Source organism: Cydia strobilella, chromosome 1 (genome assembly GCF_947568885.1).
Source record: "Cydia strobilella chromosome 1, ilCydStro3.1, whole genome shotgun sequence".
In the NCBI taxonomy this organism is placed as follows: Eukaryota; Metazoa; Arthropoda; class Insecta; order Lepidoptera; family Tortricidae; genus Cydia; species Cydia strobilella.
The window spans coordinates 31,350,479-31,594,271 of NC_086041.1; the positions used below are offsets into that span (position 1 = coordinate 31,350,479).

The 243,793-nt window shown below is 38.1% G+C and overlaps 9 protein-coding genes across 11 annotated transcripts; 2 read left to right on the forward strand and 7 right to left on the reverse strand.

Moving 5' to 3' along the window:
- Positions 1–11,474: 11,474 nt before the first annotated feature.
- LOC134743572 (uncharacterized) lies at positions 11,475–120,485 on the reverse strand. Its single transcript, XM_063677097.1, has 4 exons — positions 120,057–120,485; positions 27,192–27,234; positions 12,986–14,576; positions 11,475–12,416 (listed from the first exon to the last, which is right to left on the reverse strand). The coding sequence occupies exons 3-4, from the start codon at positions 14,503–14,505 to the stop codon at positions 11,579–11,581; spliced, it is 2,358 nt and encodes a 785-aa protein (XP_063533167.1). The 5' UTR covers positions 14,506–14,576; positions 27,192–27,234; positions 120,057–120,485; the 3' UTR covers positions 11,475–11,578.
- LOC134741232 (uncharacterized) lies at positions 107,929–110,376 on the reverse strand. The gene has a single exon (XM_063673987.1). It carries the CDS (start codon positions 110,374–110,376, stop codon positions 107,929–107,931), a length of 2,448 nt encoding a protein of 815 aa, XP_063530057.1.
- A 14,689-nt stretch (positions 120,486–135,174) lies between the features above and the next one.
- On the reverse strand, positions 135,175–140,618 carry LOC134747565 (putative uncharacterized protein DDB_G0279653). The gene is made up of 5 exons (XM_063682138.1): positions 140,600–140,618; positions 139,248–139,358; positions 137,453–137,970; positions 136,502–136,635; positions 135,175–135,315 (listed from the first exon to the last, which is right to left on the reverse strand). The coding sequence occupies exons 3-5, from the start codon at positions 137,932–137,934 to the stop codon at positions 135,275–135,277; spliced, it is 657 nt and encodes a 218-aa protein (XP_063538208.1). The 5' UTR covers positions 137,935–137,970; positions 139,248–139,358; positions 140,600–140,618; the 3' UTR covers positions 135,175–135,274.
- A 9,379-nt stretch (positions 140,619–149,997) lies between these two features.
- Positions 149,998–159,244, forward strand: LOC134744037 (hsc70-interacting protein-like). Of its 3 annotated transcripts, none has more exons than XM_063677700.1 (8): positions 149,998–150,140; positions 150,215–150,440; positions 151,508–151,596; positions 152,124–152,335; positions 153,899–154,008; positions 154,987–155,295; positions 155,982–156,212; positions 157,044–157,173. In XM_063677700.1, exons 2-7 carry the CDS (start codon positions 150,256–150,258, stop codon positions 156,181–156,183), a joined length of 1,107 nt encoding a protein of 368 aa, XP_063533770.1. In that variant the 5' UTR covers positions 149,998–150,140; positions 150,215–150,255; the 3' UTR covers positions 156,184–156,212; positions 157,044–157,173. The 3 variants fall into 3 exon arrangements, with proteins under 3 accessions (XP_063533770.1, XP_063533779.1, XP_063533762.1); XM_063677709.1 differs by lacking the exon at positions 149,998–150,140 and adding an exon at positions 157,676–159,244 and having other exon boundaries at positions 150,163–150,440; positions 154,987–155,146; XM_063677692.1 differs by lacking the exon at positions 149,998–150,140 and having other exon boundaries at positions 150,163–150,440.
- A 2,610-nt stretch (positions 159,245–161,854) lies between these two features.
- Positions 161,855–165,307, reverse strand: LOC134741318 (uncharacterized). The gene is made up of 3 exons (XM_063674104.1): positions 165,042–165,307; positions 162,907–164,412; positions 161,855–161,905 (listed from the first exon to the last, which is right to left on the reverse strand). The coding sequence occupies exons 2-3, from the start codon at positions 164,245–164,247 to the stop codon at positions 161,855–161,857; spliced, it is 1,392 nt and encodes a 463-aa protein (XP_063530174.1). The 5' UTR covers positions 164,248–164,412; positions 165,042–165,307.
- Positions 165,308–167,015: 1,708 nt separating this feature from the next.
- On the reverse strand, positions 167,016–170,778 carry LOC134743940 (large ribosomal subunit protein mL38). Its single transcript, XM_063677574.1, has 5 exons — positions 170,481–170,778; positions 169,834–170,402; positions 169,077–169,238; positions 168,137–168,311; positions 167,016–167,151 (listed from the first exon to the last, which is right to left on the reverse strand). Exons 1-5 carry the CDS (start codon positions 170,660–170,662, stop codon positions 167,052–167,054), a joined length of 1,188 nt encoding a protein of 395 aa, XP_063533644.1. The 5' UTR covers positions 170,663–170,778; the 3' UTR covers positions 167,016–167,051.
- A 383-nt stretch (positions 170,779–171,161) lies between these two features.
- Positions 171,162–176,417, forward strand: LOC134743563 (lysine-specific demethylase 5-like). Its single transcript, XM_063677083.1, has one exon. The coding sequence runs from the start codon at positions 171,512–171,514 to the stop codon at positions 173,954–173,956; it is 2,445 nt and encodes an 814-aa protein (XP_063533153.1). The 5' UTR covers positions 171,162–171,511; the 3' UTR covers positions 173,957–176,417.
- Positions 176,418–185,628: 9,211 nt separating this feature from the next.
- LOC134744289 (synaptic vesicle 2-related protein) lies at positions 185,629–207,276 on the reverse strand. The gene is made up of 13 exons (XM_063678050.1): positions 206,969–207,276; positions 203,024–203,183; positions 202,272–202,368; positions 195,393–195,517; positions 194,556–194,619; positions 194,314–194,439; positions 193,637–193,708; positions 193,220–193,359; positions 191,078–191,238; positions 189,382–189,490; positions 188,351–188,435; positions 186,810–186,899; positions 185,629–185,799 (listed from the first exon to the last, which is right to left on the reverse strand). The coding sequence occupies exons 1-13, from the start codon at positions 207,087–207,089 to the stop codon at positions 185,662–185,664; spliced, it is 1,488 nt and encodes a 495-aa protein (XP_063534120.1). The 5' UTR covers positions 207,090–207,276; the 3' UTR covers positions 185,629–185,661.
- Positions 207,277–215,552: 8,276 nt separating this feature from the next.
- LOC134743365 (uncharacterized) lies at positions 215,553–219,140 on the reverse strand. The gene is made up of 3 exons (XM_063676759.1): positions 218,941–219,140; positions 217,996–218,764; positions 215,553–217,681 (listed from the first exon to the last, which is right to left on the reverse strand). The coding sequence occupies exons 1-3, from the start codon at positions 219,048–219,050 to the stop codon at positions 217,583–217,585; spliced, it is 978 nt and encodes a 325-aa protein (XP_063532829.1). The 5' UTR covers positions 219,051–219,140; the 3' UTR covers positions 215,553–217,582.
- Positions 219,141–243,793: the final 24,653 nt, after the last annotated feature.

The window sequence follows — 243,793 nt, forward strand, 5'->3', positions numbered from 1 at the left end:
ATATTTGGATATTTCTTAGATGTTTTGGTTGCATTTAATCGGGCAAAATACATTTTGGAGAATACTAATACTTATTTCACAAAAACAGGTCAGACCCGCGAATCATGAAATGATTATTGATTTGATTGACATTGTATATTTTCATAATTCCATTAAAAAGGAAAGGAAAGTGTGTGAAAGTACAATTAGATATTAAATTTTATACAGACCAAGTCGCTTATAGTCCTATGATGCAAGATCTAGAGGGAGGTGATCTACAGCGTGGAGCCATTCAGTGCTGGGGCCACAAAGTGCGAACTTCAGTCCGCTCGCCGCAGAGACAGGTAATTGCCCAACTTTCAACTACACTAGACGCCACGTGGTCACATACACTTTAGAGCATATAGCATACAAGTAGGTACCTTATATGTGACGTTTTCAAGCAAAAGGTACCACATTGTCGCTTATCATAAGGACGAAATTTGCTTGTATTTTTATTCGAACAACCTGTCAGAGCGTCTTTATGGCAAGCGACAATGTGGTACCTTTTGCTTGAAAACGACACATATAGTGCCAGCCGGGCTACCACATGATTGGCGCGACCCGTCCCTCCTTAATTAATCTTCTTCTTCTTTTCATCCTGTTACCCTCGGCTGGGGTGTAGGGCTCGAATCATATTCCTCCACTGACTCCAGTCCTGGGCAGCTTGGGTAACCTCCTCCCACCCCATCCCCAATACACCCAACTCTTGCTCCACAAAACGGCGCCAAGTAAATTGAGGGCGACCATGTTTCCGTTTGCCGGGCATCTTTAATTAATACAGTTAGAAAACGTCGGGCGAGATCCTGTCGCGCCCCTCCTGTTCTAGGCCTACAGTATATAGACAGGCGTCTCTTCAAATAATTTGATAGGTAAGAGAATGGCTGCATACAATCATCAAAATGGATAGAACACGATTTACTTAAGGCTTTAAGTTTTAAAATCACTAAAAACATACCATATTTAGTGTACGTAATTTTATAGGTGGGTATTTTTATTATAGTTGCCTGACCTTGCGTGGTATTTATGACAGTTTGATAATTATAAACTGAAATAAATATCATATACTAAGAATAAGTGACCAAGGCTTCCAGTGCCCCAGGCTGGAATCGAACCAGCGTCCTCTGCTATCGCGGCAGGGCCTGTGCCATTCGGCCACTGAGCCACAGCGGCATAGGTCGAAATTTTCCAAGTATATGCACTTGTTACTAAAGGCTAAGGCCTGAGGCTGGAGGCCTTGGTCACTTTTTCTTAGTATATGACATTTATTTCAGTTTATAATTTATATAGTAGTGTTTCTAGTTAAAAAATAAAAACAAATTAAAGTATTTTTTGTAAATAATTAAATTTGTTCTAATACTTCTAACAGTTTGATAATTGCTTTGATTTGTTAGTCGATGTAGAAAATTAACACAATAGTATTAATTTTCTATAAGTGTTATTATTTTATTATTTTCATTATAATAATAATGACAAAATAAAATTAATCGATCTGTGTATAAATAAGCATTTATTTCAGGCATTTACAACCCATAGATGTGTTAGTAACATACTAACATACAAAGTAAAAAATAAACTCGCAAAATAACGAGGTACAGTGCGCTGCGAAATTGAATAGAGAAATTATGAATGAATTCATTGACAAAGTCGCCATGCATTTTTACAAAAACCGGATGAGCTTTATAATTTTGATTCAACACAGTTCATATCAACTTTAAGATTCATCATTTTCGACTAGAATCAATGGTAAAATTAGTTAAGTCATAACAATTCGAATTATAAAATTAAGAACATATTAATCTATATACCTAGACAAGATTGAATTTATTTGGCCTTTGCCATCTTGCGTATTTTCACTTTTTCATTATTTATTTTACTAGTAATTCAAAGAGTCTCCTTTGACAACAGACGTTCGCAATTTTATATTATTTTACCACAAAAATACCAAAAAAGATTGTAAAAATGCAAGAACAATTATTTTTAATACAACAAAACATTTACATCAATAAAAAGAGGAAGGATTGCGTAGCATTCCAAACCAGTATTGACACTATATTTGAACAGACATGACGTACCTCATATTATTGCCATGTATGTAACATGCTTGGAGCGACACTAATATCTCATGGCTAAGTAAAATATAATTATGTCAGGCTTTAATTCCTACTGAAAGTTTTATCGATAATAATTATAGATACCAAATCCGAACGTTTGGTATCTATAATTATTACGTTGATATTATATAATTGTTACGTTGACCTATTTGAAGTAAGTATGATGTAAGTATGTACATATTTTAGATATTTTTTATTGAAAAACTAATATATTTTACTATAAATGACTTTAATTATTGATATTTTTAATGTCGCTTGATTCATCTCCGTTAGTGATATAGGCTCGGCTATGATTCAAATGATTAACTTAGTGAAGCCTTTAAAATTCTATTTTTATTAGCCGCACACTGAATATTACGTACGTACATCCAATATCTTGAGTAAAAAGTCCCACCGATAAACTGTCAAGCCACAAAATATAATTAATAGGCCATATTTCAGCCTCTAACGCTGAGAAAGTGCACGATATAACCATTAACAAGTCGGAAACAACGGAGCGGTATTGGTGCGGGCCGAGATAAAAAGAAAACCATTATGGTAAACGACTGTAGTCGAGAACCCAGGCCGTCAACCAACAATCAATTTTTATGTATCTATTTCTGTAGAGTTTATGCTTGGGACGCTTGGTTTTAGGGTCCCATATCGCTGTAGGCGGCGATAGCCGACTTGAGGTCGACTGTTTACTTGCGAAATAAATTTTCGTATATAAGTCTTTTCTCAACCTTAATATTCAAGTCGAAAGAATGTCTTGCAGACAGCCATTATACGACTATTTGGTTGAATGAGCCGCTTTTACTCAACAATTCTGCTGTCAGAACTGACTGTCGAAAGTTGGCGCTATAAAAGCTGTTTTGATGACAAATTAGCAATTTAGTTACTTTTATACAACCTTCTTACAACATATCAGTCGTAAGAAGGCGATCGAGAGATACCTTTATACAATTATCGAGTAAAAGCGATATGAGTTGGTCGAGAGCACGTTTACTCGACAATTTTATGCGACAAAAAAGCGTTCAATGCTAAACAGTCGAGAGAGTTGCTTTTATACGGCTTTTTGATAACGAGAGATCTTTCATACGACTGTTTTTCGACTTAATAGTCGAAAGAGTGAAGCTTATTCGACATAATTTGCTAGTTGGGTCATACATAAAACAGCACAAAAAATACTTTCACATTTATTCCATTACCAACGAATGAACTTGTTATTGTTGATTTTTTTTGCATACCATTAATTTTTTACATACCTCAGCCACAGACTCGACGAGTGGAATGGGAAGTAGTGATGGAAGCAGGGCAGTATGGCTGCCGATGACGCACATGAAAAGATACTTCTTTTATATGGATAACATATTTAATGATAAAATCATTACATACAACCTGTTAAGCTGTATCTCCTGTGGGCAATAGTTAACAGCTTGGGGTATGTATTATGTAACAATATCACACAATGTCATCCAAACGACAAATATCATAATCTGCTGCTACTTTATTTAGTCAGGTTATACAGGTTGATTATGTTATGTATGACGATACTCTGAGGGGTGAATTTGTAGGTCATACTAAACAACTTTTACTATGGGGCCAACCCCGAAATAGCGAAAAAAATCTGCTATCCCATTGAAAACATTGACATGTCATTCACCGAAATGTATGGCGGCAGATTTTTTTCGCGATTTCGGGGTTGTTCCCATAGTAAAGTTGTCAAGTACCTATGACCCACAGTCATATTCACACCTCAGTATATGGCCAGATACGAGCCCCGATGCATATGTTTTCGTCTAGTCAGGCCATTTTTTGAGGTTCTCGCGTTTGTACAAAAATAATGTTTAAGTTTAAAAATCACTAACATTTAATGCTAATGCTAATGTAGTTTAATTTTATATGGTAATATTCTCCAATAATTAAATCCAAATACAAGAAATACCGTTTGTACTAAAAGAAAAAAACAACGATTTTTTATTTTTTATTTGACGGGTAGGAATATAACAGATGTGAAAAGGGCTATTACAAGGGAAAGCAACACGGCTCTACCAATGTATTGACAATTTTGTTTCGAGTCCATGCATGCAGCAGTGCTATAGGAGAGGACAATATGATTTGGAGAACGTTTTTGAAAATTACATTTTTTTAACAATAAGAGTCTCATGCAATTTTATTATACGATCAAAATAAACTGGATTAAACATTACTATTACGGTTCCCATTACTGGGTAATTTTATCTTCATGTGTAAAATTTATTAGAATAAACAAAATTGTTGTGTGGAACTAGACGAACTAATTTAACAAAATCACCCCGTATTTCACTGAAGCTACCAATTAGTTCGCTTTCAACACGGTAATAGCTTGAGCTCTCTGCCACTAAATCTAGACATCAAAAATTTTGGTAATTTTAAATAGGATCTAAAGTAAAAGGAAAATCGTACTATGAAAATTGATTGGAGAACTATTTGTACATTGAATAAGAGGGAGTTTGCGATATTTAAGCACGATGCAATTTATACTCCAGTACTCTTTTACACCTCTCTACCTAGATAACGCGGTGTCTTGCTCGTACTAAAGTCAGAAATTACGGTTTTATCACACCCAGTACTAACTTTTGGTATGTCGGGCATAAAATGGCGGGCGCTTGCAAATGGCAAAATATTTACACCCAAAATACTGAACTTTCGGTACACTAATACCCTCTCGCACTTGACCGGTTTTTATGGTTTAGTCTAGTTCCGGTTTCGTCCATCAAATTTAATTAAATGCCGTCATAAATAGTAGATATAACTCCGTATAAGATTAATAGTCTAAGGAACAAACGTGCCTCGGAAATCAAGAAAAAAATATTCTAACATAGATGGCGCTACCACCTTTAATTCGCCTATTCTCGGCTAGATGGCGTTGACGGTGTCGTTTTAACAATTTTAACATATATCAGTGAAATAACATGGGTCAAAATCATAATATATAAAAATAATGAATACAAATAAAAAATCAAAGACACACTACCAAAGGTACTATCAAAGAGAATAGATAGTATGGACGGTTACTGTCATAGTAAATTTTGTCATAATATATTTTTAGACATTTTCATTTTTAGTTTTAATCGTGTGTCGATAGATGGCAGTAAATTTACTGTGACTACAAAATTTACTATGACAGTAACCCTCTATTCTTTTTGATAGTAGCTACTTAATATTTCGTTACTTTTTAATCCGCTTAAAAATTATAGCGTCGAACGTTGGTCTTGGAAAGAGAAAACCTAACGAATATTGCTACGCCTTACAACCAGCTTCTATTTTGAATTTTAGTGCGCTAGAATATGGAATAGTTATTTGTTTTACAAGGGGGCAAAGTTGTTGTTTAACCGCTCGTGTTAATATTGATACCTGAGCAAGCGAAAGATTCTAAAATTGAACCTCGAGCGTAGCGAGTGGTTCGAGAAGTGGAATCTTGAGCGTTGCGAGGGTTTCAAGGCACAAGGGTTAAACAAACTTTGCCTCCGAGTGAAACATAAAAGTTTCACCCGAAGAAAGTATTCTGTAAAATATCAAACAAAATCAAATCCAAATGAACGTTATTAAATGTTTATCATTCAAAATCATCATTTAAAAGTCAATTCTAACAGCTAACATAAGGAAACAACTCAAAATTTGCATGTGATTAGACTGATTACTTTGCCTCACATGTGGATAAAATGCAACTTTTTTTATCAGGGTTTGAACAATCAAGAGAGCCTTTACCAGCTGGTGTGGTGAAAAATAGTTAAATGTGTCGAAGTCTAGTCAAAGGTCCCACTTTCTCGCTTACCATACGGACGAGATTTGCTTGTATCTTTATACGAACAACCTGTCAAAGCATCCATATGGCAAGCGACAAAGTGAGACTTTTTGCTTGGCAACGACACAAATGAATGTTTCTATGGTGGTTGTGCGTGACAAAGCGCGATAATAATAATCAATTTCCAACTTTTTATGCGTATTTATTTACTCAGGAAATGTTAATGTTGTATTTGTGTAAGGAATTATATTTTTGTATCAAATGTACCATGTACGTATATAATAACAGCAACAAAAAATATATATTGGACAAAAAACGTCTACACTACCGTCTTAATTTTCCGCTCCCCAAAGTTGTTTGAGCATTTCTTTTGCCTTTATTTCCATAGCCGCGAAAAGAAAAGATGTTTTGATTTCAAAGGAGAACTTCTAAGACTCGCGCATTATCCGGATTTCCTGCGACTTGTAAATTGCACTTTATTTTTCATTCCCGAGTGCCGGAGACTCCATTTGCAAAAGTAGGTGCAGACGGCGTTTAGGGTTGCCGTGAAATCGTCAACTTACGTAATCATGAAATTGAGCAACGCTGCCGGAGAGGAGAATTTAAGCGGTTTTAAGTTATACGACTCGATATCATCAAGCGTACGTACGGTTCAATATTTAACGTCTTTTTATCATATTTATAAGCCGTATTTTATCTTTTTCCTCAAATGGTTTAATAATTAATAACTCATGAGTATACAGTTGAGTGCCTACAAATAATTATTTGGGTGCCTGTGTATTTCTTCAGTAACTTCCTGATTCATACAGCTAAACTGTGGAATAAACAGTCAGTTTTGGTATTTTTGGACCGATGTGATCTTTAAGAATAGAGCGTACTTCCATCTTAAACTTCAAACTTCAACATTTATGCATGTTCTACCGGCTGTACAATGGGGAATGTTCCGGAGAACTTTTTGATTTGGTGCCATCGTCTCGTTTATATCATCGCACCTCCCGCCAAAGGAGCAAAGCTCATCCTCACTTTTTTATATACAGTATGGCACACCAAGAATAAGCGGGCATCTTGCCCGTTTTTTTTTTCAGAATGTGGAATGAGTTGCCTCCTGAGCCTTCTGAGCTCCTTTGCGCTACATCATGAGATTCTTCAAGAAGCGGGTCGGCAACGCTTAAGTGGCTCCTGTGATGTTGCTTATGTCCATGGGCGACGATGACCGCTTCCCATCAGGCGGCTCATCTGCTCGTTTGATATTACATAAAAAAATATTCAGCAAATTAAATGCCGGCAACACACTTGCAACTCGTCTGGTGTTGCAGGTGCATGGGCGACGCAATTTCTTACCATCAGGCGACCCGTCTGCTCGTTTGCCTGGTATGTCATAAGATAATATAATAATTATTATAGAGGCGGGGAAACGAAGGGTTGCAGGCCAAGTAGATATAGGCCGGATAGGGATACGCGGCCGGCAACCCCGTTTCTCGCCGAGATTTGTATAGTGTTTTTCTCAAACTTGCAATGAAATAAAAATAAAAATATGATGATGATGATAATTGTTTTATGTCCTAATGTGATAGATTATTCAGTGCGTATGGGGTGTTATAGGAAAACAAAAATTTGATTATTTTTACGCTACGACGCACAGTTTAGGAGATACAGCCCTATAAAGATTTTTTTTTACCAGGAAAAGTTATTTAGTCATACAGAAATATTTATAGGGCTGTATCTCCTAAACCGTGCGTCGTAGCGCAAAAATAATCAAATTTTCGTTCCCCTTTAATAGCCCTAAGTATTAATAAAAAAAAACAAAAACGATAATAAAAGAAAACAAAACGTAATGGCAGAATGTAATAACGAACCAAAAATATTGCTTATAGGTTTTTTATGGTTGAATGCCAAGACGTTGTGTCACAATTAGTCGTTTAAAAACAAAAGAAGGTTGCTTTACAGGCCTAGGTGTGTAAGGCTGTATCAAATTCCTTTACATATCATCTTCACTCATCGCACCGGATACGTCGTAGTATTTCCGGACCTAATTTGAAGTAAGTCATGTCAACATTTCTATATATATATATAGTGATAGATGTAAGCATTAACATAGCTATAAGTACTTACTAACACAAGCTATATGAGTCTGTAAAGTTACTCGAAATCAAAATGATTTATTTATTTATTGCAAGTTTGAGAAAATGCATTTTTACTCAATTTGTAACTAGGTACGTTCTTTAACTGCAATCCTTGATGGTTTATAAAATTATATTTGTTTGTAATTTTTTAACCTAATAAAAAAAACTCCATGCGTAGTATTAAAAAAATATCTTATCCATCATACATACAACGAGCGTAGAAAGATATGCCTTACCTTAATTTCGACTTTTTGAAAATCTACCCGATGTGTTATCCTAGGATACGGGCACAGAAAAGTTATTTCCGTAGTGGAAATACGAAATGCTGCAGTCTGCGGTGGCTAGCCCGGAATATAATAATAGAACTCGATCTGAAAACAGAAGCTCCTTAATACCTTTGTCTTGTACTCTTTAGGAAGTCGCAGAAAGCTACAGCACTGTTGTTGTTACAAGAATAAGAACTTTATCCCAGGAAAATCAGGTCAATACCGATAAGTGAAGCTAGTCTTTATGTTACAAAGTAATTGTAGTAATATTAATAAACATTATTGATGATTATAAGTACCTACTTAAATACATTACATTTATTCCATAGTTCAGTGCGAGCGCTGCAAAATGTCCTGCACTTTAACTCATTTTCGTCGTAAGTTTAAATATACGTCATACTTAATGCTAGGCCTAATACGTCTAAAAAATTAAGTCACATTAGCCCTAGCATTAAGTAAGAAATCGACAGAAAGAATAGAAGTAACAGCTCTTTGATGGATACTTAGCATCACACAAGTTGTATAGTTACAGTAATACCTACCACGAAATGGTCATAATCATAAGATCATAACTAGACATTATCTACACATTTTGTAACTAATGCATTACAAATAGGAAAACTTGACTTTAGCAATGTCGCCATCCAGCATTCAAAAGCGCATGGCATAGGTAGGTATTGCGCTATCGGTATATCGTCACTATCATAAATCCACATTTATCGTGCCATTTGGCGCCACAGAAAGATTGACTAACGAACGTTTGTTTTTAAATATTCGTAAGTAATATATGTCTGTACCGCAGACACGTCTGCCGGATTTGCTGAACAATAACAATAAATCGGCGGAAGAGACCCTCGCTGCGATTTAGGTTACGCGGACCGAGCAATTTTGGCCTTTGAAAAGTTTGTGAGTAATCAAATTGCGTTCGCTATCGTTGTTGTCGGTACGTTGTTGCTGGGATTAGTATGGAAAAAAATTGCTGTAATGTTTCCGTCAAACGTTGTTTCAGACGCAATCTAGTCTTGTATGCAGGATAAGGTTTTGTGGACTATGGTCTATTTTTTTTTTCTTTTTTCGTGCAGTGCCGAAACTAGTGAAATATATAGCTGGTCAAGCAAATCTTGTCTCATCCTTTTCTTATGGGTGCTAGTACTAGTGTAAGACAAAGATAGTATGATTCTCTCTGTCTATCTTTGAAATGAGACAGTCCCTTGACAAACTATAGTAAGTTAAACTATCCCATGTGCTTAAGTATCGAATTTGCTCATCTTGAGGTATCCAGAGTATCAGAAAATTTAATCCTCAGTGAAATTTACTTTTTTACACAAATACGGTTATCAAATTCACTATATCACGATTCGTGCAAAAGATAAAACCGCCCCTAAAAATGTAACTATGTACCAATCTTGCCTTGCCAATATACATTTCAATCAAACGTCGAACGTTTGCAAACACTGTTACATACAGACTGTGACCATAATTCTCCTTTTTTAATTCAACAAGCCATCACAATCAGCCTCCTCCGCAATCGTAAAACTAAAGTAGTGGGTTTAATTTGTGAACCAATAGACAGTCGCATTCGCAATTACAGCTGTCCGGGCGAATTGTGTTCGACAATAAAAGCGATACTTTTATTGTGGCTGTAAATTCTGGCGCCGTTGGCCGCTGCGACGACGCTGCGTGGGCGCTGCGTACACTCCTTTTAAAGGGGTTTCTCCTTTATTTAAAAGTGGTTTTCCATAGCTAGCTATTTCTACATTGCATACTTATATACTGTATATTGCTACAATGTTAGTGGAAAAACTACAAAGATGTATATAGGACACTCGATCGAAATTGGCTATTTAGCCTTTTCAGCTTAGCTTTGCCCACTGCGTCAAATTTCAGTGGAAATGGAATGTCACATAACTAGTTTTAGGTACTTTTTTATCTGTGGTTAAATTTAGCCTTAAGCATAAATTAAGCTTTAGCTTTAGCGTAAATTTAGCCCTTATGATTGACCTTATATGGAGAGAAGTGGAGTGACAGACTTTCAATTATTTACTATTTAAATACAAACATTTTAAATGTCATAATTACGCAAAATATTTTTACAATGTCGCGGTCAAAGGCTAGAATTTCTATACTTATAAATAGCAAGATTACGTGTTAATATTTTTCCTTACTCTTCGTTTTGGTATTAAGTATTTTTTTGTGTAATTAATTAAAATAACGCTAACGGGAGTGTTACCTGCAAAATTCAGGACATACGTATAGCGACGTTTGGATCTGACTGATAAACATTATGGTAAAAAAAGTATCTCACTTCCTGAAAATCTATTCCCGGAAATAATCGCACTATAACTTGAATCTTTTCAAACTGAGAGTGAATATACATCTCATAGGTGAGCATGCTCCACCTTAGACCGCATCGGCACTTAGCATCATGTGAGATTGTGATCTAATGCTTACCTTTATCCAATAAATAAAGGCACAATAGGCTTGCGATAATGCTATAATTATAGTACCTAACCTATGTATAAAATCAGAGATGAATGAAAGCATCCCTACAACCTCACGAACATTATTCTTGCTCATCACACAATTAATATGCCTCTGCAGTGATTTGACTCCAACAGCACCAGCTTCGAAGGCAAGGTCTCTACAAAGTTACCAACTACTTATAGAATGAAACCAAATTTATCTGATTGTGGGTGTACTTTGTAAGCGACAGATGGACTATCATTTGACTGATCGTCGGGCATTCATTGAACGAGGAGAATCATTTTACAAACTTTACATTTAATTAGTTCTTCATAAATCAGATAAGCAACTTGGATTCATTGAATTAATTAGAAAGTTGTAAGGCAAATACATGGTGATATCTACATTTTGTGATTTCATGATCTACTTCAATATAACATAAAAAGTACCTATCTTCTTGCTACTTACCTTCGTAGATATATCCCAATATCCTTTTTATACCTCAACTCATTTCCGGTTCCTGATAATAACAAACTCTGGTCTGAATGACACTCAATTTACAATAAATGCTTTGTGCGGTAATCTCTTATTGAATTTATCGTCAAATAAATGATAACCATGATTTCGATATCCGGCACTTAAGGGGTTTAATTTGTTCTGAATAGCTGTAATTACTCGTACGCCCGATTTTGATACTGATAAAAACGCTATTAATAACAACGGATATGACTTCCTTAAATGTTTTATTTCAACGTTCAAAGAATGTTTTACAAACATTTATTCTTACTCTAACATCAGTTCAAATATTAATGCTACTTATTTACAGACTTAATTGCGATAAAGTAATGTGGTTAGCCACTCGGGGCGAGGCTGGTGCGGCTTGTACTCCGGCGGGCTCATCGCCAGTGGCGACGCCGCATCCGCCAGCGCCCCTGAAGACATCTCAGTCACAGCCACACTAGGTTTACCTTTCAAAATTGACCTCAACTCCTCATTGTCAACCGCTCTATTCCTCTGCAGATTCTCTCTCGTTTCTTTCATTCTCGATAACTGTTCACGTAAAGTTCGATATTCCTCTAGGAACTTCTCAAGTTGTGAAGCACGGAAATCGAAGTCCTCCATCGGCTGATCCACGCGCGTGTAGTCGCGGAGGCCGGACAGATCGAGGAGGGGGGTAGCGGACGGTACGGTGGGCTGCTCCCGGGCTGGAGACGAGGGTAAGCTCGGATTACGTCGCAACCGATTACCGCCCGACGATAAGTCGAGAAAGCTATTAGAGCGTCGTCCAACGTTCCTTGGCTGATTCTTATCGTAGATCCGGTCAAAAAAGGTTCCAGAATCGCCGCCAGAACTGTTTCTTCTACTATTTAAAAGGGGGCTTCGGCTCTCGCCGTCTTTTCTCCTGGGGATCGTATAGAAATAGTACGGGTCGTGTTTCATTTCGCTTCGGAGGTACGAGGAGGTGCCTAGAGCGCTCATCTCGATGAGGTCTGGGTAGTTTTTTTCGCTGTCGCTGCCGGAGAGGTCGTTGTCGAGACGCTCGTGGCGCAGGCGCGGACGCGCGCGTGGGTTGTTGTTAAAGCGGTTGGCCGATGAGTGCTCGGCGTGCGCGCTCAACACGCCCGTTGATGTCGAGCTCGCGACAGACTCGGGGGTTTCGTCAGTACTGAAAAAAAAAATTTTTTGTCAAACCATTTTTAAGTTGCTTTGTTAAGTAAGGTGTTACGAATATTTTTCCAACATTATTAACTTTTTTATTTTATTTGTTTAAAGCAACACACACATTGCACAAGTTTTAAGAAGCCTATTAGGAGACGTCTAACGGGTAGAGAGTTATGAAAGTACGTTTTTAATACATTTCACAATACGATCAAAATGTAGCGGTATACAGCCAGAGTCACCATTTTATTGGTTTATCTGTTACACACAAATATTTCCATTCACTCATTCATTTCATTTGTGCCAGCTTTCATGAATTGTTCACTGACAGTGTCAAAACTGACGTATACGCTAATGTCTACGTAATTTACTTTCTATACATCTCGTTCGCACTAATACGCGAGTACGAGCGAGATGCATAGAAAGTAAGTTACGTTCTCGATAGCGTTTATGTCAGTGCCAAACTGGTGGTGTACTTCCGTTGTGGCTATTTCTAAGTAGGTTCAGAAAATGCATTTCGATGTATAATTCTACATTTAAGGTAAAACTACGTGGAAGACGCAATGAATTATTTACCGTTTGCTGTAATCCTTCAAGCGGGGTATATGCAAATCTCGCTCAAGTATTCCATTTCTGCTGACCGAGTTATCAAACTCAGATCTCCGCCACCCTGCGTCGAAGGACAGCGACATGGGGTCTCGTTCCTCGCGTACCTCCTCGCGCAAATAACCTGCGCAATCGTCCTCCGGGTCGTGCGAGGGGACGTTCCTGTAGTCCCCCCTCTTCCGGCCGCTGTCCGCCGGCAACACCCGCGGCACCTCCACCACACCCTTTATATTAGCCTCTATCTTCTCGTAATTGTCATCGCGGCGATTAGTGGTCACTATCTGTTCGTTCCACCTATCTAATTGTCTTTTCTTACGAGTTTCATACGCGCACAGTCCTACTAAACAAGAACTTAACACTATCACCGCGGACACCGCCATACCGGCCATGAGAGCGCGACCGCCAAAGCCTTTGCCCTGCGGCTTTTTCTCCACGACCAGGCTCACAACCGCCTCCGCTTTTCCCGCTCGGTTTTCTGCATTGCAGGTATACGAGCCTGTATCTTGCATATCTGCTGCTTTAATAGTTAAATTACTCGTTTTCCCTTCACTACGTAATATAAAAGATCTACCGGAATTTACATTATTAGAACTAGAATTGGCAAGAAGGCGGCCCGCGCGCACCCACCGCACCCGCGGCGCGGGAACGCCGCTTACTCGACACACTAACGTCACTTCCTCACCCTCGACACTTTTAAAACTATTAGACGCGGCACTGACTTCTGGAGGACAGGCGAACTCTTCCAAGTCCAGACGATCCCAAGACATGGACATGAGCCGCGGAGGCAGGGAACAATCTGGAACTACTGTTGCGGGGACATTTTTCTTAATCATCCAATCCCTCATTGGTCGCAAAGCACACGTACACTCCCATGGATTTCCAGCAAGCTCTAAACCCTTCAGCGATCGTAATGGTGCCAAAACTGCTACGTGGAGAACGTGCAGTTTATTCTTATCCAGTTCTAAGTATTCCAGTGAACCTTCCAACCCCGTGAACGCTCTCGGTTCTATCTCGGCTATTTTATTCTCACTAAGGCTCAGCCGTACTAAATGGGGCACAGCATTGAAAGCGTCATCTTTGATTTTGATAATTGAATTTTTGGTTAGCCTCAGCTCTCGGAGTTCGGAAATTGAGTCGAAAGCGTGTGACGGCACGGATTGTATATTGTTCTTTGATAAATCTAGTTCTACTAGGTTTACTAGAGCGCGGAAGGCGTGCTGTCGTACGAATTTGACGCTGCAAGAAGAAAGGTAAAGGCGTTGGAGATTGAGGAGGTTGGCCGAGGCAAAAGCATCGTTCTGAAGGGTGGTCAGTTTATTTTCGGAGAGGTCGAGGAGCTGCGTGGTGGGGTCGAGGCGCGGGGGCACGGCTGTCAGGCCAGCGCGGGCGCATAGCGCGGACTCCTTGCCGCTGCGCCACTTGCACTCGCAGTGGCGCGGACACTCGGCCACGGCGGCCGCCGCCAGTGCCAGCATCAGCAGCACCCACATGCCACGCGCCTGCTCACCCCGCGCCCCTCTCTTCTTCTCCACTAAACGTCATTCCCGGCTGGTCGACGTTTCTGTAACCAATAAAATACCAAAATGTAATAAAATGTATTTATTGATCAAACCCTAACGTTAACTTAACGTATACTACTTTTAGTACTATAGAGTAAATCCACTCAATATCTAGAGCGTAAAAGAAAAATACTGTCTTTACAGCAGCTTTTGTTTTCATTTGCCTTTCCTTGATTGATACCGTGTTTATTTTTACATGATTGCATGGCTAGGATAATACTATTTACGTATATTGTTTATTACTGAATTTATTCATTCCTTGTTATTGTTCGTATTATAAGTTCCCGGCCTTCCCATGGCCTATCAGTTACTCCGAGTAGTGGAATTAAGTAGTTGCGGTGGATTAGAAAACTTACATGTTATGAATCTAAACCTTACAAGCGATTAGGCACCCTCTTTTTTGGCAAAAAAAAGAATAAACAAATAGTTTTCTTTTCGAAGTGTTACTTGTCAGTTTACTCTGGATGCCACTGTAGGATCTATTGCTTTTCAGTTGTGTTATTAACTTATTACAAATAAAACTGTAAATTAATGGTCTTGTGGTTATCACTTTAGACTTATAAATACAACGCAATAAAGCGTAACAATAGTGTTAGCTTGGAGTTAATTTTTTTTTATTCCTTATTACTATGAAGGCACACTTTGACCCAAGCGTCGCACGAACCCGCCGCCAAAAACCGGCTCTCATACAATCGAAGCATTTATATGTAAAAAAAATATTTTGTATGTAAAACTCCTACTCGCTCTAATTTCTTTGTATAACAATTTATTGCATCGAAAACTAGTACCAGATATAGATATTTTAGTAACATATTATGTTACTTGAATGTTCATGTCAAATCTCGTGGTTATTTCAGAATGTTGTTTTTATTAATAAAACGAGAGTACCTATACAAGGTGTAACAAAAATAGTGGGTATCCGTTTAAGGGCATATCCGGTATCGTGTTCTGTTCAGGAAAGAGTACAAGATTTTTTTATGGTATTTGTAACTACGATTGAATGGCGGCGGCTTCAACAAACATGTAAATTTAAATCCAAATAGGTTGACCTCCTTGTATCTCCTTTGTTTTAAAATTAATCAATTAAATTAATAGCTAAACACAAAAAAATTAACATAATTCTTTAGATCATTAAGAAAAATAATAATTATTTGTTCATAAAATAAAACTATTAAATGTAATTATTAAATGTATTTATTTTATTTTTATGTAATTATTTGTATTTCACGTCTGCAAAAGAGAATCGTGTTACGATTGGAAAAAAACAGAGCTCCGTCCGTGCAAAATAATTAAATACGCAACGCCTGTAATGAATCCATTTCGGTTATGCTGGAATTATTCATAAATCCATGCACGGCTTATGGACATTGCCTAACGATGCGTTCTCCAATACGGGACCCAATTAGTGCTAGGTTTAGGCCACCTACTCACTGGCTTCTATTTGAATTTTGAGCAGATGTGACCCGGCTTTTATTTTCTTTTTCTATGAATATTTGAGTAAATACGATTGAGGTTCGGTATTAGATGTGCCTATTGGTGCGCCGTGTGACTTCAGTTCATTGCATTTCAGTGCAAAATTAGTTGATTTGATTAAGGCCGTTCCATCGGTTTGCCGCTGTCTTTGTCACATTTCGCAAGAAAGAACGGGAAAGAACATACGCGCCAAGTGTCAATTTTGATCGAATTTTGTCGGTGTTTATTTATTTTAAAAACGTTACCTAACAATATCGAAATTCTAAAGCTATGAAATTATTATTTATGTTAAGATTGTTTTTTCTTCTTTTTTTGTTTATAGTATCACATAATAAATAACCGAGTAAAGTTGGATTAAAAGTCCGAGTTAGAGGTTACTTTGGGAATTAATTGTATCGAGCGAAGTGTCATAATTCATGTATCGGAAGCTATGTTGTTAAAGATAATATAGTCAAGAACTACATATATTTTTTCCACGTCTACGAATATCAACGCCTCTTAGACAAACAGGATCATATAAGGAGATTTTTCGCCTTCTGGCTCAGGGAACCGCCTTAAAACCATACTCCGAAAGCTCCCAGCTATGGTCCAAAATTAACTCTAATATCTTTGTTTAGGTGTGAATATTATTTTAATTTTGCTGTTCCGAAGTAAAACATTCTCAGAAAAAGAAGATAAAATTGAGCCAACACCAAAAATCTATTGGTATTGATACTTTGTTGGAAACCACGGCAAATGTATGCCAATACTAATATAATACCAAAGATAGATATAACTCCGTAATAGATGGATACAGTCTAAGGAAAAAACGTGCCTCGAAAATCACGAAAAATTGATTCTCGATCAGATGGCGCCACTAGTTTTGGCATTCTCTCGTATAGAGGGCGTTGACGGTTTCGTTTGTTATTTATAATTTTAACGCATATCAGTGAAAGAACATGGGTCAAAATCATATAAAAATAATTAATGCAAATAAATTAAATACATTTTAACGTATTTTCATAAATCTTCATTTTTAGTTTTAAAGTTTGTCGATAGATGGCAGTGAATTTACAGTGGTTACAAAATTTACTATGACAGTACCGCTCTATCTTATTATATCCTCTTTGATAATACTATCTAAGTCTAGAGTAATGTAGAAAATAGATACAGAGATTTGATGTATAAACATCAAATCTCTATAGATCAATTTAAGTTTACCGAAAACCACAACTAAGCATGTAATAATAGTATTAAGCAAACACGGATCGGACCGCGCGATCTCGCCAACTATTACATAAACCCTAGAGGTTTGCAATAGTCATGCTTGCATTCTGCTGCATCTTCATCAAAAACCCACTGCAGTCCTTTGAATGGTATACGATTCTCAACAAGTCACCGTGTTTGACTCCCTGCTTGAGGGCGTCCGCTAGCTAGCGCGGGTACACAGCGGGTGATCGGGTTATCGAAAAATAGTATGAGACTATGAGCAACGGATGCGAGCGGCGGATGCCTGGGTACAATGGCATTGGCGTGCGGGCGCCCGCTCCGTCCGTACACCCGCGGCCTTACGCATTTAGTCACTTTAGTGCTCTCTTACGTCAGCTGACTCACCGCCTGATCGTATTGGTTTTAATGTAATTCAAAGCTAATTTGCGGGCGTTAATTAGGTAGATATATTAATACCCTATCCTGCGACATTCCTCAAACAATTTCCTTTTTGCTATTAAACTTGTATTACCATAATATCTCAATAATATTTATTTCATCCATTAGTTCATAATGCCTCATTAATAAATTAATAAAAGCCGACGTATTGCAGCGTTATACCTGTATAGTTTTACTATACTAATCCCAAAGCCAAATCATATTAGCAAAATAATATTGATCAAACCACAATAATACAACGACTCATTTTAAAATATCCAAATTATCTAAATCCTTCAATTAATTCCAACATGTATGGACTTTATTTATGCTCTCTGATTGAATTGTGGGTTCGTTTTGGTTTTATTTAACGTTCACAAATATGCTTTACAGCAAAGGGTTCCAATGAAGCGAATGTTGGAAAAATTAAATTGTAGCGTCAATGTAAAATTTGTACGGCTCAAACATATTTACACATGATAATGCAAGGGAAAAAATACCTTATTGTGTTCGCTGTAAGCGCTGAAATTGATTCTTATTGAAGTGTCGTTGAAATTCGCGTTAGGGCCCATACAGCTTTAATGTTTTTAGGATTCCGTAAAAGGTATGATTATTGTCACATTTTCCCCTTCGCATTCTCTTCTAATCTATCTCCAAGCTTGGTTCTCCATTTAAACGTAGTTACGCTCTCATTTTAAAACGACTAGCTAGATTGCTCTGAAATTTGTGCTTGCAATAGGATAAGGTATATATGTAGCTTCAGATACCATAGGTAGCGAATTTAAGTTTTTCATACAAAATTTGTTTTTGCTCTATTTCGTTTGTTTTATATACTGGGGCTGTTTAAACTAATTACAGACCTAGATATACTTCATGTCAAAGTGTGCAATGTGCATGTTGTGTGTGCAAAGTTTCATTACAATCCAACACGTAGTTTTAAAATGAGAACGAAACTACGTCTGTATGGGAAGGTGAAATTCGGCCGAGCTTGCCGGGAACTTAATTGTTAGTAAATTAAACGTATGAGAGCTATTGAAAGAGTAAGAAAAAAACGAACTACAAAATGGATCTGAATTAAAAGTGTAGACACTTTTTACGTCGAACACATCTAACTAAACTTGACCGTGCTAATCGACCGATTGAAGAAATCAAAATCCCAATGACAAAAAGGGTAGCTAGGAGTCACGCATAACCTACACGTAACCTTATTGACTTTAGTTGTACGAGTACGTTTTTCGAAATAAAACAAAAATGAGAATGTTGTTTTAGAAAATCCTTCTTATCGTAGCTACTTTTTAACTTAGTAATTCATGTTTGAAATCGAAATTAATATTCCATCCTTTTACAAATATTTTTAGATAAGTAGACTATGTAAAGTCGTCAATAGAACTTGCAAATAATGTAAACAAACCAAGTTACCTTCATTACTTAGTGATCTCGCTCTTTAAAAGGACACCCATGGCCTTATCAACAGTCTATATACTTAAATATTTTATTTATATAATATTTTTGTTAAATTAAATGTTAATTATTAATATTTCAGGGAAAATCACCTTCGTAAAAATGTTAGGTTACGTGTCAAACGCTAATAAAATCTGTCATATTTGTTTACATTATTTTCAAGTTCTATTGACGACGACTTTAGACACTCGACACACTCCGTTTTGAGTAACGGCCCAATTCGAGCAAAGCTTATAAGATATCACAGCGATTAGATACCGATCTGTCAGTGTTAACTGTTAAAAGTGACATTTCTTCAACCAAAAACGTCATTTTTGACGCTGACAGATCGGTATCGTATCGCTGTGACATCTTATAAGCATTGTAGTAGTAGTAGTAGTAAACACTTTATTGCACAAAACAAGTACATAACACAGAGAGGATACAGTAAATGTGTACAAAGGCGAACTTATCCCCTTATCCTTGTTCGAATTGAGCCGTAATAATTACTTACGCTGGAGATCTAGCGGGCGCACCTATACTCGTACCTATATGAAAAAAAAAATGAAAAATAATTTATTTGGGTTACAATGTGCATTTAAATGGCAATAGGGTTGGAACCTTCTTTTAAGTATAAAATATACTTGTGGCAGAAGGCCCCGCTCTTCCATAATTTGAAGGGGTACAACCAAATTTTATTTAAAATGTTACAATATGTGCAATATGGTACTTATAATTTACTATAAGACATGCTATAAATTAATTTATTCATACATTAAATAAACTTAAATTAACTTAATCTAGTGCGTGTGTGTGTGTGTGTGTGTGTGTGTGTGTGTGTGTGTGTGTGTGTGTGTGTGTGTGTGCGTGCGTGTGTGTGTGCTTGTGTGTATATTCTCAATTTATTACATGATACCTTCTATTTCGTTGTAGTTTAGGATATTTAACCATTCTATCACCTTTTTCTTACATTCATGTCGTTGTAAAGGATATATATCAATTCGTTCGTTTACAAAATTATATAATTTAGGAGATCGATAGTGATATTGTCTTTTTGCGAATTTAGAGTTTAATGATGGCACTGATGCAGCTTTACGCTTTCGTCTTGTAATCCTAGAGGTAGTTATGTACTTAATTGACGCATGCAGTTTTGTAACACATCTCAATACATAGAGTTTCCTTATAGATAGTAAGTTACATTCTTTATATAAGTTATCAGTAGGGTATCTGTAGGGTTTTGAAAACATAACTTTAAGCAGACACCTTTGCGCTCTTTCAACCTCCAGAAACTTGGTTTTAGTGGCTCCGCCCCATATGGGAACACAGTACGTCATAATGGACTGGGCCATTGCAGTGTATATCTGAGTGAGAAGTTGTGTAGTAGCGACATGTTTAAGAGTTTTGAATAACCATATGAGCTTTCGGATTCTACAATTTAAATATTCTATGTGTCTGTGCCATGAAAGACGCTGGTCTAGAATAACCCCTAGGTACTTACACGAAGAGACCTTTTCAATGGTTTGGCAGTTGCAGATGCGTGTGTCAACCAGGTTACATTCATGTGTTTTTATTGTAAGATCGTTTGGTGGTTGCGTGTTCTCGTACTTCGAAAAACATATGTAGTTAGTCTTCGTGCTATTAAGTGTCAGCAGATTACAATTTAGCCATGAACCTATTCTATATAGTCCGTTATTCGCTTTTTCAAACACATCGTCCCATGAACTCCCGTTAAAGACCACAACTGTGTCATATATATGTAATAATTTTTGTGATATTAGTGCGTTATTGTGCGTCTGTAAACAAATAAAAAATATTTTATTTTATTTTTAACATGTCGTACTTAAAGTACCTACACTGCGTATGAAAATTAGAAATTGTTACAAAACAACAAACAGGTGTTTGTTATATTACAAAATATTATATATTTAAACCTCATTTATTTAGTATTTAACAAAATTGAAATTTGTATTAAAATGTCTTCATTAAACACTTTCTGATAAAAAAATATGCACACACGGAAAGAAACAGCGACTACTCTACTTCCGCTAAACCATACTAATTTACCACCGTTTTGTACACAAAAGCACTCTGACTACCTTCATTTATGGGGTAAATTTCTCTTTGAATACATCCCGAGCTTAAATGTCCCAATTATTTACGACCACGCTCTCGCACTTCGACCTTTCAAGCCTCGAGGAAAATGTAAGCGCCCTTTTATTGTGCCTTTGGTGGAACGTTAAAATTAAATTGCACCTATGTGCAGAGTGGGTCCGGCCACGGAAGGACATTTCATTTTTATAAATATGAATTTGATTTTATATTTATTTCATCTCGCACTCTTCCCAATATACAGAACTATTTTGCCACAAATTACGCTGAGCAAGTAACCTTTACTATGAAGCCAAACCCGAAATTCTAAAAATAAACATCCGCTGTTCCTTGGCTGTTCCACAGAAAACATCGACGTGATATGTCGAAATGTATGAAACAGTTGATTTGGTTTATTTTTTGCTATTCCTGAGTTGATGCATAGCAAAAGTGCTCAGTGATCTTCATATTCATCTCTCAAACATGGCTAAACATAACAAAATCACCTGTATACGAGTGAGAGGAATATCAAATCAATATTATATTTTTGAAATAGGAATGCGGTTCCCGGCCATGGCGACGTCCAAGCCAGGACGGGAGTCAATTCGCATTTTAAGCGACTTAAAATAATCCGGTTAAAAATTGGCAATTTCTCACTCTCATTTAGGTTCAGAAATAAATTGGGCCGCATGGAAATTGGAAGCGTACCTTATTGAAATTTTATATTTAATTACTAGCTTGGAATGCACCTAAGTAACGTTGTTTTTGCCGCTCGCTTATGAAAGAGTGGTTGAAAAAGTGCAAAATCGATGACTAGTTCATTGGAGTTACTTCCCATTTCTTATCCTCATTCTTGGAAATTTTATTTTAATACTAAGTACTTACTTGTTATTACATACATTTTGTGTCGTGTAAAGGTGGACTTACACCAGAGTGAGGCACAAGGTGCCGGCGCAAGCATATTCAGTAAAAAAAACACTGGTGGAATCCCGCCTTAATATGACATACTTAGCTCCATTTAACGGGTAATAATAATAATACATACTTTTAATTGATGATATTTAAAAAAACTGGATAAGTGCGAGTCGAACTCCGAGGGTTCCGTACAAATTTAACTTATTTCTTACTAGCGACCCGCCCCGGCTTCGCACGGGTGCAATGCTGATGTATTATATATAAACCTTCCTCTTGAATCACTATCTATTTTTAAAAAAAACGCATTAAAATCCGTTGCGTAGTTTTTAAGATCTAAGCATACATAGGGACAGACAGACAGCAGGAAGCGACTTTTTTATACTATGTAGTGATTTTATTTATATAATTATATTTTACAAAATAGTTTTGAGATTTTTTCCTGTTTTTTCAGTGTAAAACGATATTAAGTACTTGCCAAATTTCATAGTTCTAGGTCAATGGGAAGTACCCTATAAATTTGTACTCCCTGGAGCGTGTCGAAATATACGTTTTTTGCGGCATAAACGGCCGTAACTTTTTTTAACTTCAAAGTAAAAAAAAAATATCACAGTTTCAAGGCGCCGAAGATCTGAGTATATGGTTTAAATTTCAACTCGGTACCTCCACACGTTCCCGAGATAAAGGGTATTGACAGACAGACGGACGGACGGACGGACAACAAAGTGATCCTATAAGGGTTCTGTTTTTCCTTTTGAGATAAGGAACCCTAAAAGGCTCTTTTCTTTACGTTCTATGTGCATATGCATAAGAAATAGTGACATAAAAAATTGTCAGCAATGTAACAATTCTAATCCTCATACATAAATTGCTTGTGATAAAGACATAAAGATAAAAGGGAATAATATAACCACCTGTTTACACCTGGATACGCGTAAATTTTGCTTGTCACCGGTAAATACGTTTCACAGCGTCAACAAAGAAACAGAAGGCGAACTCTTTAATAGTCTAGTACCTACTTACGTACTACTATAATATAATATATAAATATATTACAATAATACTACTATATTACAAACGTACTAGTATATTACAATAATTGTCTCCTATTTAATTGCCTATACATATCTGTAAATCAGTCTGTTATTTACTAATTTAACTCCTTAATTCTTTAGCATAACTGAGATGTTTGCCAATCGTTATTGGGTCACGGGAAATTTTTAAGTTCCATTTAATTTGTATTGTGCAGTGTCAGTAAACATCACGTAAATAATATGTAAATATAATAAGTTTTATTAGTAACCTGTGAAAAGCACTGTTTAATAAATTCTTGTTTTTTTTTTAATTGTAATGTTTGAAGAAATGCACTGACTTATTGTACTCAGTGACAGAGCTGTTGGAGAAAAATGACTTGTGACGAACATAATAGGATTTTAAAAGATGACATTGTACAGTCACACTCCGTTGGTTGGTTGTCAATTAGGACGATTTCTTACTACCGATAAAAAATCTTTTCCACTGAAAACGACATAGAAACACGTCCACTCTGATAATTGAACATGGATATTTTTATTTAGTTGTACCGGAACTTGCATTTTTGATTTTAGAATTTTTATATTATTTCTACTCAGAATCACGAGCCCCTAAATGTATGTTTTTGTTTGTACCGTTTTTTTACGGTCATAGAAGATTGTATTGAAAACGTTACTAAACGGTCCAACAAAATTGGGGACTTTTTTCTTGGTAAATAATAAAAGAGCTCGTGATTCTGATTAGAATTCATATAAAAAATTGCGTGAATTGCAAAAAAAATACATAGAGGACCTGTAATTATTCTAAAGTGAATCGATTCCAAAGACAGTTAAGACAATTAAGACAATAATAAAAAAATATAATTTATATTTAAGTTATATACATGAAAGTGTGTAAGCGTATGCTATTGACATTTATTTCATACAATATAATTTACATGATTAACTTTCGTAACACAAATGAATCAATTAAGTTAAGACTAATCACGGCTTCACTAGACTTATATTGACCGGGATATAGACCGTGATTACCTTTTGTATTATTTGTGAGCTCCCGATATTTCGACGCAGTTACATGCATCATGTTCACGGGTGACTGAAGATAGCGGGTGGGTGTCAAAGTTGTGTAGACAGCGCTCTGTCTACCCTCATTCTTGCGCGTCGGCTGCGTTCACTTTCAACGTTACCAACGGTCGCATTCACACTTGTTGGTCCGGTCGCGTTCACACTCGTTGACAATATAAGTCAATATAAGTCTAGTGAAACTAACCGTGAATCATTCAAAACTCTAATCACGGCTTCTTAACTGCGCTTAATTACGTAAATATTTTTTTTGCAATTCACTCAATTTCCACTTCTAACACAAAAGTTGGAGGTACAACTTTAAATAGAAATGCCTAGTTGAGCTTATCTTATAGTTTCGGGGGCCCTTACGGATACACTTCGACCCATAGGGATCTTTTGTGCAGTTACCCCCTAGGAAAGATCCGTCCGCTACTCAAGAGCTTTCCCCACCATATGCCGGATGATGGACCTTATGGGTAGCTTTTTGAATTCCTTTGGTACCTGGTAGCCTGTTCCAAAGTCCTTCATTCTTTGTCTGGCGAGGGCGCCTAGTTGAGTTGAGCTACGGCTATATTATACACTGCGGCTTAGGTAGCGTGACTGGAACGCATATTCCGGACGTCATTTCGCTCGCATTCTTAACATATATCCTGAAACCTTCGCGTAATTTAGCTCCAACAAGCCACATCATTTCGGCTCTTCCTTTGATATATTTTCAGTCTACGGTAACTTCGCGTCGATGCTTTTGGAGAAGAGAGATTTCAAAAATATATGTGTTTAAATAAATGTAAAGGTAAGTTAAGTAAACATATTACAATGCGCTTATGAACGGCAAATAAAACTACACCGGCTCTAACCCTACACCTCTGCCTCGAGAAGATTTAAATCCCCCCTCAATTGGAGGAGGGTATCCCAATATGGCACCGGCAAGAAACTCGGCGGGACACATCTATTCAAAACATTACATCTTATAATTAACATGCATTACGAGTATAAAAATACGATTTATATTACTATAGAATTCATTCATTTATGTTAATAAGAGTAGTAAACTACATACCTACTTTGAATACTTCCTTGTAAAATCCTGTTTAGATCGCAAATCTACTGATTTAATGCATTTGGCTCTACATTTAATTCGATCTTTACAAAAAGTGGGTTCGATTAAGTTACCTACATTGAATTGTGTTCCTCTTGAATATTCGCGTATACTGGATGATTTCTACGGACATTAAATTGTCACCTAGCCAATTTCATCGTCTTTTCTATGAAGTACTTAAAATTTTTATTTCGCAATCAAGTACAATACTCTTTAAACTAAAAATACATGTCAGAACATAAAATCTAAAACAAATACGTAAATAAAAGACAAACAAAGACACTAAAACTAACTAAAATATAAGCACATTTTTTACTAATAAACTATCCTACTTATACTATCAACCCCATTCCGACCCCCACCCAGCCCAAAAGAACCAAAAATACTTGCGGCATTGCCGCGCTGGATAGCAAGCGATATTTGTTGGATGTCTGTTGGTTTGTTGTAATACTTAATTCAATCGCCACTTAAGAGCCAACAGGAGTGGTCATTTCTCCATACAAACGTACTCGACTGTTTCCTCCGTGGTTTTTGAAGCTAGAGGAATGATTTTTTCAACACAGATTAATATTGTCAATATCTGTGTCGGTGTGTTTTGCTTTTTTTGATATTTTTGTTTTCTAAGGCGCTAGAGCCCTTCAAATATGGCCAAAAATGGCCTCACTGACTATGCCGCAATGAGAGGCGTGGTATTCAAAACTGATATCAATTAGCCAAAAAATCAAAACAGTCCGACACAGACAATTTCATAATCATTTAGATTTCCAAATTTGGTTACGATTGGTTAAGTTTTGGAGGAGGAAACAGTCGAGTACAAAACCTCGATTTTTGAGATTTTTACGCAGGATTTTTCGCCTAAGCTGCAGTTGTCCTTATCGTACTAATTTTAGGGCCGGGGTCAAGTTTCTAAATACGTACACAGACAGAAAAGTGATGGGCAATAGTCGACATTGAATGTCGATAAACTAGTGATGTGATAAGATCGATAAACCATAACAAAGTCGCGATTTGCCTCTTAGTAGGCGAAGTAAGTAAAGTGAGTATGCACTTTGGCCTCAGGGGATATCGTTTAATACTATTTAATACTATTGTTTCTCTTGGATATTCGCGTATACTGGGATGATTTTTGGGCCGTGATCCCTAATGTCAAAAATATATTAAAATGGTCAATTGGCCCTAATCAGATTAAAAAAAACCGGCCAAGTGCGACTCGGACTCGCGCACGAAGGGTCCCGTACCGTTACGCAACAAAATCACGTTTGTTGTATGGGAGCCCCACTTAAATATTTATTTTATTCTGTTTTTAGTATTTGTTGTTATAGCGGCAACAGAAATAGATCTTTTTTTTTATCTGTGAAAATGTCAACTGTCTAGCTATACTAGATAACTACTGCCGCAACGCAATTTAAGGGTCTCCGGCAAGCTCGGTTCTCCATACAAACGTAGTTCCGCTCTCATTTTAAAACGAGTAGCTACTTTGCTCTGAAAATTTGTATTTACAATAGGATAAGGTATATCTATATCTGAAATTAGTTTATGAAGCTTCAGATACCGTAGTTAAAAAAATACAGCAAATTTACGTTTTTCATACAAAACATGTTTTTGCTCTATTTCGTTTGTTTTATAAACTGGAGCTATATAAACTCATTGTATGTGCAAAGTTTAATTACAATCCAACACGTAGTTTTAAAATGAAAACGGAACTCCGTTTGTATGGGAAGGTGAACTTCGGCCGAGCTTGCCGGAGACTCTTAAGGACCACACGTGTTTAAGCAAAGGCACATAAAAGAAAAAAATGCTACATTAAATGTCCATTAAGAGTTTTTTTATACCCTAACGTGGGCACAGTGATGGATGATAGACGTCTTAATTTACCAACTCACCTCAAATTCTCATTATTCGCGGCCTCTGAGCGTTCCTCAGAATCTGTAACGGTAAAAAACATAAGCTTAAAATTTTGTCGTACCAAAGGAATAAGGAATAAAGCATACTTTCATGGTTAAGAACCGAGATTAGGTTTGGGAAATTTCGTTACTCGAATTTAAACGCTCAAATACTTTGTGACTTCATGTTCACGCAGCAGTATTATAATAATGGACGGTCCATTTCGAGTAAAAGAAATAAAATACAAGAGAAGCGATATAATAATGGAGTTTTCTTGGTAGTGGATTGTGGGGATTTGGGCACTCGAGCCCGTTTGCTTAAGTTGCCTTGTCACAAGCAATAGTGCTGACTTACAAAACTGAATGAAGGGTACATTTGTACGTGTTCCACGCGACTCGAGTGACCATGACCCGTCGCCGCTTTTCCTGTAATGTCAGCCATTTTTAGTCGGTTGATGAGTGCGGTCGGAAAATAGAGATGTCGGTAATTTTGAGGTTTAATAAAAAAAAAATATAGTGTGTAGTTTCAAGCAATAGTGCTGACTTACAAAAACCGAACGAAGGGTACATTTGTACGTGTTCCACGGGACTACAGTGACCATGGCCCGATTAAAGTAATTTTAATATATTCTAGTCTCGTTGAAGTTTACATACTATAGCCGATCAAACAACTTTGTCGGTAGAAAAAGGCGCGACATTAAAATTTTCTATGGGACGATAACACTTCACGCATGTGTTTTTAAATTTGCCGCTTTTTTCTACTGACGGAAACGGCTTGACAGACTATAGTTAATAGTTAACTTTTTAGTCGGTTGATAAGTCTGCGGCCGGAAAATAGAAATTTCGGTAATTTTGAAGCTTAATGAACATTTTTTTACCTGTGGATATTTTCAGATTGAGTGCGTGTCATTTTATAGTTTTTAGACATACAGCCGCAATCGTAAACAAAGCTCTACATGGCATTTGCAATGACAAAAATGATAAAAAAGGTAGTTATATAAACAAGAATTACGTATTTTGTCCATAAAATATTCTTAATGAGCAATTTAACAAAACGCCATATCATCCTCTGCTTAAAAATATTTTGTCATCCTACATGCAGCAGTCATTTCGTCATAAGAAATATATTATTTCGTCATAGATGTCATTAGTATTATTACCTAATTAACAAGTAAGCTCGTTTGATACAGTTTTAATTAAACCTGTTGAATTGAGGTGGCGTTTGACGATAATGACGTCACGTAATTATATATTGCTATTTATGTAAGACTGTAAGTTATGTACAATTTCCACATGAAACGGATTGTGATCAGGGACATTAATGACTGGAAACTTTGGAACGTAACATTTGGAGGAGGCAGGAGGTTAAAGCAAAATTGTCGTGTTTATATATAATTTATAATATATTTGCAAGGAAAAAAGGGTGGTTAACTGATAAACAACTCACCCTTAGTACCGTTACCTTGCGTACCATCGAAGTATAATTTTAGTTTAAAATAGCTAGCTAGAGCCGAGAGATTCGACTCAACCTTTTTGAACAAAAGTATATTTTCAGAGTAATTGAGATAAAAGGTAAAAACCCTCGCGACGGCCACATGTTCCGTCGCAAGTTTCGCGTGGCGCGCCTTTTTTGTTTCCTTCTAATTTCCTAGCTTTACGCAGCGATTGATATTTTTCATTCGCTGGCTTTACGCCCCATAAAACTTTTGTTTGTTCTGACTAGAGATGGGCCGAATATTCGGTAATTATTTGGTATTCGGCGTATTCGGCAAGTTTTCCAATGTTCGTATTCGGCCGAATTATTCAGTTTACGGGCCGAATATTCGGTAAATATTTTTTATTATGTTTGTCTTGTTGCAACACTGTAAAATGTAAGCTCCTCTAGAACTTTTCAAGTAGATAGTTATCTCGTCCATCCGGTTACGTTTTCCCGTTATCATTAAAACACATGATGAGACATATTGAATGCATAAGATGTTTTGTTTCATTATTTGGATAGTGTGCACAATTTGTTTGCATTTGCCTGGCATCGCCTTTTGACCTGTTTTTTTTCTTGGAAGTTACCTAGGAAGCGATTATCTTCAACTGCTAGTGAAATTGAAGTTTTTTAATGGTTTACGAGTATTAGAATAATACAGATTAACCAAAAATATTCGTATTCGGCAAACTCCATTCGGTCAATCTCTAGTTGTGACGAATTTAAGGACGACTAACGAAGTAGGCGCTACGGAACCTGGACCCGAATCTAGGTGGCCTAGCATTGATAACAAACGCCAAACGTAAAGTAATATGTGTCGGGCTACGAAAAGTCCCGTGACTATTTCCATACAGTAAGAATAAAAACTTTATTCATTGCCACAACACACAAGTACATGGTAGGTAGGTAGGTAGTTTCGATTGGTATCTAGTTTTGATTGCATTTAAGTCTCGATTGGTGTTTTCTATCAAAGATTGTCATCTTGTCTAGGCCCCCAGATATTTAAGCGCGGAACAAAATGGATGTAGACGTCAGTCTCGTCCCTGTCTTGTCCCTGCCTCGTCATTAGGAATACTCGGGTAAGAAATTACCTTAATCTTATGTGCAATAACAGTCTCATTTTTCTAAATAAACAAAAAACTTTTAAAATTTTAAAGGTTTCGCAACTTAGCACATTTAAAATAAAACTTTACTGAAAAAAATTACATTAACAAGCCTCCTATTATTTTGTAACTTTTATCAATTGAATTTCCGACAGACAAACCACATTCAATCACGTGAATTAACTCTTTATTATAAAATTTTACCAACATAATAGGTACAATAGAGTATAACGAGCCTAAAGACTTTTGTCTTAAAATGTATTGTTCTGATAATTATCATCCTAGAGCCTGATTCAGATGTAACAACTGGTTACGGTTTCGAGCTTATTTTGATGCGACTTTGAATATCGCTCACGCTTATTGGTTCATGCGATATGAAGTGCACGTCAATCACCAAGACGATCGTCAAGGTCGTATCAAAACCAATTTAAAACCGTAACAAGTTGTTAAATCAGAATTGGGCCCCTGAAGCATTATAATTTTAATAGATAATGAAATTGATGATCGTGGATTTTAATAAAATGTGTGACTTTTAAGCAATAATCTGGCTGGATGTACAATCGCCATCAGACATTATTGGCGTTACCAATATTCGTGTGATGTTTTCTATATATATAGTATGTATATCGTCGCCTACCACCCATAGTACAAGCTTTGCTTAGTTTGGGGCTAGGTTGGTCTGTGTGAGATGTCCAATAAAAAAATTTCAAAAACATTTAAACATGCACTTACAACTGAGGTTTTTTAAGCAGGATCCCGTTGTTTGACATAATTATTGAGTCATAATGATTGTCAGATTATCATTAGTCATAATTCTGAAACCGTTAACATTTCAGGATTTTCGTAATATAGGTTAGATTAGGTTTGTTTTATGGCAATCCTGAAAAGTTACGCGTTTCTGAGAAAAACCAAATTATGACTCGAAAATTCGGACAAACACATTATGACTTAAAACTTTATGAGAAACAATAGAGGCCCCTAGAGCTCCTCCGACGTATATTTAACATCAACAGTACGTACACAGAAGACACACAACAAGTACAGTGGAAGAGATCCCTTATAGGGATAAGTTCGCCTTTGTACCTAAATTTATATGAATTTCATGTTAACCATTTTTATTTGTACAATAAAGTGATTTACTACTACTACTATACAGTATTTAGGTACCCGTTCGACATAACATGTTAACACTATCAAATCCCTCTTGGCACAATGGCCAAGTCGCAGCAGCACGGCGTAGGCCTTGTGAACAATGGCTGGGTAGGATAACGACGTGTATCGCCATAGGTACCGGATAGGCTTAGGGCAATCGCACACGTAACCACTGCACCGTATCGGCTTATCTGCTTGTCTATAAGACATGTTTAGACACAACCTGAATGTAGCAATTATTAATCTATTTATTATTATTATTTCGTTATAACAGGGTAGTTGACACATGTTGAATTTTATAAGTAAATCTAGTTAAATAGATAGAAAATGAGCAATTTATCACAATAAATTGGAAACTTAAAAAATATATGGGAATAATAAAAAATACGTTTCGAAAAAAAAATACTTTTTTTAACTTTCAAATAGGAAAAAAATAACGGTACATTTTATTTAAAAGAATGTTGAATAGCTACAATATACATAAACGCAACATTTCACCCACAAAATCGCAATTTCCTTGTTTTCTATACATCGAAACGGCTTCTAAGCAAAGTGACGCAGTGACGTCACGATGTGTTGCCATTTTGTTAGAGCATTTCGTCAGTAATGTGCGGGTGCCAGACTTTGATTGTCATTTGTGACTTTTGTACTGCTTTAAGGCAATGGGTCCCATACAGACATTTTATCCTAAAAACAAATGACTGATATCATTAAAAAAATTAAAAACCGAACCGAACCGAACCGAACCGAACCGAACCAACCCAACCCACCCAAGAGAATATTATTAAAAAAATTGTTAACTACCCAATTATGACTATTGGGTATTTCATATCTGATAACCTCAAGCACGATTGTGGTGTATTCGACCGAAATGAGAATGGAATTTATTTCAATTGAGCTAACTAACCTTTTAAGGTTTTGGTTGGAGTCTCCCCTTTGCGAATGTAGTTTATAGACAAAGAGAATCACACTGTCTTTGTCTTACGCTAGTACCCAAGCAAGTAGCACCCAAAAGAAAGGGATGAGTATAATTTTCCTGATTGTGTTTCCGTGTGAATATGTTCATGGTATTTGCCCTTGATTAAAACCTGTAAAATTTCAATATAAAAAACTTACAATTTTGCTAACGCCCCTCTTAATAAAAATCATCAACCTCACATTACTGAACACGCGATACAAAGGTAGATACAAACTTAAATATTTTACAGTACGTATGGTGCTCCATTACGAAACCTTGTGCTATAAGAAGCACATTACGTAACTACGTCAACAATTTAAAGGGTCATAATAATGTACTGTAAAACATTGTACGATACAAGTGCGAGAAATAGGAAATTCGCAACGAGTAGCGAATTTTAAAACACGACTGAAGGGAGTGTTTTAAATCGATAAGAGAACTATTATGAGGGTTTCGACCTGTATAAGTAGGTCTCGACTATTTCCAAGGAAATATTGCACCGATTTACCGAAAATAATATACGATGAATCTTTAACATAAATATTATAACGGTCCAGCCTAATCGAAAGTTACCTTGCCTGGTAAAGTGGAGGTTTTGGGTTCAAGTCCCGGGGGGTGATTCGAACTTTATTAAGTAATCTTGTTATAAAGTGTGTTTTGTGTTGTTGAAATCACCCTCCCGGTAAGGGTATTTATTTAGGTGTCCATCACGAATATTAAATTTGTTCCAGAGTTATGAATGTTTCCACTCATCTATCATAATTATTCATCTTCGTCTAGTACCCAAAACACAAACCTAATTGAAATTACTGTAAAATTAAGTTGATTAGATACTCTTTTGTTTATTTATTTTTTTGTTATTCTGTACCGTACGCTAGGCGGAAATAGTAACATAATTTGTTGAAATGTTAAACTGCGGACTATTAGTATGCTAAGATGACCCAACTGAAAAAGGCTTATAATTGCCATAAAGATGTATGTTTTTTTTTATTACCATAAAACCAGGGTTTTAAGTGACCCAGGCGATTGTAACCATGGCAGCGAGTACAAGAATAAGTTGATTCACCCGAGAACAACAGATTTCGTTCCTCGAATTTATTTATGCGATTGAACATTGTTATGTGAACGGTATTCTTTACATGAATCTTAGTCCCAACCACACGTGCATAGTTGTATTGTGATACGCTTAACAACTGCACTGCTAAGCCGAATACCGCAGTACACGTGTTGGGGAATGTAATCCGGGGCACCTACAACAAACTCCTGTCCTGGTACACAATGTAGGTAATTCGACATTCAACGGGGTTAACCGGTTAAACTTGGAGTTACCATGGTTACCAGTATAATTTGATACTAGGTTAACGGTTTAACGGGTTAATGGGATGGTGCAAATGGCACTAATCAGACATCGAATTTTTGGGGGAAAAATTAATAACTGGTATGGGAAGGAATCGATACAGGAGCAATCCATGAAATTGTCTACCGTTGTCCCGTACAAACGCGAATTTACTGAAGATTTGTAGGTATAGGAGTTTGTGTTTTATAAGCCGATTAAAAAGTTGTAATACATGAAATAAAATGCATTTAGAGTTTTGAATGATTCACGGTTAGTTTCACTAGACTTATATTGACCGGGATATAGACCGTGATTACCTTTTGTATTATTTGTGAGCTCCCGATATTTCGACGCAGTTACATGCATCATGTTCACGGGTGACTGAAGATAGCGGGTGGGTGTCAAAGAATGAGGGTAGACAGAGCGCTGTCTACACAACTTTGACACCCACCCGCTATCTTCAGTCACCCGTGAACATGATGCATGTAACTGCGTCGAGATATCGGGAGCTCACAAATAATACAAAAGGTAATCACGGTCTATATCCCGGTCAATATAAGTCTAGTAAAATGCATTTGTACGGGACAGCCCGTGGAATGCTCCTATATGGGAAAAGCATCGATACACTAGTACAGGGTACAGGGGTCAACAATTAGTTTATGCTAGGGTGCGGTTTTTTAACCCTTAAATGCATGATTTTTTGTATAACTTTTTAATAAATTGAAATAGATGTGTCATGCTGTATAAAAGTAATAAATGTGATTTTGGATAGCTGCATATTGAGCCACGGACCATCAAATATACGATGCATATATACATCATTATGCATTTAAGGGTTAAATAAAATGACCATCGCGGTCCGTTTCCACTTATAATTATTAAGTATTTATGTACAATATTATCAATGTGGCATTCATTCCATACTAATTGTGCGTATTCTCTTCGAACACAAAAGTATACCTACTTAAACCAACAGCTAGTGTACCCTGTCTCCTTCATAAAAAGTAAGTGATGTTCCGTGCTTAGTCGCCCAGACTACTCAAGTACTCAGCTATACGGCACGCTTGGGTGCGCACACTTAGCGCACTGAAATCATACCCCCTTAGTGTTACCGTAAAGGTACCGTTCGGATTTAGACTGCACTACAGTATTGCGGCGCGACATTGCTGCTGACGTAGAAGGAAAATGTGAGACTGTAACAAGAACAAACAATAATAACGCTTTCTCTAAGATACATTAGACTATCCCGTTCTTACATTTCCCCCCACCACTCATTGTCTAATCCAGTTTTATACTAGATTCATGGCTGCTGACTTAATTGCTGCCGAAAATGTCAAAAATCCGGGCATCAACATCGTTTTGAAATCGTCAAAAGGTCATTTTATCATAGTTTTATATTAAATGTGACGTTTCTTGCATTAATGCAGTTGGCAGCATTTCGGCAGCATTTCTGCAGCAGCATCTGCATTACTGTCGCAATTGTCTAAAATCTGGACATACCTAAACATATTATTTTGACATTTAGGTATGTCGTACCTGAACGTACTGTTAAAATAATACATGACCTGGCGGCCTACCCAAGGTGTCAATCGCATGCGCTCCGCCATCGAATCGCTTTGTGCCTCTCTATCACTCTTCCGTATACACTAATACAGGGATCACCAAATAGCGGACCGCGGTCCGCATCCGGACCGCCAACCTACGGACCGCGATGGTCATTTTATTTTAAGAACCGGACCCCTGAAGACAGTGACAGTTGCGTTTCGTTCGCTACGGAGCGTTAGCGATTGGCAAGTTGTCTACGGGGCCTGCACAGCAAAATACGAGGGACATAAATGTATTGAAATGGCGATGTAACGTATGATTTTCGAGTTTACATACTTCAAATAGTAGCGAGGCACTGTAATACAAAAAGTCAATCAGCGTAATAATCATACCCCGGATTTTTGGGTGCGGGAATGATTTCGGGTGAATATAACTGTTTATTGTAGAATAGTTACCAAACTATGAATATAAAATAGGTAGTAAGCTCCAAACGGGCATAGAAATGTTCAAATAGTTTTTAGGGTTCCGTATCCAAAGGGTAAAAATGGAACCCTATTTTACCAATACTTCGCTGTCCGTCTGTCCGTCTGTCTGTCACCAGGCTGTATCTTATGAACCGTGATAGCTAGACAGTTGAAATTTTCACAGATGATGTATTTCTGTTGCCGCTATAACAACAAATACTAAAAAGTACGGAACTCTCGGTGCGCGAGTCCGACTCGCACTTGGCCGGTTTTTACAGTTTTTACCTATTTTTTGGCTAGTGTTAAACAATATGGGTATGGTAAATGATCACATGAATTCAAGCTGGTTTATATTTATTATTTTATACTTTATTTGCTTCATTGCCATAATTAATTAATGTCATTAACGGGTCTAACGAGATTAAATTTCATTATTTTACCTTTTCTCCGACGTTTCAAAAATTATAATTATGAAATTGAATCGCGTTAGACCCGTTTAATTATGTGTATTATGTGTACAAAACGCGAAAGTTCAAAGTGTTATAATTAATGATCACCATGATTTTTGACACATACTCTATCTGTACTTATTGTACCTAAGTAAAATAACAACTCGCATAGGGTGACCAAGGTTTTTGTGTATTGTTACATTTATTGGTCTTTTGTTATGATTCCATTTCAGATTTGTGTAATTAATTGTTTGGAACGCTGAAGAATCTGACTGAATGAACTTATCAAACCCAAATTCCGGTTCTTACAAAATGATTAATTTTCGCTTCATTCAATTCGGACAATAGAATACTTTAATTGCAATCAATTATTTTATGAGACATTTTACATTCTGATTAAGGATTAATAATTGTTTCGATTTAAATGGGGTTAAACAAACAACTGACCAATGACAATGAAACCTTTTTGCTTGTTTACTGAACAATCTTGTCGTAATTATTATTTCGTCTGCTGTATAAATATGTTATCATCATTATTATTTACAACGACGGGACTTAATCGCGTAAAATAAGTTTTAAATTTACCTCCGACGTTTCGAGGACGGCCCCGTAAGTCCCGGGTAAGTCCCGTCGTTGTAAACAATAATGAGTAAAAATCGTGAAAGTTTAAATCAGTGTTATGTTATCATCATCAGACGCCAAACCCTAGATAACTTAGTAAAAACTTGGAGGAAAAGGAACGTTCTTCTATTTTTAGATTTGACGTTATTTTTAGTAGCGAGCTCTTTCGTTCCTGTTCTTAGTTATCGTTATATCTTTGTTGTGTAATGTTTTGGGGTGTCACAAATAAATACACTGATTGATTGGTTGAGGGACCATCGTTTTCCCTAGCCTATATTTACTCGTACATATACATCGCAATGCTGGAAACGGTTTCCTTTTAAGAGGGGGCTAACGCAAATTAAAGATTAAATTTTTATACATTGTAATCATGATATCATTAAAAAATTCATACTGAAACTATATTATATTAACGACTTACTCAATTCAAAATGTACTTTATTCAATTAGGCCTAGTAATAACAAGCACATTTGCATGGTCGAACTTATACAAGTATAATATTATCATCTTAAGCTGTATAATGCTTGATAATGCTATTAAAATATGTCTAAATTTATTTACTAGCGACCCGCCCCGGCTTCGCATTGGTAGTTCAACCAATTTACACAAAACCTTAACAAATTATACACCTAAACCTTCTTGAATCACTCTATCTATTAAAAAAACCGCAACAAAATCCGTTGCGTTGTTTTAAAGATCTAAAGCATACATAGGAACAGACGGACAGACAGCGGAAAGCGACTTTGTTTTATACTATGTAGCGATTTATTTAAACGTTATTGCACAAAGATTTACAATTATGTGCAAATAGCGGACTTAATGCTAAATGCATTATCTACCAGTCAACCATAGGGTCAAACAGAAACACTAAAAGATGGTGCAAGTAGAAACGAACAATCAATTATATAGTTACCTTGCATGCTTGGGCTACATTCCCACGCTAGCCAAACGCGGATTGGGGACTTTACACACACCTCTTAACTTCAATGCTGAATACAGCTTTCCACGTTATATATTTTCCTTCACCAATGAGAAATAAGTTCTTCGTATCAAGTGTCCGTTGAAAATTATATTTACTCATTATTATTCACTACGACGGGACTTAATCGCGCAAAATAAGTTTTAAATTTACCTCCGACGTTTCGAGGACGGCGTTGTCCCCGTGGTCTCGGAGAAGGCTAAAGTTGACATCAACATCTTCTAGGCGCGCGAGTTTTTCGAACTACCCGCACTTGGTCTTGTTTATTAACTTGAATCAACACAACTACAAATCACAACTCAACTATAAATAACAATTAATAATTAAACGAATCAATGTACATCGTATAATAAACAATGGTTAATCGTACGCTCGACTCGCCTGCTTTAATAAGCGATGGCAATATCAACCCTGTTCTAATCATTTCTTGTTGCATCTCTCTTCATTCCAGCAGCTAGAGCGAGCGCGAGAGCGCTTTACAATTTGCTTGACAATTGTTTTAATCAACATCTTGGCGTGCGAAATGATTTTCACTAGAGAGCTTAGTAGTACATCTCTGAATCAGAAGTTTTAGTACGTTATACCATAGAATAACTTATACTAGAGCGGTACTGTCATAATAAATTTTGTAACCCCAGTAAATTCACTGCCATCTGTCTGACACACTTTAAAACTAAAAATGAAGATTTATAAAAATACGATAAAATGTATTTAAATATGGATAAATGTTTTTTTTTGCATTAATTATTTTTATGATTTTGACCCATGTTCTTTCACTGATATGCGTTTAAATTGTTAAATAACAAACGAAACCGTCAACGCCATCTATACGACAGTAGGCCAAAGCTAGTAGCGCCCTCTGAACGAGAATCAAATATTCTTGATTTTCGAGGCACGTTTCTTCCTTAGACTGTATCCATCTATTACGGAGTTATATCTATCTTTGGTTATACATTTAACATTATGCAACTATAGAATACAATACTCACTAATCGATAATAACTATAATGATTATATTTAAATTTCCTATTTACATAATGGAGCTAAACTAGGTGAAAATATAATATTACTAGCGACCCGCCCCGGCTTCGCACGGGTGCAATGCTGATGTTTTATACATATAAACCCTCCTCTTGAATCCCTCTCTATTAAAAAAAAAACGCATCAAAATTCGTTGCGTAGTTTTAAAGATCTAAGCATATATAGGGACAGACAGACAGCAGGAAGCGACTTTGTTTTATACTATGTAGTGACAAGTACAGTATGCCATGCGTCATTATGTCATGTTTGAAATGACGTGCCCCAAAAATGTTTTGTCTCCAAATGGCTCGACGCATAAAAGGACCCCAAGGAAGGAAAGAACCCCTGCTGTAGAATGTTTTTATAACCAACAATACCCTGCAAGCTGAATAATATTCAGCTTTACTGAATTTTGAACCTTTAACTGTGGGTCAACTTTTTATCACTATTAAAAAAAAATCCCCATACAGAAGCGACTCACCCTATTGAATAGGTATATACGAAACTTTTGCTTACTAAGCCACATTGATCCAGCATAGATTGTTGTTTCATATAAAACTACGGGCGAAATGTATGAAACATTTATTATTGTTTCCGAGATTTCAGGCTTTCTCGTGTAGTAAAGTGCCCGACATTTATTTTTTTCACTTCTGATAAAGCTCTTCTTCTTCTTCTTTGCCATGTCCCGTTATTTGGGGTCGGCCCTCCTCGTTCGAAGGCGCCAGGTTTTTCTGTCCTGGGTTGTCGATATGTTAGTCTGCGCCCGCTCCATGTCTTTGGTAACGGTTGTCCACCACGTGGTAAGCGGCCTCCCTTTGCCGTTCGTTTTGTCTGGGATGGCCAAGGCTTTTTTGACAGCATACTCTTCGCCAAAAAGCATAAAGCTTCGCATAAAGCTAAGAAGCCGATATTTATCCATGATAACGTTTGATAACTTACTTTTAAATTCAACTGTGTAGATAGAATACTCTTTCTTGGCACACCTCACCAAAAAGATACAAATGAAAAGAAGAATTGAAATAAAACTATAAAACGGATTATATCGCGTATATTGAATTTATAATACGTCCCGACGTTTCTAACCCTTTACAGCGTTCGTGGTATACGGGTGACTGAAGAAAAGCTACAATGTGCAAAAATACCCACATACAAAAATAATGAACCATAATAAACTATAAACTTTAAGGCTGGTTGTACATGCAAAATCGGTTTATAAGGCTAGTTATACAATACAACTATTTTAACAATTGATTAAATGTAAAGGCAGACAACAGGCGGTCTTATCGCTAAAGAGCGGTATATAATAGGATGCACAGATACAAATTTCTGCAGGTTATTAAGGTCGCTGCCGTACGCGTCGTATCACCGACAAAGTACCTTTTTACGGAATGCCCCAAAAGTATTGCAGTGTGGCCTAAATATTCGGGTCGTGGATTATTACCAGTCACAAAAGAGCACATTCAACTGCCCTTTGCGCTTCAATGTTGCATGTAAATCGGCCAGATCAGAACAAAGGAACAGAGTGCCAGTTTTACAGCAAGTTGTGGAACAATCAAATTTAAATTTTACATTGTACCGTATCGTTATTAAAGTTATCCAAGTTTACGATATTTTTACAACGTCCATCGCACGATCGGATTTACGAGCGACGCCGTCGGATCGCCAGTAGCTTATTTCTAGCCGGTCACGTTATTTATTTTACATTCAGAAAATCCCAGGATTTGTCCCTCCTGTTTTAATTTATATTATTTTGAGCGGTGCTCGCTGTTATCGCCGTTTCATTTTACAACTACAAGTATATAAGGCATTTTATTTACAGTTGCACACTATATTTTTATCTGACTTGGGAAATTTTATGTTATTTCTACTTATAATTACGAGCTTTTTCGTTCTTTGTAGAAGAAAAAAAGTGGCCCAAAAACCATAGGTACATTTTTCGTTCTTTCCATTTCCATACCGACATACAAAGCCTATGCAAAAAGATACCGGAACGGAAATAAAAATCTTGGCACATATTTTACCTCCTAGGTATTAAGAGGCCCACTGATTACTAGCCCGCCGGACGATATCGGCCTGTCAAATTTTTGTTCTAACTGACAACTGGGCTGATATCGTCTGGCGGACTGATAATCAGTGGGCCCCTTTAGAATCGAAAAAGCTCGTGATTCAGAGTAGAAATAACATGAAAAATTCCAAATTAAAATAAAGTGTAATGTACAACTATAAAAAATGTCCACAAACTAAATTTATAAAGGTTACATTCGTATGGCGACTGCAACAAGTGTTGCTATGGCAGCATTTCAGCCTGATTCGAACTTTAAGATACGTCAATAATTTGCTAAAAATACGACATGGAGCGGATATATGGACCGTGACCTTTTGTATTGTTTTCGAGCTCCCGATATTCAGATCGATATAAGTCTAGTGAAACTAACCGTGAATCATTAAAAACTGTTATGGATCGGATATGTCTCAAAGTTCGAATCAGGCCGTTACTACTGCAGCGTTTATGCGATTTCATCAAGGAAATTGGCAGTAACATCGCCCGCATCAAAGCTGTGCTGTAACAGTAACGTTGCTACAATCGTCATACTGAATGAAACCCTAAGTTTGCGTTGCACCATTTGCCACCGAATTTGCTTTTAAATACCTACCTACCTACTTGGGTTTTTCTCAACGCATTAACGCTTATTTTTAAGGCAAAAAAATATAACCCAAACACCCCGTCTAGGATCATGCTGGGGGGCGAACCCCTAAAGATAGTGAACCAGTTTAAGTATTTGGGCCACATGTTAACTGCTTAACTAAATGACGATCTGGATTTAGAGAGGGAAAGAAGGGCGATGGCAGTAAGGGGGAATATGCTTGCCCGCAGGTTGCACGCTGTAACGATCAAGTAAAGTTGACGCTCTTTAAAGCATATTGTCAAACTTTTTACACGTGCAGCCTGTGGGTAAGCTTTACACAGAGATCCTATAACACCTTAAGGGTGCAGTACAACAACATCCTCAGGATGCTGCTGAGGCTGCCGAAGTACTGCAGTGCATCAGACATGTTTGCCGAGGCGGTTCGCTATTAGGCGGAAAAGAATTGCCTCGATGCTAAGGCGGGTGCGCGGCAGCAGCAACAGTATGCTGAGGGTGTCAGCGGAGCGCCTGGACTGCCCGCTAACCAAGTACTGGGTGGAGGTTGTCATTGGCAGGGCCAGGTAGGGAATAAAAATATCTACTACTTGCCCCTGTCAGTGGAACACTTATTTTTATTTTATTTTTAAATTTATCTTTATTTATAATTAACATGTAACACTAACATAGCCTTTTAAGTTTGTACTACAACTAACATTTTTTATGGACACAATGTCTGAAATAAACAATTTTTAATTTTTTAATTTTTAATTAACACCATTAGCTGTCACGCCTACTGAATTTTATTTTTACAATTTCTTTAAGCATTCGTATAAAGGATTTGCCACACTTGATGCATTTTGTGGGCAGCGGTCAGGTCAAACTTCAACTTCAAAAGGGCCCTCCACACTCATGCGCGAATCACGGCGCGAAGCCGCGAACGCGACTGTGGAGCCTAGTTCGCTATTCAGCGAAATCGACTCAACACTCGGATTCGCGGCTTCGCGCCCTGATTCGCGCATGAGTGTGGAGGGCCCTAAAGGTTGCTGTCAATGTTGTTTATACATAATGCGGGTTTGACCTGACCGCTGACCGCAGAACGTATCCAGTGTGGCAAATCCTTAAAAATTTGAAAATATATCGTTCCATACCCCCGTACCGTTCTATACCCCTGTGAAGTTAGGTATGAAGTATGAATCTTAAGATAACCATATTTTAGGTCATTGTTGGATATCTAGCGAAAGGTCAGTTTGTATCTAAATCGAGTTTAAGTATTTAGTTTATTTACTGCACACAGCCAAACCTATAAAGTATATTTTCATCGACCGAGTTTAAGTAGTTGTCCTTATAATTGGTACATTGGTGTGACTGGAGCTAAAAACTATATCATTAATAGCATAGTGATAAAATAAGAACAAAATAAGGTTACTGTTATACATGAATATTTGGAGCAAGTACGACGGCGCTCTACTTGAGTTTACCGACAACCACTCCAACCAAGTGTTGTTAGCAGCAGGCAAAACAAGCTCAAGCTCTAAACAACAAACTCTATCCATTTTCATAGTTTTATTTCATGAACAAATATAAATATTATAAGACTTTTACTTTAAAATGAATACAACCTTCACAGAAATACCTGCAATTCATGGTTAAGATAAAATTTAAAAAATGTATTTTAAAAGCGACGATTTTCTTTACTCTAAGGGGCCCACTGACTATCAGTCTGCCGGACGATATCGGCCTGTCAGTTGTTTGGAACTGTCAAATTTTTGTTCTAACTGACAGGCCGATATCGTCCGGCGGAATGATAGTCAGTGGGCCCCTTTAGGGGCATATTCAGAACAACAACGTTGCAACATTACTGTTGCAGTGTTGACGTGGGTAGGTAAAGTCACAGTAAATTGCCTAAACCTACTCGTAACTTTCAAAATTAATGACAGGGTATCTTATACCTCTTATATCTTATACCTAACTTAGTTGGAGTCAAGTTACGAAATATACCACACTCAAGGCACGACGCTGAAGTCTCGTCAGAAAGCGTATCTAACTTACTTAGGTATTTCTTAGGTATGCTTACATTACAAATTATAAAGTGTATTATAAAGTGTGTTATTAAGAATATGTTACAATGTAGGAAAGCACGGATATCGTCCTCGTGCAGGTGTGTATAGTGAACACCTGAACATTACTCTTTTACTTTTATCAAATATTCAGTAGCAGTCTGACATTTCATACTACATGCTACAACGCCAGCACTCCCCTTTGAACAATATTATCGACAAAACTGATGTGGTTTACACATTTACTGCCAAGAACACGATAGGTGTTTTCATTTTGTATTGGCAATGGGGCGCTCGGCACTGAAAGTGTTAAATTGTGGAGCACAATTAAGGGGCCGTAGTCGATTTTGGAGCAAAAATTTTAAATTGATAGATTTAGTCGTTGAAATTATACACGTTTTGTTACGTAATATCTAAATAACAAGTATTGGTTTCTATTAGCACGTCTTCTCATCTTGCCTTTTAATAATCAGGTCGCGAGCGTGCGTCACCGGTATTTTATAAAAAGAAGGGGTAGTTTTTAAAAATTCATCAAAAATGTATGGTGGTAAATTATACAAATTGATGTATAAGAATAGTTTCAGCAAATGTAGTAGATTGTTTAAGTATGAAAATTTTGTTGAAATTAAGTCGATTTTCAGAGAAATTGTCGCTTGTTTTGAAGTAATTTCTGGAGAAAATTGATTTCGTCTAACTTTCATTTACACTACTTCAAAGTCATAATAATAAAAATGTAGTCTGATAAACGTCAAGTACAGGATATGTGTAATACAAAATTACCATGTTTAGCCGTCCAAACTTTACGAAATTTACAGATAAGAGCGACAAAATCAGTGCTTTACGCGCGTTTACCTAAACGGCCATCAGAAAAGCCAACATTACTAATTTAGTGAGTCTGTTTTCAAAAAATTGATCTGATAAAAGGTAAGATAAGAAGACGTGCTAATAGAAACCAGTACTTGTTATTTCAATTAGGTAACAAAAGGTGTACAATTTCACCGACTAAATCTATCAATTTTACATTTTTGCGACTAAAATCGACACCGGCCTCTTAAGTAAGTTTTTTACCAAATACGACGAAGTATATACTCGCCATAACACACACCTGAAATTTATAGAAAGTTAATTTAAATTTAAGCAGAAGGTTCGCTATAGAAATTTGTCTGCGGAAACACTTGAATGTTTAATACATAGATTTACTTTACCAACTTTGTTAGGCAATCATGACCGGCCCGCTATCCCTTATCGGGGTTTTATAAGGGTATTGCATAAGGCTTAACTCACCATACCCTTTGCCAGACGAAACCCTTTGTTTTGCTTTTAAAAACCCTTATATAAAGCTACCACATTTGAGTAATCGGTAGCCCAAATACCCTTACAAAACCCTTATCATCCGCTCACCAACACCTTGCATATTGCTTATAAGGGTTAGCCTTATAAAGGGCTTCCCTTTTAGCATATTAGCGTGCTAATTTAAGTCGTCTACCTTGTTCATAAAGCACACATTACTTCGAATCCGAGCGATCGTCGGCGGCGACGGCGGCGTTCTTTGACTAGGCACGTATTTTCTTTCCTTTTCATACACTACCGTAGATATATACTAATCCTGTCTCTTTCACGCAAAGGGAAACCTTTATAAAAAGCGCTTAAAGATAAGGGTAACCCTTATTAAGGGCTAGCCTTATTTTTGGTTAGCTTTTCGGTAAGGGTTAGTCAAAGGTAAGGGTATGAATGGGCTTGCAGTTCAAAAGGGAAAGTCTTTCAATGTGTTAGCCGTGTTTAAGTGTTGCCCATTGAAAGGGTTTTATCGCGGAAAGGGTTGTCCGGCCCCTGGTTGCTTATACGCACGAAACCCAGCAGATTCGTTACCTAAGGAGCGCTCCCAGGCGAAAGTCAAGTCAGGTAATTGTCAGTTAAAGATCATGGTTTGTACCTTTAATATATATATTAAGTACAATAAACACATAAGTATATGAGCATGATTATCAATGGCACAACTTTTTATGCCAGTAGCACTGCAGTGATTTGCCTGAAATCTTTTGACTGGCTGTTTTTTTTGCTTCACCTAGCTACCTATTCTTAGACTTATCAGAAAGAGGTCACCTTTTAGCAATAAGGTCGCTTATTGTCTACCATATTCTTGATTTTAAGTTTTCATGTTGTTTTCTTTGTTATTTTACAATAAAAAATAATGCAGTGTATTATATTAACCAAAGCACCAAAGTGGTTAATTCTGAAAACTATACAAAAACACGTGCCAAGGCCATAACCAAACTACAAACCAACGGAATTAACAATTTAGAGATACTTATCTACAGCGCGCTTGCGGAGCGGCGAAGTAATAAATAATAATTTGCTCCTTTAAAGTTCGTACGCCCAAGGCTGAGTTTCGATATTTTCAGTAATAACGACCCTCATTACCTGATTTTTATGCCAGTTACAGTAAGTAAGTAGCTTTCTTTTTAGTAGGGACATTTGCGTGTGAAATAGCCGCGGGAGGCACGCGATCGCGTGTCGCGGCCTGACGGCTCGGCGAATTCACTTTCCTCTGCTTACACGAAATGTCCTGATTTTCGAAGTATCAGTTATTTCTGTCTCGCTCTCTTGCAAGTAAAAGTATGCGTAAGTCGAAGGAAAATCTAACTTTAGCGGTTTCCTTGTTGCCCCCCGAAAAAGATACGGGTCCACCCGGATACAATAATCATGCCACTGCCCACGAGTTAAATGCCCCGGCCGGTAAGAAGTCAATTTTGAAAGTTATGAATTGACCCTTATATGTATATGTCGCAGTAAGATAGACATATAATTATATCCCTAGGGTTATAACTGTATAACGGCTTTATCTATCGTCTAGGGATATAACTATACCTCCGCCGCACGGCCGCAATCCTACCTACAATTATTTCACTAAACTTAATCCAGTAATATAATTATATCACTAAACTAAAGACATATTATTATAGTTATATTTCTAGTAAGATAGTAATGAATCGCTTTCGTATAACTATGTCACGACATATATTAATATCCCTAGGGTTATAACTATATAACGGCTTTATCTATCTTACTGCGACATATATATGATGACATAGGCTATCAGTTAAATGGCATATAAGGGTCAATTAGCTGTCAAAATTGACTTCTTTAAAACATGGGGCACGTTCGACCGTACCGACCGTACCATTGCGAGAACCTGCCCAAAACCACTACACAGACATTGCAATCCACTACCAATACAGCTCTTATTGAAACAGAGAGCAAACGGCCGCCCGTATTTCTGGCGAGGACCGATTGACAATTAAAAAATATTGACTTCTTACCGGCCGGGGACTATAGTCTGCGCCGCGGTCGTTACACGCAGTCCCGTATAACCTTTTACGCCCCTGCCCCACTGAGGTATAATTTCAGGGATAAAAAGATATTCTATAAATTCAGTTTTGAATTTTTAATACGTCAATTTTAATCCAAATCCATGTCTGTTTATTACCAAAACGACTATTATTATCGTAGTTTACATCGAGCGTCAAGCGTCGAGCGTCTTACCGGCCGGGGACTATAGTCTGCGTCGCGGTCGTTACACGCAGTCCCGTATAACCTTTTACGCCCCTGCCCCACAGAGGTATAATTTCAGGGATAAAAAGATATTCTATAAATCCAGTTTTGAACTTTTCAATACGTCAATTTTAATCCAAATCCATGTCTGTTTGTTACCAAAACGACTATTATTTTCGTAGTTTACATCGAGCGTCAAGTAGCGGAACTCTCAGTACTGCTACTCGACAATAGATGTCGCGGCAAACAGAAAGTCTAATGCTCAACGATTTTCAGCTAATATTATTCAGCGGATTAACCGGAACTCTATTTTCAACTCCTTCTGGTTATAGTATTAGTTATAAATTGTTGAGAAGCACACTTTTCGTCAGTCGCGTCACATGTGACATCTAGTGTCGAGTAGCAATACCTACTGATAATTCCGCTTCTTGACGCTAGCGTACATCTAGATGTAGACTACGAAAATAATAGTCTTTTTGGTTACCAAACCGATGTATGGAGACTATGGAGTGAGCACTCTATGTCTTCTTCATTCTCTTTGGTTTTAGTAGATATTAGCAAAGAGGATATAATAAGATAAAGCGGTACTGTCATAGTAAATTTTGTAACCACTGTAAATTCACTGCCATCTATCGACATACTTTAAAACTAAAAATGAAGATTTATAAAAATACATTAAAATGTATTTAAATATGGATAAATGATTTTTTTATTTGCATTAATTATTTTTATATGATTTTGACCCATGTTCTTTCACTGATATGCGTTAAAAATATAAATAACAAACGAAACCGTCAACGCCCTCTATACGAGAGTAGGCCAAAACTAGTGGCGCCATCTGATCGAGAATCAAATTTTCGTGATTTCTCGAGGCACGTTTTTTCTTTAGACTGTATCCATCTATTACGGAGTTATATCTATCTTTGATATTAGCGATTATCAAAATTATCTCACTTCCGAAGTTACTCCAAAGTACCTTATACACCATATTCTCGGTTTTAAGTCATCCACATATTCATAACCAAGATCGAAATGCCCTAAAAATAACAAAATGCCACAACCCGAGCGGCTGGCATTTTCCCGGCACCCCAAATCAATCGAATCGTTTAGTTCCTCGTATCCCGAATCAATTCCCCGCTGATTGCTGCCGTAGGACTTACTATCTAATGCTCCAGCCATTTCGTGCCGCCTGATAAGACTAGACTTGAGCGCTTGTTCAGCCGACGTGGTAATATAATTACATACTTATCTTAACAAGGAGCAGTTCACATGTGGTATCGGATAATAACTGGTAGGGTGACTCCCAGGTAGCAAAATGACGTAAAATGACGTCAGCGACGTCATAATGACGGCATTATTACGTCATTACGACGTCGCTGACGTCATTTGACGTAATTTTGCTACCTGGGATAGTTATTGGCCACTCCATAGTAAAGCAGAAAGAAATAACATAAATAAGTGCAATTTAAGGGTTTATCGGTGCATTGCTGGTATAAACCTGGTGGTCAACGTTTATGAAAAAAAAACGAATTACCTACTTAAACCAAATTATACGGAATAAGTTTCAAACTTTCCACACTTCAGCGGTATGAAAGTTAAATGAAATGAAATGAAAATCTCTATTTTCAGGCAACTATTGGCCCATAGATAAATACCCTAAATTTAGCATACATATTATTATAAAATACATCCTATGACTTAAAAAAAAAACACAATTATGGCTGCGACGCAGTGCGCAACCCCGCAGTGTCAGGGACCCGGTCGCGGAACCGCCGGAACTTAACACCCTTCGGGCAAAACTCCTTAGTGAAGGTCCGAGGTCGCTGATGTTCACTTGGAACGGTCACCACAAAATAATTAAAATTCACAGTGTGTCAAGATTCCAACTTTGCGATCCTCAGGACGAATCTGTACTTGCACGTACATACTTTACGATCTCTTCGACCTTCGTAAGGTAGTGTAATCGGGACACATACAGCAACGTCGTCGGTTAAAGTTAAGACGCGCGCTATGTGATTGAGCCGTGATGGAGAGTATTATATAGTTAAAATAAATAAAAATATGACAAAAATATTAATAGTAGGTACGTTTTAACTAAATAACTTATATATTACAGGCAATGATATTGTATAACTATAGATAGGTCATACTTCACATAAAGAGCACAAAAAATACTTCCGTATTTATTTCTTTAGCAGGTGAACGATGAGATGACAAACGACAGAGAGGTATCGAGGAAAAAAACATGCTGTGCCGACCCCAAATGATGGGAAAAGGGCAAGCGAATGATGATTTATTTATGTACCTACGAATGAATCTGTTTTTGTTGATCAATTTTCTCATGTTACACTTGTTGTTGAACATAAAATTTTAACTCTTTCTCTCTTGGTGTGCACGTGCACAGGTTATGACTTATAGGTTACTAGGCTGTGCTAGGTTGCGGCTAAAGAGCAACTGTATAATTTTTAATACAATTTAAGTGAACGCTTTAATTTTGAAATGCTTACAATCTATCTATAGTTATAATATCATTGTATGCAGTATGTTGGAACGTATTCTACGTATCGAAAAACTGTAATTTAACTTACCTACTCCTAAAATATTTGTAGAGAAAAACTGCATTACGAGAACGGTTCTACAACCGTTCTCGTAATGAGTGGTGCAGACTTAAATATAATTCAAGTGAAAACTGACAATTTCGAAACTAATAAGCTACCCTTTAGTAGCCTTTACTGGGTGGCTTGTAAAATGTAAAAATAAATCCTGGATTTTTGCCTGATTTTTAGGGTTCCGTACCCAAAAGGTAAAAACGGGACCCTATTACTAAGAGTCCGCTGTCCGTCTGTCCGTCCGTTTGTCCGTCTGTCTGTCACCAGGCTGTATCTCATGAACCGTGATAGCTAGACAGTTGAAATTTTCACAGGTGATGTATTTCTGTTGCCGCTATAACAACAAATAATAAAAACAGAATAATATAAATATTTAAATGGGGCTCCCATACAACAAACGTGATTTTTTTTGCTGTTTTTTTATTGTAATGGTACGGAACCCATCGTGCGCGAGTCCGACTCGCACTTGGCCGGCTTTTTTTTTTTTAGTACATTCCTACTTACTTTGTAGCATTAGTTCCAGACAAATTAACTTTTTTTTTAATGGCGTAACACTATTCTTCCCTGCTTTGAATTATATATCGACTTGCTAAATATGCATCAGATGCCGCGACAAAAGACTTGTAAAACTACAACTCACATAATTGACACAAAGGCGTTTCTAGAGATGTCCGTAGCAAACTTTTTAATTTGAGTCAAAAACAATCTTGGCGAAAGTCCCTACCGAACTTGCTCCGTCATGGAACTTAGAGCCCTCGTTAAAAACCTTTTTCAGTAAAAAGATCGCTCACAAAAGATCGTGGAACGTTTTAATTTTTGAGAAAAAATGAGAAAATTTGACGACACCCCGGCATTGAGGTTAGTTCGACAAGGAACTTTGGTTACTTAAGGTTAGTTATGAATAAAATGAGATACTTTTCCTTATCTCAAAAGTGGTGGGGATTCCATTTTTTGTAACCAATTAGTATGAGAGTTATGAGACGTATGTACTCATCACAATCTTTTTATCGGTTTAGCCATAAAAACATAGCAGACAAATAAGATACTAATACTTATATAGGATAATAGTATATCTTTCTATTTTTTAATAGTAGCTAATAAAACAATCAATATAAATTTATTTATTAAAGTAACAAGTAAATAAATTCCTAAAATCGCTTTACCTCCGACTTTTAACTATTTTAATTAACGAGCAAACAGAGGACGATTATTGTAGGTACCTAACTAATATAGTTATTGTTAAAGAGATAAAGATAAAGACAGTTATTACAAAAAACATTACAATATAACTTGAATAATAAACTGTCTTTATAATATTGTCTAATATAATATTAATACAATACAATAATATACAATACATGTATTGTATGTTTATAATATTGTATAATATTGTGTTGTTGTGTGTATTGTATTGTATTGTTGGTATTAATTTTTTTTTAAAGAAGTACTCCAAATTACAACTGAATCAGATACTAGGAAGTGGTTAACCGAAGACAATATTATAAAGACAGTTTATTATTCAAGTTATATTGCAAGGTTATCACAAGCCCCGTGGCTAACCACTAATAGGTACTGTAAAAATACACCCGAGATACATACTAATATCATGAATTTCTGGATTTTTTAACAACTTATAAATATTATACGAGTAAATGAGCAAAAATAAAGACAGTTATTACAAAAAACATTACAATATAACTTGAATAATAAACTGTCTTTATAATATTGTCTAATATAATATTAATACAATACAATAATATACAATAATATATAAGCAGGTACAGGATTATTTTCTGCTTCTTTTAATAATATACAATACATGTATTGTACTATGTTTATATTATTGTATACTATTGTGTTGTTGTGTGTATTGTATTGTATTGTTGGTATTTAAAAAAAATTAAAGAAGTACTCCGAATTACAACTGAATCAGATACTAGGAAGTGGTTAACCGAAGACAATATTATAAAGACATTTTATTATTCAAGTTGTATTGCAATGCTATCACAAGCCCCGTGGCTAATCACTAATAGGTACTGTAAAAATACACCCGAGATACATACTAATATCATGAATTTCTGGATTTTTTAACAACTTATAAATATTATATGAGTAAATGAGCAAAAATAAAGTTATTACAAAAAACATTACAATATAACTTGAATAATAAACTGTCTTTATAATATTGTCTAATATAATAATAATACAATACAATAATATACAATACATGTATTGTATGTTTATAATATTGTATAATATTGTGTTGTTGTGTATTGTATTGTATTGTTGGTATTAAAAAATTTTAAAGAAGTACTCCAAATTACAACTGAATCAGATACTAGGAAGTGGTTAACCGAAGACAATATAAATACATTTTATTATTCAAGTTATATTGCAATGTTATCACAAGCCCCGTGGCTAATCACTAATAGGTACTGTAAAACTACACCCGAGATACATACTAATATCACGAATTTCTGGATTTTTTAACAACATAAATATTATACGAGTAAATGAGCAAAAATAAATTACGCAAACAAAAGGCTATATGAGAGTCAATATCACGACATACTTTCAAATATCTAATTAAGTATTAACGATGATATTGGCAGAAAAATACTAACAAGATTTATGTGACTGCTACATAATGAAAGAATAGAATAGGGGTCAAATGATATTCCTTTTTTTTTTAGAAATATTCAAAATTTGAATGTCATTACCAGGCATCGTAAACTGTGAGCGAAATCGAAGTACTAGGGTTGTTGTCAAGTCAAAGTACGTCATTTCAATGGATTTCGCTCGCAGTTTACGATGCCTGGTCATTACCAAATCGAGTTGGATATACTTAATAATGAAGTTATTACATCATTTTCACAGATAAGAAATTTGCTGTAACAAAACAGTTTATATTAGTTAATGTTGGCCATTATTTACGGATTTTGAAGGCATCATAGGGTTTATGGTATGTGTAGTGTGGTGTGTAGATAAAACTATGTTACAAATTGGCAACTCAGCAGTAAATAATAATTATTCCTTTATATTCCATCATAAATTCAGCTTTCATCACTCCATCACATAAGAATCGCAATTTTATTAAGTTTTCCTAGTGCCAGATGTTACTTTAACAGGCGACAAAGTATATTTAACTTTTTAACAAAGCGTAAGAGAGTAGCAAGTTAGAGGAGCGGCGTCAAACTTTGTATTGTAAAAGTATTACAGTTATAAATGTTTTAGTGTAACGAGCTGTGAATAAATAAAGTACGGAATTGTGGCTTCAGGCTCGTATGCTGTGTTTTCTAAACTTTCAGACAACAATATCTGTAACGTAAAACACCTTAAGTGCAAGACAGTAGTGCAAAAAAGACCGTCTTTAAGTTGGAGATTTGTAAGAAAGATAGAAGTTTGATCTGTTTTTAGGGTTTCGTACCTCAAAAGGAAAAAACGGAACCCTTATAGGATCACTCGTGCGTCTGTCTGTCCGTCTGTCACAGCCTATTTTCTCCGAAACTACTGGACCAATTAAGTTGAAATTTGGTATACATATCGTCGGCCTAAATCGCAAACCTCGTAATTCAATTTGACCAAATTTTACAGGAGGCACAAAAAACTTAATTACCAAAAATTTAGCATGAAGACTTACTTAGTATTTTTTTTAGATAATGTTAAATTAAATTTAGCCATCAGATTGTTAAAACCTATTTTTTTTTAAATCACCTGAACCTGGAAAATTTGGAGTTACTAGTTTTTCTTCAAAATTTCTAGAAAGCTAATCGAGAGTTAAAAGTTTTGCTATAAAAATCCGTAAAAATAGAGGATAATCTTTTGATCTCAACAAGGTAATTGTGGATTTAAAAAAAAATAACTTGCAAATTAAAAAATATTTATTAAACTTAAAAACAGAAAAGCCTCCTCTGGCTTCCCACGTTAAAGTGGGAGTACAGAATTGCAGCGAGTCGGTAGTAGGATCCCATGGTTTGGGTAACCAGAATCATAGGGGGCAATTTTAATGCTTGTCAACTTCCACGAGAGAGGGGCTTTTCTTGATGAATTCGTTCTTCAACCATTCTAGGGCATTTATTTGTGTGATGAGCACAGAATAGATATTAAATTTGTTCCTGAGTCATGGGTGTTTACTATGTATTTAAGTATTTATATATTATACATATCGTTGTCTGAGTACCCATAACACAAGCCTCCTTGGGCTTACCGTGGGACTTTGTCAATCTGTGTAAGATTGTCCTATAATATTTATTTATTTATTCAAGAAATAGTCCCAAAGGAACATGGAAGTGGACGTGATGGAGCCCAGATACTATGACAAAAAATGAGATCACAAAAAGCATATATATTCAGAGACGTCTCAGTGATCAACAGGTTCAACACCGGTAGTGATCACCGACTTGTTAGAGGCTCTCTGAATACAACCATAAGCTCGAACGTGTCCGTTTGATAAGTCCAGGCTCCGACTTCCGACCTAGGCTACTCCAAACCATGGTAGGATCTAAAGCATTTCAGTCGAACCTGGAGAACCGATTCGCTGCCGTGGAAAGCACAAATGCCGTTGACATAAACCAGACCCTCAAAAATGTGGTTGGAATCCTCAGGTAAGAAGGTATGAGAGCTTGCGAAGTACAGCGTAAAGCCGGGAGGTCGAAGCTTTCAGAGGAAACCTTCAGGCTCATAATGGAACGATGGGAAAGACCCACCTGCCAAGTTGCAGAAGAAGAAGGAAGGGAGGGAAAGTGAAAGAAGCCTTCACAGCGACGGGCTCTAAACAAGAAGATCGGCAACTAGTACGACGTGACTTCCGGTGCTCCATTACACGCTTTATTGAGCAAGCAATCGGGGGTCAAAAGTTTTTGTCCAGTCTCTTGGAAGAAGCCACCTGACGAAGCTGACCACAACTGATGGGGCTGTTGTATCCTCCCGGTCGGGGATTCTCTCTGAAATCAAATCCTTCTAATATAGCCTACGCTTCGCACGCATCTCAGTCAGATCCCGAAATGAGGATTCTAGAGCCACATTGATCCACACACATTTTATGCGGCAAAGCTTCTGGTTTATGATGAGCGGTTCTCATCACGATGAGCCGATTTCGTGGCTTGAAAAGCGATTTTTTTGTGTCCACAAGGTGCCTCCAGAGGCAAGCTCTTGAAACTAGTTACCAGCAGAAAACCACGTAACTAATCTTCATGAGTAAAGATCCAGGCGAAGCAAACCTCGTATGTCCATGGCACGCAACCAAAGGACATTTTCAATAGTCTAATGTGTTTAAATATGATAAATATCTATCAAGAATAAACAATCAGTAAAATAGTAGAACCTTATACACATACCTGTTATTCAGCACCCGTTTTCTTTCTAAATATTTACGCAAAACTGACGAGCAGTCACAAAGCCATCGCAAACTGTACTGATGGGAGTGGCGGCGGGGGGAGATACGAGGTATTTCTTTTACAAAAATGGCGGTCGGGAGTTGCGAGGTTTTCTATTTTGCTTTTTAAACGTAAACGGTTTATTTTTGGTATTTAAGAGTTTTGCCGTTAGATGCGTTCAGAATAGTACTATCTAAAAGTGTCAAAACATTATTTTCAAAAAAAATTGAGTTACGAGGTATGCGATTTAGGCCGACGATATGTAACTTTGTGACCCAAAGACGAACGTGTAACGTAAACAAATGAATTTTAAACATGGGGGCCACTTTGGGGGGGTAAATGAGAAAATTAAAAAATAAAGTTTTTCAAACCATATCGTGTTATATATCAAATGAAAGAGCTCATTGTGGGAATCTCAAATATATTTTTTTTATAATTTTAGAATAAACAATTTAGAGGTTAGTCAAGAAAATAGGCAAAAAATGACATTGATTTGTGCCGATTTATTCGATGTAATAACGGGTTTAAGGGCCCTGGCCTGATTGAGGTCGAATAATGCTTGGGGATAGGGTTACCAGTTTCTGGGATTATTCTATGTACTACTTAGAAATTTTGTTACTTATAAGACTGTGGCCACAATACCAATAAGTTAAGATTGTTGAATAAGTATAGTTGGTCATGCAAATCTTGTCAGTAGAAAAAGGCGCAAAATTCAAATTTTCTATGAGACATCCCTTCGCGCCTACATTTTTTTAAATTTGCCGCCATTTTCTAATGACAAGATTTGCTTGACCATCTTTAAATGAAAAAGTTATGGTATTTGCACTGTTTTTTATTTCTGAAAGTTTTTACGACGTTGAGATTTGAACATGGAGTCGAGATTACCATTTCGAGACGCTAGTTTAAATAAACACCTGATTTGTGATATTAGTGTCTCACATTGACAAGGCTCACAAGTCATCGTGTGTCAGAAATTATATTCAAGAATCAGTGGTTTTCTAGAAAATTGTATCGGGCAACCCTAACAGGGAAGGCTTGTATTGGATTTAATAAAGAAAGCAGGCGTTCGCTTCGGGCTACAGACGACTCTAGATGACTTTTTCTAGCCCAAAGACCCAGCTTTCAGCATGGAATGCCGCTAGACTAGCACTAAAAGAAAACTATTTACCGAAGCGACTAAGAAAAATCAGTTTAATTTTTGACTTATACGAATTAAATTTTATTTAATACTTGTATTGTGTTTGGTCTACTCAAACTCTAATTTAGCACGTCTTTGAAATTAAATTTACTTTAAGCTCATTTTCGATTACCAATGGGACGACTTCAGGAAAAAATGGGGCTGTTTAAATGGATTTTTAAATGGTCATAAATGCAAAATTATTTTAATGTGCTAAATCTATTCGAGTAAACACATTTTATAAATTCTTACGTACTACTTCAAATTAAAATCTCCGCTAGAAGATCTTTTGAGTCATAGTCGTCATAGATAAGGTAAAGGAGTTCTTAAAATCGCCTCTCTATTTTAAAGCCAACCCATAACAATTAACACTGACGATTGTATGTATCTTGCGTTAGCAGTGGCAATTTGTATCTAAAAAATGATCACAAAATAAAATGTAGCTTATCTTTTTTCATGTCGATAAAGTCTGACACCGACTTGATTGATTAACACTGCAATGCTGATACATAGAGAAACGATTGAATTTAATGGTCAATTTTTGACGCATGAAAAACAACGAGTGTATAATATATACAATGCTTGTTCGAAAACATGTAAGTCATGTAACTGACTTTTTTTTGTGAGACTTTTATTGCTGACTACTTTTTATTTGCATGTCTGTCAAATATTTCTTTTACAGTTATAAAGATCCTAAACACGTATATAATAATGATGAGTTTATGTTTGCTACCTTCGAACTGCATCATCAGTGGTCTATGTTCCATGTTAGCGTACTATTTTGCATTGTCATCTGAATTGTTTGACATGATGCCAACGGCCGCTTTCTATCACCGCACCGCTCGCCGTCAGCAGGGTGTTCATCCTCACACCCTAGAACCTAAATGGTCGCGTACTATGCGGTTTAAGAGGAATTTCCTCCCGCGGACGCTTCGTCTGTGGAACGAGTTCCCTGCCGAGGTTTTCCCGAGAGGCTACAGTATGGGGTTCTTCAAAAAAGGAGTGTACAGGTTTTTAAAGGATCGGCAACACGCATGTAATATCTCTGGTGTTGCAGGCGTCCATAGGCAACGGTGACTGCTTACCTACTATCAGGCGGGCCGTATACTTGTTTGCCACCGACTTGGTATTAAAAAAAATTAAAGAAAGTACTCCAAATTACAACTTCATGAATCAAATACTAGGAAGTGGTTCATATTTAAGTAAGTTACAAGATTTGAAGCAGGCACACATATACGAAACGTGTGTGCAAACATATTATTATTTTAATTTACGCTGATCAATAATATTTCTTATTTTGTACACTAAACGGTTGCTTTTTCAGCATCAAATGAGTTGCAAGCTTGAGAAACTAAGCCTGATTGTTTACAAAATCCAAGGGTTCGTTATTATAATAAAGCAAGTTTTCGCTCCCTGTAAACTTTTTTCATTATATCTGTTTCACAAATTTGAGGAACGCCATTGTACTTAGTTATCCGTTTATATGTAATAATGTACTAATAAATTTGAAAAGTTTAGAAAGCTGGGGGAAAACGATTTTGCTTTTCGGTTCGTTGCGGACTAAATTTTGTCTTACTCGCCTTACAAAAATACTTAAATATTCAAATAGTCTCGTACAACAAGGAGGTTTCTGTTTTGAATGTTTTGATAACAACTGTGTATGTTCAAGCAAAATAAATAAATAAAAATTAAATTGAATTGAAATATAATTTTGTCCATTGATATTCAATAAATATGATGATTGATGACGAATGTGTGCACGAATCTTATCTTAGAATATACATCCTTAAAACTTAAATATGAGGAACATTAGCATAGAAAAATAGTATAATTATAAATATTACTATAAATTGATCTAGTATCAATACTTAGGAGTCTAAAAAGTTCACGACATTTAATGTTAATAATACTTAAAAATAGAATGAAACTTATTAAATTACTAAATAGGTGATAGCTGTATCATTGACCAGTAATGTACCTAAGTACCCATTTTTCCATTGATTTGTTTTTGTGTAATATACCAGTTTTGAATCACAAAGTTATGAAATAACGTATTCTGTATAATTGTCCTATTGAACTAACCACCCAATTCATCTTAGTGGCCTTATCTCTCGTAATGGACTCCTCACGGGCACCCTTCGGGCCTGCGGGCACTTTTGCGTAATTGCCCTCGGAGCTGTTACTTCATAACTTCCTTTGCCGCTTTGATACTACGCTCTATTAATGTACATTGGAGAGGGTGTTGTACAAGCTAGAGCTACGAATTCAATAGTAAACTACAGGTATCTCAAAGATAGTTTCGGCTTGATAGATTGTATTAATCCATTTGATTTTCTACCTTAATAGAAATAAAATAAATAAAATACATATTTAATTGACCAATCATGTTATAGTACATTATTGTCGAGGCTCGGAAGTAGGTACTTGCTGGCTGAGGATTCGTTTTAAACGGACGACCTTGGGAGTCCGTTTAATTGAGTCCGAAGCCAGCAAGTAGCCTTCCAGCCGAGTCATATATAGTGCTTTTCTCAAAAATGGCGCAATAAACACAAATATAATAGAAATATTTTACAAAAGCAACGTTATTATGTATATATTTTCACAGAAAAAAGTAAAAAGATTTGCTTTGCCACCTTTTTATTTTTTTAATTGAAAATAGAAGTGTATTTTTCTGCTGAAAATACGCCAACCTATTTGAGACACCAAAATAGTCGCGGTACCAACATTGTAATAACAAGTACTGATCATCTGTTTGGCTGTTTAATGGACCTATGCCTTCATTTGATATGGCCACTACAACTTTTAAAAAGTTTGGAACTCGACAAATAATGGAATTTGTATGCAACATTGCAGTCCCGAAATCGAGACTGCAATGTTTTTTACTTTTTAATTTTTTGACTGACCATAAACTACGCACTTCGCGACCTACTTTTTAACCGGCAACGTCGACTTTGCCGTCCATTTTTGAGAAAAATAAATTTGGTAGTTTGTGCTAGAGATTGTTGATTATGTTGATTTTCTATTTTGATTTTAATCCAAGCTACCTGCTTCAAGCTTACCGTATATACCTACGTAAATTACCACCACCTATTAACATCTCGGCTGCCACACATAAATATGTATTTGTATAAGGGGATATTTTGTGCCGTATACAGCTCCCTCACGGCCACACTAAAGAAAAGACGACTGAGGTGGCTTGGGCATGTGTATCGAATGGAGCGGACTCGTTTGCCACGTCAAATCTTGCTAAGAGAGGTTGCAGACGCAAAAAGACCAGCCGGGCGGCCAATGCTGCGCTTTAAGGATTGTGTGACACGTGACATGGTTGCCTTTAACATCCCATGCAACCAATGGCAGAAACTGGCTGAAGACCGACCCATGTGGCGTCGTGTTATTCATGATGGTTAATCCAAGCACGACGATGCCTGGTTTTCCTTACTAAAAGGAAAACGCACGAGGCGCCACGAGCAGGCCTCCAACCCCCGCCCACCTGGGGGAGCTTACACCAGCTGCGTGTGTGGCCGAGGGATCCTCTCTCGTATAGGGCTTTACAGCCACGAACGCAAGTGTCGTAACACTCGTAACCGCGATGCTGCTTGAAACATCTGACACAGATGACAAAGGCCTATTTATTATTATTAGTCTGGTATATGTGTGTGTGGGTGTGTGTGCGTGTAGTCTAGGCTTAATTTTCCGCGCCGATTCAAAACGTTCAGAGCGTCGGGAATCAGTAAAGCGTAAAATGTAAATCTCCTATCTTTAGTTCCTCGGAGTCAACGACACAATGTTATGTCACTGCACTTATATAAGTGCGAATTGTAGGTACCGTCAAGATGGGGTAACTGATGGGGACAAATGGGATAACACTATATAATATTATAGATAGTTGAAAATTTTACCCTAAGACTGGTTAATCCTGAGACAAAGATTGTAAAAAGCACACTGCTATAGTCATGTTCTTAAACCTTTAATTGGGGAATATTTCCTTTATCTAATGTCCCAGTTACTTCACTTGACGGTAAAGTAGGTAAATACCAAATATGTATTTAATTCATTCTTTAACATAATTTAATTTCTGTGCCAATTCATACCTTGTTACAATGATAACAATATAAAATGTCTGGCGGCTTATATTTGTTTTTCACTGCGAGAAGATGCCTAAAGGCGGGATTCCACCAGTGTGCGGCACTTTGCGGCACAAGCATGTTTGTACTGAATTTGCTTGTGCTGCACAGTGCCGCACACTGGTGGAATCCCGCCTTAAGAAATAAAAAGTGGCAAAGAAATAATTTTCTTTGACTCTACGTTAGTATGGTTATTCAATAATAAAATAATAATCGAACAAGTACCTTCTTGATAGATTGGCTAAAAATTGCTACAGCGCCGTCGGGGAAAATTAAATAATTATTTTATTTCAAGTTCAAGGCGAAATATGGCGATCGCATCTCGATGAAAGATTTACCACGAGCTACCAAAAACAATACAAAATTACGGCGCACAAATAATAAAACCAAAATTCCGGCCCCAGGGTTCGAAAGGATAATTTTATTATCAATGATAGTTATCGTGATAATTATCGTAATTTTAATACCTGATGATTATCGATTTGATAATAACCTAAAATTTATAAAATATAATATGATTGTTAAATAATAATTATCTTAGACTTATATTGACCGGGATATAGACCGTGATTACCTTTTGTAAGTCTAGTGAAACTAACCGTGAATCATTCAAAACTCTAATAATTATCTTATATTTCATGGTTAATAAAAAAATTAATAAATAATACGTCAGTTTTTATTTGTACATAGCAAAAAACGCCTCAATCATTATTTTATACTATCAAATAATTCAAAGAAAATAAATATAGCACCATCCATACCTGGGATAATTATCAAAGACTATAATTATCTGGATAATTTCGAACCCTATCCGGCCCAAATGTAAGAATAGCGAAGCTACATTGAATCTCGCAATATCAATAAAATGGCAGCCAACAACTAACCGTTTAGTTAAGCCGGTGCAGCCAATCAGAGCGTTCCATGCCCTGGGAGTGGGTCACTAAATCCCTCTAATACGAGCCAGGGATTGAACTCATTACCTGGCCTTCCTCGTATTCCTATCTCTCTTACGGAGCGTTGTACTACGCGAACAAGGTATTTTGTAATGTTTTGATTCAGACTACATCAACATTTCTGCAGCAGTATTGCAGCGCGATGTCAAATATATGGGCAGAAACAACGATTTCGACATATAAAGCTACACATTAGAAGTGTCGGCAACATTTTCAAAAACGCGAACTACCACTCCCTCGGCAGATCGTGATATTAAATACCATACGTGTGTTTCGAACCCTGTCGCCACATCCTTTTCACCAGTACAACCTTGCTCGTGTCAAGAAATTGCGAGTCGCGTGTATGTCAAGTATCTGGGGCTTCTATTTGATCAGCACCCTTGCCGCAAGAGTGAGGAAACTAATTTACGTCGTAAAAAGACTCCGGGAGTGCGCTCTTCGTGAAGTGCTACGCATCGTGTATCATGCACTGTGCCAGACCATTATACAGTATGGTGTGGCTGTCTGGGGTAGCACAGGTAAAAGCCACATGATAACACTTGAACGCGCACAAAGAGCCATAATTAAAAGTTATGTACAAAAAACGCTATAGTTTCCCTACAAATCGGTTGTACTCTGAGTGAAGTTACTAAGAGTACGGCAGCTCTACATCCTAAAAGCAATCACGCGTACCCACCGATCCTTACTCAATTCTTTTTCATATAAGGAGATTCTACTAAAGAGAACCTTCAAAGTCCATCTACCCCCAGTTAGGTCTGCGTCAGCCAGGAAGTCTCCAGAATTCGCTCATTCATACACCTACAACAATATTTGCAGGGCTCTAGACATAAAATCATTGTCCGTTCACAATGTCAAAGTTAAAGTAACAAGATGGTTGAACACTTTATCTTATGCTGAGACGGAAAAACTGACAACGAAGGCTTAACCTAACCTAACACACAAACACACGCTCATACCCAAACTTGAATAACATGTTTGGATCTTTTAGTTTAGTTATTCTGTATTCTATAGCTGGTATTGTAGTAATTACTTTCTACTAATGTAAAAATCGTTGTCAATAGCTCTCGCAGACTTCCAAGATACAGGCTCAGCCTAGTTTGGACTTGGAGTCTGATGGATATATCTTTGCACATGTATACAACCTTTGATAATAAAAATATTTGTATTTTTTTGTATCTCAATACAATTATACGAGATTTAGCGTTTTAAGGTTATAAAGTGTATGGAGATGACACCGGTCACCGCACCAATAACAGTTTCAGATAAAGAAATTGAAATAAGAATCAGCCTCCTATTATTTTGACCCACGAATACAAAGTACAATCTACTTTTAATTGTGTACATATTTTGAGAATAATTAAAAAAAAATTTCAACAAAAAAATCTATAGCCTCATTTCTGAGACAACTAAGCACAATATGGGTCAGGATTAAACTGGTCAACTCGAGGCGGCAACTTGCTTGCGGCTCCCGATAGGAATGGCGGCTTACTAGTTGTTCTCGAGCTCCGAGCTACGTCAGATGCTCGGATATTGTATTGTGAACGAAGACAGAAGGGTATTGGGTTTCCTTTTACTATAGTAGGGGAGACCGAGGTCGGTTAACACAAAGATAAATTGACACAGCGTCCATATCTCGCAAACAATAGACGCTAGAACTATGCCTCCCAAGAAAAAAACTTCTTTAGGCGCGACTAGAGGGTCACTCAGATTTTTTTCTGACGAAAGTAATGCTCAGTAGTGATACACGTACAATGGGACGCACGTCAAAGTGCCAACATAGCGATAAACGTCAAAGAAGTTTTACTTCAATCGCGCGTAAAGATTACTCGCACACACTTTTTATCATATATTTGGACGTATCAACGTTTTTAAGTAAAGTCCATGTTTTGTAAACTTAAAGTGCAAGCATTTGTTGAAATGTATTTATTTTAACAAATCCATAGCCCATAATAACTTTGCAATCAAGCAAAGAACAAACACATTTTGTATGGAGGAAATAAACGTGTGTAAAAAATATCAATCTGGTTGCTGTTTTTCTTATTTAGATACTAAGCCAAAACTCAATTTTGGATAATAGGATAATACAAAAAAAACTCAATTTTAATGAAAAATTTGTTCATTCCCGTGGAAATTGTCAAAACCCATAATAAGTAAATTTCGTTCAAAGAAAACCATAATAAATATATCCAAGGCGTTACAACGTAACTTTGTTAGAGCGAAAAGAAATATTGACATTACCGCTCCGCTTTCAACGCCTGAATCAACAGTGCAAGATAAAACCATCGGTGGCAATTAATGCTTTAAATCTAACGTCCTATGTAGATACTTGTTCTAAGACCGTTGTGACGTTCTTCGTTTGAAGGTGCATTTTCAATTGCAATTAACACTTAGCGTTTGCCCTTATGGCAATCAAGTAAATTTATCTCAGAAACGGTTGAAAAGTCGGCTGAAATTGAGCGGGGCTCTTTGACAAATGGGTGTACTTCCTTTTTGGCGAAATTTATTTCGCCAAATTTCACTTGGCAACCAATTTCAAACCTTACTTCCATTTCATTTCCCAACCCTATACTTGCGAAATGAAAATGACGTACTAGGTTAGGATAGGTTAGGTTGGATTATGTAAATTTGCGAAATGAAATTTCGCCCAACTAAAAATATGGGATAAATAGTTTGGGAACTGAAAGTTTGTCAAGTCATTTTCGCCGAAACATCAGTAAACCGACAAATGTTAGGTTTCTGTCGATCAATGCTTCCTGTGACGTCATGAGATTATATAATAAATGGAATGTCGGTTAGCACTCGGCCGATAATGTGGGTAGGGTTAAAGGCAGTCTCGCTCCGACCCTGCCACCGAACGGACGAGTGCATAGCTGTGCATTCGAAACCAATATAGGATGTGTTTATTGTTGTTCCCCAAATATCTACCTAAGAGACAGGACGTCACAGTGGCGACGAGTTACCAAATAAGTGAAAATCCTGTCTCAAAAATAAGAAAGAGGGATATAAATAGCAGCTTACTAACTAGTTGCACCACTAAAGCTATTTATTGCTAAATATATCGATGTAATAAATAAAGAACCCACGAGATGTACGTAAACGTACACAAAAAGGTTATAGGAATTGTTATTTCGTTACCCAACTTTTACCGATAAATGTTAACGCCTTCAAAATAAACATTTAAATATTACAAACAAAGACCTGCCGTGTTTATTAGTTACGGAAGTAATCTACTTATATACCTAAACAATTCGTATTCGGTATGGGGCCAGGCTGCGGCGGCGCATCTGGACATCAAACCTATTGTGTAAATTATAATTGCCTATGCCAGCGGTTCTTAAACTGGTGACGGAACAGTTTTCAAAAGCGAAATATTTCGCTGAACACTTGAGAATGGCTTGGCTGGCCTATGCCTATCTTTCTAGTAAGTACTATTACACCTATATAATAATAATTAGCCTTTCGGCTATGGCGAGACCCGAATCGGGCGTCTGCCATTGCGAAATCCTCATTTTCTAACTTCTGGGTCACTATTTAAATACACATTCTGACAAGAACAGATGGATGCAAATTTAATCTTTGTTCCACAAATTTTTAGCTATTGTAATAAAGGCGAAATTTTTGCAGTAGTTTATGGCTTACGACTAATAAGGTGGTTAGTATAGATGACCAAAAGGACGGAAAGGTTACGTTAATACTTTGGAAAGGGTAACGAATATACAATTCATTTTTGTTTTAAAAATATATAAATAGGTATGTACATGCATAAGGCCTATTTAGGGCGGAAAGTTCCATACTGATTAAAAATCATGGGTATCAATCAGTATAAGTGTGTACATCAATCTAGTCAGTATTTAACTAGAAACAAAAATATTGGAAATTTACTCCAATAAATAAAAATATAATATATCCTTGCGGCATGGTGCCGTAGATGATGCTGGCCGACAAAAAGTTATCAGTTTTATATTCTTCTCAATAAAAGGAAAGGAGAAGAATGACCCAAATAGCGCAGATATGACTACCCACAAAGCAGTCTGAGCACATAAACATTTTTGTAAGGTACACTTTTGGTATTTAAACTACAGTATGGTCGAGAAAAGAACTATTTTTGCGCTAATAGTATTACTATAAAGCATATTTCAACGTCTTATTTAGTCTGAATACTATTAAATGCTTTTGTCTGCGTAACGGTTGTTGATCTAGGTACAACTGTAGTATACATGGGACATATGAATGGGACAAGGGCAAGCGAATGATGACTGTAATATATTAGTAGCTCACGAATATGTGGTATAAACGACAACTGCTTCATAATAGTTCACATAATAGTTTTAACCAGAAGTTATCTAAATAAATAATAAGTGTACACTTTACAATGGACGTGTCTCATAATTGTAGTGTAGACTTTATTTAGCGTCAGACTTAATAAAACTCAACTGATCAGCTGCACAACGTGTGCTATTTAGGTATCAATTTTAATTGTTTACCAAATCAGCACATTATTGCCTGAGTCTTCTTTCTAGAATGTAAAAAAGAAAAATAAGTAAATAAAACTGATACGGTCGGTGAAATTTGTCGTTAAAGCAAGTAATTACCTATTCTCCATGGAAATACCTTTATGGTTGTTAATGTTGTGTTAAGATTGCACTGATCCTCCTGGGGCCCAGCCATACAAGGAAAAAGTCCGAAATTTGCTAATGAAATCTAAACCTTTAACCTCGTAAGACCCACCATATAGTTTTTAAATTTTTAATTTGGACTTTATTCTATAAGTAAATTGGAACGAATTTCGTTTGTTTTACAACGCTGTAAAACAAAAGAAACGCTACTCTATTGGTTTCATCAAAAGGTTCAAATTAGATTGCAATGAATATGTACATTTTAATGTACATTTAGACTCACGAGGATAATATAGGAAATAGGGTTAATTTTATTTTGTTTTAAAATAGAACAAAGCAAAGCAGATGCCACTCTGCTGCCATTGAACATTAGTGAAACGTGTCACAATGTAGCAAAATGTCATGGTTACGGCGAGGGCTTGCATTGAATCCTGAACGAAGCGAGAAATTCTAAAATGGAATACTGAGCGTAGTGAGGGATTCAAGTGTTGACAACGCCAGTGAAAATAATTTTGCTACCATGTGACCCATACTGCTTTCCACTTTTCATTTGAGAAATAAAAAAATAAAAATAAAGTCTAAGGAGTAAAGAGTAATAATAATAAAGCCCTTTTCCGAATAGATGAGGTAAAAATTTTAAATTTCATCGAACTTAAAAAGTAGGTACCTACTACATGTAGGACCGTGGGCCTTGGGAAGGTATGGTTATGCTTATAATAATTCTGCCACGCCAGCAGTTTGAAAACTCATGAAATGGTCTACCTTGTCCTCCTTAATTAAACGAGTTTTCAAATGCAACTACCGCGGTTATGGTACGCGGGGCAGGGTTGCTAATGCTGACTGTGGTGTATTTAAAACAACTACACATTAACACAAAAGTACCTGTAAATATTAAAACTAGCAAAGTCGAGTTTCATAGACTGAAAAGACAAAGCTATAAATGTACAGTTTATGCAATAGATGAGTTCCGTTTATATAAATACAATTGGAGCGAAAACTCCGTAAGTGGAACATAAGCCCGGAAAAAATACCATCGGAGTGAAAAACTTCGCGAGTACTGCATGGGATATCGGCCCATGTAGTGAAAATGATAAGTTCTTCAACTATGTGACGATAATAGGGTTGGTGACTCATGTTGAATCTAAATCTAGTTTAATAGATAGAAAATGAACAATTTATGATAAAAAAAAATAAAAAAAAATATTTGAAAAATAATGGGAAGAGTCAAAAAACACCTCAAAGTTTCAAAATTTAAGTTTTTAAACATCCAAAAAGAAAATATGGTATCATTTTATTCGATTCCTTACATAAAAAATAATAATAATATCGTATATCGTATGGCGCATAAATGCAATATTTCGCCGCTTGTTTTCCATACATCGAAACGGTTTCTAAGCAATAGCGACGTTACATCGTGACGTCACGACGTATTGCCATTTTGTTAGAAGCGTTTCGTCAGTAAAGTGCGGGTGCCAGACTTCGACCATAATTTGTGACTTGTATTCTATTGCTTATGGCAACGGGTCGCATAGACATTTGATTTTCAAAATAAACCTGATCGACTGATACCATTAATAAAAATTTGTCAAATACCCTATTATTAACGATAAGGAGTGATACTCTGCTAATTGTCACATAGACTCGTTGAATTTTAATGTATGTCTTGGGGTCCAATCCTATGTATATGTGCCTACCTGTTCTGTTGTTAAAAACGTTAGATAACTTCGATAACTCGCTAAGTATGGAAACTCGGTAGTTAGAAGGTACTTACCTAACGCACATGTTCCGTGCTTAATTACGGATAGTATTACCAAAGACCTATGTAATTCCATATAAGATGAATAAAGTCCAAGGAAATACATGCCTCGGAAATCAAGAAAAATTGATTTTAGGCTAGATGGCGTTGACGGTTTCGCTTGTTATTTAACAATTTTAACACATATCTGTAAAAGAATATGGGTCAAAATCATATAAAAATAGTAAATACAAATAAAAAAATAATTTATCTGTATTTTTGGTATTATTATACATTTTCATTTTTAGTTTTAATCGTGTGTCGATAGATGGCAGTAAATTTACTGTGACTACAAAATTTACTATGACAGTAACCGTCTAGTCTACCCTAATATATATTCTCCTTGGTATTACAATGATGTCTTAGTTGTCCGCGTTATAACGAACAGGTCAACAGGATTGTAATAATGGTGCTGCCTTTCCCCTAAAAGATAAAATGTGCCGGCATGTGATAAATGTGTCTGCAAAGACCAATTCCAAATGCAAAGCTGCACTAGGACTAAAAGAGTACCGATAAAAGTCGACGGGCCGACTAAATAAAAGTCCAAGAATGAATAAATTACCTAAAGCCAATCAACTAGTTTTAGTGCCGAAAGAGCACGTAATTCTATAAATTGATAATCAGAGGTAAATAAATAGACGCTGGGTAAAAACTAAATGCTGAAAAATAAATAAAAAAACAAAGTACAAATCAGTGGCGTTGCGTGAAACCTTGCACGGCGAGAAAGCCACTGCGGTACTTTATATATGACTTGTTCCTAATAGTGAAAAACACACATACGTACATAATAACCGAGTTCGTAAAACAGACTGCCTAGCCATGGCGCCAATATCGGACAATTACCCAGACAGAGATGGGTTTTAATTAAGTATACGTATAAAAACATAAGCAAATAGGAACAATATTCGGATCAGACTTGATCTTGATTGCACCAAATTACAGTGTGCCTAGCTGAGGCAACAAAATAAAATAAAAATAGTGAATTGAGGTTGCTAGATTAACATTACAGTCGAGATACCGTATTTGAATATAATTGATGTCAATATTGTATCCAACAAGTATTATAATTATAGAACTAAATAATATGTCCAATGCAATTTATAATAATAACGGTCAAATACATAATATGTAGGTTCATCATTATACCTAATTAATATAAATCTATTTATATATACCATTGTTTGTTTAAATAACATTATACCTGTACACAAGTAAAACTACACAGCTTGTTGTGGTATGTACGGTAAACGGTAGCAGTGTGACATTCCTACCTTACTTAACATTGGACCATTTATGCATATTATAAATTGCATCATATCTAGACATATATGTACTGTATTATCAAATATGCCAAGTAAAACTAAGGCAATCAGTTGTTGTACAGGTACAAGATGTTATTGGAAAGCGACCTGTATGATATAATTTTATTGTAAACTCACGAAATAGGTATTAATTTGGTGAAAAATGTATGTAGCTGGTATGCTAATAAAAATACCTAGAAATGTGTAGCCATTATAAGGCACTATGTAGTCATACTATAGGTTAATACTTGTAAGATAAACCTCAGTTTTTATAAATTTGAATAAAAGAAAGTAGACTCAAAACTGCAAAAAAGGAGAAGGAGAAGGACTGATATTGTAAAATTAAAATAACAATAAGATAATACAATAAATGTATACAAAGACGAACTTATTCCTTTATGGGATCTCTTCCAGCTAACCGCTAAGCAATTAAGAGAGATATATTGAATAGTTGTAAATATTCCAAGGTTTGATACTGTTGAGAAATGTTTATCGTTGAACTGTTGCAAAATGAATACATCCACAACTCGCCGAGTTTCTTTCGCCGGTTCTTCTCGGGTCTGAGTTTAACGCTGTTTTCCGAACCGGTAGTAGTATGTCGGAATTAGAATCTAAATTAACCTAGCAGTATAAGATAAACATAAATCATTATAAAAAGGAAGAGATGTGACGTCATGAGATTATATAATAAATGGAATGTCGGTTAGCACTCGGCCGATAATGTGGGTAGGGTTAAAGGCAGTCTCGCTCCGACCCTGCCACCGAACGGACGAGTGCATAGCTGTGCATTCGAAACCAATATAGGATGTGTTTATTGTTGTTCCCCAAATATCTACCTAAGAGACAGGACGTCACAAACAAATCATGGAAATGATTCATGAAATACATTTGAACGACACAACTCTCACGCCCAGAGCCGCAAAGGAATATTAAAGCGTGATTAATATCTATTTGACCTCATTTAGATCTCATTTTGACATCACGCGAATTCATCTCGCTAATGTTTTATGTAAATAATATATATTACCGTAGTTCCAATGTGAATAATTAATATTATTATTATTTTGTAAAAGTAAATAAATATTAAGAAATTAAAATCGTACAATACACTAATCATCCATCACTCTTGCCCTGTAGGTACCAATGGCACTTCCATTGCTTTCCCGCAGCCTGGGTTAGGTCGTCAGCCCAACGTTGCTGCAGCCGGCCACACCGTCGCCCCCCTGGTGGTTCTCTCAATTTTGTTGTTTCTATGGTCCACCTTTTGTCAGTATAGCGTGATATGTGGCTAGCTCAGCGCCATTCAGCGAAGGGGCATAGCTATAGTTGACAAAGTACAAACATCTAATTTTATATAAATAATTTTTATAATGTCAATATCCAGAGGTGAAAATGGGGACTATGTCTGTATAGAGAAACGGTCGTCAACTTTCCTCTTAAGTAACTTTAGCCCTAAAGCACAAAAAACAGGTAGTGGAAAGTTTCCGCAACCGCGAACAGTTGGGATTGATATCGTTCAAATTATACAATGGTTAGGCGTGGAATTAACACAAAGTTTGCGGTCCAAATTTACTATAGCGATGGTCAATTCGTGTAAATTGTGAATTTAGTTTGGGTATATACCTACCCCATTATTCATAAAACTATACGGGCCTGTTTAGTTAAATTATGTTTTATCCCTTTCTGACAAATACATAAGTCAAAATGATAGATAAAGGCAAACGATTCATAGCAAATTCAGGCTAGAAACGCGTTTATGAATAACGCCACTAATGTATAACAACAAGTTAACAACATTACGTAAACTAAGCGATTAAACAACACTTTGGCGATCTTCGCCTGACTAATCTAGAAGGATATAGGTACATATATCATAATGTAACAACTGGGACCAAAATGTACATGAAAAGTGTCACATGACTGCAAAAAAAATTACGAACCTTTTTTTCATATAAAATCGTGATTTTGAGTAATACCCATATTTTTATGTATGACCCGATTTTTATTCTCTTATCGATTTTTTTAAATAGATTTGGATGATACCAATATCGCAACTTATTGTCCTGAAAAAAAATGTTACCATTTTCCGTTGAGGTTGCGGTTTCAGTAAAATTGCGCATATACAGGGAGGTTTTGGGATTATACTGAGCTACTTTTACTATTGGACCAACCACGAAATTGCGAAAAAAATTACCCTCCCATAGAAAATGGACCAGCCAAAATGTGTGAAACAGCCAAATTTTTTTTCACGATTTCGGGGTTGGTTCTGTAGTAAAAGTTGCTCAGTATAATCTCAAAACCTCCCTGGCAACGGGAATGCACTTTTTTTTCCCACCGTATATATATTGTACAGAATAGGGAACTCTTTCTATCCATCAAATTTATCGGAATCCGACAAAAAACAAACGGTACATCACAAACACCGTATCGGCAGCTCACAAATAATACAAAAGGTAATCACGGTCTATATTCCGGTCAATATAAGTCTAGTGAAACGGTACATATTTAAATGTATCCGTTTTCTTTAAAATCCCACAAAAGTGTTACTTTATCCGTCGTTAAAAAAGCGATGCTTAAGATATCCCACAATCGTCACTGACCCAGTTTACACAGATGGCGAAACAAGTAAACCGCTTCATTTCGTATACCGACAACTAGACCAGGCAACGGAGTTGTGGACTTCATAAATATTTTCCCGTTGTAGAAAATGTAGTAAGAGATAAATTTATGTATTAAAGCTAGCGAGGCAGAAGATAAACATTAATACTAAGTAAGTGCTCTTTTAGAAATGAAAGAATGATACATTCGTTACAACATAATTGTTAAATAATGATACAGGAAAAAACAGGGATTATTCAAGAGGTTTATTGGCATCTTACTTTGCCGATTTTTGGCTTCATGGTGATTTGCAATGGAGCATCGAACTTATTACTTAAATTGCGCGTCGAGTGTTCGAAAGGTTTAGTTCGAGAAAATGTTGCATTTTTTTGTAATTAAGAAAGGGATAAAAGGAAGGATGGAATATCATATCATGTATACGCTAGACATATTATGTCACCTTTTGCTACATAAACATCGTGATTGACTTGTTTACCGAACGGCGCTCCTTATGTTTCGGGGTAAGGGCGGTTTTAGACTAGCGTATTTACCCGCGTACACGGTCGTTTCAGTGGTACGAGCTTATACCTACGCGCGTTACATTTGCCTGCATTTGGTTTTTACGAGCTTACTCCGCGCGTACGCTAAACGCTAGTCTAAAACCGCCCTCCGCTAAAAGAGCAATCGATTATTGGGCGCCGACTGTCATTTGTCAGGTCGGATAGCTTACCTGACTCATTTACATCGGTTGAGGCGGCGCCGATTTGTTCGCCTTGTTCGAATTCATTGAGCCGGGATTAGGGTCACCAGATGCAAATTTTGAAATTTCTGAAAGTCACTGATTTTAGTATATTTTTTTTATAACAAACGTGCGATGTTATAGTGCTTATTTGTTTCTAAAAAAAAACCTTTAAAAACTTAGGGGAAATAAATCTCAAAAGATCACATATGGTCAAAAAGAGTGATCTGTTAGATTTTCTGAGGGAAGGAAGAAGGAAGTTTATATTAAACAATAGAGATGGGACTTCATTTTAATGTCAAAATGAAGTTATTTTTATTATGTTTTGATGCGAGTGAATGACATCATTTTGACATTCAAATATAAATTTGGATTAGCTTCCTATTAATAGGTACTTACAAATCTTTAGCAATTTATGTTATTCAAACTCCTAAAGAGGTATGTCAGGATCGTAGCAAGTGGAAATCTGTGGTCTCTGCCTACCCCTCCGGGAAATAGGCGTGATTATATGTTTGTGAGTATGTATGTACAAACTCCTAACATTTCTTCATTCCTATTTCATTCCTGGCAAATCCCCACACTCCTGACACGTCAAGACAAGTCCTGATGTGTGGCAACCCTATCCGGGATAAAATCTGCCCGCGGTGGCTAACCGTTTAGGGATTTGCGGATTTCTATGTATACTTTGAATCGTGTAACGATCGCGCGGCGGTCGGCAGTTGTTTTGAATGGAAAATATTTCCAGCGTTGGGGATACAAAATTTTCTGATACAACTTAGGTGGCTTTACGGCTTTGCGAACATCGTGTCCTCGTTTGAAAATCCTTATATTGTGTAGTTCTGTATCTTATTGTACAGTTACATACTGAGAAATTTAAAATTTTTCAGTGCCATGGTTTTAGGTAGGTAGGCGTACCTACGCCTGCTTAAAACTGAACTATATTGTATTGTTTGTTGTGTATTTATTATACTCGTATTATGGTAGTCTGGTCTAATCACATTATATTATATTATTATGAAAACCGAGAAAACTCGAAAAAGGCACAACGTAAAGTTTCATCAATTTTTCGTTTTCGTAAGTTCTAATATTGTAAAATACTTAGAACGGGTTCAACTACGCACAACCAATGGCATAATCTATCTCTATCGAACTACGATGACGTTTTCGTGTTACCAGCCCTTACTACCTGTTAAACACATAACTAATAAGAGCAAATCTTCCGCAATCAATTTGTATATAAAATAAAATAATACATTGATAACAAATAATCACCGTAAACTCTCCATGTATTTCTTTCCCTGACAGCGTGATACGACACTACGTTCACTTTTTTATTCACTTGATCCATGTACATTTATGTTGTATGCCCTTTTCGGTTTCCCTCTCTTACTGTTTCCTTTGACTATCCCTTTTATTATGATCTTGATAAATTCATCGTGCCGTAACAGGTGTCCCAACATGTTCCCTCTTTTTTCGGCGATTTTTAATCACCGTTTTCCCACTATAGTTTGTTCGCGTTAAGAATGCAGTAAAATCATAATTGTCCGCCGACCTAGCCACGCCCGTAACCTAAATCGTTCCTAATAGGAAAGTTAAGTTCACAGTGACCAGTTGAAGGCATATATTTAATATTATAATTAGGAACGATTTGATTAGTTATGAGCATCGTGCATCGCTAGGTCGGCGGACAATGATGATTTTACTGCATTTTTAAAGCGAACGAACTATCAATCAATCAATCCCCCGGCTTTTATCCATATAACGCGCGAACGAACTATATACTAAAATATTTCCTGACTAATCACATGTATGAAATTGGGGGCCTAGAAGTTAGCATGGTACATGAACCGTTGACAACAGACAAAACATCTTGACCTTTTATCGCGAATACCTGCTACGAATTCGGAGGTCAGACTATAGCAGATAGGCGTTCAAAGTGAGCGTAATTAGTTTTAGCGTACGGGTCTTTGTCTAATTAAATAATAGTGGTTGAAGCATCGCAAATAATTACTCGAGATAGTTGTATTAATGCTTGACTACCGTTACTGTCATTCACATGCTTACTTAGTCGAGAAGTGCAAAATGGTGAAAAATAGCTTATTAGATTCGCCATGACGTCTAGAAAAATGGATACGAATCGTCTAGAAAAATGGATATTAATCGTTCATAGCACATTAAAAAAATGCATCTCGCGCGCACCAATCGGTGCGAATAGTCGTATCATATCAATATCATTAGCATAGCAGATTTGAAAATCTGAATATCGCCCCAGTTCTGAACACTGGCCAGGGTAACGCAGTAGAACAACGTTGCGGTATTGTAATAAATCACAGGAACCGTTGTCTAGCCGCTGAAGAATGGGTTTACACAAAAATCCCCGCCTGAGAAACGCTTCTGTCGTTTCTGTAGAAGGCCCATTTATATTTAGGGCCCTTTTAAATATATGTAGGAAAATTTTGAATTCTTCGCAGTTCAAGTTACAAAATTAAAACTATGTTTAACTAATATTGCGTCAACGGGTGACCACGAACGCTGTAAAGAGTTCGAAACGTCGGGATGTATTATAAATTCAATATACGCGATATAATCCGTTTTCATAGTTTTATTTTATGTTTAACTAATTAATAAAAAATATATATTAAAACTAATTTATTCTCTTGTTCCCTGTAATACACGTATACGTATATTATCTGTAGTCTGACATATTAATTTATCATATCGGTAAAGAATAATTCATACTTCCAATGATTCTGCCATTGCATGCAATTTATGAGTCAAATGTCAAGTCAAAGAAAAACAGATTTACTTACAACAAATAAATCATGACTCACGTTAGAACGGTCCGGGTCCGGGCGGAGGCGTCTGACACTTCGTTTTCTCTATAGAAATCGTTACGTGATCACTGAGGCTCAGAAGAGGCTATCTATAGAGCCTATCGCCTCTGCCTGCCCGGACCCGAACCGTTCTACCGTGACTAGCGTGAGTCATCCTTTGAGAAGAATTTTTTCATAAGTTGCCTGCAATGTATTTGAACCTATACCTTATTCTTGGACAATTATGGTATTTATACGGTCGCAATAGATGTCTATTCACACATACGGTTATTATACGTGGCTGGCATCATTAAAGGTCCTTCTGAACATACATAGATATCCTAAATGCCGTTAATCTGAGGAGATTGTCGGAACGACCCTTTTATCTCATTATCTGCTGTCCAGTCGCAGTGGTCACGACAAATCCTTTAATACCTTCCTCAGATCGCCATTTCACGCGACTTTCGCAAATTACGCAAAAAGTACAAGTTTTTGCGTAATCCCTCTTATTACTTGATTAAGGTAACAAATGGAAAGTTAGACTGTATGCTTTGTTTCTACATCGTTTTAGTCTAGTAACGACACTTAGGGTCGGTTGCACCAAACTGTTTGTCATCGTTAAAGAATTCGCTAAATTTTATTCTATGAAAAGTTTCATAGTAAACCGCCGCGGTGACGTTGATCAGTCTGTCAAGTGCGGATGGTGCACCTGGCACTTAATGAGTCAAGTTCTGCGCCGCCTGTCTACGGTAAATATTTGATGAGTTTTCGAATGTCACTTACAATTGTTGTTGATGAGTTATTTTATGACGTTGACTAAATTTTGATTTTAGCTGCCTTGCATTTCACATATTGTCGTGAAAACTAAAAGGATGTTCTCACTCTTTATTACGTAATTTATGTCAACATCATGATTATTGATCCTATTTTTTTCGTATGAGAATTATTAAGACAATCACTGAGCTTTAAGGTGCCGTAAGTTCGTGTTCTATTCTCTCTCTCACTGAGCGTAAGTCCCCTCAAGCATAATATTGGTTATATTTAGAAATAATTTTCATATTATGTTTAGCTTTTGTTCAAAATGTATTATATTTCTTTAGTGCGTTTTAGACCTATATTCGTGTTTTTTTTATTTAGAGCGAAAGTCAAAACTATTCGAATCTCTAGTCCCTAGAGAAAGGCCTCAAGATTGCTAATTAAATTTATGACATCCGTATTGTGATCCAAAACAGCGCTACGACTTTATTTATATCCGGTTTCTGAACCTATTGCACCTTAAGGAGGCTTGAACTCACTATTTTGCACGTTTGAATTATTAAGGTGCTGGTGCTGATAGACTTGAGTATTCACTAGAGCAAAATATCGAACGCTAGTACATTCCTCTGTTCGCGAGAATGCTCATTACAAGTAAATGCTTGAGTCTTGAGTTGAGTGCCGGTAGGCCTCCAACGAGATGGAGCGAAGGTCGCGGGAATTCGGTGGTTGCGAGCGGCACAGGATCGGTCGGAGTGGCGAGCCTTGTGGGAGTCCTATGCCCAGCAGTGGACGTCTATCGGCTGACATGATGATGATGATGATGATGCTTGAGTCTTTCAGCACCTTTATTGAACCGATTTATGCATTCTTCGAACAAGTAGGGTAAAATCGCATTATTTGGTGACACGCCTAATTCGGTGATACAAGTTTTGAAGCATGATACCCAGGAAAGCTACTGAATTAGGGCCTTTTAAATGGGACCTCACGGCTTCGGCGGCTTTGCCGTGAGGCCCATTTAAAAGGCCCTAATTTACTAGCTTTCCTGGGTGTCATGCTTCAAAACTTGTATCACCGAATAAGGCGTATCACTGAATAAGGCGTATCACCAAATAATGCGAGATTACCCTACATTTGAAAGAGTCCTCCCGACCTAATTTTAATTTTTCATGCAAAAATGTGTATAGTAAACTGGATTGTGTTTTAAAATATTAAACCACAACTACGGAAATGTCGGAAACAATTAATTAATTACGTAGGTATTTATTTATCTTGTTTAACAAATCGTTGTATTTCTGTTACAACGCTATTTTGTTTTCGATATGGCATCAGACAATTAAGTCAAATTACAGCAATTATACTTGATACATGACAACAATATTAACTGTGTTCTTATCTGATACTGATAATTATGTATAAATAACGGTTATTAGGTATACAATATAACAAATAATCCAAACCTGACCAAATAAAATCCGCAGTGGGAAACCGCGAATCTGAGTGTGCCAGACAGTCTGCCAACAGGGAGAGATGGCGGGAGATCGTGCGAAGAGCTGTGTGCGCCTCTACTACCGATGCGGACGCCTCAACGTGACCACGATCGCTCTGTCAAGAGCGATACGACAAAGAAGAGAAGATATCCACGGAAGGTGCGGAGATAGAAGGTTAAAAAGGGGGTAAAGATGGGGGAGTAAAACCCAACTCCACATCTGTCAATTGAGTCACAGCTAAACCACTCCAGCCTAGCTTCAGGATGTGGGTGCCTAGCCAAGATGACAAACGCTTGCGCTGCGACAACGAAACGCTTTGTGTCTCTCTATCACTCTTCCATTATTAGTGCGGCAGTGACAGTTGCGTTTTGTTCGCTACGGAGCGTAAACGATTGGCATATTGACTAAGGAGGCTGTGCATAAAATCCGAGTGGCACAGAGAGCCATGGAGCGCGCTATGCTCGGCATCAAACTTCAAGACCGAGTGAGGAATGCCGAGATCCGACGCCGCACCAAAGTGCAAGACGTCGGATACGTCATTACCAAACTTAAATGGAGCTGGGCGGGACATGTTGCCAGACAGAGTGATGCCAGGTGGGCCAAAATGTTAACGGAATGGTGGCCGCTTTCAGACGAAAGGAGTGCCTGGCGTCCGTTGGCTCGTTGGGTGGACGACATTCGGAAGACTGCGGGTCACTTCTGGATGAGATTGGCTCAGGACCGGGATAAGTGGCGTACGCGAGGAGAGGCCTATGCTCAGCAGTGGGCGATAGAAGGCTGATATGATGATGATGATGATGATGGTATTGACTACGCACCCTGGGTTCGAATTCCAGAACGGGTACCTGTTTATTTGTGTGATGCTCACATACATTCTACCCTGAATTATAAAATAAAATAAAATAATTTTGTATTTTATTAAATAAATAAATCAAAACTAGAAACCTTTCGTATAATTCCCTATCTCACATTACTCTTGTTATTAACTGCACAAAATATAGCAACGTAGATTTCTATTTCAGTAGTGGTAATCAAGTTCTAGCGATTTAATGGACTCGCTCATCAAATCCTGGGAGAGTCGAAAACATTAACTAATAACCCGGCTCGCGGTAAGGTGCATTGGGGTAAATTGGCAAATGGGGTTCTCTGTTAATTGTTGGTGTAGTATAATTTCTTATAAGTGAAATTGGTTCTCGGATTTGCCTGCATCCTGTGTCATCTGATGCGGGCTAACATATCCCTTAACCTGTCAACACAGTGAATCATTGCAGATTTATCATTATAACCCTTTTTTCGGCAACTCTATTTTGACACCGCCGCTAGAGTTGCAAGTGTCTAATATAGGTTGAGGTGGACACTTATCATCAGTAGAAAAGCCGTATGCTTATTTGCCGCTACCTAGGTACAAAAAATATGTTATTTCAATTTTTTTACTAAATAAGAAGTATACTCCTTACACCTGTGATTATAACCAACTCGCTATGTAAATTAGGCGTCGTATTGAGTTTAGTTGGTCTTCCATAATATGGAAAACTATTTTATATTTTCCTTAAATTATGTAGTACAAATATCAACAGTAGATGCAAACATTACATAATTTAATTACGTTTAGGCTTTAAAAAAATGTATATGTCCCCGAATTTATAACTTGGACCTACAAAACCTGGTTTTAGTCGGTATTTTAAAGAAATACTTAGCAAAATATCATTTCCGCTGCCCCGATGACCATTCTGATTTCAAAGGGAAAGGGCGATATCTAAAGCCAGCCGGTGTAATTACCTGAAAAGAATAAAATTTTATTAAAACATAATGTAGTCGTTAGTAATGAAGTGACCCATATGACACTTCTTGAAAATGAAATACTTAAATATTCTATAATTAAATTCCAAGAAACGTTACGAACCTATTTAGAATTCCTCGTGTTTTGTGGAAGTCCAGTTAAACAAAACCGGTCAAGTGCGAGTCGGACTCGCGTTCCAAGGGTTCCGTACATTACACAGTTTAAACAATGTATTTTTTATGTGAAATGTCTTTAAAAAACCCGTAGGGGTCGGATCAAAAACTAAGTAGTTAAGTCCGACTCACGCTTGACTGCACATTTCTATTAAGTTTTCCGGTGATCTATAGGTAAAGATCTATTTTGTGTATTTTTTCAAAATGTTTTGCCTATTTTCTTGAATAACTTCTAAACTATTCATCTTAAAATTATAAAAAAATATATTTGAGATTCTCACAATGAGCTCTTTCATTTGATTGTGTAACACGATATAGTTTGACAAACTTTATTTTTTAATTTTCTCATTTACCCCCCAAAAGTGGCCCCCGTGGGTAAAATTAATTTGTTTTCATTACATGTCCATCTTTGGGTCACAAACTTACATATGTGAACCAAATTTCAACTTAATTGGTCCAGTAGTTTCGGAGAAAATAGGCTGTAACAGACGGACAGACAGACAGACGCGCGAGTGATCCTATAAGCGTTCCGTTTTTTCCTTTTGAGGTACGGAACCCTAAAAACGGCATCAAACCTAAAAACTTGTCGAACTTATCCCAATGCACCAAACATCTAGCCATATTCCACAAAATCTCTCTGTCCACATTTACTGAATATGTGCTCTAACAACCGTATATATAGAACACTGAGTACCTACTTACTAACACTCCAAAGGGATTCGCCGAAACCCCAAAAAGTTACATGTAGCTTAATCCAATTTCCACCCAATCTGTAGCTGAAATGCCTTTTAAATTGGTTCGACGCCTTAGGTGCCGCCGGGTAGGTGTATTTATCGTAGATTTCTTTGCGTTTACTTTTTACGTACGGGCGAATGTTTAATGAAGTCGCATAATTCATTTACGCGATAAAAATATATCGGGTGCATTAGGATTACTACGGAAATCGCAAATATATGTTTGATTAGAAGCGCTTCGGTTATTGTGATCCTAGTTTAGAAGGTAAAAATAGATCTGTATCCGAAGACACTAATGTACCCTATCGAGTTTAAATACACGAATATCTGGTAGACCGAGCTTTGCTCGAAAACCATATAAAAACTCAAAACTTTCCTTGAGATAAGACCTAGCTAGATCGATTTTTCGCCCCCGAAAACCTTCATATAGCAAATTTCATCGAAATCGTTAGAGCCGTTTTCGAGATCCCCGAAATATATAATTATATATACCTAGATAGATAGATATATACAAGAATTGCTTGTTTAAAGGTATAAGATTTGCCTGAAAACCGCAGTATGTGCGTACAAATATGTTACCTTTAACCGCGTGAGTGCATGTTAAACGTGCGTAAAATATTTTGCTGTAGGTACCTGACATATAGTTCACGTACGTACATACGTGCAAATAAATCAGGCATGTAATACCCCCAAAGAGACACGATTAACTTCGTCAATGTCCAAAAATGAGACTAAGAGGTAGCCTTACAACTTAACATGATTTATTCGATTTGAGTGGCTTCGAGCTTCGAGCCACGAATTAAAGACTAAAAGTACCCTCTCGCCCTCGTTCGAAATGTTAAGCAGGTCGGTATTATTAATGGTGTATATAGCTCAGCGGATCCTTTGCTTAAAAATTTCCGTGTTTTATAAAACTAACGGGTTTTTTTGAGAACCAAATTAAGCCCGCTTTGTACTTAAAACCGGCGAAGCGCGTATCGGAAGCACGAAGGGTTCCGTCTTTTTCAGGATTTAGTTTTCCATTTGTCTGTCCAATGTAGCTTAGAATTATGAAAACAGAGTTTGACCAAGATGAGTCTGCAACGATTTTGACAGCACACAAAGTGACTTTTCTTGATCTAACCGTAATTAGAATGACAGAGAAAGATGCCCGCAATTTGCAAACTTCGATTTTTCAGAAAAATGAAATAAACCATTAAAACAATAAACATACAATGAAAATAAATTTCGGCTCCAACTAGTACCCATGCCGTGGAATGGTGGATGAGAAACCGGAGTATCTGCTTTACAAGTATTGAGAATGATTTTAATTGCGGGCGGTATTAAAAATAATACGACTTTTTAAAATTTTACTTCAGAATGGCTAAGATGGCCGGCTCTTTATCATTTGTCACCATGCCTGTCACGTTCTAACAAGCGTGTAAGTGCGAAAGTGACGCATGACGTGACAGGTGATAAAAACGCGACGTTTAGCTATAAAATATTAAATATGAAGGCGTTCAAATAAACAACTTAAGTATATGTACTTTATTTTTATTAAGCGAGAACAAGAAAAGCCATTTTTAAATTTTATGTCTAAAATAATTCACAAACTACATGAAAACAATGAAATAAACTTGAAACAGGCACACTTGCACAACAGGAGTTGACACACAATGAAATAAATAAATGTATGAGAAATAACTTTTTTTTTATTCCTGTATTATCAATTAATGATCTGTACTTTCAGAGGTTTTTATGCAAAATTTCAAAATTTTAAATCGACACGTTCAGGTGGCACATTGAGTTTAAAATTTTGGATTATTGGAAAGAAACTGAAAATCTAAATAGCTAATTTCGCACTTAAACTATCGTGAGACATATTTCAAAATATTTATCAGTACGGTTTTTACTCACTATTATTTTTAGTCGCTTTTGGCGACATGTTTCGGATTCTTTGGGAATCCATCCTCAGGCACGAGTGTCCGCGGCGGTTGTTCGTCGTGCACTGCCCGCGCCGCCCGCCTCGTCGCTCGTTGCGCACGCGCTGATGGGGCGGGGGCGGGGGGCGCGGGGCAGTCCGCAGATGGAGTCCGAAACATGTCGCCAAAAGCGACTAAAAATAATAGTGAGTAAAAACCGTACTGATAAATATTTTGAATAGCTAATTTATTCACTTTTCAGTGTCAAAGTGGTATTGGGGGCCGAAACCCCGATATTTAGCAACCTTCTCTCCTCCTCGGCAGCTGCCCCAGCTCTGGTGAATTTCTTGGTATATGGGACTTGGTGATAGTGTATCGAAGCACGTGGCGTCCAAAACCAGCGCCCGTCCCATCTTACAAATAATAGGCATACAATTGAACGGCCGTTCCTTTGTATCTTTTTTTGTTATATTGCGTTGGATCCTTTTGGATACCTACATACGAAAAACTCACCGCTTTTAAAACATCAGCCCGCTAAAGTAAGCCGGCAATAAATAACGCAAGCTGAAGCAAGCAGATCGGTTGCAATACAGGTCGGACAATCAATAACTAGCAGCCATAACCTTTATTCGTTTTGTAAGGAAAAAATATTACAAACGTTAGATTTCCATTCCGGCCACGCAAGTGAGGACGTGCCTGGTGTGGCGATACTTGAAACTATGCCAACTTTGACGGGGAACAAATCAAACTGTACTCGGGGATGCGACTTTAACTAGAATGTTGGATAATGCTACTTGAATTCTTACTTGTGACATAAAAAAAATCGCCGTAAATTACTTTACTTGTTTTACTATTATTTGTTGCTATAATAAGCTCTAGTATGTCGCATCTGTGTAGTTCGGTTAAAGCAAAGTCCAAAAATTACAATCGCTTATTGAGAAACTCCTATTGAAAAGAATAAAATTATTGAGATGACACATGTGACGAAAAGTCCCGTCGTCAATTCCATACATAATTTATTTATTATTGAAGTTTTCTAAAAACGATAGTCACTTATCTAAGCCCCCTGGGTAACCAGAAGAAACTTGAAGCAACCAGAGAACCTTAGAGAAAAAAAAGTATATGTGCGTGTAATCTTTACGCGCGATTTAAGTAAAACTTCTTTGACGATGACGTTTATCGCTATGTTGGCACTTTGACGTGTGTCCTATTATTGTGCGTGTGTCACTAATGAGCGTTATTTCCGTCAGAAAAAAAATCTGAGTTACCCTCTAGTCGCGCCTAAAGAAGTTTTACTTCAATAAGAAAAAGAACGTTGCGCCACAGCGGTGGGCAATAAAAATAGACAAGTACTACTTATTTTTCATATTATTCGTGAGAAATATCTCACTGATTGAGGACAGACAGACGGACAATGGATACTTAATGTCTCCCACACATACGGCCGAGCTACCCATTAAAGTTCCCGAGGCACCGAAACTATGTCAAATTTCTCGGAAGCAAATCAAACTGTACTCAGCCAACAGGGCTTTACCAGATAGAAAGTTGGGTGGTAGCTAGTTAAATCCTCATTTGTCATGGAGCCAACTCTACCAAGCTAACTCACACAGTCTTTGCAAGGACAAAATGTGGAATTTCACAATAAATGACAAATTTCTATGAAAATTCGACTTTCGAAAATTCGATACGAATGTTCATGCCTTTCATGTCATTACAGAATGTCGTTTTAAAATGAGAGCGTAACTTCGATTGTATGGAGGCGGCATAGGTACGTGTGACTCTTAAATCATCGTAATCTTGAAATATCTGCAATATATTAAGCTCCGTGCTAACTAACCCTAACTATCTCACGTCGGCTTTTGTTGTCAAGACACGGAAATGACAGTGGGTTATCGCATAACCTCACGTAGGTACTACATAATGTACGTCACGTGTATTGGTGATATGGACTATCTCGAATAGATTCAGCATTACAGTGTGGCTACCACCAGTTTGGCACTGACATAAACGCTATCGAGCACATAACTTATTTTACATCTCGCTCGTACTCGCATTATCAGTGTGAGCGAGATGTATAGAAAGTAAATTACGTAGACGTTAGCGTATATGTCAGTTTTGACACTGTCAGTGACTCATGAGTCACCATCGTACCATGGTACGGGTATAGGTTGGTCCAAAAATACGTCGACAAAAAAATTGACTAGTTTCGTACTTAGGTACACGTCTTTTAAAATTAAAACTGAAATCATATAACTGAAGCATATTGTTTAGGTTAGGTGGGATAAGAAGAAGGAAAAATAATACTTACAATAGTAAACAGTTAGAGATATTTAAAGACATTAAATTAAATGATAATATTAAAAATAAAACTAACTTAAAAATACTTACGTAAAGAAACTTTTCTCAAATCCTCATTCGGTTTCTCTTGCCTCGCAAAAAATAAAGTATATCTCTCTAACCCCACGAACTTATCTTCAAAATATTCTGCTTTGGCTTTAATAAACAAACGCAAAGCTTTGTTAAAATTATCAACAAGTAGCTTTTGCCTGCGACTTCGTCTGCGTGGATTTAGTAACAGCAGCTAAAGTAAGTATAGCGCCTGAGAAAATTCTCATAGCAATCATTCAATTTGAGCATAATATGCACACAAATTAGCAGGCACTTCATTAATTCTCTCAATTCCACCTCGCTTTTTATTTTCTTAAGGGATGATTTTCGGGATAAAAACTATCCTATGTCCTTCTCAGGGACTCAACCTATCTCTATGCCAAATTTCATCTAAATCGATTCAGCGGTTTATACGTGAAGAGGGAACACACAGACAGAAAGACAGACAGATTTTCGCATTTATAATATTAGTATGGATAAGCACATAAAAAAATGCCAACGTGTTTTCGGGCAACAACAAAAACTTGTCGTTACCACACATTAGCGGTAATCAGTTTTATTGCATTCTACAACCACCAATTTACAATTCTAGTAGGTACCTGTGTTTATAAGTACAGCAATTATATGAAACGCAACCCAGGACTGTACGTGGACACAACTGAAGTTCCCATAGATAATTAGTATGTTTGGTACTGTGGTAGTCGTACATGCTTTATCTAATGGGTAAGTGGTCTGTGACTGGCGCGAACGTTTTCACCGGCACTATAGGTCAGATAGCTTACATAGATTGTACGTGACTTAGATTCAAAATAGTTTTAACAAGCCTGGATACAAACTTAGTACCCACTAAAATAATTAGATATCAAGCAGGTATATCTACGAGCGACATAAAAAAAAGTGGTAGTCGCTAATATGCGCCTCCCTAAAGGGGCTTTAAGAAGAGCCATATTTTCACGAAGATATGTGGCTGCAACATGGTGGCAACATCAGCCAACATTTGCAGCCAGACCGACTGTGCAATACCCGGCAATATTTTTAGTATGTCAAAGATATATTGCCATATATTTAGTGTGTATGTAGACGGAAAGGAAGAAAGGAAAGATTCGCACGCTTCTGGTAAGCTTCGATAGCTCAGTTGGTTAAAGCGATCGGAGCGGTTCCGAAAAGTCAGGAAACGGTGAATTTTTCCATTTTTCCCACTCCCACACTAAATAAAGGATTTGTATAGGAGGTGCAAGCACACACTGCTCGCCCTTAAAATTGGTCAAAGGCGCCTAGCCCTTCAAAGATAGCAAAGCAAAGACACACAAGAGAATTTGGGACGGGTACCGCCGTGGCCGGGTGGTCTAGTGGTGGTAGTAAGCTGAAGTCGCGGGTTCGTTACCGCCTCGGCCACCGGTACACTTGGTCACCTTTTCTTTAGTGTATGATATCTATTTCGGTTTATAACTTAGGCCAGGATTACACTTGTAAGTTTTACTTACGTAAGTAGGGACAAAGCTATTTGCAAGAATGAGATAACGATATTCATATCTCATTCTGCAGTATAGCTGTGTTACTTACGTAAGTAAAACTTACAAGTGTAATCCTGGCCTTACACACTATTTTGGAAAACCTTATTACGTCACCTTTTTAGAAATAGGTACAGGTAGGTATAGACTTTGGGTAAAAGGTTGTAATACCAAATGGAAAAGTTTAAAACATTCAATTTGTATTAAATTCGTCTGTAGTTCGGGACTCAAGTTATATTTTTTGTGGTTGCTGATTTAAGAGATAAATCCGACGAAACACTTAACGCTTCTTTATCATTTTATTCCTTTTCTTTATTTAATTTAGGAACTCCATTTTACTTTAGAAAATACGACGCCATGAAAATAAAGTAAATCAAAGTCAGTCGCGTCTCGCCCGCATCAATAGGGGCCGTGCGCGTTGAAGGGTCTGCCATCTTGTGACCTGAATCGGAAACATAAACATGTACATTAACACTTCACGCCAAAGCAAGTGCTGTCATCTACCGTTCTCGTACGTTTTCTTGTGCATAGTAGGTTCTGCCATCTTGTGGGCTACATTGGAAGCATAAACTTCACATTTAGGTACGCCTCGCGCCAAAAATATGACGGCTCCTGTGCTGCCCCCTACAGTTCATGCACGATCCCTATTATCAGTAAGAGTACTGATGTGCTGTCAGAATGTTTCAAAAATTGCGAAATTTCCATTCGGAAAAGTTTCAGAAACTTCTCATATTTTCTCGATATTTAGTGCAGCATTGAAGTCGGCAGTATTACTGCTGCGGTACTGCTTCGTGACATTGATCCCGCAAATATAAAAATTAATGTTAATGCCCGAATTTTTGACATTTGCAACAGCAATTCAGTCGGTAGCAATATCGCGCCGCAATACTGCAGAACGCTGGTGTAGTCAGAATCAGGATACGAGTATTACCTTTAAGCTGCCTTTCCACTGAGGCGGATATGAGCAGAGATGAGACGTGCAGGAATCAGCCAATAAATAGCATTGTTTGTAATCCAGCGGATCGCAGCATGTGGTGTCTACGACGTAGCGCGCTACGAAAGAAGATCGTAGCAAGTTAGCGCTAGTATTGGATTTGCTACGAACTTCGTCGTAAAAAACTATCATTTTGCTTATTATTATTGCGATGCGACATACTTTTGAGGAGAAACATACGGCCCAATTCGAAATTTTCTTATAAGATGTCACAGCGATATGATACCGATCTGCCAGTGTCAAAAGTGACTTTTTGGTTGAATAAATGTAACTTTTTCTTCAACTTCAACACACTGACAGATCGGTATCGCTGTGACTCTTACAAGCATTGTTCGAATCCGGCCGAATGTGTAGTTTAGTCATAGGTGAATATGTAGGAGCGACTTTACAACTTTTACCATTTATCCAAACCCTAAAGGGGCCCCCTGATTACCAGTCCGCCGGACGATATTGGCCTGTCAGTTGTTCGGAACGGTCGAATTTTTGTTCTAACTGACAGGCTGATATCGTCTGGCGGACTGATAATCAGTGGGCCCGTTAATCCTAAATTGGTTTTAATCCATATTTCCTCACCGCTTGGTTGATACGCACGTCTCCTCTTATCATTTATAGATGATGTATTCCTGTTGCCGCTATAACAACAAATACTAAAAAGTACGGAACCCTCGGTGCGCGAGTCCGACTCGCACTTGGCCGGTTTTTTTACAATATCCCTCGAACATAAATACCTTCGCTTTGTCAATATTGTTGTTTTAGTAATATCAATAGTTACAGTAGCCGAGCATTCTCTTCGATTACTGCAACGCCATAAGGTGGATCCATTTTTGTTGGTTTGCATGTATACCTATATCCATCGTCTATTATAATATCGTGGTCATTAGGCTGTTTTAATAAACGCATTTTGCAAGTATCAAAAATTTGGCAGCTAATGGAAAATAATCGTATTGCGTTTATGACACAGATAAATTGATTTTTTTTGTAATTTCGGGGTAGGTTCCGTGGTAAAAGTTATTAAGTAGGCCCTCAAAATAGGCCAATAAAATTAACATGATTATGGGTACCAAAAAAAGAAGTTCACAGTGGCGGCCATTTTTAACGAACTTTTACTACGAATTCATAATAAGATACCTTTCGGATCCTCAGGTATTAATTTTCATCATAATTAGAGCAAATTTCCGTCAGTCGTGCCGTTTTTGAGCTACAAGCAAGGGTGCGAAACTCTTCCTTTCGGGTATTGTCGGCTCCGTTCGGCTTTGCATTGCTCCGAGCAATTATTAGGGTTGATTGGATAAAAGTATAGGTAGATAAAAATCGTCATCGCCAAAGCTTCCGTCGCCAGTTTCGCGCTGCACGCCATATCTTTTGTTCCTTTCTAATTTTCAGGCTTTACACCCCCGCGTAAGTTCCTGGTTGGCGTCTTCTGCATATATAGTCGAGTGATTTTTTTCATGGCGTTTGCCCTTGATTAATAACATGTAAAAGTTCAATATAAAAACTGCATGTTTGCGTTAGCCCCCTCCACCATCATAAACATAAAAACAATATAAAATTAGCTTAGCGCACTGCTAAAACTCCCAGGTTAAATAAAGAAAAAAAAATATATATATATATAAAATTACTATTCAAGTGACCTTGTTTTCGGCTGAAACAAGACACACTCTTGTTTCAGCCGAAAAACTTTTAAAATATTAAATTTTCACTTTTACCACGAAATATAGAGTTAAACAACACTAATAACGTATATTTCGCTGTACCTACGTGGCCACAAGTCACTTAACGTAATACGCTTTAAGCACGTTGTTACGGCGTGACAACTTTACTCGGTCACAGGGCGTATTCTCTACACCATCGCTGCAAGGTTTAAAGTTGCTTAATACCACTGCATTATATTTATGGTTCTTTTTCGGTTAGACAACGTTATTAAAACGTGTGTGATGAACTTTATGACATTGGTTTAGCGTCTGCAGTTGCTTGTGTCAGAGGTATTTGTTTGTGGTTGTGGTATATGCGATATGACACGTTCGCTGAAGGGAGCACGTGTGCGCTATATTAAAAGAAACAGCCACAAAATAGTTTGCTGCCGTTTTTGCAGAATACCTACTACCGAGATATAGCTTTACTTAAAAGAGCGTAAGTCCGTTTGTGTCAATATTTAAGAAAAGAAATCAGGTTTGGGTATTTTCATCCAGTTGGATGCGAGACTTATAAATAAAATGGGAGATTACCTGACCTGAGCAGTTTAAGATTTCGTACCAAGCTAAAATCATTCACTCATTAAAATCAAGCGAAATTTAAAAATATTTATTGTCATTTTCTTTTTCAAAAAGGTTGGTAATCCTTACCATAGTGCCCCTTGCACTTACTAGAGCATCACCTAAAATAGAAGTATAATAGAAACTATGGATGGTACGGTGGTGGTTGCAAAAGTGACCGCTTTCAGCTTTAAATAATAGTTCCTAATCTCTCTGGTGGCGCTAGTTAGGCTCTGGGACATGAGTATAACATGAACCATATAAGGCAACAAATAACCCGACCAAATTACGTAGGTTGTTTTTGGTAGTATTTCGGTGTATGGTGGCGCCGCCTAATGACTGTTTTTTGATGGACACTTTTCGTACATAGAGATTTGGCTCCTTTATACAGTCTCCATGATAGAAACTGGCGAGTCTAATGACAATTGTATTGATGTAGGCGATTACCTACCTAATATTTATTTTTACATAATTACTATCTTTTGCCCGCTACTTCGTCTGCATGGAATTAGTTCCAGTAGTTAGAGTAAGTACAGCGCCTGGATAAAGTGATAGCAATCATTCAATTTGAGCATAAGGTTAATTGCTTACATCAATTATCAATTTATCAGGCAATTCATTAACTCTCAATTCCACCCCCTTTCACACATTGATGATTTCCGACATAAAAACTATCCTATGTCCTTCCCCAGGACTCTAACTATCTCTATGCTAAATTTCAACTAAACCGGTTCAGCGGTTTAAGCGTGAAGAGGTCACAGACAGAAGACACACACTTTCGCATTTATAATATTATATGGTATATGGATATTAAGGAATATATTTATTTGGTAGCTATTAGTAAGTTTTTAAACTTAAGAAGTGTCCAGCCCGATAAATCGTTTTAGATTCGGCTGTTGAACCCTCATAAATAGAATGTGATCTATGGCAAAAATGCACGTTAAAAGTGTTTTAAATAACTTTAATAACTCAAGTTTCAAGGCGCATTGTTTAAGCATTCAATATTGAATATAAATAACAATGGCTTGGCTATGCAAACTTTGTGTGACACACGTCCTTTCTATTTTAACGTGCACATATTTCACAACGAACGTCCGCCATGCACGCAAACTTATTATAATGGAGTTGTCTAACATGAATTGAGGTCACATACATACATAGTCGTTCATTTTAGCCATCAATTGGCTATATGCGCGACTAAGGCGCCTGCATTGTGTCTTAGTTGTTTGACAGTTGACGTGAATAATGAGAGTTCTAGCCAAGGGCCTGACACTCTTTGATAGAGGATTGCGATTCCTATAAGAGGAAAGAGAAAATAGTGCCATGCTTTGTCTTTATCACCGACCGGGCATTATTTCATGGTCGGGTTATGGCATCATAGCAAGGAGGCGATGGCGAAATACCGAAGTTTATAAGAGTGAAAGAGAAAAAGGATTATGCTGCCATACATGAAACTGTTAATACATGAATATGTCTTTCTCTTACCCCTGGTCGCTCGGTTTCATGTCTATAACTACTTGCATATACTATGGTTTTACACACCAGCCGTTTAACATAAGGGACAATAATTGATAATTCATATTTATTTTGATCTTAATTCGAAAATGTCGTGAAAGAACATGCATACATTTGTGAATATATTAAAGGTTGTGAATACTTGTGAAGCCCCCTATTCGCCTTGTAACTAGGTACAGCTTAAACCCCTGTATTGTACATTTATAATATATATAGTATATAGATTTAGATTACATTTAGATTTATTTATTTCAGGGTAAAAAATACACTATAAATTTGCATCAATGTCAAAATTATGATTATCTACATAATAAAAAATATAAAATAAATCGAAATAATTTTCTCTCCCAATAAGGATTGACACACGTAGCATATAAAACTATTTTTTTAAAAGCGTTTTTCATTATTTTTCAATAAAAGACCCTTACCTTACCTCTTTTCTAATGCTAAAAAAACGAACTATAAGTATAGTGCGCTATAGGTAGGTAAGTATGTAGGTGAAGCCGTACTGATAAATTATCACTTAGATAGGATTTGTTGAATAAAATTTATCTAGAGGACATAAATTACGGACTGGCCCTCGATTTAAAGGCTTTGATTTAATCTTAAAGGGGTACTCTCAGTGTCAACGGTTCTTGGTTACTAGCCAGTAATATTGCTAAAACTATTGACAGTACATATGGTGCTACGTTTTTGCACTAGTGCGTAAAGAGCACTTTTCGTGCATATGTCGAAAGTTTAAAGTGCCATATGTACTGTAAAACGTTGTACGATACACGTGCGAATGGGTAATTCGCAACTCGTGTCGATTTAAAACACTCCCTGCGGTAGTGTTTTAATTTATCGCCACTCGTTTCGAATTTCCTCTTTTCCGCACTTGTATCGTAAATAACTATTCCTATCGAGGTACTTACTTGTGTAGATAGTAAGTATAGAATGGTGTAGGTGGATTGATTATATTTATCACTTACCTTTACGATAATTGCATGTGATTTGCGATTGGTACATTGCGGCTTTTGATCGACTGATTTAACTCTTTGGTCCTACTTAACCTGCAATTATCTAAAATTGCATGCCATTCTTCTGTAGAAGCTTTTTCATCACACTTGCTCAAAAAAGATCTTATTTCATGCAGGTATACTGAAGGGAAAATGCCTATATTGTTCCCGCGAGAGTTATGGATTGTGAAAAAAGCTAGGGAGTTATAGCGATGGATTCTTCAAACAAAAACGTCATTTTTGACACTGACATATCTAATCCATATCGTTTGTAGAATTAGTAGATGTCGTGTCTCATTGTTCGAATTGGCCTGATAAATAGTTAAATACCTACTGTAAATCTATCACCCACGTTTGAGATAACCAGCTAAGTTAACTAAATATCAAAGTAAATACAGTTCCTTAATATTAAATCACTTTCAAAATCATTAATCAATAACTATATTTTAGGTATTCATGCACTAATCTGTTTTCCATATAAAGATTGATTAATTCATCTAGCAATCGCATCATGCACACTACAAAAAAAAGCAACCAAACAGTTATAATATTACAAAATCGAATACAAGAAGTGAAATCTCCAATACACAACAAAATGTATGCATTACTAGTGCTCTTGAGAAACCAATAGTTGAGTCTGATATGAATAACAACTGACTGGAGCGGGTGAGAGAGACAAAATATTGAAACTGCCATAAGGTTGACAGGGAGAATTGACTTTTCAATTTAAAATATGGCAGCATTTGTAGGGATACCTACGGCGCGCGTCTAGAGCTATTACTGGCGTTATTGACGAAATGGGTTTATATAATGGTTATGGCGTGATAGCACTTACAGTATATAAATATCCGGTGGAAAATTATTACTTGTTATTAAATAGGGTGCCCTGAAAACTCATTAAACCAGCTTATCAAGTATTTACTTAGTAATAGTTAATAAGCTGTGTAATCTAGGTACTATGTGCCTGTTCCTGTGCCTATTGTTTTCCATAAAGTTTTCATAATGTATTGTTTGTCCGCATTTTCGTTAGTCATAATTTAATTTTTCTCAGAAACGCGTAACTTTTCAGGATTACCATAAAACAAACCTAACCTAACCTATAGGATAACCTTACGAAAATCCTGAAAAGTTAACAGTTTCAGAATTGTAACTAATGATAATCTAACAATCATTACATCATGACTTTCAATAATTATGTCAAACAAAGGGATTTGGCTTGTTCCTCATTCATAATTTGGGCAATTTTTTCTGCATTCAGTTTTATTACTGAAATATCCAACGATGCAACTAACGGACAGGTGATGAATAAAACACAAAGGGATCTGGCTTGTTCCTCATTCATAATTTGGGCTATTTTTTCTGCATTCAGTTTTATTACTGAAATATCCAACGATGCAACTAACGGACAGGTGATGAATAAAACATATGTATGTGGATATGTATATGTCCATAAACCCTATCCATAAATTCAAATCTCCAGCTTGTAATATAATACCAATATCAAATTAAATTGAAAGTTTTAAAGTCTGAATGCCACTATGTCAAATGCTATGAAAATTTGAGCTCACAAAAGTTCTCACTTCGGCTATGGCATGCACTGTTACACCCAAGCACCTAAGATCTAAAACACTACCTGAGTTTATATTCATTCCTACCGTAAATCTTCAGGATTTCCCTATCTTCGTCAAGAATTTGCTCGCATATGTTGCCGGGCAAGTAACATTTACAGTAATAAACACATGTTACGATATAAACATATAGCTGTAGGTATAAAGGTGTAGCTTGAAATCTGGTGCGGAAACATGTCAGCACGGAACTTCGGGTTATTCCAATTGCCACTTAGCACAGAGTCAAATGCTCAGCATGACCAGTATAACCGCTAGTTAGGTCGCATTATGACTGGGGTATTTGGCGGTTTAAAGGATCAAACACAGAAATAATAAAGTATTTTTTTATTTCTTACATATTTTTTACTTGTTCTAGTTTCAGTTTAAAATAAAGTATTTCAGCGCAATTTATGTGTTTCGTATTTCATAAAGTATGCAGAGGCCAAATATGGTACAATACTTTATATTATAGTATGTATGATGGTATTGATGGTAACCCTACTTTGCTAAGTCATCGCTACACATCCACTAAGCGAAACATTATTTTTGCTTTTTATCCCACTTGCCATACGCCGCATATCAAAATATTTCACATTCACTGAAGTCCCTTCCGGGATTTTTTGCAGAAAGGTTAATTTTATTAAGGTGCAGTCAAATAATTTAATTTCCGACCCATTTCGGACCTTGCCGCAGTGACAATCAATATGAAAGTAGCTAGAGACCTCATACTATTGTCACTGTGACAAAGTACATAATGGGTAGGAAATTAAATTATTTAACTGTACCTCAGCAATTTAGGGACAGCAACACTCTTAACTGACCATCTGTGTACCTTGAGGTCACTTCGATCGTACATTTTGATATCGTACTTGTTCGTACATGTATCGGCAGATCGGCATGAGCGAGACACAAAGGCGAACAATAACAAAGTGACATCTTTGTAACATGAAAATGTATGATGATGTCTCAACAATAAGGTTAAAAAAAACAACAAAAAGAAATATAAGGACATTTAGCGAATTTGTAATTTGAGATATCACACTTAAACTAGCTTGCGTGTGGAGAAAGCAAAGAGAATACACGGAACAGGCATGCCCGGCCCAGTTACCTTTGTCCTATGAAAACAGTTATCTTTGTTGTACTTAGCCTATAGTTTCCTCCAACTACGTATTACAATCATGTCTTATTTTGTTATTTTAGGGCTTTGGTAGGTTGTGAACGAAATTCTAATCGGACCAATTTTCAGAATATAAAAGATTTGTTGGTTTCATTTTTTATAGAATTTTAACATTTTAATTATTTCACGAATTCAAGTAATTTTTTTTTGTCAGAATTTTGTATATTTTTTATACCACGTCGGTGGCAAACAAGCATACGGCCCGCCTGACGGTAAGCAGTCACCATAGCCTATGGACGCCTGAATATTGTGAAAATATAGAATTATCTATTCTATACAATGTATATGTCTACGCAATTTTACTATTCATATGTCCTACATAATCTTTTTAGCCCTTTACCTGCGAGGACTTTAAAAACCCAGTCACCGCTCAATACGGGCATGTATTGGTGAGTCAGCGGTTTGACATAATTTCACTTACTTGTAACTTTTGAAGTACTACAGCTATGTACGTGCTTGAAATTTTACACACACATTAAGTATAATATGTTTAGTTAATAACTAATCACTTGGTGTATTTATATTCACTAATATTTCTTATTTCACGCTTAATATAAGTTACTGTCAGCGAATTTCTTTTAACCCTTTTTTGTCCCACATTGGGGTTTCGTGTTTATTCCGTACAACATACATGTAATGCGTTGCGTTGCGTATGACAAGTATGTTTCTAAGCATACATATTTCAGGGCATATTTCATAATGCATTGCATACGTTGCGTACGTGGGCTCAGTTTGTCCCTAAGTTTAGAAGCTCTTCAAATTTACCAAATTTTATCCTACCTACAGTTTTTACAAGCTTTTATGTACCTATGTATGTACGGGTCAAATCTTGCAAGATTTGACCCTCTTACCGACTTCCAATGAAGCTGAAAATTTGCACACATATGTATAGGTATAATGAGTCAGGTGACAATGCAATATTATGGTAACATCGAGCTGATCTGATGATGGAGACAGGAGGTGGCCATAGGAACTCTGTGATAAAACAACGCAACCTAATTGTGTTTGGGGTTTTTGGAATTGGTTCAATGAGTTAGTTGCCTGTGGAAAGAAAAGTACAGTCAGCGATAAAATCTTGTACCAAAAATTAAATTTTTGCCAGATTCTTATTAAACTTTAGGTAAGTATGCGTTTACATTCCGATAGGGACTGCAAGCAGTGCAAGCAGCCTTTCTTTATAATTTATTGCGTCCTTACTGCTAAGGCATTACTGGGAGAGATATCATCATGAATTTATTATATGAAGTAAATTGTTGGTAGGAGACCGAATTTCACCTTAAGATTGTTTTTACATTGTCCCATCCGAAATCGGATCTAGGATCCTACATCCACAATGTCACGCCGCGGCCCCGCGGGGTGTACTTGCAAGCTACAACAAGCATTATACTTACATTGACCGGGATATAGACCGTGATTACCTTTTGTATTATTTTCTATTGTTTTTATTTTGTATTTATTTATTTTGGTCTACACAACTTTGACACCCACCTATCTTCAGTCACCCGTGAACATGATGCATGTAACTGCGTCGAAATATCGGGACCTCATAAATAATACAAAAGGTAATCACGGTCTATATCCCGGTCAATGTACGTCTAGTGAAACTAACCGTGAATCATTCAAAACCCTAACAAACAAAAATTATCGGTCCGACAGCTGACGGGGATCCGACTTACTTATGATTACAAGTTGGTCAGATCAAACAAACTAGCGACTACAACAAACAACACCTATTCATACTTAATTATTTTCTCCAATTACTATAAAACCACGTCACACCTCAAAAGTACTTCATTCCAGTTTCTGCCCAGAATTAACAGGTAATTAATTTAGAAGTCAATACCGAAATTACCTTATAAAAGGGTCGCTAAGCCATTATTAAAAATGTATTAACCGTACTGGCGTTGGTTTCTTGCTAATCTAGATAACTTTAATGTGGAAATCAGTTAGGTTGAAGACTTTTATTTTCATGCGTTGCCTATGATGTATAATTTGTTGTACAATAATCTACCTCTGTACCAAAGAAGGTCCATCGTTATTTTTAATTTTCTTATGTTTAATATGAACATACAGTGTTGTCTACGGTACCAGAGATCATGGACGCAAAATTTGAACCCATTCGCACTTTTAAATGTATGAAAGTTTGAAAGTAGACAAGTTTAAAAAACCGGCCAAGTGAGAGTCGCAAAAAACGGCAAGAAAACCACGTTTGTTGTATGGGAGCCCCACTTAAATATATATTTTATTCTGTTTTTAGTTTTTTTTTTATGTGATAGCAAACGAGCAGACGAGCCGCCTGATGGGAAGCAGTCATCGTCGCCCATGGACGTAAGCAACATCATAGGGTATTTGATGTTATAGCGGCAACAGAAATACATATGTGAAAATTTATGGACGGACAGACGGACGGACGGACAGCGGAGTCTTAGTAATAGGGTCCCGTTTTTTCCCTTTGGGTCCGGAACCCTTAAACGGCCCTTCTTTGACGCAGGTACCATACCTATAAGTTTATATGTTACTATAGAAGCAAATATTTGATAAGCATGAGAATGACGATGGTCTGGGGTATTGTAACAAAATGCTTACGGAGCACAGGCGATTCTAAAACCTAGTACTCCTACTTGCCCAGCAACATGCTGAGATGTGGCCATTTCGTGGAACTTTATTATTTCTATCTTTCTATGTTTTTGTTATAATATATAAATGTAATCTGTTTCGTTTGTGTTTACGAATAAAATATACTATATACTTAGACAAAGAAACGATAGATAAAGAAAGAGAGAGAAAGAAAGATAGAAGAAGAAAGAAAGAAGGTTCGAAACGTCGGGATGTATTATAATTCAATATACGCGATATAATCCGTTTTCATAGTTTTATTTCATGAGTAACTATCGCGGTAACCGAAGACAGTATTAGATAAAGAAAGTTTATTATTCAAGTAAGTAGGCATATTACAATGCACTTATGAACGTCAAATAAAGCTACGCCGGCTCTAACCCTACACCTCTGCCCCGAGAAGATTTAAATCCCCCCTCAATTGGAGGAGGGTATCAAGGCAACAAACTCGGCGGGACACATCTTTTCAAAACAATACATCTTACAATTAATTCATGCAATTTTTACATACAGTAGGTAATTTTCTTTATAGAAAATTGATTGAAAAATTTATATGTACATCAATATAGCCTCTAGCTGGCATCCCCAGTGTAGTCGTGGTCGTGTCAGAGGCAGACTGAGAATAAGATGGCGGGACGATTTGAATGCGTTCCAACGGGATTGGCGGGATCTTGCTCAGCACAGGGAGGATTGGAAAGGGAGAGGGGGGCCTTTGCCCAGCAGTGCAATACACACATAGGCTAATTAAAAAAAATGTAAATCAAATCATACAAATACGTAGGTCTTATATAAATTGAAATTGAAATCATTTATTGCATATCACATAGCGGGTACAGGTGTTCTTAAATATAAGCTGTTCATGTGACGCCCTGTTAGGGCACGGCAACGTAGTTCCACATAGGGAAACATACTTATTTAATCTAAAATTATACATTATACATATTATTATTTACATATTTTACATTTAAATAAAATCTGCCATGCAGACAATTGATTACAATTACAATTAATTTACGATCACAAGTATCACAATAGAGATATTATATATCTTCAAAAAATTCTCTGATATTATAGTAACATTATCTAACAGAAATGTTTTTAGTTTCTTGCTAAACAGGCTTAATTCACTCTCGTTTTTTATGTTATTTGGGAGGTGATTATATATTTTTATTGACATATAGTGTGGGCTAGATGTGAACAGTTTCAATTTAGAAAAGGGAAGTTTAAGTTTATTTAAATTTCGGTTATTTTATATATATATATATATATATATATATATATATATATATATATATATATATATATATATATATATATAGACAATAGTGTTGCGTTTCGTTTTCTGCATACGTTTGTCATCATGGCTAGGCCCCCTGATGTCCTCTACTCGCTAGGCGTTAGCAACAACCCAGGCTCTGACCGGTAATGACCGTTACAAACTTCGCTCAACATTTTCAATGGTAAAAACAGCCTGGTCATTATCCCTTTTGACAAACAGTTAATCCGGATCGCGTGATGCGCAAATACGGGTATAGTTAGAACCTTGCCGCTTCGACCGGCAGACGTTGTGGCATAAGTATCGTGGATTATAATGGTTTATATTATTATGGATAGGTACTTTATGGCTTAACACAGTCTAAACAGACTATATTATGATTCAGCGTTTACAAAGAGGGTGAGGTCACACACATTCGTAGGGTGCACTTTTACTTGTATAATGCTACGCCGCGCCGTTAACAGCAATACTGACTAATACTGAGTTGCAAGACCAATGTAACTCCGTATAATTATGATGAATAAAAGTCTAAAGAAAAAACGTGCCTCGGAAATCAAGAAAAAATGATTCTCGCATAGATGGCGCTACCACCTTTGGACTATTCTCGGCTAGATGGCGTTAACGGTTACGCTTGTTATTTAACAATTTTAACACATATCAGTAAAAGAACATGGGTCAAAATCGTATAAAAATAATAAGTACAAATTATTAAAACATCCGTATATTATGTAGACCGACGATCTGGTTAAAGTCGCGGGAAACCGTTGGTTGAGGGCAGCGAATGACCGTTCGTTGTGGAGATCCTTGGGGGAGGCCTTTGTCCAGCAGTGGACGTCTTTCGGCTATGATGATGATGATTACAGTAAGAATACGCCAATAGCCGGGTACACACAGAGCGAGCATACGCGCGAGGTAATTTCCTCTCACGTCTACACTGGCCGTTTTGTGCGCGTAAAAATTGCCTCGCGCGTATGCTCGCTCTATGTGAACCCGGCTAATAGCCGTAAATGTAACTAGATGCAATTTAAATAAGCGATGGAGGTCCCATACAAAATCAGTAACGGAGCGTCTCGTCTGTCTGATTACCGCGAGTTTTGTTCTTGGATTTGGAATTGGATTCGAGTTGTTGATCGTAGTTAAGCGATCTGTCGATCGTCCTTTGGCCGTGTGGAAATAGTTATTTGTGCAACAAGAGAGGAAAGTTGGTTTTTCTTGCGAGTGTTTATTTTGAGTCCCGAGAAAGCGAAAGATTCTATAATTGAATCACGAGCGAAGCGAGTGATTCTAAGGTAGAATCTTGAGCGTTGCGAGGGACTCAAAAACACGAGATGTAAAATAACTTTGCTCTCGTGTTGCACACATAATTTTTCACCTCAGTAGTAAGAACATATTAAAGGTTAAAATGTATTTCGAATTACACAGAATAAACAGAAAAAAAAAGTATTATAATATGTAAGATACGATACGATACGATACGATACGATACGAGACCGGACCGGACCGGACCGGACCGGACCGGACCGGACCGGACCGGATCGGACCGGACCGAACCGGACAGGACCGGACCGGACCGGACCGGACCGTACCGTACCGTACCATAAAAAAAATGTAATAAAAGTATGAAGTGCATGGCCTTCACTAAATTAAAAAGCTACATTGTTTCACTCCCTGGAGTGAGGAAAGTCGCACTTTCCTCACTCCAGGGAGTGACGAAAGTAGGCTTGTTCGAGCTGCTGAGGTGAAAAAGTAAAAGTATCATAGAATATAATAATTTAAATATATGTAGATAGTAACTGTATGTTTAAAAGCGGAGAGGAGTGAAATATTCGTGAAAGCTGTGAATGAAGTTTTACAAATCATGTTATCAACTCATTTTCTTAAAGTCTGTTTTATAGCCCCACCGGAGGTAGTAAAAGAAGCCTCACGAGACATTATCGCTTAATGTTCACTTTACCGCCCTTGGTTGTGCATTTCATTGCTGAAAACATTACTATATATATATATTTTAAATGACTATACGCTTTAAATGTTTAACAAATCAAACCCTATTATTTACTTTAATGGGACTTATTGTTGAGGCCCGATTCGAACAGTCCTTATAAGAAGTAACAGCGGTACGATATCGATCTGTCAGTGGCAAAAGTGACATTTCATCAACCAAAAAACGTCACTTTTGATACTTAAAATCGGTATCGTACCGCCGTGACTTCTTTTAAGCATTGTTCGAATCGGGCCGTAAGTCGCTTAGTCTGTCCGAGACGACGGGGACCATGCCGTCCTCGAAACGTCGGAGATAATTGTAAAGCTTAAGTATACGCGATTAAGTCCCGTTAAAATAATCATTACAAAAAATAAAATATTTTAATAATTAAACAATATTTAATTATTAAAATACGATTATTAATTTACGATTTTAATAATTAAACAATATTTAATTATTAAAATCGTAAAAGTCCAATTCAAGTATAAAATCAAAGGTCACAACGACGTAGAGATGTACCATTATTAAGTACATTTATTAGGTACGAAAAATGTTATGCCCCTTAATTCTTGGGTTTATCTCTAAAATTACAATTATTTGTTATGTAAATTGTGCCATTCGGAGCGGCAAATTTTGAGGTGTTCGGTTGATTGTATCAGTGAGTTGATGTAGAAGCCAAGTCTAACCGGCAGTGTTTTTAGAGCTCCGCTGTCACTGATCCGTAATAACACAGCCATAGAGGAACTACATAACTCTTCCGATACTCTATATAAGTAGACGCTGATGTCGGGTTGATCTTATCAGTGAGTTGATATAGAAGGCGGGGTCCAGCCGACACTGCAACGATTCACCTGCCACTAAAAACTCGGTTTTCTAGCATTCTCAGAAAAATCGCTTGAGTAGTGTTCGTAAGTGACGCTACTTTGATACGCTCCTTTAATTAATTAAGTAAATATTCTTTATTACACCACAAGCCTACAGTCTACACCTTCCAAAAACTTTACATCGCTGTACCAAATGGCGCCACAGCAGGCCAGGCAAAGGCCACATGCATATCGGATATCCCAGCTTACATCTATGGTAATTCTGTGCCAAAACGTCACTCAAAAATGTCCACGAATATTGAAAAAAATTCTAGAGCAAACTTTTTCGGAAAAGTGAAAATCTGAATTCAACATTTTCGTAAAATTGCTTGTAGTTGTACCGTTGCTTTTAAAAGTGCATAGTAATTATACTCTCAAATAGTCTATTGTTGTAGAGTCTTAGAACTTGTAAAAAATACTCTAAATACTTTATTTATCTACCTGGGAATGCAAACCGGTAGAAATTCGTAAAGAAATTGCCGGTAAAACAGTAATATACCTGTATTTCTCATAGTTAATATTTAACCGGTGGCATTCCCTAAACAAACAGTACTTAATTTCGAGTAACGAAGTAAGTACCGAAGAGTATTCGAACCCAAAGGCTTAAAAGTTACTCATTACAGGGGTGTTCGGTTCGGTACCACTCAGTCACAAGCTTCATCTCATAATTTACCTACTTCAAACCCTCCCACTACTGAGCAAACCCTCCCACCTATTCTATCCAGTCTCCCAAAAAGGTGTCCCAAAGTTCCGCGATCGCCCACGAGGGTAGAGTCGGAACTCCCGTTATTATAAATACGACAAGTAATTTGCAGAATTGTACGCGAGCGAAGTCGCGGGCCAGTGTAAATGAATGAAGCTACCAACTATATATAGCTAGCACACGCATCTAGTACCTACCGGAGCCAGTCCGGCGGCATGAAGCTAATCCCTTTAGTGGCTAACGAACTGTCGGTACCTGCAGCGTACGTTAGCAGGCTTTTTAACCGGCACAACGGATAAAGAATTTATAAAGCGTTTAAATGTAATATAATTTTTTTGCGGCATAAACTGCCGTGTCTTTTTTTTTACGTTAACTTAGACGTTTGATTTTTAGGGTTCCGTACCTCAAATGGAAAAAACGGTACTTATAGGATCACTCGTGCGTCTGTCTGTCTGTCTGTCACAGTCTATTTTTTCCGAAACTACTAGACCAATTAAGTTGAAATTTGGTATACATATGTAGTTCGTGACCCAAAGTGGGATATGTAACGTAAACAAATAAATTTTAAACATGGGGGTCACTTTTACCACGGGGCCACGTTACTGATAAAATTAAAAAATAAAGTTTTTCAAACTATCGTGTTACATATCAAATGAAAGAGCTCATTGTGAGAATCTCAGATAAAAAAATGTAATAATTTTGGGAAAAACAGTTTAGAACTTATTCAAGAAAATAGGCAAAACATTACCCTCCTCTCCCCCTTAATCTCCGAAACCACTGGGTCTAAAATTTTGAAAAAAATACACAAAATAGTTCTATGTAAACCTATTACAAATGTGTAGTCAAGCGTGAGTCGAACTTAATCACTTAGTTTTTGATCCGACACCTACGGGTTTTTTAAAAACATTTCACTCTTCACGCTTCACTAAAAAAATACATTGTTTAAATTGTGTAATGTACGGAACCCTTGGAACGCGAGTCCGCTTCGCATTTGGCCGGTTTTTTCACAGTTTTAAGGGACTGTAGACTTAAGTATACGGTTTGAATTTCAACTCGATACCTTTACACGTTCCCAAGATAAAGGGTATTGACAGACATACGGACGGGCGGACAGCAAAGTGATCGTATAAGGGTTCCGTTTTTTCCTTTTGAGGTATATACGGCACCCTAAAAAGACATTTCTTTCACCATTTTGTAATCATAATTAAGTGTTTTTAATATCTAACTGAACAGTTAAACATAAGAGTCCGAACTTCTATTGAACAAAAAATGCTAACGTAAATAGTAACATCAAACAAACATTACACTGTATTTGATATAGACTCTGTTAAAGGAATACTCGTAGCAATTCCGGAGCTCATCAAAACAATGGGTAAGTAAATAGCCCTTAGAGAAATAATGGCGCCGGTAGGTATTATATTCATAGTAGGTATTAGTACTCATTTGTTTTACTAAAGGTTCGCTCCCCGCTCCGAAACGGTATTCAGATTTTAAAATCCTTTATGGTTTTGATATTGAAGTCGCTCGCTCTCGCTACTGATGTGCCGTCTAAAAGTTTCCAAAATCGCGATATTACAGAAACTTCTCATATAGGTATATTTGTATGGAAATCGAAGTGTTCTATTTCCAAAATAAAAGTTTCCTTTGTTTCCTGTGAAATTTTCCTGAAATTTCCGAAAACATTTCCAACTTTTTGGAAACTTTCCGCAACTACATCTGTATTGCTTGCACTTATTGGAGCGTGAAATGCACTGCTACTCGTAGTCGTATCATAATAATAATGTTTTGGTGGCAACTTTTTTGGTTTGTGTATTAAGTAATTGTAATATTATACGTTTACGTTCAAATAAACATTAAACTATATCAAAACTAATTGAGAATTCAAATTTAGTATCGGGCTCTGGACATAGCTTTTGCTTACCTATTATTTAGGTTTGAATAACAAATAACTAGTACGAGTAGGTTTATATCGATCACTTCGTCTAGTTGGTTTGGTATCACACTTATGTACCTAATGGACGTTAATAGGATTATTCAAACCAAACCAAACATAGGTAGGGATGGATGCAGCTTACACAACAAAAAACATATAATTTTATGCATTATTATATGTTTTTTTATAATTAGATACACTTTCCCACGTTTTATTCATATTTGCGCAGTGTTTTAGTTCAAAAAAAAAGACGAAATGGCGGAAAATTGGACAATTTGTAAAAAAATATGATTTTTAGTATGTAATTTAGGAGGTTTTTTTTTCGGGGTTTCCAATTATTTTACATCTAAAATCTTTATTATAAGTATATTATAATACAAATAGTGTTAATTTCTAATGGTAGTAAGATTCTTCATATATCTTTTACCAATAAATGTATATTTACATAAATTATGATTTACCCTATGTAAATTGTAACACTGATTTAGCTGTGAAAATCGATGTTTTTATTCAGAATCAGTAAACAATTATGTAACACATATTAATTTCAGGCAAAAATAAAAAATCATGCATTTAAGCGCTAATCTACTTGTTGCAGAGATATAAGCCACCACGCCATAACACTTCTCCTTACATCTGGTTTTTGATCTGACCCATTCGGGTTTTCAAGACGTTTCACTCACGTTTCTAGTACTAAAAAAAAACATTGCTAAAAATTGTGTGATGTACCCTTGAAACGCGAGTCCGACTCGCACTTGACCAGTTTTTCTGCTAACACAAACTCCGTTAACTACTAAATATAAATATTCAGTAGCGTAAACTCCCGCAATCAGTGACGGGTTACGTATTCGTTACGTAATAAATTTGCTTAAGTGAGAAGAGTTTATTGTCGGGCAATGCGTGAATATTCATCGCGTTTTAATCAAATCCCTGAGGACAGTAAGCGGTGGCACAAATAAATGCTGTCCGGTTTTTACTCTAATTATTGAATCTGTGGCTTCCGTGAGCTATTATTGGCTATATGCAAAGTTACTGGAGTGAAAACTGGGTCTCTATTGTTTCCCATAAAGTTTTAAGTCATAATGTATTATTTGTCCACATTTTCGTTAGTCATAATTTGGTTTTTCTCAGAAACGCTTAACTTTTCAGGACTGCCATAAAACTAACTTAACCTTTTTTTTTTTTTTTTTTTTTTTTTCTCGGCAAAAGGCGCCACTACCCACTAAAAAACCAACGGTATGCCTGCGCGCCGCCAATGGGGCGTGGCCACGGGTTCTCTTAAGTACGCAACCGTGACCACGCCGGCGCCGCCCGCCACTACCACATGCAGCGGGCCCTTCTCTGGGGGGGGGGGGCTAGGGAGTAACTTCTAGCCCTGCCTCCTCAGAAGGCGCGTGGGCACACCACGCGCGCCTTCTCTGCGAGGCCTATGTAATGGGCAGCGACGCCCCCGCGCCGCTGCCCAGACCTCGCTAGGTAGGGGGGAGGAGATGGGCATACGCCCTCCTCCGAGCCCCTGCGCGCTTGCGGCGGATCGGGTGCGAGGCTGGGTCGGCCTCCCGTTCCCTCTCCGCTGCCTCCTTCTGCGACATTACATCCTCGCAGAAGGAGAGGACCGCTTTCCACGACCTCTCGTCGGCGACCATAGCCTTAACTACGGCCGGCAAGGAGAGGTCGTCCCCCACCACTGCCATGAGGTCACGGCGCTGCCCCGCCCAGGCTGGGCATTCCTCCAGGGTATGCTGCGCCGTGTCCTCGCCGCAGCTGCACTGGTGACACTCGGCCGTCACCTCCCGTCTTGCGAACCGGTGCAGGTAGCTCCCGAAGCAGCCATGACCCGTGAGCACCTGCACCAACCGGAAGGTTAGCGAGCCCCGCTCTCTTTCCAGCCAGTCTTGTAGGACCGGCCGGACCGCCTCGACAGTCCTGTGTCCTCCCTCGCGCCCAGCTAGTTCTTCCTCCCATTGGAGGACGATGGACTGCCGGACGAGGAGCCTCTGCGCCTCTACTTCCCTGGGCGCAGGATGGTACTCCTGGAGCCGGAGGTCCCTGCGCCACTCGTACAGGGCCGCTTGGGCCTCCGCCTCCAGATCCCAAGGAGGCGTTCCCGCTAATAGGCACGCCGCATCATATGAGGTGGTGCGGTACCCGCGTACGACGCTGATGGCCATCGCCCTCTGAGCCTTCCTCAGCAGGGCGACATTTCAGGCCACCAGAGTCACCGCCCAGATCGGCGCCCCGTACAGGGCCATCGATCGCACCACCCCCATATACAGACGGCGGCTCGCAACCTCCGGCCCCCCGATGTTGGGCATCAGCCTCTTCAGTGCGGCCGATGCTGCCATTAGTCGGGGGGTCAGGCGGGCAAAGTGCTCGCGGAAGCTCCAGCGGGAGTCGAGGACAAGTCCAAGATATTTCATGTTGGACTCTACCTCGATTCGAGTGCCACCAACGACGATGCTGGATCCTGCAGGTGGGGCCTTCCGGGCAGCGTGGAAGCAGAGCGCCTCGGACTTGTGCAGCGCCACCTCCAGACCCAGCATCGTTATGCGTCTCACCACCTGTGCTACCGTCACGGTGGCGAGGCGTGCTGCTTCCCGGTACGAGGTCCCCCGGGAGGTGACTAGCGTGTCGTCTGCGTAGCAAGTCACACTTGACCCCGGGAGGAGCTCCCCCCGCAGCACCCAGTCGTATCCAATGTTCCACAGGAGCGGCCCTAAGACCGAGCCCTGTGGAACACCGCACGATGTCTCCCACCTTGTCAGCCCGCCGCCCCGGACCGGATACTCCACACACCGCTCCGAAAGGTAGGCCCCGACTATTTGACACAAATAGGGAGGCACTTTATGGTGTTTCAGCGCCTCCCTAATGCACGACCATGGCAGGGTGTTAAAGGCATTGGCGATATCCAAGGACACCGCCAGGAGAACCCCACCATGGTCAACCGCCTCATCCGAGAGGGCTTTAATGCGCGCGACCGCATCTACGGTCGACCTGCCCTCTCGGAATCCAAACTGGTGTTCGGACAGGTCAGGTCCTACTCCCCGGAGGTGCTTGATGATGCGACAGCAGATGATACGCTCGAAGAGCTTGTCGGCCTCGTCGAGCAACACGATCGGACGGTAGGCTGATGGAGAGTCCGCGGGACGCCCATCTTTTTTAAGGAGGACGAGCCGGCCGGTTTTCCAGATGGTCGGAAATCGGCCGGACTGTAGACAGGCATCCAGTAGCCCGCGGAATCTCTCCCCCAGGGCCCGCAGCGCCAGAGCGAGAACGCGTCCCGGGATCCCGTCTGGACCCGGTGCCGTGTTTTTAGCTTTTAGCCTCAGCACGGCTGCATCTAGCTCTGCCTCCGTTACCGGAGGCACCACGACTTCCGCAACCTCATACCCTACGAGCTGATGGGGAGGTGCCATTGCTGGGGGCTGGTGTTCCGGTCTGTTCGGGAACAGGTTGGAAACAACCAGCTCCAGCAGTCGAGGCTCGAGACTCTCCGTCAAGGGGGGGGCCCAGGGGCGTAATTTGCCCCTGACCGCCTTGTACGGCCTCCCCCATGGATCTCGGTTTAGCGTCTCGAGAAGCTCCGCTCTGGCGCTCGCCTTCGCCTCGCAGATGGATAGCTGCAGCGCCTTAACCGCCTCTCTATAGGCTCTGTACAGCCGCGTCTCCTCCACGACGTCTCGGGTCTGCCTTCGTCGGCGGCACCGTGTGTACTGGCGTCTCGCCCTGTTGGACCGGGATCGGAGTTCTTCGATTTCTCGAGACCACCAGTACACTTGGCGCTTCGGAGGCCGTGGCTTGGCTCGTGCCATACCTGCGTCACAAACTTGTGACATGGCTTCTCGAAACCAGGCTGCCTCTTCCTCGACCTCCACAGGCTCGGAAGATGTTGTCCAGGCCTGGACGAGGGACGCTATCTCCACCGCTTCACGATCTAGGCTGTTCAGGGCCCATCGAGGGGAAGGGTTCGCAGCACGGCCATTCGGACGACGATCCGTGTCTGTCGTGCCTCCGGAAGACGTGGAGACATCGAACCGGATGTACAAATGGTCTGATAATGTCTCCACCGTCTCTAGTACTCTCCAGTCACGGACACGGGTCGCGAGTGCCGGGGTCGCGAACGTAACGTCCACAATGGACTCTCCCTGCCAGCGCACGCAGGTGCTGGCCGACCCTTGGTTCAGAACCGACATGCCGGTCATCGTCGCCCACTCCTCAAGAAGGTCTCCACGAATATCTGTTGCGGGACAGCCCCAAGCCGTGGATTTGGCATTTAAGTCCCCCGCGACAACTACCTGGCGCGGTTGGGTCTGCCCAGCGAGAGCCGCTAGCTGGCCGAGGAAAGCTTCGAACTCAGAGACTCTTCTATTGGGGGAGAAGTATACCCCGATCAGGGTGATTTCGCCCCAGAGGACAGCCACATACCCTTGACCCCTCGCCAAGGTGGACGGGGGCGGTATGCCCTCTGCCTTTGTTATAATGGCCACTACGCCGTCTAGGTCCGCGGCCCAGTTATGGCTGGGAGGGACATAGTACGGCTCTGCGACCACGGCGATATCTATCGACCACTGCACCATGGACTGCAGGAGGAGATCTTGAGCCCCGGCGCAGTGGTTTATATTCGCCTGGAGGACCCGATTAAGTGACTTCGTCATTTTGTCGCATTAATCAGGCCCTCTTGTGCAGCCGGCGGCGCTGACGCTCCAGGGGCGCTTGGTTTGCTGGCCTCCTTCTGGGACGCGCGTTTCGGAGCTTTAGCCCCCGTCGTGCAGGTACTGCTGCCGGCACTGTGGTCGGCAGGTTTGCCCGCTGCAGCGCACAGAGTGCAGTGGGGCGCGGCGGTGCAATCTCTGGCCCGGTGACCGCATTGACCGCAGCGGTAACATTGGTCGCTGCGGTCGATTTCTGAGGTGCACCCCTTCCTAACATGGCCTGGCACCAGGCAGCGGTAGCACCTCAGGGGTCGGGACTCCAGCAACTTCACGTTTGCCGAAGCCCAGCCGACTAGGAGTCGCCCCTCAGCCACTTTCTTAGCGGCTGCTACGGGGCAGCGAACCCACGCTGTACCCAGGCCTGTTGGCGTACGGGAGATCCGGCCAACATTCACCGCATCTAGAGCACACCCGCCACCTTTCGCCACGGCAGCGGCGAGCTCTTCTTCTGAGACCGAGTCATCCAGGCCGGTAATGCGCATTTCCGCGCATTTTACCGGCCTAGCGATGCGGACGTCGGCCTCATTCAGCGTCTCCCTCAGCTTGGCAGCAAGGGAGTCTGCTTTGTCGCCGCTGGTGGTGGCTGGGCCCGGGATCTCCAGGATTGCCGCCCCTGTCACTGCCCTGCGGAACCTCAGACCGGTGATACCGAGCCCGGCCAGGGAAATTTTGGACTTGGCCTCCGTAATCACCGTTTTGTAGGTGACGCCCCTCTCTTCTGCTCCCATCTGAAGGGTGAGGACTACGGCTGCTGACCGCGGGGCGCGAAGTATCGCCTTGGCCTTATTGCGACCCTTCCCTTCTTGCGCTTTCAGCGGTGCCGGACGTTGTTGTGGCTTCGCAGTCGTCGCTGCTCCAACGGGAGTCTTCTTTTTACCCCGCTTGACCACAGTCGTCCAACGCCCTTCAGAGTCAGGCACTGGTGTCTGCCGCCGTGGTTGCTGGACTTGGGAAGCGGGGCCAGGAACACTCGTAGGAGGCTTTTTAGGCCCCTCCTTCTTTTTCTTCTCCTTCACGGTCCGCTTTGCACCCGATGGGTTGGTAGTAGCTGGGGTGCGACGGGGCGGAGAGCTTCCTGCTTTGGAAGGTACGGGAGCAGTCGACGCCTGGGTAGGTTGCTGTGGGAGCAGTCTCTCCTCCAAGGCGCTCAACCTTGCACCCATCATGGCACTCACCTTGGTCACGATGTTGCTCTCTAAGTCGCCTTGCTCCCGAGCAGGTGATGTCGCCGTCTCTTGGCGCGTCCCTTCGAGGCGCTGTTCTAGGCTAGCACGCAGGTCGCCCATCTCCTTACGGAGCTCGGCCATTTCTGCCTTTAGGCGAGCGTTTTCGGCGGCGAGCCTCCTCGTCTCATCGGAGACAGTCCGGCCACTCATCTCGCCGACTGCTTCCCGGATCGCAGCCACAGCCTCGTTCAGGATACGTATGTACGTGCCCTTTAGGTTTTTGGACTTAGTGGCCACGTTCTTGATAAGCCCCAGACTATCATGCACTTGCTGGTTCAGGGCCATTGCTGTGCGGTCTTCGTCGTCTGACCCACTTGTCGTCCCAAACGATTCCGGACGACGGGCAAGCCGTCTTTGGGTCACTTTTTTGGACGCGGCCCTCAGGTCTTCTTCGGTTTGCAGCTTAAGCTTCAGGAGTTCAGCCTTCGCCTTGGTCAGCCCTGCGTGGAGTGCCGTGGTTGGTCGGCGTCCTCTTCCTCGCTTGGAAGGTCCCGAGGCGGACTTTCCTTGCTCCGCGCGCTCGGAAGCCTCTCTGCTCGGCGATGCTCCCGTTTCACTACCGCTGCTTCGCTGCCTCTTTCGTCCTTCGGACAATTGGGCAGTTAGCGAAGCGTCGGATTCGGCGGTTTCCGCGTCGGTTGGCACCGGAGAGAAAAATACTTCGTGCCCTGGGAGGTCACCCACGTCTATTCTCCTGGGGGAGAAGAACTCCTCCCTGCCAAGAGAGGGGACCCTTTCTGCAATGCGTTCTGTTCGCACTGCGGCTCTACGTCTCTCACTAAGCACCCTAGCTGGTTCGGGTGGAGAGCGTACAGAATCCACCGCCGCCCCCGGAAGCATGTCTTCAACATAGCGCACAAGGCGCCCTTGGGCATTCCGAAGTGACCGGAATCCATCTTTGGGGGAACTGGTGGGGGCTTCTGCCTCTACCGGACCACTATCTTCACCATCACCCCCTCCTTGCAGCCTCAAAACCAAATCACTCTGCAGATCGGTGTCCATGAAGTATTTGCCAGTGTCGTCGTTTCGGAATCTCGAGTGGTTTGCCCCCCCAGAATACGGAAGGCGGCATGTCGCCACAGCACGGGCTCTTGCCCGTCCTGTGGCGACATGGAGGATTGGAACCTCCTGGGGTAGTTCTCCATTTTCGTTTCCACTCATTTTGTTTGCTATTTTTAAAGAGGTATGCCCCTCCCTGACGCTTGTGACTGGACTCCCCCCAGCCACGCATCCCGTCGGCACGTCAGACACACCTTGGGATTGGGGTGATTTTTATAGTGGTTTTCTTCCACATGATTTCCCTCTCAGTGAGCGAAATCCCCGGCCCACTCAATGTGGGTTACGGGTCGCCCGACGATGGCCGAGGCCAACGACCGTCTGCCGACTGCAAGACGGATCTGCCGCGCTTAGTGGCCGAAGCCACTCCTACTCCTCCCCCCGCCAGGGGGAATTCCTAATGGGTCCCATCAGCGTCTCAACAGGGGCCTTGTGGCTCACACTGTGCTCTCTGCTACTCAGAGGGACACGCGGAGCCACCCGCCGTGTACCGGGGTCGTCTGGCCCTTCATCCCAGGCCTGTCCGATATGGGAAGCCCTATTCGCTATAGCCCCGGGAACACTAGCACCGCTACGCAGCCATTCCTCAGGGTATCAATCAGGGAACCGCTCCGCGGGCGAAGATCCGGAATTTGTCCCCCCGCAGCCGCCATTGGAGGCCGAGAGCCCCCCAGACGCGCAACAGATGCGCGCGGAATCCGATGCGCGAGCCTCCCGATCCACTAACACCGCCGACCCGCCCGGAGACATGGATCTGCAATTGGGTTTCACAGAAGCCCAATGCACAATCCTTCCAGACAGCTAGGCAATGTCAGAAAAGCAGAAGGCTCCCCAATCCAGAAACCACACACATCCATGACGCGTCAGGGGCCCCTCCAGTCCCCTCCAGCGTCTACGGGGGGAGAGTCCCGGACGTTCGCGCGCAAATCAGTGACCCGATTGACACCACATACACTCTCATGGCTCCTCCTCTCTGCTCCGGCCTAAGCCACCTATGGCAGCTCTTGCCATAGGTGGCTTAGTAGAGCGCCAACTCCGTCCCAGTGGGACCTGGCGTCTCGCACTGTGCCCTCTGCTGGTTTCAGAGGGACACGCGGAGCCGCCCCCCGTGTGCTACTCTTAGTCTGGCCCCTCTCCTCAGGCCTGTCCGGCTTGGGAGACCCTATCCGGCATAGCCCTGAGGGTCATTGGAGCACGCAAGCCCCTTCACCACGGCAAGGTGACAGCATTCGAAGGGGAAAACTAACTTAACCTAACCTAACCTTAAGGATAACCTTAGGAAAATCCTGAAAAGTTACCAGTTTCAGAATTATGACTAATGATAATATGACAATCATTACATTATAACTTTCAATAATTATGTCAAACAAAGGAACCTCTAAAACTATATATAGGTAAAATGTGATCATTCCGCTCGACATGACTATAGGTAATGAATACCGTTTTACGGGGGATTTTTGACAAACAGGGGGCCGATTTTTGAAATGCGAGCGCTCGATTGCATCACTAGAAAATCTGTGGAAAACGGCGAATTGATATTTTTAAAATACGAGCAATAGAAATCGGGAATCTTGTGGTATTAACCACTCGTTTTCAATTCTATTAGTAGTGTCTAAATGCCTAGTAGTGGAGATATATTGAAGGGAGCCACATGAATACGAGCGCTCGAAATTCAAAAAACGGCCCCCAGTAATCTAACTACATAGTTAATAGTAACACAATATTTATTTTTAGTTTTAGTTTTTAAGTTTGTAAATAATTTCATTTAATCGCGGTAAATAAGTTTTAAATTTACCTTGGACGTTGGAGGTAAATTTAAAACTTATTTTACGCGACCAAGTCCCGTCGTTGTGAATAATGACTAAAAATCGTAAAAGTTTAAATCAGTGTAATTCATTTAAGTTTATACTTGTTTAATAAATATTTCAAATACACAAAAAGTTCGAGTAAATAAAGAATGATGCTAAATTAGTGGCAGTTTCATCAAAGTTACCTTATTTTGTTTCGTGTAGTCATCTAATTTTACGGTACACGTGTCTGAAGATAATTAATGCAAAAAAACAGCCGGTAACCTTAACGAAGTGTTAATTATTTAGTCATAACTCGTAGGATCTTAAACTCCAAGCCGTCCAAAGCTCAAGGCTGACAGGCTTTTGTTCATTTCGAAGTAAAACAAAGTTGATCTTTATTAATAGAGCTCATTTATCTCTCCAATTTACGGTGCCCACTTTAACGTTTTTATTAACGATTTTGAAAGAAAGAAGAAAGTAAATACATTTATTTAATGCCACAACATATTACATATGGAAAAGGAAACATATAGACATAAAAAACATTGGACGCTAAAATAGGACCCCACTCAGCATAATGCCGCGGTAGTCCGTGGCGCTGGTTTTCAGTGGTTCAGTCATTTTATGAAGACTTCCAATTTTACTCAATATCTTCATATTTAGTATGATTTACGCAAGTATTTTTCTAATAGAACTGATATGGATGGAGCAGTTTTTTTAGGGTTCCGTACCCAAAGGGTAAAAACGGGACCCTAATACTAAGACTCCGTTGTCCGTCTGTCTGTCACCAGGCTGTATCTCATAAACCGTGATAGCTAGACAGTTGACATTTTCACAGATGATGTATTTCTGTTGCCGCTACAACAACAAATACCGAAAAGTACGGAACCCTCGGTGGGCGAGTCCGGTTGCACTTGTCCGGTTTTTTAGTTATTTTGTAATATAATATGAGCAAAGATAGATATAACTCCGTAATAGATGGATACAGTCTAAGGAAAAAACGTGCCTCGAAAATCAAGAAAATTTGATTCTCGACTAGCTTTGGCATACTGTCGTATAGATGGCGTTGACGGTTTCGTTTGTTATTTAACAATTTTAACGCATATCAGTGAAAGAACATGGGTCAAAATCATAAAAATAATTAATGCAAATAAAAAAAAACATTTATCCATATTTAAATACATTTTATCGTATTTTTATAAATCTTCATTTTTAGTTTTAAAGTGTGTCGACAGATGGCAGTGAATTTACTGGGGTTACAAAATTTACTATGACAGTACCGCTCTAGTATAAGTTACTCTATGATATGAGGATATAAGTAGTTATGTAAATGAAAACTGTATAATATAAAAAAATCTAATATTATTAGTAAACTTTAGTTTTACGCTGTTTATTAACAAGCGAGCGAAGCGAAGCGAAGCGAAACTCCTACAGTCAACTTCAAGGCTAGGGGCATTTCGTTTCATTTTCTAACCGAAATCGGTGAGACGATTAATTAGTTCCTTTTATAAGAATTGGTCCTCAATGCATGTCCCTGTATACCGAATGGATAAAAGACTTAATGTTAATAATATTATTATAATCATTTTAAATTATTTTTAATGTAAATATGTATTGTTCGTCAAGCATTGCTAACATAGTGATAAGTAAAATTGTAACTAACCACTTATGGATCGGTGTTGTCCGAAACTAAAGTCAAAATAATATTAATTTATTTATTTTCTTTTGTTCTGAATGATATTTTTAATATAAAACAGGGGTATTTTTTTTATAATTGATCTGCCGGTCTAGCACATGATTGGCGCGAGAGTATGTCGTCGCGACATATACTACCCGTCCCCCTTTAATTCATACAGTTAGTAAAAGACGGGTAGTCTATCTCGCGGCGAGATATTGTCGCGTCAATCACAGATAGCAGTAAATTGACTGTGACTATAAAATTTACTATGGCAATAACTCTTTAGACTCTATTCTCTTTGCTATTGGCAAGATTGACAGGGGAAACCTATACTGACGCCATCGGTGAAAAGCTTCGACCATCCAACCCCATTTAAAACGCTTGCAAATAACAGTACTCTGAGCAATTCTAAACACCACTTCTGGAATATTCCACTCCCGATTTGTATTATACTTAAAGTTCCAAACTACGATTACGAGAACAAATTGAATGCAAACTACACTTCATGCAGTCGCTTTTTGCATTATTGCGGCGAACTATAAATTATTTGAACTTGGAGAAAGCTTTCAATGCTTTGAGGTAGCAGAGCACAAAATAGCCGTGGAAAATTATAAGAAAAAATATTTCTCGATACAATGGTTTTAAAGAAAATTATAAGATGGTTTTTCACAACATACAATTATGGATAATAGTGGAGAATTATATGCTAAGCACCTAATTACTAGATTATATAATCCAGAAAACAATATATTGATAGCAATTAAGACGAAGGAATTTTATTGTAGATATGCTTAACTCGTTCGCGTCCTTTCTGTAGACCTAGTTATTTTTTAAGCTGCACCCATATAGGTGAAATACATTTTTTTCAATAGTTAAGACTCAAATAAGTTAACTTTTATTGTATTTTCTACAGAAGAGACCTTCTTTCAAAAATGTGTTTGGCTCTAACTTCCTACCTTCCAATTTTTTTATTCACAACGCAGTCTTAAGGCCGAAATGGTCAATATGGTCATTGTGAAAAGTAGCGATGTCACTTACATACTAACACGCCATGCCGGGTGTAAAAAAATCATAGAAACATAAGATATGTAATATAACTAGCTGTATCAATACAATACGGAATGGCGCCTCAACATAAAACCTTTGCACATGGGTCCAACACATTCACCGTTTTATCGCACCTTTGTAGATAGGATCGCAACCCCGCGTGACCATGCATTTTATAACTGGGCTTTGCGTCGGTGCAATATACGCGTGACAGTTATAGAATCGGTCTTGTTCTAGTAGGAAACAGGAAGGGAAATAGGGTCTTTTATATGTGAGTAATAAGTGGTTGTAAAATTTGATCTTGATTTGGTATTGATTTCTCATCAGCCTCGCTACATTTCCCTTGAATGTGTATATCTATAGGATACAAGTGCTTTACTGAGACTTACATAAGTATCTAATATGAATAAGTCATATTTTTTATAATTGTTACGCCTGATATTATTGAATGATTACACCATTATGTAAAGTTTCTTTCAAAGTTAAATCTAATGAAAAATATGTATATGTAACACAAATCGTCCTGAACGTATTACACAGTGAAAACATTGAAACCCCATTTTTTTGCGGAATTTAAAATTTTAGGCATACTTAGAATTTGCAATGGTGTTCCACAACATATTTTAAGAATTAGTTTAAAATATTAAATTTAATAGGTATGTACAAATATTTAAGGATAGTTCTTATAATGTATGAGCGGCACTAAAATTAAAACATTAAAATCTGTCATTCCAGTCTGTATTATACCTATACCATAGAGTAACTTATACTAGAGCGGTACTGTCATAGTAAATTTTGTAACCACAGTAAATTCACTGCCATCTATCGACACACTTTAAAACTAAAAATGAAGATTTATAAAAATACGATAAAATGTATTTAAATATGGATAAATGATTTTTTTTATTTGCATTAATTATTTTTATGATTTTAACCCATGTTCTTTCACGGATATGCGTTAAAATTGTTAAATAACAAACGAAACCGTCAACGCCATCTATACGACATTAGGCCAAAGCTAGTAGCGCCCTCTGAGCGAGAATCAAATTTTCGTGATTTTCGAGGCACGTTTTTTCCTTAGACTGTATCCATCTATTACGGAGTTATATCTATCTTTGCCTATACCTAGGGAATGTATAGCTACAACACAGCTTTGCAAAGCTTTAAATTTAACTTCAGTGTAAATTTTCTGTAACAAAAGGGTCGTCGTTTGTTCTTTATTCTGATTATGACCCAAACCGTCAGTAATAAAACGAGATTTACCAAACCCAATTGTATTACCGAATTTAGATTCCATTTGTTTTCGACGTAAGGATCTAACGAAGCAACACCTTCAGACTGGTCGGTCTCGAAATAGTCGACACATTATACTGATAAACTTTTTATAGTTTAAAAAAAGATTTTTCATGATACCAAACAATTTCATGATGGCCAAGTTGAAGGTTTAATAATAATTTAATAAGGTATTTATATATATTATTAAGGTATTTAGTAGGTTTACTAAATAAAGTGTTGGTGCCTCTTTTTCAGTAACAAATACCCGTGTTAAAAGTGAGTGAATAGACATCTTTTAGGTAAGCATGATCCATCCTAGACTGCATCGGCACTTACCATCAGGTGAGATTGCGGTCAAATGCTTGCCTTTTTTTAATAAAAAAAAAGGCAGTTAAACGTTAAAATACTTTTTTCTACTAAACTCATCATTCTGAAACGTCATGGTTCAAACCTATTTTGAACTCGTTCGAACTAATAGTTTAGCATTTTGTATCTGCTGGAGGGAGAAAAATATTTCAATAATAGAGGCATTTTAAGGTATATGAATAGGAGGGAACGTCGCTGGTTTAATAATAGCATACTCACTCCTACTTTGAATAGAGGTAGTTTGTTAGTTAAAGACGACGCAGCCATGCCTTAGCAATTCGTATTTGGAAAGAAGAGCAAATCGATTTTTACAAATACATGGTAAACTGACAACTAAAGAATGAAATTGCTCCCCACGCCTGGCGATAGAGCGGCATACAAAGCGGCAAAAACATTATTTGGTGTACATCAGACAATTTTTAGGGTTCCGTACCCAAAGGGTAAAAACGGGACCCTATTACTAAGACTCCGCTGTCCGTCTGTCCGTCTGTCTGTCACCAGGCTGTATCTCATGAACCGTGATAGCTAGACAGTTGAAATTTTCACAAATGATGTATTTCTGTTGCCGCTATAACAACAAATAATAAAAAGTACGGAACCCTCGGTGGGCGAGTCCGACTCGCACTTGGCTGGTTTTTTCACTACACTAGCTTGTAAAGGCTCTCTTTGTTTTTCAATAACTGATGAGAGAGTTTAATTTAATGCAAAAGTGGCAAAGTAATTAGATGCAAATTTTGAGATGTTTCCTCATTTTGGCTGGTGGATTGACAAGTAAGTTATGATTTTGAATGATAAATATATTTACTGTTAGTATTTTCTTCGTGCGGTGTGGTGAAAATTGTTGTGTTTCACTAGGTAGCAAAGTTTGTTTAACCTTCGTGCCTTGAAACCCTCGCAACGATAAAGATTCCACTTTTCTAACCACTCAATACGCCAGTGGTTAAATTTTTGAGCCTTTTGCTTGCTCGGGTATCAATATTAGCATGCAGAGTAAAACAGTAACTTTGCCCTCTTGTAAAACCAATACGAGTAACTAAAGGGGCTCACTGATTACCAGTCCACCGGACGATATCGGCCCGTCAGTTGTTCGGAACTGTCAAATTTTTGTTCTAACTGACAGGCTGATTATCGTCCGGTGGGCATCACCTTAAGCATTAAGTTTAGTATTGAAATATAGTAACTCATTCTGAAAGCATACAAATATACGAGTAGAATATGTTTAGGATTTCTGTGCAGTATGGTATACAACCGGTATGGTATACTGCCGGTAGGCCTCCAACGAGATGGAGCGCCGACCTGGTGAAGGTCGCGGGAATTCGGTGGTTGCGAGCGGCACAGGATCGGTCGGAGTGGCGAGCCTTGGGGGAGGCCTATGTCCAGCAGTGGACGTCTATCAGCTGACATGATGATGATGATGATGATGGTATACAATTGTTTTGCAGTGTGTACAAAAGTATAACTTTAAAACACACCAAAAGTTTGAAAAAAAAACGGCCAGTTGATTCACTATTACTAAGCTTTCAAAAATCTGAAAAAATTGCCACGTTTCAAACTAGTTTGTCAACATTCAATAGTATTTTATACAATCGTGATATAATAGAGAGCTTTTCACAACAGTACCGTGATTAGGCCACTAAGCTTGCTGAGTGACCTAAACAGTAAAACACGGTACCACGGTAAAGTAGATTGAAAAGCTTGATTATAATTATTATTGTTAATTATTTATTTCAGAATGAAATAAAACTATGAAAACGGATTATATCGCGTATATTGAATTTATAATACATCCCGACGTTTCGAACTCTTTACAGCGTTCGCGGTCAACGGGTGTCACCAACGGCGTCCAATCCGTTTTCATAGTTTTATTTCATGAGTAACTATCGCGGTAACCGAAGACAATATTATTTCAGAATGGTTAGTTGGGCTATTGTATACAATACTTACATATATCACTATTGTATACAATACTTTTTCTACTATAAAACCTAAATAATAAAAGAAAATTAGGTAAGTATCTCAGTAGAAGTACAAAATACATCAACGCGTGCATAATACTTATAAGAATATTACTCATGAAATAGTCGCGCGTTGGTGTCTTTTCCATTGGACCGCGACGCCACGTGATTGGTCAAATTCATTATAGTTGACTAGAGCGTTTGCTAATGAATATTATAGTTGAGTTGGGAGCATGAAAAGTACGCAATTACAGTTTGGTATACGAAATCAACCATTACAGTCGACGAGTAGCAAAAATAATTTACTGTCGCACAATGCATTCGAGCTCGAATTTGGCAGTTATCTTCGATTCAGATTTCGCATAATTATTTCGCATAATACATTTTATGTCAAGAACGTCTCATACTAACAGAAAATGTACTGGAATGGCAGGTTGTTTAATTCACTAAGTATTAAGGTGCTGAGCAACAATCCATTAAAAAAAATGAGCCTACATTTGTCATGTCAGTGACATGGCCGTCATATTTTATTCCTTTCTCGTAATGTTACGTGAAAAGGAACTGTCAAAAAACAAAAATAGCGCCCTGATGTTTGACATAATTCAAACATGCACAGGTATTAAAAACCCATGTCAATTTATTTCCTAATTTCCCATCCCATCATACGCCATCACTTATACGACTGAAGTATGCCCCTAAACAACGTCCGCTATGACGACCCTAAAAACACACATTAAAGTACCCGTGTTTTATTCCTTAACAAAAACAAAACTTTTAAAAGATGACGGTACCAAACATACGTCTGCATTGTACGAACCAGCGCTACCCCCATATTTTATAAAAATGTTTTCTCGTAAACGTTTGTCGAAAAGGTTTCTTTTCATTAAAAAAATAAACGCGGAACGAAAACGACCTTTACGTCATGAGAGCCCGGGGGTTAACATAGAGAGTTGATGCGACCCGCAACTAAACTTTTCGGCATCAGTTTAAATTGAGATAATTAATGGAATCCTCAAATGTTGCGTTCGTTTTTAATACAAAAAAATGCGTTTTATGAAAGTCCACCCTAATTTATCAACCTCTTGTCCGTGTATGATAAGGATCCTGACCGAATTTTAGTCATCCTTTTGTATTCTTTTCGAGAACGATATTTTTCTGCTCTATACATCACAATCGATATTTGAACCCACGATTTTTGACCATATGAAAGGTTACAAAATATAGATACATAGATATGTACATGACATTTTATCTAAAAAGTACTCTCAATTATTATTGTTTATTAATTAATTTTTGTGCTGTTTGCACACATTGTTACAAATGGAATTAATCGCGCAACAAACTAAATTTGAAAATTACCTCTAACGTTCGGATGTGACTTAATTTTTCGCATTCCTCCGGGACCACGGGCACAATATCGCTTTCAAAATATTGGTGGTAATTTATACATTTATATTTACATGTACACTGTTCCGTCCAGAGTTTAATGTTACGATCTCAATTGTTGACTTTATGAGTGGTTTATGTAACAGGTAATACTTACTCGTATACTTATTACCCATGCTTAATTCATTGGCTTAAGTATCAGCAAATAAGTTTATAACATGGCAAAAAAACGGTTGCATGTAAAATCACTTGTTTAACAAAAACTAACTATAATTACTAAGTTCTCACCATAATTGGATCCAAGCACCTAGCCGAGCGAGTCATATTTCCCGCCGTAATTTAGTTTCAAACGTTCACCAACCAATTCCACTACAAACTATAAAACATCACTCACTATCAACAGAACATTCGCAAATAATGTTATACGTTTACTTTCCGCGGTGTATAGAACGTGTCCACTCAATTGTAAAATGTTTATTACAACAGTAAATGTGAACGATGTTCCACATCAGAGAATTTTTGCGTGGAGTCAGTACCCTCCCTTTCCGTAGACTGAAAGGCCGCCCGCCTAAGCGGCCGAGCGTCGCCGAAAGCCTCCGATCTCACCCGAGCGCGTACGATACATGAAATCCACTCGATGAAGTGGTAAATTTTTAGGAATAGGCTGCCTCGTCCTCGAGTACGGCGACGGATGCTGAGTTTGTTTAACACTTTACCGTGATTTACCTTGGGGATTCGGCACCGATTCTTTGTTAAGGCAACACAAACACTCGTGCGAACATTTGTGATGAACATTTTCAAAGTCAAAGCTGGTACTTTAGGAGGGTTATAAGATGTAAGACATACATGTCCACTTCAACTCTCTGTAGTACTTTTAAAAACAAGTGATTATCGGGTATAATTAAGTTTACGTTTATTATAGATTGTATATATAGATAAAATGAAGTATTAACCTTCTTCGATCAAGTGACAATACCGTGAAGCTAGCCAACTTAGCCCGCTTTTTTCTAAAAAGACAATTTTTTTACATGGTTAGCACTTTTTCCTGCCTACTCTATTCATTTCTAGGTTATTTAGAAAATTTATAGATTGTTAATATTTTTTTCTAGCCTAAGGCATCAATTGTAATCATATGCATGAATTTATTTGCAGTCACTATTTTTAAATCATCATTTAAGCCACTTTTTTTTCAAAGTTCAAAGTCTTTATTCTATGTAAGAGTCAGATTAAATTGCAGGTGGAATATACAATTACATATCTAGTTACACCGAAACTTTACCTTTTCAGGTGTACATACATTTACAGTAGGTATACATATAATTATATTTACATATTTTGGCAAATTAGACGTCGGGTAACGCTATCTCAAGTTGTTGCCAACATTGCCCACGTTGATTTCATATGGAAATACAGCAAGACATTGAAACAAGGATTACTTCGAGATTAAAGGTAATCCTAGTGTTTCCTTCAAACATAGGTATTTGAGTTAACTATGTCAACTTCTATACACAATGGGTATAGACAATACAGTATTTATAAAGCTACTTATTTTACTTACGCATTTGAATAGATCATCCGAAAGTGACAACCCTAAGCCCTTTTTGAAGGTGGGCAATGTTGATTCATAGATCTGTAAATTACCGGGTTACATTGCCCACCATTACAACTTTTGTGACTTTTAATTCCAACTATAAAAGTAATGCTCTACGCTTCCTGTTTTATAATGGAAAAAGTACAGAAAAAATAGTACTGTTGGCATTAACTCTTATACATTTTGCTACATAGTTAAACAAATTTGTTAAAATGTTTCTTTTTTCTTCATCTTTGAAAGTTTAAGAGTCTAAGTTGGCTAGTTTGATTGTAACTACTAAAAAAATGGCCGTGCTAGTAAACTGGCACAATATGATTCATTGCAATTTTTTATAATTTTTAATTGTGAAACAATTTAAATAACCCTAATTACTCGCTACTAACGCGAAGCCGACAGTATTGATAACAAGATCATTGTGATGATAACATTGATTACCCACAAAAGCTGTAGCAGCTTTTTAGGGTTCCGTGCCCAAAGGGTAAAAACGGAACCCTGTTACTAAGACTCCGCTGCCCGTCTGTCCGTCTGTCCGTCTGTCTGTCTGTCTGTCTGTCTGTCTGTCTGTCTGTCTGTCCATCTGTCTGTCACGAGGCTGTATCTCATGAACCGTGATAGCTAGACAGTTGAAATTTTCACAGATGATGTATTTCTGTTGCCGCTATAACAACAAATACTAAAAAGTACGGAACTCTCGTTGGGCGAGTCCGACTCGCACTTGGCCGGTTTTTTTAAATCTATTCAAGTTGTAAAATTCTTACATGATTTGATATTAATTTGAATTTATTTTTAATGCATGTCCGAATGTACCCGATGTTAAGAAGTGAAATTAAGACGAAAGAGGACGACCTTCTCGAAACCGGTTTTCCATACAAACGTGTTCACCATTTTCCTCTCTGGATATTACCATTATTGAAAATATTTTTACTCAATTTGATGAATTTTAATCGTAGCTATGCCCGACCGTTTGATTTTATTCGGTTTTTCAATTATTAAGGAGCGAAAATCAGGTTACATACAAATTTTTAAAATCGAAAAATATCAAACGGTCTGGCACTCAGGCACTATAATTAAAATACATCAAATTGTGTAAAAATATTTTCCGTAATGTCAATATCAACGGAGGAAAATGATAACTACGTTTGTATGGAGAATCGATCGTCCCCTATCCTCTTAAGTAGATTTCCTACTGCTGTTTAAAATTCGTACCTACGACATTGCATCAAAACAAATGCCAGCGTTAGAAACACAATCCGCACAAGTTCGCGCTTCTAAAATTAGCAACTGGACGGCACTATTCATAATCAGATTTGGGAACAAAGTTGCGGGCGCGGACAGTTGACATAAACTGACGACCAAAGTTGGGGAACGGGACACCGCGTGTTCTGTGCTAAAGCGTGGCTAGGGGTGCCATAGATACCAAATTCAAATATGTATGCTGCTGCAGTCTTGCTGCTGCTGCCGTGCTGCTGTTAAGCTAGGGATATACATACGGATTCTACAGATGTGTCCAAACTTCAACCTTCAACATTTATTCAGGAAATAGGCCACAAGGGCACTTTTACACGTCAATATGGAATTTACATACAAGCAAAAAAAAACACATAATATACACACATAATTATTGAAAGTCATAATGTAATGATTGTCATATTATCATTATTCATAATTCTGAAACCGTTAACATTTCAGGATTTTCTTCGGGTTATGCTAGATCGGTTAGGTTAGGTTTGTTTTATGGCAATCCTGAAAAGTTACGCGTTTCTGAGAAAAACCAAATTATGACTTTCAGTAATTATGTCAAACAATAGAGACCCATAATGTCGATTTAGGTACAAGTCCCTTAGATTTGTAAGTGTTTGGCGGAATAATAAGTTATTATCTGATCTGAAGATAGCCTGGAAATCAATATCTGCTTCTTTATCGCTCTACCACAAAATCAAAGTATAGAAAGGCAGATAACGATTTTAGATTTTTTTTTTATTTGCGGTAGGCTCTCCGATCTGTACACAGACAAATCAGATCTGTGCCTAATTCTTACCACTCATTGGCAGATTTGTCCGCTAAGCAGATCTAACGAACAAGTCTGTACGAAGGTTTACCCCTAGCTTATAGGTATACCTGTAGATAAAATACTCTTTCACCTCTCTATAAAACATTAATATACTGGACACAATGAGGCCCTGCAGACACATCTGAAATTCTGTTCTGAATGATTACGATCTGACGGATCTGATATAAGGATCTATTCCGATCCTACATTTTTTTCCTCTCGTCTGTGTGTGATAAGGATCCTGACCGAACTTTTAGTCATTTATGTCGATTTATGGAGCGAACGAGGTTTAAACTCACGATTTTCACCACCAACATAGGTACCTACCTTAAAATAAAAGAGGAAAATTATTCACCAAATCAAAAATGGAATTTTCAGTAATAAACACAAAAATATATATTCGGAATAAATACACAACAATAAGAAAATGATCTATATTGATGACAAATACAAATCTTGGTAAAAAAAAATTAAATACCTGCAGAAGATTTGGCGGCTGATGAACTTTTGGCAACCCTGGGCCACAAGCAATAATTGAAAACGGGAGCAAAGGATTAAAACGCGCACTATGGTTACACTGTGTGAAATCAATTTATGTTATCAGTATCTATAACACAGACATAGGTATTGCGAGAGATTCCACACACACACAATAAAGGTTCTGTATTGTCAGTATCATTTTAAGCTTAGAACTTTTACCTCAAGTGTGTTATTTCATTCGTTTTGCTCGCCTTTTTATATTTCGAGTCTATTCATATTTTGCTGGACTGTATGCAGTCAGGATCAATAGTAGTATCCGCCACCCTGGATAACTTTTTCCAAATAAAGATACTCGTAAATATCATTTACCTACTATGATTGTACTTCTGTTGTTTCTTCAATAAAGAAACATAAAAAATGTCTACAGTTCGGCAGCCATGGGCAAGAATATCGAGAAAATGAGACGTTTATGAATACAAAACACTTTGAAGCTGCGAGTAGTTGCTGATACTTCATTTAAATAGCTTATGGCCAGGGAAGAAAATATGAATAAACATTAGCTTTATGGCACCTATTTATTCTGGTAATTTAATGAGACGCTATCAATTATAAATCTTTTTAGCATAATATTAATAAGGGAATATTTTTGTTACTTATTATTGTGAAAAATGTTGGTGATTCCTTAATAAATTTGCAAATTTTTAAGACTATATACGTTTAGCTGACGAAATTTTACCGTGATGCTGTTTAATTGGAGAACCGAGCTTGCCGGAGCCTTAAAATGTTATGGTAGATCAATAGACAGACCAGATATCCAATAAATGATAAACATGATGATGATGGTTGACATTCAATAAATGATATGATATGATATGATCCTTGAGTCATAACAAAAACAGTGCCGCGCGGGTCAAACAAATAAAGGCTTCCCTGGTTTTAATATATAAATAAAATGAATAAGTAGACAGATTCGCTAAATAATTATCTACATGAAGGTATTAAGTATTTGATAATACATTGCCTACACCCAAACTTATGATTTTTTTCCGAGCCATACCCCACGTGGGACACGCGAAATAGCAGTAGATTTCGCCGTTTTTTAGGGTTTGAAATTCGATTTTATCACAAAACATACAAACTTAAGGAACCTTTAGTATATTTTTTACTACTTTATAACATGTGTATAATTAAAATAAGTATGTTCTAAGTAAATCTAAGGTTAACGGTACAAAGGAATAGTGAAGTAAACATACGACTCTATTAAACGCTAGAAGAAAATGCAGCAATATTGCTTTCCGATATTTTCATTCACAGTCCAGATTGGCATTTTCACAGCGCTCTCCGCTATAAAGTTCGCAATATTTACACCAGTTAATATTAAAAACGAACAAGAGATCCAGGCAAATGCCATGGCACATAACACAACAGCACAAAATTGCAATAAACCGGGATCTGGCCGTTATGAGGACTGCACGGGCAACAATGGTTACGCATTTACCCCCAAGGGACGCAAGTGCCTTGGACATTTTGCGCGTATTCGCCGTTTTGAGTATCCCAACTCCACCTCTATCTTTAAGGTAAGAACGACGTAAGTGATTATACTTATGACCAGGATTTCGTCTTTTTAGATTATATTTTGTGTCCGAACAGCTGGATAAGTCACGATGAGCCAGCGAACGACTTATTACCTGCCTTTTATTGCTGAAAACCAATTAAGTATACCTACTGGAGCGAAATAGGGATTCAGATCGCAAATTTAAGGCGATTGCAGTCTACATTGAGAGAAGATTGAATCAGATATTTATACATAAATTGTAGATAGATAGTTGTCGCTAATTGTGTTTTTACTGGACTATGGAACAACAATGAAGGTTTAAGAAACATTTTTTTTGTTTGTATGTTGCGCATGGAATCTATCTTGGCCATATTGGTTCATTTATCTTTATACATATATACAAAGCAGTTTAATTTAGGATTGTAGGTATGTAGCCAGTGATAACAAGATACTTTAGGGCCACTGGGTTAAATCTGGAGTTACCATGGTTAACAGTACAATTTAACACTGGGTTAACGGTTTAACCGCTTAACCTCGGGTTAGTGGGATCGCCAAGAAAATAACCAGATTTCATTAAGTTTCAGTCAATTGACAAACATAATTATACTCATATAGGTATATAGCTTGTTCGACTCTGTCAACGATGGTATCTACAAAATTATATAACAAGAGTATAAATTTGATGTCTATCTTTGAACAAGCCTATTCTTACTACGCATAATAAAATATCACACAACGTCAAGGAGGGATTTGTCTCTACTCTGAAATACCTACATTTGACTTTAACAAATTGATGAAACCATTTATTCAGCACTTGCAATATCAACCTTCTGTGTACGTATTTAAAGTAAATTTTTCATGAATATGTAAACAGGGCCACTTGCACCATCCCACTAACCCGGGGTTATCCCGTTAAACCGTTAACCCAGTGTCAAATTGTACTGGTTAACTCCGGGTTAGTGGGATGGTGGAAGTGGCGCTTGGAGGAGTTTGTGTAAGTTAGTAGTTGGTTGAATAGTTTATTCCAATCTGAGTGTCGTGACAAGCAATCTCGGCTCCTAATCCAGGTAGGATCTTGACTAACAACACATTAGTTATGAAAACAATTTGATTGGATTATATTGTGTGTGTAGATTAGGTAGATGTGTTCCTATATCGGTATCCCCCATGTGAGGGGTAGGGCCAAGTTTAAACCGATTGACTAGATTGCTTAGTTTGATAATTTACTTATAGCATTTCGGTAAAGAACACATCGTGATGAAACAGAAAAAAATCATAACTTGCTAATCATAACCCTACCCATATACTAGGGTAGAAATGCCTAAATATTTTATCATTTAAATTACGCAACATAATGTTTTAATTAACGCCCCATTAGTTAGACCCTAATGACTGCTGACAATCTTAACAACAATTTGATGAGGCGTTAATGGGCATAAGCCTAAGCTATTTCTTTACAATTAGTTTATGTGTTACCTCTGTGTATGCAAAGATAGATATAACTCCGTAATAAATGAATACAGTCTAAGGAAAAAACGTGCCTCGAAAATCACGAAAATTTGATTCTCGATCAGATGGCGCCACTAGTTTTGGCCTACTCTCGTATAGACGGCATTGACGGCTTCGTTTGTTATTTATAATTTTAACGCATATCAGTGAAAGAACATGGGTCAAAATCATATAAAAATAATTAATGCAAATAAAAAAATCATTTACCATATTTCATTTTTAGTTTTAAAGTATGTCGATAGATGGCAGTGAATTTACAGTGGTTACAAAATTTACTATGATAGTACCGCTCTATCTTGTTATATCCTCTTTGGTGTATACAATGCAAGCACCCATCGAGCGTGAACGATTTTGTCTACCTTTTTATTTAGTACTTAATTAGTATTAGGGTTCCGTACCCAAAGGGTAAAAACGGGAACTATAAATGCGAAAGTAACTCTGTCTGTCTGCCGGTTACCTCTTCACGTTTAAACCGCTAAACCGATTTAGATGAAATCTGGTATGGAAATAGTTTGAGGCCTGAGGAAGGACATAGGATAGTTGTAAATAAAGTGACACAAAACTGGGGACATTATTGTATGAAATACTGTGACATATGTAAATAGTGTAAATAACTTGCCTGCATGTTGTGCATGACACTAAATATTGTACACCGTAAATACGGTAGATTGCGGAAAAGGACTTAAACTATCACCATTAACATCTGTTATATTTCTACCTGTGGTCTGACAATAAATGTTTTCATTTCATTTCATTTCATTTATCAATCATCATCATCATCCCACGTAGACGAAGTCGCGAGCAGAACCTTGTAGGTACTTGCGCAAAAAGTGGAGTTTGATTTTGACGCGTGCGTTTTATGTGACAAGTAACGAAAGATAACATTTTATGAATAGGATTTTCTTTTTTGGTAAGGTAACGTATTCAAATGCAGGAAAAAATTCTCATAATCATAAACGAAATAAGCATGCGATGGCCGCGGAACGCTCCAAAAAGTTATTTAAAACAGTTGAAAGTAATATTTAGCTGGTATCTCCGAACACCTTACAAATCTCTCCATTTTGTCGTTTAAGCCGATTCTAACTACTTCAAACCTAAATAAACAAATGAATGAGTTAAAATACGAGTCCTCCAATAGGTTACACGTTCAATAAAGTCAGGCACTCACCCTTCTTTTATTATGGAAAAGGTGAAGTGCTAAAGAGCAAAATGGTGGAGTATCTAGTGATGCGACATTGGCAATAATTACAGTTCCATGAATAGTTAGGTTGGAAATACTGCCAGTGTTGAACAGTTTAAGCTGACAGGTACCTACCAGTGATTGTTAATACGAATCGACTCAAAATTAATAAAACCCTAGCTACTAAAAAATAATAATTAAGTAAAACAACCCAACTACATATACCACATATTAGTTCAAAAAGTTAAAACTATGATTCACAAGTTGAATATGAATCTTAATATCAATACCAATGTTCTTTTTAACTGGTAATCCAGCTGAGCTACCAAATCTGAAACCGCTCGAGTTACAAGCATCCTTAGCTTCCTATACCCGGCTACCAACAGGGGCCCATTTCTCGAACGGTATTAGGCCAATATTTTTAGTCCACAAACTGTCAAATCGTATGGGTTCTCATGACGCCAAACTAATGAATGTTTAAACTATTTTCAGTTAAAATATAGGTAGAGTTTCATTTGTTTTGTTTCATTAAATTTTCAAACAAAAGAAAATTTCACTAGACATATTGACCGGGATATAGACCGTGATTACCTTTTGTATTATTTGTGAGCTCCCGATATTTCGACGTAGTTACATGCATCATGTTCACGGGTGACTGAAGATAGCGGGTGGGTGTCAAAGTTGTGTAGACAGCGCTCTGTCTACCCTCATTCTTGCGCGTCGGCTGCGTTCACTTTCAACGTTACCAACGGTCGCATTCACACTTGTTGGTCCGGTCGCGTTCACACTCGTTGGTCTGTCCAAACACACTACACTCACGGTGTCACTACGCGTGTTTGATTCGGATATCACTGGTTTTTTACACAAACAAATCACAGGATTCCACACATTTGACAGTTTAAACCCATCTTCACGATTGAAATTTTTGTATTTGTGAATTTCAACGGCTTAATAACGGGAGCTCACAAATAATACAAAAGGTAATCACGGTCTATATCCCGGTCAATATAAGTCTAGTGAAACTAACCGTGAATCATTCAAAACTCTAACCGAAAATTTACTTTATTTTCTGCAATATTGGTTCAAATATTACTTGAAATCATGGATTTACGTCTTGTATGGCTGGGCCTTAGGCCCACTTTCACCATTCCACTATTCCGGGGTTAACCGGTTAAACCTAGAGTTACCATGGTTACCAGTACAATTGACATTGGGTTAACGGTTTAACTGCTTAACCCCGGTTTAGTGGGATGGCACAAGTGGGCCCTAGGAGGATAGTAGATTTTTAGATTGCTGGCAATATTCTATTACTCCTAGTACTAGTTCTTCACATCGCTGGGATGTCGACAAGGTATCGGAGAATTTTGCGAGTTCGAGTGAATCTCGACGTCTGATCGTTATATATTGCCCACTTGGATTACTTATCCCTTTTTGAAAAAGTATTCTTTGATTTAGCAATTATACAGCCAATCAGAATTGTACAATTGACGAATTTGTCTTTATTGTTTAAAAAAACTTCAATTCTGCCCAGCGATGTCCCGGCGAAAGAATCGGCAGAGCACTAGTTTTTACGGTAAATAAAAGTTAGATAAGTTGGTAGTTAATTAAGATTGAACGAGAAAACTAGTGGATGCTCAATGCTCAAATATATACTTGTGTTATGGTCAGCTCGCTTTTATGAGAAGTAACTCAGTTTATCAGCTAGGGAATAAAATTATATTCCTAGCGGATATTCCCGATAGCGACTTTGTTGCTTTCAGGCACACATGAAACAGGAAAGATGTCTAAAGTTGCGCAACTAAGAAGAGACGCGCTCTATATAGATTTGAGTACATTGACCCGCCTGTTGCTATCTCTATTGCACTCGCATAATTATATTGCTGTCGCGCCTAAGATGCCGGTTGTCAATGTCACTGTGCGAGTCCAATAGAGATGTCAACAGGCGGGTCAATGGCCAAATCTTTTGGCCGAAGTCGAACCTTAGGCCGAAACAAAATCTTCGGTCGGATACTACTATTACTAATAGTAGTAAATTCTTTATTGTAAAAAAAAAACATAATAAAAGTAACAATAGCCCAATCCCTCTCGCGCATGAGAGGAGGCCTGTGCTCAGCAATGGGCTATATATATATAGGCTGAAATATTATTATTCTTAAACATTTTTGAAAGTAACTTACAATTAGGAAGCTAAATAGTTACAAGGCGAACATATGCCTCTGAGGGATCCTATTTATGTACTTCTTTGTATAACAAGGGCAACTACTGTTTACCATTTTTTTGACATTAAAGTAATATAAAATATTACTTACTCGAATTTGAACTGTTGTGAGACATACTAACATTAAACCATGATTTAATATTACTTACTCATCTGTGAATTTTACCGTTTTCTAAAACTACGGTCCGTTGATAGATAGATTACCCATAAAGTACCTTAAATATATTAATAACGGGTTACTCACGCATTCACGTTTTCGACCTAAAATACGTGAGTGACCCGTTATTAATATATTTAATATATTTATGTCTCACGGAAGTTTTGTTAGTACCTTGTGCAATACGTATGGTTATGCAACCCTATGCGACTCACTCATAACCTCGCCCTTTCTCTATTTTCTTTCAATTGTCAAGAGCGACAGGAATACAAAGCTGTTTCGAATATAGAAATAATACACCCACATGAGTGTCGACATAAAAGCTTTGTCTTGCTAATGCACCGGCAAGGGAATAGAAATAGCACTTTCGTGCGTAGGACTCTTATTAGAACAAGCTATATGGAAATGTCGGCTTTCAGGCTAGTTTCTATGCACTATCGACCTTTGCTTGTGTACAACGATGTTTAAATATCGTGTATTTCATAGTCCTTTGGGTCATATAACTTTATGCAAAAAATAAGGATTTTAAATTTATTTACTTCCGCTAGGTACCTAAAGGTTGTTGGAGATCGTTTTTAGCTATAAGACCGCGTGTTGTTTACCTTTACTTGAGTTACTGTATTCTGTATTATTTTCTTATATTAAGGTGTGAAATATAGAGCTTTAATTTTTTTTTCACCTAGCTGTGTCTTTATTTAATTCATCCGTTCTTTTAGGGCGAGACTCATACATTTGTACGTTCTTGTACGGGTTTTAAAGCATTCACTGTCAACGTTTTCGTAGCGCTACACTCGCAGCTGAACCCAGCGTTTTCCCGCTTTGTAGAGGAAAGCAGACTGCGAACAGAAAACCCGCCGAGCGTGTTCTTAGCACTCAATGTGAGAAGCTTCAATTATGGTATACCTACAGCAGAAAACTTGAAAAAAAAGTCGTGATTTTCTTCTCTGACTCTCCAAAATATTTTACTTAAATTCTAAAGAATGTAATCAAGATGCAAGATTCAATATCAAAGTAAATCTTGCAAAAAAAGTATTTCACGAAGTATTTTAATAAACATGTATACTATTATTGTATACCTACATTAATGTACTGGCTTTTCTCTATAGAGCTTGTGGGAAAGTAGTTCAAACCAGAAGAGACATGAGAATGAATAGATTGGTAATCTTATACTCTTTTGCAAGTTGTAGATGGCGTCAATGTAACATTAATTCCTGAGTCAATACCTGACGAAATAATGTTTGACTACTATTTTGTTATGATGATGATATATGTAAATAATTAATGATAATAATGATGATTTTAATGTAATTAATTTAATTTATTTAATAACCCTATATGTATGTATTATTTTTGTAAATAATTAATTGTGTTTCAATGTGTGTATTTGTTTTTGTAAATGCTACCGTAATTTGTAATAGCTAGTTTATAAGCGATTTGGTTAAACTGTAATGCTTATAAATGTAAATAAATAAATAAATTCAATTAGGGCCAGGCCCCACTGGCATAGACTAATAATAATACTAGACCGCCACGTCAACCCCCCTGACATACGCGTAACCAAAACGCTGCTTATTTTCGTAGTCGACATCTGGCGTTAAATAGCGGATTTATCAGTACCGCTATTTGACACTAGTTGCCACGAGTGTCGCTACAAACGAAAACTTTAATCATCATTTCTCTTTTTTGATTCAACACCCAAGTTCTATACTAGATTTTGTACAGAGTTTGACAGTCCTTTTTAACTGTAAGTCTTTGGTTGAAATCTAGAGAGCACCTACTCTTGCCAAGTTGCTTCATTGTCCCCGACTCAAATTTAGATGCTCTAAGGATGTTTCATATCACACCGTAGCGAGCAAGGCACATAAATTTGCCTAACAACACACAGATATATATAACTCCGTACCAAAATTCTCTTTGGTCTAACATCAGGCGGATTTAACGGGAGGCAAATTCGAAGGTACACTTTGACATCTAAATGATATCATTTTTTTTTTAATTAGCCTACTTTGGTGTCCCACTGCTGGGCAAAGGCCTCCCCTCGTTTTTTCCACTCGACCCTGTCATCATTTAGATGAGAAAATGTAACTTTGGAATGCTCCGGGTTCTCCTAAAAAAACCGGACAAGTGCGAGTCGGACTCTTCCACCGAGGGTTCCGTACTTTTTAGTATTTGTTGTTGTAGCGCTGCGGCAACAGAAATACATCATACATCTGTGAAAATTTCATGAGATTCTATCACGGTTCATGAGATACAGCCTGATGACAGACAAATGGACAGACGGCGGAGTCCTAGTAATAGGGTCCCGTTTTTACCCTTTGGGTACGGAACCCTAAAAAGGAGTGTACCTACAGCGCATGAAACCTTCCTGGAATGACATGCGTTCATATGCTACGGTAACATTTACCATGAGGCAGGCTGTATGCCTATTTTCTCTCGGCTCGACATATAAAAGTTCCAAAAAAAATTTCTTACCACACCCGCTCGTTAAGGCTGTGTTTATGTTTCAAAAATCTGATGGGACAGTAGCATTTCATCCAAAAGAGTGGCAAAGTGGTGGCAAAGTAATTTGATGAGAATTTTGAGTAGCTTCCTCGTGTTAGCTGATAATATAATTAAGTTTTAAGTGATGATTTTGAATGATACATATTTCATACCTAGGATTCATTTAGATTTGATATTTCATGTTATAGGTGTTAGTATTTTCCTCGGGTTAGTGTTAAAAAGTTTTGTGTTTCACTCGGTAGCAAAGTTTGTTTAACCCTCTTGCCTGGAAATGAAACCCTTGCAACGTTCAAGATTCCACTTTTCGAACTACTCGCTACGCTTATGGTCCAATTTAAGAATAACTCATTTGCTCGGGTATCAATATTAGTTAAATAACAACTTTGCTCCTTGTAAAACAAATAACAATTCTAGGCTCGGCACCATACTCGGCACAGTGTATCATGAGCCATATTTAATGTGGAACGCTTAAACGTTTTGATATCTTCATTTAGTTACGTATTCTTGAAGCATATCAGTATTACTTCGGGGCACAGAGAACGGCTTTCTCAACACTGAAGTTTTTGGATTATGATATGCACTGTTCGACGGGGTTAAATTAAGAGCCCGTCAACGTGCTCACTAGCGCAACTGCTAAATAATTGTGATTATTTAAATTTAACGATAGATATTTAAAACAGGGGGCCGCTACGTACTTAGGACCTTAATTTTTGGTTTTTGGTTTTGAAATACTTTAAGAAAAAATGTTACTTAAAAGAAATGTAAGATAAAAAAAAAATGTTACTAATTGTGATTACCATTACCACGTTATGGTATAGATGTAATAGTCAAAAATCAAAGCTTCTGCGTAGGTTTCGTAGGTTCCGTAGGTTTGACTAGGGTTAGTCTTAGTCGAAGCCCAAATAAATGACGTTTTTCGGCCTTCGACTAAATAATTTTCGTCAAACCTAGGGGAGACTAATTTGGTCAAGCAAACGTCGAAGCTCAATTTCATGAAATCGGGGTTTGACCAGTTAAACTTCAATTAGGTATTAGAATATCTTAATTTGTTAGATTTATCTACAGTATTACTACTAAACTAAATCAAAATTCTAAATACAATCACAATGTCAATTATTAAATTAAATGAATAAATTACAAAAAAAAAAAAAAAACAACAAAAGCACAATAACAACTAATCAAATAACCCACCCCGGGTCATTCCAGGCGCAAAAGTTCCCAACACGCTCGCTGCGTTTCCGCGTTGAACCGCAATAGATAACCTTTGCACCAGGAAAATTGGGTATTTGTTAGATTAGTTATAATAAAACGATTTTTTTTATTTAAATGTTTATTGTTTTAATATTGTCGTAATTAAAATCTCGTTCCCTTAGTTGACGGAGCCCCGCTACGCGGGGCTCCTAATTCTGGTCATTTGCCCTTCGGTCATCTGAAGCTACCTAATAAAACCTATCCTACCTATCTTTCCCTCCTTTCCTTCCTTTACTTCTTTCTTCCTCCTCTTCCTTTACGATCGGGCGGATTTTCCGAGTACAGATCGACTTTCGACCGACCGACTAGGCATAGCCCGAAACAGATTATTTTACTTTTGATGTTTGAAAAGTCAGGAACTTCTAGGTTTGACTAAAAATACTTCAGTCAAAGGCCGAAATTGAAATTTATTTCGGTGTTTGCCCGATTAGGATAAACCAGTTATTCCGGGAAGAGACTGCATATCGACCGTTGACTATAGATGTTATCCTTTTGACCTTCAACTTCACTCAAAGTTATATTTATTAAACTGATACTTATCATTTTCCTCTTTCTAATTCTTAATATCGCGTATCTAAACCAAAATTGTGGGTTTTTCCAAGAGCGGCGGAAAGATAAATCTCAAACCATAGACGGTTATGACGTATGTTATGACCCAGCCTTTCTGTCCTGACTTAACAGTTTTAATTGATATTTCCTGTAATAGTCTGTGCAGAAAAGAGTTGGTAATTATTTGTTGTGGCTTGCTTGGACGGTAACAAAGCAAATTACCCGTAGCTTAGTCAAAGGAGGATGGGAATGGGAATATAAATGTTTAGTTTGTTGATGATATTGTGGTCTAGATGCTCTAGTTGTTATCTTGCTGTGTACGGATATGATGGTTGTATTTGTTTTGTCTAGCAGCATAAAGACATCGTCTGTTTCTTTTAATTACGTGGTGTTAAAAAAAGACATTAAATACTATATACAGACTGGATAATTTAAAATACATAATTATTTTATTCATGATGGTGTCATCCTGTTTTACATCTACCGTCCCGTTGTACGAAAACATCTGAAAACAATTTCAATAATTAATAATGATTGTTGTGAAGTTGGTAGACCTGAATTAATTTATCATTGTATCCATCAGGTTCTGCAAAATTAAATTTGTGTTTACTGTAGAATTCCATTTTAAAGCTCATTAGTGGAGTTCAATAGTTTGTTAATTTTAATTTGAAATGTTGATTGATAAATAGTACATAGGATTTTCCGTAAAGAAACAGTAGATAGGTATCGAGCTGTCACATAAATTTGAACCTTAATACTATCCCGATAGTTGCTTTTTATACGACATGGTTGCTTTGGCGCGTGCTGAAAACCGCTCTTAAAAAAAAACTTGTTTAACAGATTAGGGCCCTTATGGTGGAGACAATCCATTATGTATCTATACAACCAGTACCTACTGCCTAGGCCTATAGATAGAGATCATAATTGCCAAACATTAAATGGCGCCTCTGGTTTGCGGCCTTGAAAACAATACTGAATAAATTCTCGGAACGAGTTCAGTTCAAAATCTAAAGACTAACTAAGATTTTTTTATAATACTTAATGCCGCTATGCAAGACTAAAGATTTCAATATTCGGAAGTAGGACATTCTGCGGACATATTTTATTACCAGTTTTAGTTTGACCAATTCCCATATTTAATGTTACAAAAACTTTTAATAAATAAATATTTCAGTTTTTTATATATATCAAAGATTTGTTTTCGATGAGTTTTCGTTAATTATGCTTTAAGTCACAATCAGAAACAAACATTATGACACATTAAAGGATGACTCACGTTAGACCGGGCCGTGTCCGGGCCGGAGCTTCCAACGCTTACTTTTCTATGACATGTCATGATGATAATTTCCATAGAAATCGAAGCGCCGGAAGCTCCGGCCCGGACCGGGCCCTGTTTAACGTGAGTCATCCTTTATGCAGGTAGTGGTATGGTATATGGTACCTAAATCGTTCGTAACAGTACTACTTATTTCAGCGTAAAGAAAAGAAATCCTGATTATAAACTGAAATAGTTATCATATAGGTAGTTTCTAAAGAAAAAGTGACCAAGCCCTCCGGTGGCAGAAGCCGGAATGGAACCGGCGTCACTAATATTATAGGCCACCCGATCACTGTGGTAACCATCCCAAATTCTCGAAGAAAAAATTATAACTTGATTTGTTCCGTAGTTGTAAAGGAATCCAGATACTCACTAACACCGCAGTTCCGAGCGCAAATGAACCGACCCGGGTTAAAATACGTTACGTTGTTCGATCCGCACACGGGCTTGTATTCTGTGCTCGATTGGCAATCTTGCACACATTGTCTCTGCGTGGGAGTATCGCAACTGTAAACAGAGGCGTTTTATCATGTTTTATGTGCTGAAAGTTCAATTAAGCTGGGAACGATTTGTACAATCGAGTGTCTATCTATCGCTTTCGTTGTTGTTGCTAGCATAAAAGTGGAATGGAACATTTCTACGCAAGATACGCATGTAATAATAGTAGATTGTTAAACAAGGGAGGCGGAGCCTTTCACCCGAGTTAAACACTTCACTTTTCATTTCGAATTTTTTAATCAAATCAACAACAAAGTCCAAATGATTGACTACTAGTACACTATGAGACGAAGATCATCTTATAGAACAAAATGTTATATTCTGGATTACATGAGTTAAGAATTGATGTAAAGCTTTGATTGGAAATAATAGGCAAGATACTGCACTACAATTATAGTACACAATTGTATTTTTTTCATAGGTTGTTACGTTTTTATAAGAATTTCCGCAAGGTAGTAAAAAAGACGATTTTCATCATATTTTGTTTAATACTTCCAATATTATTTAAGTAAAGGTTACAGTTAATTTTGAAACAATGTTAAGTAATGCAGAAGAAATACAAAAAAAGATCCAATATAATTGATCTAAAGTTATAGTTTTCCCCTAATTTTCATTTTCCTATTGACTGCTATTATATTGCACACAGCTGGATACAGGTACCCTTTATATAATTATATATTTTAATAAGGAAAATTGTACAATCCTGTTACATAATCCGGGTTCCAAAATATTTTCCCTTAGAAACCAACTAGGTACCTGATGTTTAGGTGGATGTCCGTCCGGGCAAAGTATTTAGTTTACCTCAAATAATTGCAATTATACCCACCCATCTTGGAAAACAATGCTATCTGGGACAGAAGTAGTCAAAGCAACCGGTTTTCCTAATATGGCCACGGGATTGTACTCATCAAGGCCTTGTGGGTTCTGATTTTGAAATGACATCTGGTTTCCATTTTGATTCTGGAACTGGTTTTGATTTCCCTGATTTTGAGTTTGAAATTGGTTTCCAGGATTCCAATTGCCAGGTCCGGACTGGCTGATCCCATTCTGTAGTGGAATGTCGTCTAAAGTTCCAGCGTTGAAATTTTGGTTCTGTCCAAAATTGTTGCCGTTAAAGTTTTGTGAATTTGATTGGGAAGGGTATTGATTTATCTCCTGGTTGATCTGTTGATTTGGAAATTGTATCGGTGATGAGTATTGACTTTGGTTATTCCCAAAATTGTTTTGTGAGAAGCCACCCTGAGGATATAGTGGCGTCGATTGAAGATGCTGATCTAAATTTGATTGCGCTTGATTTGGTGTTTGCATTTGTTGCCAATTGTTGAATTGTGATTGAGGATTTTGCTGAAAATAACATACGTTTTAAAAATAGAAACAGCTGAACTTAAAGTTATATTATGCTGATTATGTGAAACTTTTTGTGACTGGGATTTTATAAGTATATAGGGAAATAAGTTTAGTTTTATATTTCCAACGGCTTGCCGGTCTTAAGCCAATAAACCTAACCCTACAAGTTTTGTAGAAAAACAGCTCCGACTTTCCCAATGAACATGTCCACCGCGACATATCACGATCGTTTACAGAAATAAAAAAACCGGACAAATGCAAGTCGGACTCGCCCACCGAGGGTTCCGTACTTTTTAGTATTTGTTGTTATAGCGGCAACAGAAATACATCATCTGTGAAAATTTCAACTGTCTAGGTTCATGGCGGTCGGACAATAGAGTCTTAGTAATAGGGTCCCGTTTTTACCCTTTGGGTACGGAGCCCTAAAAATTAAGGTGCATTGGGATTGGGATATAACTTCGCCAAAGGGATAATTTAAAATAACTTAGGGTACTACATCAGACGCACTTCATAGCTTATCATCGCTTACCTACGCTACTGCAACGCTTACCAAGGCATCTATCTTGATTACTGTTGCTATAGCTACAGAATGAATATAGTACTACGTACAGAAGGCTCACTGTATAACAAAACCCCTTTTTAGGTATAGCAAACAGGCTACGTTGCCGATTGGACATACTTATGTGTAGTCAGCATTTTTCCTGCAACCAGCTGCGATGCAGTGTTTACTTGCTTTAGACATATTTGTATGCCACACCAGATCTGGTGACGGCGTCAGTAATTTGTTATTTTTCAAATTACCCCGTTTTCGGAGCTACCCCAATACATCTAACGCTGCGTCTTACGTAAGCGAACAACTCGCGGACGCGAAGTGTCGCGGCGCGGCGCGGCGGAGCCACAACGAGATAGCCCACGTAGGACACTTCTATAGGTACCAAAGGATTGATTCACCTCGAATCCCCGAATGATTGTTGTTCGCCTACGTAGTACGCTGCGTTACTGGCTTACGCTATCGATATATTCCATTCAAAGTACCACCACTGGTGTTTAACTTACGGACAGTATAAATTGTGTATATTTTTATTCTGTGCCGATGGACAGTTAAGGATGACTCACGTTAGACCGGGCCGTGTCCGGACCGAAGCTTCTGGAGCTTACTTTTCTATGACATGACAGGTGATCACGTGATGCCTTCCATAGAAAACGAAGCGCCGGAAGCTCCGGTCCGGACAAGGCCCGGTCTAACGTGAGTCATCCTTTAAGAGTGTACCTACCTGATGGAGATATCCTGGCTCGTGGAATATTTGGCCCAAAATATTTTCTAACCCGTAGAATCTTGTCTCTAGCTCCGGCGTCTTCTGTGTTGTTGATGTAATTGCAACATCCTTTGGACGTCCGAAAACCGTGGTTGGAAATAATACAACACAAATTAATTGATACAATTGAGACGAAGGGACGACAGCCCCGAAACCGCCTTTCCATACAAACGTGGTCCCCATATAGTATTTATGTAAAAATATTTTCCATAATGTCAATATCCAGAGAGGAAAATGGGGACTACGTGTGCATGGAGAAGCTGGCGTCCTCTTTCCTCTTAAAAGAAAAAATACATTTATATATGTTATGATATATTATATGAATATCTGTGACGATTTTTTTTATTGGACACCAGCATTGAAATCCTAAGTGTAAGAATCTCACTCACTCTCCAGTTGGTAAGATATTTAATTCTAAACATCTACCTTAATAAAAAAAACCGGACAAGATATTAATCAAAACTTTACGTTTACGTCAATCATAAAACCACATAATAAGGTACAACCTTGAGGTGAAACCGAACAAACATTTGTACCTAGTCCACATAGACATAGTATAGTAGTTATAGACATGAAACCGAGCGACCAGGGGTAAGAGAAAGACATATTCATGTATTGACAGGTTAATGTATGGAAGCATAATCCTTTTTCTCTTTCACTCTTATAAATTTCGGTATTTCGCCATCGCCTCCTACCAAGGGCCTGACACTTTTTAATAGAGAAATAGTCTTATTGCGATTCCTATAAGAGGAAAGAGAAAATAGTGCCATGCTTTGTCCTTATCACCGACCGGGTTTTTTTTCATGGTCCAGTTCCACGTAACACTTATGCCCAGTTCCGCGTAAAGCTTATGCCCAGTTCCGCGTAAAACTTATGCCCTTTTACACCTAAGCTGCGAGACTTGTACCCTTTTTTTTAAATATATGTCTACAGATTTGTACTTTTTAAATAAATGTGATACCGTGATACCAATGACGTAATGTGGGTCAGTGTACCAAAGAAAAAAGGAAAAAAGAGAAAATTTTCGACGAAAAGTACATATTTCCGAAGCCAACTTAACTATTTTGTCGTGTACGAAATGTCAAATTAAGTATATTTTGTCATGTAACATTTTTTTCTAGGATCAATAATTATGGAGATAGGTGAGGTTGTAACCTTTTTATTCTTAATTTTTTATTTTCAATTTTATTTTCAATTTTAATGTTTCACTGCTTTTATGAGCCATGTTGCTTGAAATAAAGTATTAATAATAATAAAAAGTAACCGACAATAGTACAAAAACGTTGTTCGATTAGTACTTACGTACTTACCTGAGATAAAACACATAAGCACTAACTCATGTTTGAACATAATAAACATTTTTATTTTACTTTTGTTTACACTGGTTGTTTCACCATCGATCGAAATAACAAAACTGACCGTCAATAGACAGGTCTACCCACAACATCGTTAAGTTGATCTACGTAATATGAAGTTACTCACAAAATTATTTTACTAATGGCTTCGCCAAAAACTCTGCCTAATCCGGTTTTCGTAATTACTCAATCAATAATACGATAATTTTAGGTTAGTAATAATTTATTTATTTCCACTAATATTTAGGTACGATCAATTTTTTTTTTTTCACTAGCCTATTATGGTGTCCCACTGCTGGGCAAAGGCCTCTCCCCTTGTCTTCCACGACTCCCGATATAGTGCCTCCTCCGGCCATTATATTATGATATATTATATTATGGTATATTACGATCAATTTACAAAACAAAATTAGAATTAAGTAATACAATGTTGACAAATTCAAATCCGCAACGTAGGCTTCGTCAGGTGGGTACAACCATAAATCAGCAAGCGTCGCCATTACACACAAACAATAATTTTAGGTAACTTTTTCTGTTGTTTTGTTTGTTAAGAGGAAAGGGTACGGCCGTTTTCCATACAAACGTAGTCCCTATTTTCCTCTTTGGATATTATCATTATTGAAAATATTTTGACACAATTTGTTGTGTATCAACCACAGCTACGTTTGAATTTACGAATTTTAATTATTAAAACAGAGGAGCATTCGGTTTTTCGCTCCTAATTTCTATAAGAAAATGAGAGCTACGTTTGTATGAAAAGGCGATTTCGCCCGGGTCCTTCACTTTCGTCTAAAGGGTTTTCCGTTTTTCATTGGTATATTAATTAAAAGGTCTGAGTTCCATTCCGGTCTGTTCAGCCTTGTCGAGTTTTTTTTTGCTTAAGTTGGATTCGATGAAAAGTTTTTCTTTCATGTGAAAATTCTTTATACACAGTTTTGGCAGTAGGTAGCTCAAAGCCTAATAGTATGTAAGTATACACAGGGTGGCTAAAAAATAAGTTAAATAAGTATAAAGATTATACTCTGCAACTTTTACTATAGGACCTACCCCGAAAACGCCAAAAAAAATTGGCTGTTTCATACATATTGGCTGGTCCATTTTCTATGGGAGGGTAAAATTTTTGCGATTTCGTGGTTGGTCTCATAGTAAAAGTTGCTCAGTATAATCCCAAAACCTCCCTGGCAACGGGAATGTGCATATTTTTTACCCACCCTGTATGTGTGTATTGTGGCAAACAAATAAATATTTTTTTATCTATCGAAACAAAGGAGTAGTACTAATATAAATACATTAAAATTTTTTACTACCTAACTAAGGATGGTATTCCATCCGTCCAATATCTTGGCCAATATGTATTTGCGTCTCACATTTTGCTTAATGAGAGACCGAGACGCAATGCACATTGGAAAAGAAATTGGTAGGTGGAATGCCACCCTAAAAGCTAATGAATCTAACAACAATAAAATAATTGAAATTAGGAGAGGTGCGCAAAATGATTCCCTTTGTTCAAAGAAAAGAAAAACACAAGATTTACGAGTAGATATTTATGAATAGTCCATTTACTTATCTAAGCTAAGCTACTGCATACTCATTTCTATGTTAAGTTTTCTAAAAGTCTAGTAAAGGATCATTTCATACCTACGTATGGATAAAACGCTCCCTACCGCCGTACCGCCGTACCGCCGTACGGTGCTCGTACCGCCATGACACTTTAAGAGGCAACTGGCGAGCTGGCGGGGTTGGCGGGGTCACGGGGCACAGTAGTTGCTCAGATACGATGGGGAATCATTTTACCTTGAGGGATCGTCGTTTATACACATGTCCATGTTTTTTTTTGGTTCGCTGTTTATTGTAGATAGCAAACAGAATTAGCTATAGAACTAAATGAGAGTTCAATCTAAAGATTCTAAAGCACAGATATAAAGTGCCTTAAGTACTTACTTAGCTATTAAGGCGAAACTACAAAGTTATCCTATTAAAACGCAGGTGCCGCTAAGATGGACCGGAGCAATTACTGTGATAGCGGGCAATATGTCGCCATTAGTTGTTAACGACCATATTGTCCAAGTTACAAAGTAAAAAAGGCAATATCAGTGGCACAGTAATTTATCCAGATTGTACTCCATTTATAGTTTAGTTTGTTTAGTTTTTGTGGTAGATACTGACTAAAAAAACCGGCCAAGTGCGAGTCGGACTCGCGTTGCAAGGGTTCCGTACATTACACAATTTAAACAATGTATTTTTTATGTGAAATGTCTTTAAAAAAACCGTAGGGGTCGGATCAAAAACTAAGTAATTAAGTCCGACTCACGCTTGACTGCACATTTCTAATAGGTTTTCCGGTGATCTATAGGTAAAGATCTATTTTGTGTATGTTATTCAAAATTTTTGACCCAGTAGTTTCGGAGATAAAGGGGGGAATGGTCATTTTTTGCCTATTTTCTTGAATAACTTCTAAACTATTTATTTTAAAATTATAAAAAAAAATATATTTGAGATTCTCACAATGAGCTCTTTCATTTGATATGTAACACGATATAGTTTGACAAACTTTATTTTTTTAGTTTTCTCATTTACCCCCAAAAGTGGCCCCAGTGTTTAAAATTAATATGTTTACGTTACATATCCATCTTTGGGTCACAAACTTACATATGTGTACCAAATTTCAACTTAATTGGTCTAGTAGTTTCGGAGAAAATAAGCTGTGACAGACGGACAGACAGACAGACAGACGCACGAGTGGTCCTATAAAGGTTCCGTTTTTTCCTTTTGAGGTACGGAACCCTAAAAAAAGTGGCTCAAAGTTGAATTAGAGATTTGATTTCCTGTTGCTTTTACTACTGCTTTTATTTACAAGGAACTTAATTAATGTCATTACCGGGTCTAACGTGACACGCGCGGGTCCTGCCGGAAGCTAAAATTATTCCCATTTTTTCCTTTACCTAATATATATATATAATTAATTATGTGTACAAAACGCGAGAGTTTAAAGTGTTATATTCCAAAAAACTTATCATTTGTGATCGTTATTATCACTTAAATTTTAGACACCAATAGTAAACAAAACAGAACAGTTCAGTACAGTTCCATTAGAACTGTGTCACTTTGTAATATTGTAAAAGTAATAAGTAATTACAAAAGAAAATCCAAAATGAAATTATTTTCAAAAATGCTTTCTTAGGGTTACAATATGAGGATCACGATTACGTATCATTTGTGGTGTTTTGTACAAAAAAATCACCCATATGAAAATGGCTGAAATGTAATGATATGGTATATTTAAAAAAGTCACAGCACTCCCCTCCTAACCGTACCGTACCGTACCGTACCATACCATAAAAAAAATGTAATAAAAGTATGAAGTTCATGGCCTTCACTAAATTAAAAAGCTACATTGTTTCACTCCCTGGAGTGAGGAAAGTCGCACTTTCCTCTCCCAGGGAGTGACGAAAGTAGGAGTAGGCTTGTTCGAGCTGCTGAGGTGAGAAATTATTTTTACCTTGGGCGTTAACACTTAAATCCCTCACTACGCTCAGGATTCAATTATAGAATCCTTCGCTTCGTTCAGGATCCAATGTACGCCCTCGCCGTAAATATGTCATTTTGCTCCCTTAAGACACAGTCTACTATTTGACCTTATGCGTGTGCCAAATGGCTAAACTGTACATCGATTTGCGGTTTTTCTTTGGAATTATGCTCGTACGCCGTCCACTACTGGTGCCAGTCCAGTCGGCCTAGCCAAGGTGACAATCGCTATCGCTTCGACAACGAAACGCTTTGTGTCTCTCTATCACTCTTCCATATTGGTGCTACAGTGACAGTGGCGTTTCGTTCGCTGCGGAGCGTAAGCGATTGGCATGTTGGCTATATAGGCTATAGGGGTGGACTTACTATACATCCCTCATCCCATACCTACTTGTGACTATAGCGCACTATAGCGTATCTATAGGTAGTTAAATAAATGTAAACAATGTGTTTTTACATTTTCGGGTACTTGAAACATTTATCAGTTAACTAACCAAATAGAAAACTGCCTGGATCTGTTTCTTATCGTTCTGGCTTTAAGGGGCTACCTGAGGTTTTCATCGATTTTTGACAAGTTTTGAATCGTATCTTCTACTTTTGCATTACATATAGAATTATAAGACAAGCGGCTATCGGTTCTTCAATCTTTCATCTCCATTTTTGTCTACCGGATTGTGAAAAAAATGAATACTTATTTATTAATGATTGTTTTAAACATTGTCTAAAAAAACACTTTTTTCGTATCTCGATTGCTGTGAAAGATCTTACTTATAAGAAATCTACATATTTGGGTTCGTCTTAGACGTCTCTAAAAATTTGTCTAAGGTTTTAATTTTAAACTAATCAACACAAAAGTTATGGCCAGAAAACCAGTTTTTTGGCCTAAAATTGTTCAACTTTGATGCCAAATATTTCGAAAACAATGAACTTTGAAGTAAATATGGGATACTATATTGCTAAAATCCGTTGCTGTTAATATGATAAGCTACAAAAAACATTAGAAAACTAAGGGATTCAAATCGAAGGTCATTGGGGCATGGGATCCCTATTTCATTTAATCGTGTAATGTTTTCATCTACCCTCGAATGGCTAAATATTCGATCTCGTTTTAGGATCTTTATGGGGGCGAAGTAACAAAAAACAAAATTACTATTGATTAATCATTTCATCCCGATATAATTATTATTCCTATTAACAAAATAGCACAATTATTTACACTGAGTAAGTAATATATCGTAGTAAAACTTCCGCAAGTTTTGACACATCTAGTTAAATTAATTGACTTGAAGAATTTTTTTGCCCAATAAAATACCTAATAGTGGTTTGTTTATATTCTTTTAAATATAATAATAATACCTTGCCTTCATTGGCCGTCCAGAGGGGAGTCGTAAGAGCTATATGCTCCAGGGGTGGAAGTGAAAGATGCATAAGACGCGAGTTGGCACAGTGGCTGTTAACAGCCACTGGGTAGAAAGCGGCGCACACCTCTCGACACCCCTGAGCCGCTCACGCCGGTGTTGCTCCCGGTCGTCTTCACGACGGCACTTTCAGGGGCCCATCTAGTCAGCGGCGAGTCACCACCTGCCTCGTTAGTTAGTTAGTTAGTTTTGCTGGGCATTTTCCGCAAATCGACATCCAAATGTGCCTATTTTGCGTGAAACGAGATAGCGCTACTCTAGCCACCCCAGCTCCTCCACGAAGCCTAGCAAAGTCTTCAGGTTGCTAGTTGCCTCTTTTAGTATGCATGGATTACCTAGGTATTTGCTCCTATACACTTCTACCTGTTTACAGTCTAGGAGAATATGTTTTGTTGTTTCTTCTTCTTCCATGCACGCTCTGCACATGGGGCTATCAGTTTTACCCATATTATGTAGGTGTTTGTTTAGTGTGTTATGTCCTGTTATTAATCCTACTATTTTACGTAGTTGGCTTCTTGGTGTTTTCAGTAATATTTTGGTAAGCTTGTGGTTCAGTTCCGGTAGAATTTCTTTGGTTTGCCTGCATGTCTTCAATTCACTCCAGTACTTGTTGTGCAGTTGTCTGTGATGTTGTTCTAGCTGGTTGTGTATGTAGGATATTGGTAGAGGCATAATTGGCTCGGGTCCATATGCCGGTGTTTCTGAACCTTTCCTGGCCAGTTCATCCGCTGCATCGTTTCCTCTTGATCCACTATGCCCCTTTATCCATTGTACTGTTACTTTGTTGCCTTCTTTGCTCACTTCAGTGAGGCTCCGATGGCATTCAAGTATAAGCTCTGAGGTAAGTTTGTCGCTGCATAGCGCTTGTAGTACCGATTTACTGTCTGACAGTATTAGTATGGTTTCGTGTTTCACTTGTCGTCTTGTAATAGCATTGCAAGCTTCTATTATTCCTACACATTCAGCTTGGAATACCGTATTGTGTTCACCAAGGGGTTTTGTGATGTGTATGTTCAGGTCCTCTGAGAAGACACCACATCCTGTCCCTTCGTTTGTTTTTGAGCCATCTGTGAATATTCTTAGGTTTGTTTGGTTTAGTCCTTCTTTCGGATCTTCTGTTAACGATATGGCGTAATCTTTCCAAAAGATCATAGTTTTTGGTATTTTGTCGATAGGCGCTTCCAGCATGGGCATTTTTGAGATCGTATTTCCATAGATCTTCTTGTGCGATGAGCTGAAAGATGTCCATAGGTTTAGATTCTTCAAACGAAGAGCTGTGGCAGCCGCTTCTTTCTGTATGTACATGTGTAGTGGCAGGAGTCCTAGCATTATCTCTAGAGCTGCAGTCGGAGTAGTTCTCATGCAGCCCGTTGCAGCCACACATGCTAGTCTTTGTGTTTTATTTAGTTTGTCTATTACTGTGGTTAGCTGGGTGCGGGGCCACCATACAACCGCGCCGTAGCTGATCATTGGCATTATTACCATTTTGTACAGCCACAGTATAATGTGAGGGGCAAGTCCCCATCTTTTGCCTACCATCCTCCGGCATTGCCAAAAGGCTACTGTTGCTTTGTTCAGTTTATTGTCCAGGTGTTTGTTCCAGTTCAGTTTATCGTCCAGGATTATGCCTAGGTACTTTACATCCTTTGAAAGTGTCAGTTTTGTGCCAAAAAGTGTTGGCATTTCGTATGTACCCAGTTTTCGTTTATGGGTGAAGAGAATTGTGTCGGTCTTCTTTGGGTTTACCGATAGGTCATTCTCCTTGCACCATTTATCTACTATCTTCAGTGCTGTCTGTGTGAGATCGCACAGTGTGTTTATTACTAGGCCGCTGATTAGTATTACTAAGTCATCTGCGTACCCTATGGTCATAAAATGTTTGTTGTTTAGTTTTGTTATCAAATCGTTTACAACCAGGTTCCAAAGCAATGGTGAGAGTACTCCTCCCTGGGGGCATCCTCTCATGACTAGTGCCTGGTGATTTTGATTTTCTGTTAGTCTTATTATTCTCTGTCTTAGCATATTCATTATCCATTCGATTATGAGCGGGTTGGTTCCATGTCTATGTAATGCTTGTTGAATGCTGCTGAAATTAGTCTTGTCAAAGGCTCCCTCTATGTCGATGAAGGTGCCTAGACAGGAGTTTTTCCTCGCCAACGCATTCTCTATGTTGCTTACTACAGCGTGGAGAGCTGAGTCAGTTGATTTACCTTGACTGTAGGCGTGTTGGTTTGGATGGATTTCTATGTTTTTTAGAGCCGTGTCCTTCAGTTCTCTGTCACATAGTCTTTCTAGTGTTTTTAGCATGAAGGACGTAAGGCTGATTGGTCTGAAAGACTTAGGATCTGAATAATCGGTTTTTCCTGGTTTTGGTAGGAAAATCACTTTCACTTCCCTCCATTTCTGTGGTATATATCTAAAGGCTATACAGCTGCACAGTAGATTGGATAAATGTTTTATTAATGTATGTCCTCCCCACTTTAGTAGGGCTGGGTAGATTCCGTCCGTTCCCGGCGATTTAAAGTTATCGAAACTATTTACCGCCCAGGTCGTTTTGCTATGTTCTGTTATGCGTTCTGCTGTCTTCCATTCTCTTTCAGTTGGATTGTAGTTCATTGTATGTTGTTCTGGGTCTTGCTCATTTACTACTTTGCATCCTGGGAAGTGGGTCTCAACCAGTAGCCTTTCTGTCTCTGCTGGGCTGCTGGTGGTGCTATTATCCTGTCTCCTCAGGGTGCCCAGTAGTTGCCTTGGTTGGTCTGCAAGGATTTTCCTTGTTCTGTTTGCCTGTGTTATATTGGATATGTTGTCGCAGAAATTCCGCCATGTGGCTGATTTTCTGTATCTTAGCCTTTTCTTATAGTCTGTTTTAGCTGTTTTGTACTTATCCCAGTCCTCTTCAGCTCTTGTGTTCATTGCTCTGTTAAGTAACCTTCTCATTTTTGTTCTCATTCGGTCCAACTCCGGTCCCCACCAGCTGTTGTTGTTACTGCTTTTTCCTCTAGCTGATGAGGTCGATAGTGGACATGTGTTTTCGTAGCTATCGGTAATGTTTTTAATAAGTAAGTTTACCTGTTCCTCCAACTCCTTTGTATTGCTAGGTCTGTCTGTGTGTGTGTTATTGTCTAGTTTACCTTCCAGAAGTTCCTTGTACGCCGGTATGTCCGTGCGTCTCGGGTTTCTTCTAGTTGTGGTAGTGTGTGTGTCGGCTGTCAGGTCGTACCGAATCCATCTGTGATCGGAGCAGGATAACTCGTCCGACACGTGCCAGTTGGATATGTGTTGAGCTGCCAGTCCTGTGCTTAGAGTAATGTCAATTATAGTATTGCATCTACGAGTGACAAAGGTTGGTTTGGATCCTGTGTTTAATATATCTAGGTTTAATATACCACCTGCCTCGATAACGTGTTTTAACATTGTTATGGCAGGTGTCCGGACTTCTTTACAATAGCTTAGTCTCATTGTCCACCCAAACTTCAATCCATAGACCGATATACTGTTCACTTTTTCTACAATAGTCCCAATGCCTGCTATTGTTGCGCCTGTGAACGGGTTCCAGCAGGCGTTCTACATGACATTAAAGCTCTCCAAGGGGCCTCTAGGTGTTGGATCTATATCCCCACGCAAACCTATCAAACGACCGGGATTTATAGGCCCGTGATATCCAAGGAGATACCTAAAGATACAGACCATAAACATAGTATTATACAAGTAGTTATAGACGCGCCACCGAGCGACTGGGGGTAAGATAAAGAATATTCATATAAAATTTAGGCAGCATAGGATTTTTTCTCTTTCACTTATAAATTTCGGTTTTACGCCATCGTCTCCTACTTATGATGACACCCGGTCGGTGATAAGGACAAAGCATGGCACTATTTTCTCTTTCCTCTTATAGGAATCGGCACTAAGACTATCTTTCTCTATCAAAGAGATACAGACTATACTTAGCGCCATCTAGCATACGATACGTAAACTATAGCCGGTCAAACAACTTTGTCAGTAGAAAAGGGCGCGAAAATTATCTATGGGACGATAACCCTTCGCGCCTACATTTTTTAAATTTGCCACTTTTTTCTACCGACGGAAATGACAGACTATAATAATATATTTGGTATGACTAATGTACTAACAGACGGGCGTACCGGACCGCGACTTTGATCCGGTCCGTGGCCTGTTCTATCCAGTGGAAGGTGATCCGCGCTACGTTGGTTAAGGACGCAGCTATAAGTAAGAGCGAGAAATACATATGCTGACCGTGTGCTGACCGGACCAAATCAAGGCTGCAATCCGGTACGCCCGTCTGAGCTTTAACATTTGACAGGTCACAGGAGGGTCACAGGAACGAATGTTATACTACTCTTTGAACGAATGTAGGGATATTAAATTTTATCTGTAATAGGTTTTATCTGTAATAGGTTTTGTTTGTCTTGTCTGCGCCGGTCACTGGAATTTTCTGTAATCCGCAAACAAGAGTTTCTTGCATCAATTTAGAAAACCGCTAACCAGTTTGTTTATTTCGCATCTCAAGCGCAAGTTGGCTCTTATTTCCGGTCAGAAGTAAATTCTTAATAATTTCTCTGCATCACCAAAGTAAAATCGTTCTGACAGGTGCATTACATTGCAGAATACTCTTCGTGGTTTTGCCGGTAACTCACAGGATTCAAGATGAGTTGTCCATTCAACGAGGAACAGCTGGGACAGCTGAAGATGTTCATAGAAATTTGCAAAAGCCAGCCTCAGGTCTTGAACCACCCTAAAATAGCATTCTTCAAGGATTACATTACTTCGCTTGGCGGCACAATACCCGCGGCGACTTTTGGTGCTAAAACGTTTACAGCATCTGGAGATAGGTATGATTGTTTTTTTTTTATGAATCTTTTTATTGAGCAGCGTGTAAAGGCCTCCCATAAATAGGAGTGATGTATGTTATACAGACAACTTTTGAACGCCTGTTAACCCTTAAATGCATAATGATGTATATATGCATCGTATATTTGATGGTCCGTGGCTCAATATGCAGCTATTCAAAATCACATTTATTACTTTTATACAGCATGACACATCTATTTCAATTTATTAAAAAGTTATACAAAAAATCATGCATTTAAGGGTTAAGTGCGTCAATGGCCAGTGATCGAGTATTTACGCAGTCATTGCGTCAATATCTGCAGGTATCTTATTTTAGCTGAAATGTTGTGCGCTGTTTTATTTCTTTAGTTGTATAAATTGTTGCAAATTTGTTTTCATATATTGTACCAGGTTATCAGAAAGAAAAAGCAGTGGCAGAGGGTAGCAAAACTTAACTGACTGGCTTTGGTGCTGGCAAAGTCTAGGTGCTTTCTTTATTAATCAATATTTTTGCGGCAGAAGGCCCTGGACAGTTACCCACATCCCCAATGCAAGGGTTAAGGGCCACCTGCACCAACCCACTCACCCGGGGTTAAGTGGTTAAAGCATTACCCAGTGTCAAATTGTACTGGTAACCATGGTAACTCCAGGTTTAACCAGTTAACCCCGAGTTAGTGTAATGGTGCAAGCTGCACTAATTCTTTTGACCTAAGGGCCACAACCAGGCTTTCACTTCATTTTTGCAGGCTGGATTTTACAGAATTTGTCTCATGTACATGGACAAGCCGGCTTGTTGGCCAGATCCGGCCCAGCTAAAGCTTAGTTGGGAACCATTGATTGGGCTATGGTTCTTAAAATGTGTAATGCTCCCTTGCTAACAATATCCTGCAAATTACCAGTTGCATTTATTTCCATATGATTCTAGAACATTAAGTGCAAAATAAAATACAAGTGCTCGATATACACACATCAGCTCCAAGAGCTGCTAGTGTATCAAATAAATAATAATAATTATTATTTATAATTCAAAAATTTAACTCGTTTCAGTTGGCTATTATTTCTCTTACAGTGTTCCGCCGTCAAATGATAATGCTGAAAAGATATCTTCATCTGATGAGGACTCGGAGCCTGAGTCAGATGTTGAGCTGGATATGGAAGGTGTTTTTTATCAATAATTATTTATGTTGTTTGTTTGATAAACACAATTTTTTAATTTTATTATCATTAAGGCAAAAGTGCCCGACCATAACAATAGGTAGTCAAATCATAAATGCTTATAACTAAAACCAAATTTGCTTTTAGAGTTTTAGGAATTCAAAGTTTGTAATTACATACATACAGATGTCTCAATTTTTTTTAAAGAATGAAGAGGCTTATGTTACTTATTGTTATAGAATCTTTTTGATATATAAGCTTTAATGGCTGAGCCATCAGTATTCTAGCAATGTTTCTGAAGTTTGAAAATTGCCATTAAGCCTCAATTTCAATAATTTCTACATACAGTCTGGCAAAAAAGAGTAGAAATTAAAAAGTGGCAACACTGTAGTGTCATCCCTTTCAAATCAATCGAAGAAAAACGGGACGACACTACAGTGTTGCCACTTTTTAATTTCTACTCTTTTTTGCCACTGTATGTAATCTGTGATGTATCTTCAAATTTGTCTTTACTATTTTTTTTACATTAGGTATCATAGAACCAGACGTCCTAGATGATTCTCAAGTCATGGGCGACCAGTCAAAGGAGACCACAGACGAGGAAAGGGACCAATCGGACGAGAAGAGGTCTGCGGCCATGAGGGCGTTCTCGGAGCAGAACTTTGAGGAGGCCATCAAGTTGTACACTGAGGCTATACAACTGAACCCACAGAGTGCCTTGCTCTTTGCCAAGAGAGGACAGGTTAGAAATAAAAAAATGTTTACGAGGGAAGAATAGCTTTGCGATCCTAACGAAATAACAGTATTTTTTCTATGAAATTTTCATTTCGGGAGTAAACGGTTTCCACTAACTAAATCTTAACAAATCACTTTGATTCTGATGTCGATTGCTTCAGCATAATATAGTGTAGGTTTATAGTTTTCGTTATGATTTTTTTTTTGTATTGCAAATTTTGAAACAAGGAAAACCTAAAAGCCTAGTTTTTCATTGTGTCATTAACATACTAAAAAAATCATGGAGGATGGAAAATATTTAAGTGGAAAAAAATTTGTTCAATGATTAAGTAAATTTTTTTGTCAATTGAGTTACTTATTGGAAATTTTTCAAAATGGCGGATATTATGCTCGCGAGGTGTACAGCTCACAGAGCCACTAGTAGATAATGCAGGGGTCACCAATTAGTTTCTTCAGGGGTCCAGTTTTTAAAATAAGATGACCATTGCGGTGCGTTTCTCCTTGAATTTATAAAGCGGTGTACGCATTTGAGCGGCTCGGCCCGAGGCATGCTCGCACCGAGCGGTGAGATGCGCGTGCTGATGTGTTTATATTTGGGTGAGGCAAGGCGCTTTGTGCGCCGCACAAAATGACGTCGGACGTGATAACAGCTGCTGCTGCGTTTATTATAATTCATCGAATAATTAATAAAAAGAAGTAAAAAATGTCCTCGGTGGTGGATGAAACAGTTATATAAAAGTCGTGATTCATGTGGTCCTACGCGCCGTGAGCAATGACAAGTCTGAACTTGTCACCGTGCGCGCGAGCCGCACACGGGCACGCTCGTCGTTAGTCGAGGCACGCACACGGAGGCGCCTTTGAGCACGGTCACAAGACCGACTCCGGCCGGCTCACCGCGAGCAGCTTCGCTCGTTGGTCGCGCACGGCGCGTGAGGCGCGTACGGATTTGAGCAATCAGGCTAACCGTGCGTGCCTCGACCCGAGGCTGCCTCAAATGCGTACCCACCATTAATAATAATAATAATAAATATTCTTTATTGCACCACAAAGAAACAAATTTTCTAAAACAGATTTACAATGTAAATAATGGTAGCAACAGGCGGTCTTATCGCTGTGAGCGATCCTTCCAGACAACCTTAAATAAGCATACAAAATAAAATAGGTCGGCGGTCCGGATGTGGACCGCGGTCCGCCATTTGGTGACCCCTGAGATAATGGAAGATAAAAAGCGCGTAAATAAGTGCAAAGTATTGTTGAATGTAGATAGTGGTAACCTGTAACATTGTAGTTATCATAAAACCTGCAGTGCCATCTACTTCTTGCTGCCAATTGGCTACAATGTTTAGCAGTTATTTATTTATCTTTTAATTCCGTTAATTAATTAACCCTTAATTTGACAACGTCTAAAATACTCGGCATAACCTTTGACCCCCTTTTTTTTGTCCTAAAAATAATCCTTAGTTCTAGCGTTGAGGAGTTTTGAACCCACAACCTTCCACGTTTTATTTAATTTAATTTGATGTATTTGACTATACTAATTATTCATTCGTACATTTGTATTTGGTCACAGGTGTATCTAAAGCTGAACAAACCGAACGCGTGTATCAAAGACTGCACACAGGCTCTGGAACTTAACTGCGACAGTGCTGCTGCGTACAAATTCCGCGGGAGAGCGTATAGGTTAGTACTGTTAGTAGTTAAGTAATAGTAATAGCCTTTATTCCTTTCGTTTATTTTAAAATTATATTAATCTAGCTTGTGCCCGCGAATTCGTCTGTGTGGAGTTCGTAATTTGGGTAGCTTATTTTTTATCCAATCTGCTTTTTATCGATTTCCCATACAAACTTCCACCGCCCTTTTCACCCCCTTAAAGGATGTCTTCTGGGATAAAAACTACCCTATGTCCTGCCCGGGGACTAAAACTATCTCTATACCAAATTTCAACTAAATCGGTTCAGCGGTTTGAGCGTGAAGAGGTAACAGACAGACACACTTTCGCATTTATAATATTAGTATGGATTTAATTGCATATCGCGTGTGCGGAAAAGGCCTCCCTCAGTTTTTAGGGTTCCGTACCCAAAGGGTAAAACCGGGACCCTATTACTAAGACTCCTCTGTCCGACTGTCCGTCTGTCTGTCACCAGGCTGTATCTCATGAACTGTGGATAGCTAGACAGTTGAAATTTTCACAGATGATGTATTTCTGTCTCCGCTATAACAACAAATACTAAAAAGTACGGAACCCTCGGTGGGCGAGTCCGACTCGTACTTGTCCGGTTTTTTCCATTCTTTCCTATTCTGCGCTGTTCTCCACCAGTATCTGTTGAAGTTCCCATCATCTCATATCTCCATCTTTTATTTGGTCTTTTTTGTTTTCTCGGTGTGCCTATTAGTGACCATTCTGTGACATTCTGTATAGGTTAGCATTTCATGCTAACCCTTTGAACGTCGAAATGCACGAAGGTCGATATTAGGCTGTAGCCGAGCGCGTCAGTTGACGTCTTTGCCGGTCAAATGGTTACATTTTTTCGCAAGACATTAAAAACAACCGTTTCTAAAACTTGAACTTAGTGTTTTCACTAGTCGGTAAAAAAAAATCTTCATATATTGGTAAACTTCTGCAAGAGTGCTTTAACATTATGCTGATAATCCTTACAGGTTGCTGGGCAAGTTCGAGGAGGCATCTCACGACCTGTGCGAGTCGCTGAAGATCGACTATGACGACCAGACTAACGAGTGGCTCCAAGAAGTCAAGCCTAACGCCGAGAAACTGCGCCAGCACAAGCTCATCATGCAACGCAGGAAGGAGGAGAAGGAGGTTTGTATACTAACTTGTATACCAATCACCACTAGAGGTGATCGATTACGGCGACCAGACTTAACGAGTGGCTGCAAGAAGTCAAGCCTAACGCCGAGAAACTGCGCCAGCACAAGCTCATCATGCAACGCAGGAAGGAGGAGAAGGAGGTTTGTATATTTGTATACACGTATACCAATCACCACTAAAGTGAGTGAGTGAGTGAGTGAGTGAGTTTTTCGGAACTTATGTACGAAATATCATTTGATATTTACCAGTCGCTTTTCGGTGAAAGAAAACATCGTGAGGAAACGGGACTAATCCCAATAAGGCATATTTTACCCTCTGGGTTGGAAGGTCAAATGGCACTCGCTTTCGTAAAAACTAGTGCCCACGCCTATTCTTGGGATTAGTTGCCAAGCGGACCCCAGGCTCCCATGAGCCGTAGCAAAAGCCGGGACAACGCGAGGAAAATGATGATGGCATTCAATTTTTTCTAATTTTTTACTCAAATTTCAGGATCAATTATTCAGACAAATACTACACGCGATTACATTAAGAATATTGGCCAGGTTAGATTCCCGGTTATGTATGAGTTTAAAAAAAAGTTTGAATGTCATTATTATTAAATCTAAAATCGATGCCATGGTTCCTAAGAACAGATTTCGCTATCTCTCATAGTTTCTGACTTCTCCCTACTGACCCATTTGGATTGATCACCCTGTATACATGTTAGTCGCGCTGACACAAGCAATATGCGTTTATGTCGCAGTAAACCAGTGTGTTACTGCTAAACACTGAAAGTGGCTAATTGCCATATTACAACCGCGTATATAGAATGCTTTCATCCTTCCAGCACCAAGACAAGGTCCGTCGCGCCCGGGCGGCGCAGGAGGCGCGCGCGCGGGCCGCGCAGGCGCACGCCGACGCCCCGGGCTTCCCCGGCGGCGGCTGCCCGGGGGGCTTCCCCGGAGCGGGCTTCCCCGGGGCGGGCTTCCCCGGCGGGATGCCCCGCGGCGGCGGCGGCGGCGGCATGCCCGACATCGCCAGTCTCATAAGCGATCCCGAGATTATGACGCTCATTCAGGTGAGTACCTCATTTGTTTTCATTGTATTTTACGGTCACAGCCTTAATTAAATTCTTTTCACCTCAGCAGCTCGAACAATGCTACTTTCGTCACTCCCTGGAGTTAGGAAAGTGCGACTTTCCTCACTCCACAACACAAAGTAGTTTTTAATTTAGTGAAGGCCATGAACTGCCACTTAATACTTTTTTTTTGTTTCTCTGTATTATTCTGTGTAATTCGAAATACATTTTAACCTTTAATATGTTCTCACTACTGAGGTGAAAAATTATGTGTGCAACACGAGAGCAAAGTTATTTTACATATCGTGTTTTTGAGTCCCTCGCAACGCTCAAGATTCTAACTTAGAATCACTCGCTTCGCTCGTAATTCAATTATAGAATCTTTCGTTTTCTCGGGACTCAAAATAAACACTCGCAAGAAAAACCAACTTTCCTCTCTTGTTGCACAAATAACTATTGTCAACATATTTATGGGCCAACCTGTATAGGGTATTTGACTACTAGTCAAATCAGTTTCATTTTTTGAACTGTCAAAACGATTTTGTTACTATGGAATTAATATGAAACATGTGACGTCACAATCATATTACCTACTCTTTATAGTTTTATACGGGTTTTAAAATAGAAATTGTGTCTAAAAATAACTGATGTCTACGTTTCTCTATTAATCTTTCGGTGCTTTATTTCATGCATGATGCAAAATAATTTATTTTAAATACAGTCAAATACGCTATTGTATCGATTGGGAATATAGTCACGTACACATTTACCTAGTGCCTGGTGTTTATTCATTTACGTACTTACGTAAAAGTCGTCTTGACTTAATTTCAGGACCCAGACGTAGCCATGGCCTTCCAAGACGTGTCGTCCAACCCGGCCAACTTCGTGAAGTACCAGAACAACCCCAAGGTGGCCGCTGCCATTGAGAAGCTGCAGAGCAAGTTCTTCAGCGCTGCTGGCGGTACGTACTGAATAATATACCAGAACAACCCCAAGGTGGCCGCCGCCATTCAGAAGCTGCAGAGCAAGTTCTTCAGCACTGCTGGCGGTACGTACTGAATAATATACCAGAACAACCCCAAGGTGGCCGCCGCCATTGAGAAGCTGCAGAGCAAGTTCTTCAGCGCCGCTGGCGGTACGTACCGAATAATGTCAGGACCCAGTAGCAGTTTATTCTTCGTCTCTCTTTATTTATTCTTTAAGTTTTATACAGAATGGCTAAAAAATAAGTGCATTCCCGTTGCCAGGGAGGTTTTGGGGTTATACTGAGCAACTTTTACTATGGAACCAACCCCGAAATCGCGAAAAAAATTTTAGCTGTTTCATATATTTTGGCTGGTCCATTTTCTGTGTATAATGTTTATAGGTTAAGTAACTTTTTTGATGTTGTGTTTTCTGTATTCGCTTTTGTGGCAATAAATACATATTCATTCATTCATTCATTCAAATGCGGTGTTGCGCAGGATTCGGTGGCGCAGGCGCCCCCGGCTCCGGGCCTCAGCCGCCGGCGGACGACGACGTGGGCCTCGACTAGGCCCCCACTCCAGCTCCACCCCGCCATCGCACGGTCGGCTAGGCCCCCACTCCAGCTCCACTCCTCACCCCTGCCATGCCGGCCGGTCCAAGGGGCGTTTTATCTGCTGCACATAACCTGTTATATATTCATTAATAATGTGCATTTACATCGCATGCGATTATCGGTGCCGTCTGTGGCACCCCTAAATGTGTATAATTATAAGGTCGTGTAATGACCGGTCAAATCGGCCAATTATGAAACGGCAAACCGATTTGTTACTATGGAATTGGTATGAGAAAAGACAACTTGTTTAATCCCAAAATAAGAGTCATTTTTAACCGACTTCAATTTCATATTCAATTTATTGTATAAAATTACCGCGGTCTAAACGCTCCAAGACCCGATTTTTCATAGTAAACCCTAATGCAAATAATTATATTATTAATGTATGATATGATATTTAAATTTTCGAAACGCGAATACGTCGTCCTAATAACTAAGTATAGACATACAATATTTTTAAAGCTTCTAAAAAATAAACTTACTAACACTAGTGTACACTGGAAAACTACACTATTTTATTTTACGATGCTGTTTGGTTTAAAAAAATTAACACATTGATTTTACATTATGGATTTATTTACATCAATAATAATATAAAATTCTGTGAATTATAGCTTATAAATGGTTATACCTCTATTATACTTACCAAAAAAAATATGATAACACAAAATGTCGATGTAAACTTACGATTTGACACATTATTTCTACTAAAACAGGATTTAACACGTAGAACATAAAATATCTCGCGCCATTAGGTAATAGGGTTTTGAGATGTTATTGATCTCATGTACTGCAATATCCCAATTTAAAATCTATACGGGCGCTAAAATGGTTTCCCACATCAAATACTAGTTTTTATACTAAACATAAAACACTATATGTCAGTTAACAGTGGACAATGGTAGGGATAATTTACTTTATACATGATTATCTCCCGTTTTACTTTTAATAAATACGAAACAACTTATTTTTGGGCGTTTTCTAAAATAAATATTGAAATCTGATTCTCACAGATCCTGGTGTTTTTGGGTTCTTTTACCTCAGAACCACTAGCATATATTATTCAATCCTGATTACAAATCCTGAAAGAAACAGGTTTTTAATATTTATTTTAGAAAACGCCCATTTAGGCGAGTGGTAACAGATGTTAGTGGTGCTTGAATAATTCCACGTATATCTATTCATAATTATGCATTTACTAATATGTAAAAATCTTTTACGTACGATTAATCAAAGCTGCGTGTTAATTTAGTGTAATCCAATTAGTTTTCACCAGCTTTAAATTTTTCGAGTTAGTTTATATAATAAGCAACTTTTTAATCTAGTTTCACTTTAGAGAAAGTCTGTTGAAATTCCAAAGTAAGTTTTCTAATCATTACAATTACTTGATTAATTTTAAAGGTAATTTTGTTTTATTGTGCTAGTTATTTTTATATTAAATACTTGAATGAAAGTTTGCTTTTCACTCTACACACCCTTCATAATTATCCCTACATACTTGATACTAAGGTATGAACGTTAAGACGTGCGTCCATATCTGGCAACGCGCCCCGATTGACCTGACCGTTTGCGAAAGCGTCGTCAACAGAGGCTCTACCGCGAAAAACGAAATTTCTTTATCTGACTTCACTTGATAATACAAATGTATTAAAGAAAACATGACTAACACAAACAAACATGACTTTTAGCGCCACTTGCGCCATCCCACTAACCCGGGGTTAACCGGTTAAACCTGGAGTTACCATGGTTTCTAGTACAATTTGACACTAGGCAAACGGGATAACCCCGGGTTAGTGAGATTTGTGAAAGTGGGCCTTATAGTTTACAGTATTTCTTGCGGGCACTTTTAATTAAGAATTTAGGTAAAAGTATCATTATTCATGGAATGGGGAGTTAAATATCAGAATGGAAATTGTACCAATCCATTTAATACCAGATTTCAATTTTCAATTATTATGTAAATACGGTGAAAGTAATGATCTCATAGATCCTAACTTCCTAAGTTATTCACCTTCAACTCCCTCAAGGCTATACACGTATTGCTACGTAAGTATAACCACATCAAAAATAAACTGATGATGAAGACCAGAAGTCTTTCGGAACTCTTCGTCGTAAATGCCGATTAACCTAAGACTACTGCATTTTGTGTCGAAACATCGTTCGCTAGTTTGCGCATGGTACAGTGCCATCTACCGACAAATTGAGTTTTTCTTTTTCAAGCGAAGATTAGACTAGCAAGAACTTGCATGCAATTTACGTTACATTGCTGACGACTAAGGTAAACTGCATTCAAAAGTTTGATCAGATGCCGCAATGTAATGAAAATTGCATGCAAGTTCTTGCTAGTCTAAACCTCGCTATAGAGACAAATGAGTCTACTTTAGCAACTACTGTACTTATCCTAGGGCCTCTTAGTGCCAGCACCATTCCACTAACCCGGATTAACCGTTAACCCAGTGTCAAATTGTACTGGTAACTCCAGGATTGTTAACCCCGGGTTAGTGTAATGGTGCATGTTAAAATATATACTTTTACCTTTGGAGTCTAAATAAGTAATTTTTATGAATTAAAATGCGAAAGTACAAACGAATGCTTTTATATTTTGTCCAAGAAGAATGTTGACACATTGCTATGGTAACCAGTAGTTTTCTTAAATGTTGCTATATAAACTCTATTCTGCAACATATTCCGCCAACAGAAATAACATAACTAGGCACAAAATCAATACCTTATTAAATATAAACTACATTTTACATTAGCTCCTTGTATACTTGTATTACACAGATCAATATTTAGAGTGGACTGTAATCTTTTAAGGTTTGTGAAATTTAAATTAATATAACTCTTATTAAAACTTAATAAGTTGCTATGTAAGCAAGTTCACAAGATTGCTACGAATGTAGTTATGGGACAGTATGTAAGAACACAAGATTAGACACATTTTATAGAACTAAATAAACATCTTAATATATTAGATGCGACCAGCATCAACATATATCTCATGACTACCTACTTACAGTTATACTAAATTAAGTATCAGTACAATTCAGTAGGATTATTAGTCATAATAATATTTAACTAAAATATCAAAATACAGATATTATAACATTTTTAAAACATTACCTATTCATCTAAAGGCAATATACACACTTTGGTAATAGAAGTTGTATGAACTTTACCATTAGCCTTTTTAACTTCTAAGGCTCTTATCTTCCCATCCTGACCTGGAAAAACCTTAGTCACTCTAGCCATTGGCCAAGTCATAGGCGGAGCATCTATTTCACGCAAGATAACTAGAGCACCTACTTTAATATTAGGCAAGGCAGTCTTCCATTTAGGACGGTTTTGTAAGACATTTAGGTATTGTTTAGACCAATATCGCCAAAAATGCTGCTGCAGAGCAGTACATTTCCGCCAAAACTTCAATCTATTATCAGGTAAGTTTGTGATATCCTGTTCAGGATAGCAAGTTAAGGGCGCACCGGTTAAGAAATGCCCTGGCGTTAAATACGATAGATCCTCAATATCTGATGACATTGGCGTTATAGGCCTTGAGTTCAAAATGCTCTCAATTTGAACGAGTGCAGTGTACAGAAATTCATATGTTAAAACATGTGAGCCCAACATTCTTTTCAAATGATATTTAACACTTTTTACTGCGGCCTCCCATAGACCACCAAACACTGGCGAGTAACTTGGTATGAAATGGAATGTTGTTCCCAATTTTGCAGTTACATTTTGAACTTGAATTTGATGACATTTATTATTATTTAATTTATATAGCTCAGACAACTGAGTACTAGCTGACTTAAAAGTAGCGGCATTATCACAATATACCTCTGTAGGAACATTACGTCTGGCAATAAATCGTTTGAAGCTAGCCAAAAATGTATCAGTGGTCAGATCTGACACTAACTCTAAATGTATGGCTTTGGTAACAAAGCACACATACACAGCAATATAACCTTTAGTAGTGACGACACCTCTCACCCTTGACTGCTTTATCAGGATTGGTCCCGCAAAGTCTATACCAACCTTAGCAAACACCCGATCTATGCTGACTCTACCAGCGGGCAATGAACCCATCAGCTGTTTTGCTGTTACACCTTTTAGTCTAAAACATGTGAGACATTTATTCACAAACTTTTTTACCAATCTTAAGCCGTTAACTATATAATAGCGTTGACTTAAATTGCTAAGCACCTCTTTCTGACTGGCATGTAACAGTTTTAAATGTTCATTTTCAATAATAAGATAAGTCACCCTAGATTCTTTTGGCAAGATTATCTGATGCTTTTGGCTATAAGGTAAGGAGGAGTGTTGCAAACGTCCACCTATTCTGAGAATACCGTTAGCATCAATGAAGGGGTTGACAGATAGTAAATACGACGAAACCTGCCTACCTGCCCGCAAAGAGGCCAGCTCTTTATCAAAGAACCTTTCCTGTTCATTCTTTATAAAGAAATGCAATGCCTGAGTTGCCTCGCTAAATGTAACGAAATTAAGCTTTATCTTTTGTGAGCCAGGCCTTACATTTTTACAGAATCTTTGTATGTAGGCAAGCACGTTAACTGCCTTATTAATGTTAGAAAACCTATCTAACAAATCATTTGCAAGAGAAACCGATTGATATGATGCCATACACACCGACTTGGAACCATCAGCATGCTTGATCTCCGGTAAGTTGTCAGGTACATTATTACTATCATCGGTGAATTTATACTCTGGATCAGACATGCTAGTCGGCCCACACCACCACAGTTGGTTACTTTGTAATTCACTAGGTTTTACACCTCGACTCAAACAATCAGAAGGATTGAGGTCTGTTTTTATATACAACCATTGAAAACCTTTTGTATATTCGTTAATTAATTTGACTCTATTAGCAACATAAGCGTTTAGCTTTGTTGGATCCGTTTTTTGCCATGCCAAAACAACCTGAGAATCACTGAAAAGATGCACACTTTTAATAGACATTTTTTTACTTAATGTATTGTATGCTCTCAAGCATAATTTTGCCATCAAAAGAGATGCATTTAATTCTAATCGTGGCACAGTCCATTTCTTGTCTCTAGATGCAATGCGACTCTTAGAACAAAGAAGCGACATAGTTACTTTGCCATGCTCGTCAGTGACTCTTAAATAAATTGCTGCTCCATATGCAGAAATCGAGGCATCACCAAATGCTACTAGCTCTGCAGACTGAATGCTATCAACAGTGACATTTCGTTTTATTTTAATCTCTTTCATAGTCTGCAAATCATTGTAAAATTCAAGCCATTCTTTTAGTAAAATAGGCGAGGGCACTGAGTCCCAGTCAGTGCAAGCCTGAGCCAATTTTTGCATGATGATTTTGGCTTGGACAAAAACAGGTCCAGCTAGACCTAACGGGTCATAGAACTGGCTTATGTAACTTAAAATCTGTCTTTTTGTCTTAGGGACATTTTTTGACACTGGACATGAAAGTTTAAAAGAATCTGAGTCAATATCTAACTTTAAACCTAAAGTTTTGATGTCCTTATTCAGTTCCAGTTCTCCAACAACCTGCTGCTCTACTGGAATATTTGTCAAAATTAAAGGGTCATTAGCTGCCCATTTATGTAGTTTAAAACAACCTTTGGCAAGCAATTCTATCAACTGCGTTTGCGTGTCAACAATCTTTGCCAAACTATTCTCTGTATAAATAATGTCATCTACATATGTAGAGTTTAGTATTGCCGAACTGGCTAGAGGATATTGCCTCTCGAATTTCGTAGCCAGCTCGTTCAAGCATCTTGTTGAAAGATAACTTGATGACTTCATTCCATAGCAAACTGTGTTTAGCTGAATACATTTTATTGACTCTTTAGGAGTGTCTCGCCAGAGAATGTTTTGCAAAGATCGCTGATCTTTCTGTACTAAAATATTTCGGAACATACGCCTGATATCACAAGCAATGAAATATTTGTGCACTCTGAAGGACAACAATATGTCAAACAGCTCCTGTTGAACAATTGGCCCGTTCATTAAAATATTATTCAATGAAATCTTAGTACTCGTTAACATAGATCCATCAAAGACTACCCGAAGCTTAGTACTTACTGCATCCGGCCTTAAAACAGCTGAATGTCCCATAAAGTACACAGGATCTTTAGCAAGATCATATGAGGAAATATCAACATATGATCCATGACGTAAGTCGAGATATTCATGTATGAAATCCTTATAACCCTCATACAGTTTCTGATCGCTTTGAAATCTCTTCTCAAGATTATAAAATCTTTTGAGAGCTAGCCCAAATGAATCCCCCAATGTATTGTTCACATCATAGATAGGTATTTTTAATGGCAATGAAACTGTAAATTGATTGTCATCAAGTTTGACAGTTTCAGTGAACAATTTTTCGCACTGTTGTTGTTCAGATGTATGTTCCGCATATATTTCTGGTACTTTTTCTGTTTGCCAAAAATTAGACATAGTATCGCGTACATCAGTTTGACATTCTTGACAGAAAAGCGTAACAGCAGGTCGCTTAAGAATAGAAGATGGGACATCACCTCCTACTATGTAACCAAACTGTGTGTGAACCAAGCTGGGTGCGGCATCAGGATCGCGCAGCTCCTCAGGCTGCGACAACAGGCACTGAAAAAAGATATTTGCAGCTAATAAAATATCTATCTCACTTGGAATATGGAAGGAGTCATCGGCTAGTGTTATATTTTCAGGGATCTCAATCTTTGAAATATCAATCTCAGTTTGTGGCATATTTTCCTTAGTAAACTTTTCTACCACTAACAGATTTACTTGTGCTTTATATGGATAAACACATGAGAAAATATCCAGTCGCAAACTATGTTTGACAGATTTATCTTCTAGAGTTACACCAGTTATTGTAGTACCTGGCAAGAGTGGGTAACCTAGTTCCTTTGCAAGTTTTGCTGTAATAAAGGAATTCTGAGATGCACAGTCAAGCATTGCTTTAACTATGATCTCCTTGCCACTTTTAGAAACCACTTTGACTTTTACCGTTGGCAACAACACAAGTGTCTGGTTATTAATGTTAGCCAATGACACCGATGGTTTCTCTTCATTACGATGAAGTAGCGAGTTGTGGGATTCTTTGCACACCTTACATTTAAAATGAAACCTGCACTTTCCTTGGTGAATGTTAAGACAAATCTTGCACAGCTTTGTTTCCTTAACAAAATCTAGTCGTTCCGATATGGAAGCTAGAGCAAATTTAGGGCATGCATATAGTTTGTGTTCCTTACCACAGTACAGACAGCCTTGGGATGTTTTTGTAGTGACAAATGATGCCATCTTCACTGGAGCTACCTTGCCAGCAGCACAGCTTGCTGTATCACCCAGTCCCTCACTGTTCTCTAGGGCAAGGGCCCGACCTTCTATAAATTTCAAAAAATCATTAAAGGTTGGTTGTTTTGATGAATCCCTATGTAAATGATACTCTCGGTTTGTTACCGGGTCTAGTTTTTTATTTAATAGGCAAATGAGAACGCTGTCCCATTTTTCAATGGCCTCATCAAGGTTTTTTAAAGCAGCTAAATGCTGTTTTGTTATTGAAATCAAAGAGCGTAAAGCACTAGGGCTTGACTTAGTTAGCACTGGCAACTCAAACAAAGCATTAATGTGGTCGTTGATAATTTTATATTTATTATCATACCTATCAGCTAAAATTTTGAGAGCTTCCGAATAACTTTGACCAATGACAGGTAAGTTTTTGACTAAATCAAATGCTTCAGCTTTTAAGAAGCTTCTCAGATAGAAAAACTTTTGTATACTATCAAACCCTTCATTATTGTGCACAAGCGCAGTAAACATTTCAATAAAAGGTCTATAATCTGTATATTTACCATTGAATGTTGGTATTTGTATATTGGGTAACTTTATTTTTGACGAAACTTGAGGCGACGCTACCGGGAAAACAGCAGTGGTGGGTCCAGGCTCAGACAAATCTGCGATTCTTTGGCGGATCGCGGCGACACATTCATAGTAAGTCGTTTCAACAGGTATGGGATCTTCCTCATCTTCTATCCGTACGCAAAGATCTTCATAATCGCTGAATGCCACCTGGGCCCTCTCAGCCATTAGCTGCAGCATCTGCTTATCGTTAATATACGATCCCTCCATCTTATTCTTTAAGCGCGTTAAGGCTGCTTTCTTTGTACCTCGTCGTGCAACTAGCAGACGAAGTTCTTCTTCGGATTTTTCCATTTCAAACAACACTGTGCATGCGAAAAACCGAACTTTTTCGTAAAAGCTTCGAAATAACACGAATTTATTAAATAATTTTCACAATCACAAAATATCTGGAAAGGAACAACAAATGTCAAAATATAGATTTGAAACGTAAAACGTTACTTGCTTATTCCGTTCCACGCGCGGGCTTCGCTGCGCAGTGAATGGTGATCGTTGTGGTGCGTTTATGGAACGCGTTGCTTGCTGCCGGCTCGTAGAACACTGCACCGTCTGCACCGCTCAATGGCGGCACCTTTAAATTCGGCAATGCCAAACGGGACGACAGAAAAAAATTTCGTGCTTCTAGAATTCGCTGTTGCTTCTACGCAATTAATTTGATTTACTTACGGTTCGCGACTCAAAAGGACCATGTTAAAATATATACTTTTACCTTTGGAGTCTAAATAAGTAATTTTTATGAATTAAAATGCGAAAGTACAAACGAATGCTTTTATATTTTGTCCAAGAAGAATGTTGACACATTGCTATGGTAACCAGTAGTTTTCTTAAATGTTGCTATATAAACTCTATTCTGCAACAGTGCAAGTGGTGGCTAAGAACTTGTGGTTTTGATACGACCATGACGATCGTCTAGGTGATTGGCGCACATTTTCATTCCGTGAATTTTCGTAAAATTGATTCCATGACTGCTGTAAAACGATCAAATTTTTAATATTGCTTTGAACAAAACTATAGACCACTATAGACATAGTATATACAAGTAGTTATAGACGCGCCACCGAGCGACCGGGGGTAAGAGAAAAAATATTCATATAAAATTTGGGCAGCATAGGATTTTTTCTCTTTCACTCTTATAAATTTCGGTATTTCGCCATCGCCTCCTACCTATGATGCCACCCGGTCGGTGATAAGGACAAAGCATGGCACTTTTTTCTCTTTCCATAAGACTATCTTTCTCTATCAAAGAGTGTCAGGCCCTTGGTCTTTAAGGAAGTAGCATTTGTTGTTATGAATAAAACACTTAGAAATACTAACAATACGGTTTATTTAATATATTATATATATTAGACATCATTGACTCTACCCCACTTCAGCCGAATCTTCTTCTCGTGTAACTTCAGCCAGGAAGGCATGTCCTTCGGCATTGGATGGGCATTGGGGAACCTGAAATTGAATTAAAATTTATTAAGGCAATTTTAATAACATAACTTACGTGAAAATCAAACATATTTAATTCTGTTTTCGACTTTAAAAACACGAGTGACTAGTTTTTATAAACACATTTGTGGCTTTCCATCAGAGAAGGGTGCTTCATGTGCATAAGGACGGAAAGATCCATATATGGCCCTTTCGATTTTCGACATGCTAATTACCGCACTAGGGCGGTAAAGAGGCACCATATCTACTGTAAAGATGTTTCCATCATACTGCAGTTAACTCCGACAGTCGTCGGGCCTAGCTGAGTTTCTTGCTGGAGTCTTCTCGGCTAGGCTAGGTTGTAGCGAACCAGCGACAAAACTCCCATTAGCTCGATTCCCTTTACACCCTCAGATCAAGTTAAGACCGCTCAACTGATCTGCGCTGGAGCGAAAACTCTTTAGGAGTATTCCAGCGTAGCAAAACCGTCTCGTGTGATGCGGAAGGGTCCTGAATTTTCCTCAGGCTACCACCCCCCACACAGTCCTACCGCTCTAATTGCCCTAGGTGCAATAGAGCCCGTCAGGTTAAAAAAAAAAAAAAACTGCAGTGCACTGTCAAAATCGTTCACACTGCTAGACGGCTTTCCCGCATAGACGCCGTGTGAACGATTTTGAACGTTGCCATACAAATTGTGCTGTCACTACGGTATTCGATAAAATCCCGTATACGGTATACGGGGAAAAATTACATTTTTAATTTTTGCGACACTATTTTCGAATAGCGCTGTGGTACATATTTTTTTGTCGTGTATGCGCGCACTGATATAAACACATACGTTGCATTTCTGCGACAAAAAATCGTAGTGCGCGCTTGGCCTTACTCAAGCAAGTCAGTTTTTTTGAAAATTCTTAAATGAGCTACATTAATCGAACTTAAATTAAACTATCGTGAGACATATTTCAAAATATTTAGATAAGTACGGTTTTTACTAACTACATTCTTAATTTACCTGAGTGGGGGCGTCGGTTTCTGGAAGGGATTCTCGTCTTTAAGTTTACGTAACAAGTATTCTTTGTTGATCTTTTTCGGGTCACGGTACTTGTCCATGTAGATGTTGAACGGTTCCTTCTTTGGATATTTTGTTTGGGGCTTGATGTACGGCTCCGGGAAATCATATTCATATACTGCAAAGTTGAAAAAAAAGGAAAAATTCAAACATACAAACAGCATATACAGGTATTTCAGAAACTTTTTGTGCATTTGATTTTCTTCTTTAAAGCAAATAAAATAAAGTCAATATTTATAACACGACTGGGAAATCTTACAAGAAGATACAGAATCATGCACAAAAACTATTGGCGATGCATAAATTAGAGACACAGTCAAAATCGTTTACGACGACTTCGCTTGGGCCGCGTGGGTCCAGTCCGCTGCCTTATAACGACGAACATCGACCGAATTTTGAGGTCCTGTCTTGTTACTATATGAATATGAGTATTTAGGCTTGGTTACAGGGGGGCAACGGATAACCGGTGGACAACGTGTTACAGAATGGTCAATAATGGAATAACGAGAAAACAAACAAAAACAAATTAAAGATGGAGAGATGAGAGAGAACTTCGACAGATACTGGTGGAGAACAGCACAGGATAGGAAAGAATGGGAAAAATAATGAAATAAAGGCTATTACTATTACAGGGGGGCAAGGATAGTGTGTTAATGCGTCTTACACATACGGCACCACTTATAATTTAATTATTCAAAATTTTAAATCAGGCAACAAGGCCCATATTACAAATACCTTACAGACTAACATATATATGCATTTTATAAACTACTAAGCTGTTGGTGGGGGTGCTGATGCGTGCCCACACACCGCAAGGCCAGAGTGCAGTGCCCCTGCGACTGTGAGAAGCACTGTCAAAGGGTTAAGTAAAGTAACAGTTTACCTGGTTCCTTCTTGTCAAGTACATTGTGGAAAAAGTCTTTAACGGTGTAGTCCCAGTCAGTTTGGTAGAAGGCCAGACCTGCCGGGGTGATCTTGTCCTGGTACTTTTGGTACCAATCGCGGGTCTCAAATGTGCGTGCTGCCAGGGGTGATGTGGATGTCACTGAAGAGCACATAAAATAATTATTTAAATAAATTTGTAATAAATTTACAGACAGCATTAAACACTTAATTGTTTTTAAAACATTTGCACTTTTTATAATAAAATTTAATTATATCTCAACAAATTATTCTTAGATAAGAACAATATTTTTCTATATTGTGTATTTTGATATGTTTTTTAGGTCATCTCATCATCATCTGAGGCACTACAGCCTTAGCCTGGTCAAGCAAATCTCTCCAGGATTTTTAGCGATGAATGTAGGAGGCTGTTGGATTATATAAGTGTATATAGTAAACATGGACATGAAATGATTATTTGCATCCATATTTTAGATCTGGATTACGTGTACCAGACCACTGACGTGCCAGAATGTTCAGATCTCACTGTAATTCAAATTAACCTCCTAAGACCCACTATAGAAAGTTTTTCAATGTTTAATTTGAACCTTGTGCTATAAGTAAATTGGAACAAATTTCGTTTGTTTTACAACACAGTGAAACAAAAGAAATACTACTTTATTTGTTTCATAAAAGGTTCAAATTAGATTGCAATGAATATGTACATTTAGACTCACGAGGTTAAACTAAACCCTTACCTTGAGGGATATCATAAGTTATTCTTCCATCCTGCTTATACAGCACAAAGGCATATCTGTGATATCCTGTGCCCTTTAAGGGAAATGGTTGCAAGTATTCTACTACGCTGTCACCCTTTTCAATAAAATTGCCAGGAATGTTAGCAACAAACCAATGCACATATTCCTTGTCATTCTTATTCAAGTGGCTGTCTAGGCTTGACATAACTAACGTCCACATAGTGTTTCCATCTGATTCATAGGCAACAGTTGGAGGGTTCACAGCTTCTGCAGGTTTTATAACATTCCCACAATACACTGGCAAGGAACTGCCATCTTTCAGCTCATACAGTACTTCAAGATTCTTGTACGGCACAAAGTACCCTTCGCCATAAAGATGTTCATAGATACCATAATGATCAGCAACTTGTTTTTTATGATTTGGGCCCTGAGTATTCAGCCATTCTTTCCTGACTTCACTCAAATCCACTTTTAGTTTGTGATTGCGAGCCAACTGCTCTAAATTCTTGTCAGCTTTCACTTTTTTCATGCGCTCAATGCGTGCGTCTCTCAATTCTGAAGACGAATTTCTGTAATAAAAAAATAAATACAAAAATACATCCCAACCTATATTACATGATTACAAAATATTGGTAAAATTAACTTACTTAGGCCGAGGAAATCCGATGTCGATTCGAGTGGTGTAAAGCTCATCCTTATAATTTAACTCATCTAATCTTTCCTTCAAAGTTCGGCAGAATATGGGAGCTTTACCACGGATCCTGTGTCCTAACCTAACTTGTTGCAGCTGTACATTGGGCATGCAAGCCCTTCGAAGCGAGTTCAGCATTATATTTACTATGTATGTTAATGGTATTTCCTAATATACTATTATTATTCAAATATAATCATTTCTCGTCGTCACTTCACGTAAGTGCCCGAACGAATACTCTAATTTCTTATATATTCTTGAATTTTTGTAATAAAATCGTCAATACGGTACTGTCATAATGACAGTTGTGTTGAATGACATAAGAATTGTTTTTGAAGCCAGCTTATTTTACTCCCGATTATAAATATTTTTACCAAACGGTGATATATAAATGTTTTGTATATTTTGTGTATTGATTATTAAGTAAGATAACAGAAATTGTAAACTTTACTATTGATAAAAATCAACACATCTAAGCGCGAATAAGTAAAACAATGCTGTTTGGCATACCTAGCTAGCTCCAAGAACGAATTTGAGGCCGGGTACCGGGTGTAGTGTGGCTCACTCAAAAGAGATGAGTATGGCAATATCAAGCAAAAAGTATCGAATAAAGAATCTCCATTTCCATTGCGTTACGTACTACGTACGTTATGTTAGTTAGGGAATACGGACACAAGAGTTTGTGTACTAAAATTTGTCCGACATCAATCAATATCTCGGAAATAATTCAATGCATTTTAATGTGCATTGGTTACGTGTTCGTTATCAACTTTTGTGTTGTGAATGGTTTACGTGTGATTAACCTAATGATATCTAAAAATCTGTGGACATTTGTTTTTATTATCGCAAGATAATAAAGATTTTAGGAGCCATTTACACATGGCGAGAAGTCACGTAGACTTTGTTTGGTGAAATGTGGAGTGGACTGCGACGCGTCAAATAGTGGAAAAAGCCATTTAATTGTTAGCACAAGTAAAATTAAATAAAATGGATAGCAAAATTATACAAAAAAATGCCATGCAGAAAACGGCGGAGTTTACTTTCACGGCGCCGCCTGAGGCTCCCGTGTTTGAGCCCACAGCCGAAGAATTCATGGATCCACTCGGCTATATCGCCAAAATTCGGCCCGTCGCGGAAAAGACTGGAATATGCAAAATAAAGCCCCCAGCACGATGGCAACCACCATTTTCATTAGATGTAGACAAATTGAAATTTGTCCCACGGATTCAGAAAGTTAACGAGTTGGAAGCCATTACGCGATTGAAACTTTTGTTTCTTGAAAAAATTTTGAAATTCTGGGATCTCCAAGGCTCTCCTCTTAAAATACCAATGATAGAAAACAAAACTTTGGATTTGTACTGTCTTAAATTCTGGGTTGACGAAGAGGGTGGTTTCGAAAATTGCAATACTCCGAAAAAGTGGCGTAAGATAGCTCATTCCATGGGATACAGTCAGAATGCAAACACGATGAATTTTCTCAGAAATAATTACGATAAAATCCTCCTGCCCTACGATATTTTTGAAAAGAGCAAAGCTGACATATTAAAAACTGTTAAAAAAACCGAAATAAAAAACGAAAATGATGTTAACAAAGCTCACACATTTCGAGAAATATCACTGGAATCCATAAAAAAATTAAAAGAGGAAGAAGAAGAGAATGAAAAACCCCACACCAGTATTAAAAAGATGAAGACAGGGTCAGATATAAAATCAGATGTGGACATCTCTGGAACTAAAACAGAAATTAAACCAGAAAGTGAAGAAATGAGGTGCAATAGAGAACTCAGAAGACTTGCTTGCTATGGTCCAGGTCCTAAAATGCCTGGATTGAATGATGAGGAATTTGATATAACCAAGTCAAGAAAAAGACCTAGATATGAAATGGACCCTTTAGCTATTTATACTTGTGCTATTTGCCAAAAAGAGCATAGAGATGATCTGCTTCTGATTTGTAATGGCTGCTCAGATACTTATCACACCTTCTGCCTGAAACCCCCTCTTAGCACAGTACCAGAAGGAGACTGGCGTTGTCCCTGCTGCATAGCAGAAGTAGTCCACAAACCTGCTGAAGCCTTCGGGTTTGCTCAAGCTGAAAGAGAATATACTCTGCAGCAGTTTGGGGAAATGGCAGATAAATTCAAATCTGATTATTTTGGAATGTCAGGACATCTGGTGCCAACCAGTGTGGCTGAAAAAGAATTCTGGAGAATTATTTCATCAGTAGAAGAAGATGTAACAGTGGAGTATGGTGCAGATTTACACTCAATGGATCATGGCTCTGGATTTCCAACAAAGTCTTCCTTAAATCTTTATCCAGGTGACCAAGAGTATGTGGACTCTGGGTGGAATTTAAACAATCTTCCAGTGTTAAATGGCTCTGTGTTGAGATTCATCAATGCTGATATATCTGGCATGACAGTCCCATGGATGTATGTTGGCATGTGTTTTTCTGCTTTCTGCTGGCACAATGAAGACCACTGGAGCTATTCTATCAACTATTTACACTGGGGAGAAGCTAAAACTTGGTATGGAGTGCCAGGAAGTGGAGCAGAGCTTTTAGAGAAAGCCATGAAGGCAGCAGCCCCTGATCTCTTCCAATCTCAGCCAGATCTACTGCATCAACTAGTTACAATAATGAACCCAAACATCCTAATGGCTGCAGGAGTGCCCATCTACAGGACTGATCAGCAAGCAGGAGAGTTTGTTGTCACTTTTCCCAGAGCCTACCATGCAGGTTTCAACCAAGGTTACAACTTTGCAGAAGCTGTTAACTTTGCTCCACCAGACTGGCTTAAAATTGGAAGGGACTGCATAACACATTATAAAAACTTGAAAAGGTTCTGCGTTTTTTCACACGATGAGCTGATTTGCAAAATGGCACTTGAAGGTGATCGCTTGGACTTGGAAACTGCCTTAGAGACACAAAAGGAGCTAGTCCAGGCAGCTCGTGATGAAGGACGCTTACGAGCATTGTTGGCAACCAAAGGTCTGAAGAATGTGTGCAGAACTGCATTTGAACTTCTAGGTGATGATGAGCGATTATGTGAAGTATGTAAAACAACATGCTTCTTGTCTTCTGTGTACTGTGGCAGTTGTAAATTCATGGCATGCCTGTGCCACGCAGAAGATGCATGCAACTGTCTGTTAGAGAAGAAAACACTAAATTACCGATATGACATGGATGAGCTTCATATAATGCTGCAAACTATTGACTTTAGAGTCAATAGCTTTGACAAATGGATGACTGACACGAAAAACATTTTGCTTCCAACCGCACCTGACATTGGACGACTCCAAAAGTTAAAGAACTTGGTAGATGAAGCTGATGAACTTAAAATACCAAAGTGCTCATTATTGTCACAGCTAAAAGAAGAGTATACTAAAGCAGCTGATAATGTTGAACCGATTGTAATAGAATTAGATGATGATTGAACATCTACAACAAAAGTGGTTTAGTACAAAAGTAATTTTAAGTAAGAATTCTTGTATGAAAATTAGATTTGACCTGCACACTAGATGTAGATGATTGATTGTTTTGTTTCTTATTTAATTGAATTGGAGTTAAACTGAAGTAAATGTTAATAGGCAGCTTAAGTACCTACATTTGCGATTTCATTCAAATTATCTTGGGTAGCAAATTTAAATATGAATGTTAGTGATTTTGCAAGCAAGAATTAATCTAAGAAACTTTATTAATAAATCAAAAACTATGAGTCCAGGAGTTCTGATATAATTAATGCCTATGTGTAGTGTACATGATTCCACTTTTACTATTTATACACTAGCTAGAAATATATTTTATTTTTTGAAAAGTGTATACTCCTGATGACCGGGTTTCAGAATATGCCAGCTTAATTTTAACTCTGTCAAACAGTCAGACTCAAAAATTTATTGGGACCTATGTACCTACTCTGTAGGGCGCGGGTTGTCAGGAGGATATATCGCAACACAACTTGTGCTCATTCAAATTACTAAAGCAGTAATAAAAATTATTGTAAACAACACAGCACCATAGTGAGTTATTTTATTCTGAAGACTGTATATTTAGCAATTAGTGACCATTGAAAATACTTTTGTACCAACTATGTTGTGTGTAAATTTTCATTAATATTTTGAGGTTTTGGTTTAATTTCTTACCAAAGTAATTTTAACAATGATGACTTCTCTATGTGGTACCTATATAATTATTTTCATGAAGGTATTAGACACATGTTGAGTAATTCACTAATTACTTAAATGAAAAACCCTACTTCCATGCTAAAATTATATTGAAAAAACACTGTACCTAGAGTTCAGTGAATAATTTATATTTTCTGAAAGCACTAGAAATATTAACATATTAGGTTATATTAAAAAAAAATGTAGGTATAGCAATCTGTCAAACAATGTAAATTTTGCAATGAATTTGAAAGGAAAGTAAATAGGTATTTTGTTTCATAAGATTGTAAAAAATAAGCCCACCGAAATTATTCACAAATAAGGGTGTGGAAATGTTGATGCCATATGCCACTGTAAGAGGAAAAATCTGTTCTATTATTTATAAATTGCTATTGATCTCATCATTAGAAGTTAACTGCTTTCCATTGATTCATCAACATTATTAAATTCGAATGAAGGGCAAGCAATGTTTCCATGTGTTGAAGTGAGTATGGGTAGTATACTAATCTATGTGGGTAGTCAAACTATAGGTATTCGTGTCTGTTATATTGAATAGGTACTTGAGAAACTTAGGGCTGGTTGCACCACGCACAATCGACAAACTGGTTATCGATAGAAAAGGCGCTAGCAGCTGTCATCGCATCGCGTTTAAGGCCTGCGCACATGCGCGTTGTAATATACAGATCCTTATGAGATATGACACACCGCTTGCGTGACTTGTGCGTGCGCGGCTCAAACATTTTTGCGCATGTGCACGTCGACGCACACGCAGCCGGTGTGCTCTAGCCTTAAGACCTCAGACAACTTCAACAAATTTTAACGAATTACGATTACGTCGATTACAGACGGTTAAGTGCAATCAGCCCTAAGCCAGTAAATTTCTGAGAAATAAGGCTGATTTCTTCACGATGGTAATTATTTATTATTTTGACTAAGTGCTGACCCAGTGCTCATGCACATCTTGTGGTAGGGTAAACCTACCTATTGTTAGCACTCCAATTATTAGTCAATTCGGTTGACGGACCCGCTGCATAAGTTGGAAAGGTCTACAGCGTCGATCAATGGGTGTCTTACCCTACTATAAGGATGAAACATGTAACAATAATTCCATACCTATCTATTGAAAAAGTATATGTACTGGAATGGTATTAATGTCATGCATCACAAAAATAATTTATTATGGCATAGTTGTTTAATTCTGAGCTCTTAGAATGTAGGAGTAATTTTAATGTTAACATTACGATTTAGGCAACTAAACGTAAGGCTATGACATAACATTGTATTTGTATATTCGCCTGCTTAGTTCAGTTAAGAGATAGCCAGTATTCTTTTTTTCTATTTATTGTAAATTTTATTAACGCTCTCCACTTGCGTTCAAATTTACCCAAGTCGCCTAGAAGTGTTAAGTACTGAATTCAATCTATCTATTCAAAATTTGACCTGAAAATGCTAAGTACGTATATTTTAATTGTTAATTTGCCATTGCCCGAATGAATGTATGATTTTTTGTTTGATTGAAAAGAAATAGACTAAACAGTCTATTTCTGGATAATTCAAATTATTCCAGTTGTGTGATTTGTACTGTGATTGAAGAATTTTGTTTATTTTATGAATGAGACAGATAAAAGTTTTTAGCCTCGCAATAAGGCTAGTAAACTTTAAAAATTAAGTTTATTGAGTGAGTATTAGAAATAATAAATATGTTAAAATGAGTAATTAAAATCTTATAAGTCTATACAGAGTTGTTTCATTTTCCCGTTTGTCTAGTCATTTATCGGACCCACGGAGTGACGGAAGTATAGTCAGCTGCATGGAAAAGGTACCTACCTGCATAGAAATTTGTATGCAAAGGTGCTAACTGTGCTAAGCTAATAGCTGCTAAAAGCTGATGTAGGTATACATAGAACTGGAAAATAATGTCACTTTTTTCATCAAAAATTGATCCCTGTCATCGAGCAAGACAGTTGATTGAGTTGATCATAGGAAACTAGAGAAAACGGTCCGAAAGAGATAATCAAACTAGAGGACTGTCTCACTTGCACTAGTCATAAATTGACTAATTTTAATGTTGGGATTATTGCCTAATGAAGTCATTACCCCTTAATCAAAACGAGATGCGATCCTCTACTTCGACTTCTCTTCCAGTCATACTTTTATGTCGAAGTAATCAGTCTGGAATCTATGACCGAGCCCCAATCAAATTAACCAAGGAGGGTTAATTTGATTGAGGATTCAATCTAAACAATTCACATGTCTGCTAAGGCTTTATAGGGAACGTGCATGAACTGTAGGGGCAACACAGGTCCTCCATTAATTACATCACACGTTTAGGGGGAAGGAGAGGGTCAAGAATATGTGACAAGGGGGAGGGGGTCACAAACTTTGTGACGTCACATTAACTTCATCGGTAACCGAAAATTTATTTAAATTATTTTAGTCGCTGTTTTTGAAACGATAATCGTTTTTATTCGATTAATTTTCTTTCCTAATCAGTTTTGGGTACTGAAATTACCAATATTTCTTTTCTCAAAAATATTTTGATAAAATATTAATAAAGGATGAGGGGCTTGCCAAATGTGACCAAGTGTGACAATGAGGGGGGGGGGGGGGGGGAGATAAAACACCTAGAAATTCGTGTGACGTAATTAATGGATGACCCCTTGGCGCAAAATGTAAATGTCAAGTTTAAGCTTCCAATGTAGCCCACAAGATGGCAGACACTCCAACGCCCACAGTCCCTTTAGGAATGAGCATCGGTAGCTGCTGGCCTATAGTTTTTATTCTTTGGCTGTTTATTAACATAAAATGAAATAAAAAATAGTCTTGGTGCATTTTAATTTAACAGAATTAAGTGATAATGATAATCAAATTTTCTATTTAATTGCTTAAAATTTAAATACAAAAAAAAATTTGCTTATAAAAGCATATGACATATGACAAACTAGCCCGGGGCATCGTCCCCAGCACACCAGTATGATAAGTAGTATTAATGATAATCTGTATAGAAGTGAAACAATAAATAAACATTTGCCGACATGATAAAAACAAAAGTACCTACGAGTAGGAAATATTTGGAAAAAAAAAATTTTTTTACAATCCTGTACTTAAATTATTATAACGCCAATGTAATCGATCTTTGATCATGATCAATAATAAATTATTTGCATTGCTCAAAGATTACGTAGGAAACAAGTACCTGAATAATATTTTACGATTGAGGAAGTGCAAAGCAGTGCAATTATTGACGTCAAATTGTTTCAATGCCCAGATCCAATCTGCGCCTATAGGAAAATAACCATATAATAGACAAAATACATGTGTCAGCGCAGCATTAGCCATGCGCAGTGAAAGGTTACCTTTGTATTAGCATGGACAAATAAAACATAAAGACTGACAGCGTGTAAGATACAAAGTTGAGTTTCTCAGATGTTCAGCGCCATCTAATGAACGGAGGTTGAGTTATTTCGACAAGAGGTCTAAGATTTCACCTGTCCAATGTGTATTTTGTCTCAAATTTTGCTTATTGAGAGAGTGAGACGCAATGACATTCAACGATGGAATACCACCCTAAGGGCCGAACAAAATGGATGGATCTCAGGGCTATAACAGCGAAAATCGAAGTTTGTAAATTTCGAGCAACTCTCTGTACGCATTAAAAAGAGAAAGATGCCCGAAATTTGTTACAAGAATATGCACATAATTAATTAATTATACAATAAAAATATGAATAAGGGAATAGCACCTTTTAAGTACTTATTTCACAAATATCACAACCAGGCTTAATATAAACATAATACTGACAGTTAAGTCTAGAGTTAGTCTGCAGTTACGAGTATTCAAGTTATGCAATCGTTAGAAAATATCTGAGATATTTTATTGAAAAATTATTCAATAAAGAACTTAGTTTAGTTATCTCCGAAAACGTACCTTAGTGCACTTTGCAATTTTCCTGTTATAACAAATGCACTGAGGCCCATTTTCCTACAAAACGTGACATTTTTTTAGTGCCAATAATGCCTGTAGTCTCTTGCTAAATAAAATAAACGTGAAAGAAGGGTCAAGGAATTTGATGTCAGTACCATTTCGTACCTTGTCACAGTGACACTAGTATAAGGTCCCTAGCGACTTTCATATTGATTGTCACTGTGACAAACTACGAAATGGTACTGAAACCCATCTTTTCAGTATCCTCTAGCGGCCCACCGTCAAATTTGAATCAACGGTATTAGAAAATTTAATTTTTGTTTCAAAATCGAACGAGACAAAACAAAAGTCTAAGTCCGACAGTCGTACTTCACTCGCGAAACGCTCCTAACAAAACGATAAGTGAACGTGACGTCAAGGTAACTGAAAGGCCATCTTTAATGTATGGAAAATAAGTAAAATTGCGATTTTGTCGGTGAAATATTGCGTTTATGCATATAGTTGCTAGACAATCTCTTTTTGGATAAAATGCAAGGAATCGAATGGTATCTTCACTTTATTTCTTTTTGGAACTTAAAAAAAAAAATTTGAAACTTAGATTTTTTTATCATTTCCATATATTATTTTAATATCCACATTATTGTGGTAAATTGCTCATTTGCTATCTATTTTACTAGATTTTGTTATAAAATTCAAAGTGTCATCATCCCTATTCGTTTGGTTCAAAAGTAGGTTTAACGGATGATGTATTTGAGACCCCTGACAGCCTTCGTTAGTGACCAAAAGTGTTACTGACACTTTATAATACAACTAATATTAATAAGTAGTAAATACTTATTGTCTCCTTAATCTTAATATGAAGATATTCTTTGTGATAACAATTGCAATATATTTATATATGACGTTTAAACGTTTTGTTAATACTTATAACTAGATATACAAGTGTAAAAACATCTATAGCAAAAGCTAACACGTATAAACATTAAAAAGCGGTTACAAAAACAGTCTTTAGATATTTCAGTGCTTATAATATATAGACTAGTGCGCTATAGAAAAGTGGTCCCTTTGTAAAGTCATAGCTAAAAATAATACAGTTCATAAGAATATCTTAACATCCCTAAGTATGGTATTACATCTGTCCAATATCTTGGTCCATATGTATTTGCGTCTCAAATTTTGTTAATTGAGAAAGTGAGACACAATGTACATTGGACAGGTGAAATACCACCCTAAGGCCATACAAAAGAAAAATCCAAAATTTGACACTGAAATTAGATCCTATAAAGTAGGCAATAGTGTTGGTTTTGTTTGAATGAGATTATTATTACATAGGTACCTACATAGTTACGTAAACTTTAATGAGAGCTACCGTTTTTATGCTCACCAGTCGGCGCCACTGTAGATGTCGGTGCAGAAAAACAGTTCTCAAAATTCTTCTATGCTTATTTTTATAAAATCAATACGTTCTAATATACACAAAGGTATTTTAACGTCTAAATATGTAATTTTTTCAACCTGTTTAATTTTGCATATATTTTAGATGGCACTTTTTTTAACCACTAACATTTATTAAGGTATATCTATTGTTTACCATGATTTATCAAAGATGGATAAAGATTTACCACAATTATGAACAAGGAGTGAAAATTTCCGATAAAAAAGCTTGAAACCCCCCAAACTTCTATGCATTTGCCATTTTGAAAGACCTCCATCCACACTAGCACCTCTAGCGGCAAAATTCAACGCGGTAGCCTTCATTACTTTAGTTTTTATCGAACGAAACAAAAGAAATGCAACTCTGTTCCATTTGAAAAATGGTTTCAATTATCATTTAAGTACATTGAAGTAATTACCAAGTACACACGTTCCTTGCTTGTTGAGCCATTTAGGGTTCTAGCTAAATTAGACATTCCATAGCGCAAGTATTGAACAACTGTAAGACGGGGAGGTGAGGGCGAAGATAAAAGTCGTCGTTACGTTAAGCGCGTGTATTTCCAACTTGGTGGTTTTACACTATTAGCAGTATTAGCACTCGCTTGCCGAGCAAGGCCTAGCAGAGGTAGGCACAAGCTTGACCGGAGAGTTTTCTACGGCAGAGACACCACAACACTTCAGCAATGATGAAGGTGTTTAGCGAGCAGTACCGAGACCCTACTTGCATTTCTCCTCAAATAATCATCGGCCGTGGGCCGAGGGTCATGTTTCTACGTTGCACAGTCGTTAGCGAGATCTATCTCGATCACTGCGCCATCTATTGGTGGGCGCCGTAACTAGTATCCATAGTGGAGTGGTATCGGTGCGGCGGCTGCGCTGCCCCGTGCGTTGTGTGCTTTACGGTACTAGTAGCGCCATCTGTTGGCGTGTGGTGGTAGGGGCGTTAAACAACCAATTTAGCTAGGACCCTAAATGGCATAACAATCGCGGAGTGTGATGGTACTATGAGTAGGACCATGGGCGTTAAAAGGATAACCTAATATTAACTTACAAGAATAACAAACAACATGAAAATATGGACGTTTTTTTTTTTTGCTAGACTGCTCAACTATTTTTAACCATGACTCCACAAATTACATGTCTTACAATTAGTATTTAAATAAGTTAAAAAAATGGTGTACGCTTCTTTCACAGAAAATTGTTTCATAGAACGTAATGTTTCGCAGAATTTTCATTTCATAGAAACTTTCTTTTTCAAACACCGTTAACTTTTTAGGTACTACCGCTAAAAGGTCATTGTGTACAATCTATTAGGTCTAACAGAAAAATAGGTTAGGTTAGGTTGGAACTGCGACCCTTTGTGAAAATATATGTTTTCTATGAAATGAAAATTCTGCGAAACATTACATTCTATAAACAATTTTCTGCAAAACAAGCTACAACCTAAAAAATGCATAGTATTCACAACTATTATTAAACTACTTGTATAAATAAAATTATTATTCGAGTCAATAATTATTAAAAGTTATTTTCGATATAAGTGCTAAAAATAGGACATTGCCTATTCGCACGTGTATCGTACCACGTTTTTCAGTACATAAGGCTCTTTAAATTTTTGACGTAGCTACGTAATGTGCTTATTATAGCATAGCACAGGGTGTCGTGAGCACCAGATGTACTGTAAAACTAATTACAGTTTACATAATATTGCTTTTCTTAATTTAATTCTTAATTATTCAAGTGTCAAAATCAATATAAACATTATTATTAAAAATGCAGAGATGGAGTCAATAAATACGCTAAGCTGTGCAAAATTAACATTCTAACAATTAATTAATATCTATAGTAGTGTGAGATTCATTATAGCAAATGCATAAAATATATAGCAAAAAGAACCGAGATATATCTATCAACGGTCAGAACAGGAATAGCAAGTCCTGTATTTTCTAGTAACGTATAGTCGTTAGCTTTCAAGCTGGCCCCTTACGGATAACTATTTGTCTAGTGTAAGTAAAACGGCACGTGCTACTTACATGCATAAAAAAAAGGTTCAGTATCGGAAAGCGCACTTACATTGGTTTTGTGAGTCTTAGACTAGCCCGCGCTCCGGTGCCATTTAGAATTATACACCAACGAACGAACCTGTTTTTTGCAGTAGCGCGTGCGGTTTTACTTACAACAGACAAAGAGTTATCCGTAAAGGGCCAGCTTGAAAGTTCAAGTCAATAAAAATATTATAATACAGGTACATAATTTTGCTCGTGCCGTTTTGAGTAACTTACTATTGTATTAATTATTAATACAATAGTAAGCTATTAATAGTCGCTTTTCTTCTATTTGAATAGAACAGGTGTAGTTGCCATATGTACCTGAAGAAAATAAGAGAACTGTTAACATTACATGTGGTATTTTCTATAAAAAGGGACCTTATTGTCGATGGCGCTTACGCCATCATTAACGATGCTCCGATATGAATACAATGCCGCGCGACGCTGTACGGCGTAAGCGCCATCGACAATAAGGTCCCTTTTCATAGAAAATGCCCCATATCACGGCACCTTAGTTGTTTTACAAGGGGCAAAGTTGTTGTTTAATCCCACGTGCTAATTTTCGTACCCGAGTAAGTGAAAGATTCCAAAAATCTTAAGCGTTGCGATGGTTCCCGGGCAGGATATGTTAAACAAACTTTACTATCGAGTACACAAACATTTTCCACACACCAACGCGACGAAAGCTAGCTGTAAAACATTATCAAATCAGGAATCAAATAAAAAATTCGTTATTTACAAAAACACGGTTTAAATAAAAGGTCTTGTATATTATACGCATCAAGGCTCTCTTTCTTCTTCAAAAACAAATAGTAAAGTTGCTTTTTATCCTCTAGTGGCAAAGTAATATAATACACCTTTTGGGTTGTTTCTTCATATTGGCAGAAGGGGTGGACTTTGGAGTAATAATTTCAAAAGCGTTGCTTTGAATTCTAATAGTATTGACACGTATTGATTAACGGGAAATTTTGGAAATTAGGAAGATACCCCTAAAAAAACGACCTTTTTTGTTATATATATGTATTGTCAAAGTTGAAACGTTTTATTTCACTGTTATTTACCTACGTTCTTGTACTAATATAATCTTTATTGTTTTTGCTTAATAAGCACCTAACTTACACTACATTGACTTATAACACGAAATACCTAAGACACAAGTATTACGTTACTTAGTTTAGTTAGTTAGTTAGTTTTGCTGGGCATTTTCCGCAACTCGACATCCAATGTGCCTATTTTGCGTGAAACGAGGTAGCGCTACTCTAACCACCCCAGCTCCTCCACGAAGCATAGCAAGGTCTTCAGGTTGCTAGTTGCTTCCTTTAGTGTGCATGGATTTCCTAGGTATTTGCTCCTATATACTTCTACCTGTTTACAGTCTAGGAGAATATGTTTTGTTGTTTCTTCTTCTGCCATGCACGCTCTGCACATGGGGCTGTCCGTTTTACCCATAATATGTAGGTGTTTGTTTAGTGTGTTATGTCCTGTTATTAATCCTACTATTTTACGTAGTTGGCTTCTTGGTGTTTTCAGTAATATTTTGGTAAGTTTGTGGTTCAGTTCCGGTAGAATTTCTTTGGTTTGTCTGCATGTCTTCATTTCATTCCAGTACTTGTTGTGCAGTTGTCTGTGATGTTGTTCTAGCTGGTTGTGTATGTAGGATATTGGTAGAGGCATAATTGGCTCGGGTCCATATACCGGTGTTTCTGAACCTTTCCTGGCCAGTTCATCCGCTGCATCGTTTCCTCTTGATCCACTATGCCCCTTTATCCATTGTACTCTTACTTTGTTGCCTTCTTTGCTCACTTCAGTGAGGCTCCGATGGCATTCAAGTATAAGCTCTGAGGTAAGTTTGTCGCTGCATAGCGCTTGTAGTACCGATTTACTGTCTGACAGTATTAGTATGGTTTCGTGTTTCACTTGTCGTCTTGTAATAGCATTGCAAGCTTCTATTATTCCTACACATTCAGTTTGGAATACCGTATTGTGTTCACCAAGGGGTTTTGTGATGTGAATGTTCAGGTCCTCTGAGAAGACACCACATCCTGTCCCTTCGTTTGTATTTGAGCCATCTGTGAATATTCTTAGGTTTGTTTGGTTTAGTCCTTCTTTCGGATCTTCTGTTAAGGATATGGCGTAATCTTTCCAGAAGATCATAGTTTTTGGTATTTTGTCGATAGGCGCTTCCAGCATGGGCATTTTTGAGATCGTATTTTCATAGATCTTCTTGTGCGATGAGCTGAAAGATGTCCATAGGTTTAGATTCTTCAAACGAAGAGCTGTGGCAGCCGCTTCTTTCTGTATGTACATGTGTAGTGGCAGGAGTCCTAGCATTATTTCTAGAGCTGCAGTCGGAGTAGTTCTCATGCAGCCCGTTGCAGCCACACATGCTAGTCTTTGTGTTTTATTTAGTTTGTCTATTACTGTGGTTAGCTGGGTGCGGAGCCACCATACAACCGCGCCGTAGCTGATCATTGGCATTATTACCATTTTGTACAGCCATAGTATAATGTGAGGGGCAAGTCCCCATCTTTTGCCTACCATCCTCCGGTACGTTACTTAGTTTAGATATTGATGTAAAATATGTTAGAGCCAGTCACAATTTTTGCTTACAAGATCATACATTTTAGTAAATAGTATTTAAGCGTATTTTGATTGTTTTTATTTTTGGATATCTTTCAATTAAATAAATTTTATCTTATCTTACCTTACCTTAATAAGTACCTAAATAGTGATGGTGACGGGATCGCGCATCTCTCGACCCTTGGTCACTATGGTGAGGAGCAGGTTCGCTAACGCTATTGAGTTCTTTAGTAATCTCACCTGACTGACTACTTCCTCGATTTAGGCAACTAGCCTAGGTTAAAGTCACAAGTGAGTATGAGTGTTATAGGGCTGTAGAGTTTTTGAGATGTGGGAACCGACCTTAAGAAGTCGCGTTGACGGACTCGCGCATCTCCCGGCCCTTGGTCTCGATAAGTAGGTGTTGACTGTTGACAGGCGGCGGCGGCCAGCACGGCGGCGGCCGCGTAGACGCCCGTCGCTAACGCTATTAAGTTCTTTAGTAATACCTGAATACTTCCTCGAACTAGACAAGTATCCTGATGTAGCCTAGGTTGATGTCACAACTGCGTATGAGTGCTTATAGGGTTGAATTTTTTTTCGGAATGTAAACAGACCTTAAGTAGTGGCGTTGACGGACTCGCGCATCTCCCGGCCCTTGGTCTCGATAAGTAGGTGTTGACAGGCGGCGGCAGCCAGCACGGCGGCGGCCGCGTACACGCCCGTCGCTAACACTATTGAGTTCTTTAGTAATACCTGAATACTGCAAATGTTGCTGAATGGCGTCAGCTGGCTCGTTCGAAAAATCGCGGGGCACTTTTGGATGAGACTAGCCCAGGACCGTGATAAGTGGCGTACACGAAGATAGGCCTATGCTCAGCAGTGGGCGATTGAAGGCTAGAATGATGATGATGACCTGAATACTTCCTCGATCTAGACAAGTATCCTGATGTAGCCTAGGTTGATGTCACAACTGCGTATGAGTGCTTATATTTTTCGGAATGTAAACAGACCTTAAGTAGTGGCGTTGACGGAATCGCGCATCTCCCGGCCCTTGGTCTCGATGGGAAGGAGTAGACAGGCGGCGGCGGCCAGCACGGCGGCGGCCGCGTACACGCCCGTCGCTAACGCTATTGAGTTCTTTAGGAGCACCTGGAAACGTACGTTAAAAAAAAACCGGCCATGTGCGAGTCGGACTCGCCCACCGAGGGTTCCGTACTTTTTAGTATAGCGGCAACATAAATACATCATCTGTGAAAATTTCAACTGTAGCTATCACGGTTCATGAGATACAGCCTGCTGACAGACAGACGGACAGCGGAGTCTTAGTAATTGGGTCCCGTTTTTACCCTTTGGGTACGGAACCCTAAAAACAGGTTAAACAATTTTGCAGTATCTAATCGAATTTAGACTGTTGTCATACTGTCATTTAACTAATTTTACTGTTTAACTTACGTGTTTTAAGCCAGTCACGCGACATGATTCGGTGCACTTTCAATAGTACAGTACCGATAGCAGGGCTCGGAACCGGTATTGAAATACAGGTTAATGTCGTTCGGAAACCTTTATATTATTTCGTTAATTAAAAACCGGTTAATTGATTGAACGTGAACTAAAAAAAATCGCTCCCTCTCGTAACCGGTACGAAGAGGGGACTAAATTTGATGGTTCGCGGAAAACGATATAATACCGGTTACTCTCGGCTTTCGGACACGCTCGGTTAAACTCGTCTTCATACGTGAAAGAGATAGCAATATGTTCTCGTTCTATCTTGCTTCGATATTTTCAATTTAACCGGTTATTTTCGTTCCACAAAAACGAATGACGAACAAATTTGGCATAAACCGGTATCTCAATAGAACAGTTCTTTAACCGGTAACCGCAAACGAAATCCCTTTCGTTCCCGGGTGAATAAACGCAAACGGTTTGAAAAATAAAACGGTTTCCGATCCCCGGCCGACAGTAATGTTTCAAGCAATAATAGTGCTGAGCATCAATTCACGATACCCGCGTGCCGCGTACTGCCGAAACATGTCACACGAGTGACTAAAATCATATTCTGTGTGTATCGTAAAATTAGCGTAACTGTACAGTAATTTTATGCAATTACGCCATGCAGTTGTGGACCTTATTAATATGAGACAAGGGTTAAATTAGCCTACCTGCGCGACGTAGGGCGTGATCATAGCGCCGAGGCGCGCCACGCCGCTGCAGGCGCCTACGGCCGTCGATCTCAGCGCTGTGGGGTACACCTGCGAATTACCACTTACTGTAATCACTGCCCAACACTATTAGCACAGGGTGGACACGCTATACATCAAAAATCACTTGCGTTTCTATGTGTGAACGGCACGTCTGTACACGCGTCATGCATCATAGTGTAAGTTGCTTAAAAACAGCAGCCGCCGGCTGAGCGGCCGGCAAACGGCCGTTAATCTGCTATCGCGGGGCGAGGTAATTCGAGTCGGGGCGGGGCGGTGCGTGGCAGTTCTGTATGATAATACTATTACTTATTCTGTGCTATTAATGCCAGTTGCACCATCCGCACTTGACAGACTGATTAACATCACCCGGCGCGCCGCGGCGGTTTACTATGAAACTTTCCATGCAATAAAATTTAGCGAACTCTTTAACGATGACAAACAGTTTGGTGCAACCGACCCTTAGACTGGCAGAATGCCGATATAAGGTTGATTGAGTCAATCAAATTTGAAATTTAATTAATTCGATAAATCATCCATCGTAATTATGACAAGATAGCCATCTATTCATAGTAGTTATAAGGCTATGACCGAACATTTTTTTGTGATGCAAAACAGGCGAATTGCAGGCCCGTTAAGCATGAAGTAAAGTTGCTATTTTGCGATATATGTCTATGATAGGGCAGCTAGTAAAACGTGACTTGTCAAATCCCCCACAATCCCTTGGATCAAAATCACGAGCGTTTCAAACGCCTTACTTCTTTGGACACATTTTGACCAAGAGGCTTTACATTTTGATGATATTTCTGGATATTTAACCAGAATACTACTATTATGATAGTAGAGGTGACTGATACCTCTACTAGCACAGAATATATAATAGTACTAGGCACAGAAGATTCACTCCCTAACAAAACGCGACTACTACGCGCAAGGCGGCGCAAGCGCGTGCAGGCGTCCGTTCCATAGCGGTGTGCGGCAATTACTTTGGCAAAACCAGGTACCGGTACTTGTAGCGACGCGACGAAATCGCGGAGTGAGACACGCCTGCTACTATAGTTAACCAAAATCGCGAATATATCAAACATCAAATATTTATTCAGCACCGCCACAGGGGCACTTTTACATGTCAATTTTACAAACAATAAAACTAACCCAAAATTACAAACAATTACATAAATATAAATGTCAAATTACTTACACAAAAAACTAATAAAAAATATACAAACAACAGAAGTACTAAAATTGTTTAGAGATGTAAAAGTCTCTAGGTGTCAGAGATAAAATGTATATAATAATAAAAAAGATCATCAAATTATCCAGATATGTAAAGGGTCTCCAAGACTTGAATTGTTATATAATTAATAAAAAGACAAGATATTAAATCAGACAACCGAATGAAATGCCTCACGTTATCGAAACACTTCGTCAAAAAAGTGTCCAAAGAAACTAGGGAGCAAAAACGCCGCTGAGCTCCCGTGCGGACAAGAATAATTACTTACCTCTGGTGTATAAACGTAAGCGGCCTGAAACAGCCCGGCGATGATGCCACGCGCCAAGAACAGAATACATGTCAAAAATACGCGGCTGGAACATAAAAGAAAATTTCTTTCAATCAAAAAAACTTAAAACACTAGTTTCCAAGATCTAAATTCTGAAGCAAAGAAATGTGACCTTTAATTACTTCACTAAACAATTTTTAGAGTTTCCTTGCACTAAACTACACTAACACACTAAGCATTACACTATAATCATTTAAATGTACCCTGGTAAGGGGAACCCACCTAAAAAGGTGGCATGCAAGTAAATAAATATAACTTACTGATACGAATAGACTAACATGTTATTATCTAACGAAATAACGAAGCAATATCATTCATAAAAAATACGTTTTTAGGGTTCCGTACCCAAAGGGTAAAAACGGGACCCTATTACTAAGACTCCGCTGTCCGTCTGTCTGTCCGACTGTCTGTCTGTCACCAGGCTGTATCTCATGAACCGTGATAGCTAGACAGTTGAAATTTTCACAGATGATGTATTTCTGTTGCCGCTATAACAACAAATACTAAAAACAGAATAATATAAATATTTAAATGGGGCTGTACAACCACCAATTTAATTGGCAGCCGATACAACTATCGTGACTTTTTTTGCTGTTTTTTTCCGTAATGGTACGGAACCCTTCGTGCGCGAGTCCGACTCGCACTTGGCCGGTTTTTTTAGCATAGACCTAGCACTACATAGATGAGCTATACACGTGCGCCCGTAAGGGACAGAACATACGCAATGCGACAATATGATATGATTGATCGAGTAGATTTGTAGCCCACCATAAACCATACTAAATTTATGGTGGGGATTTAAAAAAATGTGAGACCGTAACAAGGACAAGCAATAACAGCGCTTTCTCTGCTAGTCCTACTGAAAGATACATAAGACTACCCCGTTCAGTCATTACCCCCCACCCCTCATGCCCGATCCCGTTATACTAGATTCATGGTTTTTAGACAACACCACAAGTAACACAACTTACTTCTCGTTGTAGATCAGCATACACACGCATACAGAGAATATGATGAACTGTGAGGCCATGGTCTTCTTGCGGCCGAACTTCTCGATGATGAATATGGTTGCGAAGATGCCTGAAACAATTTAAAAGTGGAAGTACATATTTCATAAATGTGACGTTTTCAACTAAAAAGGTACCACATTGGCGGTTGTCGATAAGGTTGATTTCAAATTGAAGCTTTATCACAGAATATATAATAGGTAGTAGGTACAGGGGTAGGCCACGTCTGCCGCATGCATCCGGATAGGTGGGCTAGTATAGCCACCAAGTGGATGCCGCAAAAGAAGCGCGGACGTGGCAGGCCCAGGCGGAGATGGCGGGACGACTTAGACACCTTCACTAATAACTGGCCGGAAACAGCTCAACAACGGGAGTCATGGAAATCAAAGGGAGAGGCCTTTGCCCAGCAGTGAGACACTACAGGCTATTAAAAAAAAAAGTAGGTGCAGAAGATTCACTCTCTAACAAAACGCGTCTACTACGCGCAAAGCGGCGATGGCACGCGCTTGCACGCGCAAGCGTCCGTTCCGTAACGGTGCGCGGCAATTACTATATATGGCAAAACCTCAAAATTGAGGCGGCCGCAGGTACTTGTAGCGACGCGACGAAATCGCGGAGTGAGACACGCCTGGCTTGGATGGAAATAGCGTCTTATTGACAACCGACAATAAGTACCCTTTTGGTTGAAAACTTTGGCAAAAAATTTCGTTTCGCCAACAAACTACTTAGGTCCATCGAATTCAATCGATCGCTCAACTGTCGCAATGTATTCAAAATCGCATGCGGTGTGTTGCAAGGTCTATGGAGCTCTTAATATCTTTAATAATCAAAGTTCCTGCTTGGCGTTTTGGGGTTTAATTCCTTAGAGGTAAGGCGTAACTACGGGCTCTTGACTACTGCATGTAATGTCTTACGGGGAAACTCGGACTGCCTTGAACTGGTTGCACAGCTCGTACGCCTGTTCGTACCATCTATAGCTAAGGCCCAAATTAATTTACGACCGCGAAGTCCTCACCTATTAGCTGTGCCTAAAACGCGCACTATGTCTCATGGCAAATCACCACTTGTCCGCGCTCTACAGTATATCAACGCGCTCCTCGCATCAGCACCGGAATGTGATTTATTTGCAAGTAGTTGGATGGATCTGTGTAAAGAATGTATGAAGTACTATGAGGCGATGGATAAGCGTGAATCATCTGTTTTGTATTAGTTTTTTTTCTTACATTTGTTCTGTTGTCCTTTCTAGACTGTATCATGTACCTAGTTGTATAAATACTTTCTATTATAAATTTCTCAGTGTATTAGTTCGCTGTAATGCTGTGTAATTTTTTTGAATTAATAAAATAAAAATAAAATAAAATAAGAGCTCCTCAGGATGCGTAACCAAGATGCCAACCGTTCTCTCCGTAGCGAACGATACGGTACTCTCTCTCTATCACTCTTCCATATTTAGTGCGACAGAGACAGTTGAGTTTCGTTAGCTACGGAGCGTAAACGATGGCATCATGGCTACGCATCCAGAGCTCGCGTGCCACCTTATGGTCGCGTTCGAAATCAACAATATTTAATGTAATGAGTTTAGTTATACCAATATTTTTTTTCAAGTCACAAGTACTATTTCGGATGAAATAATGATGAGATAAATGGAAAAAGTACCTACCTGGAAACTCAGCAAGCGTAGTCCATAATAAATCCATGTAATCTGTGGTTTGCAGAGGTCGGCAGTCGGCGGCGCAGGGCTCCAAAGAGCCGCCTGGCTCCGTTTCGAAAAGTTCCGTAGTCATCAAAACCAGGCCGTAGTAGCAAAAGGCGCAGGACATCCTGGGAAAGTAAATAGACTTCAATAAGTTAAAACTTCAATAGAAAAAAAAAACAGGAATTATATTTTTTTTTCGCTAGACGCCACCCCGAGGCGTGTACATATGAAGGAAGGAATGGAAAGATGCGCGCTTCTGGTAGGGTTTCCAAAGGTCGCAGGTCAAGTCAAGGTCCAAGTCATGCCGGAAGCGGTGAATTTTTTCATTTTTCTTTTAATATAAAATTAACATTTACATTAACATACAATTAACATTAACATATATTTATTGGATGACGATATAAGATATTAGTTAGATGTATATGACATTCTTATATTAATTGTATTCGCACTTGTAATTGTAATAATATGTTGATAATGAATAAGTTGAAAATGAAACGTATGTAATTCATTAAAATAATGAGCATGGATTATTATATAATATTTAATTTTAACTATTTAATGTAAATATTTAATTAGGTTAAGTTAATTATAATAGAAATTCAAACACAATGTTTATTGTTATACTGAATAAATAATATGAAATATGAAACATTTTTTCTTGTCGTGTTTTCACGTAAATTACCGAGACGATATTGCGGCACTTAATATACCTACCTAAATTCTAGTGACGAGTCACGACATGTTCTGGAGACCCTTGATCTCCATTTTCAAGCACTGTGAGTGCTGAGATCAGTTCGCACAAATTAGGGAATGCAGCCGAATTTTGATTGTATGGAAAAATCGGTTAATAACCGAATATTAACCGGATTTTCATACAAATGCAAAACCGGTTTTGCATTCCCTAGCACAAATACGTCGCAGTGACTTAAAATACGTGTTGCATAAAGATTTTAAAGAAAAAGATCAGCGGTGATGATGACAAATTTAATCTAAAACATTACGAAATAAAACCCACAGCAACAGTGTGGGAGTTCTCATGAGCAGATATTTAAGCCGCCCCCGTTGTCCGATCTCTAATAGTTGTTCCGAGATTAGTCGTCCGTTGTCTGCCGCTAATATTATTTAATAAGTATTTATCATATAACCCACAGCAGTAAGATAGTTGTTCTCAGATGCGGTATGAGCAGATGTTTGAGCTGTCCCCGTTGTCCTATACCCACTGAGTCGTCACACACCAGTCATCCTAACAACATCGGTCGTCCGTTGTCTGCCGCTAATATTAATAAACAAGTAATTACCATATAACCCACAGCAGTAAGCTAGTCGCTCTCAATTGCGGTATGAGCAGATGTTTGAGCCGTCCCCGTTGTCCTATATCCACTGAGTCGTCGCACACCAGTCGTCCTAACAACATTGGTTGTCCATTGTCTGCCGCTAATATTAATAAACAAGTAATTACCATATAACCCACAGCAGTAAGCTAGTCGCTCTCAATTGCGGTATGAGCAGATGTTTGAGCCGTCCCCGTTGTCCTATACCCACTGAGTCGTCACACACCAGTCATCCTAACAACATTGATCATCCGTTGTCTGTCGCTAATATTAATAAACAAGTAATTACCATATAACCCACAACAGTAAGCTAGTCGCTCTCAGTTGCGGTATGAGCAGATGTTTTAGCCGTCCCCGTTGTCCTATACCCACTGAGTGGTCGCACACCAGTCGTCCTAACAACATTGGTTGTCCATTGTCTGCCGCTAATATTAATAAACAAGTAATTACCATATAACCCACAACAGTAAGCTAGTCGCTCTCAGTTGCGGTATGAGCAGATGTTTGAGCCGTCCCCGTTGTCCTATACCCACTGAGTCGTCGCACACCAGTCGTCCTAACAACATTGGTTGTCCATTGTCTGCCGCTAATATTAATAAACAAGTAATTACCATATAACCCACAACAGTAAACTAGTCGCTCTCAGTTGCGGTATGAGCAGATGTTTGAGCCGTCCCCGTTGTCCTATACCCACTGAGTCGTCGCACACCAGTCGTCCTAACAACATTGGTTGTCCATTGTCTGCCGCTAATATTAATAAACAAGTAATTACCATATAACCCACAACAGTAAGCTAGTCGCTCTCAGTTGCGGTATGAGCAGATGTTTGAGCCGTCCCCGTTGTCCTATACCCACTGAGTCGTCGCACACCAGTCGTCCTAACAACATCGGTCGTCCGTTGTCTGCAGCTATCTAGAATTAATAAAAAAAAACAATTAGTAATCCAAATCCAAAGTAATATGTGGTGAATCTGTTGTTACGTCAAAATAGCCCAAATTAACTAGCTTCGGCTGCAATCTGATTATATGTACCTACCTATAGTCTATCAAGCCATTTCCGTCAGTAAAAAAGCGGTTAATTTGAAAAAAAATAGGGCGAAGGGTTATCGTCCCATGGAAATTTTAAATTTCGCGCCATTTTCTACTGACAAAGTTGTTTGATAGACTATATATTGCTATGTATATATTACTTGTTCCAGCGTGGATAGTGCTTTATCCGGATGCCCACTAGCGACGTGGAACCTCGCCGATTCTGGCAGCCACTAAAACGAAACAAATACATTTACAAAAACTCGAAAAAAAAATAAGGTCAAGCTGAAAAACTGTCGGCGCTGCAAGCATCAGTGTCAATATAATAAACAAATTTATAGATGGAAATAATAGGGTAGTTGACAAATGTTTGTTAATGGTATCAGTAGATTTAGGTTTATTTTTAGGATCAAATGTCTGTATGGGACCCATTGCCATACAAGTCACAAACGATGGTCAAAGTTTGGCACCCGCACTACTGACGAAACGCTCCTAACAAAATGGCAATACGTCGTGACGTCACGATGTAACGTCGTTATTGCTTAAAAGCCGTTTCGATGTATGCAAAACAAGGAAATTGGGATTTTGTCGGTGAAATATTGCGTTTATGTATATTGTTGCTATATAATATGTATATTATTTTTAGTAAAATGTAAGGAATCGAATGGTCCCATTATTTTTTTCCTTTTGAGAAATTCATATGACACTATATATATATTTTTTAGATCCTAATGGAATATTTTTTCCGGACCGCACTCACTAAAATATAGAAAAAGAGCATAATTGTTCCGTCAATAAGTCTACCTTTTCTCAAAACATGGTGTATTTAAATACTTACCGGGCATATGAAAGCGAATATCAGCAGTGGTATAGTGGAGAGAGCCAGTAACCAGTGGAACCCCAGAGTCGGCATCACCACCAGCGCCAGGGCCACCTCCAGACAAGCTCCAAGCGCCCAGAAACACTACACAAAAAGTGGGTCAAATCTTACATCATCAATATCATCATATTGTTATATGAATTAGGTCTTCGATTAATGATAAGATAAGAAGAGAAAGAATTAGGTTAGAAGAAGCTTACATCAAGTAGGACGACGCATTTAGCCCTCTGCTTGGTGGGCAGAAACTCTGCGTACAATGTGACACTGAAAAACAAAAAAATCATATTAGGTACATAAACAAAAAAAATATAAGCAGGCTAGTCAATTTCAATAGTTATTTACGATACAAGTGCGGATAAGAGGAAATTCGAACCGAGTGGCGATAAATTAAAACACGACCGCAGGGAGTGTTTTAAATCGACACGAGTTGCGAATTACCTATTCGCACGTGTATCGTACAACGTTTTACAGTACATATGGCCCTTTAAACTTTCGACATATGCACGAAAAGTGCTATTTGACGCACTAGTGCGAGAAAGTAGCACCATATGTACTGTAAAGGTTTAATAATTGCATTAGATTAAAGACCAAACTACAACAGATGGGCGTTTTTATTACATAGATGTAATACGGCTATGGCTCACTTCGTAGATACGCACTTGTAGGGGAAAAGTGGCATAAAGGAGCCAGTTTTTGAAACAGCCACTATATTTACCATAATTTCTGTAATCGGTAGTTTCGGAGCGAATATTGTAAGAGTAAATTTGTGTGACGGGAAATTAGTGTTCTCACTAAAATAATGCAAGTGGCGTTTTCAAAATCTTGCTCCTTCATGTAATTTCCCTCTATGCCAGTTATGTTATATTTGGAATTATAGCTATATTCACGATTGTGGCACACAGCCATTAGCGAAGCTCACAAGACCTCCAAAAATGAATAGCCAGAAGAAGTTAGGAGATACCGCGCTCAACAGTCCATAGTAGAACAGCAGAACTCAAATAAACTCATATGAACTTGTTGAAGGAAGATATACTTACGACTGTGGCACACAGCCAATGGCGAAGCCCACAAGACCTCTAAGAAAGAGTAGCCAGAGGAAGTTCGGTGCTATGGCGCTTAGAAGCCCGTAGTAGAACAGCAGGACTCCGCACATGCTTAGAGCCTGTCGATAAAAAAACATATGTAAAGGTTTTTACCTTGTTTTACAAATAGCATGTAAAAGTATCGGCGAAAAGCTGTACAGACTACTATGTTATGAAACTGTTAAAAAGATCGAATCAAACACATAATAGTTATATTGTCGTCATTATTACACGATACATGACTCATACGTGATTTGGTAAAACGATTGAAGTCTTAACTTTTTGAACGTAAAAGACGCACACGGACTCACACGTTAACTGATGTTTAATATTAACCTTCTTGCATTCCAATAAGGTTTACAATGTCGCCTTCGTGTCGGAAGCCGGTGTTGCTCGAAGAATATCTCTTTATATATTACAGGCGGCGTTCAAAGGGTTTTATGCAGGTGTACATCCAAATCATTGTTTTTTTAGGGTTCCTATTACTAAGACTCTGCTGTCCGTCTGTCACCAGGCTGTATCTCGTGATCTGTGATAGCTAGACAGCTGAAATTTTCACAGATGATGTATTTCGGTTGCCGCTATAACAACAAATATTAAAAACAGAATAAAATAGAGATTTAAGTGGGGCTCCCATACAACAAACGTGATTTTTGACCGAAGTTAAGCAACGTCGGGCGGGGTCAGTACTTGGATGGGTGACTGTTTTTATAGATAATGGTACGGAACCCTTCGTGTGCGAGTCCTTCTAGCACTTGGCCGGTTTTTTTCAATATTTTGTCAACAAACTATATATAAACACTATGTAACTGCGTGTATTCTAATCTTCAGCGTCATAGAAGACAGCCTTTGAATCCCACGCCTATGCACGAAAGTTGACATTGGGATGTAGCCGCGCGCGTCATAATGAGGGCTATCGTTTTTTTTGCTCACCAGTTGGCGCCTCTGTTTTTTTTTTTTTTTTTTTTTTTTTATCCTATCTGGCTTTTACTCCCCGCAATTTTGCACGGGGTGAATTTGCCAATGTCGGTTTTTGACTTTCACACGTGAGGAGAATGTTCGGTAGTCTGGGAGGTTGTGGTTGGGAAGACCTAAAAACGAATAATTGTTATGAACATCACAGACAAACACATGACGAATACAAAAATTAGTAGAAAAAAAGCGGGAAGTGGGTGACAGAACGTTAATAGTGCCAACATGAAGGAAGTGGAAGAGAAGAAAACGATATATAAAATAAATATGAAGTATAGAATAAAACATAAATAATTAGACGCATTAGATTATAAAAGATAAGACGCTATTTAGAGTTTAATGTTGTTCGTTTGTAAATATTTAATGAGTATAGAAGTAAGCCTAGTATCCATGTGACAAAGCAGTGAGCTAAAGCATATAGGTCGTGGAACATTTTCGGGTAATACATCGTACAGTGAATAACTACACCCTGAACAAGCAAAGAAGATGTGGTCCAAGTTACCCTCATCCAACCCGCATTCACACAATGAGTTCGCACGGACACCAATCATAGCCAGAAATAACGGAGTACATACTTTACCTAAGCGTAAACGACAAATGGTCGATATTACCCATTTCGGAGAAGTACGAAAACGATAGAACCACGGTTTTCGAGTAATTCGAGGTTGTACACAGCCATAATGTTTACCTGTCTGTATTCTAGAGGTATCCCATTGCTTCTGCCATGTATTAAACATATTGGATAGCGCACAACTCAATAGGTCAGTACCGTAAATTTCCTGCTTCATTGATCCGATGTCAATCGCTCGTTTTGCCCACATATCAGCCATCTCATTGCCGTTAATACCACAGTGGCTTGGAACCCACCCGAGAACAATATGTAGGCCCCTTGATTCACACCTACGTAGCAAAGCTTTGATTTCGAGAATCAATGGAAATTTTGCTTTGAATTTGAATTGGTTGCCTACAATAGCCTGCAGGCAACTCCTACTATCAGAGATGATAATGGTGTTTTTAATATTGTGGGTCTCTGCATATTTGACAGCCTCAAGAATAGCAACTGCCTCGCCTGTGAAAATGGATGCTTGAGGAGGACATTTAAATGGGAGGGCAATATTGTACCGAGGAATCCACACCGCTGCTCCCACACATTTTGTAGGATCCACCTTTGAAGCGTCAGTAAAAACCGGTAAGTAATCTTGCCATTTATCTAAAAATTTATTGAACTTGTTGTTTGCTCCTGGATCATTTTTGAAAATTCCTATATCTAATAGAACTTTAGGTGAATATATTAAGGTCTCAAATGCCACCTCAAATAAAGGGTTAGCGCCGGATTTATATAGACTGGGGTTAATATTAGACAGTTTTGAAAAAGACATTATTATTCTTGGAAAGGCTTTATATGTCCAATATCGGTTTTCAGTGACCTCCAGTGCCAGTGCCCGCAAGCGTGGAAGCAACAAGTGGTTGTTGTAAGAGCTGGCTTTGATCAAGAACCTGTCGGCAAGATATTGTCTGCGGAGAGACAAAGGAGGTTCAACAGCTTCTACCTGCATGCCATTTTTGGGAGAAGGAAGCATAGCACCCAGTATGATCCTTAAACATTTTGCCTGTATGAGGTCTAATTTATCTAGGCCATCCTTATTGCAAGGTTCCATTAGAAATGACCCATAGTCTATATGGCTGCGTATGATGGCATTGTATAGTAGCTTCTGGCAATAAGGGTGAGAGCCCCACCAAACACCTGATAATGCTCGCAGAATATTAATATTTTTTTCACATTTACTCAGTACATATTTGTGATGTGAGGAGGCCGACATTTTGTGGTCTAAAATAACACCTAGAAATTTTACTGACTCTTTACTTGGTATCATGACACCACCATAACGGACATCTGCAGGAGGCATGATCCTTCTGCGACTGAAAGTCACTAAACAACTTTTTGTTGGCGATAGGGTAAGACCATGTTCATCAAGCCAATCTTTGAGGTAACCCAGCGCTGTATTCAGACTAGCAGTGGCTTTGTCCATTGAGTTTGCTGAGGTGTATAAGACCAGATCATCAGCATACTGCAAGACATTACAGAAGGAAAGGACAGATTGTTCCAAGTCGTAGGTGTAGATACTGTAAAGCAGGGGGCTGAGTACAGATCCTTGCGGGAGACCTCGCCACAAAGTCCGAGGCGGGTAATAGGAATTACCATTTCTAATTTTAATTGACCTACCCATGAATAAGTTGGTGACAATATGTACAATCTTCGCGGGAATGCTCAGATGAAGCATTTTTGCCCTGAGCACCGGAAGAAGGACATTGTCGTAGGCCGCAGAGATATCTAGGAAACATCCCAGAAGATATTCGTTTTTCGAAAAGCTTAGTCGGATATCAGTTGCTAAAATGTTTAAACTGTCCATTGTACTACGGCCCTTTCGGAAGCCAAACTGCGTGTCAGCTAGAATACCTTTGTTTTCCACAAACCATTCGAGTCTGTTTTTAACCAGATGTTCCAGTATCTTTCCCATTGTCGCGGACAGGGCAATCGGGCGATATGAGCTAGCCTCGTCTGGGTTTTTAGACGGTTTTAGGATTGGAATAATGACTTGGGTCTTCCAGTCAACAGGGATCTCTCCCGTGCCAAAGGCATGGTTTAGAATACCAAGCAGGTACTCCTGTGAGGATGTATTTAACTTAGATAGGAAACAGTATGGTATGCCATCCTCTCCCGGTGTAGTATCTCTCAATCCACTAAGCACTAGACTAAGCTCTGAGAATGAGAAAGGCATGTCTAGAGAGCTCCCGGTGCCTGGCAGCGGGGGAAGTAACAAACAGGATGCTTCAGGGACAGTTGGCGGGGCAAGTTTATCTGCAAAGTCTGACAGCCAGGAAGAATCTGTGGTGGCCATAGATTCTGGATTAAACGAACCCCTGAACCTCCTTATATTCCGCCATATAAGTGATGTAGGGGTTCTAGGAGATAAATTCTCGCAGAACCCCTTCCATCCCCTCTTTTTTGCCTTTGCTAGGAAGCGTTTTGTACGGGCCGAGATTTTTTTGAAAGAAATGTAGTCTTCCAAATTTCCTGTATTGTTGAAATCCTGCTCAGCGGCATCTCTTTTTTTAACGGCTGCCGTACAGTCTGCGTTCCACCACGGGGGTGATGGGATTTTGAGTTTAGCAGGTTTCTTTTTTGGTATATATTTATCGGCGGACTCTATTAACACATTTTTAAATTTTATATATTTTTCATCCTGACTTATTTCGCTCGTGTCCCACTCTTTCATATTTTCCTCTATAAATAATGCATAATTGGGCCAGTCTGCTGATTGAATTTTGTGTTTCAGAAGAGGTTCGGGGGAAGGAGATGGAAGAATAGAAGAAGGCTTGGTGATAATAATCGGGAAATGGTCACTGCCAAACGACTGGCGTAATACCCTCCAGGATAGTAAAGAAGACAAACTCGGGGAACAGACAGATAAATCGGGAACTGATTGGGGGTTCTGGCCTGGGTATACCCGATGCGTGGGAGTTCCGTCATTAACAACTCCTACATTGATTTCATCGAACAAATCCAGCAGGGCTGATGAAAACGCATCCGAATGGTATGACCCCCAGGACATATTGTGACAATTAAAGTCCCCTAAAATCATAAGAGGAGGTGGAATCGATTTGAGAATAGATTGTAATTCAAGCATATTAACTACTTCAGGATGGGGGATATATATAGAGATGAAATTAATGCCCATAACCCTGGCAGCTACGGCATTAATCCCATCCGAGTGAGGGGGGATATGAATTTGGGAGAAAGGGTAACTGCGCTTGATCAACAACGCACATCCGGCGTGTCCATCATTACGGTCCTCCCGGAGACATGAGAAGCCCGGCACTCTGAGAAGAGTGCCGGGACGTAACCACGTCTCCGAAATAGCCGCAACAGACACAGCATAGGTGTTGATGAGCTGAATAAGGTCAGGTTTTTTTGGGACAATGCTTCGGCTATTCCATTGTAGAAATGTGACCGGGGGGGCCGTTGTTGTGAAATGTAAGTCTTTCAGCGAGTGTGATCATTAAGGGCGCAACGTCGTTCGGTAGGCAATCGCTCCACTTAGCGATTATGTTTGTTAAAAATTTTAAACAGAGCTCCATTAGGTCTTCATTGTGGGTGATTCTATTGTAAGAACTATTCAGAGCTTGGCCATTGGGGAGTTGAGGTGGGGGAGTTCGGACAATATTGTTGTGGGCTTCTCTATCATAACCCGGAGAGAGAGAGACCCTCGTTCGGGGCGCTCGATATACGGTTTTACGATATGAAGTGGTGGGCGGAGGAGAAGGAGATGGCCTGAAAGTATTAGGGTCGCATGGGGGCTGTGAAGATCGGGAAGAGTCTGTAACCTGTTCAAACATGATTCTTGCTACATCTGAATATGGCTTACGAACCGCTGAGAACTGTATTGCTGCTTCTGCATATGAGACATTCTGCTCAGACATGGCAAGTTTAATGGACTTTTGTCGACCATATTCATTGCATACTTTGTCTGTAGCAAAGTGTCTGCCTGAACAGAATATACACGTCACATGTTCTGGAGCTACATTGCATCCATCACCGGGGTGTTTTTGTGCACACTTATAACATCTAGCATCAGACCGGCACTGTGTTTGAATATGTCCGAACCTAAGGCACTTTCTGCATTGAATAATTGGCAGTTGATATACTTCTACAACTAGTGAGGTGTAGTAGGCGAAAATTTTTGACGGTAAGGATTGTCCTTCAAAGGTAACCACCACCGACTGGGTTGGTGCCCAGGATGGGGATCCATCATCTTTTGTCACTTTCCGCTGCAGACGGCGAGCCTTAAGGATTTTTCCTTTGCCTTCTTTGAGGTTTGTACCGTTGACTAAATCCTCCATAGTCCAATCCGAAGGAACTCCCCGTATAACTCCCATACGCGATACATGGTATGAGGGAATATCAGCTATAAACTTATTTTGGGCTAGTAGCGGGTGCTTTAAGAGGCTATTTGCATCAGCTGCTGTGGTGAAAGTAACTGCTACTCTGTTGCGACCTACTGACTTAATACCACCTTCTTTTTGGATGTTGTTAACCTTTGCTTGAGTAAGCAAAAGGCCTACATTGATGGGTTTTAGGGAAGCATTGGAAGATGGTACAGACTCTCTAGAGACGTGAACTATAAATGGTCCACCATCTTCGGCATTGTACTCTCGGTATTTGCTGTCCAGACTGGGGTGTTTGTATAAATGTGGGTTGAACTCGACTGGATTGTTTTTGTTTAAATCGACTGTAGTATTTTGACTTACCTCCATTGGATTATTTTTATTTAATTCGACCACATGACTATTATTAGGCTCGACTGTATTATTTGTATTACCCGACTGCTTGTCGGCCTCTGTCGTGTTAATTACAATTTTTTTAGGGGAAGGCTCCAGCTTGGTCGGTGATAAATCTAAGTTACGCTTACGCTTACTTGAGACGTTCTCCCAGTTCATGTCATTATCATCAGCCTCATCTGGAGGCTTCTCCTTCTCGTTACCATCCATCTAAACGCCTATATTAAAATATTCCACCACCTGATTAGTAAATAAGGAAAGTTGTTTTATTTATGGGAATATAACCTCAAAACGAACCACTCACTCAGCGCGCTACTCCTCAATCAATTCGGCGCCTCTGTTGATGGTGGTCCAAAAGACTAAAGAACAGCTGTCAGCCATTGAAGTGACAAGTGACATTTGACATTTCGAACTTTGCGAAGACCACCATCTACACTAGCGCCCCTAGCGGCGAATTCATACGCGTTAGCCCTCACTATGACGTATTTGGCGGTCTAAGGGTTCAGCAAGCAAACATCATACCGTTTTTCGTCCATAGCGGTCGCTGATGTTGCCCCAGAATGTAGAGCTGAGCATCATGCCTAGGAACACCACTGTGGTTGTTAAAGCTTGTTGGTATCTAGTAAAACAAACAGATCATGATAACACAATGATTAACTATCTTAAAAGAATACTATTTTTAAGTAGATTACCTTCAAAGCAATCAAATATATTGAGATGATTCTTTGAAATATCTGAAATAACTATTGTAGATGAAATTCACCAAACCATGTCATCATGTGTTGGTTATATATTTGTTTTGGTTGGTTGTCAATAAGACGCTATTTCCACAAAGCTTCAATTAGAAATCAACCTTATCGACAACCGACAATGTGGTACCTTTTAGTTGAAGATGTCACATTTTGTCTAAGAAGTATGACATTCTAATATGCCTGAACAAAGATATTGGACTATAGTTGGGTGGTATTACAGAACTGAATGCCATGATGTGCCTTTTTGGCACAGACATCAGCTGAGCCACCTTCCCTTTCAATTAGTTTGTAAGCATTATCGTGTACTTTTATTATGTACCTATGTTCAAACTTCTTGAATAAACGTCTTTTATTATTATTTATTATTATTATTAAGGCCCACTTTCACCATTTCTCTAACCCGGGGTTAACCGGTTAAACCTAGAATTACCATGGTTATCAGTACAATTTGACACTAGGTTAACGGTTCAACCACTTAACCCCGGGTTAGTGGGATGGTGCAAGTAGGTCTAAGACACATACTTGCTTATATTCCATTCACAATGCAGGGCAGGCGAGAGTATGCTCAGGATAGTCATCTCCATGGAGTCCGCCATCCAGCATAGACCTGTGCAGAGCGACAGCTTCACTTGGAACCAACCAAAGCCCAGGGCGTTCACAGCTTGCGTTACAGTGAATGTATCTGGAATTAAATAACGTAAGGTTTTATTTACTTAAACGCTGTATACCAAGCTGTAACAAGCATGCGATTTGCAGGTTCAAACTAGGGCTCCCGGTATCCGTGTTACACGCCGAAACGAATACCCGTGTTCTTAAGCCCGGCGGTACTAAGAACCCGGTTTACACGGAACCGCCGGGATTCGAAAACGTTTCGAAGGAACGTTCCCAAGAAACGTATCTCAGACACGTATCTCCGTTTACACGGGTACTTAAGACCGTTCCGAACGGGTCTGAATACTCCGAACCAGTTTGAGCCAATGTACAATGGTAACAAGGTCCACTTTCCACTATTATTATGTTGACTTCAGATGAATTCGTTTGTCTACGATTTTTAAAGTAAAACTTTTATTCTATCGCCCCAATTTATTAAGTTAACATTAAAACCGCGATTTTAATACCGTAATTCGAATTAATTTCCGAATTTTTTTAGTTAAATGCCTACAATCCGAAAAGTTTCACTTGCATCGTGGTTTCATAAAACCGCACAATTACTTTTTTTTAAATTGTTTTTAACCGTATTGATAAAACATAGGTACTGAGCCATCTTCCTATGTTTAATAGTAGGTATATATAATTTTTATTTTAAACTATTTATATCATTTAATAAAACCGATTGCTTCTAAGCTAATTACATAAATTTGATATCGATCATTGTTTTTTTTTATAATTACATTATGGTATTGTATTTTTTCATTAATAATAGGTGTGCAGACAGAATACAATATTCATTAAAAATAACAGTTTAATTATTTCGTGGTTATTTTTATCTCAGGTGTATTACTGCTTTGCGAAAACAACAAACCTGCCAACGGCGCAAAAAAAGTTAGGTACACAAAAGCGGGATTATCGAGTAATCATGCTCAAATGAAAAGCAGAACTTTACCCAAGAACCATAAAGACCCATACTACCTTGGATAACTTGCGATAATATTGCTAATTACATTAAGATAGGTCTTTAAATTGGTAATCATTCATAATTCACTTTGGTCACTTTCTCACTAGCGTTCAGGTAATAAACTTAAATGGTCCATCCATCCATTGTTTTCCAATATCCTTTTGTTTGTCATCGTCGAAAACATGTAGGTTCCCAAACTATTATCACAAGTGTCACCGCGAATTATAAGCTTTATGTCGTTGTAATAAGGTCAAAACATCTGCACAAGAAAATGTTTTCCATTGTTTTGCAGCCGCGCCGCACTAAAAAGCGTTTTATTATGGTAAGAGGTACCTAAAGCAAAAACAATTAGAATTTATTGAGACGGTGCAATTTTATCTAGTTGATTTAAAATGTTTATTAATAACTAGAGACCCGCCCCGGCTTCGCATGGAGAGTCAAGCATAATAAAATACATTCTGTAACAAGTATTCACATCGGAAGCCCAATAATACTAAGACTTCCATCCACCTGTCTGTCACCACTCACTAGGCTGTATCTCATGAACCGTGATAGCTAGACAGTTAAAATTTTTACACATGTATTTCTGTTGCCGCTATAACAACTAAAATTTAAAATTAAATTTTGTACGGAACCTTCGGTGGGCGAGTCCGACTCGCACTTGTCCGGTTTTTTTAGAAGTTAATAATGGGTTAATTATTCTTAAAATATAGACAGACAGCCATCGCGCACTTTTTTGTAGACTTTTTTCCACCATACATTGTGTCGTTATATCTCAAATAGATTGGGCAGCGTTACCGATTAAGCTCCTGGCCAGCGTGATTTTTTCTAACTTCATTAGCAAACATCGTCATACTTCTACCAATTTAAACCAAACCTTAACAAAATATACGCATAAACATTCCCAAAGAAAAACTTCATTCATAGGTGAGGTCTGGTTATCGCGAACATACAGACAGACATACGGACGCGGCGGGGGACTTTGTTTTATAAGGTATATGACAAGAAATATAATTTCATATCATGTTCTCAAATTAAACTAAAAATAAAGAAGCAAGTTAAAAAATTTTTTTTTTATAAATACTTACCTAATGCCAATTTCGAACATTAGTTTGACTTCCTGCCTACATACTGAACTCCATGGTTCTATTTTTTTTTTTTAAATAGGAATAGCAGGTTTTTATTTTATTTTATTGCTAACCCGCAACGTAAAAAAAAGTAGCTATTTAAAGTGCTATATAAAATACTACTTTGATAAGAAGCGTGAATACTCGTAATACCTATTGCAAGCAAAAACTACCTGCTCAAGAAAGGGTTTTCTAAACCGTTTATTAAATTTCGACTCTATGACCCCACGGAATAAGGTTAAATATGACAGAAACTCGTCATGAATCGTTTGTCTATTCATTTGTAGCTGGCGTTCGTTCCTTCGCTACTATCGTCAAGGACGTGTCCGGAGCCACGGATAAATAAGATACGTATCTTCGAATACCCGTTTATCCGTGTACACGGGTCTTAACTACACGTTTCTTAATTAAACGTGCGGAACGGGCCAGAAAACCGTTTACGTATTATTCGGAGACGGGTATTCGAAACGTGTAAACGAAACACGGATTCGACCGCGAGCCCTAGTTCAAACCCCAGGTGAGTTTTCCTAACTTATGTACAATATATCATTTGATATTTACCAGTCACTTTTCGGTGAAGGAAAACATAATGAGGAAACCCCGGGACTAATCCCAATAAGGTCCAAGTGGTGAAAGGAATGAAAGATAGCATGAAACTCAAGGTAAACGCCAAAAAGTTTGTATTACGAGTTTTTGTCTAAAAGCTGGTATGGACTAGGAGATACACTATGGTTTTTGTTTATCTTAAGGAAGTTTACAAGAGGGTTTGAACTGCTCACAAACTAGCCAGCCCAATATGAATTGGGGACTTTACATCTTGTGCAGGTGCATGGAAACTCACAGCAAATATGCAAGCAATGTTAAATATCCAACTAACGCCTAATTTATTTTATACTATTGTGTCGGTATTCTGTAATCTGTGTTTAATACTGAAAAGCAGCGTTATGGCTTGCCGTGGCATTATGCCTAGTGGGGATATTGTTTAGCATCTAGTTTGTGTTGTATGTGTTATCTTAAAGTATTTCTATATAATATATGATATGTAAATTCTGAGAAACTCAATGCTACCAAAGAATAAATTATAGTACTACTGTACAGAGGGGACACTTCCTACAAAACCAAAGTTTGACAGCGATTCAGGGACGAAATATGCTGTCTAATGTATGGCACTAACCCTTACGACTGTTTAGGGTTGTCAAAATTCAAGTCATTATCTTATCTGTGGTAAGGGATGTCAAGTTGTGTCAACCCTAATAATTGCTCAAAGCAATGCTGAGAAGAACGGAGCCGAGAAAGCCCGAAAGGAGGAGTGTCCCCCCCACTGATGCTACAATGAGTAGAATTCTATTAGTACAGAAATACCTTAAAGTTATGTTATTTTAGTGCAATAGAATGTAAAAATAGATGTTAGTGATTAGATTAACATATTTATTAAATGTGTTTTAATAGTAATAAAAATACAGATTTAAGAATGGATGTAACATTTCTATGGTCATGTATTATATATACTTATTTGTCCTCCAATGAACTAAAATTCTCATAAAGAAATAGAATTTTTCAGCAAAAAATGACTATCAAGAATTTTTATGGCTTTATTAACAATGTAGACAACACGTTTCTTTTAAGAATTTCATTTTCATGTTCAACGACATTAACAATCATTACACGCATTCCAGACAGCGTCTGACGTTGTAAAACAATAAATAATAACAGAATTCCACATACCATCGGGGACCACCGTTACCGAAGCCATTTCGATTTCCTGGGGCGCAGGCATCGGCGGTGGACCAGGCCGCGGCCCCACCGCATTGTCATCCAAATCTTGATACCCTTTAGCACGACGCATGTTTCACATTCAACAAACACAAACAGTTAAAATCTACGTGGACACTCCGGAATAACGGGAGAAAGAGCGGTTGTTTTATTCTACAGCTACGCAATTACAGAGCTTACAGTAATCGTAATATTATTACACAAAATTGGCGGAATGAACTCTAATTTATTACATTTTTAACAATTTGCGATTGTTAGAAATAGAAACAAACTTTCGAGTTTCTTCAACACCAACTTCGCTCACTTCGCTGGGTGCGAATGGTGCGAAAGTTTTTGTGGCGATGACAGTTTGATGTCAACGTCAATATGACAGTTGGTAGCTGCCTCAGAATAATGACTAAAGCATAGAAGTCGGGCAAAAATGCTTCGCAAATATGTATACCCGTACTTTACTTCCTTACGAATTAGATAATGTGCCGAAAAGAGATGCATATATGCTTGTTATTTCTCATTTACGTACGGTGTCATAAGTTTGATAATTTGCTAGGGATGTGACTGTGTCGACTTTTTATATCGATAAATTATGCATAAGTTTATGTGCCGTGTAAAAGAATAATCACGAAATTGGCAAATTGATAATAGTCTGGCTAATGAAAGTTGAACCTGAAAAAACGCGGCAATTTCAAGAAATCTGTAGCAGGCGGCTCGTTGAAATGAAATGAAATGCGTGGAATACAAGGATTGCATAACTTTTATACTTTTTATAATTTTCATATTCTAAAAATCATTAAAAAGTATAAAAATTATGCAATCCTTGGAATCAAAGAGCCGCCTGATATGAGGATTAATGCATGTACCTAATATAGCTTTTATCTCATTTGCAGTCTACCACTCAGAACCGTCTAACTATACCTCTCGTTTTTTTATCATTAGAAAGAAGGCGAGCGATCTTAACGTGTCGTTTTATCGAAAAACACTTTGAAAATAAGTCACAACAAATATAATATACGATCATTTACATACTTTTGCTTTCATAAGTAAAATATTGCTATATTTATAAAAAAACTTGTCAATAAAAAGACACGTGGAAATGGTTTACCGTTTTTTCTAATGCTAAAAGACTAAGTATAGTTTCTAGTCATGTACAGTCAGCTGCAGAGAAAAGGCACCCCCCCTCCATACAAAGTTCTGTAAATTAGTATGGACGTGGGGTACCTTTTCTCTGCAGCTGACTGTACCAAATAGGAAATGAAAAAAAAAACGTTCGTGTAATATATATTTTTTATTTAATAATAGGGAATATTGCGCGAAACTCGGCGTAGGTGGCGCCACTATCACAATCTGAGGGTCTATCGCGAAACAAGAAAATCGAACTTTCGTTATCTAACATCTCTGTCACTCTTGCGTATTCGAGCGATAAAGAGGCAGCTAGATAACGAAATTTCGGATTCGAGTTTTCCGGTAGGTCCCCTGAAAACTTGTCAAAAACCTGTTAAAGGTACAGTATGAATAAGTTACGATACGGTGCACTAAAAAAGCTAGTGCTGCACTCTGGTGGCAGAACATTGCAGTAATATCCCCTATTCCTCGTCCTTTGGAAATCTGAAATAAAAAGTTGAGTTTTGTGACCAACAATATTAATAAAAGGAACATTCATCAATGATCATTAATGTCTTTTTTATTAGGGTTCCGTACCCAAAAGGGTTAAGACGGGACCCTATTACTAATACTTCGCTGTCCGTCTGTCTGTCACCAGGCTGTATCTCATGAACCGTGATAGCTAGACAGTTGAAATTTTCACAGATGATGTATTTCTGTTGCCGCTATAACAACAAATACTAAAAAGTACGGTCCCCTTGGTGCGCGCGTCCGACCCGCACTTGACCGGTTTTTAGTATTAAACTATAGTCTGGCAAACACAATCTGTCAGTAAGTAAGAACAAAGAAAACTATAGGTACAGTCGAAGGCAAAAATATCGATCCAGACAAATGGCTTAAAAATATGTGAACACGATTTTATTGTCTGAGCGTACACATATTTTTGAGACTTTGGGAATGTATATATATTTATGCCCTTGACTGTACTCATCAATTAAAATGAGACAGTCCTGGGCCAAACTATAAGAAAGCTGTAAATGTCGATAGGTTATTGATCTGAGGTCGATACATCACTATGCCAAAAATATAACCTTTCATACTTAGCAGAAAAGTTCGAAAATTTATGCAAAAATCTATATAGACTTGAATGCAAGTAATAATTACATAAACAATATGTCGATTTCTATGTTTAGGGTCAGGTCCTATAAATTAATTTCTTCAAAATTGAACAAAACTCACCGATTAAAGGTTATCGGTTCGTGCGTATTTTCTTTTCTTCCTGTATGCGATTTACAGCCTTCGATTACACAAGACATTATCACAAAGGGAACTTCAAACCATTACAAATAAAAACTCAACACGTTTTCCAACAATCTTTCAGGAATAGCAAGAATATAATTAAAATAAACCAAGATGACCGCTGAAACATCCCGAAATATTTCAACTAAAATAATACGACTATGTCAAGTTGTTACAGTTGACACCTACCTGTGAAATAACGAACTTATATTTTATTTGGCTGGATTATATTATAGAACCACATAGGACCATTTGACATTTCCTTCAGTTCATCTTATGACAATACTGAAAAAAACGAAAGAACTTGCGGATTGTTGTCTCACTCACTCATAGACAAAAAGTAATAACGTGTTGTGAATACGATATCTTTTACCAAGCTTTTATTTTTGCCCGGCTTCTTTGCTTTAGTCATTATTCTGAGGTAGCTGCCAAATGAGTTCCGAATTGGATGTTAATATACATGGAAACTTCACTTTTGGAAACACCCTACTTTGATTTCAAATTTGAACGATTTAGTTTTGGAAACGCTCACATCCATTTTTAACATATCTTTTGGTGAAAGAACATGGTCCCAGGCTAGCCTACCCATTAGGTTAGGCGGCCTGGGCATCCGCAAAATTTCTAGCGTGGCGCTACCCGCATTCTTGGCTTCGGTACACGGCGCTCAAAGCCTCATTGGGAAAATTTTAGCCCCATCCGTTGGGGTCCTGGAGGCTGCGCACTCTACTGAAGCCAAGAATGTATGGTCTGTAACATGCCCCAACACGGACCCGCCTGCCAACCCGTGTTCACAGAGACAGTGGGATGAGCCGCTGTGTCGTCTAACAAAGACGGCGCTCTTAAACACGGCATTAAACGCAACAGATCGGGCTCGTCTCATTGCCACCGCGGAATGGGAGTCGGGTCTGTGGTCGCAGGCACTCCCCTCCACAATCATAGGCACTTTGCTGGACAATACCACCTTCCGTCTAGCCATATCTTTAAGAATAGGGGCACCAACCAATGTACCTCACCGTTGCCAATGTGGAGTCACGGTGGATGGTCTCGGTCACCATGGCCTCTCATGCAGTCGAAGTGCTGGGAGAATCCCTCGGCATGCCAGCATCAACGATGTCATCCGAAGGGCCCTTGTTAGTGCCAAGGTGCCGGCAGTCCTCGAGCCCAATGGTCTGACCAGGGACGACGGCAAGAGGCCCGACGGAATGACTTTGGTGCCTTGGAGTATGGGTCGGCCCCTTGTCTGGGATGCTACTTGTGTAGACACCCTGGCGCCGTCCCACATTCCGGGCACCAAAGTTGATGCTGGTGCGGCTGCATCTTCAGCCGAAAACCTCAAACGTCGCAAGTATGCTGCCCTTGGCAGTAGCTACTTGTTTGCGGCGTTTGGGGTTGAAACCCTGGGGCCGTGGGGGCCAAGTGCGCGCCGACTCCACAAGGAGATATCGGCGCGTCTTATTGAGGCTTCCGGTGACCAGAGGGCTGGTCACTATTTCGCGCAGCGCATCAGCATAGCTATACAGCGCGGAAATGCGGCCAGCCTTTTGGGCACCCTACCACACGACCGAGACCTAGGTCAGATTTTTTATTTGTAAGTTTTTTAGTTTAGGTCATTATGTTTTTAGCTCACTTTATTGTTTTAATAGAAAATAAATGATATACATGTAATTAGCTTGATATAGTTTGTCAAAGGACTGTCTCATTTTAAACATAGACAGAGAGAATCATACTATCTTTGTCTTACACTAATACTAGCACCCCAAAGGAAAGGATGAGTATAGTTTTTTTTGTTCTTATTTAGTGACAATTTGGTTTGACCGACTATATATATAATTACTGAAATCCGCACCTGAGATCCGCACAATGATAATGACAGATTATGTCTCTTTCTAACAATACACATCAAAAAGATGCTGGCCATTATACATCAAAAACTTTAAAAATGCCTTAAAAATGCCATGTAAAAAGAACAAAATATAAATAAAATCTTTTTTTTTCGAATTTACTAGCCAGCCTCTTTAATGACATCAAAAAGGCGGCATAATTGAATATTTTTGAAATGTTGTTACTACTCAAAATCACGAGCTCTTTCGATTATTTTGGAAAACTGAAGTGTCGCAAGAATTCCTCAAGTTCCATTCCGTTACCATATCTTGATAGACTTTGTATGACGGTAACGGAATGGAGTGGAGGAGCGGAGTGGAAATTTTAAAATCAATTAGATATAGATTATCCTTATCTCCTTTTAATTTAGGTAGCTTTAGGTTATATTTTATATTTAATTTTATTTTCAAAATATATAAGGTACTCTATGCTATTTATTTATACTTACTACCTATTTACTACCATTCAAGGCAATGTCAGTGTCAATTGTACTTAAATATTTAATGCATTATTTGTTGATTAGATAAATTAAAGGTGTGTGGAGTGAAAGTAAGAGAACAAAAAGCTCCGCATCATTATAGATATATAAACATTTTTTGAGTGCAAATGAGACTAAGTACAAATGAAAAAACGCGATCAGTTTTGAGTTCCATAGCGGCCGCTTGAATCTGGTACATTCTGGTACGTAAACTTAGCGGACTGGAAAAACGAAAAGCTGTATTCAGGAGATACATTGGGTGGTTTTTACGCAATCAAATTATTTCTGAATTCACGTCCAGTTCCAGTGACACTTGACATCATTCCGATTTTCGTCGCACTTTTGATATTTGACAGCCAATTTTGTACATTCTAGGCCTGTGGGTGTAAGTAAACTTAAGGGATGTGTATATGTACCTAATAAAAGATGGAGAAGCGAAGCCGACTGACAATCTTCACTAGTTAGTTGAAGAGGCGGTAGAAGAAGATTTGCAAGGTAAGTGTGATTATACTTAATTCATAACTATTTGCGGGCTGTTTAAGAGGCCTAAAGAACATTGTTTAACGAGAAAAAAATTCGTTTCTGGTTAGTAGATCTGGGACTATTCTGGTATATTATGACTGACACCACGCCTTTTTTGGGACACCTTCAATGGGTTAACCCTTAATTGGGCAAGAGTATGTCAAATTAATAGGTAGGTATAGAAATATAGTAGCAATAGGTACAAACGATACAAAAATATAGTTTAAGTAGGTAACTACTGACTCTTCCCATAACTCGTAGGGTAAAGAAATTCTGAGTACTTTTGCATCCAGTTCCTTGTGTCCACTTGATGAGTAATTCAGTGACAATGCAATGTTAGGATTTTATTAAGCTATTCTGATAAAGATGATCATAGGAACTATGAAAGAAAACAACGTAATAAAAAGAGAGCGTACTCCCTTCTTATAGGCCTGCAACGCACTTGCAGCCCCTCTGGTGTTGCAGGTGTCCATGGGCGATGGGTTACCATCAGGCGTTTCGTCCGTTCGTTTGCTTCCTAAAGGCCTGTTCATACCGGCTGCGTGTTATAATACCCTGTACAGATCCTTATGAGCGATGGCACACCGCTTGCGTGACGTGTGCGTGCACGGTTCAAACATTGTGCACGCGCACCCTTTGGGGGACACATTATTTTTTTCTTTCGAAGCGATTATTTCCGAAACCTACTTACCTAGGTACCTATTAGCCACGGACGTCCACTGCTGGATATAGGCCTCCCCCATAGACCGCCACCGGCGCCATCTAGTTTGTGGGTGTCCGACACTGCGCTTACCCATCCGTGGCCGCCACTCTAGGACTTCTCTGCCCCAGCGGCCATCGACTCTTCGGGCTAATGTGGCCTGCCCATTGCCACTTCAACTGTGCAATTCTGCGAGCTATGTCGGTTACTTTGTTTCTTCTACGGATATCCTCATTTCTGATTCTATCACGTAGAGACATAGCAGCATAGATGTATTTCCGAAAATGCTTACTCTATTCGTTTTCAAAGATCTATCTACCAGCACCACTATTATCAGCACTTCCATTTATCGGCTCTCTTTTAAATAAATATACAACTAATGAATAAACAAAATGTACAACCAAGTACTTACTGGACTATAGGACCTGTTGCCTGAAAATAAATTATATTTAATTTATCAACTGAGGTCAGTTAAGTATTGGAAAAGACGATTGTCATATTCTGCATTTTTGGTCTAAATTATCGTTTATTTTTCACTCTTATGTAATTAAATCAGAATCAATACTGTTTCTTTGAAGTAATTTTCTATTACGATACAATTTTTTGGATGATGATAGTATTTTTTGTATAGTACCTACAGTCGTCGCTTTCGTAAAAACTAGTGCCTGTTGCTAGGCAGAGTGATGGCAGGTGGACTAAAATGTTATCGGAATAGAATAGAATACAAATAATTTATTCATGAACACAAACACAAAAATACAAAACAGCGAAACATAAAAAAGAGAAAGTGCCAGGAAATGGTCTCACCTCAGCATGTACTTCCAGCGCCGATCTTCCGATGAGACCATTCGGTGAAACAATTACGACAGGTAACAAGAAGAACAACAAAATTAATATGTAACATACAAATGATAAAGATAGAAATGCTAAAAATACATATTACAACAAATGGTTGGTACAGAATGGTGGCCGCTTTCGGATGAAAGAAGCCCCTGGCGTCCGTTGGCTCGTTGGGTGGATGACGGTTAATTGCGGGTCACTTCTAGATTAGTTCTTAGCAGTGGGTGATAAATAAAGGGTTTGATATGATGATGATAAGTGCCTACTCCAATTCTCGGGATTAGTTGCCAAGCGGACCCCAGGCTCCCATGAGCCGTGGCAAAAAAGCCGGGATAACGCAAGGAAGATGATAAAAAGCAAGTAGATACTTAAGTACTTTATCTGTTCCGCAATTCATCCCCAGTGCGGCAGTATTAAAGGTCAAAGGTTACACGGGCGTATGCAAGCGTAGGTAACGTAGTCGTTTGCGGCGTATTTACATCCGTACCTACATTATTTCCCTCATTTCTGAAAACAACGTGTTTTCAACTTGTTGTTTATGTAAACAGGTTGAAAATACACGCGTCTTTCAACGGGCGAGCAAATTTTTTTATGGTGGGCTTCACGACGTTAGAACAGTGTCGTTATCGCAGTTTGACGTGTGATCATTGTAGTACCTATTAGGGCTCCCAGACTACTTAAAAACACAAATCTAAATATTTAATAAAATAATAAAATAATTTGATTTGTTTCCAAAGTTACCTGTATATTACTTAAATAAGTACCTACCTACTTAGATCATATCTTTGTTACTTGCTACTTGTGTATGAACTCGCAATAAACACTAATCAATGTGTAAACAGGCCCCAATGTGAAGGCCCATATTGCACACTTACCTACCCGTAGTTTGAATTTACATGACAATGAGAGCAACGAAAGTAGGTACTTGCCTTTTTTGCTATATGATACTTAGGTATTACTGGATTCGGGCGACTGGCTACTGTTTATTATTCGGAGTCAGAGTCACAGGTCAACATTTTTTTTTAGTTGGATAGAAGAATGCAAAAGTACGTACTGGCTCTTCGTCTATATCTCTTCTGGATATAACGATACTAGCCTTGTAATACAGTATTGGCCTGCTTCTCATTATTATTGCAGGCGGATAATAATATGACGAATCTATAAGGGCGGTTTCAGTTCAGACTAGCGTTTTATACGAGCGTACGCATACGCGCGTGTAAGCTCGCGCGTATAGACCAAGGGCCCTTTTATCAAAAGCTTGTATCTTGTAATACAAGTGGAAGTCCCATTCTAACAAAAGCTGTCAAGAAGGGGCTTACGTAGTAGTACGTAGGGAAAAGTAACGCGCGTGTAAGCTCGTAACGCCGAAACGACCGTATACGTGCATAAAAATACGCTGGTCTGAAATCGCCCAAAGGATTTTGTTTATAATCTACCTACTGGTTTCCGCTTGCGACTTCTTCTGCGTGGAATGATGATGATGAAAACTATCATATGTCCTTTTTTGGGCCTCAAACTATCTCCATACTAAATTTCATACATATAAATCGGTTCAGCGGGTTAAGCGTGAAGATGTAACAGACAGACATTTACTTTCGCATTTACTGTAGATTTTTCAAAAAAAAACAGCCAAGGAATTGGCATTGTTGATTTGATCTAAATTTTGAGTTATATATAGGAATGGCTTCAAAAGTGAAGAAGGAAAAATTTCAAAACAGTTCAGTTTATATTCATGTAATGATTTAATTCCCAGTTTTTTTTTTACACAACTTCTTTAAATAACTCTCTAAGTTTAGGACTTTTGTCCATAGGTACATTTTATGTTAATTTCTACTATATGTAATATGTAATTAAAATAAAACTTTCTATTTCACCAAAGTATGTTTCTATAAAATATAAATTGATAGGCATTTTTATAATTTTCCGTGCACTTACCTATTTACATTAAGCGGGACGTTCTCAAACAGCGTCTATTTTATTTTACCATTCAACTGGACATACTATTGAAATAGTAACATGTTCTTAGGCACTATGATTTTAAACAGTTTTTATAAAATACCATGCTATAAACAAGAGATAAATTATGATCTCAAAAGAACCTAGTCAAACATTCATACTGTAACGGCTAGTAACATTAAGATTTTAATTCAGTAAATGCCTAACTATTTACATTTTGCACATGTTTATTTATTGTAATACTTTATAGATCGCTACTTAATTGTTATCAATCGGGATAATTGCAACTATGGGGCAGATGCGTTTTTCTACAATTAAAATATTACATGCACCTCAATGTCTATAATATGCAATTAACACCTACAACTGCCATTATTTCCCAGCTACTTGTCTTATAAAGAAATTGTACATTTGCCCCATGGTCACAATTAACTGTTGACCTTACCTATGTTTGGAGTCACAAAGGATCGTTAGTATATACTAACTCCATTATTTTTGAACCGTTTTTAAAGTTAACATTTTGATCTGAACATCGCACTGGTTTCAAAATCAAATCAAATATTTTCTAAAAATGCCCTCAACGACGATTTTGTTTATATTTATTAATTTTCGTTTAATTGTTTGTAAAATTAATATACTAACGATCCTTTAAATCGAAGACCATCCTTTAATACTGGAAAGTAAATATATAAACAGATATGTTTTAGTTTACAGAGATATCTACGTCCACATACTGTATGAAAGTACGAGCGTACAGAAAAACCAAACGTTTTCCGCGTCTTTTAAGAATGACAAAGGAGCATTTATTCGTAAAAAAGCTAATTTGCTTGAATAGAAACGAGGACGCAATATTATACTCTATTGATTCAATAAAAGGTCTTACAGACCTGGTAATGTAAAGCCGTAAAGCTAACGATATCACTCATCCTCCCCTCTTTAGAGAACATTCTTACACAGATAGATAAGAACTATGTGTTAATGTTTTTGCTTTGCAAAATATTTAGTGGTATTGTCTAGACATTGTAAGTTGAATGAATTAGCACTCGTGTAAAAGTATAAAGAATCTACTTATTCTACCCTCAACATTAGGCCAAGAAATGTCAGATTTAAAAACTGTTCAATACGACTTAAAACAAGACAAGATTTCTTATAGAGATCTATATAAAATACAATAGCAATTATTTTCATTCCCTCCAAAAGAGCTTAGGAGTTAACTATGTCTCTCTTTTTTCCAGAACCCTAGCTTAGCTCCAGATATAATAGCGCAGATATTCTACAAACATCATTAATAACGTATTTAGTATTTCTATCTAAATAATAATAAGTCTTAAATATAATCAGTACAGGTATTTACAAATGCACACTTGTGCGAATTGATTAGCTGCCACTCGAAGGAGCAACATTTCGTCGACATCCTTTAGCGCATAATTATACCATCGACAATTTTTTTGGAGATTATAGTCACATTTTGTACGATTATTAACACCCATATTACACGTTAGTTTATGTTAGTTATATACCATCGTAGTAAACAATCGAAAAATTATTTGACTACTCAGAAGATGATACATAGGACTTTGATATTTCGCCAGAAGTGGACAACAGGACATGTTTACTAATTATAATAATTCCAATAAGATGCCTTTAAGTAATGGATATGACCAAACTCTAAGTTTTTTTTGTCATTTTGATCGTAGGCCCGGGACTGTCCGTCCAGGTCGTTGCAATAGATACCTATTAAGCTACAAATTACTCAGTCTCATAATTGTTGGCGATAGTCAGGAGAATTTCTTTAAGTTGGTATGCGGTGCTTGAGGCCTCGCAGCTCCATGACAAGATCGGAATCTCCCGCCACGAAACGCTTGTTGATTTTTCGCGATTTTGCCGAGTCCTGTGAGCAAAATAACATGACTTAGTTCTAGGTTTAAACAAATTCGATAGGACCTGAAAATATTAAGTATAAAAAGGTTGTTTTCTTAAGGTAGCACGAAGACGGTGATGTCTAGCGTCGCATAGGTCATTGCAGTTCTGAGAGTTTTTCGAATGACCCGGCCTCCGGGCTCGGGCCGTGTCACCCGCCACCCCCGGCCCGGCCGGCTATTTTTAGACTCGGGGGTTTACCGTTTCACCGAGTTGGAAAACAAGTGACATCATTCCGATTCTAAAGCTAAAACACTAAAAAAACATTTGATCAATCCCACTCACCTCAGATTGTGTGTGTATTGACTCCTTTTCTTTCTGCAACAGTTTCGCGAGTCTGCCGTAGAATGCCGATGCCCTTTTGTTTTCGTCGCTCTGGTGTTTGTAGGTGTTCGCGGGCCGCGGCACCATGATCTCCGCCTGTCCAACCTTCGCCGTGGTTGTCGTTACTGGCGCGGTAGTAGTGACGCTTCTCTTGTTGCCGCCGTCCCAGTTGATGAAGCCTTCATCGTTAGGGTAGTCATCTTCTTCTTCGATTTTAGGAACTGTTTTCGGAACGTGGTAGAGTGGTTTGCCCGCCAACGCCTTGAGTTCACGAACATCTTCATCTTCGACGTGCCGCTCTTCGTAGTCGACTGTGGGGAAGGCCGCTCGGGCATTCTCGCGCCGCCTCTGGGCGTCCTGGGCCATTTGTGTGAGGATCAAGTTGTCCAGGAAAGCCGCGCTCACATCGTCCACGTCATTGGGGCGCCAGTGAGGTGAGGCATCACTTTCAAACCATGTTTCTTGTCCGATCGGGAGAGCAGCGAACCTCTCCTCTTGCCTCTTCGGAGCCTCATTTGTAAAATGTCCGTATGGATCATAGAAGTACGGATAAGGAACTTGCCCATATACCTCGGGCGCGTTTACTGTGGGATTATCGTAATAGTATTGTACTTTCGGTGCGTAATAGTAATCATCGTCTTGATATTCGTGGGATTGTTGCGGGTACATAGGCCATCCCGAATAGGCTCCACATTGCACGGTAAAACAACCAACCACGAAAGCCCACGATCTATAAAAAAAAGGAAAATATTGAAGTAAAAGCACCTATTGCCAATTATTCGCGAAATTAAAATTTTCAAAATGGTCAGGTATAGTCATGATAATTCCTAATCTCCCAAGAATAATTTTTATTTTGAAAAAATGACTAATATATGCGTTTTATACATGAATCGAATATCCACCCACCTTATGCTCGGGATCTGCATGTTGCACTTTTTATCACTTTCCGTTGTTACTCGGTTCGCGAGTAGGGCACGACTATGCGAGGCGGGAGCTCCGGGGGGCTTTATAAGCATCGCGCCCACGCGTGCCGCCCACACTCTCAATGAACCTCCGCCCTGCCCCTTCCCTGTACGTGCCCGTGCCTCCCCGGGGTAGTGTCGCCCCCGTCTCCCCAACTCCACTCTGCTATCGATCGCGCCCGCAGATAATTATTCATCTCGCTAAATTGTGACACTGTTTTTTTTTCTCACCAGACACATTCACTACAATATTGGCATAAGATAGTGCTATGCCAAATTAGATGTCGGATTTATGGGTTCTATTATTGAACAGAAAATAATGTCCTGTTCGTGTGGCGGGGCGCTGTGGAAAATTTCTTTGTTGAGGAACGTGACTTGTTCAGGTCGAATTTGTACTGTAAGGGCGTAAAGGGAGTAATGCAGCATGGACATAAGATCCCTGATAATAACCGTTTGGCGTAGTGATCCTTAGTCCTTACTGAGCCATATTGACCAGATTGTAGAGAGCATTTCTTATATGTAGTTTCTAAAGTTTCATTTGTACCATTTAAATATAAATTATATACATATAATTATACTTAAACACTTATGAAGTTAAACATAGTCAGTGTAGTGTTCACAAATAGGTAAAAGTAAGTATACGAAGATATTTTTTTGGATTTTTACCTCCTATTAAATGCGTAGCTTGCCCACATAGCACTTACTTATTCCAGTTATCTCCCTGAATGAATGAGATGAGCGTTTAAACAATATTTGAATTCCAAAGAATGCCAAAGTTCACCAAGGAAATTTCTAGTATTATTTGATCTAAAATAGACAGGGGTAACAGCCTAGTTGGTTAACTACCAGTATAATGACTCACTTCTAGTATATGGGTCGGTTGCACCAAACTGTTTATCATCGTTAAAGAGGGTTCGCTAAATTTTATTGTATGGAAAGTTTCATAGTAAACCGCCGCGGCGCGCCGCCGGATGACGTTGTTCAGTCTGTCAAGTGCGGATGGTGCAACTGGCACTAAATCAGCTAAATACTGATTGATGACGGTCATGCCACGCTCTGACGTCGACCAGGCGTAATGTCCTGTTATTTATTTAATTGTTTAATCTTTATTGCACAAAAGAAATACAAGTTGCAAAAGGCGAACTAAATACCATAAGGCATTCTCTACCAGTCAACCTTAGACTTTGAGGTTCTTTTCCACCATTGTTTCTGATCTTGCAGAATAGCAGCTTGACGTTTATGGTTGTTCGGAAAGTTTGAAAAGTTCTCGGAGGCTTCATTTAAATTTCATAAGAAATAAACAAAATGAAAATTTATGAAATAGGAAGTTTCATTTCCCTTACAAAATTTTGAGAAGTTTCTGAAATTATCATCATCAGCCGATACGCGGCCACCACTCAAGAACTCGTCTATGCCAACGGTTATCGGTTCTACGGCTAATATGACCGGCCCACTGCCACTTCAGCTTGCTAATCCAGTGGGCTATGTCGACGACTTTAGTTCTCTTACGGATGACTTCATTACGAATACGATCCCACAGAGACTCCGAGCATAGCACTTTCCATAGCTCGCTGAGCGACTTTGAATTTATGGACCATTCCTACCGTGAGTGTTCACGTTTCGGCTCCGTATGTCATCACGGGTAGGACGCAATGATTGAAGACTTGTCTTTAGACTGTGGGATTACACAGGGATGCCCAGCCCAGCTGTATCCTTCTATTCGGCTCTTTCTCGAAGTTGTTTCTACCCAACTGCAGTATTTGTCCGAGGTAGACGTATTCCTGAACAAACTCGAGTACAGCCCCTTGTATTGCAATAGGTCCCGGAGCAATACGTTCGTTGAACATAACTTTCGTTTTGTTCAAGTTCATCCGGAGACCTATACGTTGAGAAGAATCAGCTAGACTCTAAATCCTGCAACGGCTGCAACGTCTTAGCCATGATGACGATGTCGACCGCAAATTGCGAGTGTGAGATGTGTTCGCCATTAACGTTAATACCATGTTCCTTCCAGTCGAGCGAGTCTGAAATTATTCCATGTGGAAATTTTCAGACGGCAAATCAATAGGTCAGACCATCTTCTTGGAGTGCAGGCATTATTGCCCTTAACTTTGCTAGTGATCGCTATTATTTGTCCAAGATTCCTCTAGTGTTCTTGAAATTACGTTATTTTTTTTTACATTTAGCTAATTAACAACTGATATAGAGGAAGTTCAGCGAATCTGCAGTTGTGATCAATTTCTAAATTGATCCTATAACTCGGGCACCTTTTGTTTTTCTGCGTGTAGATTCTTTTGCACGCATTAGCCAATATAAAGGCAAGTGACTGTACGAGTAATACTTTAATTGCGCTTATGCTTGCGGCGACCCGTGGGCGTCGCAAACAATTTCCACCGTCGGTTTTTCTACACTACGATTAACAAACCTCTCTCAACTGGACAGCTAGTCCCCAGTATTATTTGAACCCAAGATGCAACTACTGCTGTGTATTCAAAGACCAATTAATACTAGTCTTCTTCAAGTGCTTGTAAATAATTCTTGTACGTCGTACGTCGTACTCAATGGACAAAGCATTTTCCTTTGAATAGAAAATTAATTGAAAAAAATCAATATAGACGATATCATTGTTTTGACGGCTTTGTGTGTAGGCCTCCACAAAGCCAAGCCACACTCTTAAAATAGCTAAATCTAAAAGGGTGTGACTTATGGCCCCGATGCTATCTTTGTATTGTCTTTGCGTAGGAGGGCGCGAGGTCTTATAGGTGTTTAACCCTTCAAGTTATTAATACAATTATTTAGCTACCCCGCTCGAGTCAAACGCTCATTTAATACCGTTGATTAGTACGACTGATGTTTTTATTTTCACAGCCAGTATGCATTAAGAAATTTTACGAAAAAAATTGACTATAGGTACCTACAGGTATTGATTAAAACTATTTTTAACCGCCTTCAAAAAAAGGAGGTTCTCAGTCTTACCCGTATGTTTGTATATGTATGTATGTATGTATGTGTGTTTGTATGTATGTTTGTCCTCGACATTGTATGTATGTATGTATGGCGGGGAGGGGGAGTGGGAGTGCGAGATCGCCAACACTAGTAGGTACTAGCCCAAAACTAAATGGAGAGCTTAACAACCTAGTATTTCAGCAATAAACAAACTCGTATTTTAATTCAAAACCTTAAATAAATGAAGTACCTATCACTAAAAACTAAAAAACGAGTAAAAAAAAAACAACCAAAACAACTTGATTTCATTTCTTTTTTTAAGAGGCCGTAGTCGATTTTGGAGCAAAAATGTAAAATTGATAGATTTAGTGGTTGAAATTATACACGTTTTGTTACGTAGTATCTAAATAACAATTATTGATTTCTATTAGCACGTCTTCTCATCTTGCCTTTTAATAATGAGGTCGCGAGCGTGCGTCACCGGTAATGCATGAAGAGAAAGGGCAGTTTTTAAAAATTCATCAAAAAATCATGGTGGTAAATTATACAAATTGATGTATAAGAATAGTTTCAGCAAATGTTGTAGATTGTTTAAGTATCAAAATTACGTTGAAATTAAGTCGATTTTTAGAGAAATTGTCACTTGTTTTGAAGTAATTTTTGGAGAAAATTGATTTCGTCTAACTTTCATTTACACTACTAAAAAGTCATAATAATAAAAATGTAGTCTGATAAACGTCAAGTACAGGATATGTGTAATACAAAATTACCATGTTTAGCCGTCCAAACTACGAAATTTACAAATAAGAGCGACAAAATCAGTGCTTTACGCGCGTTTACCTAAACGTCCATCAGAAAAGCAAGCATTACTAATTTAGTGTCTGTTTTCAAAAAATTGATCTGATAAAAGGTAAGATAAGAAGACGTGCTAATAGAAACCAGTACTTGTTATTTCAATTAGGTAACAAAAGGTGTAAAATTTCACGGACTAAATCTATCAATTTTACATTTTTGCGACTAAAATCGACACCGGCCTCTTAAGGTTCCTACAAAAAACCAACCCACTGAAAAGCACAAAGGTTCCCTTTGAACGAAAAAAATAAATAAATGAAATTAAGTTATTTTGGTTTTCTTTTTTTTTTCTTTTTTTATTATCTTTATAAAGATAGCGCCAACTTGGTGACTTTGGAAACTATATGAGATTTTTTTTTTAAATTTTCATGTTCTTATTTAAGTGGTTAACAATTTATTATTATACCTAGTAATGATTGTGCAAATCTAAAACCGGAACATACCTATTAGAGCGCTGCGCGCTTAGAGATTGATTTCTGAATATTTTGTAGATAGATGCAAATAAAATAATTCGTTTTAGTTTTAGCGATTAAGTTCAATTTTGTTAAAACGTGCAAAAATTGCGTAAATTTATGTTATAAATGTTCCACATGTTACATTACAAATGATTACTACGGGCTACGACGTAGCCCCTGAAGTCTGTCCCATCGCGTAGAAGATAAGAGCATTTTCATTTTAACTTGTACTTTTAAGCGCGACTTACTCCTAAGTCGTGTGTCAGTAACTTCTAACCGTCTCATTCTTGACAAAATGTATGGGGTTTGACATTGACCGTCAGTTTTGTGACGATTGCTAACCGGCCGTTATTTGACATTTTTCGATGTTTTGATTATTATAAAAATTAGGAGCGATAAACAGATTTCGTACAAATTTTTAAACGCTTCTAACTCTTATAATAATTAAAAATTCGAACGTCGGGGCATAGCCGTGGTTGGATAATTTCCAGAGAGGAAAATGAGGGTTGGGGTATAGCAAAGGGGGGCCGTTCTTGGGACTTGGAAAATTTGGACTTGTGTCACCAAAATGAGGACTACGTTTGTATGAAAAGGCGATTTCTCGCGGGTCCTCTACTTTCGTCTTTAAATGCCCATAATAACCGTAAGTGAAAACCAGTTTAAGCTTGGAATTCAATGCACAAGAGTACGGTAAAAAATTAATCAGTTTCTGATTGTCACTTATTACGGTTATAGCAGGAACACTAAATATTTTCCATTCTCCATGATTTTTTAGTACGTTATTGACACAATGAAAAACTAGGTTTTCCTTTTTTACAAAATTTGCAATACAATTTTTTTTTTAAAGCGAAACATAAACCTAGAATATATTATGCTAAAGCGATCAACATTAAAATCAAAACTATGCTAAATGAATTAATTTACAATGCAAAGCGATTTGTTAAGATTTAGTTAGTGGAAACGGGGAAACTGTTTTCTCACGAAATGGAAATTTCATAGAAAAAGTACCATTATTTCGTTAGGATCGCAAAGCAATTCGTTCCTCTTAAAAACCTTGTTTGGCGCAGGTACCTTAAGTAGGTGTGCATGAAATGGCGCAGGTCGTGTGCAAAATATTTCAGTTTAAATCGAAAAAAAAGGATATTATTACTGATATAACAAGATCACCTGAATGCATTATTTTACTATGTCACTGCATTTAATCAAATAATCATCATATCATTCACATGTGCTTAACTCCAAGCAAAATGATAATAACAAAATCAATCACTGAATACAACGTTAAAAATATAAAATCACTGTGCTAATTTACGATTGAGGTAATTTCAACATGCGTCGACCTTCTTATACCCATAGTTCTTCTAAACTATAAGAATTAACTGTATTTTCCAAAATGTCGTCCCAACGGCGCCAGTCGGTCATTGCCCTGATGTTTGCTTCCTCAACCTGATGCGTTCGCCTGCCGAATTGCACCCTGCACCTACCCTACCCCCTCCGATACGACCTACCCCATGGAGATGCTCTGTGGCTTCGGCTTCCGCGATATCTGTGCCCGGGCGGTAAGTTATGTAATGTCTTAGTTCTTTTGATAAATATTTATTTATTAAGATACTTAAGTATTCAGGTATCACTAAAATGATATAAATATATAGAGCATAAAGCATCGGTTTAATTTAGCGATTTCAGTAGAAAAATCTGATTTTTTTAATACTCTTTGTTTTTGTGGTAAGTCTTTGTTCCGTGAAACTCTTTCGTTTTCTTCGTATTAGGTAGTATTTAGGTCCATCATTATTAATTAGTTTAATTAAGTACACACCAATTTTCAATCAATTTTATAATATTTTTATTTATTCGTCATTTGCTTAGCAGTCAATTTAAAGACGCCAGTTCAATATAGGTATTTTGTGTTGTTGTATTGTTATATGTAAACTTAAATACTTGCAATGTACCTTGTTACAGAGAAGTGGTTTTCTGTTGGTCTAGAATACTTCCTACGTGTGTGTGATGCATACGCTCTTATTATCTAAACAATAAAGTTATGCATAGATTATTTTAAATACCCTACCCGCTTACCTTCTTCTGCTGCTAACTGTTAAAACATTTTGTGAATAATAGATATATTATGTAAGATCAGTAAGAGCGTTTTCACGTTGTTCGACCCGATATCAAATGTCGGATGCACTTTGAAGAAAAACAGCTGCTAGGAAATGCCATATAGCATAAACTCATGAATATAAAAATACTGTTAGAATATAAAAAAAACCGGCCAAGTGCGAGTCGGACTCGCGTTCCAAGGGTTCCGTACATTACACAATTTAAACAAATGTATTTTTTATGTGAAACGTGAGTGAAATGTCTTTAAAAAACCCGTAGGGATCGGATTAAAAACTAAGTAATTAAGTCCGACTCACGCTTGACTGCACATTTCTAATAGGTTTTCCTGTGATCTATAGGTAAAGATCTATTTTGTGTATTTTTTTCAAAATTTTATACCCAGTAGTTTCAGAGATAAAGGGGGGGAATGGTCATTTTTTGCCTATTTTCTTGAATAACTTCTAAACTGTTTCTGCTAAAATTATAAAAAAAATATATTTGAGATTCTCACAATGAGCTCTTTCATTTCATATGAAACACGTTATAGTTTTAAAAACTTTATTTTTTAATTTTTACATTTATTTAAAGTAAAACACGGGGGCCTGTTTAAAATTTATTTGTTTACGTTACATGTCCTTCTTTGGGTTACAAACTTACATATGTATACATAATTTCAACTTAATTGGTCCAGTAATAGTTTCGGAGAAAATAGGCTGTGACAGACGGACAGACAGACAGACAGACAGACGCACGAGTGATCCTATAAGGGTTCCGTTTTTTCCTTTGGAGGTACGGAACCCTAAAAAGACGTCAGGATCAGCAGCGTGCTTGTGATACTGTGATACCAATTAAAGTTAGAAGCGTCACTATCGTTTGCTATGGCGAGGTATAAAAATAAACATATATCTCTTTTAATTCGTCTTAGGTTACAAAATTAAAAATATTAAAATTAATTCTTAATCTAACAAGTCTGTTTCGCCGTATTTACCTAATTATAACTACTTTAAATTCTACAAAATCATCATCCTTAAAATGTTTGGTACAAATTCCATTTAATCTCTTAACTTCTGGATACGGTCCTCATGAAAAGTATGTATACAATTTCCGCTTTATTACGATGGAGTACGGTGCAAAAGTGTAAACAATCTGGCGTTTACAAAAGCCGCCGGCAGTCAAACTGCGTCCAAGGATTGTTTTGCGGGTAGACAAGGCTGTGTATTCTTATTGCTAATATCGCCGCCGTTTATATGACCACCCAGTGTAATATGAGCTCCTGATCCACTACAATAATGCGTAATACTCGACCTACTTATACTGTCATACCTAAGGTTTTAAATTGTTTAGAATACCCAGGATGAGGCTTACAGGAAGGTCGCGTTCAAGGATGATAGAATTTATGACCGCGCATACACTGATGAAGTGTATTTGTTAAACAACCTTCGTCTGGGATAATTTATTGTTTATGTATAATTTACTGTGGATGAACAAGGGTATGCGTATAAATCCGTTGATCATGTTGACCACATGTTAACCTAGTAAGGTAAACTCTTTAATAATATTAAATAATTTCGCGGTTTAGACTCACTTGTTTTAGTCACTCGCGCGGCACTAAAAAAAGTGAGTCTAAACTGTAAAATTATTTAATGTTAGTATGTCTCACAACAGTTTAAATTCGATCTTTTATAATACTTTATTAAAGAGCTTTTGACCTTACTGATTAAAACTGTGACGACATATCTCTATGTCTCTCTTCTACTTCCTCGCGTTATCCCGGCATTTATGCCACTCCTGGGAACCTAGGGTCCGCTTGGCAACTAATCCCGAGAATTGGCGTAGGCACTAGTTTTTACGAAAGCGACTGCCATCTGACCTTCCAACCCAGAGGGTAAACTAGACCTTATTGGGATTAGCCCGTCCTCATGATGTTTTCCTTCGCTGAAAAGCGACTGGTAAATATCAAATGATATTTCGTACATAAGTTCCGAAAAACTCATTGGTACGAGCCGGGGTTTGAACCCGCAACCTCCGGATTGAAAGACGCACGCTCTTACCGCTAGGCTACCAGTGCTTTATCGCTTCACTTTTAGTGGTCCGACACGTTCGAGGCCCATTTTTCTACTGACTCCTGACGTGACCCTTTGAATGTGAACTACTGAACTGGTTTAAGCAAATTGGATATCGTGTTTACGCAAAATGGGCCAAAAATCTGATACTGATTGATCTGACATGATGCCGTAGCTGATATTTCAGAGGACATTTGAGGAGTGTCTTTTCAAAAGAGCTTATTTTTGTATGGTGTTCATAGAGAAATAAAACTTTCCTCATTTGTGATACTATAGTTTGTCAAGGGACTGTCTCATTTAAGGCGTAGACGGAGAGAGTCATACTGTCTTTGTCTTGCACTGGTGCTGGCGCCCAAAAGAAAAGGATGAGTGTAGTTTTTTTTGTTCTTATTTACTGACAAGATTTTCTTGACCAACTATAGTATCATAAGTCTTAGAATAAAGGCGATAATAATTTATGGGCGTTTTCAAAAAACTTGTATGCACCTATTACAAAAACCTTTATTCGTATTGCAAAAATAAAAATGTGTCATAACATGTTTTAAAAATTTACTTTGTGTACATACTTATATGAAAAACGTTATAAAAGTGACAGAACAAAAAAAGTTTTTTTCATCGCAAATAACATTTTTGGTTGAGGCAGGCCTCCTTCACTCGCTCAAGGCCACGCGCTATATGCCTACCGCTTGGCGTATCGTCGACAATACAATCGACAGAGGGCCGCCGAACGCCCGCCTGAGCGCTCGCACCGCACGTTTCCCACGCTTACGCTTCGAAATGCCGAAACCACGTAATTATTGTGCAGTAGATGGGTGTAAAAGTCAAAAAACAAAAGAAAATTTGTCGTTTTTTTAGGGTTCCGTACCCAAAGGGTAAAAACGGGACCCTATTACTAAGACTCCGCTGCCGCTGTCTGTCTGTCCGTCTGTCACCAGGCTGTATCTCATGAACCGTGATAGCTAGACAGTTGAAATTTTCACAGATGATGTATTTCTGTTGCCGCTATAACAACAAATACTAAAAAGTACGGAACCCTCGGTGGGCGAGTCCGACTCGCACTTGGCCGGGAGACGAAGAAAGGTGAGTAGTATTTTAAATCTATCTTTATGAATTTTGTCACTATTTATTTCTTTGAACATAAGTAGATAAATCGTAAATTAAGGAGTTTTTTGAGTCAGGTATTATAAGTGTTGTTTTTAAATATTTGATTGACTAATATAAAATATTGGTTGATTCGCAACATTCGTTTTATTACAATAATAACATAAGTAATAGTACAACCCTAGCGCATTCTTACGATGACGCGTTGGCACGTGGCTCGCACGGCGAGCAAGGCAGTCTCGACTCTTTGTGCGCATACTTATGGTACATTTCTTCTCGTCCTGAGCAGCAGGTATTATTATTAAGTCTTTGTAGGCTATTATAGCGTAGGTATTTTCGCTTTTGTATGGGAATGATGTATCTGTTACGTAGTATAGTAACTATTTATTAATCTGTGGTTGAGGTAAGATGATACTAAAGGACCTACAGTCGGCGATGTAAGCTTGTTTCAAAAATGATACGTTTCACTAGACTTATATTGACCGGGATATAGACCGTGATTACCTTTTGTATTATTTGTGAGCTCCCTTTTTGCACACTCCGGCCCGTACCGGTTTACAATTAGAGTTTTGAATGATTCACGGTTAGTTTCACTAGACTTATATTGACCGGGATATAGACCGTGATTACCTTTTGTATTATTTGTGAGCTCCCTTTTTGCACACTCCGGCCCGTACCGGTTTACAATTAGAGTTTTGAATGATTCACGGTTAGTTTCACTAGACTTATATTGACCGGGATATAGACCGTGATTACCTTTTGTATTATTTGTGAGCTCCCTTTTTGCACACTCCGGCCCGTACCTGTTTACAACCGGTCTAGTGAAACTAACCGTGAATCATTCAAAACTCTAATGATATGTTTGACAAAAAAGTAATTTTAACTATGTTTACGTGCGTTCGTTTCGCTCGTATCTATCTATGTACGGACACTACGGACAAGTACCTACGAGCGAAACAACGCGCGACTAGTTCATAACAGAAAGTACATCATTTATTCAGATATAATTTTGATTTTAAAGTGTACGTTCGAATTGGCCTTGTACAGTCCACCCCCTAACCTCTATTTATTATGTTCGCACTTGCTTCCTTCGAAGAATCTATCCCTGTAGCATTCTATTCACACTTGGTTAGATTGTATACACAGAAAACAGTCTAATAATGCCTCTGAGTAACATTATGTATCTCAATTACATTTCGTTCCTCGCGTGGGCGTTACACAGGACCCATTGGTACACAATTTTATTTTATTCAGGACCTCTTCGTCTGGGTGTAACAAGTAGAAAGCTGGTAGAAAGTAACTGAAAGGGAAAAAGACATTTATTATATGTAAATTAGTAATTATTTAATTTACAAGTGACATCTACAGCGTGTATTTTATTACAACCGCAAAATAAAACGAGACGTATGAAATAAAACTATGAAACGGATTATATCCCGTATATTGAATTTATAATACATCCCGACGTTTCGAACCCTTTACAGCGTTCGTGGTCAACGGGTGAGTGAGAATTTCTATGTGTAAGAATAGAAGCAATATAATATTATCAAAATGAAACTATTTTCTTATTAATTTATAACTCGAATCAGTATTATTTTTTTACATTTCCAACAACCGTAAAACTCTGAATAGGTACCTAATTTACTTAGTTAGAGTTAAAATTCTGTAAACAAAAGTTACAAAATTAAATAATCCTTACTATTATTATACCTAAATGCGAAAGTAACTCTTTCTATTTAAATGAAATTTGGTATGGAGATAGTTTGACGTCCGAGAAAGGGCATAGGATAGTTTTTATCAATCATCATCATCATTCAGATGAAGTCGTGGGCAGTGTGGTAATATTATTAAATGCAAATATATCAACTATATCACTACATGACGTGACGCCTACTAAGATAAAGTTATAAATGTATTTTTTATAAAATATGACTTCTAGGTATTCCTTTGAAACTGGAAAAATAATAATTTCACAAAATAAAGCACGCCTAATAAAACGCTCTTTGAAGTTCTTTCGCAAAAAGTAAATCCTTTAAATCAGTGTTCGTATAAGCGCCCACGCAACGTCGTTAGGATTCTCTACGAAAAGCTCGCAATGGAAGTAAATCCCTACTATCTAATATTATAAATGCGAAAGTATATTTGCCTTTCTGTCTGTTATTTTTTACGTTTTAAAGCGCTGAACCTATCTCGAAGGAATTGGATATGGAGATTGAGGTCCGGGAAAGGAAGTATGACGGTTTTTATCAAAAACCATCAACATTCCAAGTAGACGAAGTCGCAGATAGAAGCTGGTAATAGATAAATCTTTAAATAAGGCAGTCTGTTTGCCAACAGTGCCGGATTAAGCCAGCGCGAGGCCTGTAGCAAATTCTATCATGGGGCCCATGGATTGTTTTAATATTGTCGGACGAAGTGAACGAAGTAAAACTTAAGGCCGTTCCATCGGTTTGCCGCTGTCTCTATCACATTTCGCAAGAAAGAACGGGAAAGATCATGCGCGCCAAGTGTCAATTTTGATCGAATTTTGTCGATTTTTATTTATTTTAAAAACGTTACCCTACAATATCGAAATTCGAAAGCTATGAAATTACTATTTAAGTTAAGATTGTTTTTTCTTCCTTTTTTGTTTATAGTATCACATAATAAATAACCGAGTAAAGTTAGATTAAAAGTCCGAGTTAGAGGTTACTTTGGGAATTAATTGTAACGAGCGAAGTGTCATAATTCGTGTATCGGAAGCTATGATATTAAAGATAATATAGTCAAGAACTACATATATTTTTTCCACGTCTACGAATATCAACGCCTCTTAGAAAAACAAGATCGTATAAGGAGATTTTTCGCCTTCTGGCTCAGGGAACCGCCTTAATACGGCCACAATGCGTAGGTGCGCGGGGCCTTCAAATGCGCGGCGCCCGTGGCGTTTGCTACTTTTGCTAACGTGGCTAATCCGCCACTGTTTGCCTTGATCTTGATCTCTTGTTAGTCTTGTTCATGTTCAAGCCGCATATTCGAGGTGCCTAAGGTAAGCCTGGCTAAGTAGTCTCCTTAAAATTGTCCGCGTCGTACTAATACGGAAGTGATAGAGATTACCGTATCGTTCGCTGCGGAGCGAACGATTGGCATCTTGGCTAGGCACCCCGAACTTCTAATTTTATGAAAAAACTGAGTCTTGTTGGGATTAGTCTAGTTTCCGCACGGCAATTTCCTTCTTCGGCTTCATTGGTCGGCAATAGGTACAGCGTACAGCTAGCAGGCATCAAATGAAAACAAAAATGATAAACCAAGTCTGCTACTGCTGCTTGCCTTGGTGTTTATATGGGCATGATTTGTATTATTTAACTATGTATCAAAGGTACTGTATGTTCCGTTCTAGGTATCTATCTAAATTCTAGACGAAAGGCTTCGTTCTTTTACTTAGCTAGTCTAGCAAGTCAGCGACCTAGATTCTATTGCCCTGACACCGTTCAGGCACCTGTCACAACCCTAAAAGGCATATTCAGAAACGTATAACATGGTACTAATTTAATGTCAAAATCAGTGTGTCGCATTCGCACACACGTAAATGAGCTCTAAAGCAAGCGAGATTGATGCAAAATGCCAATCTGATGTCGATATCAGGTTCTGAATTTACTTGTAGATACCGCGATTCGATGACCCACTTCTGACCTGATTGCACACGCATTATTGATTAGTCGACCGTCGTGAAATCAAAATGGTTAACCAAACCCAACACATGAGTTCAACTCTTGTGTGTTGTGTGTGTGTCAACACACAAGAGAATTTTCTATTAACTGCTAGTATTATAAGACAGAATCGTGGATACGTTTTAAATGTGGTTATTGTTTACTGAGTTTCAGGTATAAAGGTGAAGTGGAAAAATAAGGAGCTCTTAGACAAAGTGTCTGTTTTATTTTTATGATATAGGATTAAAATAAGCAGACGAGTTCCGTGATGGTTGAAGCAGTTCAATTCACCGTTTAGATGTGCGAGGCAGGAAGTGTCTGGAGAAACGCACAGTTTAGGCACAGAATAAGTAATAGTAATAGTATTGTTTAGGTTAGGAATGCCAGCCATCTAAGCGTTTTTTTTTAATAGGTAGGTAGTGACAGACTGAACAATGGACACACCGTAAAGGACCTACTAAAATGTCTTGTTCTATTAATGTTATGTGCTATTTACGGGTAGCTGAGTCGGGTGGAGCCGAGGCCTTCAAACCAGAGGTCGTAGGTTAGATAGAATCCTTAGCTGCCGGGCTAGCACATGATTGGCGCAAGAGTATCTCGCCGCGACATAGACTACCCGTCCCCCTTTAATTCATACACTTAGTAAAAGACGGGTAGTCTATCTCGCGGAGATATACTGTCGCGTCAATCATGTGCTCGGCCTACTGACACCAAGTTTTGCCAAGACTTATCGAAATATAATTTTACTATGATCAATTACATACCCGATATACCATAACAGAAACCAGACTAATCCTCCTTTCCGTTGGGAGGTCATATTATGGCAATACTCGGATCCCAAGCTCGTACAAATTGCAGCTGGGAAAGTGAAGATGAACGTAGGCGATATTTTAAAATAGTTGAACCTTGAAGTTTTATAATACCTATGCCGCAACGGTGATCCTGTGTTCATCAACAAAAACGTTTAGGATTTCGAAAAGCCTCATGGATTACGATCTGATTCTTTAACGCTTTTAAATTAAGAATTCTATATTTTTACTCCTGGAAACGAATATTCAATAATGCAAATCCACCCACAGCGTTTACAGAAAAGAATAATAAAACAAAAAGCGTTCTGACCACTTGAGACGGCAATGCACAATGCGAGGGCGAATTGCACTTTAACATGTGTTCAGGTAGACAGCACAGTAAACAACAACTATGTACAACATGACTGTATGTCCCTATATAGTTACTTGGTACCCACTTCGACTCAACAAATAGAACGAATTGACGTGGACGTGAACGAAGAGACTCAAATAATTGACATGGCTAGGCTAAGGACAGCAAGTGACAACAGGTGACCATATCGCTCCTTTCGAATTTTGAATGACGATAAACCATAAAGTGACAATTATTTCATTACTTCACTGCCTTTTAAGTTTTTTAATTAAAAAATAATACAGTGCTGGACAAAAAGGATTACAGATTGGATTTCAATAAAATTTGGCTTGCAGAAAGCTTTCAACTCTATGACGGAAGTAAGTTTCATTCTTTTCTGATATCCAACGTCGATTGTGCAATGTAGGCTAAATTGAAGCTACTTATATAATCAAACATAATTATGATTGCATGACTCTGTTGAAACGTCGCATTTCTTACCATTCAAATGCTACTTCGGTCCACCCACACGGTAATTTTATTTCAGCTAACAAAGCTACCCTTAAACCAAGCTTGGCTGACCAGCATACCCGTATTACATGACTGAATGAAAGATAACGAACACTAGAATAGTGATAAAAGTCCGAAAGAATGTTGGCAACTTGGTATTATATCCCAACTCGCATGTAAAAGGTCGTAAGTGCTAACAGTTTTCTGACAAGATCGGCCATTTTGTTATTGAGTTATCATGACCCGCGGAAAGGTCAACTGGTGGGTGTAGAGCGTTGGAGTTGCATCGGAGCTGCGCAGATCAATGTGGGTCTTCTGACAGGAAAATGCTCGAAGCTGCTAAATATAACAAGATGCCATTTTTAAACTCCGGATTTAATAGGTGCTACCTTACGTAATGTATTGTTACGGGACTAATTGGGTTCAATCGTATAAAAGATTATTGGAGTGGCTGTGGTCTATCAATTAGTTGTCTTTTTTATGATAGAAAAATTGTCCAAGTGCGAGTCGCAGGGTTCCGTACGCAGAAAACGCCAAAAAATGCACTTTTGTTGTATGGGAACCCCATTTAAATATTTATTTTATTCTGTTTTTAGTATTTGCTGTTATAGCGGCAACAGAAATATATCATCTGTGAAATTTTCAAGTGTCTAGCTATCACGGTTCATGAGATACAGCCTGGTGACAGACGGACGGACTGCGAGCGGAGTCTTAGTAATAGGGTCCCGTTTTTACCCTTTGGGTATGGAACCCTAAAAACTGCTACGAATCATATAAGTTTGTTAAACCCGCAATCGATAATATTGTTTCAATAATTGCTGCAATTATTTGTCCACTACGAGTAGGTACCTGTCGTTCAAATTGACTCGTGTTTGTTATGCAAGTTATTTCAATTTCATAAATTGATTGAATTGCTTTGATATTTAATGGAGTTGGAGGCTACAAGTGGCCATAGGAATGCTTTTATAAATAAACAACCTCATTTTGAGTTTTGAGTTTGGTTTTGAGAAAATGTGTCTAACTTAGGTACTGTACTGTATACCTATTTAAGGAAGGGACAAGGAACCTTAGTGTTTTAATGGCCTTAATGGAAACAATCATACGCGTATTCCATTATTTTAACACATTCACTGCCAGTGCGAGGTACGCACTACGAGCGTAGCCGATAACATGGGGAAAATCGTATGTAGCGAAAAGCGCCTACGAACAGAGAACCTGCCTCGCGGGTCGCTGGCGGTGAATGCGTTAATTCAAAAATGTTAGAAATAATAAGATATCTATAATAACACTTAAGATCCTTTAGGATGCAATTGGTGCAAGCTACCGCAACTAGATATGCAATGCAAGCCCCCACACGAATAAGATTACGAGTTGGCAACCCACCAACCGGGTGAAGCAAAACGTTTTCCGAGTGCTCTTACTTATCTAAGTCTTTCTAAGAAATGAAATATAAATATAAATTTATTTTTTATTCGCCGAGAAACTAGGCCAACCGCCTGACCTGCCAGATGAGCTAACATTATAAAGGATTTTTGTAAGATGTCATTGTATGATGAAAACAAGGGCCCAATTTGACTCCAGGAAATGATAGAAAGCGACGCTAGCTTCCAGTTGATTTCAAACTGTCAAATTTAATCTCTCAACCTATTTTCGCCCCTTTAAGGGTTGAATTTCGGAATAATCCTTTCTTAGTTCCGCTGGATAACATTATGTATGTTATAAAAATTTCAAAATCCTACCTACAACGGTAGATTTTACCTAAACAAGATTTCTGGTTGAAGAAATGACACTGTTGACAGCTGAATGATCATAAATCTATAACCGTTTCATGACAAGTTTATCCCACCAAAACCATTTTCATGTAAAATGTTGCCAAGACATGACAAGACGAAACCGGCTAGCACTGTCAAAAAGTTATCAGATCTCACGTAGAGCCAAGCTTCTAACTCTACAAGCCCTAACTTCACAAACTCTACATCTTAGTCAAAATATGTGCCTTGGCCGTTTCGTTACATGAGCAATTTAAGGAATTTATAACAAAAAAGTGATGAATAGTGAATAATTTTTTCACCTTACGCCCATGTAAGCGGTAGCGAAACGGTCAACTCACATATTTTGACTAAGGTTTAGTTTCTGAAGTTAGGGCTTGTAGATTTAGAAGCTTGACTCTATGTGAGATCTGATAACTTTTTGACAGTGAGAGCCTTATGGTTTAGTCTTGGTAACATTTTACATGAAAATGTTTTTGATGAGATTTCACTTCTTTCAAGTTGCTTATATCTTCTATCCCCTAATTTAAAGGGCGGGGGCGATTTACTAAAAATCCTGAATAAATATAAATATTATTTAGAAAAATTATATAAATTTTCAGTCCTCTGGCATAAACATTTGCGTAAGTCTCATATAAACTCATCCCCTAGTTTAAGGGGTTGGAGGGTAAAAGTTCCAAGTTTAAGATTTTTTTGTTGTTTGTGTGCTAATATTACCTTACATACCAAATTTCAGCTTTCTAGGACTTCAGTGAGTACCCTAAGAGTTTTTATGATCATCAGTGATATCGAGTGAGTGAGTAGTGACGAAATCGGGTTTTTTTAGATATCAATAAAATCGAAAGTATAAAAGCTATGTAATTGAAACTTTCTATGTTTAATAAGTAGTGGACTTATTTAATTGACATCATATCCTGAGAATTTATTTTATCTGGTATAATCCAAACCCAAGTTATGAGGGTTCAAAAAAACGACGAAGCGCTTCGAGAGAAGGAGGGTATAGTGCCCTTGCTCTTCGCTTGGCTCGTCTTGGCGGGGGCACTGCCGTGCCCCCAGGTAAAGTTTGAATCGCTCTCCTAAGCAACGGAATTGTTAAGTACATAACTTAGGTAGGTACCTAAATAATTGAATTTAAACTGTTGTGAGACATACTAGCTAGCATTGAGCTAATTTTACTGTTTAGACGAAAGTGGAGGACCCGCGAGAAATCGCCTTTTCATACAAACGTAGTCCTCATTTTCCTCTCTGAAATATATTTTGATACAACTTGTTGTATATCAACTACCTACAGCCATGACCCTACGTTTGATTTTTTCGATTTTTTAATTTATTATAAGTTAGGAGCATTTAAAAAATTGTATGAAATCTGTTTTTCGCTCCTAATTTTTACAATAATAAAAAAATCGAAAAAGGGCAAACGCCCTAGCAAATCTATGGTTAATATACATCAAATGATGTGAAAATATTTTCCATAATGTCAATATCCAGAAAGGAAAATGGGGACAATGTTTGTATGGATAAGCAGCCATTCCCTTTCCTCTTAACTCACGTGTTTTTAGTCACTCGCGCGACATGTTTCGGATACCTCATCCTAAATAATTGAATGTATAAAACTTAGTTCGTCCTAAGGCCAAATGTCGCTATTTATAATCAATTGTACATAGTTATTTCACTTCATAATATTATGATATCTATTGCCACTTTATTGAGTCTATTTCCATTGTTTTTAGTGTAGGCGAATATTTATATACAATAGGGTTGCTTATGGATATATCTTTACTAGCTAAATACATCCTAATTTTAGTTTTTTTTACCATTCCTAGGTATACAATGTATAGGTAATATAGATATAGCCAATCAGCGTCTCAATGACCAAATTCTTAAATGTTTGTAGTGATTACAAAATTATATTGAAAACGTTATTGAGTATGTGCTGGTGCTGTCTGTAGATTTTAGAGCATAGCCACAATAGTAGGTATTATAATTACTACACCTCATAAAACAAAGTCCCCTGCCGCGTCTATCTGTTTGTATGTCTGTATGTTTGCGATAAAGTAAAAAACTAGTGAAAGGATTTTCATGCGGCAGCTTTCAATGGAGTGATCCTTGAGGAAGATTCATGTAAATTTTAATTAGCGAATCTAGTTAATATTAAAGTCTAGAAGCCTACATCCACCTCAATCTCAGAATTAGGGAATGCTCCCGGTACTCAGTTTCATCAGTTTGTATGGCGAGAACCGGGAATTCCCGGTTCCGGTACTGTATTTGTATAGAAAACCAGTACCAGGAGCAGTCCCTAAGTTAGAATGACATAGTTAAAATGGCTTTACTACGGTTGCCGGTTGCCGGTACTTACCTTGTAGGCTTTGATATCTAAATATGTATAAAGATGTCAGTGGCGGTTCGTCGGACTTTAACGATAGGCAAGCCGGAGCTAAGCTCGCTCGCTTTTTATTCAATATCGGTCTTAAAAGTTCCCATGTATAGTCCAAAAACTCCCAAGTATGTTTCAAAATCTTCGTTCAGGTGTAAGCGTGTGACTATTATTTTAATGTCATAGTTCTGTTTTTTTAAATGTGATAGTCAGCAAACGAGCAGACGAGCCGCCTGATGGGAAGCGGTCATCGTCGCTCATGGACATAAGCAACATCACAGGAGCCACTTAAGCGTTGCCCACCCTTGAGAACCCTAATTACCCGCTTCTTGAAGAATCTCATGTCGTAGCGCAAAAGAATTACCTCAGGAAGCAACTCATTCAACATTCTGCATGTTCTGGGAAGAAAAGAGGGAGATGCCCGCTTATTCTTTGTGTGCCATGCATCTAAGAAATGAGGATGAGCTTTGCTCCTTTTAAAACATTTTTATAAATAAATGAAAGAACAAAAACTCACACAAAACCAATCAGAACATTGGTAATTAAGTATTACCTGTACTTAATTACCTATTGAACGTATGGACCATAAGTAGTTGTAGTACTGGAATATAGTTGAATGGTTTTTCGGTACTCTTGTTTTGAAATAGTCAATCGCCAATGAACGGTACAATGTTGGTTTCCGAATGTGGCTCAAGGAGTCGTGTTCTGAATAGCCTAGGTGGGCACGCAGGGAAATTACTTGTGAGGGGGACGTGGAGGGGCGTTCTATATTTAGAACAAGCTGGCAATTGCCGGCATCTGCTTCATTATAGGACTTAGCATTAATGAGTGGAAACGGAATTAAAAAAGGTATTTTTAAACGACGTCTTTTCGGTGAAATGCGATAAGAGTACATGTGATTTGGACACGTTTTTTCCAACGTGGAAAATACTAATGGACATTGGATATGATATGGGTGGGGTGGCTGAAGTTTTATCTAACACTTTTGAAAGCATGATCTAGAACATGTGAATGCTCACTATTAGCTTAGATAGATTAAACAGTTAGGTAAGTGGTAGTTAGTGGACCTGGCTAGAAGAAAAATAGGAAGGAATTCGGCAAAAAGTTTCATTTTCGCTACCTTTCTTTGTTTTGTAAAACAGAGCACGAAGAAGACCCCTGCCACACGGACCGAATTTTTAAAAAGCATGTCATGTTCGTGACATTGCAGATAAACAGCAAAAATATATAAAAGGGGAAAACCCTGGCGATTATTTTACCAACTTGACAATTGACAGTATTGACACCTGAGAATGTCAATTTTCCGTAAATTTCTGGGTCGTTAAGTTACGACTACGACAGAACATAGCATCAAAAGGGGCCCACCCATAATTTACCAGTCCGCCGGACGATATCGGCCTGTCAATTGTTCGGAACTGTCAAATTTTTGTTCTAACTGACAGGCTGATATCATCCGGCGTACTGGTAATGGGTGGGCCCCTTTATCTACCATGGTATTTTCACGGAAACGTACGAACGTGTCATACAATTTTAGTCAGTCTCAGTACAAAAAGTATTGAGGTTTTGGTAGAAGTGGCATGACAAATACGAAAGTTTCCGAGAAAATACGATGGTAAAGGATTATGCACTGCATCTGTACTTGGTGGACCAGTAATGTACGGTGAATTGTCAATGTCATGTGATAATTTGTCAGCGTGATGAAACAGGGGCCTGGAGGTGTTGGCTAAAATTTGCGAGGGATGACATGCCCGGAAATTGATTTACAAATGACTCTGCGAAGTGAGAAAGAATAATGGACCCTGGGCTCCAAAGCAGCATTTGAGGATACAAGCAAGATTAACTCTAAAACGAAAAGAGAAAAGACTAGAATAATTGGCCATGTAACAATGGTAATGACACAAGTTACGCCTACGCTGTATACATTCATGCTGTGTAGCATTATGAGATCTACTAACTTACTCCAGATAATATAATCTCACAGTAACTGGAAAATGTAATTCCACCCACATTTCGTCGCAAATACTAAGAGTTTACTTGCTAAAGAAAAATCAAACAAATTTACAATATAATATTTGTTAAAATAAATATGATGATTTCATTTCTGAGTAATTAACGAGTTCTCGTTAGTTATTAAATATTAAAAACTCGTTAAAATTTTGGAAAGTTTCCAGTATTTATTGGATTCGTCCGATTCAAGTGATACGCACTAACTAAATATTTATTTTCCATCCAACTGCGTAGTACGTAGTAGGATGGAAAATAAATATTTAGTTAATTTCAATATTTTTTAACCAAGTTCAGCTTGTTTTTAGGTTTTCGCGATTGTTTCTCAATAAAAAGAAAACTCCAGAAATTCTCTTAGTCACCTGGTCACGTTCTCTCCGGAGCACGTGACATCTTACTTAGCTGACTTGAGAATTGACTTAAAAATAGGTCACTCCGAAAACACACGTACCGTAAAACACTACAACATTACCCGCTTTTTTTGATCTTTTCCTTTTTTTCGAGTTTATCGTTCCATATTGTATTACGTATCTGTGGCACTCGGTTTACTAATGTATTGCCAAAAATCGTTTCCCAAAGTATTACTTCCCAAACTATTTTACGCAAATTTCATTTCGCAAATTTTCATAATCCAACCTAACCTAACCCAATCTAGTACGTCATTTTCATATCGCAAGTATGGGGTTGGGAAATGAAATGGTTGCGAAGTAAAAAACTTGCTAAAACTTCATTTGGGAAATGAAACTGATGCCATAAGTTTGTTGGGAAGTGAAATTTGGCGAAAAATATTTTGGCTAAACGGCGGTATCCCGTGGCACTCACACATTTACTTACTTTTCTTTGTTTGAGTAAGCAAACTACAGTAAATTTAAGTATGTATCAGTAAATGTAAGTTTCAGTATCTTTATGTCTATTATTATGAAATATTTTAAGCTACGATATGTATTTTTTGACCTTTCGGGATTCGTTAGTAAACTTAAACAGAATTATCCTTAGGAATTCAGCTTCGGCAAAGAAGCTGAATTCCCCCCACACCCCATTTCACATCTTTAAAGGATGATTTTTGAAATAAAAACTATCTTAATTATGTCCTGTCCCGGGACACAAAATATCTCTATACCAAATTTCAACTAAATTGGTTCAGCGGTTTAGGCGTGAAGAGGAGTTAAAAAAAGGTATTTTTTTAAAGTTTATATGATTTTACTTCGGAACGTGATACCATAAATGGATTTGACACTCCCGATTTATACGAAAACGATAGCAAACATGGCCTAGTATTTTCACTGATGTAGATATCAAGATAAACTTTCAAGAGAGGATATCTTAAAAACTTTTCAAGATATCGAAAAACTTGTCAAAATTTAACTTGTAGCAAATTTAATAAGCTTTCGTTTTATGTAAGTAGTCATGTCGCTAAGACGCAAAGTTTCCAAGATATGTGAAAAACCGAAAAATGGGACCTTAAAACCCCCCTTTCCCCTTCGGCTCAAGGGCTTCGGCCGGGGACTTGATATGTACACCTAACTAATCCAAACAAAGTTACGGAGTCAGAAATTGTATTCCAAACATTTCCCTCTATACCTTGCTTGGCCATAGTCCAGTACCACAACTACTATCGTCCACCAGTTCAATATATGCGTACGTACGTACGTAATACGTATTTCAGTGTAAATAGTAGTATATTTTTTTAATTTGTCCGAATTTCTTCTTCAATTTTTTTTGCCATTGAAACACGACGTTGTTGCGAGGGTTTCAAGGAACGAGGGTTAAGCAAATTTTGCCAACGAGTGTAACAAATTTTTTTACTACACCAACGCGAGCAAAATACTAACTGTAAAAAACATCGAACAAATCCAAATGAACGTTATTTTTAATATTTATCATTCATATTCATAATTTAAGTCAACTCTACCAGCAAACATAAGGAAACAACTAAAATTTTGCATCAAATTACTTTGCCAAACATGTGGACATAATCATCAGTTTTTGAATAATCAGAAAAACCTTAAAGTATTTACTCGTAACCCAACAACAAGTATAAAACTAAGCGGACTATATTCATAAACAAATATCTGTCATTGAACTCTCTCTCTGTCTGTCTGGCTTTTTACACATGTTTCTATTCTGCCTATTTTAGTTTTAAGTTTTCTTTTTTGTCTTTTGGGTGCCCTAAAAACCAGTGTCGTGTCTAATAGACGCGGCTTATTCTGAGCGACATCCTAGGTATTTGGTGTAATTGTTATTAATTACTTTACTGTTTTAATCCGAAAATCCTGGGTTCGAATCCCGGTTAGGGCATTTATTTGTGTGATGAGCACGGATATTTGTTCCTGAGTCATTGGGTGTTTTCTATGTATATACGTATGAATTTATCTATTTAACCTTTCGTATGCGCATGTTAATAAATTGCCATATAAATTAGCAATCGTGACAACGTCATGTTTAAGTTGAATATATACGGAGCAGATCTGCTCCTAAGCATACGAAAGGTTAAGTATGTATATCGTCGCCTAGCACTCATAGTACAAGCTTTGCTTAGTGTAGTATTTTTTGCTAGAATTAACAGTAAAGTTCAAGTTATAAGTTACTTATAAGGCCCACGGTTAATTAAGGTACATTTAGGGTGCATTAACGCCAAACAAGACGCGTAGACAACACATCGAAAGTCATAGCATAGCATAGCAATCAACGATGTAGGGTATAACTGTGTATACCAAGCCTACCGTCCCGAGGCCCGCCGAATTAATGGAAAATTACAGAGAAAATTCCCGAAAACACCCCAACGAAATCTACGCATAGATAATAAACTGTAAAAAAACCAGACGTCAAGGTCATTATGGTGTCTTACGCTAGAGCTTCTACGTTACAGAAATGAGATCATGATGGTTTTGGGGTTCTCATTCATGAATGCCTTTACGTCAGTCGACCCACTCGCGGAGGCGCGGTACCCCTCCCGCCCCGCCCGCCCCGTGCTGGGGAGGCACTGACGTCAATCGTGCGCAACAAGTGTTCAGATATCGCCTGAATACAGGCTATTTTTAACCTGGTAGCTGCATTATGGGTTGTTACTGAAGACTAAATCTGGAAAGGTTATATCGATGAATGATAATATCGGCGTGGGTAGAGGAACAGTTGACCGCCTTCTTATCGCATCTAGGTTCAACACGTAGGTACCTATTTTTATTAAAAAACGCCTGTATTTAGACCACCGACCAAGAAAAGGCACTCAGCATCTAAATTTGGTATTTAGGGCGGTGGTTTGAGGTTTGAACTTTGACGTGTAATTTAAAAGTTTTAGCTTTATTTTATTTCGAAATTTACTTAACTATGGGCTGGGGTAAATAGTTTCATATAATTTATGGTAAATTTGTGTTACCTACTTACCTACAGTAGTGTCCAATATAATAGCAGTCAATAAGAAAATAAAAATTAAGGAAAACCTACCAAGTGCGAGTCGGACTCGCACACGAAGGGTTCCGTACCATTACGCAAAAAACGGCAAAAAATCAGCTGAAAAAAAAAACAATTGAAATTTTCACAGATGATGTACCTATTTCTGTTGCCACTATAAGTACCTATAGTCCTCCATATCGTGTCCGACAACGGCGACCATTACAATTTCCTTTTATGAGCACGTATATATGCCTCGCAAAACCAAACTTTGTTTTAAATATCCGGTCGCACTGTGCACAATAAAGCTTCCGTTGTTCGTTATAAGTGTATGCGTAGGACGGCTAAGGTCTAGACTTCCGTAGAAGGCGCTTTTGGTCCAGGTGTTCAAGTCGTGCTTCTTCGAAACT

Coding starts and splice junctions, on each gene's coding strand:
- LOC134743572 (XM_063677097.1), bottom strand. CDS start 14,505: ATGTGGGTGCTGCTGATGCTGGCACTGGCGGCGGCCGCCGTGGCCGAG. Junction 12,417..12,985: donor TTGAAGGATTACAGCAAACG/GTAAATAATTCA, acceptor TTTTTTTTTCAG/TACTGACGAAACCCCCGAGT.
- LOC134741232 (XM_063673987.1), bottom strand. CDS start 110,376: ATGAGTGGAAACGAAAATGGAGAACTACCCCAGGAGGTTCCAATCCTC.
- LOC134747565 (XM_063682138.1), bottom strand. CDS start 137,934: ATGCAAACACCAAATCAAGCGCAATCAAATTTAGATCAGCATCTTCAA. Junction 136,636..137,452: donor AGCATTGTTTTCCAAGATGG/GTGGGTATAATT, acceptor CTCTGTTTACAG/TTGCGATACTCCCACGCAGA. Junction 135,316..136,501: donor CGCTCGGAACTGCGGTGTTA/GTGAGTATCTGG, acceptor AATTGTTTTCAG/ATGTTTTCGTACAACGGGAC.
- LOC134744037 (XM_063677709.1), top strand. CDS start 150,256: ATGAGTTGTCCATTCAACGAGGAACAGCTGGGACAGCTGAAGATGTTC. Junction 150,441..151,507: donor TTTACAGCATCTGGAGATAG/GTATGATTGTTT, acceptor TTTCTCTTACAG/TGTTCCGCCGTCAAATGATA. Junction 151,597..152,123: donor TGTTGAGCTGGATATGGAAG/GTGTTTTTTATC, acceptor TTTTTACATTAG/GTATCATAGAACCAGACGTC.
- LOC134741318 (XM_063674104.1), bottom strand. CDS start 164,247: ATGTCTAATTTTTGGCAAACAGAAAAAGTACCAGAAATATATGCGGAA. Junction 161,906..162,906: donor TCACTGACGAGCATGGCAAA/GTAACTATGTCG, acceptor CACATGTTTTAG/ACTAAAAGGTGTAACAGCAA.
- LOC134743940 (XM_063677574.1), bottom strand. CDS start 170,662: ATGCTGAACTCGCTTCGAAGGGCTTGCATGCCCAATGTACAGCTGCAA. Junction 170,403..170,480: donor ATCGGATTTCCTCGGCCTAA/GTAAGTTAATTT, acceptor TTTTTATTACAG/AAATTCGTCTTCAGAATTGA. Junction 168,312..169,076: donor ACTTGACAAGAAGGAACCAG/GTAAACTGTTAC, acceptor TCAACTTTGCAG/TATATGAATATGATTTCCCG.
- LOC134743563 (XM_063677083.1), top strand. CDS start 171,512: ATGGATAGCAAAATTATACAAAAAAATGCCATGCAGAAAACGGCGGAG.
- LOC134744289 (XM_063678050.1), bottom strand. CDS start 207,089: ATGCGTCGTGCTAAAGGGTATCAAGATTTGGATGACAATGCGGTGGGG. Junction 202,369..203,023: donor TGTGAATGGAATATAAGCAA/GTATGTGTCTTA, acceptor TTGTTTTACTAG/ATACCAACAAGCTTTAACAA. Junction 191,239..193,219: donor TTACTGTTGTGGGTTATATG/GTAATTACTTGT, acceptor TTACTTTCCCAG/GATGTCCTGCGCCTTTTGCT.
- LOC134743365 (XM_063676759.1), bottom strand. CDS start 219,050: ATGCTTATAAAGCCCCCCGGAGCTCCCGCCTCGCATAGTCGTGCCCTA. Junction 218,765..218,940: donor ATGCAGATCCCGAGCATAAG/GTGGGTGGATAT, acceptor TTTTTTTTATAG/ATCGTGGGCTTTCGTGGTTG. Junction 217,682..217,995: donor CAATACACACACAATCTGAG/GTGAGTGGGATT, acceptor TTTTGCTCACAG/GACTCGGCAAAATCGCGAAA.